At 43.0% G+C, this 233,299-nt stretch overlaps 4 protein-coding genes and 1 long non-coding RNA gene across 9 annotated transcripts; 2 read left to right on the forward strand and 3 right to left on the reverse strand.

The window, feature by feature from the left end:
• The first annotated feature begins 56,391 nt into the window (after positions 1–56,391).
• LOC130294139 (hepatic and glial cell adhesion molecule-like) lies at positions 56,392–72,268 on the forward strand. The gene is made up of 7 exons (XM_056543635.1): positions 56,392–56,722; positions 61,502–61,624; positions 63,469–63,795; positions 65,270–65,539; positions 68,253–68,546; positions 68,686–68,928; positions 71,892–72,268. The coding sequence occupies exons 1-7, from the start codon at positions 56,683–56,685 to the stop codon at positions 71,939–71,941; spliced, it is 1,347 nt and encodes a 448-aa protein (XP_056399610.1). The 5' UTR covers positions 56,392–56,682; the 3' UTR covers positions 71,942–72,268.
• Positions 72,269–81,721: 9,453 nt separating this feature from the next.
• LOC130294324 (carcinoembryonic antigen-related cell adhesion molecule 1-like) lies at positions 81,722–141,340 on the reverse strand. The gene is made up of 15 exons (XM_056543943.1): positions 141,159–141,340; positions 140,558–140,707; positions 136,082–136,345; positions 129,209–129,484; positions 124,424–124,717; positions 122,608–122,847; positions 116,983–117,099; positions 115,456–115,538; positions 115,234–115,275; positions 112,125–112,164; positions 95,655–95,996; positions 91,905–92,147; positions 90,651–90,941; positions 88,624–88,740; positions 81,722–82,097 (listed from the first exon to the last, which is right to left on the reverse strand). The coding sequence occupies exons 1-14, from the start codon at positions 141,226–141,228 to the stop codon at positions 88,625–88,627; spliced, it is 2,568 nt and encodes an 855-aa protein (XP_056399918.1). The 5' UTR covers positions 141,229–141,340; the 3' UTR covers positions 81,722–82,097; position 88,624.
• A 2,420-nt stretch (positions 141,341–143,760) lies between these two features.
• Positions 143,761–167,922, forward strand: LOC130294140 (uncharacterized). The gene is made up of 4 exons (XR_008848401.1): positions 143,761–143,905; positions 151,759–151,838; positions 166,459–166,618; positions 167,843–167,922. It is a non-coding gene; the product is annotated as an uncharacterized LOC130294140 (long non-coding RNA).
• On the reverse strand, positions 150,458–200,095 carry LOC130294137 (carcinoembryonic antigen-related cell adhesion molecule 1-like). Of its 3 annotated transcripts, XM_056543629.1 has the most exons (12): positions 199,942–200,095; positions 199,075–199,368; positions 190,310–190,597; positions 187,508–187,774; positions 177,719–178,000; positions 175,614–175,907; positions 172,769–173,002; positions 166,381–166,698; positions 165,211–165,312; positions 164,674–164,744; positions 153,047–153,088; positions 150,458–151,789 (listed from the first exon to the last, which is right to left on the reverse strand). In XM_056543629.1, the coding sequence occupies exons 1-12, from the start codon at positions 200,018–200,020 to the stop codon at positions 151,748–151,750; spliced, it is 2,313 nt and encodes a 770-aa protein (XP_056399604.1). In that variant the 5' UTR covers positions 200,021–200,095; the 3' UTR covers positions 150,458–151,747. The 3 variants fall into 3 exon arrangements, with proteins under 3 accessions (XP_056399604.1, XP_056399605.1, XP_056399606.1); XM_056543630.1 differs by lacking the exon at positions 164,674–164,744; XM_056543631.1 differs by lacking the exons at positions 150,458–151,789; positions 164,674–164,744 and having other exon boundaries at positions 153,006–153,088.
• A 2,621-nt stretch (positions 200,096–202,716) lies between these two features.
• Positions 202,717–226,674, reverse strand: LOC130294138 (uncharacterized). 3 transcript variants are annotated; one of them, XR_008848400.1, is made up of 4 exons: positions 226,321–226,672; positions 223,536–223,622; positions 219,583–221,184; positions 202,717–204,566 (listed from the first exon to the last, which is right to left on the reverse strand). XR_008848400.1 is itself a non-coding variant. In XM_056543632.1 (3 exons), exon 3 carries the CDS (start codon positions 221,175–221,177, stop codon positions 219,708–219,710), a length of 1,470 nt encoding a protein of 489 aa, XP_056399607.1. In that variant the 5' UTR covers positions 221,178–221,184; positions 223,536–223,622; positions 226,321–226,672; the 3' UTR covers positions 219,434–219,707. The 3 variants fall into 3 exon arrangements, 2 of the variants coding, with proteins under 2 accessions (XP_056399609.1, XP_056399607.1); XM_056543632.1 differs by lacking the exon at positions 202,717–204,566 and having other exon boundaries at positions 219,434–221,184; XM_056543634.1 differs by lacking the exons at positions 202,717–204,566; positions 223,536–223,622 and having other exon boundaries at positions 219,433–221,184; positions 226,321–226,674.
• Positions 226,675–233,299: the final 6,625 nt, after the last annotated feature.

A 233,299-nucleotide genomic window follows, 5' to 3' on the forward strand; every position in this document is an offset into this window, starting at 1 on the left:
TGGATTATATTTGAATTAATATTATGGGACTAATAATAGCAGGGGCTGCATTTTCCATAAATGAATGCGGCTATATATATATATATATATATATATATATATATATAATCTGATGGTTTGACGTCTCCCCCATTTCCATTGAGTGTTTCCTAACCAAGATACTGCCAGCTGTTGCAAAACTACAACTCCCAGCATATGCCCGGACAGCCAACGGCTGTCCGGGCATGCTGGGAGTTGTAGTTTTGCAACAGCTGGAGGCACCCCCGGTTGCTAAACACTGACCTATAACTATATACTACTATATAGTCCAACATGCTGGGAGTTGTATTTTTTTCAACAGCTGGAGGCACCCCTGGTTCGTAAACACTGACCTATACTATATACTACTATATAGTCCAATATGCTGGGAGTTGTAGTTTTGCAACAGCTGGAGGCACCCCTGGTTCGTAAACACTGACCTCTACTATATACTATTATATAGTCCAACATGCTGGGAGTTGTAGTTTTGCAACAGCTGGAGGCACCCCTGGTTGGGAAACACTGACCTATACTATGTACTATTATATAATCCAACATGCTGGGAGTTGTAGTTTTGCAACAGCTGGAGGCACCCCTGGTTGGGAAACACTGACCTATACTATGTACTATTATATAGTCCAACATGCTGGGAGTTGTAGTTTTGCAACAGCTGGAGTCACCCCTGGTTGGTAAACACTGACCTATAACTATATACTACTATATAGTCCAACATGCTGGGAGTTGTAGTTTTTCAACAGCTGGAGGCACCCCTGGTTGGGAAACACTGACCTATACTATGTACTATTATATAGTCCAACATGCTGGGAATTGTAGTTTTGCAACAGCTGGAGTCACCCCTGGTTGGTAAACACTGACCTATAACTATATACTACTATATAGTCCAACATGCTGGGAGTTGTAGTTTTTCAACAGCTGGAGGCACCCCTGGTTGGGAAACACTGACCTATAACTATATACTACTATATAGTCCAACATGCTGGGAGTTGTAGTTTTTCAACAGCTGGAGGCACCCCTGGTTGGGAAACACTGACCTATACCATATACTACTATATAGTCCAACATGCTGGGAGATGTACTTTTGCAACAGCTGGAGGCACCCTGGTTGGGAAACACTGGTGTATGGGATCATTGTGGCTTCCAACAGATCACATAGCGGGAGATTTATCAAAACCAGTGTAGAGGGTGAATGTTGCTCATAGCAACCAATCAGATCGCTTCTTTCATTTTTGAAAAGGCCTGTGAAAAGTGAAAGAAGCGATCTGATTGGTGGCTATGGGCAACTGCTCCACTCTTCCTCTGCACAGGTTTTAATGAATCACCTTTATTTCCTCCGTTAGGGGATATAGAATCTAATTTTTGTTATATTCACATGTAGCAGACATTTTAATACACAAAACATGGAAGCAGTTGCCCATAGCAACCAATCAATTTTCTTGGAAATTTGAACTCTTGGGCCACATTCACACGGCAGGATTTCCAAGTGGAATCTGGCTAAAACATCACGCTCGGAAATTCTGTAGCAGCAGGGTCCCATTGTCAATTCTGCTCGGAAATGCATTACCGTCTATAGAGGTCCTAGTGCGGGCATATCCTGCCAGCACCCGTTGTTGGTGGAATTTCGGCAGGAAATTTACCAGGTGGACATTCTGCAAAAAATCCGCCATTTGTAAATATAGCCTTAGGGTCCATGCACCTAGGGCAGCCGGCACCATTGGCGATAGAACCCCACGGGCATTGTCTGTCCCCATAGCCGGCAATGGATTCCGCTCAATATTCTGCTGAAATAATGAACATTCTTTCGGTGGGTAAAGTTTCGCAATGGAAAATCCATAGTGTGTGGACCATAAGGCTATGTTCACACCTCAGAATTTCCATGCAGAATTTCGCATTGAAATTCGGCACAGAGATTCCGCACTGTTTTCAATGGGATTCTGCTGCACCGTGCATCATAGCTGGATTTTCGTGCCAGATATCTCTGGCTAGAAAATTTCGATTTCCATGTCCGCAGAAAGAATGAACCTGTCCATTCTTTCTGCAGACTCCACATGGCGTGCATTGCTGTCTATGAGGCGGCGCATTCCCTTGTGGTCCTAGCGCCGGCATATCGTGCCGTTGCCCGCAGTCTGCAGAATGTTCGCACAGAATGTGGACATTCCAACGTGTGAACATAGCCTAAGGATAGGTTCACACAAGCGGATTTTCACAGCGGATTTTACGCTGCGGATCCGCTGGTGAAGGCCCGCTCTATGCTGTCTTTACATGTGCCTGCTCGTAGCGGCAATACTGCGATGTGCGAGTACGCTACGAGCAGGCACATGTAAAGACAGCATAGAGCAGGGCCTTCACCAGTGGATCCGCAGCATAAAATCCGCTGTTAATCCGCTCGTGTGAACCTATCCTTAGGCATCATTCACACAGTGGAATTTCCAAGTGGAATCTGGCGAAAAAATCAATGAGCATGTTCATTCTTTCGACGTAATTGGCTCTGGCATGCATTGCTGTCAATGGGGGCAGCACATGTCCCAGTAGTCCTACCCCCAATGCATTACGCTCGGGATGTCGGAGACACTCCAAGCGTATGTTTCCCTTGTGTGCAAGGGGCCTTGCAGGTCTCCATGGGCAACAGCACCATTTCTTGTCTTCACTGGGGGGAGGGGGGTTATCAAAACCTGTGTAAAGAAGGAGTGGTGCAGTTGTCCATAGCAACCAATCAGATTGCTTCTTTCATTTTTAAAAGGCCTCTGAAAAATCAAGAAGCGATCTGGTTGCTATGGGCAACTGCACCACTTTTCCTCTACACAGGTTTTGATAAATCTCTCCCTGGTTCCGTGCATGAACTTTTCATCAGCGTTTTTTGTTTGTTTGCGTGTTTGTTTTAGGGTGACTAGATTGTTTGTTTTAATTTTTTCTACAGTGAAATGAAGATTTTATGGAGTGCCGGCTATCGGAGCTTTTTTTATCATAAGGCTTAAAACTTTTCTTCCGGAATTTTCCTGTATATACACTGCTCCAAAAAATAAAGGGAACACTAAGATAACACATCCTAGATCTGAATGAATGAACTAATCGTATGAAATACTTTCGTCTTTACATAGTTGAATGTGGTGAAAATAAAATCACACAAAAATGGAAATCAAATTTATCAACCCATGGAGGTCTGGATATGGAGTCACACTCAAAATCAACTGAGAAGTGGTCTGTGGTCACCAACAGCAGAACCACTCCTTTATTGGGGCTGTCTTGCTAATTGCCTATAATTTCCACCTGTTGTCTGTTCCATTTGCACAACAGCATGTGAAATTGATTGTCAATCAGTGTTGCTTCCTGAGGGGACAGTGTGATTTCACACAAGTGTGATTGACTTGGAGTTACATTGTGTTGTTTAAAGGGGTTATCCTGGGAAAAAAAACTTTTTTTTATATATATATATATATATCAACTGGCTCCAGAAAGTTAAAGAGATTTGTAAATTACTTTTATTAAAAAATCTTAATCTTTTCAGTACTTATGAGCTTCTGAAGTTGAGTTGTTCTTTCCTGTCTAAGTTCTCTCTGATGAAACCTGTCTCGGGAACCGCCCAGTTTAGAAGAGGTTTGCTATGGGTATTTGCTTCTAAACTGGGCGGTTCCCGAGACACATGTCATCAGAGAGCACTTAGACAGAAAAGAACAACTCAACTTCAGAAGCTCATAAGTACAGAAAGGATTACGATTTTTTTAATAGAAGTAATTTACAAATCTGTTTAACTTTCTGGAGCCAGTTGATATTTAAAAAAAAAGTTTTTTTCCTCGATAACCCCTTTAAAGGGGTACTCCGGCAGTTAGACATCTTATCCCCTATCCAAAGGATAGGGTATAAGATGCCTGATCGCGGGGGTCCCGCCGCTGGGGACCCCCGTGATCTTACACGTCGCACCCCGTTAAAATCAGTCCTCGGAGCGTGTTCGCTCCGGGTCTGATTACTGTCGATCACAGGGCCGGAGCATTGTGACATCACTGCCCCGCCCCCGTGTATCATGCTCCGCCCCCTCAATGCAAGCCTATGGGAGGGGGCGTGACAAATGTCACGTCCCCTCCCATAGGCTTGCATAAAGGGGGCGAAGCATGACATCACACGGGGGCGGAGCCGTGACGTCACAATGCTCTGTCCCCGTGATCGACAGTAATCAGACCCGGAGCGAACACGCTCCGGGGACTGATTTTATCGGGGTGCGGCGTACAAGATCACGGGGGTCCCCAGCAGCGGGACCCCCACAATCAGGCATCAGGAGTACCCCTTTAAGTGTTCCCTTTATTTTTTGAGCAGTATTTTATAGTCCACATTCACACAGGTTACTGGATTGGTAAACAATTTGATCATTTTCAGGATGACTGGTTGCTAAGGCTGAGGCTTCATAGCGACTGTGTCATTCATTCCCTGTTATTCTTCCGGCCTGTAAAGGAAGTAAAAAGATGTATTGAGTGTTGAGTATATGAAGCGGCGGTCTGCAGCCTGTGACTCTCAAGCTGTCAGGACATACTGGTGGATGTAGTTTACTTGCAGCTATCTTTTATCTATCTTTTACCAATCAGGATAGTCTTATAACTTAATATAATTATTATTATTATTATTTTTTTTAAAGTGGAGTCAGGGTTCTTTAGAACAAAAAACAAAAAAACATAGCATACTCACCTGCCCGATTCCCTTACTACTGCCGTTCCGATAGCGCCCAGTCCCCACTGCTTCCTGCTTCTTCTGATGTGTCGACATAGCAGGAAATCTACAGGGAAATCCGGGTGCCGTTGCAATTGGGATCTGAGCTTGTGTGAATACTTTGTTACTTTTAAAGTGCTCCAACTCCAATTTTATAAATTTTGCTAGAACACTCCACTGCCGGCAGTAAAAAACTAAACAGGTACATACCTTCTTTCGCTCCCCCGGTGCCTCCGGTAACCCACTCCGGTCTTCGCTGCAATCCTCTTCCTGGTTGCCGGTGGTCGGTGAGTCATACTGCACTCAGCCAATCACTGGCCGCAGCAGCCGGTGATTGGCTGAGTGCTGTATGACTCACCGACCACCGGCAACCAGGAAGAGGATCGCAGCGAAGACCGGAGTGGGTTACCGGAGGCACCGGGGGAGCGAAAGAAGGTATGTATCTCTTCATGGAGGACAATGTTTCCATCCTGGAGTACTCCTTTAATGTAACTGTATCATGTAAATGTCTTGTTCACGTGATCTCTTCATGTTATTTGTCAGACACTGCATTGTAGTAGGTTACAGTGATCACATGACCTAGTTATATTGCAGGGAGTTTTACCTAGACAGTATTTTATACTATTCCTACAATTTTTTTTTATCAGTGACAGTGTGCTGTATAATATTATGGCATTTATTATATCATCATCATTCTTATTTAATTTTTATCATGTGTGTATTATTGGTGGGTGTTACTCTTCTTGTGTTTGGTGCCCTTTTTGGCATTTATATCCCTTCTGTCATGTGTATTGTATATGCTGCCCCCTGTATGTGACAAAGGGGTCCTCTGAAGACCGAAACACATTGGGGGAGATTTATCAAAACCTGTGCAAAGGAAAAGTTGCCCGGTTGCCCATAGCAACCAATCAGGTCGCTTCTTTCATTTTGCAGAGGCCTTGTTGAAAATGAAAGAAGCGATCTGATTGGTTGCTATGGGCAACTGGGCAACTTTTCCTCTGGGCAGGTTCTGATCAATCTCCCCCATTGTTCTGATGAGCTTTTGCCAAGAAAAGTTTCCATTTTTATCAGCACTTATTGCTGCTTAGGCCTCGTACACATCACTGCTGAGCGCCGCTAATGGGAGCTCCGTGGTGAAAAGACGGGACTTGAGCGGAGGAAAAAAAACTGCATGCCTGTTTCGTTTTTCCGTTCAACTCCCCTAAAATAACTGACGAACCACAGACCCAATTTAAAGGACATCTGCAGCGTTACAAACACTTATCCCCTATCCTCAAGATAGGGGATAAGTGTTTGATCGCGGGGGATCCGAACCCTGGGGCCCCCGGCTGTCTCCTGTACGGGGCCGCGGCTCTCCCGCGCAGGGGGCGTGCAAGCCGCAGCATGACGTTGCGGCCGGCACGCCTCCTCCATACATCTCTATGGGAGAGGCGGGGAGGCAGCATTCGTGCCTCCCCGCATCCCCCATAGAACTGTATGGGGACGGGGAGGAGACGGGGCATCACCGTTGACCTCTTGGTCGACGCTAAGCACCTTAGCGCTCACCATGAGCGCTAATGGCGGCGCCCCATTAGGGAGATCGGGGGGGGGGTCCCAGCGGTCGGACCCCCCGCGATCAAACACTTATTCCCTATCCTGTGGATAGGGGATAAGTGTAATGCCGCTGCAGTTGTCCTTTAAATCAATGGGATCTGCCGGGCTCCGATGGGCAAATCAGCGCAAAAAAAAGAGCCAAACAGATCGTAAACGGGACGAGCTCAGCAGTAATATGAACTCAGTTTTACATTTTTACCAAATTCCTTTTCTTGTAATTTACAGGTATTACTTTACCTGATAATTTGATTCTTGCCTTATAGGAAATGTCCTTTCAAGCTGTCACAGAATAAAAACCTTGAGACAGAATGATAAATTAAATATCTAAGTTACATAGCGTTAGGCTAGGTTTACATAATAGTTTTAGCTTCTGTTGAAATTCCCAGTTTTTTTTTCTTTCTTATTTTTAATCCTTAAAAAACATACTTTTTTTTTTTTATTTGAAACAAGAATATTTTCAAGATTAACTGTTTTTATTTTCTCTCTCTCTTTGTTTTTGTTTTTTTTTAATGGTTCTTTTATAAGGCTTTTAAAACTGATCTTTTTTTATTGATTGTTTTGCTTTTTTTGAAATGAAAAAAATCTAGTTTTTTTGACAGAACAGAAAAGTAAGGCCGGGTTCACACCATGTTGTTGCAATGCAGTTCCCGTATACGTTTAAAGTGAAAACTGTACAGAACCGTATTGAAAACCGTATGCCAAACGATGCATCCGGTTGTGTCCGTTTTGCATCTTGTACGGTTTTGTCCATTTTTTCCCCGTACCCAAAACTGTAGCCTACCACGGTTTTTGTTCCAGGTGAAAAACCGTATGGAAACTGTTTACCGTATTTTTCGTCCTATAGGACGCACCGGCGTATAAGATTCACCCAATTTTTAGGGGCAAAATCTAAAAAAATAAAGATTTTGAACCCAATAGTGGTCTTCAAACTGCGGACCTCCAGATGTTGCAAAACTACAACTCCCAGCATGCCCGGACAGCCGTTGGCTGTCCGGGCATGCTGGGAGTTGTAGTTTTGCAACATCTGGAGGTCCGCAGATTGAAGACCACTGCAGGAGGAGGTAATACTCACGTGTCCCCGTCGCTCTGGACCCGTCACCGCTGCCCTGGATGTCGCTCCATCGCTGTCGCCGTGTCCCCGTCGCTCCGGAACGTCTCTGCTGCCGGCCGGGTATCCTCGCTCTCCGTCGCCGCCATCACGTCGTTACGCACGCCGACGCACGTACCCGACAACATGATGACGAGGAAGGAGAGCGCCGGCCATACAGGGGATCCCTGAACGGAGAAGACACCGAGGAGGCAGGTAAGGTCCCCCCCGGTGTCCTGTAAGCACTAACCCGGCTATTCATTCGGGCTGTTCGGGACGCCGCGGTGAAATCACGGTGGTCCTGAACAGCCCGACTGAACAGCCGGGTTAGTGTCACTTTCGCTTCAGATGCGGCGGTCAGCTTTGATCGCCGCGTCTGAAGGGTTAATATAGGGCATCACCGCGATCGGTGATGTCCTGTATTAGCCGCAGGTCCCGGCCGTTGATGGCCGCAGGGACCGCCGCGATAGGGGTGTATTCGCCGTATAAGACGCACTGACTTTTTCCCCCCAGTTTTGGGGAAGAAAAAGTGCGTCATATACGGCTAAAAATACGGTAAGTTTTTACGGTTTTTGGTCCAGGTGAAAAACTGTATTAAACTGTATACGTTTAGGTTTTTTTTAACATGGGAGTCAATGGGAACCGTACAGAACCGTATGTGCATCCGGTTCCATCCGGTTTGCTTCATACGGTTCCATATGGTTTTTGACTTTGCACAGTTTTTTTCAAGCAAGTGAAATTCATAATGGAGTGAAAAGTTAAAAATGTATACTTTTTTTTTTTCTTAAAAAACGGATGCCACCGGACAAAATTTTTCAAACCGTATAGGGGTTAAAATTTGTACACACGTTTTGAGGAATCCGTATTTCATCAAAAACCTGATACGGGAACTGTATTGCAAAATTGCGGTGTGAACCCGGCCTAAGAGACTTGTCAAATGGATACAGTTGGACACTTTTAAAGGAGAACTCCAGTGGAAAACATTCCTTTTCATATCTACTGGTACCAGAAAGTTAAACAGATTTGTAAATTACTTCTATTTAAAAATCTTATTTCTTCCAGTACTTATCAGCTGCTGTATGCTCCAGAGGAAGTTGTGTAGTTCTTTCCAGTCTGACCACAGTGCCCTCTGCTGACACCTTTGTCTGTGTCGAAAACTGTTTGCTATGTGGATTTGCTTCTACTCTGGACAGTTCCTCACATGGACAGAGGTGGCAGTAGAGAGCACTGTGGTCAGACTGGAAAGAACTATACAACTTCCTCTGGAGCATACAGCAGCTGATAAGTACTGGAAGGATTGAGATTTTTAAATAGAATCAGTTTACAAATTTGTATAACTTTCTGGTACCAGAAGATTTGGAAAAAAAAAATGTTTTCCATTGCATGGTGGAAGCCCCATTGAAAATCTATGGATCCATCGCCTCCGAGATGTGGATGAACCCAGGCCCAGGAATCTATTGGGCCCATATAATTTCCATAAATAAAGAATTATATTTGGGGGCCCTGTTACAGATTTTTCATTGAGGCCCTGCATTTGCCACTCTGCATTAACTGATATTTTTAAAAAGAATAAATAAATGAATGAATAAATAAATGCATAAATAAATATAACAGACATTTCAACAGGATAGCCAAACATGATGTAAACAGACCCTAAATAACGTAGATGTTGGATTTTGGATTTCCGCTATATGATATTCATGAACTTTATGCCAGGTCACCCATCAATGTGTGGGATTCTGGTTCCAGGGACCCCTCTTAATCATCAGAACAATCCACAAGCTCTTTTAGGCCATGTTTACACGACAAAATTCCACGGGTATATTCAGCTTGGAAATTCCATTACAGCGGAGTCCCATTGATTTCAATGGGATTCTGCTTCACTGTGCACACTGTGGAATTTCCGCAAAATACGTTTCTGCTACGGAAACCCCGATCCAAATGTCCGCAGAAAGAATAGACATGTCTATTTTTTTTGCGGGTTCTAGTCGGAAATGCATTGCCGTCTATAAGATGCCGCATTTCCGAGCGGTCCTAGCGCCCAGTGCAAAATCTGTAACAGGCCCCCTAACAAAGATGTGCCATATATAACACTCATGTCCACTTTGGTGGCAGATTGGCCTTTAGGTTTCTTGAAGCACTAGTCCCCAGGTGTGCCTGCTACCCCCTATAGCAGTGTTTTCTAATCAGTGTGACTCCAGCTGTTGCAAAACTACAACTCCCGGCATGCTGGGAGTTGTAGTTTTGCAACAGCTGGAGGCACACTGTTTGGAAAACACTGCCCTATAGATACACCCCTGTATAGTATTTCAGCTCAGCCCTATTCAAATGATTGGGGTTGATCTGGGACTGAGCTATAGTACCAGACACAACCACATGGGTGTGAGTGGAGCAGTGTTTGGTGCAGCAGTAAAATGTTTAAGGGGTACTCCCCTGGAAAAAAAATGTTTAAATGAACTGGTGCCAAAAAGTTAAACAGATTTGTAAATGACTCCTATTAAAAATTCCTAACCCTTCCTGTACTTATCAGCTGCTGTATGCTCTTGAGGAAGTTCTTTTCTTTCTGAATTTCCTTTCTGTCTGACCACAGTGCTCTCTGCCGACACCTCTGTCCGTGTCAGGAACTGTCCAGAGTAGAAGAGGTTTACTATGGAGATTTGCTTGTACTCTGGACAGTTCCTGATCTGGACAGAGGTGTCAGCAGAGAGCACTATGGTCAGACAGAAAGGAAATTCAAAAAGAAAATAACTTCCTGTGGAGCATACAGCAGCTAATAAGTACTGGGAGGATTAAGATTTTTTAATGGAAGTAATTTACAAATCTCTTTAACTTTCTGGCACCAGTTGGTTTAAATTTTATTTTTCTCCAATGGAGTACCCCTTTAAGAATACTCAGCAAGCACATAATGAAGGCCTTTTTCAAAAGGAGCGTCCAGAGATCGGAAAAGGTCTTACCTGTTCTGTTCCCTGGCACTTATTTCTACCATCTGCATGTTTTGGAAGTATACTTTCCAAAATAATGAGGCCATGTTCAGACGGCGGAAGTTCCACACTGAATCCCGCAGTAGAATTCCGCACGTACATTCCGCAGCAGCAGAGTCCCATTGATTTCAATGGGATTCTGCTGCACTGTTCACGCAACAGAGTTTCCGCATCAGATATTTCAGATGTAGTCACCTGAAATGGTTTTCACTTCACAGGTGTGCTGGTGTGGAGGAGGAGGTGTGATGGTGTGGGGGAGGAGGTGTGATGGTGTGGAGGAGGAGGTGTGATGGTGTGGGGGAGGAGGTGTGATGGTGTGGAGGAGGAGGTGTGATGGTGTGGGGGAGGAGGTGTGATGGTGTGGAGGAGGAGGTGTGATGGTGTGGAGGAGGAGGTGTGATGGTGTGTGGGGGGGGCGTGCTTTGCTGGTGACACTGTTGGGGATTTATTAAAAATTGAAGGTATACTGAACCAGCATGGCTACCACAGCATCTTGCTTGCTGGTTTGCGTTTAGTTGGATCATCATTTATTTTTCAACAGGACAATGACCCCAAACACCTCCAGGCTGTGTAAGGGCTATTTGACCAAGAAGGAGAGTGATGGGTGCTGCGCCAGATGTCCTGGCCTCCACAGTCACCGGACCTGAACCCAATCGAGATGGTTTGGGGTGAGCTGGACCGCAGAGTGAAGGCAAAAAGGGCCAACAAGTGCTAAGCATCATGGGAACTCCTTCAAGACTGTTAGAAAACCATTTCAGGTGACTACCTCTTGAAGCTCATCAAGAGAATGCCAAGAGTGTGCAAAGCAGTAATCAAAGCAAAAGGTGTCTAGAACCTAGAATATGACAGATTTTCACACTTTTTTGTTATGTCTATAATTCCACATGTGTTAATTCATAGTTTTGATGCCTTCAGTGTGAATCTACAATTTTCATAGTCATGAAAATAAAGAAAACTCTGAATGAGAAGGTGTCCAAACTTTTGGTCTGCACTGTACATATAAACAATAGGTATAAAATACATATCAAATAGCACAAAAAGATAGCAAAAAATCACCACAAGGAAATAGTTGGATATAATGATGCTGAGCATCAATGTTATGTTAAAAAAAAAAAGGAAATATATTTTTAGGGATGGTAAAACTAACAGCTTTGGGACCTGTATATATATTTGTACACTGTAGCAATTTTGCACATTGTTCCCCCTTGTCCATGCATTTTTGTTGAGCTTTATTTATGTCGGCATACAGATGTTAGTTTTGCCATCCTCATCGATATTTAGCTTGTTTTGTGCTATTTCATATGTATTTTCTGTCTATTATTTATGTGTACTCATAAAGATGATGATTTTTTTGTTGTTAGCCTAACAATACCTCAACCAGTACAGGGGGGAAAAAGTGCAGCCTCCCACATCTTTCCCCCATGTTCATCAGCTATTATGGCAACTTCTGCCTCACTGTGTAAAGAAATACAGGATTTCCTTTTCAATACATTAGATACAAGACAAAAGGTTCCGCTAAATATTATATATATGAAATATAAAAGTATATTTAAACTTACGTCTTCTTCTGATGAGTATGAGCAGAATGACAGCAATGATGATGAGGAACGCCAGTACTCCCAACACAATCCCAGTTATTGCCCCATCGCTCATTCCACGCAAATCTGTGGATCAGGAGGAAAGTATATATTTATTAATAGGAGCAGAACACATAACCCTACTACCATGTACCCTTCTGGAGTGACTGCCTGTATGATACTCTAGAACTGCATTCACTGTTCTTCAGAGCTGAAATCTTCCAGAATTCCAGCATATTCACCCCCTGAATCCGACCTACACCCCCTGAGCCTTATATTCATACCCCCTGAGCCTTATATTCACACCCCTGAGCCTTATATTCATACCCCCTGAGCCTTATATTCATACCCCCTGAGCCTTATATTTACACCCCTGAGCCTTATATTCATACCCCTGAGCCTTATATTCACACCTCCTGAGCCTTATATTCATACCCCCTGAGCCTTATATTCATACCCCCTGAGCCTTATATTCACACCCCCTGAGCCTTATATTCACACCCCCTGAGCCTTATATTCACACCCCCTGAGCCTTATATTCACACCCCTGAGCCTTATATTCACACCCCCTGAGCCTTATATTCACACCTCCTGAGCCTTATATTCACACCCCTGAGCCTTATATTCACACCCCCTGAGCCTTATATTCACACCTCCTGAGCCTTATATTCACACCTCCTGAGCCTTATATTCACACCTCCTGAGCCTTATATTCACACCTCCTGAGCCTTATATTCACACCCCCTGAGCCTTATATTCACACCCCCTGAGCCTTATATTCACACCCCTGAGCCTTATATTCACACCCCCTGAGCCTTATATTCACACCTCCTGAGCCTTATATTCACACCTCCTGAGCCTTATATTCACACCTCCTGAGCCTTATATTCACACCTCCTGAGCCTTATATTCACACCCCTGAGCCTTATATTCATACCCCCTGAGCCTTATATTCACACCCCTGAGCCTTATATTCACACCCCTGAGCCTTATATTCACACCCCTGAGCCTTATATTCACACCCCTGAGCCTTATATTCACACCCCTGAGCCTTATAGTCATACCTCCCTTAATCTGATTCATGCCCCCTTTGGTCTTCTTCTAGATCAGTGTTTCCCAAGTGTGGTCCTCAAGCACCCCCAACCCCCAGTTTTGCCAGTTCCTTATATCACTTTGTAGCTTCAAGGTCCCTGATTCCAATGCTTTTTTATTTTGTTAAGATTCACACTCCTGAGCCCTATTCACGTACCTCATCCTTATAGTAACACACACCTGAGCCTGATTCACACCCTCTTAGACTCATATTCACACCCCCTGAGCCTTATTTTCACACCCCCTGAGCCTTATATTCACACCCCCTGAGCCTTATATTCACACCCCCTGAGCCTTATATTCACACCCTCTCAGCCTCATATTCACACCCTCTCAGCCTCATATTCACACCCTCTGAGCCTCATATTCACACCCTCTCAGCCTTATATTCACACCCTCTGAGCCTCATATTCACACCCTCTCAGCCTCATATTCACACCCTCTGAGCCTCATATTCACACCCTCTGAGCCTTATATTCACACCCTCTGAGCCTCATATTCACACCCTCTCAGCCTCATATTCACACCCTCTCAGTCTCATATTCACACTCTCTCAGTCTCATATTCACACCCTCTCAGCCTTATATTCACACCCTCTGAGCCTCATATTCACACCCTCTCAGCCTCATATTCACACCCTCTCAGTCTCATATTCACACCCTCTCAGCCTCATATTCACACCCTCTCAGCCTCATATTCACACCCTCTCAGCCTCATATTCACACCCTCTCAGTCTCATATTCACAGCCTCTCAGTCTTATATTCACACCCTCTGAGCCTCATATTCACACCCTCTCAGTCTCATATTCACACCCTCTCAGTCTCATATTCACAGCCTCTCAGTCTTATATTCACACCCTCTAAGCCTTATATTCACACCCTCTCAGACTTATATTCACACCCTCTCAGCCTCATATTCACACCCTCTCAGTCTCATATTCACACCCTCTCAGCCTCATAATCACACCCTATCAGCCTCATATTCACACCCTCTCAGCCTCATATTCACACCCTCTCAGCCTCATAATCACCCCCTATCAGCCTCATATTCACACCCTCTCAGCTCATTATCACACCCTCTCAGCTCATTATCACACCCTCTCAGCCTCATATTCACACCCTCTCAGCTCATTATCTTATCACACCCTCTCAGCCTCATATTCACACCCTCTCAGCCTTATATTCACACCCTCTCAGCCTCATATTCACACCCTCTCAGCCTCATATTCACACCCTCTCAGCCTCATATTCACACCCTCTCAGCCTCATAATCACCCCCTATCAGCCTCATATTCACACCCTCTCAGCTCATTATCACACCCTCTCAGCTCATTATCACACCCTCTCAGCCTCATATTCACACCCTCTCAGCTCATTATCTTATCACACCCTCTCAGCTTCATATTCACACCCTCTTAGCCTTATATTCACACCCTCTCAGCCTCATATTCACACCCTCTCAGCTCATTATCACACCCTCTCAGCTCATTATCTTATCACACCCTCTCAGCTTCATATTCACACCCTCTTAGCCTTATATTCACACCCTCTCAGCCTCATATTCACACCCTCTCAGCTCATTATCTTATCACACCCTCTCAGCCTCATATTCACACCCTCTCAGCCTCATATTCACACCCTCTCAGCCTCATATTCACATCCTCTCAGCCTCATATTCACACCCTCTCAGTCTCATATTCACACCCTCTCAGCCTTATACTCACATCCTCTCAGCCTCATATTCACATCCTCTCAGCCTTATATTCACATCCTCTCAGTCTCATATTCACACCCTCTCAGCCTTATATTCACACCCTCTCAGCCTTATATTCACATCCTCTCAGTCTCATATTCACACCCTCTCAGTCTCATATTCACACCCTCTCAGTCTCATATTCACACCCTCTCAGCCTCATATTTACACCATCTCAGCCTCATATTTACACCATCTCAGCCTCATATTCACACCCTCTCAGCCTCATATTCACACCCTCTCAGTCTCATATTCACACCCTCTCAGCCTCATATTTACACCCTATCAGCCTCATATTCACACCCTCTCAGCCTCATATTCACACCCTCTCAGCCTCATATTCACACCCTCTCAGTCTCATATTCACACCCTCTCAGCCTCATATTTACACCCTATCAGCCTCATATTCACACCCTCTCAGTCTCATATTCACACCCTCTCAGCCTCATATTCACACCCTCTCAGCCTCATATTCACACCCTCTCAGCCTCATATTCACACCCTCTCAGCCTCATATTCACACCCTCCAGTACCCTCAACAGGTCATGTTTCCAGGAATTTCATCTATCACTTGTGAAAGACTAAGGAAATCCTGAAAACTTGATCTGTGGGGGGTGCTTGAGGAACGCGCTTGGGAAACACTGTTCCAGATGCAGTCACTGCCAGCCTACTTGGATATCAGTATTCATTTCAGTAGGTATTGCAGCCTTGTCTGAATTGGGCTGAGCTGCAATACCGCCTCATCCCCTTGAGGAAGAGTGACACTATAGAAAATTGTACCAGCACGAACCACAGATACAATGGGACATGTGACACTTACATGCAAATGGTATGTTGACTTCATTGCTGGTCATATTATTTGCCAAGTTGGTGGCTGTACAGGTGAAGGGTCCATTGTAGTTCCCAGAAAGGGGGTTGATGGTGAGATTGGAGTTTGGAGGAGAATCACTCTGAGTAATGTTATATGGAGGACTCAAGGGCACTGGATTCCCATTCAGGCTCCAGGAGAAGGTGATGGCTGAACCCTGAGCTGAGCAATAGAGAGACACCGAGTCCTGTCCTGCCCAGAGATCTGCTGATGAGTTACTGATCAGTGTCACTGCCGAGACTGGAGCTGTGAACAAGAACATGGCCTCCTGTTAGTTACCTGTCACCATTTAGACCCCCCTGGTTGAGGCTGCGGAAGTTTATTATTTCACTCTAATTCTATAGAGGGAAAATTGAAGCTCGGTATTACATAGTTACATAGTTACATAGTTAGTATGGTTGAAAAAAGACATATGTCCATCAAGTCCAACCAGGGAATTGAAGTGAAGGGTGTAAGGGGATAAGGGAAAGGGATGTAGTTTTATAATTCTGCATAAGCATTAATGTTATTTTGTTCCAGGAATGTATCTAACCCTGTTTTAAAGCTGTTAATTGTTCCTGCTGTGACCAGTTCCTGAGGTAGACCGTTCCATAAATTCACAGTCCTCATGGTAAAGAAGGCGTGTCGCCCCTTTAGACTAAACCTTTTCTTCTCCAGACGGAGGGAGTGCCCCCTCGTCCTTTGGGGGGGTTTAACCTGGAGCAGTTTTTCTCCATATTTTTTGTATGGGCCATTAATATACTTATATACGTTTATCATATCCCCCCTTAAATGTCTCTTCTCAAGACTAAACAATTGTAACTCCTTTAATCGCTCCTCATAGCTAAGATGTTTCATGCCCCATATTAGTTTAGTCGCGCGTCTCTGCACCCTTTCCAACTCCGCAGTGTCCCTTTTATGGACAGGTACCCAAAACTGAAAAAAAATCTATTCCATTGAACCCTGGTGAAACATCTCCATCGTGACAGCCACATACACAGCCTGGAAACATGTAGAGGAGAAGACGGAGGCACTCACCGTTCCATTAAAATACTGTACTTTATTCCAACGAGAGCATAAAATCAGCAGGTGCATACACGAGGGACGCCAACCAAGGCCGCTCCCCCTGCTCAATGAGCTAGGCCGAGAGCTGACGCCATGTGCTAATATACTGCGCTCAGCGACTCGCACATCGCAGTGTGTCTGCACGTAGCGGTGTATCGCCGCTCCGAACAGGCACATGTAAAGGCAGCATACAGGGGTCCTTCAGCGGCGGATCTGCAGCGAAATCCGTGCAGAAAATCTGCTGGTCTGAACATACCTTAAAAGCATCGCATATAGGGAGAAGAAGGTGCCTCATATGCAGTATTGGTATTATTGTTATTGTTATTATAATTGGTATTATTACTATTTATGTACAGTGGTCCCTCAAGTTACAATATTAATTGGTTCCAGGACGACCATTGTATGTTGAAACCATTGTATGTTGAGACCATAATGTCACCCAGACCATAAGGCACCAAAATGTCATCCAAAAATAGGAAAAAGTGAGAATTAAAGAAAAATAAGTAGATAACTAATATAGATAAAGCAAATCCTTACATATAAAAGTAATAAAGATCTGCTGGGAGCTGTAATCACTGTCTATGTCAGTGTTTCCCAAGCATGGAGCCTCCAGCTGTTGCAAAACTACAACTCCAAGCATGCCCGGACAGCCGTTGGCTGTCCGGGCATACTGGAAGTTGTAGTTTTGCAACAGCTGGGGGCACCCTGCTTGGGAAACACTGGTCTATGTAGAGGACAGGAGCTTCTTCAGGGTCCTGTACAGTACAGGCAATGTCCTAATAAAGTAATGGAGTCGCCCTTACCTGATGTCCAAAGGAGCAGCTAACCCTGGTACAGGTAAAGAGTACAGAACATGTAATACCTCCCTGTACTGTAGGGGGCGCTACCAGACACCAGTCAGTGCATGCACTTCAGTAATACAGGGGTTTTACCAGTGAATGCCCATTTTGATTGGTCGGTTCTTCCAGCCATTGACATGTTTCACAGATCTGGACTGTCTGTACATTGTATGTTGAGTCTGGTTTCAACTTACGATGACCCAGAAAAGACCATTGTATGTTGAAACTATTGTATGTTGAGGCCATTGTAAGTTGAGGGATCACTGTACATGTCCATATCATTGCAGATACTCACCGCCCAGGTTGAGGTCCAGTTTTGTGCTGTTTTCACTGTTCATCCAGTTTCTAGCTGTGCACATAAAGGATCCATTATCCTTAGTAGTGATGGGGCTTATAATAAGAATGGAGTTATTCAGGGTGAACTGGTATTGGGGATCCTGTGGTAATGGTTCTCCGTCCAGGCTCCAGGAATAGGTGACCTCTGTACCATTAGATGAACAATTTAAAGACACCGAATCCCTTCCTGGCCACAGTAACAGGTCAGATGTGTTACTGGTGAGGGTTACTCCAGATACAGGTACTGCCGATAGACAAGATAGACATTATTATCATCATACTAATCCCTGCAATATATTAATTAAAGGGATACTCCCCTGAAACCCCCTTTTTTTTTTTAAATCAATTGGTGCCAGAAAGTTAAACCAATTTAAAATGACTTCTATTAAAAAATCTTAATCCTTCCAGTTCTTATTAGCTGCTGAATACTACAGAGGTGGACAGAGGTGTCAGCAGAGAGCACTGTGGTCAGGCAAAAAGGAAATTCAAAAAGTAAAGAACTTCCTGTGGATCATAACAGCAGCTGATAAGTACTGGAAGGATTAAATGGGTATTCCAGGAATTATTATATATATATATATATATATATATATATATATATATATATATTTTTTATTTTATTTATTTATTTATTTATTTATTTATTTTTTATATCATCTGGCTCCAGAAAGTTAAACAGATTTGTAAATTCCTTCTATTAAAAAATCTTAATCCTTCCAGTTCTTATTAGCTGCTGAATACTACAGAGGTAGACAGAGGTGTCAGCAGAGAGCACTGTGATCAGGCAAAAAGGAAATTCAAAAAGTAAAGAACTTCCTGTGGATCATAACAGCAGCTGATAAGTACTGGAAGGATTAAATGGGTATTCCAGGAATTATATATATATATTTTATATCATCTGGCTCCAGAAAGTTAAACAGATTTGTAAATTCCTTCTATTAAAAAATCTTAATCCTTACAGTACTTATTAGCTGCTGAATACTGCGGAGGAAATTCTTTTCTTTTTGGAACACAGAGCTCTCTGCTGACATCATGACCACAGTGCTCTCTGCTGATATCTCTGTCCATTTTAAGAACTGTCTAGAGTAGGAGAAAATCCCCATAGCAAACATATGCTGCTCTGGACAGTTCCTAAAATGGACAGAGATGTCAGCAGAGAGCACTGTGCTCGTGATGTCAGCAGAGAGCACTGTGTTCCAAAAAGAAAATCATTTCCTCTGTAGTATTCAGCAGCTAATAAGTACTGGAAGTATTACGTTTTTTTTATAGAAGTAATTTACAAATCTGTTTAACTTTCTGGCACCAAAAAAAAAAAAGTTTTCCACTGGAGTACCCCTTTAATCCTTCCAGTACTTATCAGCTGCTGTTATGATCCACAGGAAGTTCTTTCCTTTTTGAAATTCCTTTCTGCCTGGCCACAGTGCGCTCTTCTGACACCTCTGTCCATTTTAGGAACTGTCCGGAGCAGGAGAGGTTTTCTATGGGGATTTGCTCCTACTCTGGACAGTTCCTAAAGTGGACAGAGGTGTCAGCAGAGAGCACTGTTGTCAGGCATAAAGGAAATTCAAAAAGAAAAGAACTTCCTGTGGATCATAACAGCAGCTGATAAGTACTGGAAGGATTAAGAATTTTTCATAGAAGTAATTTACAAATCTGTTTAACTTTCTGGCACCAGTTGATTAAAAAAAAAAAAATGTTTTCCAGTGGAGTGCCCCTTTAACTAAATCCCAAGATCTTCCGTATAATATTCAGTATTGGTTTCTTTGGGCGCCTTCCATTAAAAGTCAATCTGCAGTCAAAAAAGGAGCACACATATTATCCTATATCTAGACAGAATAGAAGAAAGAAATGGAAGTCCAGCGCGGTGTAATGAAAGCAGATTGTGCGGTTTATTGGATCAAGCACGCAGTACAATGTAGATGCATGATGGTGACGCGTTTCGGCCGGTGGTCACCATCATGCATCTACATTGTACTGCCTGCTTGATACAATAAACCGCACAATCTGCTTTCATTACATCGCGCCGGACTTCCATTTCCTTCTTCTATTTTGTGGCCGATGAGATCCGCCCCTGTCCGTGTCACGGTTGGCCGTCCTGGGTGAGCTGACCACTACTCTCTCCTCGTATATATCTAGGCATGTCCTTTACCATTGTTCATTCTCATCTTTCAGCTTTGAGCTGTAGAGCACCCACAGGATGCACAGGAAGACGGATCTGTGCCTAGGAGACCAAGACGTTCCCATAGACTTACACTGTGAGTTCATTCTGGTCACGTGACACAGAGCCGAAAGTGAACGCGCTACAAATGCGATTCTCCCGACTTGTTCTTGTGAATGGTCAGGGTCTGAACACTCAGATGCTGACTAATCCAAACTTTTGTGCCGACATTTATCATTGTCTTTAGACTGTTTTTTGTGTCTGGAAAAGGCTAAAAAAAAAGCACAAGGTTTATTTGCGTCTTTTTTTTATTTTTTTTTTACACCTTTTGGTTTACACATTTCTGCTGATTTTGAGTTGTAATCCACAGATTTTGGCATTACACATGATATGGACGGGTTTTATCAACTGCGTTTTTTTGTGAAAAGGCACAAAAAAGGTATAAAGCCACTGAAAAGTCTCAAAAACGACACCAGCCCAGACTTAGCTTAGCTTTTTGATGTATGTGAAGAGAGAAATTTCAGAAAATGTGACCTGCACTATGGCCGGCATTTATCATTGTAGGTGTAAGTGAAGCATTTATCATTGTAGGTGTAAGTGAAGCTGTTACGCCGAGCGCTCCGGGTCCCCGCTCCTCCCCGGAGCGCTCGCTACACTCTCCCCGCTGCAGCGCTCCGGTCAGATCCACTGACCCGGGGCGCTGCGATTCCGCTTCCAGCCGGGATGCGATTCGCGATGCGGGTAGCGCCCGCTCGCGATGCGCACCCCGGCTCCCGTACCTGACTCGCTCTCCCTCGGTCCTGTCCCGGCGCGCGCGGCCCCGCTCCCTAGGGCGCGCGCGCGCCGGGTCTTTGCGATTTAAAGGGCCACTGCGCCGCTGATTGGCGCAGTGATTCCAATTAGTGTCTTCACCTGTGCACTTCCCTATATCACCTCACTTCCCCTGCACTTCCTTGCCGGATCTTGTTGCCATTGTGCCAGTGAAAGCGTTTCCTGTGTGTTCCTAGCCTGTGTTCCAGACCTCCTGCCGTTGCCCCTGACTACGATCCTTGCTGCCTGCCCCGACCTTCTGCTACGTCCGACCTTGCTTCTGTCTACTCCCTTGTACCGCGCCTATCTTCAGCAGCCTGAGAGGTGAGCCGTTGCTAGTGGATACGACCTGGTCACTACCGCCGCAGCAAGACCATCCCGCTTTGCGGCGGGCTCTGGTGAAAACCAGTAGTGACTTAGAACCGGTCCACTAGCACGGTCCACGCCAATCCCTCTCTGGCACAGAGGATCCACTACCTGCCAGCCGGCATCGTGACAGTAGATCCGGCCATGGATCCCGCTGAAGTTCCTCTGCCAGTTGTCGCTGACCTCACCACGGTGGTCGCCCAGCAGTCACAACAGATAGCGCAACAAGGCCAACAGCTGTCTCAACTGACCGTTATGCTACAGCAGTTACTACCACAGCTTCAGCAGTCATCTCCTCCGCCAGCTCCTGCACCTCCTCCGCAGCGAGTGGCCGCTCCTGGTCTACGCCTATCCTTGCCGGATAAATTTGATGGGGACTCTAAGTTTTGCCGTGGCTTTCTTTCCCAATGTTCCCTGCATCTGGAGATGATGTCGGACCTGTTTCCCACTGAAAGGTCTAAGGTGGCTTTCGTAGTCAGCCTTCTGTCTGGAAAAGCCCTGTCTTGGGCCACACCGCTCTGGGACCGCAATGACCCCGTCACTGCCTCCGTACACTCCTTCTTCTCGGAAATCCGAAGTGTCTTTGAGGAACCTGCCCGAGCCTCTTCTGCTGAGACTGCCCTGTTGAACCTGGTCCAGGGTAATTCTTCCGTTGGCGAGTATGCCGTACAATTCCGTACTCTTGCTTCAGAATTATCCTGGAACAATGAGGCCCTCTGCGCGACCTTTAAAAAAGGCCTATCCAGCAACATTAAAGATGTTCTGGCCGCACGAGAAATGCCTGCTAATCTTCATGAACTTATTCACCTAGCCACTCGCATTGACATGCGTTTTTCCGAAAGGCGTCAGGAGCTCCGCCAAGATATGGACTCTGTTCGCACGAGGCGTTTCTTCTCCTCGGCTCCTCTCTCCTCTGGTCCCCTGCAATCTGTTCCTGTGCCTCCCGCCGTGGAGGCTATGCAGGTCGACCGGTCTCGCCTGACACCTCAAGAGAGGACACGACGCCGCATGGAGAACCTCTGCCTGTACTGTGCTAGTACCGAACACTTCCTGAGGGATTGTCCTATCCGTCCTCCCCGCCTGGAAAGACGTACGCTGACTCCGCACAAAGGTGAGACAATCCTTGATGTCTACTCTGCTTCTCCACGTCTTACTGTGCCTGTGCGGATGTCTGCCTCTGCCTTCTCCTTCTCTACTGTGGCCTTCTTGGACTCTGGATCTGCAGGAAATTTTATTTTGGCCTCTCTCGTCAACAGGTTCAACATCCCAGTGACCAGTCTCGCCAGACCCCTTTACATCAATTGTGTAAACAATGAAAGATTGGACTGTACCATACGTTTCCGCACGGAGCCCCTTCTAATGAGCATCGGATCTCATCACGAGAGGATTGAACTTTTGGTCCTCCCCAATTGCACCTCGGAAATTCTCCTTGGACTTCCCTGGCTTCAACTTCATTCCCCAACCCTGGATTGGTCCACTGGGGAGATCAAGAGTTGGGGGCCCTCTTGTTCCAAGGACTGTCTAAAACCGGTTCCCAGTAACCCTTGCCGTGACTCTGTGGTTCCTCCAGTAACCGGTCTCCCTAAGGCCTATATGGACTTCGCGGATGTTTTCTGCAAAAAACAAGCGGAGACTCTACCTCCTCACAGGCCTTATGATTGTCCTATCGACCTCCTCCCGGGCACTACTCCACCCCGGGGCAGAATTTATCCTCTCTCTGCCCCAGAGACTCTTGCCATGTCTGAATACGTCCAGGAAAATTTAAAAAAGGGCTTTATCCGTAAATCCTCCTCTCCTGCCGGAGCCGGATTTTTCTTTGTGTCCAAAAAAGATGGCTCCCTACGTCCTTGCATTGACTACCGCGGTCTTAATAAAATCACGGTTAAGAACCGCTACCCCCTACCCCTCATCTCTGAACTCTTTGATCGCCTCCAAGGTGCCCACATCTTTACTAAATTGGACTTAAGAGGCGCCTATAACCTCATCCGCATCAGAGAGGGGGATGAGTGGAAAACAGCATTTAACACCAGAGATGGACACTTTGAGTATCTGGTCATGCCCTTTGGCCTGTGCAACGCCCCTGCTGTCTTCCAAGACTTTGTTAATGAAATTTTTCGTGATCTGTTATACTCCTGTGTTGTTGTATATCTGGATGATATCCTAATTTTTTCGGCCAATCTAGAAGAACACCGCCAGCATGTCCGTATGGTTCTTCAGAGACTTCGTGACAATCAACTCTATGCTAAAATTGAGAAATGTCTGTTTGAATGCCAATCTCTTCCTTTTCTAGGATATTTGGTCTCTGGCCAGGGACTACAAATGGATCCAGACAAACTCTCTGCCGTCTTAGATTGGCCACGCCCCTCCGGACTCCGTGCTATCCAACGCTTTTTGGGGTTCGCCAATTATTACAGGCAATTTATTCCACATTTTTCTACCCTTGTGGCTCCTATCGTGGCTTTAACCAAAAAAAATGCCGATCCCAAGTCCTGGCCTCCTCAAGCGGAAGACGCCTTTAAACGACTCAAGTCTGCCTTTTCTTCGGCTCCCGTGCTCTCCAGACCTGACCCTTCCAAACCCTTCCTACTGGAGGTTGATGCCTCCTCAGTGGGAGCTGGAGCTGTTCTTCTACAGAAAAATTCTTCCGGGCATGCCGTCACTTGTGGTTTTTTTTCTAGGACCTTCTCTCCGGCGTAGAGGAACTACTCCATCGGGGATCGAGAGCTTCTAGCCATTAAATTAGCACTTGAGGAATGGAGGCATCTGCTGGAGGGATCAAGATTTCCAGTTATTATTTACACCGACCACAAGAACCTCTCCTACCTCCAGTCTGCCCAACGGCTGAATCCTCGCCAGGCCCGGTGGTCTCTGTTCTTTGCCCGGTTTAATTTTGAGATTCACTTTCGTCCTGCCGATAAGAACATTAGGGCCGATGCTCTCTCTCGTTCCTCGGATGCCTCAGAAGTTGAACTCTCTCCGCAACACATCATTCCACCTGACTGCCTGATCTCCACTTCTCCTGCCTTCATCAGGCAAACTCCTCCAGGAAAGACCTTTGTTTCTCCACGCCAACGCCTCGGAATCCTCAAATGGGGTCACTCCTCCCATCTCGCAGGTCATGTGGGCATCAAGAAATCTCTGCAACTCATCTCCCGCTTCTATTGGTGGCCGACTCTGGAGACGGATGTTGTGGACTTTGTGCGAGCCTGCACTATCTGTGCCCGGGATAAGACTCCTCGCCAGAAGCCCGCTGGTTTTCTTCATCCCCTGCCTGTCCCCGAACAGCCTTGGTCTCTGATTGGTATGGATTTTATTACTGATTTACCCCCTTCCCGTGGCAACACTGTTATTTGGGTGGTCGTTGATCGATTCTCCAAAATGGCACATTTCATCCCTCTTCCTGGTCTTCCTTCAGCGCCTCAGTTGGCTAAACAATTTTTTGTACACATTTTTCGTCTTCACGGGTTGCCTACGCAGATCGTCTCGGATAGAGGTGTCCAATTCGTGTCTAAATTCTGGAGGGCTCTCTGTAAACAACTCAAGATTAAATTAAATTTTTCTTCTGCATATCATCCCCAGTCCAATGGACAAGTAGAAAGAATTAACCAGGTCTTGGGTGATTATTTGCGACATTTTGTTTCCTCCCGCCAGGATGACTGGGCAGATCTCCTTCCATGGGCCGAATTCTCGTATAACTTCAGAGTCTCTGAATCTTCCTCCAAATCCCCATTTTTCGTGGTGTACGGCCGTCACCCTCTTCCCCCCCTCCCTACCCCCTTGCCCTCTGGTCTACCCGCTGTGGATGAAATTTCTCGTGACCTTTCCATCATATGGAGAGAGACCCAAAATTCTCTCTTACAGGCTTCATCACGCATGAAGAAGTTCGCAGATAAGAAAAGAAGAGCTCCTCCCGTTTTTTCCCCTGGAGACAAGGTATGGCTCTCCGCTAAATATGTCCGCTTCCGTGTCCCTAGCTACAAGTTGGGACCACGCTATCTTGGTCCTTTCAAAGTTTTGTGTCAAATTAATCCTGTCTCTTACAAACTTCTTCTTCCTCCTTCTCTTCGTATCCCTAATGCCTTTCACGTCTCTCTTCTTAAACCACTCATCCTCAACCGTTTTTCTCCCAAATCTGTTCCTCCCACTCCTGTTTCCGGCTCCTCGGACATCTTCTCTGTCAAAGAGATCTTAGCCTCTAAAAAGGTCAGAGGGAAAACTTTTTTTTTAGTGGACTGGGAGGGTTGTGGTCCTGAAGAGAGATCCTGGGAACCTGAGGACAACATCCTAGACAAAAGTCTGCTCCTCAGGTTCTCAGGCTCTAAGAAGAGGGGGAGACCCAAGGGGGGGGGTACTGTTACGCCGAGCGCTCCGGGTCCCCGCTCCTCCCCGGAGCGCTCGCTACACTCTCCCCGCTGCAGCGCTCCGGTCAGATCCACTGACCCGGGGCGCTGCGATTCCGCTTCCAGCCGGGATGCGATTCGCGATGCGGGTAGCGCCCGCTCGCGATGCGCACCCCGGCTCCCGTACCTGACTCGCTCTCCCTCGGTCCTGTCCCGGCGCGCGCGGCCCCGCTCCCTAGGGCGCGCGCGCGCCGGGTCTTTGCGATTTAAAGGGCCACTGCGCCGCTGATTGGCGCAGTGATTCCAATTAGTGTCTTCACCTGTGCACTTCCCTATATCACCTCACTTCCCCTGCACTTCCTTGCCGGATCTTGTTGCCATTGTGCCAGTGAAAGCGTTTCCTGTGTGTTCCTAGCCTGTGTTCCAGACCTCCTGCCGTTGCCCCTGACTACGATCCTTGCTGCCTGCCCCGACCTTCTGCTACGTCCGACCTTGCTTCTGTCTACTCCCTTGTACCGCGCCTATCTTCAGCAGCCTGAGAGGTGAGCCGTTGCTAGTGGATACGACCTGGTCACTACCGCCGCAGCAAGACCATCCCGCTTTGCGGCGGGCTCTGGTGAAAACCAGTAGTGACTTAGAACCGGTCCACTAGCACGGTCCACGCCAATCCCTCTCTGGCACAGAGGATCCACTACCTGCCAGCCGGCATCGTGACAGAAGCATTTATCATTGCAGGTGTAAATGAAGCATTTATCATTGTAGGTGTAAGTGAAGCATTTATCATTGTAGGTGTAAGTGAAGCATTTATCATTGTAGGTGTAAGTGAAGCATTTATCATTGTAGGTGTAAGTGAAGCATTTATCATTGTAGGTGTAAGTGAAGCATTTATCATTGTAGGTGTAAGTGAAGCATTTATCATTGTAGGTGTAAGTGAAGCATTTATCATTGTAGGTGTAAGTGAAGCATTTATCATTGTAGGTGTAAGTGAAGCATTTATCATTGTAGGTGTTAGTGAAGCATTTATCCTTGTAGGTGTAAGTGAAGCATTTATCATTGTAGGTGTAAGTGAAGCATTTTTACACCTTTTTTTTATGGGTGCTGTAATGTGTAGGAGCACCAGATATATGAAATGGTCGCAGTGAATTTTATAAATTTTGTGCAGGTCACATTTTCTGAAATTTCTCTCTTCACCTACACCATACATCACATACATCTGGGCTGGTGTAGTTTTAGAGACTTTTCAGTGGCTATGCGCCTTTTTTTTTTTTTGCACCTTTTCAAAAAAAGGCGCAGTTGATAAAACCCGTCCATATCATGTGTATTGCCAAAATCAGTGGATTGCAACTCAAAATCAGCAGAAATGTGTAAACCAAAAGGCATAAAAAAGGCACAAATAAACCCTGCTTGCGCCTTTTTTGCGCCTTTTCTAGACACAAAAAACTGTCTAAAGACAATGATAAATATCGGCCTTGGTGTCTATATGACAGCGGCCATTTAGGCAAAACTCCAAACACCATAGAGAATATGCTCACCTGATACAGTCAGAGAGGTGCTGGTGTTGGTACTGATGGGGTTCTGGATAGGCAGCAATGTGGAGGAACGTTCTGTGGAAGAAAGATACAGTTTGCTAATGGTATAAACTATAGTTTGTAATCGATATTGTTATTTACTAAGCAATAAAGCACGTTTTTGCCTTCACTTTCTAATGGTAGTATTATGAGTATCTGCAGTGTCCCAGTACAGATCCTGTTTCCAGAATGTTTTGGCTGTTGTATGGTTGCAGTGTTGTCACAAAATTAATTGCTTTTATCCTGTACTGTAATTAGGTGGCCAAGCAACGAATTTGCGTAGAACACCTATTGTTATTGCTAAGAAAATTATTGTTATTATAATTCCCCCGCAGACTTCAAATGCTTATATCTGCTGCACTGTTACTCCAGAACACATGTGACTTTGCATAGTGGTAGACCCATGAGCTGTGCAGTGATAAAAAAAGGTCATAGGTCCCATGTTAAGGCGGCCGCCATCTTGCTTTTTGTGGCAAGATTCAAAAATCTTCTTCACTACAACCGTGGAAACTTAGCTCAAAGCTACAGATATATAAATCACTGTATGTGGTTGTACTGATGTACTGAGTCAGATTTGTTCATTATAAAGCTCCTTTCACACTATGATTACCGTATTTTTCGCCCTATAGGACGCACCAGCGTATAAGACGCACCCAATTTATAGGTGCAAAATCTAAAAAAATAAAGATTCTGAACCCAACAATGGTCTTCAACCTGCGGACCTCCAGATGTTGCAAAACTACAACTCCCAGCATGTCTGGATAGCCGTTGGCTGTCCGGGCATGCTGGGAGTTGTAGTTTTGCAACATCTGGAGGTCCACAGGTTGAAGACCACTGGTATGGGAGGTAATACTCACGTGTCCCCGCAGCTCCGGACCCGTCACCGCTGCCCTGGAAGTCGCTCCATCGCTGTCGCCGCGTCCCCGACTCTCCGGACATCTTTTGCCCCGGGATCCACGCTCTCCGTCGCCGTCATCACATCGCTACGCACGCCACTCCTATTGGATGATTGGACGGCGTGTGCGACGACGTAATGACGTCGAAGGAGAGCGCCGGCCATGCAGGGGATCCCGGCACGGAGCAGACACCGAGGAGGCAGGTAAGTTCCCTCCCAGTGTCCTGTAAGCTGTTCGGGACGCCGCGATTTCAATGCGGCGGTCCCGAACAGCCCGACTGAGCAGCCGGGTTAGTGTCACTTTCGCTTCAGACGCGGCGGTCAGCTTTGATCGCCGCGTCTGAAGGGTTAATACAGGGCATCACCGCGATCGATGATGTCCTGTATTAGCCGCGGGTCCCGGCCGTTGATGGCCGCAGGGACCGCCGCTATAGGGGTGTATTCGCCGTATAAAACGCACCAACTTTCCCCCCCCCCCAGTTTTGGGGAAGAAAAAGTGCGTCTAATACGGCGAAAAATACGGTATTTATCCATTATTAAACATCCATTTTCTGTGTAAAAAACAGATGTAGAATAACTGATTAAATAACGGGTGAATAATGTCCATCAAACTAATGGGAATCTTCATCTGTTAAGACCCGTTATAACATCCCTCATGTACGGCCGTTTTAACACCTCTGCCTACAGACTCCCACAGCCGGGACTAATACTACTCCCATTATTGAACATACTTGTTTCCATGATGGGAGTAGTAGTTCCCCGGCTGCCGGAGTCTGCAGACAGCTGGGGAGGCTACAGTTGTGTTTGTACTACAAGCCCCATCATGGAACAGACTCTGCTTGCGCAATATTCTACAAACTCAGTTTTCTCTTAAAATAATGGTAAGAACAATAAGGGATACTTATCAATACCTGTGCAGAGTAAAGATTGCCCAGTTGCCCATAGCAACCAATCAGATTGCTTCTTTCATTTTGCAGAGGCCTTGTTAAAAATGAAAGAAGCGATCTGATTGGTTGCTATGGGCAACTGCACCACTCTTCCTCTACACTGGTTTTGATGAATCTCCCCCAATGTGAATATCAGCACACATGTCCACGATCCCATTCTCCACCACCAGGGGTCACTGTAATCGTGTGCTATACCCCGGCTGTGCAACTTGGCCGCCTGTATTGCTGCTTGCAGCTATATTTTTATTTTGCATTTTGTCATTTGGCATTTCTGTAAAAGATAAAGCAAAACTCCAACACAGTAAAGAACATTCTGACCTGATACAGTCCCATTCAGAGAGTTGCTGGTGTTGGTATTGATAGGGTTCTGGATGGACAGCACTGAGGAGGAGTGCTCTGTGAGAGGAAAGCACAGCATGCTTATGGTGTAAACTTCTGTTTGTTGTCGATACTGAATTGATATTTAGTTAAAAATTGACCAAGAAGTCTTTGCCATCACTTGCTAATGAAACATTATGAGGATGTACAGATCCTGCTTCCAGAATGTCATATGGTTGCAGTGTTGTCACAAAGTGCCATTGCCTTTTTCCTGTATTGTGATAATTTTTTTTTTTTTTAGCATTTTTTCATATGCCGTTCATAAGTGAGTATACTGGGGCTGTCTCTTATTTGCTATTTTTCCATATTTTTCTCCTTTTCATAGCTAATGCCTATAGCCACTCTGACCACTCAGTAAGTACAGATTAACCAAAAGCAAATCACAAAAACAATAAGAAATAGAAAAACTGGCAGTAAAAAATGAAATCCTAAATGTTTGTAAAAACTAAAAAAAGTAATGACTCCAATATAGTAATGAACATGCTCACCTGATAGAGTCCCATTCAGTGAGTTGCTGGTGTTGGTACTGATAGGGTTCTGGATAGACAGCACTGAGGAGGAAGGTTCTGTGAGAGGAAGACACAGCCTGTTAATGGTGTAAACTACTGTTTGTTGTCGATACTGAAGTAATATTTATTAAACAGAGCAAAAAAAATTTTGCCTTCACTTCCTCATGGAGTATTATGAGTATCTGCAGTATCCAAGCACAGATCCTGTCTCCAGAATGTTTTGGCTGTTGTTTGGTTTCAGTGTTTTCACAAAATGCCATTGCCTTTACCCTGTACTGTGATTTTCTTTTGCATTTTGTCATATGCTGTTCATAAGTGAGTATACTGGGGCTGTCTACTTTGCTGACATGTAGGCACTCATTTACTATTTTTCCATCATTTTTCCCTTTAATGAAGTTAATGCCTACGGCCACTCTGGCTGCTCAGCAGGCACAGATTAGCCAAAATCAAATCACAAAAAAACTAGAATTAAAAAACCTGCATTTTTGTAAAAAAAAATAAATAAAGCAAAACTCCAACACAGTAAAGAACATGCTGACCTGATACAGTCCCATTCAGAGAGCTGCTGGTGTTGGTACTGATAGGGTTCTGGATAGACAGGACTGAGGAGGAACGCTCTGTAAGAGGAAGACACAATCTGTTAATGGTGTACATTACTGTTTGTTGTCGATAACGAACTGATATTCATTTAAAAATAGGCAAATAGTTTTTGTCTTCACATGCTAATGGAGTATCATGAGTATCTGCAGTATCCCAGTACAGATCCTGCTTTTTATAATGTATTGGTTGTTGTATGATTGCATTGTTGTCACAAAGTGCCATTGCCTTTATCATGTACTGTGATTTTCTTTTGCATTTTGTCCTATACTGCTCATACAGTAGGGGAGTATTGGGAGTCTGTTTAAATCCAATTTCATTGCACAAATTGGGCTGTTGAATTTCTCCTAGAGACAACATTGATTCGATTTAGATTCAGCATCACCGCTTACCTCCATGAGCGATACAGTAAGCACAGGTTAGGTATAAGCTGCCAGACATACAGAGTATGCTACAGAGTATGCCTAGCCACTCAACAAGTACAGATTCACCAGAAGAGTATGACCAAAAAGATGGATTTAAACAAAGCTTAATTTATATGTAAAAAAATTAATAAGTCAAAACTCCAATACAGTAAAGAACATGCTCACCTGATACAGTCCCATTCAGTGAGTTGCTGGTGTTGGCACTGATAGGGTTCTGAATGGGTAGCAGTGAGGAGGAAGGCTCTGTGGGAGGAAGACACAGTCTATTAATGGTGTAAACTACTGTTTGTTGTCGATACTGAAGTGATATTTATTAAACAGTAGAGAAAAACATTTTTGCCTTCACTTTCTCATGGAGTATTATGAGTATCTGCAGTATCCAAGCACAGATCCTGTCTCCAGAATGTTTTGGCTGTTGAATGGTTGCAGTGTTTTCACAAAATGCCATTGCCTTTACCCTGTACTGTGATTTTCTTTTGCATTTTGTCATATGTTGTTCATAGGTGAGTATACTATAATTGTCTACTTTGCTGATATGTAGGCACTCATTTACTATTTTTTCCATAATTTTTCCCTTTTCATAGTAAATGCCTATGGCCACTCTGACCACTCAGCAGGCACAGATTAGCCAAAATAAAATCACGAAAAAAAAAAAAACTGGAATTAGAAAAACCTGCATTTCTATAAAACATAAAGCATAACTTCAACACAGTAAAGAAGATTCTGACCTGATACAGTCCCATTCATAGAGTTGCTGGTGTTGGTACTGATAGGGTTCTGGATGGACAGCACTGAGGAGGAATGCTCTGTGAGAGGAAAGCACAGCATGCTTATGGTGTAAACTTCTGTTTGTTATCGATACTGAATTGATATTTATTTAAAAATTGACCAAGAAGTCTTTGCCATCACTTGCTAATGGAATATTATGAGGATGTACAGATCCTGCTTCTAGAATGTATTGGTTGTCATATGGTTGCAGAGTGGGTCACAAAGTGCCATTGCCTTTTTCCTGCATTGTGATAATTTTATTTTTTTGCATTTTTTCATATGCCGTTCATAAGGGAGTATACTGGGGCTGTCTACTTTGCTGATATTTAGGCACTTATTTACTATTTTTCCATATTTTTCTCCTTTTTATAGCTAATGCCTATAGCCACTCTGACCACTCAGTAAGTACAGATTAACCAAAAGCAAATCACAAAAACAATTAAAAAAAATAGAAAACTGGAAGTAAAAAAAATATCCTAAATGTTTGTAAAAACAACAAAAAAAAGGAATGACTCCAATATAGTAATGAACATGCTCACCTGATAGAGTCCCATTCAGTGAGTTGCTGGTGTTGGTGCTGATAGGGTTCTGGATAGACAGCACCGAGGAGGAAGGTTCTGTGAGAGGAAGACACAGCCTGTTAATGATGTAAACTACTGTTTGTTGTCAATACTGAAGTAATATTTATTAAACAACAGAGCCAAACATTTTTGCCTTCACTTTCTCATGGAGTATTATGAGTATCTGCAGTATCCAAGCACAGATCCTGTCTCCAGAATGTTTTGGCTGTTGTATGGTTTCAGTGTTTTCACAAAATGCCATTGCCTTTATCCCGTACTGTGATTTTCTTTTTCATTTTGTCATATGCTGTTCATAAGTGAGTATACTGGGATTGTCTACTTTGCTGACATGTAGGCACTCATTTACTATTTTTTCCATCATTTTTCCCTTTTCATAGTTAATGCCTATGGCAACTCTGGCCACTCTGGCCACTCAGCAGGCACAGATTAGCCAAAATCAAATCACAAAAAAAATAGTATTAAAAAAACTGCATTTTTGTAAAAAAAATTAAGCAAAACTCCAACATAGTAAAGAACATGCTGACCTGATACAGTCCCATTCAGAGAGCTGCTGGTGTTGGTACTGATAGGGTTCTGGATAGACAGCTGTGAGGAGGAAGGTTCTGTGGGAAGAAGACACAGCCTGCTAATGGTGTAAACTTCTGTTTGTTGACGATACTGAACTGATATTTATTAAAAAATAAACCAAAAGATCTTTGCCATCACATGCTAATGGAACATTATGAGTATCTACAGTATCCCAGTACAGATCCTGCTTCCAGAATGTATTGGTTGTTGTATGGTTGCAGTGTTGTCACACAGTGCCATTGCCTTTTTCCTGTACTGTGATTTGTTTTGCATTTTTTCATATGCCGTTCACAAGTGAGTATACTGGGGCTGTCTAATTTGCTGACATGTAGGCACTCATTTACTATTTTTCCATCTTTTTCCCTTTTTGATAGTTAATGGGGTACTCAGGTGGAAAACAATTTTTTTTTCAAACCAACTGGTGCCAGAAAGGTAAACAGATTTGTAAATTACTTCCAGTAAAAAATCCCAAACCTTCCAGTACTTATCAGCTGCTGCATGCTCCAGAGGAAGTTGAATTGTTCCTTTCACAGTGCTCTCTGCTGACACCTCTGTTCATGTCAGGAACTATCCAGAGAAGTTTGCTATAGGGATTTGCTCCTGTTCTGGACAGTTCCTGACACGGCAGAGGTGTCAGTAGAGAGCATTGTGGTCAGACTGAAAAGAACAACTCAACTTCCTCTGCAGCATACAGCAGCTAAATTCTGGAAGGATTAAAACATTTTTAATAGAAGTAATTTCCAAATCTATTTAGCTTTCTGGAACCAGTTGATTTAAAAAAAAAAATAATAATAAAAAAAAAAAAATTCCACCGGAGTTCCCCGTTAATGCTTATAGCCATTCTGACCACTCAGTAAGCACAGATTAGATAAAGGAAATCACAAAAAAATTACTGGAAGTAAAAAAAATCCTACATTTTTGTGAAAAATAAAAAAAATATATTAAAGACTCCAACACAGTAAAAAAACATGCTCACCTGATACAGTCTCATTCAGAGAGTTGCTGGTGTTGGTACTGATAGGGTTCTGGATAGACAGCACTGAGGAGGAACGCTCTGTAAGAGGAAGACACAACCTGTTAATGGTGTACATTACTGTTTGTTGTCGATACCGAACTGATATTCATTTAAAAATAAGCAAATAGTTTTTTTCTTCACATGCTAATTGAGTATTATGAGTATCTGCAGTATCCCAGTACAGATCCTGCTTTTTATAATGTATTGGTTGTTGTATGATTGCATTGTTGTTACAAAGTGCCATTGCCTTTACCCTGTACTGTGATTTTCTTTTGCATTTTGTCATATGCTGTTCATAGGTGAGTATACTATAATTGTCTACTTTGCTGATATATAGGCACTCATTTACAATTTTTTCCATAATTTTTCCCTTTTCATAGTAAATGCCTATGGCCACTCTGACCACTCAGCAGGCACAGATTAGCCAAAATCAAATCAGGAAAAAACAAAACCGGAATTAGAAAAACCTGCATTTCTATAAAAGATAAAGCATAACTCCAACACAGTAAAGAACATGCTGACCTGATACAGTCCCATTCATAGAGTTGCTGGTGTTGGTACTGATAGGGTTCTGGATGGACAGCACTGAGGAGGAACGCTCTGTGTGAGGAAAGCACAGCATGCTTATGGTGTAAACTTCTGTTTGTTATCGATACTGAATTGATATTTATTTAAAAATTGACCAAGAAGTCTTTGCCATCTCTTGCTAATGAAACATTATGAGGATGTACAGATCCTGCTTCCAGAATGTATTGGTTGTCATATGGTTGCAGTGTTGTCACAAAGTGCCATTGCCTTTTTCCTGGATTGTGATAATTTTTTTTTTGTGCATTTTTTCATATGCCGTTCATAAGGGAGTATACTGGGGCTGTCTACTTTGCTGACATTTATGAACTTATTTACTATTTTTCCATATTTTTCTCCTTTTCATAGCTAATGCCTATAGCCACTCTGACCACTCAGTAAGTACAGATTAACAAAAAGGAAATCACAAAAACAATAAAAAAAAAAATAGAAAAACTGGAAGTAAAAAAATATATCCTAAATGTTTGTAAAAACAAAAAAAAAGGAATGACTCCAATATAGTAATGAACATGCTCACCTGATAGAGTCCCATTCAGTGAGTTGCTGGTGTTGGTGCTGATAGGGTTCTGGATAGACAGCACCGAGGAGGAAGGTTCTGTGGGAGGAAGACACAGTCTGTTAATGATGTAAACTACTGTTTGTTGTCGATACTGAAGTAATATTTATTAAACAACAGAGCCAAACATTTTTGCCTTCAGTTTCTCATGGAGTATTATGAGTATCTGCAGTATCCAAGCACAGATCCTGTCTCCAGAATGTTTTTCATTTTGTCATATGCTGTTTATAAGTGAATATACTGGGATTGTCTACTTTGCTGACATGTAGGCACTCATTTACTATTTTTCCATCATTTTTCCCTTTTCATAGTTAATGTCTATGGCCACTCTGGCCACTCAGCAGGCACAGATTAGCCAAAATCAAATCACAAAAAAAATAGTATTAAAAAAACTGCATTTTTGTAAAAAAAATTAAGCAAAACTCCAACACAGTAAAGAACATGCTGACCTGATGCAGTCCCATTCAGAGAGTTGCTGGTGTTGGTACTGATAGGGTTCTGGATAGACAGCTGTGAGGAGGAACGTTCTGTGGGAAGAAGACACAGCCTGCTAATGGTGTAAACTTCTGTTTGTTGTCGATACTGAACTGATATTTATTAAAAAATAAACCAAAAGATCTTTGCCATCAATAGCTAATGGAACATTATGAGTATCTATAGTATCCCAGTACAGATCCTGCTTCCAGAATGTATTGGTTGTTGTATGGTTGCAGTGTTGTCACACAGTGCCATTGCCTTTTTCCTGTACTGTGATTTGTTTTGCATTTTTTCATATGCTCTTCACAAGTGAGTATACTGGGGCTGTCTACTTTGCTGACATGTAGGCACTCATTTATAATTTTTCCATCTTTTTCCCTTTATCATAGTTAATGGGGTACTTTTTTTCATGCTAATGGAGTATTATGAGTATCTGCAGTATCCCAGTACAGATCCTGCTTTTTATAATGTATTGGTTGTTGTATGATTGCATTGTTGTCACAAAGTGCCATTGCCTTTATCATGTACTGTGATTTTCTTTTGCATTTTGTCCTATACTGCTCATACAGTAGGGGAGTATTGGGAGTCTGTTTAAATCCAATTTCATTGCACAAAATGGGCTGTTGAATTTCTTCTAGAGACAACATTGATTCGATTTAGATTCAGCATCACCACTTACCTCCATGAGCGATACAGTAAGCACAGGTTAGGTATAAGCAGCCAGACATACAGAGTATGCTACAGAGTATGCCTAGCCACTCAACAAGTACAGATTCACCCGAAGAGTATGACCAAAAAGATGGATTTAAACAAAGCTTAATTTATATTTAAAAAAATAAAATAAAATTTATATTTAAAAAAATAAAATAAATCAAAACTCCAATACAATAAAGAATATGCTCACCTGATACAGTCCCATTCAGAGAGTTGCTGGTGTTGGCACTGATAGGGTTCTGAATGGGTAGCAGTGAGGAGGAAGGCTCTGTGGGAGGAAGACACAGTCTATTAATGGTGTAAACTACTGTTTGTTGTCGATACTGAAGTGATATTTATTAAACAACAGAGCAAAACATTTTTGCCTTCACTTTCTCATGGAGTATTATGAGTATCTGCAGTATCCAAGCACAGATCCTGTTTCCAGAATGTTTTGGTTGTTGTATGGTTGCAGTGTTTTCACAAAATGCCATTGCCTTTATCCTCTAATGTGATTTTCTTTTGCATTTTGTCATCTGCTGCTCATAAGTGAGTATACTGGGATTGTCTACTTTGCTGATATGTAGGCACTCATTTACTATTTCTCCATCTTTTTTCCCCCTTTTCATAGTTAATGCCAATGGCCCCTCTGGCCACTCAGCAAGCACAGATTAGCCAAAAGCAAATCACTAAATAAACCGGAAATAATCTAATCCTACTCCAACACAGTAAAGAACATACTCACCTGATACAGTCCCATTAAGAGAGTTGTTAGTGTTGGTACTGATGGAGTTCTGCATGGGTAGTAGTGAAGAGGAACGCTCTGTAAGAGTAAGACAAGGCTTGTTCATGGTGTAAACTACTATTTTTTGTTGATACTATATTGTTAGCATTATGGGTAACTGCATTATCCCAGTATAGATCCTGCTTCCAGGCTGTAATGGTTGCTGTATGGTTGCCGTGTTGTCACAAAGTGCCATCACTTTAATCCTAAACTATGCTTTTCTTTTGTATTTTTTTGCTGACCTGATACAGTCCCATTCAGAGAGTTGCTGTTGTTGATACTAACAGGGTTCTGGATAGACAGCAGTGAAGAAGTACGCTCTGTGGGAGGAAGACACAGCCTCCTGTTAATGGTTTAGCTTCAGTTTGTTTTCGATACTGAACTGATATTTATTGAAAATAGGGTAAAAAGTTTTTGCCATCACATGCTAATGGAACATGAGTATCTACAGCATCCCAGTACAGATCCTGCTTCCACAATGTATTGGTTGTTGTATGGTTGCAGTGTTGTCACAAAGTGACATTGCCTTTTTCCTGTACTGTGATTTTATTTTGCTTTTTTTCATATGCCGTTCATAGGTGAGTATACTGGGATTGTCTACTTTGCTGACATGTAGGCACAATAGCCACTCTGACCACTCAGTAAGCACAGATTCGCCAGAAGCAAATCACAAAAAAAATAAAAATAAAATAAAATTATCTTAGTATTATTTTATAAAAAGATAAAACAAAACTATAATACAGTAAAGAACATGATCACCTGAAATAGTCAAATTCTGAGAGTTGCTGGTGTTGGTACTGATTGGGTTCTGGATGGACAGAAGTGAGGAGGAAGGTTCTGTGGGAAGAAGACACAATTTGTTAATGGTGTAAGCTACTGTTTGTTGTCAATACTAAACTGATATTTATTTAAAAATAATGCAAAAATGTTTGCCTTCACTTGGTAATGGAGTATTCTGAGTATCTGCAGTATCTTAGTACAGATCCTGCTTCCAGAGTGTAATGGTTGTCAAATGGTTACAGTGTTGTCACAAAGTGCCTTTGCCCTTCTTCTGCCTTGTGTTTTACTTTTCTATTTTGTCATTTGCTGCTCATATGTGAGTATTCCGTACTGTCTACATGTCGACATTGCTGGCCACTCAGCATGTACCGATTTGCCAGAAGAATTACACACACAAAAAAAAACTGGAGTCAAACGAATCCTAACTTTTTGTAAACAAAGAAAAAGCAAAACTCCAACACAGTAAAGAACATGCTCACCTGATACAGTCCTATTCAGAGGGTTGCTAGTGTTGGTACTGATGGAGTCCTGCATGGGTCGCAGTGAGGAGGAACGTTCTGTTGGAGTAAGACAAAGCTTGCTAATGGTGTACACTACCGTTTGTTGTTGATAATGAATTGTTATTTATTAAACAATAAAGCAAAAAAGGTTTTGCCTTCACTTGCTAATGGAGTATTATGAGTAACTGCATTATCCCAGTACAGATCCTGCTTACAGACTGCATTGGTTGTTGTATGGTTGTAGTGTTGTCACAAAGTGCCATCACCTTTATCCTGTACTGTGATTTACTTTTGTATTTTGTCTTATGCTTCTTATATGTGAGTATACTGGGCTGTCTACTTTGCTGATATGTAATGTCAGAATGTGTAAGTTCATTTGAAAAAGGGCTATTTACAAACACTTCTACATATACTTCTACATATATGGTATGACATGCTAGAGTGTGTGTTGGTGGAGCTTCCCTAGCCAAGCCTCTCTTTTATCTACAGGACAGTGATGCAAAGTTCAGGGGACCCCATTCCTAAAGATATGTGATGGTCCTAGAAAGAGATGAGTGAACCTCTAGATGTTTATTTTCTGCACTTTTGCTTGTATTGGGCTGTTGAATTAACACTGACTTGATTTGGATTCAGCATTGCCACTTACCTCCATGAGCCATACAATAAACATGGGTTGGAGGCTGAGCTGACAGGTATACAGTGTATTCCTGACCATTCAGCAAGTACAGATTTGCCATAAGCGAATCACATAAAATTGGATTATATAAATCTTAATTTAATGAAATAAAGATAAGGCAAATCTCAGTAAATAACATGCTCACCTGATACAGTCCCATTTAGAGAGTTGTTGGTGTTGGTACTGATGGGGTTCTGGATAGGCAGGAGCGAGGAGGAACGCTCTGTGGAAGGAAGACAGAACCCGTTAATGGGGTAAACCATGGTGTTTGTTGTTGATATGGAACTAATGTTTCTTAAACAATAGAGCAAAAATATTTAGACTTTACTTGCTAATAGAGTATTATGAATATCTGTAGGATCCCAGTACAGATCCTGCTTCCAGAATGTATTGGTTGTCGTATGGTTGCAGTATTCTCACAAAGTGCCACCACTTTTATCTGGTACTGTTATTTTCTTTAGCATTTTGTCATATGCTGCTTATAAGTGAATGTACTAGGAATGTCTACTTTGCTGACAGCACTCATTTACTCATTTACTATTTTCCATCTTTTTTCCCTAATGTCTTAGTTAATACACGGACTAGTCAGAAGCAAAACACAAAAAAAATGAAATAAACTATTTCACATTTTTTATTAAAAAAAATTATAAAACAAAACACCAACACAGTAATGAACAAGCTCACCGGATTCAGTCACATTCAGAGAGTTGCTGGTGTTGGTACCGATGGGGTTCTGGATGGACAGCAGTGAGGAAGAACGCTCTGTGGGAGGAAGACACAGCCTGTTAATGGTGTACACTACCATTTGTTGTTGATACCGAATTGTTATTTATCAAACAATAAAGAATTTTTTTTTGCCTTCTTCTTCTATTGAAGTATAATGAGTATCTGCAGTATCCCAGTACAGATCCTGCTTCCAGACTGTAATGGTTGTTGTATGGTTGTAGTGTTGTCACAAAGGGCCATAATCTTTATCATGTAATGTGATTTTCTTTGTATTTTGTCATATGCTGGTCCTATGTGAGTATACTGGACATCTGGAGATTTATTTTGGGCACTTTTGCTTGAATTGGGCTCTTCAATTAGTTTCAGAGCCAACATTGATTTGATCTGGATTCAGCATCGCCACTTACCTCCATGAGCCATACAGTTAGCACAGGTTAGAGGCTGAGTGGCCAGGTATGCAGTGTATGCTTGGCCACTCAGCAAGTACAGATTTACCAGAAGTGAATAATAAAAAAATGGATTACAATAAATGTTAATTCATTTTTGAAATGATAAAGCAAAATGCATTATATAACATGCTCACCTGATAGAGTTACATTTAGAGAGCTACTGGTGTTCGCACTGATGGAGTTCTGGATACGTAGTGTTGAGAAAGAAGGCTCTGTGGGAGTAAGAAATGGTGTTTAAAGGTGTAAACTACCATTTGTTGTCGATGATGAATTGTTATTTAGAGTAAAGAACATGCTTACCTAATACAGTCCTATTCAGAAAGTTTCTGGTGTTGGTACTGATAGAGTTCTGGGTGGACAACAGTGAGGAGGAACGATCTGTGGGAGGAAGACAGTCTGTAAATAGTGCAAACTTGGTTGCTGTTGAATCTGAGCTCATATTTATTAAACAATAGAGCAAAAAAATGTTGCCCTCACTTGTTAATGGAGTATCATTAGTGTCTGCAGTGTCCCAGTACAGATCCTGTTTCCAGAATATTTTGGCTGTCGCATGGTTGCCACAAAGTGCCATCTCCTTTATCATGTACTGTAATTTTTGGTATTTTGGTATATGCTGCTCATATGTGAGTGTACTGGACTGTCTTCTTTGCTAACATGTAGTGTCAGAATTTGAGAGTACATATGAGAAAGGCCCATTCACAATAATTTCTACTTATATGTAGTAAAAGATGCTAGAGTGTGTGAGGAGCTTCCCTAGCCAAGCCTCTCTACTAGCTTAAAACAATTCACTTGATTCAGAGCTCAGTGTGAGGAGGTCTAAGGGGGCTCTGTGTCCACTCCTCTAGAGATTCTGTAGGCCTTACTCCTTGCCTAAGGTGGCATGACCATAACTACTGCACTCCAGCGAAGAATATCATTATTGCAGAGATCACCGTCAGTCTTTCCTAAAGGGATATCAAGTTTTTTCAAGAGAATTTCCCTCTGCAAACACAGCGATGTCTAGTCATTGAGGATAAGTTGTGCAAGTGCCTTATTGCATGTTAATACAGTATTCCTTCACATCAGCAGACTAGAGAAGTGAATATCTTCCTGACATCCAACCACACAGCAATAAAGAAATGGCACAATATGTTTGGATACAACTGAGCTGGGATGAAACAAATCACATTGCAGGAATATTGCTGATGAGTTAGCAAAATACATAGCAATCTCATGCTGGATGAAGCCACCACCAGCCGCCTTGTAGGACGCATGTCAGAAGACAATCATTTTTATAACACGGGGATGTTCTAGGTTGAGGAAATCAATTTAATAAAGGGGAACCCAGTAGTACTGCTGTCAACTTTCCTAAACAGAGCTCATTTCATTCCAATAAATGGCAAGACTCCTGCCTTCCTCTAAGCCATACGAAATCCTATTCCTTTTAGTGTACATAGGGAGTGACACTACTGGGCATTGTCTTCATAAGATCCAGTACATACTGTCACCAAAGTAAACATAATGCCTGATTTAGACTGAATCCTCCAGGTATGTACTAAAAATAAAAGACTGGTTGACAGGTAAACTCTATCGCCATGATTCTGCCATGGTGGTCAAAAGATTCTCAGATGAAATTAGAGGCTAAATTGTAGTTTACCCCCACCAACCACATGAACGAGCGCCCCTTGTCCCACCATAAGAATGTAGCGACAAAGCTTCTATAGAACAATACCTTCATAATATAGCATCCAATGGAACTTGTCTTGATTTTTTTCTTCTGTATTCCATTTAGACACAAAGATAAATCCCTGAATACCTCAGTATGAAATCTTAGGGAGGGTTAGTAGGGTTCCACACACTACTATAGAGGTCACAGTATAGGTTTGTACAACTCTGGTCTGTTCTAACACAAATTTAGTTGCCTGAGAAAGGCCATCAGGCCGAAATGTTGCATGTACTTTTCATTGGTGCAATAAATACTTAGCCACTTTCTCCAACCCTGAAAACCGCCTTTGCTGCTGTGTCTTTGTTTTGAATGGAGTCTGCTTAAAGGGGTACTCCGCTGGAAAACATTTTTTTTTTAATCAACTGATGCCAGAAATAGAGATGAGCGAACTTACAGTAAATTCGATTCGTCACGAACTTCTCGGCTCGGCAGTTGATGACTTTTCCTGCGTAAATTAGTTCAGCCTTCAGGTGCTTCGGTGGGCTGGAAAAAGTGGATACATTCCTAGGAAAGAGTCTCCTCGGACTGTATCCACCTTTTCCAGCCCACCGGAGCACCTGAAAGCTGAACTAATTTATGCAGGAAAAGTCATCAACTGCCAAGCCGAGAAGTTCGTGACGAATCGAATTTACTGTAAGTTTGCTCATCTCTAGTCAGAAAGTTAAACAGATTTGTCAATTACTTCTATTTAAAAATCTTAATCCTTCCAGTACTTATCAGCTGCTGTATGGTCCGGAGGAAGTCCTTTTCTTTCTGAATTTCCTTTCTGTCTGACCACAGTGCTCTCTGCTGACACCTCTGTCCATGTCAGGAACTGTCCAGAGGAGGATAGGTTTGCTATGGGGAATTGCTCCTAAATGAACAGAGGTGTCAGCAGAGAGCACTGTGGTCAGGCAGAAAGGAAATTTAAAAAGAAAAGAACTTCCTGTGCAGCATACAGCAGCTGATAAGTACAGGAAGGGTTAGGATTTTTTAATAGAAGTAATTTACAAATCTGTTTAACTTTCTGGCACCAGCTGATTTAAAAAAATAATAATAATAGTGTTTTGTTTCCAGCAGAGTACCTCTTTAAATCCAGTATTGGTTGCTGGTTTGATACCTGTACATGTGCTGGGATTCTCGTGTGCTGGTTCTTCTTTGGATTTTGGACACATTTAGTACAAATGTTTTACCTGAAGTATATGTAGACCCAATTCCACGTCCAAATGTTATATTGATGGCGTTGCTGGTCATGTTGTTTTCCATGTTGGTAGCTGTACAGGTATAGGTTCCAGTGTTGTTCCTGGAGATGGGGATGAAGGTCAGATTGGAGTTTGGAGGAGAATCACCCTGAGTAATGTTATATGGAGGGATTGGAGACACTGGATTCCCATTCAGGTTCCAGGAGAAGTTGATGGCTGACCCCTGAGCTGAGCAATGGAGGGACACAAAGTCCTGTCCTGCCCAGAGGTCTCCGGATGTGTTCCTGATCAGTGTCACTGCCGAGACTGGAGCTGTGAACCAGAACATGGCCTCCTGTTAGTTACCTGTCACCATTTAGACAGACCTCCAAAGAAAGCACCAGAATTATATCATTCAACTCTGTCTATTGAGGGGATTTGGAGCTATAGATACAGATATCAGAAAAATGGAGCTCCGACCAGGATGCAGATCTGGGACGTGCACAGGTTGACTATAGCCCCTGCCCTTGTGGTGTTACTCCTAAAAGTGCCCTGGGCAGTCTGGAATTATTATGTGGACATTTATATACATTATTATGTGCCCTTTTTTCAGTTCAGCCCCTGCCCTCAAAAATGTCTGTGCATGTCCCTGATGCGGATACATTAAAGGGGTACACAGCATTTGGTATAAACTGGAACCGGCACCGGGAGCTTGTGATGTCATAGCCCTGCTCCCTCATGACGTCCCGCCCCCTCAATGCAAGTCTATGGGAGGGGGCGTGACAGCTGTCACGCCCCCTCCCATAGACTTGCATTGAGGGGGCAGGGCGTGACATCATAAGGGGGCGGGGCTATGATATTACGAGCTCTCGGCGCCGGCTCCAGTGTTCCAAACGCTGAGCATCGGAGTAACCCTTTAAGAGAATATTCAGCAGAGAACTTTGGAACGTATAGCAATTTAGGGGGGATTAATCATGTCTAAAGTAAAGGGCTCTTACTTATACAATGTGTGTACATGTCCATATCATTGCAGATACTCACCGCCCAGGTTGAGGTCCAGTTTTGTGCTGTTTTCACTGTTCATCCAGTTTCTAGCTGTGCACATAAAAGATCCATTATCCTTAGTAGTGATGGGGCTTATAATAAGAATGGAGTTATTCAGGGTGAACTGGTATTGGGGATCCTGTGGTAATGGTTCTCCGTCCAGGCTCCAGGAATAGGTGACCTCTGTACCATTAGATGAACAATTTAGAGACACCGAATCCCTTCCTGGCCACAGTAACAGGTCAGATGTGTTACTGGTGAGGGTTACTCCAGATACAGGTACTGCCGATAGACAAGATCGGATTAACATTAAACATGACATGTGGAGATCATCATATGAATCCCTGCAATATCTTAAACTAAATTCCCAGATCTGCAGTATAATATTTAGTGCCAGTCTCTTTGGGTTACTTCCATTAAAGGGAACCTGTCACATTGATAATGCAGTCCAATCTGTAGGCATCTTGTTATAGAGCGGGATGAACTTAGCAGACTGATATATAGTTTGTGGGATAAAGTTCCAGGAATACTAGTTAGAATGAGCAAAGTAGTCAAGTGGGTGATTGACAATTCGGTCAGCTGGCTGTAGGACCACCTAGAGTCATGGCCGTAAATGTTGGCAACTCTTAAATTTTTCTAGAAAATTAAGTATTTCTCCCAGAAAAGGATTGCAGTAACACACATTTTGCTATACACATGTTTATTCCCTTTGTGTGTATTGCAACTAAACCAAAAAAGGGAGGAAAAAAAGCAAATTGGACATAATGTCACAAAAAACTCCAAAAATTGGCTGGACAAAATTATTGGCACCTTAACGTAATATTTAGTTGACCACCCTTTGGAAAAAAAATAAAAAATCAGTCGCTTCCTATAACCATCAATAAGCTTCTTACACCTCTCAGCCGGAATATTGGAACGCTCTTCCTTTACAAACTGCTCCAGGTCTCTTTTATTGGAAGGCGCCTTTTCCCTACAGCAATTTTAAGATCTCTCCACAGGTGTTCAATGGGATTTAGATCTGGACTCATTGCGGCCACTTCAGAACTCTCCAGTGCTTTGTTGCCATCCATTTCTGGGGGCTTTTTGACGTATGTTTGGGGTCATTGTCCTGCTGAAAGACCCAAGATCTCGGACACAAACCCAGCGTTCTGAAACTGGGCTGTACAATGCGACCCAAAATCCGTTGGTAATCCTCAGATTTCATGATGCCTTGTACACATTCAAGGCCCCCAGTACCAGAGTCATCAAAACAACCCCAAAACATCATTGTACCTCCACCATATGTCACTGTAGGTACTGTGTTCTTTTCTTTGTAGGCCTCATTCCATTTTCGGTAAACAGTAGATTGATGTGCTTTACCAAAAAGCTCTATCTTGGTCTCATCTGTCCACAAGACATTTTCCCAGAAGAATTTTGGCTTACTCAAGTTCATTTTGGCAAAATGTAGTCTTGCTTTTTTATGTCTCTGTGTCGGCAGTGGGATCCTCCTGGGTCTCCTGCCATAGCGTTTCATTTCATTTAAATGTCGACGGATAGTTTGCGCTGACACAGATGCTCCCTGAGCATTCAGGACAGCTTGAATATCTTTGGAACTTGTTTGGGGCTGCTTATCCACCATCTGGACTATCCTGCGTTGACACCTTTCAAAAAAATGTTCTCTTCTGTCCATCCCCAGGGAGATTAGCTTCAGTGCCATGGGTTGCAAACTTCTTGATAATGTTGCGCACTGTGAACAAAGCAAATCTAGATCTCTGGAGATGGACTTGTAACCTTGAGATTGTTAATACTTTTCCACAATTTTGGTTCTCAAGTCCTCAGACAGTTCTCTAATCCTCTTTCTGTTGTACATGCTTAGTGCGGCGTCAGCCGTCATGCCCCCTCCCATAGACTTGCATTGAAAGGGTGGGGCGTGACATCATGGCGGGGGTGGGGCTATGACGCCATGAGCCCCTGGCGCCGGCTCCAGCATTAGGAACAATTTGTTCCAAACGCTGCACACCGGAATACCCTCTTTAAGAGAATATTCAGCAGAGAATTTTGGAACGTATAGCAATTTAGGGGGGATTAATCATGTCTAAAGGAAAGGGCTCTTCCTTATACAATGTGTGTACATGTCCATATCATTGCAGATACTCACCGCCCAGGTTGAGGTCCAGTCTTGTGCTGTTTTCACTGTTCATCCAGTTTCTAGCTGTGCACATAAAGGATCCATTATCCTTAGTAGTGATGGGGCTTATAATAAGAATGGAGTTATTCAGGGTGAACTGGTATTGGGGATCCTGTGGTAATGGTTCTCCGTCCAGGCTCCAGGAATAGGTGACCTCTGTACCATTAGATGAACAATTTAGAGACACCGAATCCCTTCCTGGCCACAGTAACAGGTCAGATGTGTTACTGGTGAGGGTTACTCCAGATACAGGTACTGCCGATAGACAAGATCGGATTAACATTAAACATGACATATGGAGATCATCATACTAATCCCTGAAATATCTTAAACTAAATTCCCAGATCTGCAGTATAATATTTAGTGCCAGTCTCTTTGGGTTACTTCCATTAAAGGGAACCTGTCACATTGATAATGCAGTCCAATCTGTAGGCATCTTGTTATAGAGCGGGGTGAGCGGAGCAGACTGATATATAGTTTGTGGGAAAAGTTCCAGGAATACTTGTTATTTACCCATGTAAATCTACCCAAACTGTTCCAAACACTGGAGCCGGCGCCGGGAGCTAATGATATAATAGCCCCGCCCCCTCACAACCTCACACCCCGCCCCCTCAATGCAATTCTATGGGAGGGAGCGTGACAGCTGTCACGCCCCCTCCCATAGACTTGCATTGAGGGGGCAAGGCGTGACTTCATGAGGGGGGCGGGGGTTATAGAGCGGGATGAGCTGTGTAGACTGATCTATAGTTTGTGGGAAAAGTTCCAGGAATACTTGTTATTTACCCATGTTAATCTCTGCTCATTTTGGGCTAAATAGTCATGTGGGCGGTCCTACTCAGTGATTAACACTTATTTGTGTGGCTGTCCTACCACCTACTTTAAACAAGAGGGAAAGCGCTCCTAGTGTGATAACGTTAAATGCAATATAATGTATAGAAGCAAAACTCCTCACCGAAGTGAGTTGTACTGCGACCAAGTACAACTATGGTGTAAGCTGGACGTTAACCCTCGACGGGTGAAGTTAGGCAGCCGTTCCTGGCAACACAGGTAAAGCACTCACAAGAGGATCACTCCAAGGAACAGCACAGGAATCAAACCGGCGCTCACAGACTTCAATTGCAAAATGTTCTTTATTTCCCGGCATGCAACGCGTTTCGCTGGATAACCAGCTTCATCAGGCATCAATGCAACGAAGCTGGTTATCCAGCGAAACGCGTTGCATGCCGGGAAATAAAGAACATTTTGCAATTGAAGTCTGTGAGCGCCGGTTTGATTCCTGTGCTGTTCCTTGGAGGGATCCTCTTGTGAGTGCTACCACCTACTTGACTACTTAGCACAGAATGAGCAAATTAGTAAAGTGGGTGATTGACATTTCAGTGATTGACAGCTGGCTGTAGGGCCACCTATATGGCTACTAAGCTCAGAATGAGCAGAGATTTGCATAGGTAACTGACAGGTTATCCTGGAATTTTTCCCACAAACTAAATATCAATCTGCTCAGCTCTTCTTGCTCTATAACATGATGCCCGAGGATTGGACTGTATTCTAAAGGGGTACTCTGATGGAAAACTTTATTTTTTTATTTTTTATTAACTGGTGCCAGAAAGTTAAACAGATTTGTAAATTACTTCTAATAAAAAAATCTTAATCCTTTTAGTACTTTTTAGCAGCTGTATGCTACAGAGGAAATTCTTTACTTTTTGAATTTCTTTTTTGTCTTGTCCACAGTGCTCTCTGCTGACACCTCTGTCCGTGTCAGGAACTGTCCAGAGCAGGATAGGTTTGCTATGGGGATTTTCTCCTGCTCTGGACAGTTCCTGATATGGGCATCAGGTGTCAGCAGAGAGCACTGTGGACAAGACAAAAAAGAAATTAAAAAAATAAAGATTTTCCTCTGTAGCAAACAGCTGCTAAAAAGTACTGAAATGATTAATATTTATTTATAGAAGTAATTTACAAATCTGTTTAACTTTCTGCCGCCAGTTCATTTAAAAAAAAAAAAGTTTTCCACCGGAGTACCCCTTTAATGTGACAGGTTCCCTGTGACAGAAATTTGCAGTTCTAGTCCAGAAAACCATTAGAGTTTGAAGTCACAGAAGGAGCACTGTTTTTTTTTTATTGGGGAGAAAGACATAAGAGGTGGAGAGTTGGGAGGCCCCTATATACGTAAGCAGAGTAGACTATGCTTTGGTGTCCTGAAACAATATATACAGTGACGTAAAACAGACCATAAATATTCACAAGATTATACAGTGGTCCCTCAAGTTACAATATTAATTGGTTCCAGGAAGGCCATTGTATGTTGAAACCATTGTATGTTGAGACAATAACTCTATGGAAACCTGGTAATTGGTTCTAAAGGCACCAAAATGTCATCCAAAAATAAGAAAATGTGAGGATTAAATAGAAATAAGTAGATAACTAATATAGATAAAGCAAATCCTTCCATATAAAAGTAATAAAGATCTGCTGGGAGCTGTAATCACTGTCTATGTCAGTGTTTCCCATCCAGGGTGCCTCCAGCAGTTGCATAACTACAACTCCCAGCATGCCTGGACAGCCAAAGGCTGTCCAGGCATGCTGGGTGTTGTAGTTTTGCAACCACTGGAGGCACCCTGGTTGGGAAAGTCTGGTCTATATAGAGGACAGGAGCTTCTTCAGGGTCCTGTACTGTACACGCAAAATGTAGCTGCTCTTACCTATGTCCAAAGGAGCAGCTAAAGAGCTAAAGGCACAGGTAAAGAGTAATACAGAACATGTAGTACCTCCCTGTATTGTAGGGAGGCGCTACCAGACAGTCAGTGCATGCACTTCAGTAGTACTGTTGTGAATGTCCATTCTAATTGGTCAGTTCTTCCGGCCTGGACTGTCGGTACATTGTATGTTGAGTCAGGTTTCAAGTTACAATGGTCCAGAAAAGACCATTGTATGTTGAAACTATTGTATGTTGAGGCCATTGTAAGTTGAGGGATCACTGTACTGTATTTGGTCTATAAAAGTCTATGGTCACACTGCAGACATGTCTGGTAAACTGTCTGTATTCTGATGTATCCCCCTAGAGTGCAGCAAAATCCTAATGACAGTCCCCACACACCAAGCAATCTCCAATCTGTATGGAGGCCTTCAGGAGATAAAATACTGTTTGATTGACAGTTTCTGTCTTGGCTTCCATCGCCGAGCTCTGTTTCCTAATCATATTCCTGCATTGTAATACAGTCCAGAAGCAGAAAACCCAGTCTGCACTACAATAATTGGAGTAGGATTCAGTAATAGAGTAATAATAATAGTAGTAGGCAACTCAGTCCTCAAGGCCACCAACAGTCCCAGGATTTGAATTTTTTATTTCTATTTTAATGTTATAACTTGAAAAACTTGGTGGGGCTTAAAGGGGTACTCCAGTGGAAAACAAATGTTTCAAATCAACTGGTGTCAGAAAGTTATGCAGATTTGTAAGTTTCTTCTATTTTAAAAATCTAAACCTTCCAGTACTTAGCAGCTGTATGCTCCAGAAGTTGTGTAGTTCTTTCCAGTCTGGCCACAGTGCTCTCTGCTGACACTTCGGTCCATGTCTCAGGAACTGTCCATAGTAGGAGCAAATGCCCATAGCAAACCTATCCTGCTCTGGACAGTTCCTGACATGGACAGAGGTGTCAGCAGAGAGCTCTGTGGTGAGACTGGAAAGAACTACACAACTTTCTCTGGAGTATATAGCAGCTGATTTTTAAATCGAAGCTGATTTTTAAATCAAAGTAATTCACAAATCTGTATAACTTTCTGGCACCTGTTTATTTGAAAAAAAATTTTTTCCCCCAGAGTACCTCTTTAAGGACTGGGTTGGGGACCATTGGTGTACAGGTTATGACCAATGTGCAAAATTTAGGTTATAAGTGGATAGTTTTTATTAAAATTTCAAAGCAAAAATTGAACACAGTAAAGGACATGCTCACCCGATACAGTCACATTCACAGAGTCACTGGTGTTGGAGCTGACAGGGTTCTCAATGGTGCAGGTGTAGGATCCACTGTCATCCCCATGTATTGGTGTGAAGTCCAGGAATGATCCATTGCAGATCACATTGGGCTGAGAGCAGATCGGGGTCTCATCTCGGTAGAAAGTGTAAGCAGTCACATTCTGATTCCCAGCGGCATCACACTGGAGGGTCACATTGGTGCCATGAACAATAAGATCAGAGATTATACTGAGCGATGGCGGGTATAGGACAGCTAAGCACAAAAAGAAGAAAGACAAAGGGATTACTGGCAGTGTGGTTATAATAATGTATTACATAGACACAATATTTAACTGTGGTGGCCCAGTACAGGAGTTATACCCCTGAACCCTTCCTGCCCTGTCAGGCAGCCTCCCTGGAGTGTCCCCTGGGCCCCCGACACCTGTTCCCTTATGTATATATATTTTCTGCCATGTGTTATACTGTAATATGTATATAAGAGTGTTTACCAGTGATCACCAGTTGTCATGTGAGTGAAACCCCGTGAGGTATCAGTGACCATGTGACCTAAGGGTGACCTATGGGACCCCTCCTGGTCTCCTCCATATAAGCCCTGGGGGGAGCTAGCTCAGTCTCTTATGCCCTTGGTTTCCAGTTAAGTCTTTGCTGAGGTCCAGTGCAGTCAAGTCCTAGAGTGTGTCTGGAGTCCATAGGAGGCTTCAAGTCCATCCTGCAGCCACAAGCCTTCAAGTCCACACGTAAGCTACAGTCAAGTCAGTCACTGTCATCTATGGCCTGCAATAAAATTGTCCAAATCTACTTCAAGTCCCAGCAAGCCCTTAAGGTCTCTGAAGTCACTGGTCACTCCGTGGGCCTGGCTGCACTGTATAGACTGTTCCATCTGTCACTCAGTAAAGCTACCGTTGTCCGTAACTTGGTGTCGGAGTCATTATTGCCCTGTGCGTAGCCCAGGACCCAGCAGTATACCGTCGGGTGGTATTGAGGATAAACCAGGCCCTGGCGTCACGAATACAAGGGGTTAATGCAATCTGCCCCTAGGGTAATTCCATCTGCTTTACATCACACACCCTCTACCACATAACCCCTCAAGGACATAGCCCATTTTGGCCTTAAAGAGGTTCTCTGCCCCTAGACATCTTATCCCCTTTCCAAAGGGGACCCCCGCATTCTCGGTTGCGGCACCCCAGACATCCAGTGCACGGAGCAAATTTCACTCCGTGCTGGATGACTGGCAATGCTGGGTGGAGGCTCGTGATGTCATGGTTATGCCCCACTCTTGATGTCACGGCCACGCCCCCTCAATGTAAGTCTATGGGAGGGGGGGTGTCGGCCGTCATGCCCCCTCCCATAGACTTGCATTGAGGGTGTGTGGCCGTAATGTCACAAGCCTCCAGGGCTGCGCCCGACTCTCTAAACAAACTCCAGGTGCAGCAGGAAGATCGCGGGGTCCCCAGTGGCGGGACCCCCACGATCAGACATCTTATTACCTATTCTTTGGATAGGGGAAAAGATGTCTAGGGACGGAGTACACTTATTTTTGCATTTTCGTTTTTTCCTCTTCCCCTTCTAAAATCATGACTGTTTTACATTTCCATCCACAGACCCATATAAGGGCTTATTTTTTTGCATGACCTTTTGTAATGACTTCATTCATTTTTCCATAAAATTTTGGCAAAACCCAAAAAATATTATTTTTTCAGGAAATTTAAAAGAAAAACGAAATTTAGCGAATTTTTTTGTTATCACGCTGTACACTTTATAGTAAAAATTAAGTTTTCTTAATTCTGTGGGTCAATACGATTAAAATGATACCAATGTTTAGATACTTTTCTATAATTGTACTGCTTTTGAAAAAACAAAGTATTTTTAAAATGTTCCTATTTTCACCACATATTACTTTCTAATTTTTCTGTCTACAGAGCTGTATGATGGTTAATTTTGTGCACGTCACGACGTGGCATCGACACACGTTGTGGCATCTACACACGTCGATACCAAATGTGTTTATTAATTACCTTTTTAATGCTTTTGGGGGTAAAATGGGAAAAAGGGGCAATAATAAAAACCATTTAGCCCATCTAGTCTGCCCAATAAATTTATTGGGGGAGGGGCTTTTTCAAATTTTTGTAAAACTTTTTTTTTTTAACGCTTTTTATGCTTCCATAAGGGCATATATGTATATATAGAAATCATTAGATTGCCAATACTTAGGCATAGCGCTGATCAGTATTATCTGCGATCTACTCTTCTGGTCTGCTGGAAGGCAGACCAGAGAAGAAGAAGCTGGGAGAGCAGCAGAGGCAGGTGAGGGGACCTCCGTCTGCCATCATGGATGATCGGATCCCTGCAGCCGTGCTGCGGACAATCTGATCATCCATTAGAACGCCTTCATTGCCACAGATGCTGTGACCTGCATTGATCACGCAATAGTAGAAAAAGGTGATCTGCAGCAGCCGTTAATGGCAGACATCAGCGCGGTTGCTGATGTCCGCCATTACTGACCGGTCCCTGGTTGCTGATAGCAGCTGAGACCTGCAGTGCATGAAGCTAGCAATGTTCCGGTGCTCGTGTCATATACAGGACGTAAATGGTGCGTTACATACCCGGACAACATGACGTACATTTACATCCTGTGTCGTTAAGGGGTTAAACAAATAGATCGATATTTTCCCAAAAAAGAAAGAAAAAAAGGTATTACAGTAGGTCTATATAGCGACATTGAAAAAAATGCAGATGAATTGAGGACCTACCTTTTGTAATATTTAGGTGTTAGGTCCAGAAATGTAAACTATAGTTTCATTTACTTACAGCAAGCAGAGATACTCAGAGAGGTTGTCAAATGAATACAGCGCCTGTGCTGATCTGTATGTCTCCTTGGTTACAGACTACAAACAAGCCTGTGTGTAGTCTGATCCTGTAGTTGTGTGTTACACCAGTCCTGTACCTCCCATGTGTTCCTCTTTTGGAGGAACAGTGATTACTTTTGGCCCAAGTTTCTCTATGCCTCTTTGCTCCTTAAAGGGTCGCTCCCACCATCCTATTTTTTTTTCTGTCCCTGCCTATTGCCAATCTATCCCTAACCTCCTCCCTGCTTTTAATTTAAATTTTTACTATATTAAAAATGCCTTTTGTCTGCCTGGCAGCGTGCTCACTACCAGGCAGACTTCCCCAGCAGGCACCACGTCACTGATGCCTGCTGGGGGGGACTTCCGCCCTTAGTTCATCTACACAGGGGGCCTCCAGCTGTTTCACCACTACAACTCCCAGCTTGCCCTGACATCTATTGGCTGTCAGGGCATGCTGGGAGTTGTAGTATTGAAACAGCTGGAGGCACCCTGTGTAGATAAACTATTAGTTAGTTACATGCGGTGCTAGCCCGTCCCCTCCGTCTCCCTCCCCCCGCGCCATACCCCGTTCCCTTCATCACAAACCCCCCCTTTCCCGCATACCCCGTTCCCTCCATCACAAACCCCCCCCCCCCCCTCCCGCATACCCCGTTCCCTTGTTACACTTACTGCAGAGTCCGGCAGCGGGCGTGCAGGGACAGCGGCGTCGACGAGGCGGCGGCGATGTGCGGGAGGAGTGGCCTCCCAGCCAGTGGCCGGGGAGCCAATGCGCTCGCTCCCTGCCTGTCTGATTGACAGGCAGGGAGCGAGCGCAGGCTGAATGAAAAAGGACCGATGCCCGGCCGCATCAGTCCTTTTTCAGGCGTGACGTCACGCCAGGCTGCAGCCGGCCATTAGGAGGGAGACCCCTAGTGGCCGGTTTTCAAATGTAAATTAAAGTATTTTAATTTAAAAAAAAATAATAAAAGTATATTAGAGATATGTTGTAGTACATAAGTACTACAACATATCAAAAAATAAAGTTGGTGACAGCGCCCATTTAAATTTTCCTCTTTTTCACTTTGGAAATAGATTTGCAATAAAGAAAGGGCTTTTCCAAGGAAATTCTATAGATGGCGGATCAGCTGTTCGGCACCCGTACTACACAAAGAACGTGGATGGTAACGGTTGGCTCCGTACTCATATGTAGTGAATTGGAAATGAGGCTGCAGTAACATGGTTCCACCACTACACGGAGTATAGCACCTGACCAATCAGTTATTGATGGCCTTTGGCTGTCCGGGCATGCCGGGAGTTTTAGTTTTGCCACAGCTGGAGGCACACTGATTGGGAAACACTGGCATATCCCTGTGCATAGGCAATTACACCATACACAGCGATGTTCCCAGACTCCCTCACCTGCATGCACAAACAATTCGAAAACAATTAAGGAGATCAGTGGCCGCCTGACACTCACTATACTGCTTATCTCCCCTGAAAACTATTAATTTGTAACTAAATCCAATGTTTTTTTTTCCTATCCTTTGCTGTAAACTGTGCCCATACATGAGGATGACTATGGCGAGCTGTATCTTGTATGTGACCAGCTTTAACCTGATGCCTTCAGCCTCATGTGCAGAGTCACACACAGGCTCCTTGCTCTTCAGTAGCTCATCTTAAAGGGTTATCACAACATCAAGGCTTAAAGGGGTACTCGGTGGTGCCAGACAGTCATACAGATTTGTAAATTACTTCTATTTAAAAATCTTCACTCTTTCAGTACTTATCTATGCTGTATGATCCAGAGGAAGTTCTTTTATTTTTGGGTTTCTTTTCTGTCTGATCACATTGCTCTCTGCTGACACCTCTGTCTATGTCAGGAACTGTCCTTAGCAGGATATTTTTTTCTATTGGAATTTGCTCCTGCTCTGGCACCAGTTGATTTAAAATAAAAATAGTTTTTCACTGGACTACCCCTTTAACACCCATTGACAGGATAGTAGTATGTCCTATGGCACAAGGTGGAGTCGTAGTTGGTGTCAAATTAGGAGCCTACTCCTCCTATAGTAATGATAAATTGACTCTTGAATATATATAATGCATATGGTGTAGGGATGTAGGAAATGCCTCTTATGGATCAAAAGGATAGGGGATAAGTATCTAATGAGTGCCACCCTCAAAGATCACAGGACAGGGGGTCGGGGCCCCTCATTCCCAAAGTGAATAGAGAGGCATGCTTGACCACTTCTCCATTGACTCAATATAGGGTTGTCGAAGATTGCGTTTTACTTTAGAAGCCATAGCAGCTGAATGGAGCAGCGGCCAAGCCTAATTGTTCTTACTCCATTATCCAGGGGGTAAGAGACCCTGGTTCTCATGATCAGTGGGGGTCCTAGTGGTTGGACCCCCATCTGTCAGATACTTATCCCCTATCCTGTCGATAGCATGCCTCCCACTTTTTGGATGGTCGAAGTGGGACACTAAAAGTTCATTGAATGAAGGATCCATTTTCTTTTAGGCATATGTTTGTACTTCAATGAATTCAATACATTTTAATTAAACAATTAGCACAAAAAAAAATTTTTTTTTATAGTCCAAATTGTATTAAATCATCCCATTTTGTACATATTTGGGGGTCTAATAGAAAGTTGGGAACTGGACAGCTAGCTTATTGGGCAATATATTAAGTGTATTAATGCACATTCATTTCTCATGTTTAAAAGGGAGACATTTGGGGGGCAAATAGGGACAGAGGGACTTGGGTAAAAAGTAGGTACTGCTCCTCCAAAAGAGGGACACTTAGAAGTATGCTATAGGTTTTAAAATCTGGGATAAACCCCAAAGTCTCTTTAACAATCCACCCGAAATGGTAGCTTAGTCTCTTACATGTTATGGGTCTCTTTACTTACTGAACTTCACCGGTTGCATGTATGGTATTTCCACCCTGCTCCTATAGTTGTGACCCTGGCGCCATATGTAAAGGGGATGTAGTTGTAGGAGATAAAAAGGGGTCTTAGTTTCTTCATACCCCACAAAGAGTACCTACTATGACCACAGCTTGTATTTGGTGTTTCAGCTTAACACCATTTATGTGATTTTGGCCCTCTAATTCCATACACCCCCTATAGGAAATTCTATATTGTCTTTAATGTCATCAAAAGGCAATACTATCTGCAGCTGCCTAGAATGTGGAACTGGTCCAAGAGGTTCGTTGGTCTCTGGGGTCACTGGCTGGGGAACCCAGTTCTATATTATGCATTGCATAAGGACAAGAAGCCATTACTTACTGTAGATTTTGAGATCGTAGTAAACAATGTCAGCGCTGAAGTCGTCTTCATTAAACACAAAGAGACTATAATGCCCTTCATCCACGTAGGTCAGGTTGTCCAGTCTCAGGGTCCCATTTTCGGACAGGTCACATCTATCACCATACTGAGGATTGCAGTGAGGAGGTTCATCATCAGAGACCTGAGCCACCAAAGTGACATCTCCAGTCTCTCCAAGCAACCACTGTATACGATGATTTTTAGGGATGGGGACGGTTACTTCAAAGTCCATGAATCCTCCATAAGTTCCATTTACCACATATGTAGTTATGGCCAGTCCTGGGTTCACTGAAATGTATAAAAGCAATATAAAAGAGAATGTCATGTTACAACTTACAATGTATCCATGATAAATCGTTCTTTGCTGTCTTACCCAGGCTGAAGATGAACACCATCCAGTGGAGAGGAACCTGGCCAAGGTCCATTTGTTTGTAATGTTTCAGTTGAGGGTTTCTTGGAGATTATATGCACCAGGTAGCTGTGCACACACTAAATAATATATACCTGTGTAATGTTCATTTATTCACGCACTAAATGTCCCAAAGTTCTTGGTTGGCTTCAGATCCCTCCAGCAGGTAAAATACGGTACTGCAACAAACAAATGATTCCACTTCGCTTTAAGACAAGTTCTTACTTTATAACAGGAAATTCCCTAAAATAATCTTTACATTGGAATTAATTCTTTTACACACATTGGCAAGAACTGACAATAAAACAGGACCAATACTTGTGTTCTGCTGAATTACAGGTACAATAGGCTAACTGCATAGCTGGGGAATAGGCTTAAAGGGGTACTCCGCCCATAAACATCTCATCCCTTATCCAAAGGTTAGGGATTCGATGTCTGATTTCAGGGGTACGGCCGCTGGGACCTCTAGTGATCTCCTGCGCAGTACCCCAGTGATCCGGTGCACAGAGCAAACTTCGCTCCGTGCCGGATGACGGGACTACTGTCACGATTCGGCTGGCTGGAGGTGGATCCTCTGTGCCAGAGAGGGATTGGCGTGGACCGTGTTGGTGGACCGGTTCTAAGTTGCTACTGGTATTCACCAGAGCCCGCCGCAAAGCGGGATGGTCTTGCAGCGGCGGTAGCAACCAGGTCGTATCCACCAGCAACGGCTCAACCTCTCTGACTGCTGAAGATAGGCGCGGTACAAGGGAGTAGACAAGAGCAAGGTCAGACGTAGCAGAAGGTCAGGGCAGGCAGCAAGGGTCGTAGTCAGGGGCAACGGCAGGAGGTCTGGAACACAGGCTAGGAACACACAAGGAAACGCTTTCACTGGCACAATGGCAACAAGATCCGGCAAGGGAGTGCAGGGGAAGTGATGTATAAATAGGGAGTGCACAGGTGAACACACTAATTAAGCCAACTGCGCCAATCAGTGGCGTAGTGGCCCTTTAAATTGCAGAGACCCGGCGCGCGCGCCCTAAGGAGTGGGGCCGCGCGCGCCGGGACAAGACCGACGGGGAGCGAGTCAGGTACGGGAGCCGGGATGCGCATCGCGAGCGGGCGCCTCCCGCATCGCGAATCGCATCCCGGCTGAGAGAGACATTGCAGCGCACCCGGTCAGCAGGTCTGACCGGGGCGCTGCAAATGCGAGGAAGTTGCGAGCGCTCCGGGGAGGAGCGGGGACCCGGAGCGCTCGGCGTAACAACTACCACAGCTGTCACGCCCTCTACCATGGACATGAATGGAGGGGGACGTGACATCACGAAAACGGAAGCTCCAAGCTTCCACGTTCAGAATGCCGCGGGTACCTGCCCGGAGATCAGTGGGGGTACTTTTGGCCAGACCCCCCCACGAACAGAAATCTTATCCCCTATCCATTTTATAGGGGGTAAAATGTTTAGGGGCAGAGTACCTCTTTAATTTAGTTGGTTGATGCTCTTGTCTTAGATGACACGGAGTATATAGATGATATAAAATATACAATGCATTCAGAAACTTTTTGGGAATATTTAGTTATGTTGCGGCCTTGTCAAGTTTTAGTTTTAGATCATTTTTATAAGGAGTGACTTGTGAGAGTCAACGCTCCCTTCTTTCAAACTCTGCACATTGAAAAAGTTGTGAATGTTTGTTAAAAGATGCTATGCGCCAAAATGTTTAACTTTTTATGTCAGAAAATTGTCGCAAAGCCCTTCATGAATAGTATTCTATGTTTAAAGGGGTATTCCAGGCCAAAACTTTTTTTTATATATCAACTGGCTCCGGAAAGTTAAACAGATTTGTAAATTACTTCTATTAAAAAAAATCTTAATCCTTCCAATAGTTATTAGCTTCTGAAGTTGAGTTGTGGTTTTCTGTCTAACTGCTCTCTGATGACTCACGTCCCGGGAGATGTGCAGTTCCTATGGGGATATTCTCCCATCATGCACAGCTCCCGGGACGTGACATCATCATTGAGCATGCATACAAAATGCCAACATCTATGTGTATGTTCCCATACCATGCAAAAGTATAACAAAAAAGAAAAACCAAGGTATTCAGGGACACAAATTTCAATCTTTATTGTTTAGCAAAAAAGACATACATTTAAAAACATTTAAAAAAAGCCACAAAATACCAAGATGGTCCTACAAATACACAACCGGAGGTCCTAGAACAAGGGGTTAATCCCCAAAATTACCTGTATATACAGATGGCTAAAAGAGCCTACTTATAATAACAAAAGTGTCCCAACTAGTGGCTGCACCCAGTAAGGTAATAGCCCTATACATTTGTACACATAGGAAGAGGTTGTTAACTTCACCTTCTAGGGACAGACCAGGACCTCCGTCACCCAACGTTTCGCAATTAAATGCTTCTTCCGGGGCCAAGATTTTTTTTATAGAAGTAATTTACAAATGTCCAACTATATAAAGTAGAGAAAGATAGTGGCAATGGCACCTAACGGTATTTTGAAAGGATGCAATAAATTCAATAATAGAGGTCCCACAAATGTCAAATAATAGTGGTAGTCCATATACATAAAAAATGTCCTGCGTAACAGTGGTGCCTGGACAGAAACAGTGCAATTCAAATAATGCTGGTAACAAAGAAAAAGGGGTCCGGCAACTCACAGTATGACGCTAGCTGCTAATCGACATGAGGTCCGTCCATGGGGTAGGGAAGAGTGTGGGAAGCTCAGGAGGCGATTAACCGGTTGATTTCGTGCACATGCACTTCGTCCGGCCTCTCCGAGTGCCAGTTGATATATATAAAAAAGTTTCTGCCTGAAATACCCCTTTAATCTATGCACTCTTATAGGGACAGAACGTTGATCCAGGGATTTATTCTGATGCCATATTTGGAGTCAGGAAGGAATTTTTACCTCTAGTATGAGGGTTTTTTGTTTTCCTCTGGATCAACTCAGTAGGGACTCATTAGGGTTATAGGTTGAACTTGATGGACTCCGGTCTTTTTTCAACCTTATGAACTATGTTCCTATGTTTCTCTCTCTGCACAAACGGGTGCTACTTTACACTCTCTGTGCCATATTTATGAAGAAGCACTCCGCATTTAGCCCACCACCAGGTTCAGTGTATGTTACTTGTTCTCAATCCAAAGAATTCTTTACATTTTCATCACTTGTTGCATAAGAAAGAGGTTTATTTCTACAATACAATTTAAAATGTGACAGGGTTCTAAGCTGTTCCGGCAAATTCCGGTAGATGCCAGAAACTGGACAACACCTAAAACCCTCTTGGAATTAATTCCTGTCTTATATAACAAGTGATGGTTATGTGAAGAATTCTTTGGATTGGTAACAAGCAGCGACCCTTGAACCTGTGTCGGGTGGGGAGTTACATGGAAAGTGATTCTGGCGTAAACAAGACCACCGGTGTGCGGCCGCCATGATCATTTCTGACCAAGCTCTGTAGGCATTGTGCCTCCCAGTACACAACCGTCGTGGTAAGTGCATTAAAGGGGTACTCCGGCCCTAAGACATCTTATCTCCTATCCAAAGGATATTTTTTAATATTTATCAAAGAATCTTTTTGTACTATGGAAGTATACATTTTATATACATATATTATTTAGAGAAAATAGGGGATAGACAAAGCTCTAAAAAATCATCTATCCCTCTTTTCTCCAAATTGTTTTGATTACAAACCACAAAATTGAAGCAAATGGCCCTGCTCACGGGTAGGTTAAAAACCGTAACTATTTACCCGTGAGCAGCGCCATTTGCCGAGATCCAGTTTTGTGGACAATCCAACTAACTGTCTTCTGTGTTGGCACCTGTGCAATGGATTCCATTTAGGAAAAGATTCTGGCTCCATCATGTTTCTTAGGTGCTCTCCTTTATTAAAGATATGACATGTTAAAATTGCAAAATGGCAGCCAGCAGTATATAAGAACATTAAAGGGGTACTCCCGTGGGAAAACTTATTTTCTTTTTAAATCAACTGGTGCCAGAAAGGTAAACAGATTTGTAAATTACTTCTATTAAAAAATCTTAATCCTTCCAGTACTTTTTAGGGGCTGTATACTACAGAAGAAATGCTTTTCTTTTTGGATTTCTCTGATGTCACGACCACAGTGCTCTCTGCTGACCTCTGCTCTCCATTTTTGAAACTGTCTAGAGCAGGAGAAAATCCCCATGGCAAACATATGCTGCTCTGGACAGTTCCTAAAATGGACAGCAGAGGTCAGCAGAGAGCACTGTGGTCGTGACATCAGAGAAATCCAAAAAGAAAGGCATTTCCTCTGTAGTATACAGCCCATAAAATGTATTGGAAGGATTAAGATTTTTTTTATAAGAAGTAATTTACAAATCTGTTTAACTTTCTGGCACCAGTTGATTAAAAAAAAAAAAAAAAAAAGTTTTCCACGAGAGTACCCCTTTAATGCAGAATACAGGGCACTGATCATGTGCATGCTCCTTTTTGTGTGAACCCCAAAATCAAGTTGACATTCCTACCTAAGCGGGGAATTTGCCTAGTTATGCATCACTATGCATCCTGTCCCTTTAATGCTACATACCTGCCCTTTAGGAGTCTCGGAAAGCTGCACGACAACCCCCATTGGAGCTGTGATGTCTACTATTTGCCTTCCACCTACCTCACGTGTAGGGATTTGGTTGACAATCTTTCTTTAGCTGCCTGACATTAGAGCTTGGCATGCGTTTCATGGAATTAGGTAGTCATGCTCTTTTACGTAATTCCTACTTTGGTGTATTTTTTAGGTGTGTTTTTGGCAGGGATTAATCTGAAATCGCAATCTTATGTTATAATAGATAAATAATTCCATGAGTAATCCTCATTTTATAGAACATAAAACAAGACAAACTACTAGATCATACCTGGTGCAGAGACACAAAGTCTTGTTACCCATAATGGAGAGAGCCCCAAGACTTCCATTCATGCTCCCACTCATACTCCTGGTGGCTTCAGGTAAGGATTGCTGCATATTTTGGGAATATTCTGGAAAATCATACTAGTGGTTCTTAAATATTTCTTAAGTAACTTTGCCAATATAACTGGAGAACTATGGCTCCTAGAATTCTAAAATCATGGTGGACAGTGAGAGGGCTACACGCACTTCTGCGTTATTCAACACATACTTATAATGGACAACCCCTTTTAATTCAGCCCGGTCCCGTGCATCTAGGTGATTGTGGGGGTCCACTGGAAGGACCTCCTTCTACGTTGAAGATAATATATCTCTTGCATGCAATGTCAATCCTTATAGAACACTCAATATCCATAAGCTCCTATGGACATAGGACAAGTAGAAATATATATATATATATATATATATATATAGTAAATTTGAGTAGCCGTATTAGTCCTGTGATGCAGATGCAAATCATAAAATGTAATCATAAAACAGATTGGTTGCTATGGGCAACTGGATAACTTTTTCTCTGCACGGGTTTTGATAAATCCCCCCCCTCTATCTCGATGTAGTGGGAATTTTCACATGTAAAAATAATCATTCTCTAGAATTTCAGCCCCATTTTTTAAAATTTTTAAAATTAATGTTTTATTCACGTTTCATACATGTTTGCAGACAGAAAAGCTGAAAGAACAGATCAGCAGAACAATAAACATAAAAAATCTGATTGTCAGGGTATGTTCACACTACGCAATCTCCTCTCCACCAGCGGAGATTCCATCTGGCGGCCACCGCCGGTAGGACCACCGTTGACGGTAACGCAGTGCGCACGTCATTCATTCAGTTCATTCTTTCGTTGGATCAATTCCATCATGTGAACGGGTACAGGGAAGACATGTTCACACCAATGCAAAAGTTCACACTGCGGAATTCCCGAGCGCAATTCCTCTCGTGCGAGGAAACTCCGTAGTGGGAACACGAAATCAGAATGAAAATAGAATCAGAATCAATGGGAGCATCTCGCGGTGTAGGAACATATATATATATATGTGTAATGTTATGCCAGTGTTCCGTACAGCGTGTCTCCAGCAGATGCAAAACTACAACTCCCAGCATGCCCGGACAGCCGAAGGCTGTCTGGGCATGCTGGGAGTTGTAGTTTTGCAGCAGCTGGAGGCTCCCTGTTTGTAAAACACTGTGTTATGCTTTCCTATGCACTGGCCTACAACTGTAAGTAGGTGGGAGCATTTTATATATATATTTATACATATATACAGTATATATAAATATATATATATATGTATATTTATACATATATATATATATATATATATATATATATATATATATATATTGGCAGAAATGTATCACATGCCAAGGTAGGTGCCCATATGAACTAATCAGATTCCAGCTCCTCATTAGTGTTGAGCAGCATAGGCCATATTCGAATTCGCGAATATTCGCGAATATATGGACGAATATTCGTCATATATTCGCGAATATTCGCATATTTGTAATATCCTCGGTTTATTTTCGCATGCGCGGAAAATCGCGTATGCGAACATTTGTGTAAAAATTTACATAAACAAAAATTCGCATATACGAAAATCGTGTATACTAATTTTCGCATATGCGAAAATTCGCACGCCAGTCTCACACAGTAGTATTACAGCCTTCTTTACACCACACAAGCTGGAAGGAGAGAGGGATGATCACTGTGATGTGTACTGTGAAAAAACAAACAAAAAAAAAATGAATATTCGTAATTACGAATATATAGTGCGATATTCGCGCATAATCGCAAATTCGCGAATATGCGATATTCGCGAATAAAATTCGCTTTGCGAATATTCGCGAGCAACACTACTCCTCATCTCTCTATGTGCATTTTCCATTACAGGCATAGTGACTCCTGTCGTATCTATGTTTCCGGTCAATGGAAGGCTTGGGTATTCGGTAGATTTTGATATACCCGTCCCCCTGCCCACTGAACACAGAATATACTGGAATTTCGGACATGCCGGACAAGTTACTGTCATTACAAAACTGGCATCGGGCGATAATCCGATGTACCATCCTCTGTATAGAGGGAGGTGTCAACTATTCAACAACGGAACTTTGAGGCTGAACAATATCTCGTATGCAGATCAAGGCACATATAAATTGAAATTATTTAATCCTAGTAATTTCACTTCCTATATTCAGGACTATCGGCTGGGTGTCTACGGTGAGTATTTCTTTTATTGTAGTTTGTTTGTAGCATTACCGCTGCACAATAGGGTTAGCTGTGACCACCCCTGGCAGGTCATAGGGCCGCCATATTAGATGCTCAAGGAACAGCGGATCAGGGTTACCAATGTTTGGCTATTTCTTTTCCAATATAGGTGCCAATGCTCTTGATGTTGCTTGGAAGGGGTTGGCTGGGGTATGAAAATATATTCAAATACACTATTAGGAAATTCTGAGGTTCTTAGAGGTTGGTGGGCCAATTTTAAGACCCTTAAATCAGCGAGAGTGTAGAGTGGCTACGAAGAGGGTCTCTCTCTTTCTCTCTCTGGAGGACTCACTAGATACATGTATAGGTTCATACTAAGTTTTGTACTTTCGGTTCCCGTATACGGCTGGGAGGAGGGGGGGCGGGGCTTAATCCCGCACTCAGCCGTATTCGGGAACCGTATTTAATGCATGTCTATGAGCCGACCGGAGTGAACCGCAGCCTCCGGTCGGCTGCGTTTTCGGCCGTATGCGGTTTCCCGACCTCAGGCTAAAACGTTGTCGACCGCGTTTTTGCCTACGGTCGGGAAACCGCATACGGCCGAAAACGCAGCCAACCGGAGGCTGCGGTTCACTCCGGTCAGCTCATAGACATGCATTAAATACGGTTCCCGAATACGGCTGAGTGCGGGTGCCGCGATTAAGCCCCTCCTCCCAGCCGTATACGGGAACCAAAAGTACAAAACGTAGTGTGAACCTTACTTGGACAGCTCATTGTTTTCACGAGGCACCATGTAATGTGTTGTTCTGAATGATCTAGTTTTCAGCTTTAAAGGGGTACGTACTCCAATGGAAAACATTTTTTAGATCAGCTGGCACCAGAAAGTAAAAAATATTTGTAAATTACTTCTATTAAAAAATCCTAATCCTTCCAGTACTTATCAGCCGCTGTATGATCCACAGTGCTCTCTGCTGACACCTCTGTCCATTTTAGGAACTGTCCAGAGTAGGAGAAAATCCCCATAGAAAACCTATCCTGCTCTGGACAGTTTCAGTCTCACTGTGGTGAGACAGAAAAGAAATAAAACAAAAAAAACAAAAAAAAAACTTGCTGTGGATCATAAGAGCAGCTGATAAGTACTAGAAGGATTAAGATTTTTAAATAGAAGTAATTTACAAATCTGTTTAACTCTGGCACCAGATGATTTAAAAAAAAATGTTTTCCAGTGGAGTACCCCTTTAAAGTGTTCCTGTCACAGAGACGCGTCAAAAGTTTTGATTAGTCTGGGTTCTCAGTCAGTAGAATGTACGATCTCCGTCCTGTGGCCCCATAAACTTATAATGGGGCCACAGGACTGAGATCTCTGTGAACCGGGGAGTGAAGTGCGCTACCTCACGCTTCTACCTGCTCGTTCTCCTCTTTCTAAAAATGACAAGAACACTTTAATTCTTGGTAGAATAAATAAGTATTTATGTTTTTTTTATAGAAATACTCAGCACCCCAGTTCTCAGGTCTACTGGTCGTCTTGTTACTGGCACCAACGTGACCCTCCAGTGTGATGCCGGAGTTCAGAATGTGACTACTTACACTTTTTACCGTGATCAGACTCCTATCTGCTCTGAGCCCAATGTGATCTGCAGGGGATCATCCTTGTACTTCACACCAATAAGTGAGAATGACAGTGGATCCTACACCTGCAACATCCAGAACCCCATCAGTAACAGCACCAGCCATCCCACACAATGGACTGTATATAGTAAGTATCGGTAAAATAGTCACCACACTCTGTATAAATTAGAAGGGCAGATAAGAAACTTTTTAAATAAATCTTATTACAGAAAAATGCCCCATGCCCCTTTTTCCTCTAATCAGGCTTCTTCACCCCCCCCCCCCCTTCCTCATCTCTACATTTACAATCTAGGAACAAGGGATGGGGAGGAGGAGTGAGATGCAGAGTAAGGTAGGTAATAGAAGTTGTTTTATCACACTCCAGTGTTGTATTCACAGCTTATACTGCCCAGGACTGCTCTATAATATTCTCTATACTGCCGCTGCTTCTGAGGTTGTATATGGGAGACATCATAGTGGCTAGTCTCCATCCACTAGCTCAAGGACAACTAAAAATTAGACATGTAGCTTGCAGAATTGGCGCTGCTGGCAAACGTCATATGTGTGTTATATAGTGACCATAAATAGTGCTACTCCTTAGAAACACACACAACAGCTTATATGGAGAAGACATGACATAAAGACATAAACTAAAACTAAAACAAGCTGTAAATTAAACTGTAAGGATGAATTAACATCCACAACACCATAGTCGTTCTTTAAAGGAGAGGAAGGGTCATTACTGCCAAAAGACTCTGAATTCCCTTGTTTATATTTCTAATTGATACAAGTCTTTGGGCAATATCTGTAACAGTTGATGTCTGTAGGCCCCTCTGTATTAGTGCCTTTGTAAATTAGATACTCTTTTTCTTGCTATTGCAAAACCAAGGGCTCTATCTACATTTGAAGGAGAAGTTTAATGCTTAAAGGGGAACTCCGGTGGAAACAAGTTGAACACAAATGTTTTCAAATCAACTGGTGGCTGAAAGATAAACAGATTTGTAAATTACTTCTATTAAAAAATATCAATCCTTCCAGTACTTATTAGCTGCTGTATAAAACAGAGAAATTTGTGAATTTCTTTTCTGTCTGACAACAGTGCTCTCTGCTGACACCCCTGTCCGTGTCAGGAACTGTCCAGATTAGAATCATATCCCCATAGAAAACCTATCCTGCTCTGGACAGTTCTTGACACAGACAGAGGTGTCAGTAGAGAGCACTGTGGCCAGACAGACTTTTTTTCCCCTCTGTAGTAAGTTTTTAGTTCGGCAATCTTCGGCTCTCCCATAGAGATATATGGAGGGGGCATGGCGGGGCATGGCTTCGGGTGGGGGTCGTGACAGACTGCTCTGGGGGAGAGCTGGGCTCAGTACAGACAACCGCGGGGGCCCCCGGCGGTCGGACACCCCGCGATCTAATACTTATACCCTATCCTGTGGATAGGCGATACATTTTCTTTTAGTAATATTGAGCAAAAGACTTCTCCTTAACCTAAGCCCAGGAACTCAGGCAGAATGTAATCCCTTTGGAGCCTCTGGTATCAGGACATCTCTTTCTCTTATAATTACGATATAGTTCAATGAATGGGTACTTCTTTTTGTTCTTTTTTCTGCCTCCTTTTTGAAAAACTGCTCTTGTAGCAGGCTTTCTCCTTTTCTACAAAGGAACTTTTGTAGCAGGCTGTCTCCCTCTCTGCAGAGCAGCTCTTGTAGCAGGCTGTCTAGCTCTATGAAGAAGCTCTTATAGCAGGCTGTCTCCCTCTCTGCAGAGCAGCTCTTTTACTATGCTGCCTTCCTCTTTATAAAGCAGCTCTTTTACTATGCTGCCTTCCTCTTTATAAAGCAGCTCTTTTAGTATGCTGCCTTCCTCTTTATAAAGCAGCTCTTTTAGTATGCTGCCTTCCTCTTTATAAAGCAGCTCTTTTAGTATGCTGCCTTCCTCTTTATAAAGCAGCTCTTTTAGTATGCTGCCTTCCTCTTTATAAAGCAGCTCTTTTAGTATGCTGCCTTCCTCTTTATAAAGCAGCTCTGTTAGTATGCTGCCTTCCTCTTTATAAAGCAGCTCTGTTAGTATGCTGCCTTCCTCTTTATAAAGCAGCTCTTTTATTATGCTGCCTTCCTCTTTATAAAGCAGCTCTTTTACTATGCTGCCTTCCTCTTTATAAAGCAGCTCTTTTAGTATGCTGCCTTCCTCTTTATAAAGCAGCTCTTTTATTATGCTGCCTTCCTCTTTATAAAGCAGCTCTTTTATTATGCTGCCTTCCTCTTTATAAAGCAGCTCTTTTAGTATGCTGCCTTCCTCTTTATAAAGCAGCTCTTTTAGTATGCTGCCTTCCTCTTTATAAAGCAGCTCTGTTAGTATGCTGCCTTCCTCTTTATAAAGCAGCTCTGTTAGTATGCTGCCTTCCTCTTTATAAAGCAGCTCTTTTAGTATGCTGCCTTCCTCTTTATAAAGCAGCTCTTTTATTATGCTGCCTTCCTCTTTATAAAGCAGCTCTTGTAGCAGGCTTTTTCTTTCTCCACAGAGCAGCTTTTATAGCAAGCTATAAAAGCAACTCAAAGAGCACACAATGTTGCTGATGTTATGGGCGTTGTTTCATCCACATGCTATGATCTCATTTTTATATATATATATATATTTTTTTTACCCAAAACTAAGAGTTTCCTGTGGGTCCCTATTGGTTTTTCTCACCAAGAGGTTCACTACCCAAAAGTAGTCTCTGAGTGCCTTTTTATAGGGCAACAGGGGAAGAACTCTTGTGGCAAGACCCGATGTCTCATGAGAACCTGCCTGTAATCATTTACATATCTTATCTCATAGATCTGAAATTAACATAACAATACTCAACCTTCTCTTTACAGCTGCAGTCTCCGGAGTGACACTGACCAGTAACACATCAGAAGAGCTCTGGGCAGGACAGGACTCTGCGTCTCTACATTGCACAGCTCAGGGGTCAGCCATCAACTTATCTTGGAGTCTGAATGGAAATCCAGTGTCTCCAAACCCTCCATATTACATTACTCAGAGTGGTTCTCCTCCCAAGTCAACTCTCACCATCAGCCCCCTCTCTAAATATGACAATGGACCCTTCACCTGTACAGCATCCAACATAGTGAACAGCGAGACCAGCAATGAGCTCAACCTTGATCTGAAATGTGAGTAATATTTTAGATTTATATGGGTAGTGAACAGATGTCCATACACTAATCAAATACCAGACACCTTATTACATAATATAATAATAATAATGCAAAATTGTCCTGACTACACAGTCTATTTTCTTTCATCTCATAGGGTATCCGGAAGGGAACATTGCGTGTACTGCACAAGCCAATGATGAGAATATGCTACAACTCGACTGCTCCTGGCCAGGAGGACAACCGGCAGCAAATGTGACAATGATATTTAATAACATAGAAGAGGCAGGACAAAATGAAATAACCAAAAATGTGGCTTTAAGTCAAAGCACTGAAAAATCCAATCTTACCTGTGTTGGTGATCACCTTGGAAACACATTTGCTTGCTCTTTAATATTTGGTAAGAAGTCAATAATCCCACATGCTGTCTGGAAAATGTAAAATATCTTGAGATATGAGAGATTATAAAGGAGCTTAGATAACTGACATATCTAAATGATGTATGCAAATTGGTGCCTGTTGCTTTACTGTGCAGCCTAGGACAGGGTCAGCAGAGTCACTGCATTATCTTTAAAGGGTTGGGGATTTGAATACTAGTGACAGTTTTATGCTGTGGCTTAATTCCTAACTAAATTTAATAGAAGTAATTTACAAATCTGTTTAACCTTCTGTAGCCAGTTAATGTATAAAAAAAAGTTTTTTCCTGGATAACCCTTTAAAGAGCACCAAATACACTTTTTGTCACCAAATAAACTTTTCTAAACTACCTCAGGCTATGCTCCCTAACTATTCCTAACACTTCTCCCACCCTTAAAAAAATTTCAGAGCTTTAACCCCTTCCCTCTTTGGCGATTTTTCATTTTTGCACTTTTATTTTTTCCTCCTCACCTTCTAAAAATCCTAACACTTTCAATTTTCTACCTAAAAATCCATAAGAGGGCTTGTTCTTTGTGCCAACAATTTTACTTTGTAATACCATTAATAATTTCACCACAAAATCTGTGGCGAAACCAGAAAAAAAATATTTGTGGGGCAAAATTTGGTAATTTTTAGCGGCTTCCGTTTCTATGCAGTGCAGTTCTCGGTAAAAAATTGCACCTTATATTTAGTCTGTAGGTCCATACGGTCACAAGGATGCCCAATTTATATAGGTTTGATTTTATTTTACTACTAAGAAAATGATAACTACATGCACCAATATTAATACGTTAAAAAATGTCCTCTTCTGACTCCTATAACTTTTTTATTTTTCCATATAAGGGGGGGTATGAGGGCTCATTTTTTGTGCCGTGATCTTAAGTTTCTAGCGGTACCATTTTTTGTTTTGATCGGACTTTTTTATTCATTTTTTTATGGTATAAAAAGTGACCAAAAATACGCTATTCATGACTTTGGAAGTTTTTTTTACGTGTACGCCATTGACCGTGCAGTTTAATTAACGATATATATTTATAATTTAGACATTTACGCAAGGGGTGATACGACATATGTTTATTTTTATTTACACAGTTTTTTTTTTAATTGGAAAAGGGGGGGGGGGGTGATTCAAACTTTTATTAGGGAAGGGGTTAAAATCACATTTATTAACTTTCCCCCCCCCTTTTTTTTGCAGTGTTATAGCCCCCATAGCCCCCTATAACATTGCATACACTGATCTCTTACACTGTTCACTGCTATGCCATAACATAGCATTGATCAGTGTTTCTGCCACTTGACTGCTCCTGCCTGGATCTCAGGCATGGAGCAGCCATTCGGCGATCGGACAGCGAGGAGGCAGGTAGGGATCCTTCCTCATGTCCTGCAGGCTGTTCGGGATGCTGCGATTTCACCGCGGCGGTCCTGAACAGCACCACTGAGCTAACCGGCAATGTTTACTTTTGTTTAAGACGCGGCGATCAAGTTTGATCGCCATGTCTAAAGGGTTAATGCCGGACATCAGCCCAATCAGCATTAGCCGTGGGTCCCGGTTGCTTATAGCAACCGAAACCCTACAGGTATGATGCGCGCTTAGCTGCTGCAAATGGACGTGAATGTACGTCCATTTGTGTTAAGGGGTTAAAAAGCTCTATATCTTACCTTTCTGCTTGCTCACATAGTGAAATCTCCCAGCAGAAGAAAGTGGGTGTTTCCCAGCAGGTATGACATCACTGAAGCCTGCTGGGGGACCACCTCCGCCCTCACATCGTTTCAGCGCTGTGATGAATAGAAGACCTCAAGCTCTGTGCAGTAGCTTTCAGTCTGTGTATCTTTCAGTGAGGCTCTTTGCAGCTGTCAATCAAGCTCAGTGCAGAGGAACACTTTCTGAGTTTGGTCTCCTGCCATTACAAGCATTTTGACCAGACAGAATGTGTTCTGGCCAAGAAGGGAGACCCCTGGTGGCCAGAAGTATACAGCAAAAAAACTATCATAAAACTTTTTTGTTTGTTAATGGAAGCTAATTACAAAAGTTATTTATTTGGCATAAGGAATCAAATATTAAAAATCATGTTTAATGACAGTGCCCATTTAAGTATTGACTTTCCAAGTCCAAGAACTGTAACAAGAATAGCGACACTAAACACACGGATAAGGTCATTGTGTCCATGGGAGTGGGCTATGCTCCATCTTCCTAAAGACTGTAAAAGTCTATGGATAGTCTTCTGACTATTATCTGACCTCCACTGCCAAGGAAGTGAGTTCATCCCATATGGCCACATTCAGGAAATCTCATTTTTTCTCTTCTGCAGGCTGTCTTTTCTAATCAATAAAAATAACCGTAGATGAGATTATCCCTTAAAACAGGTACTCTGGTGGAAATTATTATTATTTTTTTTTTTTTTAAATCAACTGATGCCTGAAAGTTAAACAGATTTGTAAATTACTTCTATTAAAAAATCTTTATCCTTCTAGTACTTTTTAGCAGCTGTATGATACGGAGGAAATTCTTTTCTTTTTTTAATTTTCTTTTTCTCTTTTCCACAGTGCTCTCTGCAGACACCTGATGCCTGTGTCAGGAACTGTCCAGAGCAGGAGAAAATCCTCATAGCAAACCTATGCTGCTCTGGACAGTTCCTGACATGGACAGAGGTGTCAGCAGAGAGCACTGTGGACAAGACAAAAAAGAAATTCAAAAAGCAAAGAATTTCCTTTGTAGCATACAGCTGCTAATAAGTACTGGAAGGATAAAGATTTATTTAATACAAATGATTTACAAATCTGTTTAACTTTCTGGCACCAATTCATTTAAAAAAAAAAAAAAAGTTTTCCAACGGAGTACCCCTTTAAATAGTATACACAGTCAATACTCAACCTGAGTAAGGTGTAAATTTTCGTAGAAATACAGTATATTCCGGAAAACTAATAACTGCATTTTTTTTCTATCAGGAACGCCACTCGATCTGCAACAAACAGGAAAAAGTGAAGCTGTGCCATAAACCTCCTCATGCCGTAGGCTACATGATGTCATCTCCACAACTATATGGCATGGAGACAGATCAACAACGACTTCTATGCATTATACAGCAAGTCTCTAGGGTGAAGGCGACCGAAATACGTAGAGCATGTAGAACATTATGGGGAGCCAGGGTCTTATTACTGTTCCCTTCCTTACAGTCGAACAACTATTTTTAGATGCTGTAAGCTGGTGGGGTATATAGATACTTGTATGGGATGTGTCTATTTGCATTATATATCAGTATCATTTTCAGTGATCTGGTCAAAAACAATTGTAACGAATGTAAAGTCTAAAATAAAACAATTTAAAGTGGTATGATCTAAGATGTGCATGAACTGCACCATTTTCTGCATGTAGTAAACTTTTCTATCATGATGTCATCACTGGACCTCATTGCAAATGGTTCAGGCTCGATGTTTTTCTTATAGGAACAAATAAAGAAATGGGCTTCCCGTGCGCAAACAACGCACTGTAAGATGAAGGGAGTCTCTTGTTGCCAATCACATGGTACAATCAGACACAGGAACAGGATAGATTCGTAGATGCGTCCTTAGTAGATGATATGTGACCTTTATATAGGACATTGGTCTCAAACTGTGGCCCTACAGGTGTTGCAAAACTTCAACTCCCAGCATGCCCGGACAGCCGTTGGCTGTCCGGGCATGCTGGGTGTTGGAGTTTTGCAACACCGGTAGGGCAACAGTTTGAGACCATTGATTTAGGAGGTATGCCTGGGATTAGCATAACCAAGGCTCACTAAATGTTAGTCTCCTCAGAAAAAGCAGGTCTGAGGGACAAGATATGTAGCTATGGCTAAACCCAGGATTAACTAACACTGACTAGAAAAAAAGTTAGGTCCACCTCTTTTTCCTGGGAGAGGAGGGAGGACTTGGGACTGGTTTTTGCATGTAATGGCTAGGAGTTGACATGTGACCAAATCAATCATTCATCTGTACAAGAAATGCAATACAAAACATTAACTCTGTGCACACCGTAGACCTCAGACTATGCTTTAGACTTGTGAAGCAAGAAAGAAAATACATTTATATTGCAGCAAAAACATTGGAAATGCCAAACAAAAATGTGTACACACAACTCTCCAGTACCTATAATACACTTATTATAGTATAATACATAATATGAATTCAAGTAGAGAAAACAGACATGGTCGCACATTCACAATATGTATTTTGGTGGATGTGAGGCTGTGTGGATGTGCGGCTGTGTTTCTCTTTGTGTTGTATAATACATAATATGCATCCAGCAACTTGCTATACCTCTACTATTTTCTGATGGGTAGTAACTGGAGATGCTGTTCTTGGCCACCACACATTCTTGCTTCCATAATGTACTTTAGAAACAGGCCAGAGGGGAAAAAAATTGGTGTTTGTGCTTCTTAAGATGAGTTTTCTAGTAAATTAAATTATTTGGAGATACTGGGGTTTATTTACTAACGTGATCCCGACTTTTTTCTGGGGTTTTGCTCACAATTTGCGACCAAAGAATAAAAAACCCTCCATTTTACAGGAAAAACCAGAAAGGGGGCGTGGCCACAGGAGAAAGGAGGCATGTTCCTGACAAAGGGGGCGTGTCCCTGACTGTTTTGAAAAAAAAAATATATATATATATATATATAAGGTTTATACGGTTAATAAGGTTATAAATATATAAGGTTTCCACAGAAAATGTGGTGGATTTGAGCTGGGAAAAACCTGACAGATGAAAGTATGTGTAAGAAGCAAAATATAGGGAAAAGTGCAAAAAGTAGGGAAACATTCGTAAACATCTTGGGAAAATACCTGTCAGGAATCAAAACCCACAAAGAAAACTACACTCCACTATTAGTAAATAAACCCCACTGAGTGATCGGAGATTTTTGCCATCTTTACTTTGGTACCTCACCCCTGTATTAAAGGAGATGTCCGGTGTGGACTATTCCTATTCCATCCTGCCCGGGCTGCAGAAAAAGAGAAAACAAACTTCCACTTACCTTCCTACGTTCCACCGGAGCTCCGCAACAGCTGATCGGTTGGCCGGCTGTCTACTTCCTACTTCCTTTAGCCGGGGACATCACACGGCACTTCAGCCTATCACCGGCCACAGCGATGTCCCACTTCGACCGTTGATAGGCTGAAGCACAGTGTGACGTCCCGGGCTAAAGGAAGTAGGGAGCAGACAGACGGCCAACCGATCAGCTGTTGCGGAGCTCTGGGGGAATGTAGGAAGGTAAGTGGAAGTTTGTTTTCTCTTTTTTTGCAGCCCGGGCAGGATGGAATAGGAATAGTCCGCACCGGACATCTCCTTTAACTATTGTATAAATTATGTAGGGACAGTTTTAGAAGTCGATGCAGAGTATGACTGGCGTCCATCACTGGCTTTCTTCACTTACGTCTTACATCAAATGTTTTAGGGTGTTTCAGGCTAGCCATATACCTTAGACTATGGCAAAACATGGCCTATCAAAGTTTCATATAAATAAGTATGAATGCCCAAGAGTTATACATACTGTACCAGACTAAGGTGGCGGATCATAGTTAGTTTTTAACTATAAGAAAAACCCACAGTGCGCTAGAGCTTGGTTTGGCATGATTTACCGAATGCGGCTAATCTTGCCAAACAATGGGTTTTTCAGCCACGGTTGTCCGAAAAAAAAAATGATCATGGCGGATTAGACTTTCAGCAGACATAGTACGCATTTGAAAACTTTAAAGACCATTTACATTTCACTATGTTGTCCCTTGTGCTCAAATAAGAAAAAAAATCAAGTTCCCCACCATCATTCTGCATTCGATGCCCCATAATGACAAAGTGAAAACAGGATGTTAGAAATCTCTGCAATTTTATTAAAAAGAAAAAACAAAGTTTGCAGTGACATAAGTATTCGGACCCTTTACTCAGGACTTAGGTGAAGCCCCTTTGGCAGTGATCACAGCCTCCAGTCCTCTTGGGGATGAGGCCATAAGGTTTACACACCTTGATTTGGAGATTTTCTGCGATTCTTCTTTGCAAATCCTCTAAAGCTCTGTCAGGTTGGATTGTAGACCTTCGGTGGAAGCCATTTTTAGGTCTCTACAGAGATGTTCCATTGGGTTCAAGTCAGAGCTCTGGCTGGGCCACTCAAGGACATTCACAGAGTTGTCTCTAATCTGATCCTGTGTGATCTTGGATGTGTGCTTAGGGTCATCGGGATGGATTTATCAAGACCTGTGCTGAGGAAAAGGTGACCAGTTGCCCATAGCAACCAATCAGATTGCTTCTTTCATTTTCAGAGACCTTTTAAAAAAGGTAAGAAGCAATCTGATTAGTTGCTATGGGCAACAGGTTAACTTTTCCTCAGCACACGTCTTGATGAATCTTCCCCATTGTCTCTTTGGAAGGTGAAGCTTCTACCCACTCTGAGGTCCAGAGCACCTTGGATCAGGTTTACATTAAGAATATCTCTGTACTTTGCTTCATTCAGCTTTCCTTTTACCCAGACCAGTCTCCTTGTCCCAGCCGCTGAAAAACATACCCACAAAATTATGCTGCCACCTCCATGGTTCACTGTAGAGATGGTATTGGGCAGGTGATAAGCAGGGCCTCCAGACATGATGCTTAGAATTAAGACCAGAAACCTTAATCGTGGATTCATTAGATTGATGGAATAATTTTTTTGTTATTCTAACATAAGAAAACATAACAAAATGTGGAAAAATTAAAAGTGTCTAAACCTTTTCCAAATGCATTGTAAGTTTACTGTCAGATATAGCAGAAGATAGTTAACACTTGACTTACAGATCATAGTCGACCAAAAATGGGCCATTTTTGGCAGATCATAATCTTAGATATATGATCAGCCTTAGGCAGTATTCACACAAAGATTTGTTCCCCTGAGGCACAGATGTGGTAGCCTGGGGAAGTAGGGTATATGGGGTGTAGTTGTGCAGTGAATAAAGGGTACCACAACCAGAAGAAAAAAGAGTTTGCACACTACCGCTTCAATAAAATATAAACCAACTGGATACAACAAGTGAGGGCCTCCGAGCTTAGGCCGAGCAACCATACAGGGAACAATACACACCACAGATACTTGGGAGCACTACTAGTCTCAATAATGACTATTAACCATGTCTCATCTATGTAAGTGGGGTACCTTTCCTACGCCTCTTCAGGATAAAGTGCAAACTGCTACAAACCTCAGATAAAGGTGCAGGATATCCTGTTGGAATAAGGTGCCTAACTGGACATAAGTCCTAGTCTTAAAGTGCATGGTGCTGTAAACATAGTCTGTAAGTAGGATCTAAAATGCCAATATCTTACCCATTTGTGTATTGCTCCACCGTCCCCTAGTGACTAAAGGGTGTTTGGTTAACCCTTTCTATTCGTGACGCCAGGGTGAGGGGTGCTCTGTAATGCTTGTCCAACCGCCACCCTTCCCAAGAGCGATAGGGAGGTCTAGAATAATTGAATGTCCACAACCGGAGAGTTTGCTGAAAACAGTTGGAACTTTACTGAATATTTTATGCAAGCTTCAAAATCGAAACAGTCTCTATACAGGAAAAGTCTCTTAGAGATTGACAGTGGTTGGGGCCTTAAACGTTTTAGAGTCCGTAGACTGATATGCGCTGTTCCACTGGATTTAGGGGATTTAGTTTTGGTCCAGTAGTCATGCTAGCTTTAGCGGGATTTAGTTTAGGACTCACGGTTTAGTTTAGGCTGAGGCCGGCAGGTTTTCTGGCCTAGCTTGTCTTTGAAAGTTGTGCAGATCCATCCTGCTAGTCCGGCATCCACGAGAGCAGCAACCCAAGAGAGCGATAATTGGCTACAGCTCCCTTATATGGGCAGGGGCTGGACTAGAGCAAATTGGTCCAATACTTCTGTCAATCATCTTTACAAAGAGTTATGGGTAACATGTGACCCAAGGACCTCCAAAGGTCCTCCAACATACCATAGAGGAATTAACACAGTCACATGACCGAAGGTCCTGCGACGCTATCAAGGTAAGCACATAAACATTATAAAATTAGAGAAGGAGGAGGCGACTAGGGGCTGTCCCACCTGTGGGACCCTACCTGAACGTAGTAACTCTGACTTTGGGGAACACCATACAAGGTACGGTATGCAATACGGTACTGGGACACCAAACAGACACCAGGGAAAACTGTTAAAATGGGATGCCTACATATCCATGCTTGGACAGCCATGGGCCCCATTCATTACAATGGCCCGAGTGTAGACAGCTAGTGACCACATTGGGGTCATTTTCTAAACATATCAAATTTTTGTCTGCAAACCACACTTTTCAGTCAGAGCTTAAAGGGGTACTCCGCTGCTCAGCGTTTGGAACAAACTGTTCCGAACGCTGGAGCCGGCGTCGGGAGCTTGTGATATCATAGCCATGCCCCTCATTAGGTCACATCCCGCCCCCTCAATGCAAGTCCATAAACTTGCATTGAGGGGGCGTGGCATGATGTCATGAGGGGGTGGGGCTATGAAGTCACAAGCTCCCAACACCGGCTCAAGCGTTCGGAATAGTTTGTTCCAAATGCTGAGCAGCGGAGTACCCCTTTATATATGGATACACTCGGAAAATGACCCAAACATAGTCACTAGGGGGGAGACTTATCGAAACCTGTCCAGAGGTTCTCGGCCTAGCTCAGGGAGCAGGGGGAGCGGCCACGATGTGTGCGAGTACACCGCACATACGCAGCGAATCGCACATTGCAGCAGTATGTCTGCTTGTAGTGGCATAGTGCCGCTCCGAGCAGGCACATCTAAACGCACCCTGTAGGGGTCCTTTGGCAGCAGTTCCGCACCGTAAAATACGCTGTGGATCCACTCATCTGAAATTACCTTTAGGCTAGGTTCAGACTGCGGAATCTCCAGATGGAAAATTTCCAGCTAGAGATTCCGAGTGTGGCCAGTGCGACTGAATCAGTTGGCACTAAGATCGCACGGACATTGCAGTCCCCAATAGACTGTAATGTGTTCTGCGAGGATATCCTCCTGAAGAATGAGCAACGCCATTCTTCAGGCGAATATTTTAAAGCGGATTTTCCGTTCACAAATTCAACTTAAAAAATTCCGAAGTATGAATTGGTGAACGGAAAACCCATTCACTAGCTTGTACATTTTAGTAAGCAGAATTTCTGCCTGCAATTTCAAAGCTGAATTGCAAGCAGAAATGTGAACCTAGCCTTAGACTATTTATTCCAAGTTTAAGCTGTCTAAGAATTATTTATCAAAACTTGCAAGCTATTAACTGTTAAAGGGTACCTGTCATCAACAAAAACTTTTTATATAATGTAGATAATACCATTATATGTATATTTGTAAAATACATTGGTTAAAAATTGTGTATATTTCTGGGTAAATGCTGTCCCTGCAGCTAATGCCTGTGTGTCTCTATGAGGAGTCCAAATACAGGAAGTGAGGGCGGGACAAGCAGGGATCTGTGCAGACTCCTGGCTTGTCAATCATCCTGCTGTGTGAGCCGGGGGCATGTTATAGAGCCTCAGTGCACACTGTCCTGGTTTTCCTTAGTGCTCAGAGCTTGTCTATCTTCACTTCCTGTATTTGGACTCCTCATAGAGACACACAATCAATAGGTGCAGGGACAAAAATATACACATTTTTTAACCAATGTATATTACAAATATATATATATATATATATATATATATATATATATATATATAATGGTATTATCTACATTATATAAAAAGTTTTTCCTGACGACAGGTACACTTTAACATGCAGCTGTCAAAGATGGCAGCAGCATTTAAGAAGCATTCAGTGCGATATTATTGGTTTAGGCTCTCGATCAGCTCCCTGCAAGACAATCATGAGAAGTGGATCCATTGTCATGGCAGCCTGAGGCCTTCTGAAGGCCTAGGTGCCTGTCGTGACTGATCTGCTTTTACAGTCTGCCATAGACAGGCTGTATAATCAGATCACCTGTTAAAGGGGTACTCCAGTGGAAAACATTTTTTTTTTTAAATCAACTGGTGCTAGAAAGTTAAACAGATTTGTAAATTACTTCTATTAAAAAAATATTTACCCTTCCAGTACTTTTTAGCAGCTGTATGCTACAGAGGAAATTCTTTTCTTTTTGAATTTCTTTTTTGTCTTGTCCACAGTGCTCTCTGCTGACACCTGCTTCCCGTATCAGGAACTGTCCAGAGCAGGAGAAAATCTCCATAGCAAACCTATGCGGCTATGGATAGTTCCTGACAGGGACAGAGGTGTCAGAAGAGAGCACTGTGGACAAGACAAAAAAGATATTCAAAAAGAAAAGAATTACCTTTTTAGCATATAGTTGCTAAAAAGTACTGGAAGGGTAAAGATTTTTTAATAGAAGTAATTTACAAATCTGTTTTACTTTTTGGCATCAGTTCATTTAAAAAAAAGTTTTCCACCGGAGTACCCCTTTAAATAGATCAATGCAGTGCAATAGGAATGCATTGATCTGTATAAGCAGTCAAATGATTGCTCCTACAAGCCCCCTACAGGCAATTAAAAAAAAGTGTAGAAAAAAAAGCAAAAAATGTACTCGAAATTTTTTTTTAAAACATCCCCTGTAATAAATATTTCATTGACCCCCATTTCCCATTGGGGGTTAACATAAAAAAATCTAAACATATTTGGGATTGGTGGTGCGGGAGTGCGGAATTATCCTATTAAAATATACAATTATTGATCTTGCATGGTGAATGGCAAATGTAAAAAATTAGTTTTTTAGTCACATCCCAGAATTTTTTTTAATAAAAAGCGATCAAAAAGTCTGATCAATACCACAATGGTACCGATAAATACTAACAATTACAGCTCATATCCACATTTGGTAAAACAAGTAAATCATATTTAGTATTAAAGTATAAACACAGCCACCCAATTTTGCCAAATTACATTTGTTTTTTTCAAGTTCACCTCAAAAATATATATACGTTTTTTTGTTTCACACCATATTTTCTGGAAAAATGAATGATGTCATTAAAAAGTACAATTGGTCCTGGAAAAAGCGAGCCCCATTTGGCTCTGTGGATAAAAATTGGCCTCGTCCTTAAGGGGCTTTGAATTGTAGAGAAAATGTGGCATTACTCATGTATGTAATGTGACTGGAGTATAATGCTTGTGTTCATAGTAACTACCAGGGTTTAATCTCGTATTAACCTTTTCTGCCTCTTAGTAAATTGGTTTGTCCAGGACCTACGAGGTGCGTTTACTCATCTCGCCCACACTTTAATAGAGAGTCCTAGGTCACATGTGAGTAATAAGATGGGCATTTAACCCTCACAAAGCTTTGGGTTGTTCACATCTTGGCAAAGAAACTCCAAAAGAGCGGTAGGAAAGCTTAACCTATGTGACAGAACATTAAACTAGAATTAGAGGAGGAGGAAATAAGATATTTCTGAATTTCTTATGTTAAATGGTAAGAAAAGGAACATCAGGACCAGAGCTGGGAAATGTCCACCAGGTTATCACAATCCTAGTTTAAAAAAACATAATTTTTCAAATATCCTATGGAGGAATTAATAAGGGGGGAGGGGGGGGGGGCTGTTCAGGATCTTCTTTGCTTGGCCAATGTGGTGAGTTATAAAAAGCATCATACGCACTGGAGGACCTGTTGTGTCCTGCATTACATAGACAACCCAGTGATATTCATAAGCACGGTGTAATGCCTCATTTCCCCTGTGGTGGTGCTGCAGGGAAAGTAAACACTTACTGCCAGGTTTCCCTACAGATCACAGCTGATTGCTAGTGTTGCCACCATGAGGGCTATTTGTGATCAATTTATTGTCAAAGTATCCTTCTAAGTATGGATTGTTCAAACCAGAGTATACCTTTAAAGGGGTAGTCCAGGGATTGAACTTTTCAGACATTTATCACCTATCGACAAGAGGGGGGTCTGACTGCTGGGGCCCCTCGTGATCTCCTGTATGGGGCCCCGGCTACTTACGTGTCCACTGCGCACTCCGGCCCCCATGTTCCTGGATGAACGCAAGTGATGGCCAGCTCTGGCAATCACCGGCGGAACATTGTGCAGACGGTGATTGGCTGCGCGGGATATTATTTACCCTCATCCAGGAAGATGGGGGGTGCTCTTCTATGAGGACGTGTAAGTAGCTGGGGCCTCATACAGGAGATGGCAGAGGGTCCTAGCAGTCGGACCATCCCAGGATCAGACACTTATCCCCTACCCCTTTAAGTCATAAACTGTGTATAACTGTAATAATACCCCCCCCCCCATACCTCCTCCTTTGGTTGGTAGGTGCCCCTAGTAGTTTAATAGGTGCCCCTCAGTAAGTAGAGGGTTACCCCCAGTAGGTAGAGTTGCCTGCTAGTAAGTAGGTAGTTGTCCTGACAAGGTAGCGCTGCCCCCCATATGTAGAGTGTTGCCTCCCAGTAGGTATAGCTGCCCCCTGTATGTAGAGTGTTGCCCCCCCCCCCCAAATTAGGTATAAAGCTGCCCCAATTAGGTAGAGCTGCCTCACATCAATTATAAAGCTGGCCCCAGGACTCCTGTCTCTGCTCCTTTGGGTACTGAGCAGCAAGACATACACTTTGGAGCACCCAGCTCCGCAAATGGAGTAAGCATAGTGTACAGGAGCAGGGACTCCTTTCTTTGACAGGAGTTCCTGCTCACCCAAAAATAGTGGCCCACCAGATGTTACAAAATTACGACCCCCCAGCATGCCCAGACAGCCAACTTCTGGATAATGGAAAATAAAAATACTAGATAAAAAGCGATAACTAATTAAAATGTATTTATTTAGTCCAAAATACATTTTTACTGAAACGCATAGCATATACCCAGAGTCTTCACTCTGCTTCTTCCCTGCATGTTGTCAGATATGATAAATAAAGAATATACACATTATCAGTGCCTTTCAAAGGAGAATATACTGGAAACCCAATATCTACAGTATCTTCCGATATAATTTAATGGAGGCCATTCATGGAGAGCAGTGCAAACAGTTCCATGCCAGGTTTTACTGTGTCTGGTACTTGGATTTCTTGTATTGGAGTCCTTGTATTTAAAGGTCAGGGATCATTAATGATCACATCTTCTACAATTTTATGTTCCAAATGTATTAATACTGGACTGTAATGCGGCATTACATTTGGAGGAACAATCCATTCCCTTACGGTGAGTCCTAAAAAGGAAGAAGAGTTTAAGTTAGTGCTTGAACAGATAGGACAGCTTTGCAAACAAACTGTTCCGAACGCTGGAGCCGGGTGCTCATGATGTCATAGCCCCGCCCCCTCATTATGTCACACCCGCCCCCTCATTACGTCACACCCCGCCCCCTCAATGCAAGTCTATGGGAGGGGGCGTGACAGCTGTCACGCCCCCTCCCATAGACTTGCATTGAGGGGGCGGGGGCCTGACATCATGAGGGGCGGGGCTATGGAGTCACGAACTCCCGACGCCAGCTCCAGCGTTCGGAACCATTTGTTCCAAACACTGAGCAGCGGAGTACCCCTGGCGTGTGATGTCAGTGCCAGCCCCTGCAGGATGTGCTTTGATTCCACAGCTCGCTGAGGATCCACTCAAAACTAGATGTAAATTATGGACCAGAGTGGCAAGATCAACAGGGTCGTCTCCGGACCGGACCAGCAAGGCCACAGAGGTATGTCCAGATAGAATTTAAGTGCCAAGTACAGTCAGTGATAGTCCGCAAACTGACTAGACGCGTTTCAGGGTATATGAATGGACCCTTTTTTCAGTAGTCATGAAGTCATGTTGACTACTGAAGAAAGGGTCCATTCATATACCCTGAAACGCGTCTAGTCAGTTTGCGGACTATCACTGACTGTACTTGGCAGTTAACTTCTATCTGGACATACCTCTGTGGCCTTGCTGGTCCGGTCCGGAGACGACCCTGTTGATCTTGCCGCTCTGGTCCATAATTTACATCTAGTTTTGAGTGGATCCTCAGCGAGCTGTGGAATCAAAGCACATCCTGCAGGGGCTGGCACTGACATCACACGCCACCCTCACGAGGCAGAGGCATCTACTACCGGTCTACTGCAGACCTGGTCTCCACAGCAGGACTTTTCCACCAGCGAGTGCCACCTCTGAAAGATTCCATCCCCGACGCCTGCCAGCGCCGGGACTCGGAGGTAGCCCACCTGCAGTGACCATCCAAGTGCTAGATCCATCCAGCCTCACGGGAGTCTTCCGCTCTCAGGACCGGTAATGGACCACCAATCCAGCCTCACGGGAGTCTTCCGCTCTCAGGACCGGTAATGGACCACCAAGCTGCCTGTTATCTGTCCTGACACAGTGATACAGTGAAACCAGCAACTGTGAACTCTAATACTTCCTCAGTTTAACTCACCAAACATTGTTTCATTGCCGTCCATTAAGAAGAACTTGTTACAATATTATATTATCATCTCTCCAGTGAAATGGACTGTTTTCCAAGAGACTTTCCGGCAATTCAAGGGTCTTTAACTCTTTCAGTCCATATCAGTATATTTTGCCTTCACTATTTCAGTGCAATTTGTCTATAACTGTTCCAGTTTAATAGTGAATTCTGTGATATTAATTAGTTACCAGTGATAGTCTATTTTAGGTCATTGTATACTCCTCTCACAAGGGAGGTGGAATATTTTATATTTTATATCAATTTTTTATAAAATGTGTATATCCTATTATAATTGAAGCACGATCCTTGTTTCCTTCAATTGATTCATATAGTTTACCTTCCTTGAGGTCTGGGTATTTTTGTCTCACTTAGGCTGGGTTCACACTATGGTTTGTAATTACGGTTCCCGTATACGGCTGGGAGGAGGGGGCGGGGCTTAATCGCGGCGCCCGCACTCAGCCGTATAGGGAACCGTAGTTAATGTATGTCTATGAGCCGACCGGAGTCAACCGCAGCCTCCGGTCGGCTGCTTTTTCGCCCGTATGCGGTTTCCCGACCGCAAGCAAAAACGTGGTCGACCACGTTTTTGCTTGCGGTCGGGAAACCGCATATGGCGGAAAAATCAGCCGACCGGAGGCTGCGGTTCACTCCGGTCGGATCATAGACATACATTAACTACGGTTCCTGAATACGGCTGAGTGCGGGCGCCTCGATTAAGCCCCGCCCCCTCCTCCCAGCCGTATACGGGAACCGTAATTACAAACCGTAGTGTCAACCCAGCCTTACAAATCTGTTTAACTTTCTGGCACCAGTTAATTTAAAAAAAAATAAGTTTTCCACCGGCGTACCCCTTTAAGTACATTGTAATCGTTCAACTGTGTAAACACATGTGACAATGTTGTAAAGCCTGCGATAGTTTGCAGAGCTTATATGGTTCTCCACCAAAGTCAGATTCCCATCCAAATGTATTAAGTAAGGACCCAATAGACAAAGAAAGTAGTATGCGAGTTCTGCCTGGACCCCTTGTACCTGCCAGGATAGTCTTATTAGGAGACCTGTAAAAACTGAGACAGACCGGGTGCTTCTCCTGGCCCTTCCCCTGGGGGGTCAGTGGGTGTCAAGGCTTGTTACAGGATTAAGGGAATACAATATTTGTTCTTCATGCAGAAGCCTTAATCCAGGGCTATGAGAGATTTGCCAAAAGAATTGGGGTTTGAAATGTGCACAATAAAATGTCATAATAATTCATGTGTTACATTCCAAAATGTTCTGTTACCCTCCCTATACAGGGAAGGGTCTGTCATTCTATTTACAGGGCAGGGTAAACATTGGCCCTGGGATCAGCCATAACATTGAAACGGCATGTCCAGGGACCAAAGTTCAAAGCTTGTGTTATTTATCTCTACCGAAAAAAAAGTGATCGCAATAACGTCACATGGTTGGGTTCGCGCACACTGCAGTTTGGTTGTATACCTCGAGGAAATATTCTATAAGTTCCCCTCATGTCATCGCTACATCTCCAGAGATCTGAAGGTGTCCGGTGGTATCCAGCACCAAGACTCTGGCATCAGATCCTATATGTATTAAAGGGCTACTCCGGTCCTAAGACATCTCATCCCCTATCCAAAAGATAGGGGTTAAGATGTCTGATCGCGGGGGTCCCGACGCTGGGGATCCCCGCAATCTTGCATTCGGCACCCACCTCTTTGAGCTGCACGCCGCGCTGCCAGCTCACAAACTGCCGGGTGCCGACCACGGGGCTGGAGTATCGTCACGTCACGACTCCGTGCCCTTGTGACGTCACGCCCCGCCCCCGCTATGCAAGTCTATGGGAGGGGGCGTGACGGCCGTCATGCCCCCTCCCATAGACTTGCATAGCGGGGGATGATGTAACATGGGGGCGGAGTCGTGACGCTGGGGACCCCCGTAATCTTGCATTCAGCACCCACCTCTTTCAGCTGCCGACATCACAACTCTGCCCCCGTGCGATGTCATCCCCCGCTATGCAAGTCTATGGGAGGGGGCGTGACAGCCGTCACGCCCCCTCCCATAGACTTGCATAGCGAGGGCAGGGGGCGTGACATCACACGGGGGCGGAGTCGTGACGTCACGATACCGGCCACGTGGTCGGCACCCGGCAGTTTGTGAGCTGGCAGCACGGCCTGCAGCTCAAAGAGGTCGGTGCTGAATAGGGGATAAGATGTCTTAGGGCCGGAGTACCCCTTTAAGGTGCGAGGTTCATAGCTATGACTTTTAAAGAGGTTTTCCATGTGTTCAATGCCAAAATATTCCATTACCTTTCCTATACATTGCCATCAGAACATTGCCCAGATCATCACACTGCCTTGCCTTCTATGATCCTGGTGCCATCTCTTCCTCAAGTAAGTGGCGCACACAGACTTGGCCATCCACATGATGTAAACGAAAAAAAATTCATAAGACCACGCTGCCTTTAATTTTTCTCCATAGTCCCATTCTGATGCCCATTGTGGGCTCTTTTGGTAGTAGACGGGGTCAGCATGGGCATTCTGGCCAGTTTGTGACTAGTCAACCACATATACACCAAGCTGTGATGTCCTGTCTGCTCTGATGCTTTTTTACCATAGCCTAAAAATACTTACAGCAATTTGCTTTATAGAAGCTCTTCTGTGGGATCAGACCGGACAGGCTAGCCTTCATTCCCCACTAGCATCAAGGAGCCTTGGGTACACATGACCAAGTAGCCCGTTTACCAGTTGTCCTTCCTTGGATAACTGGGAAAAACCCACAAGACTTGACATGTTGGAGATCGTCTGGGTCAGTCGTGTAGCCATCACAGTTCATCAGCCTTTGTCACAGTTATGTAGATTCTTTCTCTTGCCTATTTTTCCTGCTTCCGGCTTCAAGTGCAAGAACTGACTGTTCACTTGCTGCCTGATTTTTGCCATAAATTGAGGGGCACCATTGTCACCAGCCAGTTGGTGGGTATATTATGGCTGATGGGTGCATAGAGTTCACAACCCCTACAGTAACCTCCGATGATGATCAGGTGCCATGCCAGTCCTTTATTTTCCGGGACCGGCATTATCTGACAGAATGAGAGTTGTTCTTTTTAAGCTGCTTTTGGGGTACGTTCACACGTACGCAGATTTGATGCGGCAGATTTCAATGTAAACTAAATGACTGAGCGCAGCTTCTAATCTGCAGTTACAAATCCTGCGCATCAATTCTGCGCAGGATCCTGTACGTGTGAACGCACCCTTACTGTGGATAATGCAGTGAAGTCCAGTGGATGGGGTCTTAAACACCATACTTGTATTACCAAAATCCAGGGGAGCTCAGTCCATTAGTCAAACCTCTATACTGCTTGGAAAGCGTCTACGGGTTGAAGATTTCTCTCATTTGAAATCTTCTTGAAAATTGGAATCTAATTTGAAATTCTTTTTGATTTTTAAAGACCATGTATTGAGTTATGGGAATTGTTGATATTAAAATCCCCATTGTACTTCAAGTGGCCACTAATTGAGGTTTATGGGGGGAGTCAAGGATACTTTTCAATGAAATATTGTGAAGTGGAATTCCTCTTTAAAGGGGTACTCCGCTGAAAAACATTTTTTTTTAAAATCAACTGGTGCCAGAAAGTTATACAGATTTGTAAATGACTTCTGTTAAAAAATCTTAACCCTTCCAGTACTTATCAGCTGCTGTATGCTCCGCAGGAAGTTATTTTCTTTTTAAATTTCCTTTCTGTCTGTCCACAGTGCTCTCTGCTGACACCTCTGACTATTTTAGGAACTGTCCAGAGTAGGAGACAATCTCCATAGCAAACCTCTCCTGCTCTGGACAGTTCCTGACATGGGCAGAGGTGTCAACGGAGAGCACTGTGGTCAGACAGAAAGGAAATTCAAAAAGAAAAGAACTTCCTGTAAAGCATATAGCAGCTGATAAGTACTGGAAGGATTAAGATTTTTTTTAATAGAAGTAATTTACAAATATGTATCACTTTCTGCCACCAGCTAATTAAAAAAAAAAAATGTTTTCCCGTGGAGTTCCCCTTTAAGGAGAAAAGTAGATTTCCTACATGTGTGTTAGTCATCTGTCTACAGGATTAAATCGCTGTAATATGTGTTCTTCGTACACAAGCCTTAATCCGGGATAAATATTAAAGCTTGTTCATACAACGGTTTCGATTCGCAACTTGAAATGTCAAGGGACACAGTCTGTTGCATTCCGAGATGTTTTATGGTGTCCTCCCTTTACAACTCCAGGCCAAGTATTTGTGTGATTGTATATACAGGACATGCATGGTGTTCGTAGGTATTAGCCGTAGGTGCAGCATTACTCATAATTACCCATATATATTCATAAATGGAAATCCAGAGGCTCAGTAAAGAGTGGAGACTGACACTTAAAGGGGTACTCTCGTGGGAAAACTTTTTTTTATTTTTTATTTTAAATCAACTGGTGCCAGAAAGTTAAACAGATTTGTAAATCACTTCTATTAAAAAATCTTAGTCCTTCCAGTACTTTTTAGGGGCTGTATGCTAAAGAGAAATCCAAAAAAGAAATGCATTTCCTCTGATGTCATGACCACAGTGCTCTCTGCTGACCTCTGTTGTCCATTTTAGGAACTGTCCAGAGCAGGAGAAAATCCCCATAGCAAACATATGCTGCTCTGGACAGTTCCTAAAATGGACAGCAGAGGTCAGCAGAGAGCACTGTGGTCATGACATCAGAGGAAATGCATTTCTTTTTTGGATTTCTCTTTAGTATACAGCCCCCAAAAAGTACTGGAAGGATTAAGATTTTTTAATAGAAGTGATTTACAAATCTGTTTAACTTTCAGGCACCAGTTGATTTAAAAAAATAAGTTTTCCACGGGAGTGCCCCTTTACAGAGGCAGAGATAGATAGGGATAGATAACTCTGCATGAATGTTGGAGGATGGTTAAAGGGATACTCCGGTGCTCCAGGGTTCTGAACATTTTGTTCAGAACACTCGGAGCTGGAGGTCATGATAGTGACATCACAGCCACGCCCCTCGTGATGTCACAACACACCCCCTCCATTCATTCCCCCTCGCATAGACATAAATGGATGGGGTGTAGCGTGATGTTATGGCCACCACGTCCCCTAGTGACGTCACACCACTCCCGCAAGAACTCGGCGCCCTGCTGCTGCCCCCCGCGATCAGACATCTTATCCCCTAGCAGATGTCTAGCGGTGGAGTCTAGCAGATGTCTAGCAGTTGTCTAGCAGTGGAGTACCCATTTAAGAGTGACAACCCCAAAGGACACTGCAATGGCCGCTAAAATCACTTTTCAACTTACTTTACTTCTTTATGATAAAATACACAATGACTCCGATGAGGATGACGCCGGCCAAGACTCCGATCACAATTCCAGCTATCTCTCCGCCACTAAGTCCATTTTGAGGAGAATCTGTAACTAATGCAGAAAAATAAAATGTTAGAAAACAATGAAGAGGCGGCAGTACTCGCTACAGTGTGCAAAGAGTCAGACGCCGCCCCACTTTTGTGCAAAGAGTCAGACCCCACTTTTAGGGCCTATTCACACATACAGTATCCTACGCATATTTGATGTGAAGGATTTAAGGCTGCAGGTTTTATGCTGCTGATTTCAATGTAAACTAAATAACTGGACACAGCTTCAAATCTTGCGCAGGATACTGTATGTCTGAGTACACCCTTAGGGTGGGGTCACACACAGCGCATCCACAGTGTATTTGATTCTGCGGATGCGCTACTGACCATCCCTAGAGTGTCCCTCCTACTGTGCCGTGCTTCCTGCTTTGTCTACTCATAGCAGCAATCTGCCACAGTGATATGCAAGTCGAGCGGGCATGCGCAGTGTACTCACAGATATCGCGGCCGCTTCCGGCATAGCTCAGGGAGCGGTCGCGATATCGGTGAGTACACTGCACATGCGCGCGCGATTCACAGATCATGTGTGTCTGCTCGTAGTGATGGATTGCTGCTACAAGCAGACAAAGTAGGAAGCACAGGCACAGTAGGAGGCACACTTTAGGGACGGTCTGTAGCACATCCGCAGCATCAAATAAACTGTGGATGTGCTTGCGACATGTGACCCTACCCTTTGTTAAAGGGGTAATCCCCTGGTGTACTTTTTTTTTTTTTTTTTAAATCAACTGGTGCCAGAAAGTTAAACAGACTTGTAAATTACTTCTATTTAAAAATCTTCATCCTTCCACTACTTATCAGCTGCACAGGAAGTTCTTTTCTTTTTGAATTTCCTTTCTGTCTGACCACAGTGCTCTCGGCTCTCTGTCCACTTTAGGAACTGTCATGACCAAGAGAGGTTTGCTATGGGGATTTGCTACTACTCTGAACAGTTCCTAAAATGAAAAGAGGGGCCATCAGGGAGCTGTGGTCAGACAGAAAGGAAATTCAAAAAGAAAAGAACTTCCTGTAGAGCATATAGAAGCTGATAAGTGCTGGAAGGATTAAGATTTTTAAATAGAAGTAATTTACAAAACTGTTTGACTTTCTGGCACCAGTTGAATAAAAACTATATATATATTTTCCAGCGGAGTACCCCTTTAAGATTTTCTACCAGAAACATTTGTGATTGATGCAATACGATTACTGGGATGCCAATGATTAGTTAAGGAATGGGCTACAGCAATCCTATATACATGCAGTGGACTCTTACCCTGTGAGTGAGCTCCCCCTGTATACATATGTAGTGAGCTCCCCCTGTATACATATGTAGTGAGCTCCCCCTTTATACATATGTAGTGAGCTCCCCCTGTATACATATGTTGTGAGCTCCCCCTGTATACATATGTAGTGAACTCCCCCTGTATACATATGTAATGAGCTCCCCCTGTATACATATGTATTGAGCTCCCCCTGTATACATATGTATTGAGCTCCCCCTGTATACATATGTATTGAGCTCCCCTGTATGCATATGTATTGAGCTCCCCCTGTATACATATGTAGTGAGCTCCCCCGTATACATATGTATTGAGCTCCCCCTGTATACATATGTAGTGAGCTCCCCCTGTATACATATGTATTGAGCTCCCCCTGTATACATATGTATTGTGCTCCCCCTGTATACATATGTATTGAGCTCCCCCTGTATACATATGTATTGAGCTCCCCCTGTATACAGTACATATGTATTGAGCTCCCCCTGTATACATATGTAGTGAGCTCCCCCTGTATACATATGTATTGAGCTCCCCCTGTATACATATGTATTGTGCTCCCCCTGTATACATATGTATTGAGCTCCCCCTGTATACAGTACATATGTAGTGAGCTCCCCCTAGCTGTGACTAGAGGCAGAATGAAGTAAAAATCTCTCACCTTGTGAGACGTCAAGAGTGAAGAAGAAGCTTGTGCTTCCAATGATGCTCTTAGCAATGCACTCAAATGTTCCATTCTCATTCATCGTAACCTCAGAGATATGAAGACTGGACATAGACCCATTGGACTGTACATTATATTTTCCCTCTGTTATGATTGGGTCTTTGTTGGGATGAAACCATGTGAAATTAGCGTACGGTCCATAATGCAGATCCACCGTCAGGACTGCTTCTTCTCCTTGCTTCGCTGATGTTATAGAAGAGTCGTTGTGAGTTGTGGACTGTGGATTTTCTGAGAAAAAAAACAAAACCAGTCAAGTTAGTTTACGCCGCACCTTTCTATTAGTGCTAAGAGTCAAAGAAGAATACGATGCAGCGTTTAGCCGCTATAGGTAATGCACTAGCTAAAGGGGTACTCCGCTGCTCAGCGTTTGGAACTAACGGTTTTGAACGCTGGAGCCGGGAGCTCGTGATGTCATGCCCCACCCCCTCAATGCAAGTCTATGGGAGGGGGCGTGACGGCTGTCACGCCCCCCCTCCCATAGACTTGCATTGAGGGGCCAGGGTGTGACGTCATGAGGGAGGGGGCTATGACGTCACGAGCCCGCGGCTCCGGCTCCAGCGTTCGGAACAGTTTGTTCCAAACGCTGAGCAGCGGAGTACCCCTTTAAGTTTCCCCCATCCATTCTTCACTATCATTTACTTAAAATTCAGTTCCGTTTGTAACACACTCTCCATAAAGGAGGAAGATCCTCTATAAAATTACAAACTATAACAATAATAAAATATTTAACCCACAAGGTAAATGGCAGATAGACAGACAGACAGACAGATAGATAAATATGTGCATGGGAAAATTGCTTGTTTTTACCTCTCATAAATAGGGTACAAATTAATAAAAATATGGCCCAGATTTATCAAACTGTGTGAGAGAAGAAATGGAATGATTTCCCCCCCCAGAAACCAATCACAGCTCAGGTAACAAGCTCTGGTAAAGGGAAACCTGAGCTGTGATTGGTTGCTGGGGGAAAATCACTCTATTATTTTCTCTCACACATTGATAAATCTCGGCCTATATCGTTCACCGAGACAGAAGCTATAAAAACTAGAGAAAACTACTTTTTTTGTTTTGTTTTTTATACAAGCCCATGAAAGTAAAAAAAAAAAAAAAGACTTATGGCTTCGAGGTAGACCAATAATGAGCCAGGTGGCGCCAATGATGGCGCGATGATGAATCAGGGAAAAGTAAACTCACCAAATAGTAGGCTGCAGCTAGAATTCACCCCGTTGTGGTTACCATGGCAGAGAAAGGTTGGTTGGCTGATCTCCCCATCAGGGTGCACGTCTCTCATCACATTGTCCGGTGCCGATTCTACGGTGCCATTGAACGTCATGGTCACGTTAGCTGCAGGCTGGCCTCCCATCCAGGAGCAAGACAACTGAATAGAAAGGTCATAAAAAAACGCACTGCAAGTGATATTTTCTGTATCCGGAGTCCCTGCGAAATAAAAAGATTTTTAACATGGAATAGCAATCCTTTACCACAAACAGGCATCTGGAGATCGAAACGTTCTGCCAGAAAACAGATCATTATTTTCTATAGATGAGTGAAGTGAGCATGCTCTGTGACCAGTGGCGGATCCAGAGTCTAGTCCCGGGAGGGGCACTATCAGGCTATATTCACACGGGGGAATGTCCACACAGAAAATAGTATATATTATTACACATAGTATAGTGGCAAGTGGGGTCTTCGGGTATTGGGGCAATTGCCCCCTCCCCCCCCCCCCCCCAACCCACTTGCCACTATACTATGTGTAATAATATACAGTGGTCCCTCAAGTTGCAATATTAATTGGTTCCAGGACGACCATTGTATGTTGAAACCATTGTATGTTGAGACCATAACTCTATGGAAACCTGGTAATTGGTTCTAAAGGCACCAAATGTCATAAAGAAAAATAAGTAGATAACTAATATAGATAAAGCAAGTCCTTACCTTTCATATAAAAGTAAGAAAGATCGTCTGGGAGCTGTAAATCACTGTCTATGTCAGTATTTCCCAAGCAGGGAGCCTCCAGCTGTCGCAAAAACTACAACTCCCAGCATGCCCGGACAGCCAAAGGCTGTCCGGGCATGCTGGGAGTTGTAGTTTTGCAACAGCTGGGGGCACCCTGCTTGGGAAATACTGGTCTATGTAGAGGACAGGAGCTTCTTCGGGGTCCTGTACAGTACACGCAATGTCCTAAGAAAGTAACATGGAGTCGCCCTTACCTGGTGTCCAAAGGAGCAGGTAACCCTAGTACAGGTAAAGAGTACAGAACATGTAATACCTCCCTGTACTGTAGGGGGTGCTACCAGACACCAGTCAGTTAATACACTTCAGTAATACAGGTAAAGAGTACAGAACTTGTAATACCTCCCTGTACTGTAGGGGGCACTGCCAGACACCAGTCAGTGCATATGCTTCAGTAATACAGGTAAAGAGTACAGAACATGTAATACCTCCCTGTACTGTAGGGGGTGCTACCAGACACCAGTCAGTTAATACGCTTCAGTAATACAGGTAAAGAGTACAGAACTTGTAATACCTCCCTGTACTGTAGAGGGCGCTACCAGACAACAGTCAGTGCATATGCTTCAGTAATACAGGTAAAGAGTACAGAACATGTAATACCTCCCTGTACTGTAGGGGGTGCTACCCAACATCAGTCAGTACATACGCTTCAGTTTTACCAGTGAATGCCTATTCTCATTGGTCAGATCTTCCAGCCATTGACCGGTATCACAGATCCGGACTGTCCGTAGCATTGTAAGTTGCGTCTGGTTTCAACTTACAATGGTCCAGAAAAGACCATTGTATGTTGAAACTATTGCATGTTGAGGCCAGTGTAAGTTGAGGGATCACTGTATACTATTTTCCGTGTGGACATTCCCCCGTGTGAATATGAATATAGCCCGATAGTACTTCTCCCGGGACTAGACTCTGGATCCGCCACTGTCTGTGACATGTGCAGAAGTCACTGTGCTGAGAGAGGAAGGAGGGAGGTGGACAATAAGGGGACTTGTTTTTTACACTTTTTTCTCTGATTGAATCCTAATTCCTGGTAAAAGTTGCCCACCCATAAGGGTAACACACATGCAAAATCTGGCTCCAATTGGACATTATCTTCTGTCTCTGCTACGAGTTTCATGTTTTACATGGGAAATGTGCCTTGAATTGTTTCTATTCTCCATTTTGAATCTAAGGATTATAGTGAAATTATAACCTGTGATAATTAGAGATGAGCGAATTTACAGTAAATTCGATTCGTCACGAACTTCTCGGCTCGGCAGTTGATGACTTTTCCTGCATAAATTAGTTCAGCCTTCAGGTGCTCCGGTGGGCTGGAAAAGGTGGATACAGTCCTAGGAAAGAGTCTCCTAGGACTGTATCCACCTTTTCCAGCCCATCGGGGCACCTGAAAGCTGAACTAATTTATGCAGGAAAAGTCATCAACTGCCGAGCCGAGAAGTTCGTGACGAATCAAATTTACTGTAAATTCGCTCATCTCTAGTGATAATCCAAATCTCAGCTTCGCAACCAAACAACTCACAGCCAAGCTTTTCCCCCATCAGGGTGGTCCCTAAGCAGGAGATTTATCAAAATCTGTCCAAAGGAAAAGTCAACCAGTTGCCTATGGCAACCAATCAGATCGCTTCTTTCATTTTCAACAAGACCTCTGCAAACTGAAAGAAGCGATCTGATTGGTTGTTATGGGCAACTTGGCAACTTTTCCTTTGCACAGGTTTGGATAAATCTCCCCCTAAATCCCATAAATGCCATACAGTGGAGAGGACTGTGAAACTTGTGACAGAGGTGTCTGTGAGGGTATGTGGTCAACAAGCAGGTCATAACCAAATTCTATCTACTCTCTTTGCCTTGCCCAAATTTTGACAATAAGGGTCAATTTATTACCATCTTCCTGTTGAAGACGACTCAGATTAGGTTGCACAAGCTCTACATACGGTTGGTTGGGTAGGGCTTGGGAGGTACCTGAAATACAGCCACCTCCACATGGGGGGCTCTGGGTTACTTGATACACTACATCACCAACATGACCAGAAGATGTATAAGAATTATTTTTCACACAATTTAAGACACATTTCCCTTGTAATAAATTAAGCTTGTAGTGGAGACAGAAGATATTGCCCAACTGGAAACCAAACTTTTCAGGTCAGTTGCCCTTACGGGTGGAAAACTTTTGCCAGGGATTAAAGGGGTACTCTGCCGCTAGACATTTTATCCCCTATCCAAGGGATAGGTGATAAGATGTCTGATCATGGGGGTCCCGCCTTTGGAAACCCCGCAATCTCTCCTGCAGCACCCCTGTCATCTGGTACATGGAGCGAGCTTTGCTTAATGTCTGCTGACTGGCGATGCAGGGGCTGGAGGATCGTGATGTTACAGCCCGGCCCTCGTGACTTCATGCCCCTTAATGCAAATCCATAGGAGGGGGCATGGCGGTCATCACACCCCCTCCCATAGGCTTGCATTGAGGGGGTGGGGCGTGACATCACGTGGGGGGCAGGGCCATGATGTCACCATCCTCCGGCCCCTGCATTGCCAGTCATCAGGCACGGAGCTAAGCTCGCTCCGTGCACCAGATGACAGGGGTGCTGCAGGAGAGATCGCTGGGGACCCCCGTGATCAGACATCTTATCCCCTATCCTTTGGATGGGGGATAAGATGTCTAGGGGCAGAGTACTCCTTTAAGATTCGATCAGAGAGAAAAGTGGAAAAACAAGCCACCCTAGTGGAGAATCCTCATATGTGAGACTAATGTGATGCCGCTGACTACTGATGAGCCCGCCAACAGTATACACAGAAAAGGACAAAAAGTGACAGACCTCATCAGCCTATTGTAAGAGTTCAGCTAATAAAGCCAAAATAAAGGGCCTAGAATATCACAGCTGTGTGATATGCACTTCACGCTTTGTATCCAACATTCCGCATAATGTAACTTACAGGCCAAGCTGAGGTTGAGCGCATTGCTGGTCTCATTGATGGTTCCACTGAATGCTATACAGGTGAAGGGTCCGCTGTCATTCCTGGAGACTGGGTTGATGGTGAGATTAGAGAAGACTGGTGAGCTTGGAGAAGAAGTCTCTTCACTGATGTTGTATCGATGATCCGGGGGCAGATCTTCTCCATTCAGCTTCCAAACGAATTTATCAACTGAACCCTGAGCGATGCAGTGAAGAGCGACAGAATTTACTCCTTCCCAGAGAACTTCTGAGGGGTCACTGGTCAGGTTCACTGCAGTCACTGAGGCTAAAGATAGGAGGAAAACCATAGAACAGTCATTGGCTCAGAGGAGACTTCATGTGTATTGCTTTTTATCCTAAATCAGTGTATGAGACAACTATAAGGTAAATGTGTGGTGTCCCGGTACCGCATCCTATACGGCACCTATATGTTTGTGGGTCCCCATAGCCAGAGTCCCTAGGACGTAGGGGTCCCCTTTATTTTGTCTGCCCTTGTCACCTCTATCACAGATAGTAAATCAGTAGTTTACTCAAGGTTTATGTAAATATAGTGATATACCTGTAAATAAATGGTTAATTACCTGCACGTAGCATACCAGGACCTGCGGGTCATGTGACTAGGTAAACTCTATGGTATCCTGCTTAAGGACCTTTGGAGGTTCTGTGACGTATTCAATCCCATTACTCTGTGTAATGGTGATTGACAGATGTTCGGACCAATCAGATTCACCCCGCCCCCTGCCCATATAAGGGAGCGGCGGCCATGTTTTCGCTCTCTTGTTCCTGGCTGCCAAGCAAGCAGCATCTTTTAGCTCTTGTTCCTGTACAACCAAGCAGTAAGCACCTCTGTCGTTCCTGGGCTGTCAACTGAGCAAGACCTGCGCAGCCATTCTCGCAGTGAGTTAGGCCTGAGCCTTGCGGCAACGGCTAATTAATACTAAAACTAGAGTGTATCAAAACCCAGACACTCTGCAGCATCACCGGACCTAATATAACCCCTAAATCCGGACGAATCTGCAATATCTACCCTAAATTCAGAGACTTTAATTTACCTCAAGGTCCGCAACAACTGCCAGTCACTACGCAATACAAGGACTGTATATTAGACTGTTACTTTGTCTTGGATGTATCGCAAGCACTTAAGTAAAATCTGTTCAAGTTCAAGTTCAATCTCCTTGTGGACCTTCAGTCATTTCATGCACCTATCGTTTCTGGGAAGGGCGGCGATAGGCCAGAGCATTGCCTCAGCATACCAGCCCCCAGCCTGGCGTCACGAACTCTAGGGTTAACATTAACCCCTTATATACCTATACCATCACTACCATACACCCCCCAAGGGCTACCACAGATGGATTGATGGATGGATGGATAGATAGATAGATATGAGATAGATAGATAGATAGATAGATATGAGATAGATAGATAATTAGATAGATAGATAGAAGATATTAGGTATTTTATTTTTAATTTTAAGGATAGGAACCAACATTTTAATGCTTATTAATGATACATTACATACAGTAGTTCATAGAAAAAAATTATGGGGTATTCTGGCCCCTTAAAACATATTCCCGTAGCCACAGAATAGGGGATAAGGTGGTGTGTTGTGTCCCATTGGTCAAACCTCAAACCGTGTCAAGAATGGGGAACCGACTCTCCCCGCTAAATGGAGTGGTGACCTTTGCACCCAGCCTCCTGAGTACATACAAAAGTAATTTCCTTTATCTTTTGTAAATACAGTGTAAAGTGAAGTAGATGAGCAGATGGCGTCCGGCGCTTTACTACTTTGACAGAACATTATGTAGTTCTGGCAGAAGCAGTAAATTATAGGCAATAAAATGGTGCAAAATGTTGACTTCTAATAATCTTCTACCTTTTATAGTTTCTTTGTAGACAAAGTAGATAACAAAATATTTACCCAAGACTGTTTAATATGGTTGTCCCATCTTAGACAGAGTCAACTATAAATATCTGCTAAGTGATGTTCTATCTATCATGAAGGGGCCCTACCTGTAGATACATATAATCCAAGGTGGCCATGTGGGTGCGTCCAGGTGGAACCTGAATAGAGGGTTGTCCATGAATGTGCACATCTATGTCTATTAAAAAAAAAAGCCCATGGAGGACTAGATGTGGTCTAGCATGTAGATATTCCTCAAATGTATCAAGTTTTAAAAACATAGAAAAGTTCTGAACCTTACAAAAGATCAAAAATTCAGTTATCAAGTGTCACCCCGATGTGAGGTCTATTAGATAACGTAGGCTGGATGGTTGTATGGCCAATAGTGATACTAATACCATGCATGGTCCACTTGGCCAAGGAGAACTGAGGATTAACACAAAAAAAAAAACAGTGTAGCCACTTTCTATTTGGAAGACCAGCACGGACTGGATATACTGAATTCAGCAGAACGCTCTGATCATATCCAGTAAACAACAAAATTAAAATAATATTTGTAGGGTAGAGGATAAAATAAGGTTATGGGCTTTAAGCCTTAATTTATCATTTAAGCCTTTAAACTTCAAGCCTTAAGCTCTGTTCACATTGCCGTCAGACTCCGCTATTCAGCGTTCCCTCGGCAATCCAACCAGAAATACGGGAGTTTAGCAGAGAAAAAAATATTTCAAGCTCTATTTTTTTCTCCGCTAAAATCCTGTAAAATTACCGGGTCAACGACGGACCCCATGCAAGTGAATGGGAGCAGCCGGGACCCGGCAGTAGCCGTTTGCATCCGACCCATTTCAGGGTCCGATCTGCTAAAAAAAAACGGATGCAAATAGCCGTGTGAATCTCGCCTTATATGTTGACCACATCAAATTGACAATCTTCTATACAGTAGTCCCTCAAGTTACAATATTAATTGGTTCCAGGATGACCATTGTATGTTGAGACCATAACTCTATGGAAACCTGATAATTGGTTCTGAAGCCCCAAAATATCATCCAAAAATAGGAAAAAGTGAGAATTATAGAAAAATAAGTAGTTAACTAATATAGATAAAGCAAATCCTTACATATAAAAGTAATAAAGATTTGCTGGGAGCTGTAATCACTGTCTATGTAGAGGACAGGAGCTTCTTCAGGGTCCTGTACAGTACACAGTGTCCTAAAAAAGTAACATGGAGCCGCCCTCACCTGGTGTCCAAAGGAGCAGCTAACCCTGGCACAGGTAAAGAGTACAGAACATGTAATACCTCCCTGTACTGTAGGGGGCGCTACCAAGTAGGAATTCAGTGCATACGCTTCAGTAATACAGGCGTTTTACCAGTGAATGCCCATTCTGATTGGTCGGTTCTTCTGGCCATTGACACGTTTTAAAGATCTGGACTGTCTGTAGTATTGTATGTTGAGTCTGGTTTCAAGTTACAATGGTCCAGAAAAGACCATTGTATGTTGAACTATTGTACAGTATGTTGAGGCCATTGTAAGTTGAGGGATCACTGTAATAGATTGGAGCTTGAATGGAGGGCTGGCCATGAATGGTCATGTCTGTGTCTATTACAACAAGCCTATGGAGGAATAAATGTGGTCGGCCATGTGGATTTGCTTCATATATGTAAAGTCTTTTTTTATTTTTTTAAATAGAGAAGTTCTGAAGCGGAGAAAAGTGGGGAGCACAGAATAAGTCAAATATAAACCTCCTGCTGGGGTACAGCCTACCCTCCAGTCACATGTCAGTAAGTCAAGTCATCCATGTCTGCTGTCACTACCTACAGTCAAGTCAAGTCTATTATAGTCAGCTTGGCTTTCCTAAAGTCTGTCAAAGTCACTACAAGTCCCAGCAAGCTGTGAAGTCCCCTGTGTTACTGGCCACCTCTCTGGGACCCTGGCCTAGCTGTAAAGACTATTTCCATCTGTCTACCTCAGTAAAGCTACCGTTAACCCTAACCTGGTCTTGGACTCTTATTGTCCTGCCTAACCTTGGGATAGCGGTGCTACCGTTCGGGTGGTTACAGGGAAAACCACACACTGGCGTCACGAATATTTAGGGGTTAATAACACCTTGCCCCTGGGCTACAACATCTGCCCCCTACATCACACCATCGCACCCCGAGATACCCCCCCTGGCTTTGCCGCACTTATACCATGTATGATCCACTTGGTCTAGGAGAACAGAGGGTCAACACAAAAAAAAAAAAAAAACAGCTTGACCAATTTCTATTCAGAAGACCATCATGGACGACATCGGATCCAGTGCACAACAAAAACTGAAAGAATATTTGTAGGGCAGAGGATACAATAAGGTTATGGGCCTAAGGCTATGGGGGAGATTTATCAGACCCGTCCAGAGGAAAAGTTGCTGAGTTGTCCATAGCAACCAATGAGATCGCTTCTTTCATTTTTCACAGGCCTTTTCAAAAATGAAAGAAGCGATCTGATTGGTTGCTATGGGCAACTCAGCAACTTTTCCTCTAGACAGGTTTTGATAAATCTTCCCCCATATATATTGACCACCTCAAATTGACCATCTTCGACCACCAACATCTATGATAGTTTAGTCCTCCAACCAAAAAGAGGCCATATATGTATTTTTTTTTTTTTTGCCTTAGGGGTTTGAAAGGGTCTAAGACAAACTTTTGGTTTCTTCAAGGAACCTGATGTAGTTTTTGACTTACCTAAAGTGGCAGTAACTATGGCCAAGAAGGCGCAGACCTGGCTGTGCTTCATCCTTGGTTGGTGAGATGTCCCAGTGTGAACAGCCCCGCAGCATCCCTGGTTTTATACGGTCGTTACATCTAAAAAATGTTTAATAATTAACTCGGCTGGCCGACCGGATTCACTTTTTTTCCTCTTGGCTCATGATAAGTTCCTCGCTAATGTAACTAAGTAATGTAATATCTATGAGTAGCGCCATATCGATAAGGCTACCCAATCATGACATCAGTGTTTTCCAAACGGTGTGCCTCCAGCTCTTGCAAAACTACAACTCCCAGCATGCCCGGACAGCCAATGGCTGTCCGGGCATGCTGGGGGTTGTAGTTTTGCAACAGCTGTTCGGAAAACACTGCATTACGTCATTGGAATCACATGATATTCTGCTCTACTTCAGATAATACTTATTGGCTTTCCAAGTGGATTTCTTATACCTAGTTTAAGTTTAACCCCTTAAAGGAGTAGACACTTATCCCCTATCCGCAGGATAGGGGATAAGTGTCTGATCGCGGGGGGTCCGACTGCTGGGACCCCCCACGATCTCCCGTATGGGGACCTGGCATTACCGCAGCTCTGTACGGCTAATGCGCGTATTGTCAACCTCACTGAGGTCGCTGACACTCCCACTCCATACAGCTCTATGGAAGAAGCAGGGATGCACGAACACTGCATCTCCGCCTCTCCCATAGATATATCAGAATTTTCGTTAAAGTTGGGCGTGAAAATGCAAAATTTTAATTTTTTCACTAAATAGGGTCACATTGTGTGTGTGTGGGGGGGGGTGGTCCATTGTTCTGGCACCACGGGGAGCTTTGTAAATGCACATGGTCCCCGACTTCCATTCCAAACAAATTCTCTCTCCAAAAGCCCAATGGCGCTCCTTCTCTTCTGAGCATTGTAGTTCGCCCGGAGAGCACTTTACATCAACATATAGGGTATTTCCATACTCAGAAGAAATGGGGTTAAAACATTTTGGAGGCTTTTTCTCATATTAACCCTTGTGAAAATGAAAAATTTGGGGTAACACCAGCATTTTAGTGAAAAAAATAAAAATTTTTATTTTCATGGCCAACTTTAGCAGAAATTTGTCAAACACCTGTGGGGTGTAAAGGCTCACTGTACCCCTTGTTACGTGCCATGAGGGGTGTGGTTTCCTAAATGTGACATGCCCCCCAAAAACCATTTCAGCAAAATTCACTCTCCAAAATCCCATTGTCGCTCCTTCGCTTCTGAGCCCTCTAGTGCACCCACAGAGCACTTTATGTTCACATATGAGGTATTTCCTTACTCAAGAGAAATTGGGTTACACATTTTGGGGGCTTTTTCTCCTTTTAAGTCTTGTAAAAATTTTAAAACTGGGTCTACAAGCACATGTTAGTGTAATAAATTGAGATTTTGAATTTTCTCCTTCACTTTGCTGCTATTCCCGTAAAACACCTAAAGGGTTAACAAACTTTCTGAATGTCATTTTGTATACTTTGAGGGGTGCAGTTTTTATAATAAGTTCATTTCTAATATGAAGGCCCCTCAAAACCCCTTCCAAACTAAACTGGTCCCTGAAAAATTCTGATTTTAAAAATGTTGTGAAAAATTGGAAAATTGCTGCTGAACTTTGAAGCCCTCTGATGTCTTCCTAAAGTAAAAACATGTCAACTTTATGATGCCAACATAAAGTAGACATATTTTATATTTGAATCAATATATAATTTATTTGGTATGTCTATTTTCCTTACAAGCAGAGAGCCTCACAGTTAGAAAAATGCAAATGTTTTACATTTTTCACGAAATCTGGGAATTTTTCACCAAGAAATGATGCAAGCATCAACTAAAATTTACCACTATGCTAAAGTAGAATATGTCACGAAAAAACAATCTCGGAATCAAATTCATAAGTAAAAGCATCCCAGAGTTATTAATGCTTAAAGTGACAATGGTCAAATGTGCAATGCTCTGGTCCTTAAGGTGAAAATGGACTTGGTCCTTAAGGGGTTAAAGAGTACCTCTCATGATCTTGTTAAGTTTTATAATCCTCCCAGTTCACTGCCTTCATCAGGATAAACCACCCCCCTGCCTTTATTTTTATTAGGCGTGACATCATCTGAAGCCATACAGGGGAGAACTTCCTCCCTTACTCTGCTACACACAGCCAGTGTGCAGGTCAGTGTGAGATGAGCTATGATTGGCAAAATAGGTAAATGGAAAAAAAACAATGCTCAGCTCACCACCCAGTATGAACACAATTTTGAGGGACTTCGGCAACGGTAGATATTGCTGGTGCACGGACTGTGCGGGCCGCTTCCCATATAGAACAGATGGAAGAAAGGGGGGTCCAGCTCACAGGCATGATGCTGCTAAAACATAGAATAGGCTGCACCCCCCCCCCCCTTAGCACTCCAGACTGCATTTCCTGATTTTGGACTTCTGCCATGCCAGCAGGAGTTCAAAGTCTATGCAACAGATGGGGGAAAATGTGCTCTGGACAAGTAGGGAGACACCTAGTGGCAGCTTTTTTTTTTTTTTTTTTTTAACCATAAATAAAACATAGAAAACAATCCAACTCTATGAATTACATATTTCTCAGGTGTCATATGGAACAATTTTTTACACCACAGCACTATGGTATACCTTGTATTCTGAGTCTCTGGGAGCAGCGGCCAAACTCTAGGTAAATATATAACCCATGACATCAGAGAAGCAGAAATTGTGACACTAGAAAGAAGAACCATACTAAATCTATCAGAAAAGATAATAATGAGGTAAATGGAAATTTTTATTATAGTCTGTTATCTGTTTCATTACTTGGGCGAGGAATGTGTCCTGTTGGAATCAGGGTGTGTGTCCATCAATAAAGAGATTACGGCTCTGACACATGGGATTTCTTAATGGTTCCTCCTAGCTTCTGTTTTTTCTTAACTCTTTATTTATGACCAAGAGTAAGTACAAAGTGAAGGGACAGTCCACCAGTTACAGATTACTCTCTTCATGAGCATCTAATCAGAATTGCTCCCAGTATTGAGCATTCCATAATCTGGACATTCATGGCGGTGGGTCATCTTCCCTGAGAAAGGACTGTGCATGTACAAATGCAAATGCTGATTCTGCCCTCTCCCAACATCTTCCATGGAGGAAGAGTCAGGAAGCCACTAAAATGGGGTAAATTAACAAGGGGAGAATATACTGTACTATCCAGGACAGGAGCATTAGGTCAACAGTCTAAAAAAAAAAAAAAAAAAAAAAAAAACAGCAACAAAAAATAAATAAAAATAAACAGCAACAAAAAAAAACCCATACAAATATACAAACATGTGGGACTTTAGCATCAATGATTGATTCTTATTAGAGATGAGCAACTGGACCCGTAGCACCAAAGTTCCATCAGAGCTTTGCGAAAAGTTCGGTTCTGCCAGAACTTGAACTTCAGGCGGTTTGGTTTGGCAGAACCTGCTAAAAAAAACATCAGCCACATGGTAAAAAGGAGGAGGAGGAACACATGACCTCAGGGTATACTATTATGCCTAATAACATCTGTTTAAGCCAATCAGGAAGCAGTAAAGGGGTGATGTCAAATCCACAATAAAAGCCTATGCACATAACTTCAGCAACCCTTTTAGAGATAGCAGGTGTTAGGTGAAGATTTATGTGAGGGACAGTGAGCAGTAAACAACACAGATAGGAGTAATAGAAGAAAATCAGCAGAAAGTGTTCTGCATCTGTTCTGTGGAATATTTGTTCTATTTGGAAATGAAATGTGACAGTTTTTTTTTTTTTTTTACTTATTATGAAAAAGCATCATAGAGGGTTCTGTTTCACTTTTGAGCACTTTCTAGGAGGCCATTCCTGTTGCTACGCTCCAAAATGGGAATTGCTTTTTCACTTTCCAGGCACAAAATCTGTTGCTATTTCCAAAAAGGGATACTTTTTGGACCACTTGAAAAAGGCTCTTGCTTCTTCTGATACCTGTGTGTGCATATAAACACTGGCAGGTATCTGCTTCCAAAAAGGAATCATTTTTGGACATTAATTTTAAAAAGCATTAAAAAATCCACTAGTGCAGTGTGTTTTTTTTTTAACCATCAGGTACCATCCGTTTACCCATAGCCATACACGTTACCATAGTTTTTTTAATTAATTTTGCTTTAGTAAGAACTTTGAAGTCCATAGATACCATCCTGTGTGGCCTAACAGTATTATACAGGGATTTTAGACAGTGTTATACAAAGATTTTTGGGCTATTGGTAAAGTAAAGGTTCAGACAGAACTAGTTGGGTCAGAACTAGAACTTTTTGCCTGAGTTCGGCAAATCAGCATACGTTTTCTCTAATTCTTATACAAGAGGTATAAGGTCAAATGAGACAAACACAGTGAAAGTATTTGGTTTTCTGGATTGCTCGATAGGGTGCAGGAAGTGTCTAATGTTAAGGGTAACCCTACAGGCTTGTGATGGTATTGCAAGGTGCCTGGCGGTGACCACCCAATGGTGGAGATGGCCCAGAAATAAATTCACATACACAGTTGTAAAGGACTGAAATCCTGCAGTGTCCACAAGGTCCCCCTGCTCGGAAAAGCACACGCCCAGGCCAATCTGAAGTTTTCTTCATGGAGTTGTGGGTTACCAATTGTTTTGGTGACTATGGTCCCAGCTGCCATGACATCATTGACAAGATCCTCCCATGTAGTACTGGGTTGATTCTCATGATCTTTGAAACTCCACAAGGTGAGATCTTGCATGGAGCCCCCGACCGCGGGAGATTGATAGTTATTTTTAGTTTCTTCCATTTTTAAATAATCACACTGACTGTTGTAAACTTCTCATCAAGCTGCTTGGCGATGGTCTTGTAGTCTATTCCAGCCTTGTGTAGGTCTACAATCTTGTCCCTGACATCCCTGGACGGCTCTTTTTCTTTTCATATTTTTCTATGAGCAGACACACAGGGGTACCTGACAGGGTACTCCGATGAAAAACATTTTTTTTTTTATTATATCAACTGGTGCCAGAAAGTTAAACAGATTTGTAAATAACTTTGATTTAAAAATCTTAATCCTTCCAGTACTTATCAGCTGCTGAAGTTGAGTTGTTCTTTTCTGTCTGACAACAGTGCTCTCTGCTGACACCTCTGTCTGTCTCAGTAACTGTCAAGAGCAGGAGAGTTTTGCTATGGGGATTTGCTCCTACTCTGGACAGTCCCTAAACTGTAAGATCTACCCTGTTTTCTATTTTCGGACCACTTGTTTATTTGGCGGCTAACGGAGGAGCCTGCCACTAACTGCTACTGTTCATTTGTTCTCTACTTTACCACCAACGATTATACCAAGAGGTTTTACCTTATACGGCTACCTGCCGTTGATTTCATTCACGGAGACTGTAAATCCCAGCATGCCCAATAAGCATTAAAGGAGTATTCCGCTGCTCAGCATTTGGAACAAGCTGTTCAGAATGCTGGATCCGGCACCGGGAGCTCATGAAATCATAGCCCGCCCCCTCATGATGTCACACCCCGCCCCCTCAATGCAAGTCTATGGGAGGGGGCGTGACAGCCGTCACGCCCCCTCCCATAGACTTGCATTAAGGGGGCAGCCATGACATCACAAGCCCCCGGCGCCGGCTCCAGCGTTTGGAACAGTTTCTTCCAAACGCTGAGCCGCGGAGTACTCCTTTAGGCAGCATACTTTTATATTTTTACAGTTTTACAATATCCTATTTTCTAGTATAATTGTATCTTGGTGGTGAATCACAAGGGCCCTGCGACTACACCGCCGACTTTTATTAATAAATGTATTTCATTGCATCTATTTATGTTAACTTATTTACATAGAATGTAATCAAATTCACACAATCTACTATCTTGGTTCCCATTTTCCCTACTTCACTCACTTGGTTTCTAACATCACATAATCTCATTTATATCCAATCCTCCTCCTAGATTTCATATATATATATATATATATATATAGCCTAGAGGACTGAGACACCCACTGTCTTTACACTTTGTCTATACACTCCCGAGGTGTGGGAGGTCATCTCAGTAACCTCGGCTGTATATAGGAAAAGAGAGCTGAACCAGTTGAAATGAAAATAAAAATAAAAAAGTTTTCCACCGGAGTACCCCTTTAAGGCCATTATATGACATTTTAAGGGAACATGCTAAGCATTAAAAACACATGCAACCCTATTGTAGAAGGTTTCTACACCAGCACAGACGGGGATTCTTTACTGTAAGAGCAGTGAGACTGTGGAATTCTCTCCCGGAGGAGGTGGTCATGGGGAACTCTGTAAGAGAATTTAAAAGGGGTCTGGGTGCATTTTTGGAGAGTAAGAACATTGCTGGTTATGTATATTAGAATTATAGGGACAGAACATTGATCCAGGGATTTATTCTGATGCCATATTTGGAGTCGGGAAGGAATTTTTACCTCTAGTATGAGGGTTTTTTTCCTTCCTCTGGATCAACTCAGTAGGGACTCATTAGGGTTATAGGTTGAACTTGATGGACTCTGGTCTTTTTTCAACCTTATGAACTGTGTTACTACGTTACTATTGGTTGCTCAAGGGAGGAATTGTAAGGAGTGACGTCCAAAAATGCCCGATTTATCCTATCTATCATATAATGGATATCGCCAATGTCTGGTGGACCGGAAGAAGCCTCCGTGGCGAAACGTCGGGTTGTGGCCGTGTGGATACGCTCTCCTGTACTGTCTGGTAACTATGTAATGCACTTTGCCTTGATGTCTGTGATATTTATGCACTTTGTTTTTTACATTGGACCAGATGTTCAGGGCTTTCGGCCTTTTTGTACAGGACTGTATTTACAGCATATCAGCACTTTCACTATTGTTACATCTTATGTGCACTTTGCCTTTTATATATTGTATTATTTCAAGCTGATAGAGCGCCCACTGCCATATTTCCAGTATCCTGTCTGTGTCTCCACCCCATGTTCTCCACCTTTGGTGAACTATGGGTCAGTTTTTTTAAATGTATGTTTTTATGCATGTTTTCTCAATAAAGCTTTATATATTGATCTGTACGCACTTTTTTTTCGTTTGTGTTTATGATTTGACTTAATACGTGGGATTTTTTACATTATTTGGGGACTTCTGTGGTTTATTATGTTGGGACTTGTCAAGTTCCCTTGAGGAATCTGTTTTTTTGACAAGAAAATATATTGTCCAACCTGAAGGATTATCTGATGGATGATCTTGAATGCAAACTCCAGCATAGATGCTTACAGTTGATATACAACAGTGGTCACAAACCGGGGCCCTCCAGCTGTTGCAAAACTTCAACTCCCAGCATGCCCGGACAGCCGTTGGCTGTCCGGGCATGCTGGGAGTTGAAGTTTCGCAACATCTGGAGGGCCCCGGTTTGAGACCACTGTTATACAGTACAATACACAGACATATGACTTTATGATCTTGCATAATATATATATATATATATATATATATATATATATATATATATATATATATATATCTAGGAGTCATTTTATTTTTCCTTGCTCATGTTCTCTTTACAGAAGTAACATGTTCAGTGGTGTTGTGCCATCTTGTGGTTATCTTCCTCATTACACATATAAAAGAAATGGCATAAAGACTAAACTGTATGTGTTAGGCTGTTATAAAAACTCCACTCACCCCTTAGCACAATATATTTTTGAAGATCTCTATCTTATTTAGGAGGGAAGGAAACAGAATACAGTAAAAAAAAAAAAAAAAAAAATCAAGCTATAGATAAATAATAAGATAAATAAATTATTCCCATGAACTTAGTTATTTTATGCATACATAATATTAAAGGGGTACTCCGGTGGAAATGTTTATTTTTATTTTTATATTTTTTAAATCAACTGGTGCCAGAAAGATAAACAGATTTGTAAATGACTTCTATTAAAAAATTTTAATCCTTCCAGTACTTATTAGCTGCTGAATACTACAGAGGAAATTCTTTTCTTTTTGGAACACAGAGCTCTCTGCTGACATCACGGGCACAGTGCTCTCTGCCGACATCTCTGTCCATTTTAGGAACTGTCCAGAGCAGCATAGGTTTTCTATGGGGATTTTCTCCTACTCTGGACAGTTCTGAAAATGGACAGAGGTGTCAGCAGAGAGCACTGTGGTCATGATGTCAGCAGAGAGCTCTGTGTTCCAAAAAGAAAAGAATTTCCTTTGTAGTATTCAGCAGCTAATAAGTACTGGAAGGATTAAGATTTTTTTTTTTATAGACGTAATTTACAAATCTGTTTAACTTTCTGGCACCAGTTGATTTAAAAAAAATAAAATAAAAAAAAAGTTTTCCACTGGAGTACCCCTTTAAAAGGACAAGTCTCATGGACAAAAATCCCTTGGATAGGGGATAAGTTTTAGATCGCGGGGGTCCGAGCGTGCCGGATGACTGGCAAAAAACAGACGCCACCCCCCCCACCATTCATGTCTATGGGGGAGGCGTGACGGCTGTGTACTAGACATAAAGGGAGGGGGCGTGGTGTGACATCCCAATTACGGAAGCCCCAGGCTTCCATGACTGTAAGGCTGCAGCGCCGGCTCGGAGACCTGCGGCCGGACCCCCCGTGATCAGACATGTTATCCTTTGGATAGGGGATAACATTTCTAGAGTACCCCTTTAAAGCACACAGGGAATTTTGTAATGCAGGCTAGCTGGGAGTAGTAGTCCCTTGGGTATATAGATGATGTCACATGGCAGGGTTGCTAACCTGATGTTCCTCTATGAGCCCAAGCATATTTTTTATTGTCAAAGGGGCTGCCCCCATAGTGCCGAAATGAGTAAGCTAAACACTTGTCTGATGTGGAAACAGCATAAAACTTTAATAAATGTTGTGCAAATCCAATTATAACACAGTCTTTTTTTTTTTTTTTTTTTTTAGCAGATCGTAGTAGCCGTCCCCTTAATTAGCATATTCATATTCTGCGACTCCACGTCCTAGCGACGTTAGTCACATGTCACATGAGCGCTGCGCTCTGTTGGGAGAGTGCATGCTTTGGCAGCTCTAAACTGTATGTGAACTGCTGGCGCATGCGCTCTACCGACAGAGCGCAGCCACTCCCTGAATTCAGAATATCGCCAGCCAATATTTCAGGAACCACAGCACCGATTATAGTAAGGAACCCTCTTTGGATTCCCGGTCACCCACACTATAACCCAGTGTGGGTGATCAGGGTGACAGTTTTCCTTCCATTTTTTTATAAAAGTAATTTACAAATCTGTTTAACTTTCTGGAGGCAGTTGAGATATATATATATATATATATATATATATATATATATATATATATATATATATATATATATATCTCAACTGGCTCCAGAAAGTTAAACAGATTTGTAAATGACTTCTATTTAAAAATCTTAATCCTTTCAGTACTTATGAGCTTCTGAAGTTAAGGTTGTTCTTTTCTGTCTAAGTCCTCTCTGATGACACGTGTCCCGGGAATCGCCCAGTTTAGAAGATGTTTGCTATGGGGATTTGCTTCTAAACTGGGTGTTTACCGAGACACGTGTCATCAGAGAGGACTTAGACATAAAAGAACAACCTTAACTTCAGAAGCTCATAAGTACTGAAAGGAATACGATTTTTTAATAGAAGTAATTTACAAATCTGTTTAACTTTCTGGAGCCAGTTGATATATATAAAAAAGTTTTTTCCTGGAATACCCCTTTAACTTTCTGGCACCAGTTGATTTAAAACTATATATAAATATGTTTTCCAGCGGAGTACCCCTTTAAGGGATATACTCTATCTCAGTGGTCTCCAACCTGCGGACCTCCAGATGTTGCAAAACTACAACTCCCAGAATGCCCGGACAGCCAACGGCTGTCCGGGCATGCTGGGAGTTGTAGTTTTGCAACATCTGGAGGTCCGCAGGTTGGAGACCACTGCTCTATCTAGTTATACTAGTTACATGTCAGCCTAGAAGGAGCAGAGCTTGGAAAGGTTCTGCTCTGGCAAAAGCCTGACTCTGACTAGAACGAACTAGTAATTTTAGGGGCTGTATACTACAGTAATTTTAGGGGCTGTATACTACAGAGGAAATGCTTTTCTTTTTGGATTTCTCTTCTTTCACGACCACAGTGCGCTCTGCTGACCTCTGCTGTCCATTTTCGGTACTGTCCAGAGCAGGAGAAAATCCCCAGAAGCAAACCTATGCTGCTCTGGACAGTTCCTAAAATGGACAGCAGAGGTCAGCAGAGAGCACTGTGGTCTTGACAGAAGAGAAATCCCAAAATAAAAGCACTTCCTGTGTATTATACAGCCTCTAAAAAGTACTGGAAGGGTTAAGATTTTTTAATAGAAGTCATATACAAATCTGTTTACCTTTCTGGCACCAGTTGATTAAAAAAAAAAAAAAAAAAAAAACGTTTTCCACCGGAGTACCCCTTTTAATATTAGTTGCCACTTCTTGATATACTGGATATAGTTAAGCGAATTTACAGTAAATCGGCTCGTAGCGAACCTCGCAGCTCGGCTGTTGATTACTTTAGTCTGCATAAATTAGTTCAGCTTTCCAAGGGTTCTGGTTGCCTGGAAAAGTCCGGGATGAAAGTCTTATGTCTCCTAGGTCTGTATCCACCTTTTCCAGGCAACTGGAGCCCTTGGAAAGCTGAACTAATTTACGCAGACTAAAGTAATCAACAGCCGAGCTGCGAGGTTCGCTACGAGCCGATTTACTGTAAGTTCGCTCAACTCTAATACTGGGATTCAGGGAAATTTACAGCACTGTCAGACTACACAGGATTTTATATGTAGTCTGTAACCATGGAGACATATAGATCTGTAAAGGAACTGTACGCCCAAATAATATTTGCAAAGCTTTTCATTCGTTATTTCAGATAGATTGAAGCAGTAACAAAATGAGTTGCAATAAACACTTTTTGTAAAATAGTTTTAAGGTAAATAAAAAAAAAAATAGTAGCATTTACAACACAATTATATCGGCCAAATTAAAAACAGAGGTAAAATTCTTCATGGTAATCCCAGGCTAAAGCTGCTCATTTAAAGGGGTACTCCGCTGTTCAGTGTTTGGAACATACTGTTCCGAACGCTGGAGCCGGCACCGGGAGCTCGTGATGTCATAGCCCCGCCCCATCATGACATAATGTCCCGCCCCCTCAATGTAAGTCTATGGGAGGGGGCGTGACGGCTGTCACGCCCCCTCCCATAGACTTGCATTGAGGGGGCGGGACATTATGTCGTGATGGGGCGGGGCTATGACATCACGAGCTCCCGGTGCCGGCTCCAGCGTTTGGAGTACCCCTTTAAGGAAAGAAAGGTATAATAAAGAGAAATTGTGTCATGTTTCATTTAAAGAAGGTCTCAACACAAATTGTGAAGTTTAGTTGTTATAGTTAGTCCATGTATGCACATTTAGGCAGCTGTTTGTGCCCCACTGCAGAAGTGCAGATATTCCTATTGTAACAGACATAAGAAGGTTCTTAAGTTACAGATTTGCTATGGAGACAAATTTCCTTATGTCAGTTATCCACTCATTGGTGTCCACCGGTCGGGTTTGCAAGGGGGGGCCGACATGAGACAGGCCCCATTTTGGTGATTGTGAGGGTGTCGGTGATCGGACCCCTGTGGATTAAGGATAAGTAGTGGAGTATCACATTAAAATTATACACACACATACACACCCCTGGAAATAATTTTACAGACCCTCATACATAACATATTTAGAGAAGTTAGTATAATAATAATAATAATAATAAATATCTATAAAGCTAAAAAAAAAAACAAGACTACATAAATGTGTTATAATTACTTATCGTGGTTATTTCCGACGGCCCAGCAACACGTTGCAGTATAAAGGTTGTTGTTTTTGCTGGATATAAAGAAGCACAAACATTAATTAGGTATTCAATACAAACAAGACATTAAAGGGGTACTCCACTGGAAAACATGTTCTTTTAAATCAACTGGTGCAAGAAAGTTAAACAGATTTGTAAATGACTTCTATTAAAAAATCTTAATTCTTCCAGTACTTATCAGCTGCTGTATGCTCCACAGGAAGTTTTTTTATTTTTGAATTTCCTTTCTGCCTGACCACAAGTGCTCACTGCTGACACCTCTGTCCATTTTAGGAACTGTCCAGAGTAGGAGAAAATCCCCATAGCAAACCTATCCTGCTCTGGACAGTTCCTGACATGGACGGAGGTGTCAGCAGGGAGCACCGTGGTCAGCCTGAAAGGAAATTCAAAAAGAAAAGAAATTCCTCTGTAGTATACAGCAGCTGATAAGTACTGGAAGGATTAAGATTTATTAATAGAAGTAATTTACAATTGTAGAAATAGAAGACAATGTCCAGCTCACCATGTAGTCGCCCCTCGCTCGGACCGTGCTGTGGCAGCCACACAATGCAGTATAGCATAAAACAAGAGAATGTCCAGCGAGGGAATAGTGCCAAAGAACTCTTCTTTATTGTTAAAAGCCAGCAAAACGGGAACTAATGTGACGCGTTTCAGGTGTCCATATGAACCCTTAGTCGTACATATATGTACGACTAAGGGTGCATATAGACACCTGAAACGCGTCACATTTGTTCCTGTTTTGCTGGCTTTTAACAATAAAGAAAAGTTCTTTGGCACTATTCCCTCGCTGGACATTCTCTTGTTTTATGCTAATTTACAAATGTGTTTAACTTTCTGGCACCAGTTGATTTAAAAGAAAATGTTTTCCAGTGGAGTCCCCTTTGATGCAAATCTGTCATGCATCCTATCTGAAGGCAGCATAGGATTGAAGGGGGGTTCTTTGGGATATATAGTTATATACGCAGAGGCATATAGTGAGTGACTTGAAACGCTGAGGCCCTAATGCCAAATGTATACCAGAGTCTCCACCTGCCACAAGCCCTTTTTAACTAGAAATGAGCAAACCAAATCCGTAAAACTGGAGTTCGAAACTTTGCTAAAATTACATGAGTCAAAAAGAAAGAAGAAAGGATCACATGACCTTTGGGGAGTCCATAATGCCTTTCAAACCGCTCTCCCAGCCAATCAGGAGGCAATATAAGGGTGAGGTCAAAGCCACTATAAAAGCCTATGCACATAGCTTCAGCCATTTTAGAGATAGCAGGTGTTAGGTGAAGATCTCGGTAAGGGACAGTGAGTAGTGAAAAGTAAAAAGCTGCATATAGGCATCTGCCTCGTAAAAGGGATTTTTTTTGGACATAAAAAAATCTGCAAGTTGCTGTAACTGTGAAATTTACTTTAAGAAGTCTATAGATATGCTCCTAGGTGACTGAAAAGTGTTATACATGGCTTTTAGGGCTCAAAGACAGTATTATACACACATTTTTTTGGCTACGGTTAAAGTAAAGGTTTGGACAGAACTAATTTGGACAGAATCAGAACTTTTTGCCAGAGTTTAGCGAACCAGCAGAACTGAACTTTTAAAACCTTGTTGTTTTTTTTTTGTTGTTTTGTTTTTATATATATAATGGGGAGACATTTAAAACGTTTAAGATACAAGGTCCTGGTGCTACATTTTTCCAGTAGCCTCTATAGCTAAGCCTCTGTTTCTATAGTTTACTTCAGTATCATGTAATATCACCGTAAATGCTGTCATGATTCCCAGAAAAAATCTGTGTGCTTTTATGTCCACACAGAGTGACTGACAGCTCTACCTGCATGCAAACTGGCAAACATCATGGCTGTTAACTGTGGGCAGGGGAAACAGGACTCAGTGGAAAAGCAGGACTCACAGGCTTTCTCTATGAGTGGATGGGGGAAGGAGCAGGAGGACGCGCACATGGTAAGTTACCAGAGGCACGTCAGCTATGGTGCTCCGACCAACGCTCCTCTGGTCCCGGGACCTAGCAGTAAATCATGACCCCTGACTGGCGGAGTGGTGATCGGAGCACTAAAGTGAGGCAGTATACAGCCTCCAGCCATACACTGTATATGGCTGGAGGCTGTATTTCTGTGGGGGAACTATGCTGCCAACCTAATGTGGGGGAGCTATACTGCCTACCTAATGTGGGGGAACTATACTGCCTACCTAATGTGGGGGAACTATGCTGACAACCTAATGTGGGGGAATAATGCTGCCAACCTAATGTGGGGGAATTATGCTGCCAACCTAATGTGGGGGAATTATGCTGCCTACTAAATGTGGAGGAACTAAGCTGCCTACCTAATGTGGTGGAATTATGCTGCCTACTAAATGTGGGGGAACTAGGCTGCCTACCTAATGTGGGGGAACTATACTGCCAACCTAATGTGGGGGAACTATACTGCCAACCTAATGGGGGGAATTATACTGCCTTCCTAATGTGGGGGAACTATGCTGCCTTCCTAATGTGGGGGAACTATGCTGCCTTCCTAATGTGGGGAACTATGCTGCCTACCTAATGTGGAGGAACTATGCTGCCTACCTAATGTGGAGGAACTATGCTGCGTACTAAATGTGGGGGACTTATGCTGCATACTTATAGGGGTAATCCACTGCCCCAGCGTTCAGAACATTTTGTCCCGAACTCTGGGTGCGGGCTGCTGGGGTAATGATGTCACGGCCACGCTCCTCGTGACGTCACGCCACCCCCACTCACTGCAAGTCTATGAGCGGGGGCGTGTCGAACCCCACACGATACTCTGATAGTGCCCTCCCGAGACTAGACTCTGGATCCGCCCCTGCTATGAGTGTGCAGGGGCGGAGGACTTACAGGCTTTCTCTATGAGTGTGCAGGAATGAAGGGCTCGCAGGCATTCTCTATAACAGGAAAGCAGGAATCACTCCTGAAAGCATTTAAATAACTTTGTACAAGAAAAAACTGTCATGTGACTCAGAGAGTAGGTGTGTCCTAAAAGTTCATATCATGTCAGGTGCCCAATTTTCTGTGTAGATCTCACATCTGACATTCCTCACCCTGTGTCATGTATTTGTTATATCTTACCTCATAAATGGGATCTTGTTTTGAAGACGGCATCATGTCAGTCTATAATGGTAAAAATACAAATAAAATACTTTATTTCTTGTCCATATTTACATTTGTTGTGGTTTGGATTTCATTTCCCAGTTATGATACAAAGGAAGTTACAATGTAATTCCCTTCCTTCTACATTCCGTATATACTCGAGTATTTACAGTACATTCACAGCCATGTTTATTGTCTTACCCTTGCCATTGGTAGAGTATTCTCATAGATGTGAGATGATGAAGACGAATCGTTGTGATCATTTATTAACATTTTAGGCTTTACTGGAAAATATGAGGAAAAAAGTTATAGGGTAAAAAAATAAACTTATAAAATATACATTCAACTTTGTGCTAACAGTATGTAAATAAAGTAAGGTCTTAGCAAAGATAAAAAATATAGACTAGTAGTTAAAGGGGTACTCCTGTGGAAAACTTTTTTTTTTTTTAAATCAACTGGTGCCAGAAAGTTAAACAAATTAGTAAATTACTTCTATTAAAAAAAATCTTTATCCTTTCAGTACTTATGAGTTGCTGAAGTTGAGTTGTTCTTTTCTGTCTAAGTGCTCTCTGATGACACCTGTCTCGGGAACTGTCCAGAGTAGAAGCAAATCCCCATAGCAAACCTCTTCCATTCTGTGCAGTTCCCGAGACAAGCAGAGATGTCAGCAGAGAGCACTGTTGTCAGACAGAAAAGAACAACTCATCTTCAGCAGCTGATATTTATTGGAAGGATTAAGATTTTTTTAATAGAAGTAATTTACAAATCTGTTTAACTTTCTGGAGACAGTTGATATCTAAATATTTTTAAAGGGGTACTCCGGTGCCTAGACATCTTATCCCCTATCCAAAGGATAGGGGATAAGATGCATGATCGTGGGAGTCCCCCCCGCTGGGGACCCCCGGGATCATGCATGCGGCACCCCGTTTGTAATCAGTCCCCGGAGCGTGTTCGCTCCGAGACTGATTACGGTCGACCGCAGTACCGGCGGCATGTGATGTCACGCCTCCGCCCCCGTTTGATGTCAGGCTCCGCCCCTCAATGCAAGCCTACGGGAGGGGGCGTGATAGCTATCACGCCCCCTCCCGTAGGCTTGCATTGAGGGGCGGAGTGTGGGGATAAGATGTCTAGGCACCGGAGTACCCCTTTAATGCATCGTGTTACAGTGTTCCTGGATCTGCTGTCTGGCCTCCTGAACACCTGGTTTCTCCTCTTGATTTCGGTATTGATGTTCCCTCCAGGCTTGGCCCTGACTTGGCTTTTGACCTTTCTCTGGTACCTGACTCTGATAATAATGTTACCTTCCAGATTTTGACCTAGGCTATGTATGATTTTGACCCTGACATGCCTTTCTCCTTACTGACCTAGCTAGTAGATTTTACTTGCTCTTTATCCCAATAGGGGATACTTGTGCAGGTTTCGCCCCTCCTACCTGCACCCATACTTCTTCAGAGGGCCCTGCACCTGCAACCTGGGACCCTAGCAGCCAAGATCATCTGAACCTACAAATGGTGAAGACACAGGAATCACCTTAGACTGTATGAACCAGAAACTGGTTGGAATACTGGTGGTACATGAAAAGCTGGTGGAGATGGGATCAAAGCAGGTCATTACATTACAGCTATGGAGTTCTCATTGTAGCACTGTCTAGGGTGTTATTAACAATGCATACAGTATTGAAGACATATTTGGACATTTATAAAAAAAGAACAAATGGATTCCACATACTTTGCTCTCGCCTGAAGACGAAATATACAGTGACACCAATGATGACAAGTCCAACTAATATCCCCAATATAATTCCAGCTATGACTTCATCTTTCAGCCTTTGTTGAGAAATAGGAACTGTGGGACAAAAACAAACAAGACCTATGTGTTATTACAATTTATTATAGTATTTGAGGCACTGGCCAATGTGATATAAGCTAACATTTTCAGTTTTCTCCAGCTCACCTGTCAGCCTTACTGTGTAGACTGGGACATATTTAGCAGAGCATAAAGGAATGCATGGAGATATCCCATTAACCCTCCATTTAAAGCTAAATCTTTATTGTTAAATGGGTACTCCGCTGCTAAGCGTTTGGAACAAACTGTTCCAAACGCTGGAGATGGCGCCGGGAGCTTGTGATGTCATAGCCCCGCCCCATCATGACATCACACACGCCCCCTCAATGTAAGTCTATGGGAGGGGGCGTGACAGCCGTCATGCCCCCTCCCATAGACTTGCATTGAGGGGATGTGTGTCCATCTCTGCCTGTTACTGGCAGATGCAGGTATTGGGACACAGAAGAAAAACTATGGAGCACTATCACTACCCACAAAGTTATTTAACATAAAAACGTATTTTTTGCTTAATACTATATATTAAAATTTTGGTGTGATAACACCTTTAAAGTGATTTTTTTGTTCTGATTAAACATGTTTTTTTTTTTTCCTTTTTTTAAATCTGTTTCTATGTTCCGATTTTATTTTTTTCATTTAGATTTAGCCATCTTGCATAAGCCTTCTTAACAACATTTAGAGAGATGCTTTACAGCAAGCCCCATGGACATAGACACAATGAACATTTCCAGAACCTATTCTTTCTATGGGGAAGGTTTGTGAGCATGTTCTGTGACTCATGCAGAGGTCATTCTACAGAGGTAGGGGAGGCTGAGCCGCTATTGTCTTTTATTTACTGGTGTCACCTCTCACTGTAATGCTATACTGATCACTTTCCAGCAGCCTCTACCATATCACAGACAGAACAGGAAGTCTCATCTTAGTTTTAGACCTAGTGGCCAAAACGAATACTGCAATACTGTATTTCAGGATTATTTTATAATAAAGATAGTAAAATAGAAAACTTGAAAGAAAATAAACTAATAAATAAATCTAAAATTCTCAAAAAAATATGTTTAACATTAAAAACTTGATTTAAACAATAGGTAATTTTCTCATGATGCATTCCCCTTAATGACAGGTACTGCTGAGGCATGAAATATTGGGCTCTATTTCACCTGTCTGTAAATCAACTCCCAATCATTTCGGCTGCCTTAAATGAATGCAATTAGTTCTCCAAAAGAACAAAAGATAACTTTCTGGTGTCACCGACAAGGTAAGTAGCTACCCTGTAGGTGAATGTCCAACCAAAAAGACAACATTGAAACATGTTTAGGGATTATTTGCCAAACTAGAAACTCCTCTAAAAAGAAGAGAACCCATCTTCTCTATTCTTCTCCCTAAATAGATTTCCAAAGATGCTATTGACATAAAATGTTCATCATATGTTGGTAACAACCCAAGTAAACCATACAAAGAACCAAACAAATAAGCTCAGAAATTAAGTTATGTGTCAAAATGACAGGGGCAAAAAGGCATGGAAAGCCAAGACACAGGAAAAAAAGTATTGAACACGCCTGACAGCTTTAAGATGACTTCTGTATGGAGAATCTAGTCACATGTATTGCACTGGTGGGATTTTGGCCTATTCTTCCACAGTCTTCAAATCTTAAAGGGTCTGTGGGTCTATTCTTTGAATCAGGATCTTCAATTCTTTCTTAGATTTTCAATGGAATTTAAAAGGGTACTCCTGTGCGAAAAAAAAAATTCAAATCAGAAAGTTAAAGGGGTGTCCAGGAATAGAAAAACAGAGCTAATTTACTTTAAAAAATCTCTCCCCGTCTGTCTCCAGGTTGGGTGTGGTTCTGCAGCTCAGTTCTATTGAAGTGAATGGGGCCAAGTTGTAAAACCACACACAAACTGGGGACAGATGTTGAGCTGTTTTTGAAAGAAATTAGCTCTGTTTTTCTATTCCTGGATAACCCTTTTAAAAATCTTAATCCTTCAAGTACTTATCAGATGCTGTATGCTACGGAAGAAGTTGAGTAGTTTTTCAGTCTGACTACAGTGCTCTCTGCTGCCACCTCTGTTCATGTCAGGAACTATTCATAGCAGAAGAGGTTTGCTAGGGAGATTTGCTTCTGCTCTGGACAGTTCCTGACATGGACAGAGGTGTCATCAGATAGCACTGTGGTCAGACTAGAAAGAACCACATAACTTCCTCTGGTGCATACAGCAGCTGATAAGTACTGGAAGGGTTAAGATTTGTAAATAGAAGTAATTTACAAATCTTTTTAACTTTCTGGCACCAGTTGATTTGAAAACATTTGTTCCATTGGCTGTGTGTTTTGGATCATTGTCTTGGCTTTCCATGCCTTTTTGCACCTACCTTCCTTCATGAGTTCATGACTTTCATTTCATTTCACATTATTACACATAACTTGACTGATGAGCTTATTGATTTGGTTTCTTTGTATGTATGGATTACTTGTTACTAACATCTGGTTACAATTTCATGTTAATAGCATCTCTGGAAATATATTTAGTGAGAAAAATAGTGACGCGTTTAATACTTATCTCATTGTCTGTAGGTTAGACATAAACATACGGATAGCAACTTTCACTAGGTAGGACTAAAGAGCCACCCTTTCCTTCTTTGGAGAGCATTGCCCAGGTAGCATTGCAGGTTTAAAAAGGAGAAACTCTACCCCATACTCTACACACAACTACCTTAAAGGAGTTCTGTAGTGAAATATAACTTATCCCCTATCCAAAGGATAGGGCATAAGTTATAGGTCATGGGGGGTCTGACAGCTGGGACCCTCCACGATCTCCTGAATGGGGCCCTGGCACGAAGCGGCGGCCGGCACGCCCCCTCCATGTATCCCATAGAGATACATGGAGGGGACGTGTCAGCCACGGCTTCCTTCAGGGGTCGGAACGGCCGATTCTGGCAGACTGCTGGGGGCCCGTTCAGGAGATCTCGGGGGGTCCCAGCAGTTGGACCCTCCGTGCTCTATAACTTATCCCTTATACTTTGGATAGGGGGTAAGTTATTTTTCACTGCAGTACTCCTTTAAAGGAGCCAGCGCCGAAAGCTCGTGGTGTCATAGCCCCGCCCCCTCATGATGTCACGCCCCGTCCCCTCAATGCAAGTCCATGGGAGGGGGCGTGACGGCTGTCACGCCCCCTCCCATAGACTTGCATTGAGGGGGCGGGGTGTGACATCATGAGGGGGTGGGGCTATGACACCACGAGCTCTTGGTGCTGGCTCCAGCGTTCGGAACAGTTTGTTCCAAGCGCTGTGCAGCGGAGTACCCCTTTAAGAAGCTAAAGTATATTATGTATTACTGTTTAGAACAGTCTTATGGGTGGTGGCTGACAACAAGACTAACTGCAATATGCCAACCAGCTTATTACAAATCATCTATAGAACGAGATGAGCGTAAGAGACACACACGGAATGAACTGTACACCTCCTTTTTATGGTAACAGTCCAAAAGAGGTTCCTCTTTTTCTTTATCTATTCTGACTATATTCCATTTGTGTAGGTGGATAAGATAATACTTTCTAAGCTGAGCTATCTCTTGGAAGAAAGTTTCATGTGGGACATAAGTGGAAACATTGGCCCAGCTCTGCTGTGGTGGGAAAAGCTCTAACACATACACTTTATCTAGACGCTTGTGAGGGAGGGAAGTAGACACTTTCCCGGGTCCTGAATTTGGCAGGTTAGGTGTTTTTCTTTACTTTCAAAGAGCTGCCTGGACATTTTTACTTGCATTTTAGATGCTACAATCACATTTGATTGCGGTGTCTATGGGGTTAAAGCCGGGCAACAGAGATGAGTCCTTGTGGCAGATAGCCGCCAGGACCACCCAGCTATGACCCGCGCCCAGCTCCTGAGCGCGTCATAGAAGGGCAGTGGGACGCTGTCGTCCCCAAGAGGTTAAAGGAGTGCTCCGGAATAAGAAAATTGTCCTCCATACTGCCGGAAGTAAAAAAATAAAGGGGTACATACCTTCCTTCGCTCCCCCCGATGCCTCTGGTAACCCACTCCGGTCTCCGCCGAGATCCTCTTCCTAGTTGCCGGTGGTTGGCAAGTGCTGCCGGGGCCTAAAACGTCACAATGCCGCTCAGCCTATCGCCGGCAGAGTCGGGACTTCACTGCGCCCAGTGATTGGCTAAGTGCAGTATGACTCGCCGACCACCGGCAACCAGGAAGAGGATTGCGGCGGAGACTGGAGTGGGTTACCGGAGGCACCGGGGGAGCAAAGGAAGGTATGTATCTCTTTATGTTTTTTACTGCCGGTAGTATGAAGGACAATTTTCCTATTCTGGAGTACTCCTTTAAAGGTGGAGGGGCAAGCTGTGCATAACTAGCTTGCCCCCTGACTGGTGAGCAGTTAAGGGGTTAAGAAATATACAGGCAAGGTTTTTAGCCCCCTCCCCCGTCTGTAAAAACTTGTTGGTAACTATAGTGGTATGTCCCATGGGTGGGGGGGAAGGAGTGCACCAATCAGGGGTGTAATAGTTTCCCGGGCTTTCAGGGGCCCTCCCCTGGGTATTTATAGCTGTGGTGCCTCCCTTCCCCCCTCAATCTGCCCAGGACCCGGAGTTTTGCCCTCCCTCCCTCCCTTTTTGTATCTCTGTTTATTGTAAGTCACAGCTTGGCGGTAAGAAGACGGTGAAAGCGGGGTCAACCCGGGGTAGACCTCCACACAGGACTGTGTGGCAGCACCTCTCGGGTTGGCAAGAAGCCAATCGGTGTCTTTGTTACAGTTAAATTGTTATTTATATAAGTAATTTTATAAATAAAGCTGTGGCCGATCCCCACCCATAAAAAGTTGAATTGTTGTTGTGTCAGTTATTATTTAATTAATTATTGTAATAAGGGGGAGGGGTAGTTATAGCCTGCTAGGAGCTAATTGGGTCTCAACAGTCTTGATTTGCAGAAGGTAGAAGTGATTCTCATGCCTACTGGTAGGGGGTGTAGCTTTGCGCCTAAAAAAGGACCTTTGCGCACAAAATAGTGACTTTTGACAAAAGTTGCAAATGATAAATATGTGACCACTGCATGGTCAAAAAGATAAAGTTCTACGGGTAGGCAAAAAGAGTGAAACTGTCTATATCTAGAGATGAGTGAACTTACAGTAAATTCGATTCGTCACGAACTTCTCGGCTCGGCAGTTGATGACTCATCCTGCATAAATTAGTTCAGTTTTCAGGTGCTCCCGTGGGCTGGAAAAGGTGGATACAGTCCTAGGAGACTCTTTCCTAGGACTGTATCCACCTTTTCCAGCCCACCGGAGCACCTGAAAGCTGAACTCATTTATGCAGGATAAGTCATCAACTGCCGAGCAGAGAAGTTCGTGACGAATCGAATTTACTGTAAATTCGCTCATCTCTATCTATATCAAAAGACGCTAAATATGCTGCCTGCACCTGAACTGCGCCAAAACATAGACAAAAAAAATGCTCTAAAAGCAATGACAAATTGTGACATAATCCATTTAAACAGGAATTTCGACTTACAGAATAGTAAGACACAGCTGGAGGTTCTTCCCATGTGGTTTCCATTACAGGTGAGGTTGGACCCTTCAATAATATTGGATAAAGGCACTTTTCTGTAGAAAAGATCAAGCTTTGTTTTATTTAGGTCATTATGGATCATGGTCACATTAGCGGCCGGATTTCCTCCAGACCAGGAGCAGCCGAGCTGGACAGTCTGACTAGTGGTTTGGGCCGTACATTGAATATTGCCTTCTGGGTACCCTGTAAGACAAAATAATGTAAACTCTATGGGGGAGATTTATCAAAACCTGCCCAGAGGAAACGTTGCGGAGTTGCCCATAGCAACCAATCAGATCACTTCTTTCATTTTTCAGAGGCCTTTAGGCCTCTGAAAAATGAAAGAAACGATCTGATTGGTTGCTATGGGCAACTCAGCAACTTTAGGCCTCTGAAAAACTGAAAGAAGCTATCTGATTGGTTGCTATGGGCAACTCAGCAACTTTAGGCCTCTGAAAAACTGAAAGAAGCTATCTGATTGGTTGCTATGGGCAACGCAGCAACTTTAGGCCTCTGAAAAACTGAAAGAAGCGATCTGATTGGTTGCTATGGGCAACTCAGCAACTTTAGGCCTCTGCAAAACTGAAAGAAGCGATCTGATTGGTTGCTATGGGCAACTCAGCAACTTTAGGCCTCTGAAAAACTGAAAGAAGCGATCTGATTGGTTGCTATGGGCAAGTCAGCAACTTTAGGCCTCTGCAAAACTGAAAGAAGCGATCTGATTGGTTGCTATGGGCAACGCAGCAACGTTTCCTCTGTACAGATTGTGATAAATCCCCCCTATATATATATATATATATATATATATATATATATAGAGAGAGAGCAGTAGCAACACATGTGGTGTGTTTTGTAGAAATAATAATACAGTGGGGAATTAATAAATAAAATATGTATGGGTTTATTCCCATTACGACTTGTGCCTCCATGGTCTGAATACGTTGCCATAAGCTCAAAATCGGCTGCCAACGTATCAGTGAATGAAGTGGACTCCATTTAATCCAATGACACTGCAAAGCATAATGCACTGAAAATCGTCTATAAAGTATATCATTTGATATTTTCCTCAAAACTAAAATCACTTAAAGGGGTAACTCCAATGGAAAACGTTTTTTTTTTTTAAATCAACTGGTGCCAGAAAGTTATACAGATTTGTAAATTACTTCTATTAAAAAATCTTAAACCTTCCAGTACTTATCAGCTGCTGTACACTACAGAGAAAGTTGTGTAGTTCTTTTCAGTCTGACCACAGTGCTCTCTGCTGACACCTCTGTCTGTGTCAGGAACTGTCCAGAGCAGGAGAGGTTTTCTATGGGGATTTGCTCCTACTCTGGACAGTTCCTGAGACAGGATGGATGAACAAGAAAAAAAACGGTGCTAGTAGCGCAATCCACCTCAGAAGCTGTTTCGAGTAGGTATACTTCTTTATTAAGCCGTGCAACAACGCGTTTCGAGGCCACAATGCCTCTTCATCAGGAAGAATGGCTTACAGTTCCTGAGACAGACAGAGGTGTCAGCAGAGAGCACTGTTGTCAAACAGAAAAGAACAACTCAACTTCAGCAGCTGATAAGTACTGGTAGGATTAAGATTTTTTAATAGAAGTAATTTACAAATCTGTTTAACTTTCTGGAGCCAGTTGATATGAGAAAAAAACATTTTCCACTTGCATTCCCCCTTTAATATCCCCAAACTTCGCAAACCCCCCTCCAATCTATCTTATCCTCTACTTTCCAATATGGTGCTTCTGACATATTGTCTATACCATAGGAAAGAGCTCACAGTTGATGTTGAGGCTGATTTCATTGCTGGCCTTGGTATCCTCCAAGTTGGATGCTGTACAAGTGAAGGGTCCTATGTCATTTTTGGAGACAGGGCTGATGGTTAAAATAGATTTTGGAGGATAATTAATCTTAGTGATGTTATATGGAGCGTCCGAGGACACTGGATTCCCATTCATGCTCCAGCTGAAAGAGATGGCTGAACCCTGAGCTGTGCAATAGAGAGACACCGAGTCCTGTCCTGCCCAGAGATCTCCTGATGAGTTACTGGTCAGTGTCACTGCCGAGACTGGAGCTGTGAACAAGAACAATAAGTATTAGTGGACAAAAAATAATCAGTATCTCCTTGATAAATGACATGTTAGTTACAATGTTATTGTTTAAAGGGGTACTCCGCTGCTCAGGGTTTGGAACAAACAGTTCCGAACGCTGGAGCTGGCGCCGGGAGCTCTTGATGTCATAGCTCCGCCCCCTCATGACTCACACACTGCCCCCTCAATGCAAGTCTATGGGAGCGGGCGTGACGGCCGTCACGCCCCCTCCCATAGACTTGCATTGAGGGGGCGGGACGTGATGCCATGAGGGTCGGGGCTATGACATCAAGAGCTCCAGGCGCCAGCTCCAGTGTTCGGAACAGTTTGTTCCAAACCCTGAGCAGTGGAGTCCCCCATTAAAGGGGTAGTCCAGTGGTGAAAAACTTATCCCCTATCCTAAGGATAGGGGATAAGTTTGAGATTGTGGGGGGTCTGACCACTGGGGCCCCCTGTGATCTCTCTGTACGGGGGCCAGGCTCTCTCAGGCCAGATAGCGGGTGTCGACCTCCGTACGAAGCGGCGGCCGACACACCCCCTTAATACATCTCAATGGCAGAGCCGGAGATTGCCGAAGGCAGCGCTTCGGCTCTGCCATAGAGTTGTATTGAGGGGGCGTGTCGGCCGCCGCTTCGTGCGGAGGTCGACACGCCCCCTTTCCGCGGGCTGTCGGGGCTCCATACAGGAGATCGCGGGGGGCCCCAGTGGTCAGACCCCCCTGCGATCTGCAACTTATCCCCTATCCTTAGGATAGGGGATAAGTTGTTCACCACTGGGTTCACCACTGGACTACTCCTTTAAGGTCAGTGAAGTCAGTACACAAAAAGGCTGAAATTGTCATGTAACTTTACTAGACTTCACTTTCATGATAATGCTCTAAATGAAATAGGTATTGCAGTGACGATATGTATCTAATATCCTACAGATGAGATCGTTTCTGGTCCCTACTGTGGACTGAAACCTGTCAGGATTTCCACCGCCTGACCCCTGTGTTCTTAAATGGACACTGTCATTAAAACTAATTTTTGCTATTGCACTCCTTATGGTAAATAAAAAAATCTTTCCAATGTACTTTGTTTAAATTAAAAAAAAAAAGTTTTCTAAAGTTTTATTTTTGTTTAAAAAATCTGCCACTAGGTGTCTCCCTACTTGTCCAGAGCACATTACCCCCAACCCCCCCCCCCCCCCCCCCCCTCTCTTGCACAGACTGGCCTGGAAGTACAAAATCAGGAAATGCAGTCTGAAGTGCAGCCTTAGCCAATCATAACTCATCGCACATTGAACTGCTCTGGGCTGTGTGTAGCAGAGTGAGGGAGGAAGTTCTCCCCTCTATGGCTTCAGATGATGTCACGTCTGCACTGACTGAGACTGAGCAAAAAATACGGAGCAATATCAAGGTAAAAAACTAATAAATAATAAAAATAAAGGCCAGGGGTGGTTTATCCTGATGGGGCAGTGAACTGGGAGGAATATAGAATTTAACAAGATCATGACAGGTACTCTTTAATGAGATAATCTGCCAACAGAGAAGTATCCGAGTGGATAACTAGCTTGCCCCCTGACAGAGAAGTATCTGTGCATAACTAGCTTGCCCCCTGACTGGTGAGCAGTTAAGGGGTTAAGAAATGTACAGGCAAGGTTTTTTTTAGCCCCCTCCCCCGCCTGTAAAACTTGTGGGTAAATATAGTGGTATGTCCCATGGGTGGGGGGGAAGGAGTGCACCAATCAGGGGCTTAATAGTTTCCCGGGCTTTCAGGGGCCCTCCCCTGGGTATTTATAGCTGTGGTGCCTCCCTCCCCCCCCCCCCCCCCCCCCCCCTCAATCTGCCCAGGACCCGGAGTTTTGCCCTCCCTCCCTCCCTTTTTGTATCTCTGTTTATTGTAAGTCACAGCTTGGCGGTAAGAAGACGGTGAAAGCGGGGTCAACCCGGGGTAGACCTCCACACAGGACAGTGTGGCAGCACCTCTCGGGTTGGCAAGAAGCCAATCGGTGTCTTTGTTACAGTTAAATTGTTATTTATATAAGTAATTTTATAAATAAAGCTGTGGCCGATTCCCACCCACGGAAAAGTTGAATTGTTGTTGTGTCAGTTATTATTTAATTCATTATTGTAATAAGGGGGAGGGGAAGTTATAGCCTGCTAGGAGCTAATTGGGTCTCAACAGTCTGAAATGTTATGAGGGGAATGAGAGTTTATACACCAAAATCCTCATGACAGGTCCGCTTTAATCCAGACTTTTGCTTCAAGGTGAAGAATAAAGGCACAAGGCACAATGCTCAGTGCACTTATCAGTGGAGATCAGGAGACCGGATGGTGCGGCTTCCAATGCTGGATCACCAGGTGTGCAATATTTAGAATAGGCGAACAAACAAAGAGCAGAGGCTTGATTAGAGCTGCCAGTATTCAAATGTTGCAGGAAAGAAAATGTATTGCATACACGCAACGCGTTTCTGGGCTGGAATAGCCCTTTCATCATGCGTCATGATGAAAGGGCTATTCCAGCCCAGAAACGCATTACTTGTACAGAATAGAAGTTCTTACCTGCCATATTTGAATACTGGAGCATGAAACAAGTCTCTGCTCTTTGTTTGTTCTCCTTTTTCTTCTTTTGGTGTCCATAATATTCTCAACCCCAAATATCAAAGGCCATCATTACACTACTGGCCCCACTTCCTTTATCAATCTTTCACGTTTTGACAGAACCGCAGAAAATACAACCAAATGGATAACTAGATCTTTGTTTTCATAAGAAACATCAATATTTTTGAATATTTCTTCTAGGTCGCTTATATTTCTGGATGTTGGCCTGTGTTATAGTTTCTGCTCGGCTGCTTGTGGTTAATGACTAATCCTGATAGGCAAATGATGCCGTCATTGTTGCATCTTGTATTGTTGTAGTCCAGTCCTTTCAGTTTTTTTTCCATAAGAGTTAGGCTATTGGCAAGTTATTGTCCATAGAATTCTTGGGGAAGCCAAACACATTAGATCGAAGTAGGTTGTTGGTTGAACAAATGATTATTGAGTGTTTCTGTGACCCTGCCATACATATTTAGTCCAGACTTGTCATTTAGACTGGCCATTCATAATCAGTACTCCAAGTACTCCAAGCAGGCACTGGGAGACTTCTGATTCAACATAAACACAGTTTTACTACCCACAATGCAACGCGTTTCACGGTAACACATCACTTCCTCAGAAATGCGGAGGAAGCGGTGTGTTACCGCGAAATGCATTGCATTGTGGGTAATAAACCTATCAATTTTGGTCCAATGTGTATGGGCATGTTTGGTTATGTTTTCTTCCGGCCTTCTTTACAACACAAGCAGTGTAAACTAGAGCCCTGCATCGGGATTGAGGTCCCACAGGATTCACTAAAAAAAGACTTGTGGGAAGGGGCAATAACAGGGTTGTTGGGGGTGGTAGCGAGCGGTCCCAGAACATACGAAAGCCCCACTCAGTCCTGCAAAACCTCTGAAATGCCACAGGGGGCTGATGAAATGGCACAAGAGGGTGATAACATGGTATGGAGGGGCAAATGAAATGGCAAGGGGGGGGGGGGAGTAATATTTCTAAAAGCCGTGACGAAATGTTTGTGGGAGCGGGTGGGATTGTACACACGTTTCGGGAATGGGCAGGAGCCGGATTTAAAAATTGTCCGACGCAGGCTCTAGTGTAAACCTTTCAGATAAATGCAACCTTTTATAACACATTTTATGGTGTTCTAGAACTATTCTGATGTATAGATTTTCAAAGAAAAACCAAAATTAATAGAGCAATTCTGCATTTTGGTAGAGTTAATATATATTTGAAATAGCAAATCACATTTAAAGAGTAAAGAGTACCTGTCATGATCTTGTTAAATGTTATAATCCTCTCAGTTCACTGCCCCCATCATGATAAACCACCCCCTGCCTTTATTTTTATTATTTTTTAGTTTTCTACCTTGATATTGCTCTGCATTTTCTGCTCAGTCTCAGTCAGATTCACAGACTGGGAAGGGGCGTTCCCCAGCAGGTATGACATCATCTGAAGCCATACAGGGGAGAACTTCCTCCTCACTCTGCTACACACAGCCCAGAGTAGTTCAGTGTGAGATGAGCTATGATTGGTAAGGCTGCACACACACCCCTCAGCACTCCAGACTGCATTTCCTGATTTTGGACTTCTGCCAGGCCAGGAGGAGTCCAAAGTCTGTGCAAGAGTTGGAGGAAATGTGTTCTGGACAAGTAGGGAGACACCTAGTGGCAGCTTTTTTAAACACAAATAAAACATATAAAAGATTAGAAAGATTTTTTATTTACCATAAGGAGTGCAATAGCAAAATTAGTTTTAATAACAGTGCCCATTTAACTAATTCATATATTTAGGAATAATATTATGTAATACAATATAATTGTAGCCAATAAACTAAACTGAATTTGTGGTATCATAAGAAAAAAAAATGAATTTTAAAGATCATAGAGCGTATACTTACATAAAACTGTGAGATTCAAAACATTGCTGGTGTTTTTGCTCATAGGGTTCTGGATAGTGCAGATGTAGGATCCACTGTCCTTCTCAGTTATTGGTGTGAAGTATAAGGATGATCCCCTGCAGATCACATTGGGCTCAGAGCAGATAGGAGTCTGATCACGGTAGAAAGTGTAAGAAGTCACATTATGATTGTGTTCTGCATTACACTGGAGGGTCACATTGGTGCCATTGCCAAACTTTGTTTGGTTAGATCTGAGAAATGGAACACTAAGATCACCTTAAACAAAAGATATATAAATGGGATTGATAAACATTGGGTCAATGGTAGGACAAGATTATACAGTAGTAGTTATCATATTAGTGTAACCTATTAGGTCACATGGACATCATAAAGAGGCTCATCCCTTACTACCCCAAACTGTGAGACCAAGCCCCAAACTGTGAGACCAAGCTTAGATCTCCTGCACAGAGCTACTTCTCTAAACATATCATTGATTAACTAACAAAGTAAGAGACGAAATGATAGCCGGCACTCACCAGTCTTCTTATATTCTTCTTTATTATACTCACATATAGGGTGGGTAGGGAACAGACGTGATGGGGTTACATAGGCAACAAAGCTCCGTTTCGTGCAGCAGGTGCACTTCGTCCGGCCACCCATGGTGGCCGGACGAAGTGCACCTGCTGCACGAAGCGGAGCTTTGTTGCCTATGTAACCCCATCACGTCTGTTCCCTACCCACCCTATATGTGAGTATAATAAAGAAGAATAAGAAGACTGGTGAGTGCCGGCTATCATTTCGTCTCTTACTTTGTTGGATATACATGAACGCTTTTTACTAGCCAGAGCACCACTGTCACCACAGCACTATCAGTGCGAGCGTTGCCCAGAGAGGACTGCGCTAATTTTCCGCACACACAGTGCCGTGTTTATATCTATTATATGATATCATTGAATATACCTATAGTCGCACTATATTTGGCTATAGGGGGGTCATTATGACACACATTTAGCTTAATACAGAGGTGCCTGGCTCCTCCCTCTGTCACTAGAGGTCTGGAGCCTGTCTTCCTCCGCACTCTGGCACGCGATAATGTCATCATCCCATGCCTGCAGAGAGGAGAAAGACAGGAAAGTAGCTGCACCACGGGAGCCTGTAAAGATGGAAACTACTTACAAGGGGAAAACTACCTATATACAGAGAGGAACAACCTACAGGAAGGGGGGAACTATCTCTATATGGTGGAGACCTTTACACAGGTACAGGGGGGACTACTCATATGGTGGGGACCTATATAAAGGTGGAAACTACCTGCAGGGGGAAAACTACCTATATACAGAGAGGAACTACCTACAGGAAGGGGGGGAACTATCTATATGGTGAAGACCTATACACAGGTACGGGGGAACTACTCATATGGTGGAGACCTATATGAAGGGGTAAGCTATCAATATGGAGGGGACCTATACACGGGGGGAGGGGGGGAACTACCTTGAGGAGAAACTACTCATATGATGGGGACCTATATACACATGGGAACTACCTATGAGGGCAGGAGGGGGAGAAACTACATATATAGGAAACTAAATATAGGGGGGACTACCTACATGGGGGAAAAACTACCTATATGGTGGGGACCTATATACAGATGGATGGAAAGTACCTACAGGGGGGAGAAGCTAGCTATAGGGGGACCTATATACAGATGGGAACTAACTTCGGGAGAGGGGAGTATATATGGTGGGGACCTATATACAGGGGAACTACCTACAAAGGGGATAAACTACCTATATGAAGGGGACCTATATACCGGGGGAAATACCTATATGGTGGAGACCTATATACAGGGGAACTACCTACCTGGGGGGGGGCTACCTTTATGGTGGAGACCTATACACAGGGGGAACTAGCTACAGGGAGGGGGGCTACCTATATGGTGGGGGCTTATATACAGGTGGGAACTACCTACAGATGGGGAGAAACTACCTATATGAAGGGGACCTCTATACAGGTGGGAACTACCTACAGGTACTACTCAATGCAGTTGGCTGCATACACCTTTGCTACAGCTGTATTTTTGAATGGTATGGGGATCAGGAGCTACATGGTATATACTTTTGGTTGGTGATATTTAAACCTATGGACCACAAGTCCTTCATTTCACTGTGAACAACACTGTAAACCAGGCCCTAATCCTCTCTCACCTCAACCCCTGTAACCCATTGTTAGTTGGTATCATGTGATCAGAACCGCTTCCTCTTCAGTTCCTCATAAAGGCCGCAGCAAGGTAATTCTTACTTAGTCTTAATCTGCTGGTTATACTAATTCTTTGTGCTACTTTACATGGTTTCATATTCATTCTGCAATAAAATTCAAAACTCTGTTATTCATCGACCAAGCTTTTATGATCTCACAATTTAACTCCCTCCATCTCTCCATTGTAAGAGGCATCTGGCACTACTTACTATACCTCCCTGAGGCATCAAGGGTTAATCGTGATCCCCAGAGTATAATCTAATGTGATTAACCATGTCAAGACTTCTGAACTGCGTAGAAACACTGAGTGTTATGGATTTACCAAAAAACCTATTTATAAGAGCAGTCTAAGTAACACATTTGGGGGCATATGTGTTCATAAAGGGGCCCAACCTCATCTGTCACTGGGGACATGACGTCACGCCACGCCCCCTCTATGCATGTCTATGGGAGGGGGCGTGACGCATAGAATGTGGGTGCTGCAGGGAGATCGCAGGGGGTCCCAGCAGCGGGCCCCCCCGCGATCAAGACATCTTATCCCCTATCCTTTGGATAGGGGATAAGATGTTTTTGCCCGGAATACCCCATTAAGAGTACAATTCAAATTTTATTGAACAAACCTCCTAATTAACAGAATTTTTTTTTAAACATAATTAACGTACAACGCACTGATGCCAATTATTGCACACAGTAAGTTTCAAAACACTTTATAGGTTGTAAAGAACTGAAAAGCGTTATTTGTTGTGTTTGCAGCATATTTACTGAAATCAAAAGCTATTTCAATCACATTTTTAACATTTTAACTTTTTAAACATTTTAACAGATCACGTTAAATTTTAACATAGGACCCCTTATTTGATAGCAGCTTCACATTTCTTGCATCTATTGAACTTGTGAGTTTTTGGACATTTGCTGGTTGATTTTGTTTGTAAGATGTGAGAATAGCCTCCCAGAGCTGCTGTTTGGGTGTAAACTGCCTCCCACCCTCATAGATTTTTTGCTTGAACATGCTCCAAAGGTTCTCAATAGGATTGAGGTCTGGGGAGGATGGAGGCCACACCATGACTTTTTCTCCATTTATACCCATGGCAGCAATTGATGCAGAGGTTTTTTTTTGCAGCATGAGATGGTGCATTGTCATGCATGAAGATGATTTTATTACAGAAAGCCTAGTTCTTCCTTCTGTACCAAGGAAGAAAGTGGTCAGTCAGAAACTCCACATACTTTGCAGAGGTCATCTTTACACCTTCAGGGACCCTAAAGGGGCGGACCAGCTCTCTTTCCATAATTCCAGCCCAAAACATGACTCTACCACTGCCTTGCTGATGTCGCACCCTTGATGGAATAGGGTGGCCATCCACCAACCATCCACTACTCTATCCATCTGAACCATCCAGCGTTGCACGGCACTCATCAGTGAACATTTTTTTGCCCAATGCAGCCGTTACTGCTTGTGAGCATTAGTTAGTAGTGGCCGAATAGAAGGTTTATGCACAGTTGCAAGACTCTGGAGGACTCTACACCTTGATGTCCGTGGGACACCAGAGGCACCAGCAGCTTCAAATATCTGTTTGCTGCTATGCAATGGTATTTTAGCAGCTGCTCTCTTGATCCAATGTATGGATCTGGCAGAAATCTTCCTCAATGTGCCTTCATCTGCACAAATCTGTCTGTGTTCTGAATCAGCCACAAATCTCTTAATAGTGCAGTGATGACGCTTAAGTTTTTGTGAAATATCTTATGCTTTCATACCTCGTCCAAGGCTTTGAACTATTTCACTCTTTTCGGCAGCAGAAAAGGTGAAAATGGTGTTCTGCTTAATAATGTGGAACACCCACCTTTAGTAGTTTTTCCTTAAATTGGGCTCACATGGCAATCCAATTATCATAGGTGTCCGAGATTGTTTTCAGTGATCAAAAGAGCCTGAGACACAATGCCATCCATGAGTTAAACTGAAAAACTAAATATTTAATCTTTGTGACACTTAAATAGAATTTTCATAATCATTTGGGACCGGGTGTACTTCCCGAATGGGAAGTGGCTGGTAAGCTGAACAATATGAGCATTCTCTATCTTATACTCACTCCCTTGCGTTAACCAAACACATTAGATTTCACGCAAATTTCAGGATGTTTGACAGCAAATACTGGGGAGAGAAGGATCAGGTAGTGAGATTTAAAAAAGCCACCAGAGGTTTCTGAATGCTGTACTTAAATCAACCAAAAAAAATGTTGAAGGAGGGGGGGGGGGGGGGGGGGGGAGTGCCATAAAACGTAACCTTTAATTAGTTATTAACAAAAGCAACACCAATTCAAAGTAATCATGCTATTAAAAAAAACAGCACCAAAATCAAAAATAAGGATCTAAGAACTTCAAAAGGTCCGCAGTTACCACAGGTCATTTGTGGATTTATCATTAACTGCTAACACCTAAGTCTTTTTGGTTTCCGGTGATGGACCGGAATGAGAGCGTTGTGCAGCCATCAATGACAGACGGCTCCCCGCCACTGCGGGTTAACACTCCGACCAAGGTCCAACACGGGAAACCAGCAGCGGGACCGTATTCCTGGAATAGAGTTGGGACTATACATCGCAGCTGGATATATCGGGGTCCCTTCTGCTGCAAAGGCACACCTATATAAGTGGAGCACTATGTATCGGGTGCCCCTTATTGATCCAAGTTTATGAGTACTCTTATAATGAACCACAGTTTGGCTAAGCTTAATATTGAGGCTGTCTAGCAGCTTTCTCTTCTCCCCTGATGACGCCATAGTATCATGGTAGAAATGCGTTGGGAGTTCTGGTTACATACAGTAGCTGAGTAATTGATACAAAACTACTTCATTGTGGTATCAATAGGAAAAGACTTAGGTGTTAGCAGTTAATGATAAATCCACAAATGACCTGTGGTGACTGCGGACCTTTTGAAGTTCTTAGATCCTTATTTTTGGTGCTGGTTTATTATAGTACGATTACTTTGAATTGGTGTTGTACATATTTATGCTGGGAGTTTCTAGCCCCTTGGAGGCTTTGAAATATATGAACATTTCTGGTTTCTGAATGCTGCTAAGGATCAGTTTACATGGGCAGAAAATTGCCCGTTGCGAGCATCCATTAATTATACAGCCGCTGGGTATTGGGGGAATGTACACTGGAAAATTTCGAGGTGGGGAATTGGTTGCCATTGTTCATAGCTTACGATCGTTCATGTGGACATTCATTTCGATGATTGTTGGTAGCACATTCCCCGTTTACATGGAGAGAGGTACTGCCGACAAAGCGATGGACACCCGATAAATGAGCGTTTGTACTGGACAATGATCAGAAACCAAAATTCTCATGAATGTTCTTTTAGCCGATATTTGAATAGGAAAAATGCTCCGAAGGCCCCATTTCCTACGGGTAGGGGATAAGTGTCGACCTCTGGGACCACCCCCCGCGATCTCCAACATGACGCCCAGGCTCTTCGCATGAATGGGGCGTGTCGACTACCGTACAAAGCTGCGGCTTACACCCCCATCACCAAATTCCGGCTCTGCCATAGAGCTACATGAAGGGGGAGTGTCAGCAGCTCCTTGAGGTGGTTGACAAACCCCATTCATGCAGAGAGCCGGAGTGCCCTGTGGGAGATCACGTTGGTCCCAGAGGTAAGACTGCCCCGCAATCTGACACTTATCCCCTATCCTTATCCCCTATCCTTGTTACATCCCAGAGTTCTCCTTTAAAGGGGTTCTCCACTGGTAATTTTTTTTTTTTTAAGTCAACTAGTGCCAGTAAGTTAAACAGATTTGTAAATTACTTCTATTTAAAAATCTTAATCCTTCCAATACTTATCAACTGTTGAATACTACAGAGGAAGTTCTTTTCTTTTTGAATTTCCTTTCTGCCTGATCACAGTGCTCTCTGCTGACACCTCTGTTCATGTCAGGAACTGTCCAGAGTAGGAGCAGATCCCCATAGCAAACCTATCCTGCTCTGGACAGTTCCTGATATGGACAGAGGTGTCAGCAGAGAGCACTGTGGTCAGACAGAAAGGAAATTCAAAAAGAAAATAACTTCCTCTCTAGTATACAGCAGCTGACAAGTACTGGAAGGATTAAGATTTTTAAATAGAAGTAATTTACAAATCTGTTTAACTTTCTGGCACCAGTTGATTTAAAATAAAATGTTTTCCAGTGGAGTACCCCTTTAATCTTATCTCAAACCACATCTGGAGGAACAGCTGTCGATCAAATTCTAGCTAGCTGTACATCAGCAGTCTCCAAACTGTGGCCCTCCAGCTGTTGCAAAACGACAACTCCCAGCAAGCCCGGACAGCCGTTGGCTGTCCGGGCATGCTGGGAGTTGTCGTTTTGCAAAAGCTGGAGGGGCACAGTTTGGAGACCACTGCTTTAGATAATTAGTTCTGTAATGGTAATGAATCACCTGGCCTATGTTTATGGGCCTTATGTGACAGTAGAAATTTTAAAGAAGACGCCCGGCGTTGCCCCAGTTTAAAATTCTGCAATAAGATTCCCAATCCATAAACAAGAGTGGCGCCATTTTCTTAAAATAGCACTAACCATCCAGTCTAACCAGGTATGACCCCCTTTAAATTTCTTTTGAGAAGACAACTTACCATAGACTTTGAGGTAATAGCTTTCAATTATCGTGACATCCTGACCATCTACAGGTAAGGTCATGATATACTCCCCCTCGTGATTGTATGTGATATTGTATAGTATCAGGGATCCATTTGGGTATTTTTCATACTTTTCGGACTGTAGGTTTGTCTCAAGCTCGTTACCCATATACTTCCATTTTACACGTTCATTGTTTTCATTTGAAACACACACATTAAAATATGCAGATCCCCCCAGAGATCCATTCACCACCGAGTCACCTGGGATAAAACAAATTGACATTTGACAAAGTTCTTTTGGCATGCTTTCTAAACTAATTTTTGTAGGATGCAATGATAGAGAAACATTACTTTAACCCCTTAAAAAATCAGCCCATTTTGGCCTTAAAGGGGTACTCCGGTGGAAAACTTTTTAATTTTTTTTAATTTTTTTTTTTAAATCAACTGGTGCCAGAAAGTTAAACAGATTTGTAAATTATTTCTATTAAAAAAAATCTTAATCCTTCCAGTACTTATCAGCTGCTGAATACTACAGTGGAAATTATTTTCTTTTTGGAAAACAGAGCTCTCTGCTGACATCATGACCACAGTGCTCTCTGCTGCCATCATGACCACAGTGCTCTCTGCTGCCATCATGACCACAGTGCTCTCTGCTGCCATCTCTGTCCATTTTAGGAGCTGACCAGAGCAGCATACGTTTGCTATGGGGATTTCCTCCTACTCTGGACAGTTCTTAAAATGGACAGAGGTGTCAGCAGAGAGCACTGTGCTCATGATGTCAGCAGAGAGCACTGTGCTCATGATGTCAGCAGAGAGCTCTGTGTTCTAAAAAGAAAGGAGTTTCCTGTGTAGTATTCAGCAGCTGATAAGTACTGGAAGGATTAAGATTTTTACAAATCTGTTTAACTTTCTGACACCAGTTGATTTAAAAAAAAAAAAAAAGTTTTCCACCGGAGTACGCTTTATTCCCCGACCTAGTATGAGGGCTCGTTTTTTTTTTGCGAAATCCAGTTGTCCGTTGTAATGCCATCACTCACTTTACCATAAAATGTATGGCGCAACCAAAATAATACTATTTGTGTGGGAAAATTAAAAAGAAAACAGCAATTTTGCTAGTTTTGGAAGGTTTCGTTTTCACGCCGTACAATTTACGGTAAAAATGACATGTGTTCTTTATTCTTTGGGTCAATACGATTAAAATGATACCCATGATAATATACTTTTCTATTAGTGTTGCGCTTAAAAAAATCACTAACTTTTTAACCAAATTAGTGCGTTTAAAATCCCTCTATTTTGAAGACCTATAACTTTTACATTTTTCCATATCAGCGGTGGTATGAGGGCTAATGTTTTGCGCCGTGATCTGTACTTTTTATTGTTACCATATTTGCTTATATAAAACTTTTAATACATTTTTCATCAACTTTTTTGGAATAAAATGTTATAAAAAAAAAAAAGCAGCAATTTTGGCCTTTTTTTTGTTTTTTTTTTTACGCCGTTCACTGTGCGGTATCATTAACATTATATTTTAATAGTTTGGATATTTAAGCATGCAGCAATAGCAAATATGTTTGTACATTTTATTTATTTTTTTTTTACACTTTTTGGGGGTGAAATGGGGAAAATGGGACAATTTACATTTTTTATTGGGGGAGGTTATTTTTTACATTTAATTTTTTATTTTTATTTATTTTTTTACACTTTAATAGTCCCCATAGGGGACTATTTATAGCAATCCTTTGATTGCTAATACTGTTCAGTGCTATGCATAGGGTATAGCACTGATCAGTGTTTTTGGTCATCTTCTGCTCTGGTCTGCTCGATCTCAGACCAGTGCAGAAGACCCGCGGAAGGCAGCGGAGGCAGGTGAGGGGACCTCCGTCTGCCGTTCTGGATGATCAAATCTCTGCAGATGCCATGATCTATATTGATCATGGCATCTGAGGGGTTAATGGCGGACATCCACGCCATCACGGATGTCAGCCATTAACCGACGGGTCCCTGGCTGCTATAAGCAGCCGGGACCTGCCACGCATAACCCGAGCATCGCATGACCCGAGCATGTACGTCCTGGTGCGTTAAATGGGTATTCCAGGAAAAAATCTTTTTTTTTTTATATCAACTGGCTCCAGAAAGTTAAACAGATTTGTAAATTACTTCTATTAAAAAATCTTAATCCTTTCAATAATTATCAGCTGCTGAAGTTGAGTTGCTCATTTCTGTCTGGCAACAGTGCTCTCTGCTGACATCTCTGCTGGCCTCGGGAACTGCACAGAGTAGAAGAGGTTTGCTATGGGGATTTGCTTCTACTCTGGACAGTTTCCCGAGACACAGGTGTCATCACAGAGCACTTGGACAGAAGAGAACAACTCAACTTCATCAGCTCATAAGTACTGAAGGGATTAAGATTTTTAAATAGAAGTAATTTACAAATCTGTTTAACTTTCTGGAGCCAGTTGATATCTATAAAAAAAAGTTTTTTCCTGGATAACCCCTTTAAGTACCACGTCCTGGTTCTTTCCAGTTCTTTCCATTTCCGGAACTGTCCAGAGCAGGAACAAATCCCCATAGCAAATATCTTTTGCTCTAGACAGTTCCTGACATGGACAGAGGTGTCAGCAGAGAGCAATGTGGTCATGATGTCAGCAGAGAGCATTGTGGTCAGGCAGAAAGGAAATTTAGAAAGAAAAGAACTTCCTGTGGAGCATACAGCAGCTGATAAGTACTGGAAGGATTAAGATATTTTAAATAGAAGTAATTTACAAATCTGTTTAACCTTCTGGCACCAGTTGATTAAAAAAAATGGTGAGATTGGGAGTGACAGCTGTTGGATAAATGTGTATATTTACCTTATAGTGTTGCTATTACTTAAAAAGACTTTTGACATGTCAAAACTTTTGATCAGTTGGGGTCTGGGTGTTCAGACCCCTACCGATCACTAGATAGATATAGCCAGGAGGAGTGCATCACTCTCCGGCTCTCTGCAAGAGTCAGGGTCTATCTATAGTAACTTTATGCAACAATCAGTGGGGGGTATAAATACCGAGACCCCGACTGATCAAAACCTTTGACATGTCTGTGTGACATATCAAAAGTCTTTTAAAGTGACAGTAATGCTTTAACTCATGAAGCCTTACTATGCAGATATTTTACGTCACTAACATTTGTAACGTTTGTTTAAAGGGGTACTCCACTGGAAACATTTTTTTTTAAATCAACTGGTGGCAGAAAGTTAAACAGATTTGCAAGTTTCTTCTAATTAAAAAATATTATCCGTCCAGTACTTATCAGCTGCTGTATGCTCCACAGAAGTTCTTTTCTTTTTGAATTTCCTTTTTGTCTGACCACAGAACTCTCTGCTGACACCTCTGTCCGTGTCAGGAAATGTCCAGAGTAAGAGCAAATCCCCATAGCAAACCTATCCTGCTCTGGACAGTTCCTGACATGGACAGAGGTGTCAGCAGAGAGCACTGTGGTCAGACAAAAAGGAAATTCATAAAGAAAAGAACTTCCTGTGGAGCATAAAGAAGCTGATAAGTACTGGAAGGATTAAGATTTTAAAATAGAAGTAATTTACAAATCTGTTTAACATTCATTTAAAAAAAAAAAAGTTTTCCAGTAGAGAACCCCTTTAAACCATGTTGGGAACCATTAGTATACACATAAACATGACACAGGTCTGCAAATGTACAACTACAAGAATTCATAAAAGGCCCATGCATAAGTCATTGCACCCTGCCACAATACACAAAGAATCTTTAAAGGGGTACTCCGGTCGAAAACATTTTTATTTTTATTTTTTAAATCAACTGGTGGCAGAAAGTTAAACAGATTTGTAAATGACTTCTAAAAAAAAAAAAATCTTAATCCTTCCAGTACGTTTTAGCAGCTGTATGCTACAGAGGAATTTTTTCTTTTTCTTTTTGAATTTCTTTTTGGTCTTGTCCACAGTGCTCTCTGCTGACACCTGATGCCCGTATCCGGAACCGTCCAGAGCAGGAGAAAATCCCTAAAGCAAACCTATGCTGCGCTGGACAGTTCCTAACACGGACAGAGGTGTCAGCAGAGAGCACTGTGGACAAGACAAAAAAAGAAATTAAAAAAAAAAAAAAAAGAATTTCCTCTGTAGCATACAGCTGCTAAAAAGTACTGGAAGGGTAAAGATCTTTTTAATAGAAGTCATTTACAAATCTGTTTAACTTTCTGACACCAGTTCATCTATTAAAAAAAAAATAAAAAATAAAGTTTTCCACCGGAGTACCCCTTTAATGCAGTACATGCCATGCAGGGGACAGGTCCTACTTACATATTTGAAGGTAATAAAATAAAGGCCGAATGGTGAATGTAGCCGTGTTCTCTACAAATGCTACATAGTTTCCCTCGTCTGTATCTGCGATGATCCCCATTGGAGTCCCAGATCCCCATTGGAAAACAGATTATATTTGGGATTGTATTTAGACTCTTTATACGTACACGGTATATTTCTTGCAATGATAATGATTTCGCTGGAATTTTTCATCGTCCTCATCCACATAATATTAGGACTTGAGACGTTAAGACGGAAATACACATCTCCTCTAAGAGTCCCTTTCACCAGCACAGGATTCTCAGCAGTTACAGCACCTGTAGAGAAAATACACAAAATAATAATAATAATAATAATAATAATAATAATAAATTGACATCAACCTGTCTTAAAGGGGTACTCCGCCCCTAGACATCTTATCCCCCTATCCGAAGCATAGGAGATAAGATGTCTGATCGTGGGGGTCCCGCCGCTGGGGACCCCCGCAATCTCTCCTGCAGCACCCACTTGTCATCAGCTGCACGGAGCGAAGATCGCTCCGTGCAGCTGATGACAAGTGGGTGCTGCAGGAAAGATCGCGGGGGTCCCCAGCGGCGGGACCCCCCGCGATCAGACATCTTATCCCCTATCCTTTGGATAGGGGGATAAGATGTCTAGGGGCGGAGTACCCCTTTAAGGAGTCACAATGTATCCAATATTCTTTTTATACAATTCTAATATAAATTGCACATAGAATACTATACTTTACCTTATGGCCCCGATACTCACCTAAATATATTATAAAGCCGGGTAACAGCCGAATGAAATCCATCGGGATATTATAAGTGTATAGCTCCATATAAACTGCAGGTTATAGTAAATTAGGTCCGATCTGTTGGGTTTATAACTGTGGTTTATTTATTAACTTGACTTTTCCTCTTCATACTCTCCGGTGTCTTCTATTGGTCACACTATTTTAGATATGCATGAAATGTCAACCTGAAAATAAATAAATAAATAAAACAAGAGGTGGAGACAGCCCCTCCCCCCCCACCCTCCCCTTTCATGCCATAGTCTTGCATGTCTGACACAATGAACAAAGACCGAGATTAAGGATCATCCAGGTACCGACAACAGAGAAGTGATTGTGGTGGACGCCGGGTGAATGGCGGGACCACGGGTGTTGCAGTGTGAGTGGTGGGATCTGCTGTTTTTAACCCCGGGGGTTGGATGGTATTAACCCCTATGTGTTCGTGACGCCAGTGTGGTTTTCAGGTTCTGGAACACCACACGCCCGGATTCTCCGCTATACCACCGGCTAGTAGTGAATAAAGAGTCCACAACCAGTTATGGGTCAACGGAGGCTTTACTGAGTAGAAGACAGATGGAATTATCTTCACAGCTAAGGCCAGAATCCCAGAGAGGTGACCAGGACCCAGAGGACCTCGCAGCTTGCTGGACCAATACTTGTAATAAACTTGACTGTGATTAGACTTGACTTGACTATGTGCAGGACTTGACTAGGTTCAGTGACATCAGACATAGACTTGTAGACTTACTGGAGAGTTGTAGCTTTGTAGTAGTGGGGGGCTGGACTAAAGCCCAATTGGTCAAGCTGTGGGTCATAGGTCAAAGCTGGTGCTCTCTGGGAGTACATGTGACAACAGATCATATAACTGTATAACATAACATGTGACAGGATTACTCACAGGTCTTTGGGGGTTACCCATCGATTTAATATCAGTGATCCTTTTGCAATCCATAGTAACCCTATATTTCCTTACCAAACTTAAAGGGGTTGTGCGCTGCCCTGCAGTTCGGAGCTCCGCTCACAGCGTCCGGAAGTTCATTACTTCCGTGTTCGCGGCCGCCGGGCGTGACGTCACGCCCGGCCCCTTCGTGACGTCTCGCCCGCCCCCTCGTGACGTCACGCCCGCCCCCTCTACCAAAGTCAGCGGTCGCGCCCCCTTCCCATAGACTTTCGTTGAGGGGGCGGGCCAGACGTCACAAGGGGGCGGGTGAGACATCACGAAGGGGCCGGGCGTGACGTCATGCCCGGCAGCCGCGAACATGGAAGCCCGCACACAGCGTTCGGAGTAATGAACTTCCGGACGCTGTGAGCGGAGCTCCGAACTGCAGGGCAGCGCACAACCCCTTTAAAAGGATTTATCCACCATAAGGTGATTATAGTATTTAACTGCCAGACAGCAATGGACATGCTTAGGAAAGATTCGTGCTGTGATCTTGGGGCTAAATTGCTGTATATTGAGTTTACCATAATGCTGCTAATTTCTTTTTGTGAAATGGCTATTTCCTGTTGGAGTTCCCTCTCTCAAATTACAAGTCCAATGATTCCTTGTTTATGAGTGTTAAGTCACTTTTCTCTCTCCCACACATCGGCCACCCCACTCTTTGAAGCACACCTGAGCTCCCATGCTGTGCTGTGAACAACAGACCGGTGTTTTCTAACCAGGGTGCCTTCAGCTGTTGCAAAGCTTAAATTCCTACCAGAATGATCCCCCCTCCCACCCAAAGGTCACTCCACCCATTAAGGCAGGCTCTTTTGAACACCTGACTAGTGATGTATTGTCTCTGGTCTCACTGCAACCTGGGAAAACCTGAGATGACACTTATTTTGTATGCTGTTAAAAATAAACATCGGGTCAAAGATCACATAAGAATTGCAAGATCAACATAAAACACAGGTACAGACACTATATTATGAACTACACTAACTTTACAGCCGCTGTAGCGCAGTCAAATAAAAAAAAAAAAAAAAAAAAAAAAAGAAGCTATGAAACAATATATTGTTGGCATAGATGAAAGGAAATTTGCATTTTTTGTTGGCTGCAACAGGATACTTCCACAGAAAATGCAAAGAACGATCAATAAAGTGCAAAGAAAGAAACAAAAAAAATGCTGCTGGGCACGGTGTAGATAAAATCCAGGACAAATAAATGCCCCATAGACAATAACATCACCTCCAATGGTTCTTTCAGGAGTTAAAGCTTCGTGCTATCTAAGATACTCAAGTCACCATATCTACTCATGATTTCCAAATATGGTCTTGTGCTATGCAAAAAAGAGGTCAACACAATGGCCCTGATTTACTAATGATAAGGATGGTCCAAGGGGAGGCTTTCAAATGTGATTGACTGTGCTGCTATATATTTTGCTAAGTGTCGAAATAAGAAAATATACACCACACAGAGGATGTTGGTATACACTCTTTCTTAGCAGGAAACTCAGCTGTTCCCCAAAGAGTTCTGTTTAATACAGGAAGTACATTTAGTTTTTACATTGGACAAAGAAGGAGGTTTAAGCATGTTACTTTTTGATTGGTTGTTTGATTGTTGTGTCCGTATATATTAGCATATCTAGTGTCCATTAATTTCTTGGCAGAAGTTTCTCTACTGGGAAATTCCAGAGTTCTCTGTTTGTCAGATATTTAGTATTTCTACTCGCACATGAAGTCATCCCAAGGCCTATATTCGGAGTCACGAGCAGATAGTAAGCTGATGTATATGGGTTAAATGGTAGGTAACAGATATATTTTTTTTTTCCACAGTATTTACTAAGGTTTCCCTACATTTTCCACTTTCCCTACACTTTCCTTTTTTTTTTTTTTTTTTTTTTTACACCTGCTCTGGATCTGTCTGGTTTTCCTCACCTGAAATCCACCACATTTTCTGTGGAAACCTTAGTAAATATATTGGGTTTTTGTGAAAATGTCAGGAACACGCCCCTTTTTTGGTGACCACGCTCCCTTTCCCAGACAGCCACGCCCCTTTTTAGGGTTTCAGTTAGGGTTAGAGTTAGTTGTGTTTTTTCCATTCTGGCACAAATTTTGGAGCAATGCAACAGAAACTGGCGCACAACCTAACAAAACATGTCGGGTTTGCAATAGAAAATGAGGGCCAATGTCTGAAAGTTGATCGTGACCAATGGATGTTACTTTTTTAGTCACAAGATGTCAGGCATCAGCTGTTCCCCATACAGTAATCCTTCAGTGTACAGATGGAGTACATGATGGTGCTGGCTTGACATCCCGGTTTCACAGAGCGCCGGCACAACATGATGACCCGGGCAAGACTATATGGGTAATAGTGCCTGACCCAGGGAAACCATAATCAAACATATGTAGAATGGAAAAAGATGGAGGGGCGCTCTCAGCACCATTACCAATGGTAGTTATGTCCAGTATAACATGTACAGATTTCCTGCTCACCTTATGATGGCGCAACACCAAAAAATGCATGTAGAATCACTTGTAGTATCTAGTCATGAACGGCAGGGGCCATATTTGAATTCACCATATTTTGCGGATATTTTAACGATCATTCATCCTATGTTCGCGAAATTCACATATTAGCTATGTTCTTTCACTTTTTTTTCCAGTACGAAAATGTGCATGGAAAATTTGCATAAAAATTTGCATGTGGAAAAAAAAAAAGAATATTCGTCATTATGAATGTATAGAACTATATTCTAAATATTCGCGAAATCACGAAGTGCCGATATTCGTGAAAAAAATTTGCATTACGAATATTCGTTCTCAACACCAGTAGTATCCAGCTGCAGCAAGGGTTGCCACCTTTCTTGCCCAAAAATACCGGCCATGCTCATTTGCATAATTAATTATATATGCGTGACATCACAGGATACACATATGCGGGGGGAAATTTTGTCCTATTTTGACCCCTATAACTTTTTTATGCCTCCTTATATGGGCCTGTTTGGGGCTCGTTTTGTGCCTCGCTCTGTAGTTGTTAACAGTACCATTTTTGTTTATTTTTTTTATTAAGTTCAAGAGTTGCAGTTAGTTACTAACTACAACTCCCAGCATGCCCTGATACAGCCTGTGGCTCAGCAGCTGCCCCAAATGAAAACTACAACTCCCAGCATGTTGGACTATATAGTAGTATATAGTATAGGTCAGTGTTTCCCAAATAGGGTGCCTCCAGCTGTTGCAAAACTAAAACTCCCAGCATGCCCGGACAGCCAACGGCTGTCCGGGCATGCTGGGAGTTGTAGTTTTGCAACAGCGGGAGGAGCTCTGGTTGGAAAACACTGGTATAGGTTTTGGTGCAACATTCCGGGAGTTGGAGGATTGGTTGGATAAATACCGGCCATTGCATTGCCAGTATTCTTAATATAAAAATAAAGAATAAAGAAAATGTACACACTTCTGGGGTGTTTCACAGAAAAGGAGATACTTCTCAACACTCGTGCTGGCGAGCTACAGTATAATATAATACTGTTAAAGGGGTATTCCAGGAAAAAACTTTTTTATATATATCAACTGGCTCCAGAAAGTTAAACAGATTTGTAAATTACTTCTATTAAAAAATCTTAATCCTTTCAGTACTTATGAGCTTCTGAAGTTAAGGTTGTTCTTTTCTGTCTAAGTGCTCTCTGATGACACCTGTCTCAGGAACCGCCCAGTTTAGAAGAGGTTTGCTATGGGGATTTGCTTCTAAGCTGGACGTTTCCCGAGACAGGTGTCATCAGAGAGCACTTAGACAGAAAAGAACAACCTTAAAGGGGTTCTCCCTTGTTTATACAGTTTTTTGTTATTATGTTTGTGTGTTATGTGTGTATAAGTATGTGTTTTTTTTATGTGTGTTGTGATTATATGTATATATGTATTTTCTTACCTTTTGTGAAGATCTGGAAGCTGGCCCCTTTTTCTTCCAGCGGCTTGCTGTGTAACCTCGGCCTCCGCCATGTTGTGTTCGGTAAGTGGGATGTCGGGGGGTGTGTTCTTGCTTCTGTCCTTCCTATGTTCTGACGTCCGAGGCGAATCTTTTCTTCCTGTTTCTTCCGTGGCTCAGTGACGAATCTGCGGCCTCTTCCGGCGCATGCGCAGTTTTTTATTTTATTTATTTATTTATTTTTTACCAATAAAGTTTTTTTTGTCTAATTGACAAACTGTCTGCGCTTGCGCGAAGCTACGCTATTAGAGTAGACCTAACGTACGCTACGCTGTTAGCGTAGCACTTGTGTACTCGTGCATGCGCAGACAGTTTGTTTTTTTACCAATAAAGTTTTTTTTGTCTAATTGACAAACTGTCTGCGCATGCACGAGTACGCAAGTGCTACGCTAACAGCGTAGCGTACGTTAGGTCTACTCTAATAGCGTAGCTTCGCGCAAGCGCAGACAGTTTGTTAATTAGGCAAAAAAAACTTTATTGGTAAAAAAAAAATACCTGCGCATGCGCCGAAAGAGGACGCAGATTCGTCGCTGAGCCACGGAAGAAACAAGAAGAAAAGATTCGCCTCGGACATCAGAAGATAGGAAGGACAGAAGCAAGAACACACCCCCCGACATCCCACTTACCGAACACAACATGGCGGAGGCCGAGGTTACACAGCAAGCCGCTGGAAGAAAAAGGGGCCAGCTTCCAGATCTTCACAAAAGGTAAGAAAATACATATACCGTATTTTTCGTCCTATAGGACGCACCGGGGTATAAGACGCACCCAATTTTTAGGGGGAAAATATAAAAAAATAAAGATTTTGACCCCAATAGTGGTCTTCAACCTGCGGACCTCCAGATGTTGCAAAACTACAACTCCCAGCATGCCCGGACAGCCGTTGGCTGTCCGGGCATGCTGGGAGTTGTAGTTTTGCAACATCTGGAGGTCCGCAGATTGAAGACCACTGCAGGAGGAGGTAATACTCACGTGTCCCCGCCGCTCCGGACCCGTCACCGCTGCCCTGGATGTCGCTCCATCGCTGTCGCCGTGTCCCCATCGCTCCGGAACGTCTCTGCTGCCGGCCGAGTATCCTTGCTCTCCGTCGCCGCCATCACGTCGTTACTCAAGACGTGATGACGAGGAAGGAGAGCGCTGGCCATACAGGGGATCCCTGAACGGAGAAGACACCGAGGAGGCAGGTAAGGTCCCCCCCGGTGTCCTGTAAGCACTAACCCGGCTATTCAGTCGGGCTGTTAGCAGTGAAATCGCGGCGGCCCCGAACAGCCCGACTGAACAGGCGGGTTAGTGTCACTTTCCCTTCAGACGCGGCGGTCAGCTTTGATCGCCGCGTCTGAAGGGTTAATACAGGGCATCACCGCGATCGGCGATGTCCTGTATTAGCCGCGGGTCCCGGCCGTTGATGGCCACAGGGACCGCCGCGATAGGGGTGTATTCGCCGTATAAGACGCACCGACTTTTCCCCCCCAGTTTTGGTGAAGAAAAAGTGCGTCTTATACGGCGAAAAATACGGTATACATAATCACAACACACATAAAAAAAAAACACATACTTATACACACATAACACACAAACATAATAACAAAAAAACTGTATAAACAAGGCAGAACCCCTTTAACTTCAGAAGCTCATAAGTACTGAAAGGATTAAGATTTTTTAATAGAAGTAATTTACAAATCTGTTTAACTTTCTGGAGCCAGGTGATATATATATATAAAAAAAAAAGTTTTTTCCCGGAATGCCCCTTTAAGGATTAGCTAATGTGCGGCCTTAATCTGTGAGTGACTACCGCTATACTGATTTCCGACGTAAGAAAATTCACACCACGCCAGGTTGGTATGGGTTCCCTCCTCGGTACCCCAGGGAGTAATGTTTATTACAGGAAGTAAATTTGGTTTTTACAAACTGAGAAAAGGGGAGGATGAAAAGGTAAAATGATGCATCGTTCTGGATGCTGATTGGTCATTTGTGCCGTAGCATAAATCATTATCATACAAGTCCTCTTAGCTTAAGATTTCAGCATCTTTCCACAAAGTCCAATGTTTAGACGTCTTGTATCCATAGTCTCCATCTCAAGGCTCTGGTCTTAGTTACAGGCAAAGCGATAAGATGAAATGTTCTGCATTTAGCATTCTGATCTATCTGGGTTAGGCTGGGTTCACACCACGTTTTTGCCTGCGGTCAGGAAACCGCATACGGCCGAAAACGACCGTATTTAATGCAAGTCTATGAGCCGACCGGAGTGAACCGCAGCCTCCGGTTGGCTCATAGACTTGCATTAAATACGGTTCCCGAATACGGCTGAGTACGGGCACCGCGATTAAGCCCCGCCCCCTCCTCCAAACCGTATACGGGAACCGTATTTCAGAAAACGTGGTGTGAACCCAGCCTTAAAGGGTAAGAGAACAGATATTTTTCCAGCAGCAATGGCATTTTAATATTAAAGGGGTATTCCAGGAAAAAAAAAAAATTTCATATATCAACTGGCTCCAGAAAGTTAAACAGATTTGTAAATTACTTCTATTAAAAAATCTTAATCCTTTCAGTACTTATGAGCTTCTGAAGTTTAGGTTGTTCTTTTCTGTCTAAGTAATCTCTGATGACACGTGTCTCGGGAAACGCCCAGTTTAGAAGAGGTTTGCTATGGGGATTTGCTTTTAAACTGGGCGGTTCCCGAGACACGTGTCATCAGAGAGCACTTAGACAGAAAAGAACAACCTTAACTTCAGAAGCTCATAAGTACTGAAAGGATTAAGATTTTTTTTAATAGAAGTAATTTACAAATCTGTTTCCCTTTCTGGAGCCAGTCGATATATATAAAAAAAAGTTTTTTCCTGGAATACCCCTTTAATCCTTTCAGTACTTATGAGCTTCTGAAGTTAAGGTTGTTCTTTTCTGTCTTAAATCCTCTCTGATGACACCTGTCTTGGGAAACGCCCAGTTTAGAAGCAAATGCCCATAGCAAACCTCTTCTAAACTGGGCGTTTCCCGAGACACGTGTCATCAGAGAGGATTTAGACAGAAAAGAACAACCTTAACTTCAGAAGCTCATAAGTACTGAAAGGATTAAGATTTTTTAATAGAAGTAATTTACAAATCTATTTAACTTTCTGGAGCCAGTTGATTTATATATATATATATATATATATATATATATATATATATATATATATATATATAAAAAGTTTTTTCCTGGAATACCCCTTTAATATATTGATCAGTCATTAGAAACATAAGGGTCATCCCTATCAGAGGCACACTATACGGTGGGGTCACCAGTGGATCTGCAGTGTACAATACATTGCGAATCCATTAAATGTGACCCTACCCAAATAGAGGATCCTTTTCTGGGGTGGACCAAGATGCTGTGAGCTGGTGGACCTTCAGACCTTTCTCTGTCTATAGGTTCTCCTCTATTACTCTTTAACAACCTACTCCCATAGGTCCTTGGTCAGTCAATCAGTCTATTCCACCGCATCTCCTCTTCCTCCAGGTAGCAGAGGTGCTGGGAACGATAGTCCAGTGCTCTTCAGTAGAGATGAGCGAACTTACAGTAAATTCGATTCGTCACGAACTTCTCGGCTCGGCAGTTGATGACTTTTCCTGCATAAATTAGTTCAGCTTTCAGGTGCTCCCGTGGGCTGGAAAAGGTGGATACAGTCCTAGGAGACTCTTTCCTAGGACTGTATCCACCTTTTCCAGCCCACCGGAGCACCTGAAAGCTGAACTAATTTATGCAGGAAAAGTCAGCAACCGCCGAGCCGAGAAGTTCGTGACGAATCGAATTTACTGTAAGTTCGCTCATCTCTACTCTTCAGGAAAGGTTGTGCTGGTGCCTGCTGTTATGAGTGTTTGCTTGTCATCAGATGTAGCCGTCACGGCACACGATCCCCTTCAGGGGTTAGTGAAGTGAAAAAACAATTAAAATAACATATCATGTATCCCCTTGATCAATATACACTTTAGAGTAAATATGCAAAGTATCTAAGATGTAACCTGCACAGTGGTCCCTCAAGTTACAATATTAATTGGTTCCAGGACGACTATTGTAGGTTGAGACCATTGTATGTTGGGACCATAACTCTATGGAAACCTGGTAATTGGTTTTGAAGCCCCCAAAATGTCATCCAAAAATAGGAAAAAGTGAGGATTAAAGAAAAATAAGTAGATAACTAATACAGATAAAGCAAATCCTTACATATAAAAGTAAGAAAGATCTTCTGGGAGCTGTAAATCACTGTCTATGTCAGTGCTTTCCCTCCAGGGTGCCTCCAGCTGTTGCAAAACTACAACTCCCAGCATGCCTGGACAGCCTTTGGCTGTCCAGGCATGCTGGGAGTTGTAGTTTTGCAACAGCTGGAGGCGCCCTGGTTGGGAAAGACTGGTCTTTATAGAGGAGAGGAGCTTGTTCAGGGTCCTGTACAGTACACGCAAAATGTAGCCGCCCTTACCGGGTGTCCTAAGGAGAAGCTAACTGTGGCACAGGTAAAGAGTATAGAACATGTAATACCTCCCTGTACTGTAGGGGGCGCTACCAGACAGACAGTCAGTGCATGCACTTCAGTAATACAGGTAAAGAGTACAGAACATGTAATACCTCCCTGTACTGTAGGGAGCGCTACCAGACACCAATCAGTGCAAGCACTTCAGTAATACAGGTAAAGAGTACAGAACATGTAATACCTCCCTGTACTGTAGGGGGCGCTACCATACACCAGTCAGTGCATACACTTCAGTAATACAGGTAAAGAGTACAGAACATGTAATACCTCCCTGTATTGTAGGGAGGCACTACCAGACAGTCAGTCAGTGCATACACTTCAGTAGTACAGGTGTAAATGCCCATTCTGATGGGTCGGTTCTTCCGGCCATTGACACGTTTCACAGATCTGGACTGTCTGTACATTGTATGTCGAGTCTGATTTCAAGTTACAATGGTCCAAAAAAGACCATTGTATATTGAAACTATTGTATGTTGAGGCCATTGTAAGTTGAGGGATCACTGTAATTTAAAAAGATTTTTAAAAACCGGCATGGTTTTGCTAGGTTAACACACCATAGAGGTTATGATTTTAGTGCTAAGATCACTGGACTGAACAGGCTGGCACTGTGCTAGGGGATGATTTACAGGATACTACAGTAGATAGCATGTGGGGGTAGAAGGGGTTACTGATGCACTGGATTTGCTGCTGCTGCTGAGGGGAGAAGGAAGCCTTGATTTATCTTTCAGGGAAACTGTGGATCCTCTGGAGGACGGAGACAGACTCACAATTGTAGGTGCACAGCCCAGGTTCCCATGCTCTCTCTCCTGCACATAGCAGTAGTTAAGCTCTACCTCCCTTCCTATGTTCTGTCTTTATCTCTCTGTTACTACTGACCTAGACTTTTTTTTTTCTGGGGTAAGGACTCTTTTTTTTTTTAGTAATTAATTCATTTTCAGACATGTTGGAAATTGCATAGCTGGTTAAAAAGAGGCAATTTGTTTGAAACAACAGCGACCATTTTTGAAATTTTGATTCTTTGGTCAAATGTGTTGAATTATCCCAGGAAGCAATACAATATAACATTGCATAATCAATTAAACATGAATTAGAGTTATATAAAAATACATAATATAATTGTTGAACGTGCAGATAATAGACCCGAGACAAACACGCCATCTTATTTTCCAGGTCCTGGCATCACAATATGGTATACCAATCCCTGTTGGGCGGCAAAGGAAGAAAGAAGAGGAAAAATATAACTCAGATGGGTAACATGATTTTTTTCCCATTAGCTATGAAAAGAACATTTAGAATAGATGATCTGTTTACCATTTATTAGCTCTATTACTTACAGCATAACATTACAAAAAGGTTAGAAAGTAGGACTCACTTTCTGCAAATAGCCATGTGGGCGGTCCCAGTCTCGAGAGTAGTAATGTGGGCGGTCCCAGTCTCGAGAGTAGTCATGTGGGCGGTCCCAGTCTCGAGAGTAGTAATGTGGGCGGTCCCAGTCTCGAGAGTAGCCATGTGGGTGGTCCCAGTCTCGAGAGTAGTCATGTGGGCGGTCCCAGTCTCGAGAGTAGTCATATGGGAGGTCCCAGTCTCGAGAGTAGTCATGCAGCTCCAGGAATGCTCTTTAGATGGAGACCACGCACATAACTATTCACATTAACTATTAAAGGGGTATTCCGGGCAAAAACAGCTTATCCTCTATCCAAAGGATAGGGGAAAAGATGTCTGATGGCGGGGGGCTCCGGGGACCCCCCGCGATCTCCCTACAGCGATCTCCCTACAGCCAACTCCCTGCAGTGAAGTCACGAGGAGGCACGGCGTTACATCCCATCTCCAGTCCCGGAAACCCGGAGGTTTTCGAGCCTGGAGACGCAGCCCGCATAGAATAAGATGTTTTTGCCCGGGATACCCCTTTAACTGTTATCAAAACCCACCATAGGTCGCATTTTCACATACCAGCTACACGACTGAGAGCCGTTCTTCCATATTTACATCTCTCCTCCGCAGCAATCCGTCCGTTTTGGTCGGTTAATTGCCCCAATCAAGATACTGACCTTCCGGAGGAGAGCACTATCGGGGACACCTTTTTTTTTTAGAGAATCCTTCTCCCCTATCTGCCATTTCTCAAGACCGTCCTCTGCCATCTGAGAACGGGAGCGGAGCCGGCAGTTAGTCTTCAATGGTGTTGTGCTCAAAGTACAACACCAGTAGGTGCGCAAACCTTTTTCCACATTATACATTCCATTGTATAAAAGGATAATCACGCTTAGATGCGCATCGGTTCTCTTCAGTTTTTTCTTTCAAAACTGCTTCTCTGCGGGAGTATGGACCCCACCCCACCCTCATTAGACATTTATCCCCTATTCTTAATAAATCCAGAGGACCGAAAATGTGCAGAGCTTTACTAACATGTAGCGGACCAAGTTTGTGACCTCTGTTACGGATCTTGAAGATAGTTAGTTACCTGATAATTTGATTCTCCATTCTTGGGCGGTGCTCTATCAATCTGTTAAGAAAAACAAATGTCACTTTATAATTAATTTTAGCTGTAAAATAAAATACAGTAACTAAAGTTCAGTAGGACAAGGGTCCGATTTTTTTTAGTCTTTTCCTCGATGTTTATGACAATATGACTTTTTGAAGATGATCACCTATTGGATCGAGTTGAGGAGGTGAAGAGTTTACAGTGGAGCCATATACAAGGTGACTATTGTAAAGATGTAGGGTGACACAGATACTTGGCCATAGGCCATATTCAAATTCGGTATATTTCGCAAATATATGGACGGATATTCGTCATATATTCGCAAAATTCGCCTATTCGCAATATTCGCTGCCTTTTTTTTACTATGCGCCATAAAATGCGCATGCGCAATATCGCGTGATCTTCAGCAAACATGATCATTCTCATTGGCCCACAAGCTAAAAGAAGGGAGGGATCAATATGCGCAAATATTGACATATGCTAATTTTCGGGCGCCCGCCAGTCTGACACAGTAACTAGTATTGGAGCCTTGTTTACACCACAAGCTGGAAGCAGGGAGGGATGATCACTGTCATGTGTTCTGTGGGGAAAAAAATTCACATTGCGAATATTGGTGCCCAACAGTTTGAAATTATTGCAAATTCTATCTTTTTTCCAAGTTATCTCTCTAGTAGTTTTGCAACAGCTAAACATACAAATATTGGAGACCATTGTTTAGGAGTCTATAAAAACCATAGTATAAGGCGGTTTTCACCATTCATACATGGGACATAGTAGAGTCTGTATTATGGCGTCCAGTAGTTGTACTGAACTGGACTTCAATCATCATAGGATCCATTATACCAGAGAGTACAACAAAGAAGCGGTAGACTTAGAATGGGCCCATAATATCAGTCTCAAAGAAGAGCAGGAAAAAGATTATTAATGCTCTTTTATTTTAGTGATTGTTCAGGGTCTCAGAACCTGGACCTCTACTGAACAAAACATGTGGGACATGTCACTAGTGCTGGCATACCTCTGCTTCCAGTGTACACAGCAGCCCATTTACCTCCAATCCATGCTGCCCAGTCCCACTACCATACATCTGTCTCTGTCCCTGCCTGTAGGTTGTGCTCCATCCCCTTGACTTATTATAGAACCAGTGCATAACTACACCTATCGTTGGTTACCACAGGTCATTCTCAATTTAAGGCAGCCACACCCACTTAACTCTTACCTGAGCAAGATTGTGGTTCTTTGTGTCCATAGCAAAGGTGTGCTGTATTTTTGGGCCTGACATCCTGTTTATTGACCTGTGCCAAATCTCCTCACTCTGCTTATGACCCCTATGTACCATGCTATCTTTGCTGTGCTTTACCTGGATTGCCTACCCTGAACCTTTGCCACCTTCCTTGATTCACTTACCTGTATCTGACCATGCTACCTAGCTGCCTACGCACAACCCATGCTTGGATCTTGACCTGTCTTGACCCTACCGTGCAATGCACAAGTGTCTTCTGGTCCACTGGGTCGCTGCTTACTACACTGGGACTACTTGTGGGAAAAGAGCTGGTACCCTCTAGGAGCTAAGTTAATCTTCTACATCCTGGAGTGAAGATCTTCGAAGTGTGGCCCAAAGCCAAACTAATTGAGTACCCCAGTGGGTCCACACTCGGTCTTCTTTAAGAAGTTATTTTAAAGGTATAATGTCTCTCACAACTTTAATTCTTCTATTAACAACAAGTCCTTACATTGTAAGCATATAGAGTGATATAGAGTGATACTGTAGCTACCTTGAAATTCAGCATTAAATGTTGGTGTGTTGGGCGCAATCATTTGAGATCTTCTTTAACTAACCCTTTCACTAATGTTGGGCTTTCTTTGAAGAAGATGTCTAGGACTAGAAAAACAGGGTCTGGAGATCCACGGGCTGTGCCTAAAAATCGTAGTCCTGGCCATCTATTTCCCCTGAGTGGCTGACTACATACCTCCCAACCGTCCCGGATCATTTCCGTTTTTGGGGTCATGTCCCACCGTCCTGGAACGGCCCGCTCATGTCCCGCTTCCGTGATTTCCTGGCTCAGCACTTTGCTTGCAGACCCAGGAAGTAGCACTGATGCAAGAGGCTCCTACGTCATTGCTACTCACTATAAAGACAGCTCCCAGACGGGAAGGGTCCGGAGGGAGTTAGGTCACATGATGAGAAAGAAGCAGTGCAGATTATGGAGTACCACAGTTTCCTCTAGACCTGCCGACGGGAGGTCCATTCAGTGGTCTGCACTCTGCAGTCCCCCCTGCACTAAGAGCAAGCACTACCCACTCTATGTCTGGCAGGTTCTGCAGAGAGGAGTCATAGCTGAAAGAAAGCATCATGACAGTCTGGGCTGGATGGAGATGTGGTAGCTTGGGGGTGTAGGGTATATGGGGGTGTAGCTGTGCGGTTACTAAAGGGTGCTTGCTTAACCCTTTCTATTTGTGATGCCAGGGTGAGGGCTATTCTTTGTATGCTTGTCCTACTGCCACCCTTCCCAAAAGCGACAGGTAGGTATGAAATAATTGATTGGCCACAACCGGAGATTTGCAGAAACTTGTCGGAACTTTTACTGAAGATTTTATACAATAATGAACAGGAACAGTCAATGTAACAAAGTCTATTAGAGCTTGACAAGTGGTTGGGACCTCATGAGTCTATTGAGCTTAGGAAGGTAATTGTTGCACTGATCCACTGGATTTAGGGGTTTAGATTCGGTCCAGTAATCACGCTAGCTTTAGCGGGGATTGAGATTTTAACTCATGGTTTAGTTTCAGGCTGAGGCCGGCAGGCTTCTGGCCTAGCTTGTCTTTGTAAGTTGCGCAGATCCGTCCTAATAGTCCGGCATCCACGAGAGCAGCAACCCAAGAGAGCGATCATTGGCTACAGCTCCCTTATATGGGCAGGGGCTGGACTTAGGCTCACTGGTCCATAACAACTGTCAATCTTCTGTACAAAGAGTTATGGGTAAACATGTGACCCAAGGACCTCCAAAAGGTCCTCCAACATACCATAGAGGAATCAACACAGTCACATGACCGAAGGTTCTGCGACGCTACCGAGGCAAGTATACTAATATACATTATATTAAATATACATTTAAATACAACAAAATTAGAAAAGAAGGAGGTGACTAGGGGCTGTCCCACCTGGGGTACCCTACCTAAACGTAGTAACTCTGACTTTTGGGACCACCATACAAGGTACGGTATGCAATACGGTACCGGGACACCACAGAGAAGATAAAGGAAATTGCATAATTAGAGAAGACGTCACCTGATCTAACTGTATGTACTCACTTATGATGGGGGTTGTTGTCAGTCACCTGATGTAACTGTATGTAATCTCATATATGGTCTGTAGTGTAATGATGGGGGTTGTTTTCAGTCACCTGATATAACTGTATGTAATCTCATATATGGTCTGTAGTGTAATGATGGGGGTTGTTGTCAGTCCCCTGATATAACTGTATGTAATCTCATATATGGTCTGTAGTGTAATGATGGGGGTTGTTTTCAGTCACCTGATATAACTGTATGTAATCTCATATATGGTCTGTAGTGGTAATGATGGGGGTTGTTGTCAGTCACCTGATATAACTGTATGTAATCTCATATATGGTCTGTAGTGGTAATGATGGGGGTTGTTGTCAGTCCCCTGATATAACTGTATGTAATCACATATATGGTCTGTAGTGTAATGATGGGGGTTGTTGTCAGTCACCTGATATAACTGTATGTAATCTCTTATATGGTCTGTAGTGTAATGATGGGGGTTGTTTTCAGTCACCTGATATAACTGTATGTAATCTCATATATGGTCTGTAGTGGTAATGATGGGGGTTGTTGTCAGTCACCTGATATAACTGTATGTAATCTCTTATATGGTCTGTAGTGGTAATGATGGGGGTTGTTGTCAGTCACCTGATATAACTGTATGTAATCTCATATATGTTCTGTAGTGGTAATGATGGGGGTTGTTGTCAGTCACCTGATATAACTGTATGTAATCTCATATATGGTCTGTAGTGTAATGATGGGGGTTGTTTTCAGTCACCTGATATAACTGTATGTAATCACATATATGGTCTGTAGTGGTAATGATTGGGGTTGTTGTCAGTCACCTGATATCACTGTATGTAATCTCATATATGGTCTGTAGTGTAATGATGGGGGTTGTTGTCAGTCACCTGATGTAACTGTATGTAATCACATATATGGTCTGTAGTGGTAATGATGGGGGTTGTTGTCAGTCACCTGATATAACTGTATGTAATCTCTTATATGGTCTGTAGTGTAATGATGGGGGTTGTTGTCAGTCACCTGATGTAACTGTATGTAATCTCTTATATGGTCTGTAGTGGTAATGATGGGGGTTGTTGTCAGTCCCCTGATATAACTGTATGTAATCACATATATGGTCTGTAGTGTAATGATGGGGGTTGTTGTCAGTCACCTGATATAACTGTATGTAATCACATATATGGTCTGTAGTGTAATGATGGGGGTTGTTGTCAGTCACCTGATATAACTGTATGTAATCACTTATATGGTCTGTAGTGGTAATGATGGGGGCTGTTGTCAGTCCCCTGATATAACTGTATGTAATCACATATATGGTCTGTAGTGTAATGATGGGGGTTGTTGTCAGTCACCTGATATAACTGTATGTAATCACATATATGGTCTGTAGTGTAATGATGGGGGTTGTTGTCAGTCACCTGATATAACTGTATGTAATCTCTTATATGGTCTGTAGTGTAATGATGGGGGTTGTTGTCAGTCACCTGATATAACTGTATGTAATCTCATATATGGTCTGTAGTGTAATGATGGGGGTTGTTTTCAGTCACCTGATATAACTGTATGTAATCTCATATATGGTCTGTAGTGTAATGATGGGGGTTGTTTCCAGTCACCTGATATAACTGTATGTAATCTCATATATGGTCTGTAGTGTAATGATGGGGGTTGTTTCCAGTCACCTGATATAACTGTATGTAATCTCATATATGGTCTGTAGTGGTAATGATGGGGGTTGTTGTCAGTCCCCTGATATAACTGTATGTAATCACATATATGGTCTGTAGTGTAATGATGGGGGTTGTTGTCAGTCACCTGATATAACTGTATGTAATCTCTTATATGGTCTGTAGTGGTAATGATGGGGGTTGTTGTCAGTCACCTGATATAACTGTATGTAATCTCATATATGGTCTGTAGTGTAATGATGGGGGTTGTTGTCAGTCACCTGATATAACTGTATGTAATCTCTTATATGGTCTGTAGTGGTAATGATGGGGGTTGTTGTCAGTCCCCTGATATAACTGTATGTAATCACATATATGGTCTGTAGTGGTAATGATGGGGGTTGTTGTCAGTCACCTGATATAACTGTATGTAATCTCATATATGGTCTGTAGTGGTAATGATGGGGGTTGTTGTCAGTCACCTGATATCACTGTATGTAATCTCATATATGGTCTGTAGTGGTAATGATGGGGGTTGTTGTCAGTCACCTGATATAACTGTATGTAATCTCATATATGGTCTGTAGTGGTAATGATGGGGGTTGTTGTCAGTCACCTGATATAACTGTATATAATCTCTTATATGGTCTGTAGTGTAATGATGGGGGTTGTTGTCAGTCACCTGATATAACTGTATGTAATCTCTTATATGGTCTGTAGTGTAATGATGGGGGTTGTTGTCAGTCACCTGATATAACTGTATATAATCACATATATGGTCTGTAGTGGTAATGATGGGGGTTGTTGTCAGTCCCCTGATATAACTGTATGTAATCACATATATGGTCTGTAGTGGTAATGATGGGGGTTGTTGTCAGTCACCTGATGTAACTGTATGTAATCACTTATATGGTCTGTAGTGGTAATGATGGGGGTTGTTGTCAGTCCCCTGATATAACTGTATGTAATCACATATATGGTCTGTAGTGTAATGATGGGGGTTGTTGTCAGTCACCTGATATAACTGTATGTAATCACATATATGGTCTGTAGTGTAATGATGGGGGTTGTTGTCAGTCACCTGATATAACTGTATGTAATCTCTTATATGGTCTGTAGTGGTAATGATGGGGGTTGTTGTCAGTCCCCTGATATAACTGTATGTAATCACATATATGGTCTGTAGTGGTAATGATGGGGGTTGTTGTCAGTCACCTGATATAACTGTATGTAATCTCATATATGGTCTGTAGTGGTAATGATGGGGGTTGTTGTCAGTCACCTGATATTACTGTATGTAATCTCATATATGGTCTGTAGTGGTAATGATGGGGGTTGTTGTCAGTCACCTGATATAACTGTATGTAATCACATATATGGTCTGTAGTGGTAATGATGGGGGTTGTTGTCAGTCACCTGATATAACTGTATGTAATCACATATATGGTCTGTAGTGTAATGATGGGGGTTGTTGTCAGTCACCTGATATAACTGTATGTAATCACTTATATGGTCTGCAGTGTAATGATGGGGGTTGTTGTCAGTCTCCTGATATAACTGTATGTAATCACTTATATGGTCTGTAGTGTAATGATGGGGGTTGTTGTCAGTCACCTGATATAACTGTATGTAATCACATATATGGTCTGTAGTGTAATGATGGGGGTTGTTGTCAGTCACCTGATGTAACTGTATGTAATCACTTATATGGTCTGTAGTGGTAATGATGGGGGTTGTTGTCAGTCACCTGATATAACTTTATGTAATCACATATATGGTCTGTAGTGTAATGATGGGGGTTGTTGTCATTCACCTGATATAACTGTATGTAATCACTTATATGGTCTGTAGTGTAATGATGGGGGTTGTTGTCAGTCACCTGATATAACTGTATGTAATCTTTTATATGGTCTGTAGTGTAATGATGGGGGTTGTTGTCAGTCACCTGATATAACTGTATGTAATCACATATATGGTCTGTAGTGTAATGATGGGGGTTGTTGTCATTCACCTGATATAACTGTATGTAATCTCTTATATGGTCTGTAGTGTAATGATGGGGGTTGTTGTCAGTCACCTGATATAACTGTATGTAATCTCTTATATGGTCTGTAGTGTAATGATGGGGGTTGTTGTCAGTCCCCTGATATAACTGTATGTAATCACATATATGGTCTGTAGTGTAATGATGGGGGTTGTTGTCAGTCACCTGATATAACTGTATATAATCTCTTATATGGTCTGTAGTGTAATGATGGGGGTTGTTGTCAGTCACCTGATATAACTGTATGTAATCACATATATGGTCTGTAGTGTAATGATGGGGGTTGTTGTCAGTCCCCTGATATAACTGTATGTAATCACATATATAATCTATAGTGTAATGATGGGGGTTGTTGTCAATCTCCTGATATAACTGTATGTAATCACATATATAATCTATAGTGTAATGATGGGGGTTGTTGTCAGTCACCTGATATAACTGTATGTAATCTCTTATATGGTCTGTAGTGTAATGATGGGGGTTGTTGTCAGTCACCTGATATAACTGTATGTAATCTCATATATGGTCTGTAGTGGTAATGATGGGGGTTGTTGTCAGTCCCCTGATATAACTGTATGTAATCACATATATGGTCTGTAGTGTAATGATGGGGGTTGTTGTCATTCACCTGATATAACTGTATGTAATCACTTATATGGTCTGTAGTGTAATGATGGGGGTTGTTGTCAGTCACCTGATATAACTGTATGTAATCACTTATATGGTCTGTAGTGTAATGATGGGGGTTGTTGTCAGTCACCTGATATAACTGTATGTAATCACATATATGGTCTGTAGTGGTAATGATGGGGGTTGTTGTCAGTCCCCTGATATAACTGTATGTAATCACATATATGGTCTGTAGTGTAATGATGGGGGTTGTTGTCAGTCACCTGATATAACTGTATGTAATCACATATATGGTCTGTAGTGTAATGATGGGGGTTGTTGTCAGTCACCTGATGTAACTGTATGTAATCACTTATATGGTCTGTAGTGTAATGATGGGGGTTGTTTTCAGTCACCTGATATAACTGTATGTAATCACATATATGGTCTGTAGTGGTAATGATGGGGGTTGTTGTCAGTCACCTGATGTAACTGTATGTAATCACATATATGGTCTGTAGTGGTAATGATGGGGGTTGTTGTCAGTCCCCTGATATAACTGTATGTAATCTCATATATGGTCTGTAGTGTAATGATGGGGGTTGTTGTCAGTCACCTGATATAACTGTATGTAATCTCTTATATGGTCTGTAGTGGTAATGATGGGGGTTGTTGTCAGTCACCTGATATAACTGTATGTAATCTCATATATGGTCTGTAGTGTAATGATGGGGTTGTTGTCAGTCCCCTGATATAACTGTATGTAATCTCTTATATGGTCTGTAGTGGTAATGATGGGGGTTGTTGTCAGTCACCTGATATAACTGTATGTAATCTCATATATGGTCTGTAGTGTAATGATGGGGGTTGTTGTCAGTCACCTGATATAACTGTATGTAATCTCATATATGGTCTGTAGTGTAATGATGGGGGTTGTTTTCAGTCACCTGATATAACTGTATGTAATCACATATATGGTCTGTAGTGTAATGATGGGGGTTGTTGTCAGTCACCTGATATCACTGTATGTAATCACATATATGGTCTGTAGTGGTAATGATGGGGGTTGTTGTCAGTCACCTGATGTAACTGTATGTAATCACTTATATGGTCTGTAGTGGTAATGATGGGGGTTGTTGTCAGTCCCCTGATATAACTGTATGTAATCACATATATGGTCTGTAGTGTAATGATGGGGGTTGTTGTCAGTCACCTGATATAACTGTATGTAATCACATATATAATCTATAGTGTAATGATGGGGGTTGTTGTCAGTCACCTGATATAACTGTATGTAATCACTTATATGGTCTGTAGTGGTAATGATGGGGGTTGTTGTCAGTCCCCTGATATAACTGTATGTAATCACATATATGGTCTGTAGTGTAATGATGGGGGTTGTTGTCAGTCACCTGATATAACTGTATGTAATCACATATATGGTCTGTAGTGTAATGATGGGGGTTGTTGTCAGTCACCTGATATAACTGTATGTAATCTCATATATGGTCTGTAGTGTAATGATGGGGGTTGTTTTCAGTCACCTGATATAACTGTATGTAATCTCATATATGGTCTGTAGTGTAATGATGGGGGTTGTTGTCAGTCCCCTGATATAACTGTATGTAATCTCATATATGGTCTGTAGTGTAATGATGGGGGTTGTTTTCAGTCACCTGATATAACTGTATGTAATCTCATATATGGTCTGTAGTGGTAATGATGGGGGTTGTTGTCAGTCCCCTGATATAACTGTATGTAATCACATATATGGTCTGTAGTGGTAATGATGGGGGTTGTTGTCAGTCCCCTGATATAACTGTATGTAATCACATATATGGTCTGTAGTGTAATGATGGGGGTTGTTGTCAGTCACCTGATATAACTGTATGTAATCACATATATGGTCTGTAGTGTAATGATGGGGGTTGTTGTCAGTCACCTGATGTAACTGTATGTAATCACTTATATGGTCTGTAGTGGTAATGATGGGGGTTGTTGTCAGTCACCTGATATAACTTTATGTAATCACATATATGGTCTGTAGTGTAATGATGGGGGTTGTTGTCATTCACCTGATATAACTATATGTAATCACTTATATGGTCTGTAGTGTAATGATGGGGGTTGTTGTCAGTCACCTGATATAACTGTATGTAATCACATATATGGTCTGTAGTGTAATGATGGGGGTTGTTGTCAGTCACCTGATATAACTGTATGTAATCACATATATGGTCTGTAGTGTAATGATGGGGGTTGTTGTCAGTCACCTGATATAACTGTATGTAATCACTTATATGGTCTGCAGTGTAATGATGGGGGTTGTTGTCAGTCACCTGATATAACTGTATGTAATCTTTTATATGGTCTGTAGTGTAATGATGGGGGTTGTTGTCAGTCACCTGATATAACTGTATGTAATCACATATATGGTCTGTAGTGTAATGATGGGGGTTGTTGTCATTCACCTGATATAACTGTATGTAATCTCTTATATGGTCTGTAGTGTAATGATGGGGGTTGTTGTCAGTCACCTGATATAACTGTATGTAATCTCATATATGGTCTGTAGTGGTAATGATGGGGGTTGTTGTCAGTCCCCTGATATAACTGTATGTAATCACATATATGGTCTGTAGTGTAATGATGGGGGTTGTTGTCATTCACCTGATATAACTGTATGTAATCACTTATATGGTCTGTAGTGGTAATGATGGGGGTTGTTGTCAGTCCCCTGATATAACTGTATGTAATCTCTTATATGGTCTGTAGTGTAATGATGGGGGTTGTTGTCAGTCACCTGATATAACTGTATGTAATCTCATATATGGTCTGTAGTGTAATGATGGGGGTTGTTGTCAGTCACCTGATATAACTGTATGTAATCTCATATATGGTCTGTAGTGGTAATGATGGGGGTTGTTGTCAGTCCCCTGATATAACTGTATGTAATCTCTTATATGGTCTGTAGTGTAATGATGGGGGTTGTTGTCAGTCACCTGATATAACTGTATGTAATCTCATATATGGTCTGTAGTGTAATGATGGGGGTTGTTGTCAGTCACCTGATATAACTGTATGTGATCTCTTATATGGTCTGTAGTGTAATGATGGGGGTTGTTGTCAGTCCCCTGATATAACTGTATGTAATCTCATATATGGTCTGTAGTGTAATGATGGGGGTTGTTTTCAGTCACCTGATATAACTGTATGTAATCTCATATATGGTCTGTAGTGGTAATGATGGGGGTTGTTGTCAGTCACCTGATATAACTGTATGTAATCTCATATATGGTCTGTAGTGTAATGATGGGGGTTGTTGTCAGTCACCTGATATCACTGTATGTAATCTCTTATATGGTCTGTAGTGGTAATGATGGGGGTTGTTGTCAGTCACCTGATATAACTGTATGTAATCACATATATGGTCTGTAGTGTAATGATGGGGGTTGTTGTCAGTCACCTGATATAACTGTATGTAATCACATATATGGTCTGTAGTGTAATGATGGGGGTTGTTGTCAGTCCCCTGATATAACTGTATGTAATCTCTTATATGGTCTGTAGTGTAATGATGGGGGTTGTTGTCAGTCTCCTGATATAACTGTATGTAATCACATATATGGTCTGTAGTGTAATGATGGGGGTTGTTGTCAGTCACCTGATATAACTGTATGTAATCACATATATTATCTATAGTGTAATGATGGGGGTTGTTGTCAGTCTCACAGTATAGAAGATCCTAATGAACTTAGATGACAGACTGACAATATTATTGCTGCTATTTTTATTCCGCATGTGGGGGCGTGGCTGAGGGCGTGTTTAGGGGTGTAGGTGTGGTTAGGGGTGTAGCCTGTCCCTCTGCTCTCAGCAAAAGTTTGGAGGTATGTGACTAAGTAATACACAAATGGTCATGCCATCAGTTTTTTTTTCCCGGAACACTCCTTATTCCTTATGTTGTAAAAACTTACCCACGCTCCCGGGGGTCTAGTGTCATAAGTGTTAGCTGGTGGAAAATCTTCATCAACTCTTGTGGTCTTTCCTGAGTAAATTATTAAATGAATAATATAACAAAACAAACATTTACAACAAACTTAATGTGTTTATTAAAGGGGCACTCCGACTATGCAAAACGTATCCCCCATCCACAGGATAAGAGTCACGGGAGGTCCGACTGCTCCCTTCAAAATGGAGCCTGTCTCTTACTTCAGAGCGCTCTGTCCCCCAAGACAAACTGGTCTTGGGATTGACAACCAAATCCACTCATAACCGGCTGCAGCAAAGTCCCGCCTTAGCCTGTGATTGGCCTGTGAGCGGGAGTCATGGCGATTGTTATGAGAAATGTAGTATACGTTATGGTAATAGCCGAAATTTTAGTAAAATGGCTACAAAATTCAGTTTGAATGGGTCTGGATTATAAAACTCACATCGAGATAAGTGGATAAAGTAACAATGTGTAGAAACAAATAATCACAAAGAGCTATAAACAAAAATTGACAGGTACGTACTTTTCTTTAATATGAAGAACACGATGGTTAATATTATGACGACACCAGCGAGGACTCCTATAACTATACCAGCTGTCTGTCCGCCATCCAGTCCGGGACTATCTGGAAAATATAGTATTAAAGAGTCAACCATGAGTTCTATTACAATAAAAAGGAAAAAAGAAGAGGTACAGAACACCCTTCTATGGAGTTGGTATATTCGGTCAATAGAAAATAGGCAAGGTACGGGTAAGGTTGGATGACAAACTGACTTACAGAGTTATAGCATTTTAGCGGATTTAGACTAAGACTAAGGCAAAAAAAAGGTAATATTGTATTATTGTATTGTAATATTTCCTTCTGTTAGAGGCTTCGTACACCAGGTACCCTTTAAAAGGGGTACCCCGCCCCTAGATATCTAATCCCCTTTCCAAAGGATAGGGGATAACATGTCTGATCGCGGGGACCCCCGCGATCTCGGCTGAGGCACCCCAGACATCCGGTGCACGGAGTGAACTTCGCTCTGTGCCGGATGACTGGCGATGCGGGGGGAGAGGCTCGTGACGTCACGGACACGCCCCGCTCGTGACGTCACGCTCACGCCCCCTCAATGCAAGTCTATGTGAGGGGGCGTGACGGACGTCACGCCCCCTCCCATAGACTTGCATTGAGGGGGCGTCGCCGTGACATCACGAGCCTCTGTCGATGCTCTAAATGAATGCCAGGTGCAGCAGGGAGATCGCGGGGGTCCCCAGCGCTGGGGGCGGAGTACCCCTTTAAGTTGGGTCTGGTTGCTGCAGACTAGTTCAGGGCTCTGCCTCGGCAGTACAGCAGTATATAGAATACTAGAATACACTGCACCCAGTGGCGTACATAGAAAAAGAGACTGAAATGGGCCTCCTATTAAAGTGTACCTTATCAGGTCTGTACAGTAAACAGACATCTGAAAGATTTCTTGGAATATTGTGTAATACTTCATTTTCACTGTGGTGGCGCTGCAGAAAAATGTTAAACTTGATGCTCACACCGCCATCCCCATTACAACCAATCACCAAGAATTTTTTGACCGGTGTGATCACAGGGGGCCGCAGTGGTCTATTTATAAGGGATTCATATGCATCCAGGGATATTAGTTTTGGGCAATCTGTCCATATTAGTAAGTGCAGAAATGGATGATTAAATATGACTTACATTTTTCTGATACTTCGACATAAAAGAGGAAGGTTGTCCTTCCAATGATATTCCTGGCTATACATTTATATATTCCAGATTCTGACTTATACACCGGATCGATCTTGAGAGTTGACGCATAGTCCGTGGAGTTCACACTGAATTTACCACCAGTCTGAATAGGACTATTGTCGAAATCACGGAACCAGGAGAACTGAGCAGGAAGGACCTGAAATGAGGACTGGTATCCAGATGATAGGTTTGTTGTTAGGACGGCTGTATCACCTTCTGTATATGAAATTAGTGTGTTATCCGGAGAGTCCGGAGAGTTTGGAGGCTCTGATGGAAGAAAGTAAAGTTAATATACAATACTTGGCCATCAAAAATCACAGTATTCTCTTCAATAAGAGAATAAGAGGTCAGTAATAGACCCTGTTCTTTCTAAGGGTGGGTTCACATTACGTTTTTCCCAATACGGGAGCGCATACGGCAGGGGGGAGCTAAAAACTTGCGCTCCCGTATGTAATTCATTTCAAAGAGCCGACCGGAGTGAAACGTTCGGTCCGGTCGGCTCATTTTTGCTTCGTATGCTATTTTTCCCCAGACCTAAAACCGTGGTCGACCACGGTTTTAGGTCCAGTTGTAAAAGCGCATATGGGGCAAAAATTAGCCGACCGAACGTTTCACTCCGGTCGGCTCATTGAAATGAATTACATACGGGAGCGCAAGTTTTTAGCTCCCTCCTGCCGTATGCGCTCCCGTTTTAGCTCCCCCCCCCCACCCTAATACTGTACATTCATTTATCACATTGGAAGCACGTTTCTGCAGATGATACTAAATTGTGTAACGTAATTCACACAGAGGAGAACAGAATTATATTACACACAGATAAGTTAGAGGCTTGGGCAGAGACATGGCACATATGGTTTACAATGATAAAAGTTGGGTAGTGCACTAGAGAAGGCAAAATCCATGTCACCATTACCTACTGAATGGGAAAACATTGATATAAAAAGGGGTATAGTAGGCAATAGTAGAAACCAGTGCCAGGCAGCTGCTGCCAAGACAAATAAGATAATGGTGAGCACCAACAGAAACAAAAATATAGTACATGATAAGAACACATTTTCCTCATCACTAGAATCACTGAAAGTCCGGAAGGAGCTAGTTTTCAAAAGTTCAGCTCGCCAGGCTCTCCAAACTTTTGAATAAGCGGTAGGTTTGTGGCAAACTTTTCACTGTGAACCGGCAATAAAGTGGTTAAGTGGTGCTGCTATGCAGCACAACTTAAGCTATATTACCTGGATCGCTCCTGAAACCACTCCTGAGACCCGCTGTGATCTTTAATGCAGGCCGGGGAAGCGGGCCACATTGCGCTGAGCTACCCGGCTGGCAGATCACTGGTTTAAGGGTGCTCTCCCCTCCCCAGGGGTTGGCCCCTAAATGTACTAACCAATTTTTTTCCCCTTTCTTCTCATTTCAGATCCGTGGATTATGTTGGATTCCGTAGACTACGTCAATGACCAGCGTTTTTTAAATTTATTATAATAAAATAGTTATCAAGGGCTGAGCTCTGCAGGCCGGGGAGCTCAGCGCAATGCCGCTCATATCTCTGGCCTGTATTTAAGGATTGCAGTGGGTCTCAGGACTGAGATCCGCTGCGATCAACAACTTTTGACGTATCAACAGTTGTTTTTTTTTTACTACCGTAGCCCTAACTCCTTGCTGGGCTGAGTGCATAACAAGGGGTTAAAGCATGAGCTGTGCTCACAGCTGTCTAGCTGCAGGCTCAACCCAACATTCGAAAGTTCTGCGAACCCTGAACCGCCCCAAAGCTCGGATGGAATCCGGGTTTGATGGTCTCGGCTCGCTCAACTCTATTAAAAATATCATATTGTGTATAGTTTTTGACACCAATGTACTAGAAGGTATATCCGGATAAGTTCAAGCACTCTTTATCCCATGATGTTGTGATGGCTAATGTGTATAAAGGCCCTCGGTGTCCTTCTTAAAAATACTAATATTATAAATGATTATATCAGATTATTGGAGATGGATCATTGATCCAGCTTTACAATCAGGAAACAACTTTTTGCTAAGATGAGGGAGTCTAACCTCGGCCTCATGGGGCTTGTTTTTGCCTTTATCTGGATCAACAATGTAGGAGAAGAGATTTGAATTTATAGAGTTAATGTATGTCTTGAATGTAACTTGTAAAATGGATGTAACAAGCAAATACTGTAGGTGTATTGACATGAACACAAACAATTAACAAAAAAAGATGTAGACAACAAATGATTGGAAATAGTTAGAAATAAACCCAATGCAAACCAACAAAAAGATGCATGATGTCTACATAGTCTGAACGTGTGTGTATAGTATACAATATACACTTGTATATAAGAGGTATAGTCCTTAACCCCTTAAGGACCAGGCCATTTTACACCTTAAGGACCAGAGCGTTTTTTGCAATTCTGACCACTGTCACTTTAAACATTAATAACTCTGGAATGCTTTTAGTTATCATTCTGATTCCGAGATTGTTTTTTCGTGACATATTCTACTTTAACTTAGTGGTAAAATTTTATGGTAACTTGCATCCTTTCTTGGTGAAAAATCCCAAAATTTTATGAAAAAAATGAAAATTTTGCATTTTTCTAACTTTGAAGCTCTCTGCTTGTAAGGAAAATGGATATTCAAAATAAAACATTTTTGGGTTCACATATACAATATGTCTACTTTATGTTTGCATCATAAAATTTATGAGTTTTTACTTTTGGAAGACACCAGAGGGCTTCAAAGTTCAGCAGCAATTTGGAAATTTTTCACAAAATTTTCAAACTCGCTATTTTTCATGGACCAGTTCAGGTTTGAAGTGGATTTGAAGGGTCTTCATATTAGAAATACCCCATAAATGACCCCATTATAAAAACTACACCCCCAAAGTATTCAAAATGACATTCAATAAGTGTATTAACCCTTTAGGTGTTTCACAGGAATAGCAGAAAAGTGAAGGAGAAAATTCACAATCTTCATTTTTTTACACTCGCATGTTCTTGTAGACCCAATTTTTGAATTTTTGCAAGGGGTAAAAAGGAGAAAATTTTTACTTGTATTTGAAACCCAATTTCTCTCGAGTAAGCACATACCTCATATGTCTATGTTAATTGTTCGGCGGGCGCAGTAGAGGGCTCAGAAGGGAAGGAGCGTCAAATGGTTTTTGGGGGGCATGTCACCTTTAGCAAGCCCCTATGGTGCCAGGACAGCAAAAAAAAAAAAAAACACATGGCATACCATTTTGGAAACTAGACCTCTCAGGGAACGTAACAAGGGGTAAAGTGAACCTTAATACCCCACAGGTGATTCACGACTTTTGCATATGTAAAAAAAAATATATATATGTTTTACCTAAAATGCTTGGTTTCCCAAAAATGTTACATTTTTAAAAAGGATAATAGCAGAAAATACCCCCCAAAATTTGAAGCCCAATTTCTCCCGATTCAGAAAACACCCCATATGGGGGTGAGAAGTGCTCTGCTGGCGCACTACAGGTCTCAGAAGAGGAGCAGTCACATTTGGCTTTTTGAAAGCAAATTTTGCTCTGGGGGCATGCCGCATTTAGGAAGCCCCTATGGTGCCAGAACAGCAAAAAAAAAAACACATGGCATACCATTTTGGAAACTAGACCCCTCGGGGAACGTAACAAGGGGTAATGTGAACCTTAATACCCCACAGGTGATTCACAACTTTTGCATATGTAAAAAAAAAAAAAAAATTTTACCTAAAATGTTGGTTTTCCAAAAATTTTTGATTTTTAAAAAGGGTAATAGCAGAAAATACCCCCCATAATTTGTAACACAATTTCTCCCGAGTACGGCGATACCCCATATGTGACCCTAAACTGTTGCCTTGAAATACGACAGGGCTCCAAAGTGAGAGCGCCATGCGCATTTGAGGCCTGAATTAGGGACTTGCATAGGGGTGGACATAGGGGTTTTCTACGCCAGTGATTCCCAAATAGGGTGCCTCCAGCTGTTGTAAAAGTCCCAGCATGCCTGGACAGTCAGTGGCTGTCTGGTAATACTGGGAGTAGTTGTTTTGCAACAGCTGGAGGCTCCGTTTTGGAAACAGTGGCGTACCAGACGTTTTTCATTTTTATTGGGGAGGGGAGGGGGGCTGTGTAGGGGTATGTGTATATGTAGTGTTTTTTACTTTTTATTTTATTTTGTGTTAGTGTAGTGTTTTTAGGGTACAGTCGCACGGGCGGGGGGTTCACAGTAGTTTCTCGCTGGCAGTTTCAGCAGCGGCAGAAAATTTGCCTCAGCTCAAACTTGCAGCCGGATACTTACTGTAATCCTCCGCCCATGTGAGTGTACCCTGTACGTTCACATTGGGAGGGGGGGGGGGGGAACATCCAGCTGTTGCAAAACTACAACTCCCAGCATGTAGGGTCTATAAGTGCATGCTGGGAGTTGTAGTTTTGCAACAGCTGGAGGCTCCGTTTTGGAAACGGTGGCGTACCAGACGTTTTTCATTTTTATTGTAGGGGTATGTGTATATGTAGTGTTTTTTTACTTTTTTATTTTATTTTGTGGTAGTGTAGTGTAGTGTTTTTAGGGTACAGTCACATTGGCGGGGGGTTCACAGTAGTTTCTCGCTGGCAGCTTGAGCTGCAGCAGAAAATTTGCTGCAGCTCAAACTTGCAGCCGGATACTTACTGTAATCCTCCGCCCATGTGAGTGTACCCTGTACATTCACATTGGGGGGGGGGGACATCCAGCTGTTGCAAAACTACAACTCCCAGCATGTACGGTCTATCAGTGCATGCTGGGAGTTGTAGTTTTGCAACAGCTGGAGACACACAGGTTGTGAAACACCGAGTTTGGCAACAAACTCAGTGTTTTGCAACCAGTGTGCCTTCAGCTGTTGCAAAAGCTACAACCCCCAGCATGTAAGGACAGCGGAAGGGCATGCTGGGTGTTGTAGTTATGCAACAGCGGGAGGCATACTACTTTGGCTGGGGATGCTGGGGATTGTAGTTATGCAACAGCTGGAGACACACTGGTTTGCTACTTAACTCAGTGTGCCTTCAGCTGTTGCAAAACTACAACTCTCAGCAGTCACCGACAGCCAACGGGCATGCTGGGAGTTGTAGTTATGCAACCAGCAGATGCACCACTACAAATCTCAGCATGCACTTAAGCTGTTTGTGCAAGCTGGGAGTTGTAGTTACACAACAGCTGAAGGTACACTTTTCCATAGAAAGAATGTGCCTCCTGCTGTTGCAAAACCATAAGTCCCAGCATGCCCATAAGTGCATGCTGGGAGTTGTGGTGGTCTGCCTCCTCCTGTTGCATAACTACAGCTCCCAGCATGCCCTTTTTGCATGCTGGGAGCTGTTGCTAAGCAACAGCAGGAGGCTGTCACTCACCTCCTGCTGCTGCTTGATCGCCGCACAGGTCAGTCCCGCCGACCGCCGCCGTCGTCGCTCCTGGGGCCCCGATCCCAACATTAACGCCGGGGATCGAGGTCCCCAGCACCAGGGGTGCACGTCCCGCACCCGCTCACGTCCTCCGGAAGAGGGGCGGAGCGGGTGCGGGAGTGACACCCGCAGCAGGCGCCCTGATTGGTCGGCCGGTAATCCGGCCGACGAATCAGGGCGATCGTGAGGTGGCACCAGTGCCACCTCACCCCTGCAGGCTCTGGCTGTTCGGGGCCGTCTCTGACTGGAGACCCGATTGACCCGGAATCGCCGCAGATCGCTGGACTGAATTGTCCAGCGATCTGCGGCCATCGCCGACATGGGGGGGCATAATGACCCCCCTGGGCGATATGCCGCGATTCCTGCTGAACGATTTCAGCAGGCATCGGGCACCGGCTCCCCTCCGGCTAGCGGCGGGGGGCCGGGAAAGGACAGGACGTACTCCTACGTCCTCGGTCCTTAAGGACTCGGAAACGGGGGCATAGGAGTACGTCCATTGTCCTTAAGGGGTTAAAGGGGTACTCCCCCCTAAACATCTTATTCCCTATCCAAAGGATCTTGGATGCGGCACCCCCAGACATCCTTCACTCTGTACTGGATGACTGGTGATGTGGAGCGGAGGCTCATGACGTTATGGCCAAGCCCCCTCAATGCAAGTCTATGAGGAGGGGCGTGACGGCCGTCACGACCCCTCCCGTAGACTTGCATTGAGGGGGCGTGGCCGTTAAGTCACGAGCAACCGTAACATCACGAGCCTCCGGCACTGCACCCAATGCTCTAAACCAACGCCAGGTGCAGCAGGGAGATCGCAGGGGTCCCACCGCTGGGTAGGGGATAACATGTCTATGGGAGGAGTACCCCTTTAAATTATTTCTTTTTTTTTTACTCCAGATATGGTCTAAATATCATCGAAAATGACAATATTACCTAGTGGTAACGCACAGACTGAGGTCTTTTCCAGCTGATTACCATAACAAATGAGATTTTGCCAGTTGATATAACTAGTCACATTTAGGAACACTTGTTCGGTGCCTTTATATTCTCTATTATTAAATCTCAGGGTCACATTAGCTGCCGGCTTTCCTTCTAGCCAGGAACAGCCGAGCTGTATATTCCGGTCAATGGATTCTGCAGTACAGAGAATATTTCCATCAGGAAACCCTGTGACATAAGAAAATATTATAGTAAGAAATATAGAATATTAACAACAAACAAGGTTTAAAGGGGTACTGCCGTGGAAAACTTTTTTTTTTTTTTTTAAATCAACTGGTGCCAGAAAGTTAAACAGATTTGTAAATCACTTCTATTAAAAAAATCTTAATCCTTCCAGTACTTATTAGGGGCTGTATACTAAAGAGAAATCCAAAAAAGAAATGCATTTCCTGTGATGTCCTGACCACAGTGCTCTCTGCTGACCTCTGCTGTCCATTTTAGGAACTGGAGATAATCCCCATTGCAAACATATGCTTCTCTGGACAGTTCCTAAAATGAACAGCAGAGGCCAGCAGAGAGCACTGTGGTCAGGACATCACAGGAAATGCATTTCTTTTTTGGATTTCTCTTTAGTATACAGCCCCTAAAAAGTACTGGAAGGATTAAGATTTTTTAATAGAAGTGATTCACAAATCTGTTTAACTTTCTGACACCAGTTGATTTAAAAAATAAAAGTTTTCCACGGTAGCACCCCTTTAATAATATCATATCTTAAGTAGACTATATGTTACTTTTATTAAAAGATCTTTCAGTTTTGCTGTCGAATCAGTTGGCTGGATTATTATGTGAACTGTGTGACCGTACATATACAGCTACACAGTTGTCTCCGTCCCCTCCCATCTCTAGTTTTCTGCTTCCTCCCCAGACTGATCGTAAACAGAGTGAGGGAGTAGTCATAAGGAGCAGTCTGTGGGACAGAGATGATAAAGAGCAGTCTGTGCAAGAGAGAAGTCATAGGAAGCAGTCTGTCCTAGGGGGGCATAAGGAGTGACGTCACGCCTGTCATGTGACATCACATCCCGCCCCCTCAATGCAAGTCTATGGGAGGGGGCGTGACGGCCATCGCGCCCCCTTCCCGTAGACTTTATATGAGGAGGTGAGCGTGACTGCGGAAGCCCGCACCCTGCGTTCGGAACTCAGTGTTCCTGACGCTGGGGACTGGTGTAACCCTTTTATATTTAAGGCTCAAAGATGGTCCTGTAGGTAGGTCATTTTCACCTTAAGGACCAATTATGTTTTTTTCTCCTCCCCTTCTAAAAATCATAACGCGTTCAATTCTGCACCTACAGACCCATAAGGGCTTGTTTTTATGCCTCACCAATTGTACTTTGTAATGATATCACTTATTTTATACCATAATCTAATCTGATGTGAAACAAAAAAAAAAAAAAAAAAATTATTTGTGGGGTGAAATAAAAAAACAAAACGCCATTTTGCTAAATTTTAGAGCTTCCATTTGTACGCAGTGCACTTTTCGGTAAAAATGACACCTTATCTTCATTCTGTAGGTCACGGTTACAAGGATACCCAATTTATGTAGGTTTTATTTTGTTTTACTACTTTAAAAAATTATAACGACATGCACCAAAATTAGAATTTTTAAAAATTGTCCTCTTTTGACCACTATCATTTTTTTATTTTACCGCAAACAGGGCTATATGAGGGCTTATTTTTTGTGCCGTGGTCTGTAGTTTTTATTGGTGCTATTTTTTTTTTGATGGGACTTTGATTGCTTTTTATTAATAATATTATGGCATATGAAGTGACCAAAAATGCACAATTTTGGAGTTTGGTATTTTTGTATGTGTACGCCATCAACCATGCGGTTTAGCTAACCTCATATTTTAATAGTTCGGAAATTTACGCATGCAACGGTACCACATATGATTATTTTTATTTTTTATTACATTATTTTATTTAAAAAATGGGCAATGGGGGATAATTAAAACTTTTATTAGGGGAGGGCCTTATTCACATTTATTAACATTTTTTTTTTTAACTATTTTTATCTTCAGCAAGGAGCCAGGTAAGTGCCCTCTCAGCTGATCAGGACATCGCGATTTTGTTGCGATAGTCCCGATCAGCTCCGCTGAGCTGCCAGGATTCTTTCACTTTAATTTTAGATGCTGCATTCAACTTTGATCGCAGAGTCTAAAGGGATAATGCCGGGCATCGGCCCGATTGGTGATGGCCGGCATTAACCCTGGGTCTTGGCTACTGATGCCTAAAATGGATAATTAAAGGGTACTTGTCATATACCAGAAAGAATAATGATTCGATCTGTTCCTCACTAGGTCATGCAGATGCTTTATGAGTCTTTATGTGCCAGCTTCTGTATTTGGCTCACAAATCGCTCTGTTCTGCTGCTCACTCATTCTGACATCCACTGCTCAAGAAGGGGTGTGTTTGAGGCAAGCACTGATCCCACCCTCACTCAACAAGCAGTCACTTTCTCCCTGAGTCTGCTGTGCTGGGTCTCTTCGTCTAATCACTGCAAGTTTCTCTGTAACCCTCTCCTCTCTGTTTTCATGCTGTAGTCTGAGACAGGACAGGAGTGAGCACAGTGGAGTGCTAGTTCCACCCTCACTTTCTGGCCTGTGTTTCAGCTGGGACACAGATGATGCTGCAGCTGGACAGGATTATGTTCTTGATGGTATGGAGACCCCTAGTGGTCTTTTTTCAATAAAAAGGATTTCAATATAAAAGATAATTTCTATCATTCCGGTTATTATACATGTATAATTGTATTGGGATACAGATGTTTTAACATTTTCCTTACAGTTCATACTGAGACTGATTTCAGTGCTGGTCTCACTGTTTTCCCGGTTGGATGCTGTACAGGTGAAGAGTCCAGCGTCAATCTTGGAGACGGGGCTGATGATGAGATTGGAGCTTGGAGGAGAATTGCTCTGAGTAATGTAATATGGAGGGTTAGGAGACACTGGATTTCCATTCAGTCTCCAGGAAAATTTGATGGCTGAACCCTGAGCTGAGCAAAATAGAGATGCCGAGTCCTGTCCTGACCAGACGTCTCCTAAAGTGTTACTGACCAGTGTCACTGCCGAGACTGGAGCTGTGAACAAAGACAAAGAAGAATATGAGCATCCTTGAGTAGAAAAATCCCTAGTGCTATGTCATAAGCACTCTTTCCACATTACAAAGCTGAATTTCCAAAACAAAAACCAGGTTAAAGGGGTATTCCGCCTACAGAGATCTTATCCTCAGTGCAAAGGTTAGGGGATACAATGTCTAATCATGCAAGGTCCCGCCGCTGGGACCTCCCGCGATCTCCGTCAGCCCCCGTGCCGCACCCAGCATTCTAAACATTAAGTTTAGAACAATGGGTATCCACAGCGGCGGGAGACGTGACGTCACACCACGCCCCCTCCATTCATGTCTATGCTCCCAAGGGGGCGTGACGTCACATCTATGGCCGCGGAAACCCAGCGTTCCAAACGTACTATTTAGAATGCCAGGTGCGGCACAGGGGCTACTTCATGAGGTTCATGACGGGGGTTATTTCATGACGTCAGACCCTTTGAAGAGATAGAAACATATAGGATTAAAGGGGTACTCCACTCCTAGACATCTTATCCCCTATCCAAAGGATAGGGGATAATATGTCTGATCACGGGGGTCCCGCCGCTGGGGACCCCCGCAATATAGCATGGGGCACCCACCTGTTTCTGGTCCGGAAGCGCTGGAGGGTCTGGGTCCCAACCTCGGGAACAGAAGTTCGTGATGTCAAGACTCCGCCTCTGTGTGACATCACGCCCCCTCAATGCAAATCTATGGGAGGGGGCGTGACGGACGTCAAGCCCCCTCCCATAGACTTGCATTGAGGGGACAGGGCGTGATGTCACACGGGGGCGGAGTCGTGACGGGACCCCCGCAATCAGACATCTTATCCCCTATCCTTTGGATTGGGGATAAGATGTCTAGGGGTGGAGTACCCCTTTAATGGAAATTACTAGTTACTGCTCCCTCCCTAGCCTGTTCTAACTCTTTATGTCTCTCTGTGTTCGTCTTTTTTTATTTATTTTTTTTATGCCATTTACATGGAAATAAATGTGCCTGACTTATGGCAGCCTGAGAGGGACATGTTAAGAAAGTAGATTACAGGTTGTCCTACTGCTGGCTCTGTGGGGATACTTTAACTTCTCTGCAGCTCTGTTTTTGTTTCACTTTTCTTTAAAAGGGTTCTCCACCATAAGGTGATTTTAGTATGTACCTGTCAGACAGTAATGGACATGCTTAGGAAGAATCCGTGCTTGTCTTAGGGCTAAATGGGGGCTGTGTTGTGAGATTACCATAAAGCTGAAGCTATCTTTTAGTGAACTGGCTATTTCCTGTTGGAGTTCCCTCCCTTCAACTACAAATCCCAGGATTCCTTTATTGTAAGTGTGAGGTCACATTTCTCCCTCCCACACATCAGCCACCCCACTCGTAGAAACACAAGTGCGCTGCCTTCCATTCAGTAGAACAATGTTTTCTAACCGGGGTGCTTTTAGCTGTTGCAAAACTACAATTCACTGCAGAATGCTCTCCTTCTCACCCAGCTCCACCCATTGAAGCAAAGGCAGGCTCCCTCTGATCGCCTTACTAGTGATGTAATGTATCGGGCCACACTGCAACCTGAGAAAAACTGACAAAACTCCTTTTGTACGCTATTAAAAATAAACATTGGGGCAAACATCACAGAAGAATTTCGAGACCGTCATCAAACACAGGTACAGACACTATATTATAAACTACACTAACTTTACAGCCTTTGTAGCATAGTCAAATGAAAAAATTCCTGTAATACCCCTTTAAACCCTTCACATGTACAAACTAGAAATAGAAAAATTAGAATGTCAGATGCGATGTACATGTTTTACTTACAGGCCAGGTTGAGCTTTACTTCACTGCTGTTCAGGCTGCTTAAAACATTTGTAGCCGTACATATAAAAGTCCCATTGTCACTGGTGGTGACCGGGCTGATAGTGAGCGTGGAGTTATCGGCACTGAGCTGGAACCGGTTTCCTGTAGATATTGTTGCCCCTTGTAGAATCCACGAGTAGCTGATAAGTCTAGCATTAGCGGCACATCGGAGAGAGATGGAATCTATTCCAGGCCAGACAAGTCCTGATATGTTACTGGTCACCACCACATTAGAGATTGGACCTGACATACAAAGAAACATAAAAATTGGATTATAAATGCTTAGTATAAATATTTAAAAAAATATATATTTACATGCCCATCCTAAGAATTTAGTATCATGACAGTAGGTGCATGAATATCCTCCCAATGACCATACTGAAGTGCATTTTTAGCAAACTTTTAGGGTATGGTCACACACAGAGCATCCACAGCGGATTTCGCGCTGCAGATGTGCCCACTGCTGGCAGTTACAGAGCAACCGTAGAGTGAGCTCCTAGCTGCAGTCAGCAGCTCTGTGTATTAGCTCGTAGCGGAGGATTTCCCACCGGCAGTCATGAGCGGACACACAGAGCTACCCTGCTGCAGCTGGGAGCTCACTCTGATGTCGCTCTGTAATTGCTAGCAGCGGGCACTGTTTGTGACCTTACCCAGAAAGGGTTTACTGCAGCCAGAATGAACTTATCCCCTATCTACAGGATGGGAGATAAGTAGCTGATCGTAGGTGGTGTGACCACTAGGCCCCCCTCGCGATCTCCTGAACGGGGCCCATCCTGCTCAATCAGTAGAGTGTGATGTCTAGCTCTAGATGGCACGCGCTCCATTGAAATGAATGGAGCGCGTGCTGTGCCCCAGCGGTCGGACCCCCTGCAATCAGCTACTTATCCCCTATCCTTTGGATAGGGGATAAGTTCATTCTGGCTGCAGTACCCCTTTAAAGGGGTACTCCGCTCCTAGACATCTTATCCCCTATCCAAAGGATAGGGGAAAAGATGTCTGATAGCGGGGGTCCCGCGGCAGGGGACCCCCACGATCTCCCTGCTGCATCCGGCGTTCATTTAGAGCGTTGGGTGCAGCGTCAGAGGCTCATGATGTCATGACCACGCCCCCTCAATGCAAGTCTATGGGAGGGGGCGTGATGTCCATCACGCTCCCTCCCATAGACTTGCATTGGGGGCGTGGCCGTAACGTCACGAGCGGGGCGTGACAGTGACGTCACGAGCCTCCGCCTCGCATTGCCAGTCATCTGGCATGGAGCGAAGTTCATGGGGGTCCCCAGCAGAGGGATAAGATGTCTAGGGGTGGAGTACCCCTTTAGCAAGTTTTTTTTTGTTTTTTTTTTTAAATGTCTCCCCAACCAAGCAACATTGCTAAAAGATGTTCCCTGCCCTGGAAGATGCCAGATTATTATATGGTGAACACGGGTTTTGCACTGAGAGTGGTGGGGTCAGATGGAATTAACCCCTGGGGCAAGATGTTGTTAACCCCTAGTGTTCGTGACGCCAGGATGTGATTTTATGGTGTGGGGCACCGCCGACCCATAAACCAACCCAAAACGGCATATAATGAATGAGAATCCAAAGCAGGGATTTGATGCAACTTGAACTTTACTTGAAGAAGGCAGAAAACTTGCTTTATAAACAGCCAAATTCCACAGAGGTGACCGGGACACAGGGAACCTCTCAGGCTTGCTTGGGACTTGTAGTGATAATAATGACGCAGGCCACTTTACTACCGTTATATCTTTAGTAGGGACAGTAGAGACTTGACTTGGAGACATAGAAGACTTAAAGGGGTTCTCCACCATAAGGTGATTTTAGTATGTACCTACCTGGCAGGCAGTAATGGACATGCTTAGGAAGGATCTGCACTTGTCTTGTTGCTAAATGGCTATGTTGTGAGATTACCATAACACTGTGGCTAGCATTTTGTGAACTGGTATTTCTGTTTGACTTTTTTTTTTTTACTACAAATCCCACAATTCCATTTTCCTCCCTCCCACACATAAGCCACCCCACCCATTGAAACATAAATGAGCCGCATCCATTCAAAAGACCTGTGGTTTTCAATCAGGGTGCCTACAGCTGTTGCATTAGTTGCAGATTGATCTCTCTCCCACCAAGCGATCCCTCCACCCATTGAAGCAGACAGGCTCCCTGTCAGCTGACTAGTGATGTCATGTCTCGGCCGCATTGCAACCTGGGGAAAATCCGAGACAGCAGTCATTTCGTATGCTGGTAAAAATCAATATTGGGGTGAAAATCACAGAAGAATTGTGAGAAAACCGTCACACACAGGTACAGACACTATATTATGAACTACACTAACTTTACAGCCCCTTATATACCAGGAGGCTGGACTAAAGCCCATTGGTAGCTGGTTGCCTGTGGTTACCTGTGCCTCTGGAACTCTGGGTATCATGTGATCACATATCACATGACCTTAGGAAGGTCCAATACATTTATACCTCCTAACAATCTTTATTCATAACTGACATTCACAGTATGATACTTACAACAAATGTACATAGTGAATATACACTGAATTACCACAATATAAGCCCTGTGGACCAGAGGGACTCTACCTGAGGGGACTTTAGGACTGCACAGAACCATGTTCTGTACCGGGACACCACAATTATTTAATACCCACTGTAGACATGATAGAGTTCCCAATCTGGAGAATCAATAGAGAATATAATTTTTCCTTTTTTTCCAGTTTTTCTCTAGATATACAGATTTATAGCCTTTTTTTTGGAGCTTTTCAGGAGGCTCTGTGTTTTATTGTCTTCAAAATTCCGTAATCACACAATCCAATAGGAAGACAACGGTATTGACATATGATACAGTTATATCCAATAATAGATACATAAATAATAAATAGATAATAAAAGAATAAAGTATTTCTCTGTTGATATGGCATTAGAAGAGTCCCCTTTTTTCTCCTAAGGATCTGTACTGCCTATATACATGTGATTTTTTTAACCGGCTTCACCCTATCAAGGGATTTTCTAGCATCAGGTAATAAAGGTGATACGTTGTACCGTGAAAATGTCATTTTGTTATATACTGTACGAATCAATTTAACTTAGTTTTCAAGATTACCTGATTGTAACCAGTCAGCTTCCAGTGGATAAAAATCAGTCCCCCCGGTCATAATGCTCACATGACCATGACCAGCGGCGCATGCAGGTAAAAAAATTATTCCAACACACCACATTTTATTACTATACTGTTACCAAATAAAAAAAAGACTATACACAAACTAATATTCCCCATTCAATGCCCATAGTAGATAACAGCTCTACACAGTCTCCGAAGACCACATAGGAGATTACAGTGCAGTTATATCCAGTGACTCACAGGTGACGTCATTTCTGATCAGTCAGTCAATTTCCCTTGAGCCTGTCCATCTGGCCCAGACTGCCAGCACAATTTTTTACAACCAAAATCAGTCTGTGCAGTACCTGTCAGACAAACATCTTAACCCCCCCCCCTCCACACACACACACACACACACACACACACACACACTTTTCCTGCACTGTCCTTACCTCCCCCTCCCCCCCCCCAATCTAAAATTCCCCAAACTGTAATGTCTTTTTGGTGTCCCACACAGAAAAATGGGTAGGTAAGTGGGTTGGGGGAGGGAGGGGTAAGTAGGTCTCCTCAATTGGTCAATAGATCACTCTGATAGGTAGATAGGTCCCCTGAGTAGGTAGTTTCCCCAGTATATGCAGTAGATACCGTGGTAGGTGTTTTCCCCAGTATATTGGTGCCCAGTAAGTAGTTTTCCAATTAAATATGTGCTCCCAGAAGGCAGATTTTGCAGTATATAGCTCCCCAGTAGTTAGTTTCTGCAGTATGTAAAAACCCAGGAGGTAGTTCCCCTCTGTAGATAGGCCACAGTAGGTAGTTCCTGTTTGTACATGGGCAGTAATAATATTCACCTTCTCCTTGCTTCCACTGTTGCCTTCTCTTCTAGGCTGCTGGCTCTAATGTTCTAGTGTGGTAGCGGGGTGTGTGGTGCAGGGCAGATGGCATTAACCCCTTGTATTCGTGACGCCAGGGTGTGGTTTAGCCTATAACCACCCGAAGGTATAAGGCTGGATCCTGGGCTAGGGACAGGGGCAATAAAGACTCCGACGCCAAGTTACGGACAATGATAGCTTTACTGAGGGTAGACAGTTTGTAATGTCTATACAGTTCAGCCAGGGCTGAAGGAGGCTGAAGGACACTGAAGGAGGCTGCCTGACAGGAAAGCAGGAGCACAGGGTAACACCTCCCCTACTGGGCCACCACAAACTCCCCCTCTTAATAAAAGTCGTCCTCGATGCACAATCCTGGAGGGAGGAGGACTGAAGTGGCTACTGAGGCCTTGTGACAGTTGCTGCAGCATTTATGCACAATGTCCTTCTCAGGTCTGGATTACGAAACAAGATAAAGGATGAGTCCATGTGGCATGGTGAATGTCCATACATGCTCTTTAAACATATGGGGTTAATTTGACTTTGTAACTGCTTTCTGTAGACACTCAAGACAACAATATACATATCAATATGCATAGATTCACGGATTGGGCCGCCGGAGGCTATCTACCCAATGCCTTGGCTGCTGGGGCCCCTCGGTTTTCAACTATTCTCCCCAGAACTCAATATATGTTACACTATGCAACAGTGTTACCTTTACACTTATCAATGCAGTCGCTCTACGTGCATTATCTAGATATCAGGTGAACCCTCTGGCCAATAGAGTACCCTTTTTACAAGGACAGAAAAATGTTAGACAGATATATATATATATATATATATATATATATATATATATGAGACATTTGTTGGCTGGGACTGCAAGTAATGTTACAGTCCTAACTTACCGTATTTTTCGTCCTATAGGACGCACCGGGGTATAAGACGCACCCAATTTTTAGGGGCAAAATCGAAAAAAATAAAGATTTTGACCCCAATAGTGGTCTTCAACCTGCGGACCTCCAGATGTTGCAAAATTACAACTCCCAGCATGCCCGGACAGCCGTTGGCTGTCCGGGCATGCTGGGAGTTGTAGTTTTGCAACATCATGAGGTCCGCAGATTGAAGACCACTGCATAGGAGGTAATACTCACGTGTCCCCGCCGCTCCGGACCTGTCACCGCTGCCCTGGATGTCGCTCCATCGTTGTCGCCGTGTCCCCGTCGCTCCGCAACGTCTCTTCTGCCGGCCGGGTATCCTCGCTCTCCGTCGCCGCCATCACGTCGTTACGCACGCCGATGCACGTACGCAACGACGTGATGACGAGGAAGGAGAGCGCCGGCATACAGGGGATCCCTGAACGGAGAAGACACCGAGGAGGCAGGTAAGGTCCCCCCCGGTGTCCTGTAAGCACTTACCCGGCTATTCAGTCGGGCTGTTCGGGACCGCCGCGGTGAAATCGCTGCGGTCTCGAACAGCCCGACTGAACAGCCGGGTTAGTGTCACTTTCCCTTCAGACGCGGCGGTCAGCTTTGATCGCCGCATCTGAAGGGTTAATACAGGGCATCAGCGCAATCAGTGATGTCCTGTATTAGCCGCGGGTCCCGGCCGTTGATGGCCGATAGGGGTGTATTAGCCGTATAAGACGCACCAACTTTTTCCCCCCAGTTTTGGGGAAGAAAAAGTGCGTCTTATACGGCGAAAAATACGGTAAGTCTTTAAATATGAACTGACTATGTGTGGTACATAACCTTATACACTATATTGTGAGCTAATCTTTGTACCGTGCAGGAACTTGTCCTTGTGTTGAGGAAGTGGCTACACTTTTCCTGACCAGGTCAGAATCCCTCCTATATAAATTGCCATGCACAACAGACACTGTACACCTTGACATTTTGCACAAATACATTATATACATTCCATTACAATACACAATAACCATTATAGTACGCCAACATAAGTAATTACTTGTGCAAAGAGAAAAAATATATTACTCTAATGGTATATACATATTTTCATTGTACTGCTCCACAGTCCTGGTACACTTTAGGAGTTCTTAGTAAGGAATCATGGCTAAAAGCCGGGCACGTACACTTACGCAAATGGTTGCAAATAAACTTCTTGACACATTCGTCAGGAACTTCTTCTTAAACATTGCATAACCTGTGGAGAACAAAAGTACCTCACAAGGAAATTTAGTGATATACAGTAGAAATATCACTGGTAGACTCCTTTAACCTGGGAACTTGCCATCCAAGCCTCGCCTGTCGGACTGCTTCCAAGGCTGGGACATGTAACAGGGTTCACGGGACTGTGCACCCTCTAATGGACTCACTCGGGTGTTCTAGCTGACCCAGGACAAAGTAGAACCAGTAATGGTGGGGCTGATGGTGACCACCATTTGCACCGCAGCAGCCTGCGCCACTGGGGGAATAGACGTTGGTGCCTGTTGGGCCGGCCAAACCTCCTCTGCAGAAGTAGGTCGAGGCACTTTAGTTGGTGCCCGCTGGTTATGCCAAACCTCCTCGACAACAGGAGTAGGCCTGAGCACATCTGTAGATTACTGGACTGTCAGAATTGGGGGATGGGGCTTCCCTGGCAGGGTAAGAAGGTGCTCCCTCATATACTGAATTAGTCCAGGCTCATCGCCAAATTGCCACCAGGGTAACAGTGGTAACTGGGGACGGACTGTAGACTTCTGGACCTGGGGGTTTGCTCTGGGCTAGGGGTAGAAGGAGGGGTAGAGAAAGCAGCCTCAGCCAGGGTACTCACTTCTGACTCCTTGGTGTGGATTTCGGCCCAGGACCCCCAGGTCTGGTGGGGAGGGGACAGCCTCACCGGCGATGATGCATGGAAAGATGTCGGCGTTCCCTCCCCTGGGGTTGCTGGCCAGTCTCCATCGTCCTCGGGCAGCAGGACTTGGTACGATCTGCCAGCTCCTGAAACATTTGCGACGCGACTGTGGCGACTTTACGGCGCCATCTTGGGACTCTTCCGATCTCGTGCTTGCCTGTTCCGCCATGTTGTTCCGCCATGTTGTTCCGCCATGTTGTAACCCCTTGTATTCGTGATGCCAGGGAGTGGTTTAGCCTAAAACCACCGAAGGTATACAGCTGGATCCTGGGCCAGGCACGGGGGGCAATAAAGACTCCGACACCAAGTTACGGACAACGGTAGCTTTACTGAGGGTAGACAGATGGTAAAGTCTATACAGTTCAACCAGGGCCCAATGAGGTTACCAGTGATGCAGAGACCTTAAGGGCTTGCTGGGACTTGTAGTAGGACTGGACAATTGAATGCAGACCACGCTGACTTGACAGATGACAGGGACTGACTTGACTTGGCTCATAAAGCTGTGACTTTATCTTACTTGAATTGATGGTGGCTGCAGGACTGAACTTTGAGGTCTCCAACACTCTGGACACACACACTAGACAAGACTGCACTGGACCTCAGCAGAAGAGCAGAACTCAAAGAGAGAGAAGCTCCACCCGGGGCTTATATGGGGGAGACTAGCAGGGAGCCCATAGGTCACTCTTGCGATTACCTGGTCACTGGTTTCTCCTGGGTAACAATCACATGACATATCACATGGTATAACTCTTAAAGCAACATTACATTTTATAACACTTTACATGGTAAAACATATTTACAATGGGCAAAAAAATAACCATAGGCCACTTACAATACTCTCACCAAACAATGAGGCCATATATGGTAACAATAATAGTAATCTTTATTAAACACATGTTAAAAAACATACAAAAAGATGCTGAACAAGTGTTGGTTAAACAGGGTACACATACTGAAGAAATAGAGGTGAGTGTGTGGTGTCCTGGTACCGTATTATATACGATACCTGTATAGAGGTCCCCATAGCCAGAGTCCCTAGGACGTCGGGATCCCTCTTTTTTTAGATCTCCCCTTGTCACCTCTCACTTAGTCAATAAGTATATAGCAGTTTTATTTGATATTTATGTAATTATAAGTATAGAAATGTATATATTTAGTTATCTACCTGTTCGGAGCGTAGCAGGACCTGCCGGTCACGTGAATAGGTTGAAACTCTATGGTTTTGCTTCAGGACCTTTGGAGGTTCCTGTGACGTATTCACCCACAATGCACTGTAACGGTGAGTGACAGTCGTTACGGACCAATTCAAAACGTCCGGCCCCTGCCCATATAAGGGACCCGCGCCATCTTGATCGCTCTCTTCTCTCTTGGGTTGCTGACTCTGGAAGAGGTAGGACCTCCGCAGCTTACAAGACAAATTACTAGGCCAAAGCCTTGCGGCCTCGGCCTCTAACATAGCGGATATACTAAGCAATTCCCCGCTACTCACCGCAAGATCACTGGACCTAATTACTCCCCTAAATCCAGCGGATCTTTGCTATACAATTCTTCACAAGCCAAATTGGGCTTACCTGATCCCAACTGACTGTCAATCGCTGCTCAAGCTATATGTAAAGAGACTCTGTTATCTGGACTGTTACTGTTACTACATGCACAGAAACTCCTCAGTAAAAGCTCCTGCAAGTTTTCAGTTAACATCGGTTGTGGACAATCCTTTATTTCTGCATCACCTATTGCTTTTGGGAAGGGTGGCAATAGGCCTGTCAAGAAACACAGCATTTAACCCTCACCCAGGCGTCACGAGTGACAAGGGTGAACAGCGCCCTTAATTATCCTGCACAACGACACCCTAAACACCCTGCACTCCCACAGGACAGTATCCTCTCATCCGCCACCACAAGTGTATCACATAGATAGTTGAACTGAGCGCATTGAAAATCAGGTAAATACCAAAATAGCCAGGATAATGATAGATATACAGGTAAGTATATACAGGAGATCACTTGTAAGTGAAACACAATGAGCAAGAACACCACTACCAGACTGGGATATTAAAGGGGTACTCCGCTGCTGAGCATTTGCAACAAACTTTTCCAGCGCCGGGAGCTTGTGACGTCATAGCCCCACCCCCACATGCTGTCACACCCCACCCCCTCAATGCAAGTCTATAGGAGGGGGTGTGACAGCTGTCACGCCCCCTCCCATAGACTTGCATTGAGGGGGCGGGACGTAACATCATGAGGGGGCGGGGCTATGACTTCACAAGCTCAGAGCACCGGCTCCAGTTTGTTCCAAACGCTGAGCAGTGGACGTGACGTCATAGCCTCACCCCAACATGCCGTCACGCCCCTCCCCCTCAATGCAAGTCTATGGGAGGGGGCATGACAGCTGCCACGCCCCCTCCCATAGACTTGCATTGAGGGGGTGGGGCGTAACATCATGAGGGGGCGGGGCTATGACGTCACGATCTCCAAGTGCTGGCTCCAGTTTATTCCAAACGCTGAGCAGTGGAGTACCCCTTTAAGTAGAAATAAATGCTGAACAGGAGGAACGCTGGCTAAAGAAAGAAAGGATTATAAAAGTAACATAAACGCCAAGCCATGCACCCTTTCTCATGATACCTCATCCCTAAGGGGGAGGTATCATGAACTGATACTAGTCTAATGTGTCATCTCCAGCACTATGAGCCTGATGAAATGACCAGGTGCAGTGATCAAACTCCCCACCCAAAGCCAGAGGGTTTATGGAAAATGTAGGTTGCATTACACAACCATTTGAGTGAAGGATTAATATAAAAAATGGAGCTGATCCCATGCATGCAATATCAGCAAAAATAGGTTAGCAGAAGGCATATACAAGAACCTCTACAATATTCTATAATAATAATAATCTCTGCACAGGTTTTGATCAATCTCCCCAAATGTTCTTACCGACTACATTCAGAGACAGGGTGTTGCTGGTGTTTTTGCTGAAAGGGTTCTGGATGGTGCAGGTGAAGTATCCACTTTCAAATTCAGTTATTGGTCTTAAGTCCAGGAATGATCCCCTGCAGTTCGAGCACACAAAATAACGACCCCAGTAGAAATTATACGTAGTCACGTTCTGATTCCCGGCATCACACTCTAGGGTCACGTAGGTGCCACTAATAATAGGATCGCTGGTAACGTTGGACCTGAGAACAGGGGCAGTCAGAGGACCTAAAAAGAACAAAAATGTGGGGAGTTTCGAATTTTGGATTCTCTTTATCACACTAGAGCATCACATAGTTATTAAAGGGGTACTCCGGTGGGAAACAAATTTTTTTTTTTAAATCAACTGATGCCAGAAAGTTAAACAGATTTGTAAATTACTTCCATTAAAAAAATATTAATCCTTCCAGTACTTATCAGCTGCTGTATGCTCCAGATGAAGTAGTGTAGTTCTTTCCAGTCTGACCACAGTGCTCTCTACTGACACCTCTGTCCATGTCAGGAACTGTCCAGAGCAGGAAAGGTTTGATATAGGGATTTGCTCCTGCTCTGGACAGTTCCTGACATGGACAGAGGTGTCATCAGAGAGCACTGCGGTCAGACAGAAAAGAAATTCAAAAAGAAAAGAACTCCCTGTAGAGCATACAGGATTAAGATTTTTAAATAGAAGTAATTTACAAATCTTAAAAAGATTAACCATACCTCAAGGATTTTACCATCCCAAATGGTACACAATGAAAACAAATAGTCTGAAAATAATATAAAATGTATGTGTGTGTGTGTGACTCTGTGTGTGTGTGACTGTCTGTGTGTGACTGTCTGTGTGTGACTGTCTGTGTGTGTGTGACTGTGTGTGTTTGTGTGCCCGCGCTCCCTTTGCAGGACTACAACTCCCAGCATGCCCTTACTGTAAGGACATGCTCGGAGTTGTAGTTGTGCAGTGCAGGCGAATGACAAGCTTGTCCCCTGCCCCCAGCTGCAGGACTACAACTCCCAGCATGTCCTTACTGTAAGGGCATGCTGGGAGTTGTAGTCCTGCAGCTGGGGGCAGGGGACAAGCTTGTCACTTGCCCACACATCTCCTGCACCACGCAACTACAACTCCCAGCATGTCCTTACTGTAAGGGCATGCTGGGAGTTGTAGTCGTGCGGGGCGGGAGATGTGCAAGCAGGTGATAATAAATGTACTAACCCATTTTTTTTTCTTCTCATTTCAGATCCGTGTATCCTGTGGACTCCTTCGGATTCGGTGGACTACTTCGATGACCAGCATTTTTCTTTGTTTGATTTTAATATAATGGTTAACGAGGGCTTGTGGGGGAGTTTTTTTTTTAATAAATTTTTTTTTAAACCTGTTATGTTTTTTCCTTACTTTACTTAACAGGCTTAGTAGTGGAAGCTGTCTTCTAGACGGAGTCCATTACTAAGCTGGGCTTAGCGTTAGCCACAAAAACAGCTAGCGCTAACCCCCAATTATTACCCCGGTACCCAACGCCACAGGGGTGCCGGGAAGAGCCGGTACCAACAGGCCCGGACCGTCAAAAATGGCGCTCCTGGGCCTAGGCGGTAACAGGCTGCCGTTATTTAGGCTGGGGAGGGCCAGTAACAATGGTCCTCGCCCACCCTGGTAACGTCAGGCTGTTACTGTTTGGTTCGTATTTGGCTGAGAATAAAAATAGGGGGGACCCTATGCGTTTTTTTTTTTAAACAATTTTTAAAACAATAATTAAATATAAAAAAAAAACACATAGGGTCCAACATATTCATGGGAGCATTTGAAACCATATACATCTGGAATAACCCACTATTAATGGCTCATATCGTGACATACCGACACTATGTAGATGAGCTCTTTATCTGGAGAGGTCACCCGGATACCATCAACACACTTCTTTTACAGTTAAACCAAAACACATAAGGGCCTCAATTTCACCCTGGAACATAGTACATTTGCATTTCTCATGATGAAGCATCAATTACCACTTCCACTTATTTCAAAAAGGTTGATGCCAACAGTTACTACGATTTCCATAGTGCCCATTTCAAAAAACGGATTACCAACATTCCATACTCGCAATATAAGAGGATACGACACAAAAAGAAAAAACAACCACCACAGATTTTTTGGCTAATTTCATTTCCACCTACAGCACCAGTTCACAGAAGACAAGAAGGATCATTGAAAAATATTTATATATTCTACAAGAAGATACCTTCCTAAAATATATAAAATATCCACTATAGTCCCGAAAGGGCTGAATGATATCAGCAAATCTTCACGCAATATTCTTCTGTAAAGGAACATCGAATTCTGAAAACAACCGCTTTACAACGAGACATATTGCTATTGTTCCATATATATGCATTCCTTTTCCCATTATGTGTATACCTGATGAAGAGACCGGTCCGGTCTCGAAACGCCCTATAAGCAGCGTTGTTTTAACCTTTTTACAATAAAGATCTGCAAGTTTCAACCTGCTTTGCATCCTTGATGGTCCAGCGCTCCGGTGATGTCCCCTTTCTGCTGACCTTTGATGTCTGAATCTCCGACGTAGTTTATTCCGGTACTAAAACCTCTATACCGGCGGGGCCTGTGTGCAGCGAATACAGGTGTTGCGCTCTGAGCATAACACCATTTGGTAAGAGGCGAATCTTCCCTTACAGTATTTCCTCACCTTACGATCTTCACCAGGTACGCACCACCTAGTTTTTTTTTCTATTTTTCTTCAAAAAAAAGAAGATTAGAGAAACATTATGACTTACCATATACTCTAAGCTGGTAGTTTGTAGTTTTAGCAGAAGAACCTAGAATTTGTGTACTCAGAGTATAATTCCCTTCATCATAATAGGAGACGTTGTCAATTCCCAAGGATCCATTATGATATACCCGACATCTTCCTGCAAGCTGGCCAGTACAGTGAGATGAAGAGTTGATGTATTGTGCCACTAATATACTGTTGAAATTCCATTGTATTAAAGAATTTGCTGCCACTTCGTAAGTTACGTTCAATAGAACAGATCCCCCAAGAGACCCATTCACCGAGGTACCACCTGTGTATAATACACAAGGACAATGTAGTCAGTGACTGAAGTAACATACATCGTTATAAAGTCTTCTACTACAAACATCTTACCTAAGCTCAGTAAGAACACGGTACACCACAGCGATGTGAAGAAATGCCCCATCTCAATGTCTCCAATGTTCTGGATAATACCTGACCTTTAATGTACTAAGGCTCATTTATGATAAGGAACTTCCTTCTGATGTAATGTTGGCTGGGCCAGTTGGGTAAAATTAGGTCCAGCAGTGTGCCCCCCTTCCCTTTCCATGTTGGGTCCTGCATTAAAGGGGTATTCCTGGGCAAAATAATTTTATCCTCTATCCAAAAGATAGGGGATAAGATGTTTGATCGCAGGGGGGCCCGCTGCTGGGACCCCTCGCGATCTCCCTGCAGCACCCGCACCCGGACTGGGGACATGACATCACACCACAGCCCCTCCATTCATGTCTATGGGAGGGGGCGTCCTTTGGATAGGGGATAAAATGTTTTTGCCCGGAATTCCCCTTTAATTCTAAAAGAAAATTGCCTATTTTTTCCCCGTCAAAAACCTTTTTTTTCTTTTCCAGAACTGCAGGTATATCGAGGTAGTTGAAGGTTTATAACAAACCCCTATCAGTATTTTTTTTCCCCTCTTCTTATTTCCACCCATAGGGATGCTACATTTTTTTTGGCCCTCGTCATGGGGTGTGATATATCAGGGCGCAAGTGAACACTAATTTCTAGATGTCATTGTGATGGGACGGGAAAAATTTTCAAATTGTTGACTGGGCTTCTAAATTTTGTAGATCCCAAAACGATTGGGAACCCGTGGGATGTGCTGGACAAACTAGTCAGATCCATGGAGGCTGCCGCTCAGAACTTACAGGATATGAAGAAAGGATATGGTGCCAGATACCCCAGGAAAAAAAGACACCAAAGTATGCCTTCACTGGTCAGAGACATGTTCTGGCAGCATGGCAGGGACCTATAGAATATAGTTCTAATATTTTTGCTGACCAGTATATACACACATTCATTGAGTGTAAAAAAAAAATGCTTCCCTATAAAAAAGTATCTCAGAGGCTACTTTTGAGTAGTGTACGCCTTGGTCTTGGAGAGATCATTCAGTGCTAGGCATGTGTCTACAATGCACTCAAATACATATTTTATGACTACTTTCAAAAGAGGAACATCATTGGACTGAGAGAAGCAGGTCATTTTGATGACTTGGCCATCATATGTAAAGCCCCCAACGGGTGTGGACACTTACTGTTTGGGACCAGAGTTTGAGTGTTCCCTGGTTTTCACTCCTTATCCTGCTTCAGGATGCAGAAGCTGGTCATAGCTGCAGGGGAGACACCAGGTCACCACTGCAAGAGTAGTCCTGGTAAGTGGCAGAATGCCCCAGAGCCAAGCACCGGGGATAAAGGGAGGTGAGAGTGAGCTGACACTGAAGATAGGAGATCATGGCAGGCTCATACACAGCAGTATAGGCCAGGTGAGTAGCAGAGCTGGTGCTGCTAAAACACCATAGCTGAATAGCTTAGGTGCAGCTAGATGGAACAAGCTTGCTGGCAAAGAGAGGCGTAGTCAAACAGTCCAGGTCAAACACAGAAGAGGCTAAATAGGAGCAGAGGCATCAGGCAGAGAAAAAAAGTCAGGAACAGGTCAGGAAACTGGTACACAGGAACACAGCAGTTAACACCTTCGCTTGAGGAAACTACAATATTGTTCAGGCACCACAAGAGGAGGAGCACCCTTATATTGGTGGTGCCTGGCAGGGATTGGAGAGGGAGCAGAATCAGGAGTGCACATGAACCCTTAAACTCTTAGGGACATAGCCAAATTTAGCAAATCTGACCTCTGTCACTTCATGCATCAGATTTATTGATTACTTATTCTGATTCTGAGAATTTTTTTTAAATTCTGATTCTGAGAAGCTCATGGTCCCAGAACAGTGGAAATCCCTCACAAGTGACCCCATTTTGGACACTACACCCCTTAAGAACTGTTATAAGGGGTGCAATGAGCATTTACACCCCACTGGCATTTGACAGATTTTTTGGAACAGTGGGCTGTGCACAAGAAAAATTATTTTTTTTATTTTCACAGAACAATGTTCTAAAAATCTGTCAGACACCTGTGGGGTGCAAATGCTCACTGCACCCCTTATTACATTCCTTGAGGGGTGTAGTTTTTCAAAATGGGGTCACATATGGGTGTTTTTTTTTTTCTCGGTTTATGTCAGAACCGCTACAACTAACAACCATTCTAATACAAATCACCAATTTAGGCCTCAAATTTACATGGTGCGCTCTCAATCCTGAGCCCTGTTGTGCGCCTGCAGATCACTTTCTGTTTCTGTACTTTGGAGAAATTGCGTTACAAATTTTGGGGTCTTTGTTTTTTTAGTCCTTTAACCTCTTGTGAAAATGAAATGGAGCATCAATCCTTACATCACAATGTATGGAGCAACACTCGCATGTTAGTGTATAAAATGTAATTTTTTTCACAATTACATGCTGGTGTAGCCCCCAACTTTTCATTTTCATTAGGGGTAAAAGGTGCAAAAGCCCCCCAAAAATTTGTAACAAAAGTTCTCCCGAGTAGGGAAATCCCCCATATGGGGCCCCAAACTGTTGCCTTGACATATGACAGGGCTCCGGAGTGAGAGAGCGCCATGCGCATTTGAGGCATAAATAAGGGATTTGCATAGGGGCGGACCCGGATGCAAACATTACAGCAGTGTTTCCCAAACAGGGTGCCTCCAGCTGTTGCAAAACTACGACTCCTAGCATACCTGAACAGTCAATGGCTGTGCGGCCATGCTGGTAGTAGTTGTTTTGCATTAGCAAAAACTGTGTAAGGGTGTGTGTATATGTAGTGTTTTACTCTTACTCTTGTGTAAGTGGAGTGTAGTTAAGTGTTAATTTACAGTACGTACACATGGTCTTGTGACGTTGGGGTGTGAGGTGCAGGGTAGATGTTATAACCCAAGGGGCAGATGTTATTAACCCCTTCTTGTCGTTACGCCAGGGCGAGGTTTAGCCTTAACAACCCAAAGGTAATACCGCTGGTCCTGGGCTAGGCACGGGGGGCAATGAAGACAACGACGCCAAGTTACGGACAACGGTAGCTTTACTGAGGGTAGACAGGTGACACAGTCTATGCAGTACAGCCAATATCCCAAGGAGGTGACCAGTGACACAGGGGGACCTCACAGGCTTGCTGGGACTTGCAGTAGTTAGACAGACTTTGATGCAGGCCACGGTGACTATAAGGTGGACTTGACTGACTTGATGACTGACAATTAGATTACTTCGACTTACTTGCAATTGACAGGTGGCTGCAGACTTTAGGCTTAAAGGGGTTCTCCGGTGCTTAGACATCTTATCCCCTATCCACGCTCCGGGGACTGATTACAAACGGGGTGCCGCATGCAAGATCTCGGGGGTCCCCAGCGGTGGGACTCCTGCGATCAGGCATCTTATCTCCTATTCTTTGGATAGGGGATAAGATGTCTAAGCACCGGAGTACCCCTTTAAGCCTAAAGTCTGCAGCCACCTGTCAATTGCAAGTAAGTCGAAGTCATCTAATTGTCAGTCATCAAGTCAGTCAAGTCCACCTTATAGTCACCGTGGCCTGCATCAGAGTCTGTCTAACTACTGCAAGTCCCAGCAAGCCTGTGAGGTCCCCCTGTGTCACTGGTCACCTCCTTGGGATATTGGCTGTACTGCATAGACTGTATCACCTGTCTACCCTCAGTAAAGCTACCGTTGTCCGTAACTTGGCGTCAGTGTCTTCATTGCCGTGTCTAGCCCAGGACCAGCGGTATTACCTTTGGGTGGTTAAGGCTAAACCTCGCCCTGGCGTAATGACAAGAAGGGGTTAATAACATATGCCCTTTGGGTTATAACATCTACCCTGCACCTCACACCCCGACGTCACAAGACCATGTGTACGTACTGATTACAAACGGGGTGCTACGTGCAAGATCACCCCAGCGGCGGGATAGGGGATAAGAAGTCTAAGCACCGGAGTACTCCTTTAAGGCCTCCAATGCTCTGGACACAGACACTGAGACGACTGCACTGGACCTCAGGAACTAAGAGAGAGATTGCAGCCCCTCCCCTGGTTATATAGGGGGGCTGTGCTAGGAGCCCATAGGTCACTTGGGGGGGGGGGGGGGGGTCACCTGGTCACTAGTGCCTCCTGGGTAACAATCACATGGTATAACATTTAAAGAAACAGTACACTTTTAATAGATAACATATGTACATACGGGATAACACTGCAGGGGGCCCTGGGGACATAAAGGGAGTTTGCCTGAAAGGGCCGGAGAAGGGTACGGGGAAACATCATCCCATACTGGGCCACCACAGTCTGGTTTACAACGAGTTTACCACTACAAGTTTGAGCCATAGCAGATGTTGCATAATTACAACTCCCAGCTTGCACAGACAGTCAAAAGGTATGCTGGGCGTTGTAGTTATGCAACAGCAGGAGACACACAACTACAACTTCCAGAATGCCCTTTGGCTGTCTGTGCACGTTGGAAGTTGTAGTTATGCAACAGCTAGAGGCACACTTTTTGATAGACAAAAAAGTACCACAAGCTGTTGTTTAACTACAACTCCTAGCATGCATGGACAGCCAAACAGCATACTGGGAGTTGTAGTTGTATGCCTCCAGCTGTTGCATAACTGCAATGCCCAGCATGCCTTTTGGCTGTTTGTGCATGCTGAGAGTTGTAGTTATTCAACAGCTAGAGGCACATTTTTTGATAGATAAAAAGTGCCACTAGCTGTTGCATAACTAAAACTCCCTGCATGGACGGACAGCCAAAGGGCATGCGGGGAGGTGTTGTTATGTGCCTCTAGCATAACTACAACTCTCAGAATGACCTTTGGCTGTGCATGTTGGGAGTTGCAGTTATGCAACAGCAGGAGGCACAAAGGCCTCACCTCCATTGCTGCTTTGATGCCGGCGCCGGTCCTGGGGTCCCGATCCCGCTGCCGCCATCCATCAGGGGCCCCTGCTGCCGGTACACACTCTCATCCTCCAGACATGTGTTCCGGCTGCCCAATCAGGGCAACTGTGAAGTGGCACCAGTGTCACCCCACTCCTGCTGGTAAAGGGTGATTGGTGCTGTCTTGGACAGCACCAATCACCCTTGTTTCTGGGACACCAGACCAGGTCACCAGAGACCCAACTGGCCCAGAAAAGACGTAATTCGCCAGTCAGAACTGACAGGCCAATCACGGTGATCGTCAACAAGGTGGGGTCTCAGGACCCCCCTAGGCAATGTGAGGGATGCCTGCTGATAGATAAGGCTGCATTCACATCTTGTTTTTGCAATACAGTTTCTGTATCAGGTTTTTGAATGAAAAACTGATTCCTCAAAACCGGACTAAACTGTATCAAAACGTGTGTACAAATTTTAACCTGTATACGGTTTGAAAAATTATGTCTGGTTGCATCCGTTTTTTAAAGAAAAAAGCCGTATACATTTTTAACTTATCACTCCATTATGAATACAGTTTCACTTGTTTGATTGAAATTCCAGGAAGATAACTGTGCAAAGTCAAAAACCGTATGGAGTAAACCGTGTGGAACCGTACGCAGATACGGTTATGTACAGTTCCCATAGACCACAATTTAAAAAAAAAAAAAAAAAAAACATATACGGTTTCTATCAGTTTTTTCACCCGGACATAAAACCGTAGTAGACTACGGTTTTGGGTACGGGAAAGAATGGATTAAAACGTAAATTATGCAAAATGCGCACAACTGGAGGCTACATTTGGCATACGGTTCAATGATATGTCTATACATACGGTTCAATGATATGTCTATACATACAGTTCCATACGGCTTTTACACTAAAAACGGATATGGGAACCGTATTGCAAAAACGAGATGTGAATGCAGCCTAACAGCAGTCATCCCTTTCCGATCAATGCACGGCACAAAGTGGTGATCAGAAAACTGTAGGGTTCACAGGTACGCCCTTTGTCCTGAATGGGTTAAAGAGACAGCAGGTGTGCGGCCCTTAAAAAATCTGCCTGAAGTTGTCGCCACCTGTAACAGACCAGAGTCTGCAGTGGAGAGGAGGAGCCTTGCGTGCAGTTTGGGCGAGGTACATATCAGGATGCGCTGCACGCTGGCAGCCGAAAACCACCAGCGCTACACCATCTAGAGCAGTGTTTCCCAACCAGGGTGCCTCCAGCTGTTGCAAAACTACAACTCCCAGCATGCCCGGACAGGCATATTCTGGGAGTTGTAGTTTTGCAACAGCTGGAGGCACCCTAGTAATAAACCCTAGTAATAAATCTGCTTGCTTTTACAGAGATTGGAATCCCTCTTCAGTTTCTAGATAACATGTCCCTAACAACAAGCAAGAGCAGCTTCCGAAATGTCCTTATTCTCAATCCACACAGATGGCTCCTCCATTACACATGACAACCTACAAGTGTGCAGGATCTACAGGCCCAGATGCAACATGAGCTGCAGGATGCCATATGGAACCTATATGCCGCTATGCCTGACCGTATCTGATCCTGTATCCAGGTTAGAGGGGAGATTGTAATATATATATATATATATATATATATATATATATATATATATATATATATATATTACACACAAACAGATACACAGTGCTGTGCAAAAGTTTTAGGCAGGCTTAAAGGGGTTATCCAGGAAAAAACTTTTTTTTTATATATCAACTGGCTCCAGAAAGTTAAACAGATGTATAAATGACTTTTATTAAAAAATCTTAATCCTTTCAGTATTGAAGAGCTGCTGAAGTTGAGTTGTTCTTTTCTGTCTATGTGCTCTCTGATGACAGGGGGGGATAATGACGGGGGTGATAATGACAGGGGTGATAATGACAGGGGTGATTATGACAGGGGTGATGATGACAGGGGGATAATCACGGGGGTGATAATGACGGGGGTGATAATGACGAGGGTGATGATGACGGGGGGATAATGACGGGGGTGATAATGACGGGGGTGATGATGACGGGGGTGATGATTAGTGTTGAGCGGCATAGGCCATATTCGAATTCGCGAATATTCACGAATATATGGACGAATATTCGTCATATATTCGCGAATATTCGCATATTCGTTATATCGTTTTATTTTCGCATATGCGAATATTCACGTATGCGAAAATTAGCATTTGTGAATATTGGCAAAAACAAAATGAGAGCATGCGAAAATTCGCATATGCGAAAATTAGCATATGCTTATTTTCGCATATGCGAATTTTCGTACGACAGTCTCACACAGTAGTATTACAGCCTTCTTTACACCACACAAGCTGGAAGCAGAGAGGGGTGATCACTGTGATGTGTACTGTGAAGAAAAAAAAAAAAAAAAAAAAAAAATAAAATATTCGTAATTACGAATATATACCGCAATATTCGCGAATTTGCGAATATGCGATATTCGCGAATAATATTCGAATTGCGAATATTCGCGAGCAACACTAGTGATGATGACGGGGGGATAATGACGGGGGTGATAATGACGGGGGTGATGATGACGGGGGTGATGATGACGGGGGTGATGATGACGGGGGTGATGATGACGGGGGTGATGATGACGGGGGGATAATGACGGGGGTGATGATGACGGGGGTGATGATGACGGGGGTGATGATGACGGGGGTGATGATGACGGGGTGATGATGACGGGGGTGATGATGACGATGGGGGTGATGATGACGGGGTGATAATGACAGGGTGATGATAGGGGTGATGATGATGGGGGTGATAATGATGGGGTGATGATGACGGGGTGGTGATCACGGGGTGATAATGACAGGGTGATAATGACAGGGTGATAATGACGGGGGTGTTAATGATGGAGGTCTGGATGATGACAGGGGGGGATGATGTATGGCATGACAAAGTGCCCATTGGCGCGACATGGACCGTGGCCGCCGTCTGAGCTCCCCCATTTCCACCATCGCCTCCCTGCAGAAGTCACCAGAATCAGGACCTCCATTTTAGCAGTTTGAACCGAAGACCAGTGATTGTGTGAGTGCTCCGTTTCCCTCTCTTCTTTACATTATCTTTTGGGAATTAAATGCAGAGTCAAAAGGATCCAAACGAGTCTATATCCATTGATGACCTGTGATTAGTTCTCCAAGGTGTTTGGAACAACCTCGCTGTCAAGTTCCTTCAAAAACTGTGTAAGCCTTCCTACTCTGCAGCATTTTTTCCTTCACACCTGCCTAAAACGTTTGCACAGTCCTGTATATGTGGAAGAAGAGCAGGAGGGTAACAAGAGCAATCAAGCATAGATAGGAAACTAGAGAAGGTAGTACCATGATATCCATGTAATTGGACTAATATTTACATTCATGTTTATTCATCATGACATCGTAGTACTAAGGCGTATACGATCGATAACACCCCCTCTATAAAATACCTTACGACAAAAAAAAGATTAGAGAAAAGTTATGACTTACCATATACTCTGAGCTGGTAGTTTGTAGTTTTAGAACCTAGAATTGGTGTATTCAGAGTATAATTCCCTTCATCATTATAGGAGACCCTGTCAATTCTCAAGGATCCATTATGATATACCTGACATCTTCCTGTAAGCTCGCCAGTACAAGAAGAGAAAGTATTACTGTATTGTGCCGTTAAATAACCGTTAAAATCCCATTGTATATAAGAATAGGTTGACCCATCATCAGTTGCGTTTAATAAAACAGATCTCCCTAGAATCCCATTCACGATGGTAACAGCAGCCGCACCACCTGCGTATAATACAAAAGGACAATGTAGTCAGTGACTTCACTGGAGTTAAAGGGGTACTCCGGTGAAAACCTTTTTTCTTTTAAATCAACTGGTGGCAGAAAGTTAAACATATTTGTAAATTACTTCTATTTAAAAAAAATCTTAATCCTTCCAGTACTTATTAGCTGCTGAATACTCAAGAGAAAATTCTTTTCTTTTTGGAACACAGTGCTCTCTGCTGACACCTCTGTCCATTTTAAGAACTGTCCAGAGTAGGAGAAAATCCCCATAGAAAACATATGCTGCTCTGGACAGTTCCTAAAATGGACAGAGATGTCAGCAGAGAGCACTGTGGTCATGATGTCAGCAGAGAGCTCTGTGTTCCAAAAAGAAAAGAATTTCCTCTGTAGTATTCAGCAGCTAATAAGTACTGGAAGGATTAAGATTTTTTAATAAAAGTCATTTACAAATCTGTTTAACTTTCTGGCACCAGTTGATAAAAAAAAAAAAAAAAAAGAAAGTTTTCCACCGGAGTACCCCTTTAATGTAACATACATCTAGCTTAAGTCTGACTTCTACTACAAACATCCTACCTAAGCTCAGGAAGAACACGGTACACCACAGCGATGTGAAGGAATGTCCCATCTCAACGTCTCCAATGTTCTGGATCATACCTGACCTTTCCTTTATAAAGGCTCATTAATGATAAGGAACTCCCTTCTGATGTAATGTTGGGTCCACACACCCTCTACTGGTAATGTGAACTATAAACTGTAAAAGGGAACATTTCTTGGATTTAGGTTTGTGTGAGACCCCCCCCCCCACCTAAAAATTGCAGGAGCAAATGTGTTCTAAGATAAAAGAAGCGATAGAGATGTGGAGTCTGGGTTGCCCGGCAGGGCTGGCCAGATGTCCGGTGAAATCCGACTTGGTGGCTGAGTTGGCGCACGCCCGAGGTAGTCACAGATGCGGTGAGATCTTTTAAAGGCTTTATTTCAAGTGCAGAACAACGCGTTTCGAGGGGGGGGGAACCCCTCTTTGTCAGGTTCAACTTTGATGAACCTGACGAAGAGGGGTGCCCCCTCGAAACGCGTTCTGCACTTGAAACAAAGCCTTTAAAACATCTCACCGCATCTGTGACTACCTCAGGCATGCGCCAACTCAGCCACCAAGTCGGATTTCACCGGACATCTGGCCAGGCCTGCCGGGCAACCCTGACTCCACATCTGTATAGCTTCCATACGGCTTGCCAAGCGGGACCGACGGCCAGCTGCCTCCCGACAATTACATTCAAAGCATGCATCAGTGTTGTGCCTGCTCGCACAACAAAATAAGGTGAGCATCCGTTGATTTCTTCTCAAATACACCTTATCTTGATATACTACACCAGCTGTCCCTCAAACGGTGGCCCTCCAGATGTTGCAAAACTACAACTCCCAGCATGCCCGGACAGCCAACGGCTGTCCGGGCATGCAGGGAATTGTAGTTTTGCAACATCTGGAGGGCCACAGTTTGAGGACCACTGTACTACACCATCGGAGCGCTGTCTCTGTGCTTTTTCTCCCTGCTCTCTCATAAGATTAAAAAAAAAAGATATCCCTCTAGCACCAATGGCGGGCATAAAAAGACCATGTTCACATGGCCGAAAATGGTGGGAATGTCCGCCGGGAAAACATGGGCGGACATTAGCAAGATCCAGCTGGCACTAGGACCGCTCGGAATCCCGAGTGGAATCCCCAGAAAGAATAGACCAGTCTATTGCCGGAATCGGGATTTCCGCTGTAGAAACTGCTGCTGAAATTTTGCCGCATGCACAGAGCAGCAGTATCCCTTTGAAACCGATGCCTTTGAAACAGCCTTTGGCTGTCTGGGCATGCTGGGAGTTGTAGTTTTGCAACAGCTGGGGACACCCTGGTCTAGATGAGTGTGAGGTGTACAAATGTGTGGGAGTAATAAAATTCTTATCACAGGTTGCGGTCAGAATAAAATGCTATGAATATCACCAAATTCAGTACAAAGGTTGAAATCCACTGCTGAGTCAGTGACTAAGACGGTCAGGTACAAAAGTTATCTACACAGCAGGGGCATAATGATGTTAGGGCATGACATGATGCCCTGGTACTTTTTTTTTGGCAGAGCTCAGAAGGAAGCTCTTGCAAAAAGCTCCCTTGGACTTTAAAATTTATTAATATACACTAATTCAGGCCTGTGAGCTTTATAAATTCCCTCTTCTTCAGGCCTGTGAGCTTTATCAATGCCTTCTACTTCAGGCCTATAAGCTTTTTCGACTGTAACCTTTATCGATGCCCTCTACTTCAGGCCTGTGAGTTTTTTCCGATGCCCTCTACTTCAGGCCTGTGAGCTTTATCGATGCCCTCTACTTCAGGCCTGTGAGCTTTATCGATGCCCTCTACTTCAGGCCTGTGAGCTTTATCGATGCCCTCTACTTCAGGCCTATGAGCTTTATCGATGCCCTCTACTTCAGGCCTGTGAGTTTTTTCCGATGGCTTCCACTTCAGGCCTGTGAGCTTTATCGATGCCCTCTACTTCAGGCCTGTGAGCTTTTTTGATACCCTCTACTTCAAGCCTGTGAGCTTTTTTGATACCCTCTACTTCAGGCCTGTGAGCTTTTTTGATACCCTCTACTTCAGGCCTGTGAGCTTTTTTGATACCCTCTACTTCAGGCCTGTGAGCTTTTTTGATACCCTCTACTTCAGGCCTGTGAGCTTTTTTGATACCCTCTACTTCAGGCCTGTGAGCTTTTTTGATACCCTCTACTTCAGGCCTGTGAGCTTTTTTGATACCCTCTACTTCAGGCCTGTGAGCTTTTTTGATACCCTCTACTTCAGGCCTGTGAGCTTTTTTGATACCCTCTACTTCAGGCCTGTGAGCTTTTTTGATACCCTCTACTTCAGGCCTGTGAGCTTTTCTAATGCCTTCTACATTCATGCCTGTGCGCTTTATTGATACCCTGAACTTCAGGCCTCTGAGCTTTATAAATGTCCTCCACTTCAGGCCTGTGAGCTTTATCGATGCCCTCTATGCTATGAATATCACCATCTTCATAACAAAGGTTGAAATCTACTGCTGAGTCAGTAACTAAGACAGTCAGGTACAGAATTGATCTACACAGCAGGGGGGTAATAACGTTAGGGCATGACATGATGCCCTGGTACTTTTTTTTTTTAGGTAGGGCTCAGCAGGAAGCACCTGCAAGAAGTTTCATGGCATCATGAAATGTGTATGTGTATCAATATCCACTACTTTAGACCTGTGAGCTTTTCCGATGCCTTTTTTTTTCTCTTTTGGGGGGGGGGGGGGTTACACAGTACACTACACGTAAAAACTGACATATTTTCTTTATTCGGTGAGTCAATACAATACCCATGCATACGCTTTTCTATTATCTTACTGCTTAAAAAAAATAAATAAATAAACATTTTAGACAGAATAAATATCTGTTTTAAATCAGCCCCTATAATTTTTTTTTATTTTTCTGCATACAGGGCTGTCTGAGGGCTCATTTTTTGCGCTGTAAGGATTATAGCATCTACTCCTGCCTGAGGAAAGACAGTTATCTGTAACTTGGCATCAGTGAATTTACTATCCCGCACCTGGCCCAGGAGAAGCTGTCCTATCCTTGGAGCGTGTGGGTTAACGGTGCCCTAGCGTCGCAAAATTATACATCTAACCACCCTGAGCCACAATCTTGCACCACAAACAGAAGCACTAGTGTACTATCACAAAATAACATCAGATCCTGATCTTGCTGCCAATATCAGAAAGTTCACCTCACTAGATTATCAATTTATTTTGGGATCAGTTTCCAAGAAATAAAATTTATGACCACTGTAGCAGGTTTTAGTTATTTTTGCAGGAAGATCCATTAAAAGGTATTTTTAAAAGGTCTTACTCTACTCTTACAATTTTGGAATAACAAAGAATTGTCAGATATATCGGATTTTTTATTGCTGGATTCATGTGGAACATAGCGGTTATCTTTCTTCTTTGGGGGCTTTTACTAAATCATCATCTGCAAACTTCTAACATTGATCTTATGATCATCTTTAGAACTGATAGGAGGGACAAAAAGATACCCAAGCTCTTCCAAAAGATCTGGTTCAGATTCTTTTAACATGTTGTCTTTATGTCAACAAAGAAGCAAAGTCCTGGGTGTCCAGTAAATAATGCTATTTTTCCTGTTGGTGCCGTAGTGGTCAACAATACTGGATCCTGTTGGCCTAGGACGGGTGTCTCTGTACCTACAGGATCAGCAGGAGGTTTGTCTTCCTGATTAAAAAATGTTACTGTTGAATTACACAGGGTGAATTCCGTTTGTGTCCCAATCGTACAACAATTTGGCTTAGAAATGTCGGGCTTAATATCGGTGTCTTCTGAAAAAATGTCCGCGCTTGTACAGAGAGACTGAACATCCACATTTCCAGCCAATCGCAAGGGCTTGATATCGGAGTCTTCTGAAAAAATGTCCGCTGTTGCGCTGGACGACTGAACATCCATATTTGCAGTCAATGCCAATTGCAAGGGTTTGATATCTGTGTCTTCTGGAAAAATGTTCACACACGCGCTAGACAAATCACCATCCATATTTGCAGTCAATGTCAATTGTGAGGGCTTGATGTCTGTGTCTTCTGATGTGCTGGATGACTGTATATCCACATTTGTAGTCCACTGCAAGGGCTTTATATCTATGCCTTCTGGAAAAGTGTCCGCTGATGTGCTGGATGACTGTACATCCATATTCCCAGTCCATGTAAATTGCCTTATACCTGTGTCTTGGGGGAAAAGTCCCGCTGAGGTGTTGAACGATTGAACACTCATATTTTCAGTCAATGTCCATTCCAAAGGTCTTTTGTTACTACGCACCCGTACTTTTTTCAGACTTTCTTGAATAATGCTCTCCCCTTCCCTTATGGGAGGAAAAATAGAGGGAATAGCATCTTGCCTTAAAACTCGAGCATGAACGTATGCATCTGTGGCAAAGTGACTGGAACATAGCCAATATTTATTTTTCTTTTGTCCCTCATGGATCATTTTGACCAAAGATTCCAAGTTTTGAAAGTTCTGCCCGGTCTGTAGTAGCCAGCATCTGATCCTCATAGGATCATTTGGAAATTTATGCAAGACTATTTCACGACTTTGTCCCTTTCTGCCGGTTCTATTCAGACATCTGTTCACCAAACACGCAGGCATTTTAGATCTAAAATAAAAAAGGTAAAAGAAATACAAAAATTTTAATTAAAAAATTATTATTTTTTGTCACATATAAAACTTATAATGTCAAGGTAGCCTGGAAGGTAAAGATCTTTAGAGTCAAGTAGGTTAAGCTAGTCCTCATTGTACATGTGATAGCAGCAACATATTAGGGAAATAGATTACATATACTTGATTGTTTAATAAAAATGGCTTCTTTGATGAGAAGAAAAAGAGTCAGGCTGAAGGCAGCAAACAACCATAAGGATTGTAAAACAAAAGCAGAAAAGACTCAGCATCTCACCAAACTGCAAAATGCTTCTCTTTAATCCAGGAGGTATCCAAGTGTACACATTGGGGCAGAGGAGGGCAGGGAGCGAGGCAGGGGGTGCGGGTAGGACTGCGCGGTTTCGTGCCGGTCTGGCACTTCAAGCTACATGCACCCACTGTGAAATCTGGTGGAGGATCGGTGATGATCTGGGGATGCTTCAGCAAGGCAGAATGGTCTTTGTGAAGATGCATAATTCAAGCCAAGCACAAGGTTACCCTAAAAGAACACCGGCTTCTGTCTGCTTTGACAGTGTTCCCCTCCTCTAAGAATTTGTTTTCCCAGTAGCGCAATGATCCATGTCACACACCCAGGTCAATTGAGGTATAGATGGAGGACCAAAAGATCTAGACCCTATCAGGACCTGAACCCCATTAAAAACCAATGGAAGTTAATCAAGAACAAGATGGATGGTCACAAGCCATCCAACAAAGCAAAGCTACTTGAAATGTCTGCGCCAAGAGTGGCATAAAGTCACCCAACAGAAATGTGACAGACTAGTGGAGAGCATGCCAGGACGCATGACAGCTGTGACGAAAAATCAGGGTCTGCCAGATATGATAGTAGTAGGTATCTGCCAGATAGGATGTGGGTCAGACTCCCTAACCTGTCTCACTTGACCCATGACGTAAATGTTCACCATGGTGACCTGGGATTATATATATATCTATATCCAATAAGAACAGCACCTCCAGAAATGTATAGAAAAAAAGAAATCGGGGTGCCCGCATATTCTGAACCTCGGTCCACTAGTTCCTCAATGCATACAAAAATATAGAAGCAGCACACCACAGGTAGATTTCAAAGGAACGGTGAGTTTATTCCATGATGTGAGAGACTACGTTTCTCCAGCCTCACGCTGGCTTTCTCAAGTGAGAAAGCCAGCGTGAGGCTGGAGAAACGTAGTCTCTCACATCATGGAATAAACTCACCGTTCCTTTGAAATCTACCTGTGGTGTGCTGCTTCTATATTTTTGTATATGTATATATATATATACATACACACACACACACACTTGAAGAAAAGTCGGTGGCACTTCAATATGGTGAAGAAATTATGTGTTTTTCACTCCCACACAGAGCTACGTTTCGGCAACCTCACGCTGCCATTCTCAAGGCTTGAGCATGGCAGCGTGAGGTTGCCGAAACGTAGCTCTGTGTGGGAGTGAAAAACACATAATTTCTTCACCATATTGCAGTGCCACCGACTTTTCTTCAAGTATTTAGTGGGGTCCCTCACCAGGACAGACAGCGGGAGGGCACCCGTGCACCATTGACTGAGGAGTGCTACCATCTCTGACTCATACACACACATATATATATATATATATATATATATATATATATATATATATATAACCAATAGTCCCATTAGACCTTAACTTAATATTCATAGCAGGTCTATACTGTACAAATACCTCCTATGCATTGGAGGGCTCTATACGAATGCATATACAACAAGCAAAAAAATAGAGCTTCAAACTCCAATTAAGAAATATACAAATTTTATTAATCTTCATTTTTAAAATAAAACATGAGGTATTACAAACAATGACACTCCAATAAAACCACTCAGTAACACTATGGTATAAATTGTAATAATGACAATGGAGTATACACAGGACAATATATTATCTATCAGTGACTACAGACTAGATCAGTGGTCTTCAACCTACAGACCTCCAGATGTTGCAAAACTACAACTCTCAGCATGCTGGGAGTTGTAGTTTTGCAACATCTGGAGGTCCGCAGGTTGAATACCACTGGACTAGATATGTACACTGTGAGTGATAGCCCATCTCTTGTCTATCTACCTGTGCCTATAATCTACACCGTCACTTGAACCCCTTCAGCTACTGTTTCGTTCCTTCCTAAGGTGTGTGTCTATACACACACACACTAAAATAAATATTAAACAATAATGATAATTATTATCATCTATTTACCCATCCATCTATCTGTCCATATATCCATCCCTCGATCTATGGGAAAACTGTTAAATTGTGCTTTTCATTCAGAAAGTGACATTTCAGTCCAATCTATTGGACCATTATAGTGTAATACATGCAATTATAGTATAGAGAATATACATACCCAGGTGTATAGGATAATTCCTCAATAACAATATACAATTTCTCATAAAAACAATAATAAAAAGCCCATGACAGTGAACAAGTTCAGGGGCACTGTAACCATCTATACACTGTGACGATCCATATATGAACATACAATAGATAAAATAAACTCCTACTAATATTACTTCTATTATAATAATCATAATTCATAACACCTGAGTACAAGTAATTAATAGGACAATTCGTCAATAACAATATACAATTTCTCATAAAAACTATAAAAGCCCTAGACAGTGAACAAGTTCAGGGGCACTGTAACCATCTATACACTGACAATCCATATATGAACGTACAATAGATAAAATAAAACTAATAATAATATTTCTCCTATTATAATAATCATAATTCAGAACACCTGAGTACAATTAATTAATAATCCATAGAGAGAGACTCACCGAGCACAGCAATAGCTCACTGTAATGGAGACATCTATTAGGAAACAGTGCGCATGACAGGAAGTGCAGAGACGTCATTACAGATTTTAATGCGTTGCCAAGCAACACCCAGCAGCGCCTCACAGTAGGGGAGGCCGAACAACCAGTCACAGAGACCGCTGACCTAATACTCGCACAGGTTACTAATCTCCCAGGAAGGCATTAACCCTTTGTCTGCTGGATCTTCAAGCTCGATAGCAGTGTTTCCCAACGAGGGTGTCTCCAGCTGTTGCAAAACTACAACTCCCAGCATGCCCGGACAGCCAACGGCTGTCCGGGAATGCTGGGAGTTGTAGTTTTGCAACAGTTGAAGGTACCTTGGTAGGAAAACGCTGTCCTATAGAAAGATGTTACACTATCTATTGTGTGCAGATCCTTGGCCATGATTAATAGAAGACACTTACACAGAACTGTAGTTAGCTCCTTTTGCGCCCGAGGCAAGAACAGAAGATTGTGCCCCCCTCCCCCATTTGGGCTCTGGCACCCCTCAGAAAATGATATTTTCACGGGCCACCCCTATCGAATTATTATTTTTTTTTTAAATAGGTTTCTTATGTAGTTTACATATTCAGTACAGCTACAGTATATGCAGCAACTTCCAAATGAAATATTCACTGATCAGTCATTCATTATATATTTTCTTCCCCAACTGGCCCAGGACATCATGATGAACTCTTCCAGACAAAAAACTCTTCAGGGCACAACCTGCAACACAAACAGGTTAGGCTCTGCACTTTTCCAGCATCTTCCTCCCCTTTCCCCCACATATGCCTCCAGCTTCCTCCAAGCACAATGCCACCAGCCTTTCCACAATGAACAATGTTTCCAGCCTCAGTCAAACGCCTCCAACCACCCCCGCCCCCACACACACACACAATACCTCCTGCCTTACCCATATTCCTCCAGCCTTCCACACACACACATGAAGACACACACACACACAATACCTCCTGCCTTACCCATATTCCTCCAGCCTTCCACACACACAATGCCTCCAGCCTCACCCCACACAGTGACAGAGGGGTGTATATAAAAGACAGAGGGGTGTACAAGATAACAGTTTGGTGTACAGGGGTGAAAGAAGGGTGTAAAGGGGTGACAAAGGGGTGTACGGGATATCAGAGGGGGGGGGGTCCAGGGGTGACAGAGAGGTGTAGCAGAGTTAAAGAAGGTGAGGGTGCACTACCTGAAGCTGAGTAGGCCTCTGTCAGTGCTGCCCCTGCTCCTTCCCTCCATCCACATTATTCTGCTGAGGGACCAGGGAGAATCCAGAGCTTCTTCACAGGAGGAGGAGGATACACGGGGATCAGAGCTGCAGCATTCCATCCCAGCAGGGCGCACAGACGTTTCTTCCACCCTGCCGCGCTGTGAGTGAGAGTCACAGATGCACAGGCCAGGATGGGAAATTAAACAACATTTTTGTGTCCTCTTTCCCACTGGAGTGTTTCGGCACCCCCTGCCGGGGCACCCTGGTTGGGGATCACTGCCAAGTGTAATATGTGCTGGACTCCCTGTGCCAGACATCCTTAGCCTATGTGCCCCCTTGCAGCAGCAAGCCGGAGGCGATCGCCTCAGTCGCCTTATGGGACTTACTTCCCTGCACATACATTGCTGGCGCTGTGTGTGGACTGTCCTGATATAAATTATTACCTGACGTATTCTATAAATACAGAGGGGCCCCCCTCAATAAATGTGTTCGCTAGATAAGTAAAGGCTCCTCATAAGCAAATAGACAAATAGACGTGTAAGTATATGTGATATGGCCAAAAAAGCAGCATTTTCTGACTTTTTATGTTTACGCCGTTCACTGTACAGAATAATTAACATTATATTTTCATAGTTCAGGCTTAACTTGGGGAAAAGGGATAATTTTTTTTACTGAGGGGAGGGGCAATTCCACTTTTTTTTTTTTACATTTATTTTACACTTTTTATGTTACCATAGGGGACTGTCTACAGCAATCTTTAGATTGATAATACTGTTCAGTGCTATGCATAGGCATAGCACCGATTAGTATTATTATCGGCGATCTACTTCTTTGGTCTGCTAGAAGGCAGACCATACAAGAAGACTTTGGGAAAATGGCAGAGGCAGATGAGGAGACCTCTGTCCCTGTGGTCGTGCTGCAGGCGATCCTATCATCCATTAGAACAGCCACATCGCCGCAGATACCATGATCAGTATTGATTACAGCATCTGGAGGGTAAATAGCAAACATCAGCGCAATCGCTGATGTCCACCATTTGATAGCAGCAGGGACCTGCAGTGCATGAACAGGACGTAAATTTATATTTATGTAAATTTGTATTTATTATTATCTTTTCTCCACTGACTAGTTCTTTCCATGCATTGCAGAACAGCTCTTCTAACATCCAGAAGACTATATGATTTTTCTAGGTCATTTTTTGGATTAGAACAGAAGGATGGAATTACGATATCCTGTGACCTATGAAAAGTAGATACAACCTTAGGTGAAAAATTTGGATCAAGCTTAAGAATAATTTTGTCATCCAAAATTCTGATATAAGGCTCATGGATAGAAATAGCCTGAATTTCACCTACTCTTCTGGCTGTAGTGATGGCAACTAAAAATATCGTTTTGCAAGTCAGTAATTTATCAGAAACAGAATCCAGAGGTTCAAAGGGATCCAGAGGAAGAGCCGCTAGAACCGTATTTAAATACCACTGAAGACAGAGATTTAAAGTCTTAGGTCTGAGTCTACTAGATGCTTTAATGAATCTAGAAATTGAAGATTTTCCTAGTTTTAATGACGGAAAATATAGATTTTATTAACGACAGGAGGCGAGCAATATTTGCATAATCTTTCTTTACTGAACTCACATAGCAGCGAAACAGTTAATGAAAGTTTGTAGAGAAGAAAACTTAGGTGTAACCAAGCATGACAGGTAATCACAGGTGCACTAATCATGCTCTTAGTACAGGTAATAAATAGCCAGGCAGGTTAAGTCCCACCCTCTTTCTGAGATGCGACAAAGTAATAAACAATTAAAATAAACCATAGTCCAGAATTCCGGAAAGAAACGAACAGACTATCAAACTGAAGACTCTTAGATGAAAACGAAGATCTTGAACTGGAACATGGAGTCATCAAAAACTTTTAGCGGAAAGGATTCTTCCGAAGAGTAGTCCATGGATATGGGATGAAGATCATCAATATGCTGAAAAATATAAAAATGGTAAATCATAATAAGGGAGGGATATAAATGATAGGGAGGGATATTGCTCGCCTCCTGTCGTTAATAAAATCTATATTTTCCGTCATTAAAACTAGGAAAATCTTCAATTTTATGTCCGACAGGAGGCTCCCAATATTTGCAAGTTTAAAGCTATAAAAACATAGGCAATAAATTATACATTATAGAATAGACATGGAGACATGAGTGTCTGGTCTGAAGTAAAATGTTTTAAATGTGTGTTCGGTTGACCAGTTGGCTGCTTTAAGAAGATCAAAGAGAGATCCTCCTTTTTGAATGGTTTTGGTGGACATAGCTCCTCGGGTAGAGTGTGCTCCAAATTTGGAAGTATCAATTCCAGCCATATCCATGGCTATCCTGACCCATCTTGCTAAGGTAGCTGATGTAACTGGAAGATGGGGTTTATAATAAGATATGAGTAATTGGGGGAGAGAGTGATTACGAAGAGAAGAGGTTTTATGTTCGTAAGATTTTAGGCATCTAACTACACAAAGTTTGGGATGGTTAATGAAGGTGGGATAGAAGACCGAATGGATATTGGTTTTTGTACGTCGGGAAATAGCAAAATGAACCCCGTGGGGAGAAAAGGATCTATTTGAAATATCTAGAGCTTTGACATCTGAAACTCTCTTTATAGAAATGAGGCAAAGAAGTACCGTAAGTTTAATCGAAAGTAATTTCAAGGGAAGGAGATCATTATCTTCCCAAGAAGAAAAGAGATTGAGAATTAGGGAGACGTCCCAGGTGGATTCATATTTAGGACGAGGAGGTCTTTTGAGGCGAATTCCTTTCAATAATCTACATATAAGAGGGTGCTTACCAATTGGGAGAGAATTGATGTGTTCGTGCTCTGCCGAAATGGCAGAGCGATACAGATTTATAGTTCTGTAAGCTTTGCCTGAGTCAAAGGATTCTGAAAGAAAATTTAGGATATGGGAGATAGATGCTCGAACGGGATCCAGAGATTGTTGAGAGCACCAATGAACCCAAAGTCTCCAGGCTGATCTGTAAGCCTTGTGGGTACCTGGAGCCCATGATTCTGAGAGGATGTCTTTAGTTGATTGTGAAAGTTCGCAATCAAGTGGGGATTGCCTGTGATCATCCAGGCGATGAGTGATAGAGAGCCGGATAGGATCAAGGGGTGAGGGTTCCCTAGGGGGTCCTGAAGAAGACGAGGGAAGACAGGTAGGATTTTTGGAATATCCATGGATAGTTGGAGAACTTGGGGAAACCAAGTTTGGGATGGCCACCATGGGGTAATCAATACCATGGTCGACTGTTGAGTTATCACCTGAGATAATACTCTCGGAATCATTGCAAATGGAGGGAAAGCGTAGAGGGTTTTTTGTGGCCACAGTTGAAGAAAGGCGTCTATTCCCAAAGCTTCCGGGTCCGGTCTCCAGCTGAAGAAAAGAGGTAATTGATTGTTCAAGCGGGAAGCAAAAAGGTCCATATAAAGAGGTCCCCATATGGAATTGATAGAGGAGAAAACAGAGGAATCCAGTCTCCAGTCGCTGGAATCTGTAAGGAAGCGAGAATTCCAGTCTGCAATGGAATTGGCTAAACCAGGTAAGTATTCTGCTTTCAAAATAATATTCTTTTCTAAGCAGAAATGCCAGAAATCCTTCGCAATGTCTGATAAAGCTTTGGAAGTTGTACCTCCCAAGCGGTTGATGTACTGAACCGCTGAGATATTGTCCATTCGAAGCAAAATACAGCAGTGTGATCTGTACTTTGCGAAACTCTTCAGGGCAAAGGAACCTGCTAAGAGTTCCAGACAGTTGATATGAAGGTTGGCTTCGTTCTCTGACCATTTTCCTCCTGTGGTGAGTATCCCACAGCGAGCTCCCCAGCCTGATAGGCTGGCATCCGACTCTATGATAATGTCCGGAGTGTAATGAAAAATGGTCTTGCCATTCCAAGATTCTAGGTGAGAAAGCCACCATAGAAGTTCTTCCCTGGCTTCGATAGAGATGATTATCAAGTCTGAATAGTCCATGCCCTGTCTCAGATGGTGAATTTTGAGACGTTGTAAAGCACGATAGTGTAATGGTGCTGGGAAGACAGCTTGTATTGAGGCGGATAACAGGCCAATTATCCGAGCAAGTGCCCGTAAGGATATCATCCGTTTGCTCAAGGCAGATCGAATTTCTTTCCGAATTATTTTCAGTTTTTTGGTAGGTAGGCTTAAGATAGTTTTCTGGGTGTCTATCATGAAACCCAAGAATTCCACTTCCCTTGACGGGGTCAGAATTGATTTTTTGTTGTTGATGGAAAAACCTAGTGAGGTGAGAAGAGATATTGTCCATTGAAGGTGTTGGAGAAGAGTTGTTTGAGACTGAGCCATGATGAGAATGTCGTCCAAGTAAATAATTAGACGGACACCTCTGCTCCTGAGAATGGATGTAATGGGTTTCATGAGCTTTGTAAAGCACCATGGGGCTGACGACAGGCCGAAGGGGAGGCAGGTGAACTGCCATTTTTGACCTTTCCAGATAAACTGGAGGTATTGTTGGTGGGTGGAATGTATTGGAACAGTGAGGTAGGCATCTTTTAGATCTACCTTCACTAGCCAATCTCCTTGAATCAAGATGTCCCTGAGAAGGTGTATCCCTTCCATTTTGAAGTGTTGGTATAATACAAACTTGTTCAAAAGGCGAAGGTTGATTACTGGTCTGTATCCGCCATCTTTTTTCTTCACAAGAAAAAGATTGCTGAGGAAGCCTTGTGTGTGATTTGGGATTGGAATAATTGCTCCTTTGGAATGAAGGTCTATGATCTCTTGATCTACAAGTTCTTGGTCTGAAATTGAAAACTGAATTGGTATGGGAAGAGTGTGTTGTATTGGTGGAGTCATGAAGTCTATCAGGAATCCTGAAACCGTGTTCAGAATCCAAAGGTCTGAGGTTATTGAAGACCAAGCATGAATAAAATGTTGGAGTCTTCCTCCTAGGGGAAGAAGGAAAGAAGATAGAGGAACTGGACTTACCTGAAGATGGTCTGGTCCTGGGGTAGCCTCTGTTGCCTCTGGATCTCCATGGGCGTCCTCTAGTTGGAAAGAATGGAGCTGGAGTGAAGGAGGATGATTGTTGAAAGTTGCTTCTTTCTTGATTGGAGCCTCTAGGGTACTGCCTAGATGATGAGGCTCTGCTGGGAAAGCGGCCCCTACCTTTCCCAGCCTTCCCAAAAATTTTAGAGGGAAAAACTTTCTTTAAAGATGATTGGGCTTTGTCAAGGGATGTAAAAATCCCGACAAATTTCCCTATTTCCTTAATAAAAGCGTCTCCAAAGAGAAGCCCTTCAGAAGAGTTTTCCAACTCATGTGTTGCTAGATTAGCTAATTGAGGATCCATCCTCATGAGAATTGTGCGGCGACGTTCCACCGCAATAGCTGAATTAGCATTGCCTAGTAGGCAAAGGGCTCTTTGTGCCCAACCACGCAAAGTGTTGGCATCAATGGGGTGTCCTGAGGCTATTGCTGAATCAGATATTTCTAATATCTGTGTTAGAGGGCCTAGGATATCAAGCAATTTATCTTGACAGGCCTTGAAGGATCTGTCTAGACCTTTTTTAGGATTCTTCCCCGTTTTATTTAGATATTTGACTAGAATAGGGTCAAGTTCGGGGGTGCATTCTGCTTTTTCAGGCAGATTAGGCCGAGGGCATTCGGATCTTAACTTGTTTCGGGTGGATCTGTCCAAAGGTTTCCTAATTCTGGCAGACAGATATTTTGCCAGATGGGAATTTGGCACCCATTCTGAGGATCTTGGGTGATGAATCAGATCCGGGTTGAAATATGGGGTGCCCTGGCTATCTAGAAGAATCGTTTCTGTAGTTGTCCCAGTTTCTGGGTCATTATGTGTTTCAGCAATTTCACCTTCCTCATACTCCATTTCTTCAGCAGAAGAATGATCAGATATATCTGAGTATGAGTCAGAGTCATTATCTGAGGAAGATGGTTCCACATATGAATCAGGTTTGGATCTTTTAAGAACCTTTTTTGCCCTAGCACTTTTGACTTCCCTCTGGGCAGGGGGTCTGGGATGTTTAGGGTTAACATCGGTATGGTGACTAGTTGTAGCCAAATTTTCATTCGTGTCCTGACCTAACCCAGGGCGAGAGTGTCGCTTAGACAGGGTTTCATGGTCGTCATTTGCACAGAAATGTCTTTTATGTGTGCGTTTCCCCTGAGATTTGAAACCTTTAGCTAAACCGGTTGTGGACTCCTCTGCAGACCAAAATATGTCTGAAGGAGTAGAGGGTTTATTAAAACTGGGGTTATTGTGTGACATAGCCGATGACACGGATTCTGATATGGTCTCACGTATAGAGGAGATAGCTGATTTTATAGCTAATTGTATTCTATGGTCTACCATATTTTTTACGGCAGTTGGGTCTGACATATCAATATCCCCAGAGGTAGAGGAATGTTCCTCTCTAGAGGTTTTATTTTCAGAGGACATTGAAATAGTAAGTTACTATGGTAAGTATACCGATAGAAATTATAGGGTAGTAATAAATTATGGCCTCAGAAATATAAGTATGACTGGAAAATAGTTATAATTAATAGCTATCTGCCGGAGAATAACTTTCCTGAGTGAAATAAATCTTTTGGTAAAGTCTGACAGGAGCTGAGAAGCGCTGCGGAGCTGTGACAGGGTCGCGGCGGGAGAGCTGACAGGCAGACTTCAGCTGTTACAAAGATATTCAGTGAGAAGCGAGATCTCGCGATAAACGAGAGTTGAACTGTGAGGAGAAATTGAGCTGTGTGGGAGAGCGCGCGCTGGAGTGAAAGAGAAAAGTTTACAAGGTATATATCATTGACACAAGGGAATGTATGATGGAACAAAGATTACCGGGAGGAGAAGGGGGGGGGGGGGCGGGGGGGTGTTTGGCACGGGAGACGGTCTAAGTGTGTATAGTGTAATGAGTAATGTAATGTACCAGCGTATATGTGTGAACAATGTATAATACTGCAATTCCGGTAACAATATTATATTATATTTAAACAATATATTACTGCAATATAACACTTGAGAGAGAAGACAATATGGTACTTATCTCTTGAGTGAGCAGCGAAGAAAGAGGGTGGGACTTAACCTGCCTGGCTATTTATTACCTGTACTAAGAGCATGATTAGTGCACCTGTGATTACCTGTCATGCTTGGTTACACCTAAGTTTTCTTCTCTACAAACTTTCATTAACTGTTTCGCTGCTATGTGAGTTCAGTAAAGAAAGATTATGCAAATATTGGGAGCCTCCTGTCGGACATAAAATCCACATGTTATCAGCTAGTTTTACATGATAGAGAGCACTCAGAGCAGAAACCTGTACTTTGAGGGTACTAGGGGAAAGACCTAAATCAAATCACTGCTGAAGGAAGTCTAGAATTATAGGAATCCCGAGTGTCAATAGAAAAATAATCCACACACCAAGAAATACATTTCTTCCAAGTCTTAGCATAGATTCTAGAGGTAGCATCTTTACGGCTAGATAGAAGCGTATTCACTACGTTTTCAGAGAAACCTTCCTTCAGCAGAATGGACTTTTCAATTTCCATGCTGTCAATCTGAGGCTTTGGATCTGACGGTGAAAGGATTGTCCCTGGAGCAGAAGATCCTTTTCAGGAGGAAGCCTGATGGGCTCCTCCACACTCAGAGTTCTCAATAGAGAAAACCAGCTCCTCTTTGGCCAGTACGGAGCTATCAGAATTAGAATGCAATGGCAGTTCATTAACTTTTGAAGGACCCGAGATATCAGAGGCAGGGGTGGAAATGCATAACCTATTCTGAATGTCAAATTCTGAGCCAAAGCATCTACTGCTACTGGAGAGTCTATTGGATTGAGGGAATAGAATAGATCCACGTTGTGAATTCTCGTGGTTGCAAAAAGTTCCACTTGAGGAACTCCCCCCATCTCTCCGTAATCATTTTGAATGCCCAAGGAGCTAGAGACCATTCCCCTGGGTCTTGTATGAGTCTGCTCAGGAAGTCTGCTTCCAGGATCCAGACACCTTTGAGATGAACTGCTGAGCTGGAAAGTACTTTGTTTTCTGCCCAAGAAAATATTTGATGAGAAATCGACTGAAGGGCAGTGTGTCTTGGGCCTCCCTGACGTCTTATAAAAGCTACTGCTGTCGTATTGTCCAAATAAATGAGGATGTGGCGATTTTTGCAGTTTTTCTCCAGTTCTTGGCGTGTCATCAATATGGCCAGTAGTTCTCTGAAATTCGAAGATTTCCTTGCTGTCTGGGAATCCCACCTTCCTTGGACTGCTCGAGTCTCTGAGTGAGCTCCCCACCTCCATGCACTGGCATCTGTCGTTATTAATAACGGGTTTGTCTGAAATCAACTTACTCCCTTTTCTAGATTTTTTCTTAACATCCACCATTTTAGATAGGATTTTAATCGAGTGGGAATTATCACTCATCTGTCTAAAGTCCTTTGAGATCTGTCCCAAATGGCTAGGATCCACTTTTGTAGAGGCCTTGAGTGAAACAGAAAACAAAAAGGACCACACAGGGCGCCTAGTATTAATTTCTTGCATAAGGGTGGGAGAATCATCCTTAACCATAGATGCAATACATGCCTTACACAAAAGGTTTAGAAGCAGATTCAGGAAACTCTTTGTAGCACATTATACATTTTTTAGGTTTTGATTTTTGTTTCCGTTTAACCGAAGAACCTGCAGAATCCTTGTCTCCCTGAAAATACAAGGAAGAGAAGGATAAAACACCAAGCAAATGAAGATAGGCCAGGGCGAACCCATAGGCCCTCAGTACTCACGGATCCGGGGACTACTGGAGGATCTGTAATCTTTGCAGTTTGGCTCATGATGCAGCCTGGGGAAATCCAACGCTGAAGTCAGGCACAGCAGCTTCCATCTGGGAGAGGGGCTCTTTATAGGAAAAGGCTGGTCTCCAGATTCAAATTCGCCACCCAAAAGTGTCTGGAAGTGACATCAGATGCCAGCATTCCAGCTGGAAGGAGAACGCTGTAATCTCCTTGCCGGAAGGGATATCACTAGGAAGCGCTCACACGTGGCTGTGAAGCCAGGCCGCGCCGGAGGAAGCCGAGACCGTAAGAACACCGCCAGAATCTCTGCGTAATGCCCGCATAGCTCCCCGTGCAGCGCTCCCGTTCCAGCATCCTCCACATTCCCAGAGCAGACTTTTAGAGCTGATGGGGCCATTGGGAGAGAAAGGTGATAGGGTCGTGCGCTGCCTCAGCACCCCGAGTCTACAAGGCCCAGTAAGGACCTTCTTTTTTGCTCAGGAGACTAGTTCCCCACACCTCTCAGCTCCTTCCCTGACAGGAAAAAACACTGGTGTGAAGAGGAAGGGGTGGGGAATTTAACCTCTCAGTGTTTTTTCCTGTCCCAATCAGGAGGAGAAGTTAATCTCTCATGGGTGCTGTTGTGGAGACGGAAGGGGAAAATTATGCTTTTTTTTTTTTTTTTTTTTTTTTTTTTATAAATAATATCCTGGAAATAAAATGAATGAAAAGTGATCAAAAAGTCAACACTACGCAAAAGTGGTAATGACAGCTGCACATAAGCTTATATCTAAAACATATGAAATCATCCCCTTCTTGACCAATTTCATGATATGTTTTGTGAAATTTGAGACAAATCTATAAAAAGGGGTTTTCAAGTTATCACAGAACACATGGACAGACAAAATGCATCTGGGATTGAATAGTAGACCCCACTTTGTTCAGTCAATTATTGAAGATTTGCACAACACTAAGAAAACAATGGTTTTTCATTACATTACATTGAGCTGGAGGCCTGTAAGACTCCATATGATTGACATGAAAGAAATATTATTATATTTACATATGTTTTTTATTGGTTACATTGTCTAACAACATGTAAAAGCAAAACCTATTATATTACAGATATAGATAACACATCAATGAATAATAACAGCAGATCCAGATCTTGTAGGCAATATCAATTTCTCTGTCCATAACCACCTCAAAAATACATGTACTTTCAGAATTGCTCACAAGACCTTGGATATTGAACAGTTCCTTGACTGTCTGAATGTTCGGTCCACTAGAGTACCGAAATTTTTTTTTTTTATATCCGGTTTACCACAAGGTATTTTTGAAAGATCCTACTTTACTGTAACAGTCTTGGTCATTCTGACAAATTATTTGTTGTTTTTTATTTATTAGCTCTCAGAAATTAACAACTTTCGGTCTCATACAATCTGTTCATCTGATATTCTCTGGACTTTTTCCGACTGTTGAACTCACAACCTTTGGAATAAAATCAACAATTGGCAGATATACCAGATTCTTTTTAAAGGGCTACTCCGCCCCTGGCATTTTATCCCCTATCCAAAGGATAGGGGATAAGATGTTAGATTGCCGCGGTCCCGCTGCTGGGGACCCCGGGGATCACCGCTGCGGCACCCTGCCATCATTACTGCACAGAGTGAGTTCGCTCTGTGCGTAATGACGGGCGATACAGGGGCCGGAGCAGCGTGACGTCATGGCTCCGCCCCTCATGACATCACGGCCTGTCCCCTTAATGCAAGTCTATGGCAGGGGCCGTGACGACCGCCACGCCCCTCCCAAAGACTTGTATTGACGGGGGCGGGCCGTGATGTCACGAGGGGCGGAGCCGTGACGTAACGATGCTCCGGCCCCTGTATTGCCCGTCATTACGTGCAGAGCGATCTCACTCTGCACAGTAATGATAGCGGGGTGCTGCAGCAGCTATCCCCGGGGTCCCCAGCAGCGGGACCCCGGCGATCTGACATCTTATCCCCTATCCTTTGGATAGGGGATAAGATGTCTAGGGGCGGAGTACCCCTTTAAGGCTGGATTCATGCAGAAGGTATCTTATCTTTTTTTCTTTTGGGACTATAACAAAATCTTCATCATTTGCCAACTCCTAACCTTGATCTTGTGGTTCATCTTCAGGACGGTTAGAAGAAGAAGAAAAAAAAAAAAAAAAACTAGCTCCTCAGAAAGATCCCGTTAAGATTCCTTTAACAGTGCAGTGTTAACATGTGGCCTATTTCTCAAGGGAGGAGCAAAATCCTGGGTGTCCAGTAAAGATCCACTAAAGCGATTTTTTCTGTTGGTCCCATAGTTGTTGACAATACGGGACCCTGTAGGCCTAGGACGGGTGTCTCTGTAACTACAGGATCAGAAGGAGGTTTGTCTTCCTGATCGAAAAATTTTACTGTTGAGTTACATAAGGCAAATTCTGTTTGTGTCCCAATAGTACAACAACTTGGCTTAGAAATGTCGGGTTTGATATCTGTGTCTTCTTGAAAAATGGCCGCTGATGTGTTGGACGACTGAACATTCATATTTGCAGTCAACGTCAATTGCGAAGGCTTGATATCTGTGTCTTCTGATGTGCTGGGCGACTGTATATCCACATTTGTAGTCCACTGAAAGGGCTTGATATCGGTGCCTTCCGGAAAAGTGTCCACTAATGCTCTGGATGACTGGACACCCATATTTCCAGTCAATTGCAGGGGTTTGTGATCTGTGTCTTCTGGAAAAATGTTTATGGAGGCACTGGATGACTGAACATCCATGTTTCCAGTTAATGTCAATCGCAAGGGCTTGATATCTGTGTCTTCTGGAAATGTGACCGCTAATGCCCTGGATGACTGAACATCCATATTTCCAGTCAATCGCAAGGGTTTGATATCTGTCTCTTCTGGAAAAATGTTCACGGAGGAACTAGATGACTGAACATCCATATTTCCAGTTAATGTCAATTGCAAGGGCTTGATATCTGTGTCTTCCGGAAAAGTGTCCACTAATGCTCTGGAGGACTGAAAATCCATATTTCCAGTCAATCGCAAGGGTTTGATATCCGTCTCTTCTGGAAAACTGTTTACTGTTGCGCTGGACGACTGAACGTCCATATTTGCAGTCAATGTCCATTTCAAGGGCTTGATGTCTGTGTCTTCTGATGTGCTGGATGACTGTATATCCACATTTGTAGTCCACTGCAAGGGCTTTATATCTATGTCTTTTGGAAAAGTGTCCTCTGATGTGCTGGATGACTGAACATCCATATTCCCAGTCCATGTAAATTGCCTAATATCTGCATCTTCTGGAAAAATGCCTGCTGCAGTGCTGGATGATTGAACACCCATTTTTATAGTCGATGTCCAATCCAAAGGTCTTTTTTTCGCACGCAGCCGTACTTTTTTAAGATTTTCTTGAATAATGCTCTCCCCTTCCCTTATGGGAGGAAAAATAGAGGGAATAGCATCTTGCCTTAAAACTCGAGCATGAATGTATGCATCTGCTGCAAAGTGAATAGAACATAGCCAATATTTAGTTTGCTTTTGTCCCTCATGGATCATTTTGACCAAAGATTCTAAATTCTGAAAGTTCTGCCCGGTCTGTAGTAGCCAGCATCTGATCCTCATAGGGTCATTTGGAAACCTGTGCAACGCTATTTCACGACTTTGTCCCTTTCTGCCTGTTTTACTTAGACATTTATTCACCAAGCACGAAGGCATTTTAGATCTAAAATAAAAAAGGGAAAGAAATTAAAAAATAAAAATAAAATTACAAAAATATAGCTTGAACATAAAACTATTTATAATATTGTGTGATTTCTGTATTTCTGTCTGACCACACTGCTCTCTGCTGCCATGTCAGGAACTGTCCAGAGCAGGAAAGGTTCCCTATGGGGATTTGCTCCTGCTCTGGACAGTTCCTGACACGGACAGAGGTGTCAGCAGAGAGCACTGTGGTCAGACTGGAAAGAACTACACAACTTCCTCTGGCGCATACAGCAGCTGATAAGTACTGGAAGGGTTAACCCCTTAAGGAGGCAGGGTTTTTCAGTTTTTGCATTTTCGTTTTTTCCTCCTTACCTTTTAAAAATCATAACCCTTTAAATTTTCCACCAAAAAATCCATATTATGGCTTATTTTTTGCGCCACCAAATCTACTTTGCAATGACATTAGTCATTTTACCCAAAAATCCACGGCGAAACGAAAAAAAAAAAAAAAAGCATTGTGTGACAAAATCGAAGAAAAAAACGCCATTTTGTAACTTTTGGGGGCTTCAGTTTCTACGCAGTGCATATTTCGGTTAAAATGACACCTTATTATTCTGTAGGTCCATACGGTTAAAAATGTATACGTTTAACAATGTCCTCTTCTGACCCCTATAACTTTTCTATTTTTCCACGTACAGGGCGGTATGAGGGCAAATTTTTTTTGCGCCGTTAACTGACGTTTTCATCGGTACTATTTTTGTTTTGATCGGAATTTTTGATCACTTTTTATTATTTTTTAATGGTATAAAAAGTGACCAAAAATAGGCTTCTTTGGACTTTGGAATTTTTTTGCGCGTACGCCATTGACCGTGCGGTTTAATTAACAATATATTTTTATAGTTCGGACATTTACGCATGCGGCGATACCACATCTGTTTATTTTTATTTACACTGTTTTATTTTTTTAATGGGAAAAGGGGGGTGATTCAAACTTTTATTAGGGAAGGGGTTAAATGATCTTTATTAACACTTTTTTTGAACTTTTTTTGCAGTGTTATAGGTCCCATAGGGACCTATAACACTGCACACAGATATTTACACAGATCACAGGCATGTATTAACACGCCAGTGATCAGTGTTATCGGCGTTTGACTGCTCCTGTCTGGATATCAGGCACAGAGCTGTCATTCGCCGATCGGACACAGAGGAGGCAGGTAAGGGCCCCCCCCCGGTGTCCTGTAAGCTGTTCACCGCGGCGGTCCCAAATAGTCCGACTGAGCAGCCGGGATAGTTCCCCTTTCCCTTCAAACGCGGCAGTCAGCTTAGATCGCCGTGTCTGAAGGGTTAATACAGGGCATCACCTCGATCGGTGATGTCCTGTATTAGCTGTGGGTCCCGGCCGTTGATGGCTGCCGGGACCGAGCCGATATGAAGCGGGGTCACCATGTGACCCGTGGCATATCGCAGGAGTCGGCGGCGGACGTAAATATACGTCCTTCGTCGTTAAAGGGGTACTCCGGTGGAAAACATTTTTTTTTCATAAGTCAACTGGTGCCAGAAAGTTAAAGTGATTTGTAAATTACTTCTATCAAAATATTGTTGTACTTTTTAGCAGCTGTATGCTACAGAGGAAATTCTGTTCTTTTTGAATTTCTTTTTTGTCTTGTCCACAGTGCTCTCTGCTGACACCTCTATCCGTGTCAGGAACTGTCCAGAGCAGCATAGGTTTGCTATGGGGATTTTCTCCTGCTCTGGGCAGTTCCCGATACGGGCATCAGGTGTCAGCAGAGAGCACTGTGGACAAGACAAAAAAAATTAAAAAAAAAGAACAGAATCTCCTCTGTAACTTGGCACCAGTTCAAAACATTTCCACTGGAGTACCCCTTTAAGATTTTTAAATAGAAGTTCTGTATAACTTTCTGGCAACAGTTGATTTGAAAACAGTTGTTTTCCACCAGGGTACCCCTTTACCCTTTGGAGTTCTTAGAACATATTGCATTATAAGGAGCTCTCCTGCGTTTTTTATGCAGATTTGCATTCATTTAAGAGAGGACGCGGAACTAGTGACAGTATTCAGAATATTGGGCAGACTAAGTGGGTCGAATGGTTCTCATCTGTAGTCACATTCTATGTTTCTAAAATAATTGTACATTACATATTCCTATTTAGTAAATGAGAAATTGGATTAAAAAAATTTGGGGTAAAAAATAAAAAGAAATTCAAGTCTCCTCCCCCCAATCATTCTGCACTCAATAGCCCATATTGAGAATGTGGAAAAACAGAACGGGAGATATTTTTGCTAATTTATTATTTTGATCTAAGCACTAACATTTTGTTAATTAAAATAATTTCTAACATAAATACACCAACCTTGTTTAGACTTTATTATATTTCAATTCCCAGAGCAGTCTTTTTTTTAAATTCTGCTATAATATGTGCAGCAAAACAGCGAGGTTTCTAAAAAGGAAAGAGAAAAAAAAAAATGATACTAGAATGAAATACAGTGGTCCCTCAACATACGATGGTAATCCGTTCCAAATGGACCATTGTTTGCTGAAACCATCATATGTTGAGGGATCCGTGCAATGTAAAGAATAGGAAGTTGTAGTCACCTGTCCCCGCCGCTCCGGACCCATCACCGCTGCCCTGGATGTCGCCCTCCATCGCTGTCGCCGCGTCGCCGACACTCCGGACGTCTCTGCTTCCCCGGGATCGTCGCTCTCATGTCCCCATCACGTCACTACGCACGCCGATCCTATTGGATGACGGGACGGCGTGCGCAGCGACGTGATGACGATGATGGAGAGCGCCGAGGATGCAGGGGATCCCGAAGAGGACGCTCCAGAGCCCCGAGGACAGGTAGGAGACCATCACCGGAGCACACGGGGCACTGTAAACGGCTATCCGGTGACGGTTGAAGCAGTCTGCACTTCCGGATAGCCGTTTATGCGTTGGCCCCGACATACAAAAGCATCGTATGTTGATGCTGCCTTCAACACGCGATGGAATCTGAGAGGCGATCGCATGTTGAAATTATCGTATCTCGGGGCCATCGTGGGTCAGGGGGGTCACTGTATTAGAAATGAAATGAGCCAGGAGGTTTTGGGCACATATATAATTCTTGACATATCTAAGTTGCTCCCTCAATATTTTCTTTTTTATGAATGGATTTTTTAAATAAATATATAATTTCTCAAATCTATCATACTATGTAACCAAAAATAGTTTTCTTGATACGAGCTCTTATCTAATTGTACATCAATTATTATACACACATGATGGCTACAGGTTATTTAGGGTAAAATAAACCATTTCACCATATCTTGAAGAAAATGAGTTTTAGTCTCCTGCACCACCAGGGAGTAGATAAGTGACGACGGCGGTGTTCGGGATGTCAATCATGCAAGAAAAGTGATTACAGCCCAGAGCGTTGTGACTTCTTCAGGATGCTGCACACACCCAATGACTACTTGCACCTCATTTACCATAAAACTCTTCACTGATGGCCTGGAGGACATTAAAGGGGTACACCCCCCCCCCTAGACATCTATTCCCCTATCCAAAAGTTGTGACGGTGTGTGTGTGTGTGTGTAGATTGTGACTGAAGATGTGACCATGGGGGGAGATGTGAAATGGGCGGTGGGCATAAAATAGGTGGATAGGAGTGAAATGGGGGGGGGGGGGATTTCACTATTTATTATATCTCATATCGAAATCACAATGTTTATGCCCATAATCGCAATCTCATATTTTCCCCATATTGTGCAGCCCTACTGGGCATATGTTACCATGATATTTCTTGTGCTCATGTTTTGACTCATTTTCTACTATTTCTATAGCATTTACTTTGATTCTCTTTAGGGGTGCACAATTTGTGGAAAATGTTTGATTATGGAGGAAAATATTGCTTTTTCAATAAGTGATTGCAATATACACATTTCCCCCCATTTCACGCTGATCCCCCCCCCTCCATTTCATATCCAGACCCCCAATATCACATCCTCCCCTTCCCCAATTCATGTCACATCAATACCCCCTCCCCACCCCTAATGTCCCATCTCCCCCATTAATGTTGTGCTGGGGTGCGAGGAGAAACATAAAAAAAAAACCTTGATACTTACCTAGCCCCGATCTGCCCCAGATGCAGTCCGGTGTCTTATGGGCCTTACAAGACCTTCCCGCTGAGCCAACCACTGACCAGACACATGACCTGACTGCGGCCACTGATTGGCTGAGCAGGAAAGGTCCTGGAAGCAGCTGATTGTTAGGAGCATAGAGAAGATGCCAGGACCGCATCGAGAACAGGATCTGCAACAGACATATGTGGAGCTAGGTGCACATCAGTTTTTTTTTGTTTCGCAGCATCCCTATTATTACTTAGGGCAGTGTTCCCAAACAGGGTGCCTCCAGCTGTTGCAAAACTACAACTCACAGCATGTGGGACTATATAGTAGTATATAGTATAGGTCAGTGTTTCCCAACCAGGGGTGCCTCCAGCTGTTGCAAAGGGAGGGGGTTATATTGCAATTTGCTTAATTGCAATTCAATTGCGATATATCGTGCCGCCCTTATTCCTTCACACAACTATGTATGTATCAGCAGAATATTATCAGGTACTATAGAACAGAAAATATTGTTTTGGTTTGCAGAGAGTCATCGCTGTGTGAATGTGTGGGGAAAAAAAGTGTACTGCCACCTACAGATAGTGCTGAGTACTGCAGCCAATCATCCTGACATCATGTTTAGTGTAATGTGTATGTATATATATATATATATATATATATATATATATATATATATATACACACACACACACACACACACACACACACACACACTAAACGACATGTCAGGATGATTGGCTGCAATTATATATATATATATATATATACACACACACATACTCCAACCTGTGTAGAACACCCTGTCACTGACAATATAAACAATGTGAGTTATCATAAAAACAATAATAAAAACCCATGACAGTAAACAGGTTCAGGTGCACTGTACCCATCCATACAGTGTGACAATACATATATAAATGTAGAATACAAATAATGAATTCCTAATAATACATATATTAAAATGTAATATAATAATCATATAATTCATAACACCTGAGTACAAGTAATTAATAATCCATAGAGAGACTCACCGAGCACAGCAATAGCTCACTGTAATGGAGACATCTATTAGGAAACAGTGCGCATGACAGGAAGTGCAGAGACGTCATTACAGCTGCCGCGCTTCACCGCACACTGAGAGATTTGGACGTGTTGCCAGGCAACACCCAGCGCTACGTCACAGTATAGGGCTGTGAACAACCTGAGGAGAGCGGCGCGCAGCGTACACGTCACAGAGACAGCTGACCTAATACTCAGTCAATACTAGGTGCACGTGACTGATCTCCTAGGAAGGCTTTAACCCTTTGCCTGCTGGATCTTCCAGCTCTATAGAAAGATGTTATGTACAGATCCTGGACCATGATTGATAGGAGACACATACATTGGTGGCGCTGTGTGCAGAATGTCCTGATATATATATATATATATATATATATATATATATAAATGATTACCTGATGTATACTATAAATACAGAGGGCTCCTCCTTACTAAATGTGCTAACTAGATAATAAAAGCTCCTCATAAGCAAATAGACAAATCTATCTATCTAATTTAACTACCGTATATATTCGAGTATAAGCCGAGTTTTTCAGCACGATTTTTCGTGCTGAAAACACCCCCCTCGGCTTATACTCGAGTGAACTCCCCCACCCGCAGTGGTCTTCAACCTGCGGACTTCCAGAGGTTTCAAAACTACAACTCCCAGCAAGCCCGGGCAGCCATCGGCTGTCCGGGCTTGCTGGGAGTTGTAGTTTTGAAACCTCCGGAGGTCCGCAGGTTGAAGACCACTGCGGCCTTCAACATCATCCAGCCCCCTCTCACCCCCTTTAGTTCTGTACAGTACTCACCTCCGCTCGGCGCTGGTCCGGTCCTGCAGGACTGTCCGGAGAGGAGGTGGTCCGGTGGGATAGTGGTTCCGGGCTGCTATCTTCACCGGGGAGGCCTCTTCTAAGCGCTTCGGGCCCGGCCTCAGAATAGTCACGTTGCCTTGACAACGACGCAGAGGTGCGTTCATTGCCAACGTACTTCTGCGTCGTTGTCAAGGCAACGCCTCTATTCCGGGCCGGAAGCGCGGAGAAGAGGCGCCCCCGGTGAAGATAGCAGCCCGGAAACCACTATCCCACTGGACCACCTCCTCACCGGACAGCCCTGCAGGACCGGACCAGCGCCGAGCGGAGGTGAGTACTCAGAACTAAAGGGGGTGAGAGGGGGCTGGATGATGTTGAAGGCCGCAGTGGTCTTCAACCTGCGGACCTCCGGAGGTTTCAAAACTACAACTCCCAGCAAGCCCGGACAGCCGATGGCTGCCCGGGCTTGCTGGGAGTTGTAGTTTTGAAACCTCTGGAGGTCCGCAGGTTGAAGACCACTGAGGGTGAATGATGAGAAGAGGATGATGAAGGGGGGGTGTGGGGATGATGAAGGGGGGTGGGGATGATGACAAGGGGATGATGAAGGGGGGTGGGGATGATTACAAGGAGATGATGAAGGGGGGATGTGTGGGATGATAAGGGGATGATGAAGGGGGGATGTGCGGGATGATAAGGGGATGATGAAGGGGGGATGTGTGGGATGATGACAAGGGGATGATGATGAGGATGTTAATGACGGGTCTGGATGATGACAGGGGGGATGAGGTATTTCCCACCCTAGGCTTATACTCGAGTCAATAACTTTTCCTGGGATTTTGGGTTGAAATTAGGGGTCTCGGCTTATACTCGGGTCGACTTATACTCGAGTATATACGGTATGTAATATCTATCTCATGTATCTATCTCATATCTATCTATCTCATATCTATCTTATATCTATCTATCTATCTATCTATCTATCTATCTCATATCTATCTATCTCATATCTATCTATCTATCTATCTCATGTATCTATCTCATATTTATCTCATATCTATCTCTCTCATATCTATCTCTCTCATATCTATCTATCTCATATCTATCGATCTCATATCTATCTATCTCATGTATCTATCTCATATCTATCTATCTAATTTATCTATGTAATATCTATCTATCTCATGTATCTATCTCATATCTATCTCATATCTATCTGATATCTATCTATCTATCTCCTATCTATCTATCTATCTCATATCTATCTATCTATCTATCTATCTATCTCATCTATCTATCTCATATCTATCTATCTCATATCTATCTATCTATCTCATCTATCTATCTCATATCTATCTCATATCTATCTATCTATCTCATATCTATCTCATATCTATCTATCTATCTATCTATCTATCTCATATCTATCTATCTCATATCTATCTATCTCATATCTATCTATCTATCTCATATCTATCTATCTATCTCATATCTATCTATCTATCTCATATCTATCTATCTATCTATCTATCTCATATCTATCTATCTCATATCTATCTATCTCATATCTATCTATCTATCTATCTCATATCTATCTATCTATCTATCTATCTATCTATCAAAGGAAGGCAGCGGCACTCACGGAATGCAGGTGAATAGTGTGTGGCTTTATTCACAAAGCATCAAAAATAGCGACGTTTCAGCCTTCTCACAAGGCCTTTGTCAAGCCCTTGTGAGAAGGCTGAAACGTCGCTATGTTTGATGCTTTGTGAATAAAGCCACACACTATTCACCTGCATTCCGTGAGTGCCGCTGCCTTCCTTTGATATTTACCTGGGACTTGGGACTGAGTCAACCAGCGAGCACCATCCTGCACACCGTAGTGCTGCCCGTTTCTCTTTACTATATCTATCTATCTCATATCTATCTATCTCATATCTATCTCATATCTATCTATCTCATATCTATCTCATATCTATCTCATATCTATCTATCTATCTATCTATCTATCTATCTCATATCTATCTCATATCTATCTATCTCATATCTATCTATCTCATATCTATCTATCTATCTCATATCTATCTATCTCATATCTATCTATCTATCTATCTCATATCTATCTATCTCATATCTATCTATCTCATATCTATCTATCTATCTCATATCTATCTATCTATCTCATATCTATCTATCTATTTCATATCTATCTATATATCTCATATCTATCTATATATCTCATATCTATCTATCTATCTATCTCATATCTATCTATCTATCTCATATCTATCTATATATCTCATATCTATCTATCTATCTATCTCATATCTATCTATCTCATATCTATCTATCTATCTCATATCTATCTATCTCATATCTATCTATCTATCTCATATCTATCTATCTCATATCTATCTATCTATCTATCTCATATCTATCTATCTATCTCATATCTATCTATCTCATATCTATCTATCTCATATCTATCTATCTCATATCTATCTATCTATCTATCTCATATCTATCTATCTCATATCTATCTCATATCTATCTATCTCATATCTATCTATCTATCTCATATCTATCTATCTATCTATCTCATATCTATCTATCTCATATCTATCTATCTATCTCATATCTATCTATCTCATATCTATCTATCTATCTATCTCATATCTATCTATCTATCTCATATCTATCTATCTATCTCATATCTATCTATCTCATATCTATCTATCTATCTATCTATCTATCTATCTATCTCATATCTATCTATCTATCTATCTCATATCTATCTGTGGGTCCAGAGTCCCATTGTATTTGGAATCAGCAGTTGGAGATTTTGCTGTGGATCATTTCAGGATATGATTTTCCCATTGAAGTAAACAGAGAGATTTCGCCATAATCCCGCAGGGTTCTCGCAGCATAGATTAACATTTTACATGAATTTTCTGTGGATTTTTGTTACACTGTGTGTGGATGAGATTTTTATAGATCTTATCCACTTTGTGTCCATAGTGCGATATGTTTTCACTTTAAAAGGATTGTGCAGAAAAAATGTTTTACATTTAGAAGTGATCAGGGGGGGCAGTAAAATATTAACGAAAAATATATTAACCTGCTGCAGATCCCCCACCAGTGCAATTCCAATGGTGCGTGCTGCTCGGAGCCTCCTGTTCTCCATTCAGACATTTGGGAAATGCCCTTCTGCCAATCACTATCTGAGGCAGATTACCTCCATGGGAAATGTTTTTTTTTTGGCACCGAACGGACACAAGTGACACCACCGGGTCCAGATGAATCCCATATACTTAAAGGGGTACTCCGGTGGGAAAACTTTTTTTTTTTTTTCAACTGGTGCCAGAAAGTTAAACAGATTTGTAAATGACTTCTATTAAAATGTTTTAATCCATCCAGTACGTATTAGCTGCTGAATACTACAGAGGAAATTATTTTCTTTGTGGAACACAGAGCTCTCTGCTGACATCACGAGCACAGTGCTCTCTGCTGACATCTCTGTCCATTTTAAGAACTGTCCAGACAGAGTAGGAGCTAATCCCCATAGCAAACATATGCTGCTCTGAACAGTTCCTAAAATGGACAGAGATGTCAGCAGAGAGCACTGTGCTCGTGATGTCAGCAGTGAGCTCTGTGTTCCAAAAGAAGAGAATCTTCTCTGTAGTATTCAGCAGCTAATAAGTACTGGAAGGATTAGGATTTTTTAATATAAGTAATTTACAAATCTGTTCATCTTTCTGGCACCAATTGATTTAAAGAAAAAGAGTTTTCCACCGGAGTACCCCTTTAAATGGGGTCCATTTCACAGGTGTTTATTTTTTTCTCTGCTGAACTTCCGTCCTTCCAACAGACTGACCAACCAAGCTCCATTTACCGGAACACAACGGCGGTGGGAAGAAGCCCTAATAATGAAGCTTGTATGACTGGAAAACCTTTTCAGTTTGTATAGACACAACCCTATTGTAAATATATACAGTAACCGCACCCTGGGCACTAGGGTTGTCACCTTTCTTGCAAAAAATACCGGCCATGCTAATTTGCATAAATAATTAAATATGCGTGACATCACAGGATACACATATGTGGGGGAAATTTTGCCCTATTCTGACCCCTATAACCTTTTTGTTTCTCCTTATATGGGCCTGTATGTGGGCTAATTTTTTTGTGCCCTGATCTGTAGTTTTTAACAGTACTGTTTTTGTTTTGATGTGACTTTTCGATCCTCTTTTTTTTTTTTTTTAATTAAATTTGGAGTTGCAGTTAGTTACTAACTACAACTCCCAGCATGCCCTGATACACCCTGTGGCTCAACAGCTGCTCCAAATGAAAACTACAACTCCCAGCATGTTGGACTATATAGTAGAATATAGCATAGGTCAGTGTTTCCCAACCAGGGGTGCCTCCAGCTGTTGCAAAACTACAACTCCCAGCATGTTGGACTATATAGTAGTATATAGTATAGTTCAGTGTTTTCCAACCAAGGGTGCCTCCAGCTGTTGCAAAACCACAACTCCCAGCATGTTGGACTAAATAGTAGTATATAGTATAGGTCAGTGTTTCCCAACCAGGGGGGCCTCCTGCTGTTGCAAAACTACAACTCACAGCATGTTGGACTATATAGTAGTATATAGTATAGGTCAGTGTTTTTCAACCAGGGGTGCCTCCAGCTGTTGCAAAACTACAACTCCCAGCATGTTGGCCTATATAGTAGTATATAGTATAGGTCAGTGTTTCCCAACCAGGGGTGCCTCAAGCTGTTGCAAAACTACAACTCCCAGCATGTTGGACTATATAGTAGTATATAGTATAGGTCAGTGTTTTCCAACCAGGGGTGCCTCCAGCTGTTGCAAAACTACAACTCCCAGCATGTTGGACTATATAGTAGTATATAGTATAGGTCAGTGTTTCCCAACCAGGGGTGCCTCCAGCTGTTGCAAAACTACAACTCCCAGCATGTTTGACTATATAGTAGTATATAGTATAGGTCAGTGTTTTCCAACCAGGGGTGCCTCCAGCTGTTGCAAAACTACAACTCCCAGCATGTTGGCCTATATAGTAGTATATAGTATAGGTCAGTGTTTCCCAACCAGGGGTGCCTCAAGCTGTTGCAAAACTACAACTCCCAGCATGTTGGACTATATAGTAGTATATAGTATAGGTCAGTGTTTTCCAACCAGGGGTGCCTCCAGCTGTTGCAAAACTACAACTCCCAGCATGTTGGCCTATATAGTAGTATATAGTATAGGTCAGTGTTTCCCAACCAGGGGTGCCTCAAGCTGTTGCAAAGCTACAACTCCCAGCATGTTGGACTATATAGTAGTATATAGTATAGGTCAGTGTTTTCCAACCAGGGGTGCCTCCAGCTGTTGCAAAACTACAACTCCCAGCATGTTGGACTATATAGTAGTATATAGTATAGGTCAGTGTTTCCCAACCAGGGGTGCCTCCAGCTGTTGCAAAACTACAACTCCCAGCATGTTTGACTATATAGTAGTATATAGTATAGGTCAGTGTTTTCCAACCAGGGGTGCCTCCAGCTGTTGCAAAACTACAACTCCCAGCATGTTGGACTATATAGTAGTATATAGTATAGGTCAGTGTTTCCCAACCAGGGGTGCCTCCAGCTGTTGCAAAACTACAACTCCCAGCATGTTGGCCTATATAGTAGTATATAGTATAGGTCAGTGTTTCCCAACCAGGGGTGCCTCAAGCTGTTGCAAAGCTACAACTCCCAGCATGTTGGACTATATAGTAGTATATAGTATAGGTCAGTGTTTTCCAACCAGGGGTGCCTCCAGCTGTTGCAAAACTACAACTCCCAGCATGTTGGACTATATAGTAGTATATAGTATAGGTCAGTGTTTCCCAACCAGGGGTGCCTCCAGCTGTTGCAAAACTACAACTCCCAGCATGTTTGACTATATAGTAGTATATAGTATAGGTCAGTGTTTTCCAACCAGGGGTGCCTCCAGCTGTTGCAAAACTACAACTCCCAGCATGTTGGACTATATAGTAGTATATAGTATAGGTCAGTGTTTCCCAACCAGGGGTGCCTCCAGCTGTTGCAAAACTACAACTCCCAGCATGTTTGACTATATAGTAGTATATAGTATAGGTCAGTGTTTTCCAACCAGGGGTGCCTCCA

The sequence above is a fragment of the Hyla sarda genome, chromosome 10 (genome assembly GCF_029499605.1).
Source record: "Hyla sarda isolate aHylSar1 chromosome 10, aHylSar1.hap1, whole genome shotgun sequence".
In the NCBI taxonomy this organism is placed as follows: Eukaryota; Metazoa; Chordata; class Amphibia; order Anura; family Hylidae; genus Hyla; species Hyla sarda.

Excerpts from the sequence above, each read along its gene's own strand:
- LOC130294138 (XM_056543634.1), bottom strand. The coding sequence starts at position 221,177 with ATGCCTTCGTGCTTGGTGAATAAATGTCTAAGTAAAACAGGCAGAAAG.
- LOC130294137 (XM_056543629.1), bottom strand. The coding sequence starts at position 200,020 with ATGATCCAGAACATTGGAGACGTTGAGATGGGACATTCCTTCACATCG. Across the intron at positions 190,598-199,074 it reads CTACCAGCTCAGAGTATATG|GTGGTACCTCGGTGAATGGG; the intron begins GTAAGTCATAAC and ends TATTATACACAG. Across the intron at positions 175,908-177,718 it reads AGTAAAGCTCAACCTGGCCT|CTCCAGTCTCGGCAGTGACA; the intron begins GTAAGTAAAACA and ends CTTTGTTCACAG.
- LOC130294139 (XM_056543635.1), top strand. The coding sequence starts at position 56,683 with ATGTTTCAGTTGAGGGTTTCTTGGAGATTATATGCACCAG. Across the intron at positions 68,547-68,685 it reads GCTCAACCTTGATCTGAAAT|GGTATCCGGAAGGGAACATT; the intron begins GTGAGTAATATT and ends TTCATCTCATAG. Across the intron at positions 68,929-71,891 it reads TGCTTGCTCTTTAATATTTG|GAACGCCACTCGATCTGCAA; the intron begins GTAAGAAGTCAA and ends TTTTTCTATCAG.
- LOC130294324 (XM_056543943.1), bottom strand. The coding sequence starts at position 141,228 with ATGGAGCTATACACTTATAATATCCCGATGGATTTCATTCGGCTGTTA. Across the intron at positions 136,346-140,557 it reads CATTGCAAGAAATATACCGT|GTGACTCGGTGGTGAATGGA; the intron begins GTACGTATAAAG and ends GTTTTATCCCAG. Across the intron at positions 117,100-122,607 it reads CAGCTGTGTCTTACTATTCT|TTCCTATTTCTCAACAAAGG; the intron begins GTAAGTCGAAAT and ends TTTGTCCCACAG.